The 288,358-nt window shown below is 44.7% G+C and overlaps 1 protein-coding gene across 3 annotated transcripts; it reads right to left on the bottom strand.

Annotated features, from left to right (window-relative positions):
* Positions 1–45,234: 45,234 nt before the first annotated feature.
* On the bottom strand, positions 45,235–285,551 carry Bicc1 (BicC family RNA binding protein 1). Of its 3 annotated transcripts, XM_028877262.1 has the most exons (22): positions 285,230–285,551; positions 204,636–204,682; positions 150,452–150,521; positions 84,123–84,202; positions 82,285–82,443; positions 81,106–81,159; positions 80,439–80,633; positions 79,825–80,076; positions 77,306–77,437; positions 73,781–73,967; positions 71,808–71,969; positions 70,687–70,883; positions 70,425–70,557; positions 69,587–69,743; positions 67,538–67,700; positions 64,939–64,978; positions 64,416–64,570; positions 58,900–59,056; positions 55,640–55,800; positions 52,608–52,707; positions 50,057–50,135; positions 47,618–47,704 (listed from the first exon to the last, which is right to left on the bottom strand). In XM_028877262.1, exons 1-21 carry the CDS (start codon positions 285,417–285,419, stop codon positions 50,080–50,082), a joined length of 2,847 nt encoding a protein of 948 aa, XP_028733095.1. In that variant the 5' UTR covers positions 285,420–285,551; the 3' UTR covers positions 47,618–47,704; positions 50,057–50,079. The 3 variants fall into 3 exon arrangements, with proteins under 3 accessions (XP_028733093.1, XP_028733094.1, XP_028733095.1); XM_028877260.2 differs by lacking the exon at positions 50,057–50,135 and having other exon boundaries at positions 45,235–47,704; XM_028877261.2 differs by lacking the exon at positions 50,057–50,135 and having other exon boundaries at positions 45,235–47,704; positions 67,538–67,697.
* Between the last annotated feature and the right edge of the window lie 2,807 nt (positions 285,552–288,358).

Raw genomic sequence — 288,358 nt, 5'->3', positions numbered from 1 at the left:
TCAATTCCAAACCAACCTGTGTAACTTCAGGAGTTAGTTCTCAAAAATAAAATTTACAAGTAAAATTGGGGAGCTTGAAAATCCAGTTCAGGGGTAAGGTGACCTTGGAGCATGTATGGACCCTGGGGTGAGGGAGATAAAGGAAAACCTCAAGGTTCCTCTCTGTTCTGTGTCTCTGATCTTGTCATAGTCTTTGGGACCGACTACAATGAACAAATCAGTAAGTGAGTGACTTCATGGAGACAGAGACTCAGTCCCACGAGGTCCTTCACCATCTTATTTTTCATATGAGCTGCAGCCTCACAAACTCTATGTTTTCACCCTCATTTTCAAGATGAGGAAAGTAAGATATTAACACACTGGACTCCATTTTTCCAGAGGCAGAAGAGGCCCAGTCTTGATCTGAGGCATTTGGAGTTGAAGGCCTGCAAGGAGAATTCCTTTGATGAAGGAACTGGAGACTTGTCCTTGGACTGTCTCCTAAGAGTGGTACCTTCTAGCTGGGCGGCGGCGGCGGCGGCGGCGGCGGCGGCGGCGGCGGCGGCGGCGGCGCACGCCTTTAATCCCAGCACTCGGGAGGCAGAGCCAGGCAGATCTCTGTGAGTTCAAGGCCAGCCTGGGCTACCAAGTGAGTTCCAGGAAAGGCTCAAAGCTACACAGAGAAACCCTGTCTCGAAAAACCAAAAAAAAAAAAAAAAAAAAAAAAAAAAAAAAAAAAAAAAAAAAAAAAGAGTGGTACCTTCTTTCCTGGCATTGGTCTGCACTCATTTGTTGAGTTCTTGTACACAGTGATTCTGAGAATGATACCTATCTTCACACTGATGGCCAGTCTTGGAGGGGACTACTGGCCATAGCCAAGGGTTGCATCAAGCAGGACACTGATCTCTTGAGCTTAGCGGTCCTCTGTCATGCCACAGCAGAAACCTGGGTGGGATACAAAGTAAAGAGTTGTTTTAACCTAGTAGTCACGTTTGGGGGCCGGTTAATACCTTCAAAACCTCTAGTATCAACAAAGGAACAAGCATCCTCAAAGCTTTACCTTTGAATCAGGAAAAGGCAGTGTTTGGGCTCATGTTAACCTGGCTCTACTGACTACACTAGCCTGGGTTCTGGGACCTTCCTTGGATGCTGGAGAGGGCAATCAAGAATAACACAGACAATAGCAAGCATCTTCCAGACATCTCTACCATTGGAGAGTAGAGTTATCTGGTCTAGTCTCCTTCCTTTACAAGGTCTTGTGGGCCCCATGGAGAGACTGTAACAAAGTTACCTAACACCCAACTGTCTACCACCTGACTGGTGAGTCCTTCCACTCTGCCACTGATGTTTCTACTCAGCCTCACACTACCACCTGACTGCGTCTACTGGATCTCTCCCAGACTAGAGACTGTGTGTGTTTCCCGTTGGGTTCTTTGGCAAGCAGTAGGACTCCTTCACACTTAAGGAACTGGAGTTAATTTCCTGCTAGGTTGGATTATATGAGTGTCACAGTCAAAACTGTACCATGAAGCAGGTTGCTCAGCATCTCAGGAGAAATCAAGTGTCAGAGCCCATTGAAACAGCGCTCTCCCTCCCAAGCCCCATGGCATGACTTGCACCCTGCATGGAGCTTTCTGCTAGTGAGTTGGGCAGGGTCCTGTGTGTGAGCCTGCTACAGATTGTTGTTCATTTTTACAGGCGAGTGATAAAATAAACTATTGGACTCCTCTTTGTGTAGAACTAATCTCTTTACCAACAAAACAACTGGGTGACACATTAATTTTGTCACCTAAAAATGACCTTGGAGTTTATTTCTCCTCTTGAGCAGAATAATGGACAAAGTAATGTTCTTTTCTTCATGCCCCTCATGGAATTGGTTCTGGCAAGTCCCATTCTAGATTACCAAGAGGGAAACTTTTTTGAGTCTCAGGAGGCATGCAGAGGTATGTCCACATAAGACCCTGCCCATCCACGGATTGGTATGAATATCTACATCAGGGTTCCAGACTCAAATACTCACTAGGCTTCAGCAGAAGCATACGTGAATACAATGTTCAAGACACAACACTAAGGAGGGACAAAGCCTGTGGTAACCTGGAGTGTAGGTGTCTTTGAAATGTAGTTTCAGTTCCTTCCCAGCTCTCATCACTTACTGCTACCCAGAGAGGCAGCCTCCATGTCCTCAAACTAAAATGGAAATCTAGAAATGAGAGCACTGTGGTCTATATGTTTACATCCTTAGTATATCAGTTACATTTCTCATCACTGTGACAGAATAATTGACAAAAGCGACTTGAAGGGAGATTTCTTTGGGCTCACAGTTTGAGGCTTTACTGTTCATCCTGCAGGGGAAGGATGGATGCAGGAAACTGCACAGTAGCCAGAGCGACTTCTCACATCCTCACACCTTGATGGAGCAGGAAGCCAAGCTGAGAGCAGAGAGATCACTTGGTGGGCTGTATACCTCAAGGCCTGCCCACAATGACCCATTTCTTTTAGTGAGGCTCCTCCTTCCAAGAGACAAATAGGTCTCACCTTAAACCTACTGACCCAGATCCTCCACACGTTCATCTGACCCATCCATTGGTGCTGCATGTAGAAACAGAAAATGTGAGCATTCCATCAGTTATGTTTTCTGAGACTGAGGGACCTGAGAGAAAAACAGGGTCTTCCTGTCACAGAATCATGTGGAGACCTCATCAACTGTCTTCAACTCCTTATCTGTCATCATCATCATTATCATCATCTGTAGTGGGTACTTATTCCAGCTTTGACCTGGAAGTACTGCCTCTAGTACTGCCATACCTACCTAAGACCTGCCCCTGGGGTGGGGCCAAGATGGGAGTGCTTAAGACCCGAGATCCAGATGTGCTGGGTATCTTGGTTCCTTGTGATCCTGGATGCTGGATGGTAGACTGAGCAGAGTTCTCCAGAGAACATCACTGGACTGCACTCTGCCTCTCCTGGATCCTGTAACCAACCCCTTTACTGACTGTAAGTTACCCCAAAATAAACCTTTTAACTACATGGAGTTGCCTTAATAAATTCTCCAATAGTCATCACCACCACCACCACCACCACCACCACCACCACCACTACCACTACCATCATCTTGCTCATTTCCTCAGCTTTGTTTTCTTATGTGCCTGTACCTCATCACCAGCTCTTCCTTCTGCTTGAAAATACCTCACCCACTTCATCTGGTTCACTTCTATCAGCTCAACCAGACTCAGTTCAAAGCTGACCCCCTCCAGGAAGCCTTCCATGTTTTCTGCTCTTGCTTAGATTATAGAGGCCCTTCCTCTGTGCTCTCACAGTAGTGGGGTTTATGATTCTCTACTAAAGGAACCTATGAACTATCATGTTGGGTTTGCTGGTATTCTCAATTGACTGTACACTTCGAGGTGGAGGGCAACATCTGTAGCTGCAGGTCTGTGGCACCTAGGCTATTATTTGATAAGCACACAATAATGAATGAATGAATGAATGAATGAATGAATGAACAAATGATAGCTAAGTTGAGAGGAGACAACATGGGGGCCTGAGAAGAAGCATTGAAATAGGAACGGTGACCAGTCAGGACAGTGTCACAGCATGGACAGGCAGGTCTGATGGATGGCATTCAGTGACACAGAAATGTTGATGAGAAGGGACTGGGTTGTAGAAACTGACAATGCTGGCCCACCCATCCACGACAGCTCGGACAGCATCGCGAGGCATTTGCAGTCTGGCTCGGGATTTAGTGAGTAAATAAGTGGGAGGAGGGTGGGGTGAAACAACAAAGGATCCCTTTTTTAGAACAATTAGGGAAGGGTCCAGGGCAAGGGCAAGGTGAGAACTGTATGGCCCCCAAGCAAGATACCCAGCTTCCAAACGACCTCTCCTTGCTTCTCCCTGGCTGGATGCTCTTCCTTTGTGACAGCTCTTCCCACCAGCAAACAGGGAGGGGGTGGCTCTCGGGTCTCCAATATGCAGATCACCGTGGTGTGTAATTTACTGTCAGTTCCTTTGGCGAAAAGTGCAGCGGGAACAGTAACGAGTTCGGACATATTTCACCCGACGCAAATGGCAACATCGCCAGCAGTTCATCTGTCTCACCCATGCCATTTCCCAGCCAACTCTAAACATTTCTTTTCCTCGGAGCCTCGGAACTCTGCGACGGGTGACAAATGATAAGTCCTCGTTAAGGAATAAAAATTAAATGGTGTGCTGCCAGTTCACGCTGGCTAACCGTTTCACATTCTTGAACTTCCTGTAGAAATGAATCATCACTCGATATTGTAATTGTAAAGAGATGTGCAGCCTTAAATACATGCTCAAGCTGTTAGCTAAGCCCCTGCTGCCTGCAGCCTCTCCCACACAAACTGAGCTAACTGCCTTCATAAGAAGAGAAGAGATGGGTCGCCTCTGTGCTTCCCACTGCATTATAGGGCAGAGTCCGCTCCATTGATGATGCCAAGAGGTCACTTTGGCAGCACTAATGGAAATTGCTGTTGTTTTGTTTATTTTTTTTTTAAAGACCTGCCATTTCCATAGCAACAGCACAAGATCTCAACAACACACCAGTACAGCACATCCTGGAGCAGAACTGCTTCCCTTCCCGGATGACAGCTGAGAGCTTTTGGATGTGGGGGGGGCTTTGTCTTCTCCACATCGTGGAGTCCATGATGCAAGTAATTAATGCAAGGTTTGAATTCAAGATGCAAAATCATGTCTAAACAGTCTTCTGGATATTTGAGGCTCCAAACAGAGCCTCGCCAACCTTTGCAAACAGAGCTATTCTGTTTTCAGTCCAGCCTCCGTTGGCCATGCAAGAGAAGAAAAATTGCTTTAGTTTCTTTCAGACAAGGCTGTAGCCCAGGCTGGCCTCAAACTCTATATATAACTGAACGGGCCTCCACCTGAAGGCATGTTTCAGAAGGCCTGGTTATAGAACAGAGGAGTCGTGCCTGCTTGGCCTGCATGAATTCATGACTGAAGAGGAATGTTTACCATCCACGGTTGACCTCCCCGTCACCAGAACCTCTTGTTTACCAGGGTGCCTCTCCAGCCTGTTATAAAACCCAGCTGACATCTGCTTTGTTAAACATACACAGGGATGCCTCGGGACAGAACTGTCTTGAAGCCTGATGGGAAATATTAAAGGCAGTTCATAGTTCGTGTTCAACGGGGCCATGACTAAGTATTTTAATGGTATTTCCTAATACTCCAAGGACTTAGACAAAAATGTAACTTGTAAGAAGTTCCTGTGCCCCAAAACCTTAAAAAAAGGGGCGGGGCGGGCGGGGGAGGGAATGATGCATTTGCCTCTTGTTATTCCTCACTGTGTCTGGCAGCTGAGGACTTCAAAGCCCAGAGCCTCGTGTTTTGGGAGTTCAACATCATCACACTTCATTATTCTACTCGAGATCCTACACCTGTGTCCCCAGGAGCCAAAGGGTAAAACACTGTACACGTGACCCCTGTGGGAGAGACACGTGAACAGCTCTTGCTGAAGCTTAACGTTAGTAGAGATACTCAGATAGGCTACTAAGGGTCAAAAGTAAAAACAAGCTATTAACCACAATCCTTTCTGCCAGGTAAGTTCCTAAGTTCTGGCTGAGTATAGTGTAGCCTAAGCTTTTAGAGGAAATGTGGATTTTCATTAGAGGAAAGTGTTGAACCCGTCATGCCTGGGGTGCATGTGGACATTTATTATCTGCTACTCGGTTCAACTTACTTGAGTTTCTACACTGCTAAGGCTTTGTTCTAATACAGCTGCAATCCTTCTCTCGCCAAGCTGTTGTGGGGTTGCCTGTGGTAGCATACTCAAGGCACGGCCACTGTACCACCTATGTCCCGTGCGTATGTGACAAGGCACATCTGAACCTCCCCTGCAGCCTATGTATCCATCTTTTATTAAGGAGGAAGAATGGGATGCTCCATGGCCGTAGTACATCCCTGTTGAACCGTCATCCTGGCATATGACTTGTGTCTCTGCTGCCTCTTGCTGAGTACCAACCCTGCCAGCCCCCAGGAATGACCATTTCCTGACAGAAGGGTGGGTCAGGGGTCAACATTCGATTGTGAAGAGTAACAAGGGGGAGAATCCAATCGTGTCATGGAAAATCAATTGCTGTGTAAATACAAGGATCTGAGTTCTCGTCCCCAGCACCCATGTCAAAAGCCAGATGTGGCAGCCCATGCCTGTAAAGATGGAGACAGATAGATACAAGGGCTTGCTGGTCAGTCTAGCTTCATAGGTGAGGTCTGAGTTTAGTGAGAGAGCTTGCCTCAAAATATTAGGTGACACATGATTAAGAAGACACCCAAGGTCAACCTCTGACCTACACACACACACACACACACACACACACACACACACACACACATACATATACATGCAGGCATGCAAATGCACGCACGCACATGCATGCATGGTACCATACAGATGTTACTATACTTAATAACTGTGTAAAATAGGCCTTATATTATTTCAATTTTATAGTCTCAGAAACTGAGACTCAGCCAAACTTCACAACCTCCCACAGCTTGGGTTATGGTGGCAATCTCCAAAGGTGATGTGAAAAGAAGTAAAACTTTAGCCTCCTCCTGTCCTGGTCTCACTGGCCCTGTTGAACAGGCCCGCTCTGACCATTTGCCCAACTTTCCACATGTCTGTGTTCTTTGTGGAGGTGACAGAAACACACAGGTCTCCTTTCTGCCCCCTCCTGATTAGTGTGATAACCCCCCTCACACATCACTTGCAGAGCTGTAGCTGGATTTTCTGGGGACTGAAATGCTGAGCCAGGGCATTCAAAAAGTCTCTGCCACCACACAGGAGGTAAGGACAAAGTATGATGCTCTTTCCTGTCCACTCTGGTCTCCCTGGAGCCTCGTGCAGTTCCTGGAACATCCTGGATGTTTGACAGCTAAATGATGGTTAATAAAGATCCCTAGGTTCAGAGTGGCTTTGGGGCTTCATTGTGATTCATATGATGTTTTTATTAGATTCCTGCTCATGCCGAATTTCCAAGAAAATGAAGACTAGATGAGGTATTCTGGGCTAAGGAGTTGAAGTCTGGAGTCCCCTTCCCCTCAGCTTGCCCTGGTGTGAATGGGAGTGATCTGGTATCTAATGGGCTCCCATAAAGTATGCCATCCAGATCCTACCAGGTTTTCTGTGCCGTCAGAAGATCTCCTAATGCTCACCCCTTCATTTCACTTAGTTGTCTTTGGACCTATAAAAATATTTATTGAATATTTTTTCCAGATAATGAAAGGTTTTTCCATTGTGGTCAAGATTTGGAAGACACATGCACTGTCTGGGGGCCAGGAACACACCCTCGACTCTTGGATTCATCCTTGAGTTGAATTTCCCATCGTGCCTGCTCCACACATTCTCCTTCACCCTCCGGAATTTGAGCCACGGCAGCCCACATGCACGTCCATCTGTGAGGGGCCTACTTTGTTTCTCTCCTATTTTTCCTGGCTCAGAAAAAAAACAGGAAGGCCCCAGGGGAATGACAAATCTTAGCTATGCTTTTGGTTATTTAACTTCTCCGAAGTATTTTCCTTGGAGAGGCTCTGAACCAAGTCTTCTTGGGGGCATTTCCTTTACCATTCCCATCTGTTCCAGGCATTTTCTTAAGCCAGGACCAACTCAAAGTTAGAGTCATGGAGTTCTTCCTGCATCAAGAGCCACTACTCACTCCTAGCCCCTCCCTCTGTTCTCTGATACAGTTCCCATCTTGTTTCTTGCTCAGAAAACAAAATCTGTGAGGTCATCTGCCAAGATGGGTTTGGCCATCAAGGTTATGTTTTAAGTGTCCTACCAACATTTTCCAGGGGACAATGCACAAAGCTCTTTAGCTTTAGTGATGCAGAAAGTCACAATGCAAACAGCTCTGCACCCCAGGAAGCTAGGTTCCATGAACCCTTGGGAGTTAAAGAGCAACTTTTTTCTCAGGAGCATAGCTTTCTCCTGCAACAGTATAGTACCCAATGATCGGTGTGTAAGTGGGGCATTGCTATGGCTTTTAGCTTATACTGGGACTGTGGGTCTCTCCAAGATTTAAAAGTATGTGCCACCATTTTATCTCATAAGCAGTGTGTGTGTGTGGTGTTTGGGGGCATGAAAAAAAAATGGAGGGCTGGAGAGATGGCTGAGCAGTTCAGAATACTGGCTGCTCTTCCAGAGGCTCCAGCATGAATCCCTACTATCCACATAGCGGCCCACAACCCATCTGTCTCCATCCCAGTGGATCTGACCCCATTTTCTGGTCTCCGTAGGTACTGCACACATATACACAGACTGACATTCAGGTAACGCACCTATATACATAAAATGAAAAACAAACAAAAAAAATCTTTAAAGAAAAAAATTTCTAATCTCTGTCATGGGCCACTGGAATCTAATAGCTACATAGTTGTATACATGCCAAATGCCTACCAAGTGCCACGGACACAAGATACTGATCAAGTAAGCCACTGCAGTCACAGTGGCCCCTTGAATTAGGTTTACCTGGAATCTGCTCCAATGGCTGAAATGGGCACCTCCTAGCAAGTTTTCAACTGCCAGACAATGCTAATTGAATCCTGAGTTCTGTGTTAGCCTGACCCGAAGAGACCATGCATGAAAGCTGAAGACAACTGAATTCCCCTAGTCCTCAGCTTCCTCAGCAATCCTGATATTCCTCTGGTGGCCTCTGTGGGGAAGAGGCAAAGGCTTTGTTGTTGTTGTATGAGTGTAGGTTCATGCAAGTCTGTGGAAAGAAGACACAGCACCCTTTTGGATGTCTCTGGACTTCCCAGCTATAAGGAGACTCAACCTCTTGTGGGACTGAGACACCTTCAATTAGCCAAGGGCATTTTTATTGTTCTCCAAATTTACACTTTTAACAAGTTGATTTCCATATCCTCCAAAACAACCTGACTGGGCCTCCAAAGGGACAATGCCAGACGCAAATACTCCATTAAGGAATATCCCAGTTTGCCAGATTTTTCCCATTCACGTTTTGCATACGCTTTTTACCCTTGGGAAATTCTCAGAGAAGATTCCCATGGAGGACAATGAGAGAAACAAGGTGGATTAAGGCTGGGTGCTAACACTCCGGAGGCAGGCCAGGTGTAGCCCAGTGGGAATTCTCCCATCACATTGTTTACACTGTTTAAGTCAAAGACCCCACTTTAGTCACGTGCTCATGTCTGAGGAGCAAAGATTCCACCGGGGTTGAAACAGTCATTTTCAAATTTAGTTGCAACCCAAATCACTTCAGGAAAGTTTGCACACACTGTCAGCTTCATCTTATTAACATTACTCTGCACAGCTGTGCTGTGCTGTCAGTGGTGGTGTTCCAAATGTCTAGTTTCTTAAAAAAATGTATAGGTTTATAGAAAAGTTTCAGAAACAATGGTGTTTCTATATGTACTTCAGTCAGGCAGCTCCCCTCCAGTTTTCATCTTATTAAAAATAGTTGTCAAAACTAAGAAACCGGCATGGAGGCTGGAGAGATGGCTCAGCGTTAAGAGCTGGGAGAAGTTGGTCAAGAACGAATTTGGAGACCTCTGCCTGTGTGGCTACAACTGACTCTAAGAGCAAGTAATAGGCATGTGCCACCACGACCCCACCTTTCCCTGATTTTTAAAAAAAGTATTGGGGCCTAAATTTTGGTCCATAAAATGTTTCATGTGCCAGTAAGAAGGTGAATTCTGCAGCTATCAAGTGAAATGCTTTTTAAATATGTTAGGCTATCACTGTGTTTGAGTTTGTATCTCTTTTTTGCAGCTAATGATGATTGCTTTATACAGCTGGGAGCTCCGGTGTTGGGCACAAACATATCTATAATTATTATAGCTTTGTCCCTTCAGTGTTACCTGATGACATTGCCTTTTTTGCTGTCTTTGATAAATTCTGTTTTATCTGACATTGATCTTCCTGCTTGCTTCTTGTTTCCATTTATATGGGATACTCTTTCCCATCCCTTTGCTTTTAGTGCGTGTCTTCATTGTTGAAGTAAATGCTTGATTAGCACAGAGTTCTAGAGGCAGGGTCCAGGGGCTGGCCCTGGAGTGTAGAAGGCAAATGCTTCTCAAGGGCTTCTTCCTGAGGACAGGAAACTGAAGCAGTTTAGAGAGTTGTTGCGGCTTGATTGATAAATGTCCCTCATAGGCTCACGTTCCTGAACACTTGTTCTCAGTGGGTGGTGCTGTTTGGGGAGGTAATGAAACTTTTAGGAGATGGGGCCCTCCTGGAGGAAGTGTATCCTTGGGGTGTGGACTTTGAGGGTATGCAGCCTTGCCCCACTTCCTGTTCTTCCTTTCTGCTGCTTCCTGTGTGTGGATGAAAATGTGATCATCCGGCCTCCTGTTTCCCACTGCCCTGCTTTCTCTGACTGTTGCCCATGTCCTCGCTGTCATGATGGACTTCATCCCTTTGGAACTGTGGACTAAAATAAACCCCTTTCCCTTCAAGTTACCTTCGTCAGGGTGTTTTATCACAGCAACAGAAAAATAGCTAATACACTAGGTAGGGCACCTCCTTCTGTGTGGTCGTGGTGACATAGCAATGGAGACTCGAAGATGGCGGGGCAGCATGGCTACTGCTCCCAGAGAGCAGCCTGCGGCCCATTTTTTTAAGATGGCCCCATAAAGCTGCATGTTGGTGTGTACAGAGATGGGGAAAGCACTCAGGGGCCTGCTTCTCAGGAAAAGTCCTTATCATCAAGTTCCAGGAGGCTCTGTAAATTGGGCTTGGGTTTGCTGAGGACTGCAAGACTCTCCATAGACAAGGGCTGCAGATGTCTGTGCTCAGGAGGGCTCCTGGGGTGGCTTCCAGTCTGCCTGTTCTGTGGAGAGGGTATTCCTTTTGGTGCCAAGGAAACTGTTGTAGCAGAGCAGACTCGCTCTTTCTTCTCTACAGCTTCCCTTGTCCTCCCTGTTCCTGGTCCCCTGACTCTGTTCTTTATTTAACACTCTAATCCAAACATAGGGATCTATTTTTTTTTTTTTTTTTTTTTTTTTTTTTTTTTTTTTTTTTTTTTTTTTTTTTTGTGGGACATGGGTGTTGGGTGCCTCTCCACAACCATGCTGCTGTACCTTCCTTGACAACTTGCTCTTGATTAAAGGACAGCTCCCTCAGTGACAGCATTGTCCTCTCTGACCAGGACCCAGACTTTTAGGGGCGCTTTAGTGACTGAGGAATCAGACATCAGGCCAGACAGACAGGTCACACCACACAGAGCTTAGAAATCAGTGGGACCTCAGAGATACAGACCCATAGCCGTTTCACACTCTTTCACATACTTGCCAGACCTTGGTGGCTAAGAAAGGAAGTGTAGAATGTGTATAAAGGAATTGCTGCCTGGAGAACCAGATTCCAGCAGCACAGGGCTCGAAAGGAAGTCTACAGAGGTGGAGCTCACTAGACTTTTCTATCTGAGGGAGTTAGGAAAAAAGACATTCACAGTCTCTCTTGATGGTTTCCTTCTTTATTCTCCTGTGTTCTTGTGTATTCTTTTTGTGTTCTTTCTGCTGTATACTTTTTTCTACAGCTTATATACCCCAACCAAGTTTTTCAGGCAATATAGGAATTACAATGTGATTACATTCTATTTTTCAAGTGAATGATTATAATGAATACAGGTAAAAACATGTTTTTTATCTCCCTTACATGATTAAAACATTTTATGTATTACAGGTAAAAAAAAAAAATTATCCCAAGAACCCACATACATTCATAACCAAGCAACTTGTTATAGATTAACCATGTAGGCAAGCAATACATTTTTCTCAGTCAGGTCTTTTGCTGATAGGCTGCAGTTTTGCAGTTACAAAGAAAGGGCCAATTACTTTATTACTTATCTTGAAAGGTAATCTTATAAAGAACCTGAAAGGAATCATAAACCTAAGCTTTTATATATGAAAAAGAATTAGCTCTGTGTTAAATCTTTAAGGTGCATACCCACTCATCAATAGGTTTTTATATCAGGAGATTAAATTTTAGATTATCTTCTTGGGTTTTTCACCTCAAAGCTATTTGACAAAAATATCTTAGTCTAACTTCAAGTTATTTTCAAAGCTTTGTTTCAGCTGTAATGTACTCTGAAACCTGTGAACACATCTCTCAACATTAAGGTTAAAAGAATTTAAGCTAGCTGGGCTAGCTGGGACTCATTTTTTCTTTTTTAATCATTAATCTAAGCCAAATTCTATATGGCTACTCAATAGAAACTCATGTGTTCTGGTTGTGTGACAGTTCCTTGTTTATATTTCTAATCATCAAAACTCTGTTTAAACTAACATTATTATTATCATTTAGACAGTACAGCTTAGGAAGAAATCATCTTCATAATAATCCATAGGTAAAATTGCCCAGTAGAATGGGATGTTTCCATGAGATCACACTACATTATAGGCAGTGGGGGGTCTTCCTACACCCATTCACACCATGCCAGATACCAGAGAAAGATGGCAGTAGCAAACATGTAAAGGGACAGCAGAAGCAAAAGACATTCCAGGGTCTGTGGTCTCCGGCCTTGCCTATCCAAGATTCACCCATCAGGGAGTTGCCTCCTGGCAGGCTGACACTTTGAACTTCAATTGCCACCTGCTGCTCTTCTGACATGGCCACTGGCATAAAAAAGGAGATACTATCCTGGGCCAGTTTAGTTTTCTTAGACCCATGGGAATGTCTGGGAAATGCCTGAAGCAATGAGAGAAGACAAGTTCTTGTTCTCAGTGGATGAGCAGGAATGTCTTTCATTTCTCCAGTCAGTACATCTTTGTCCTGATTGATGGGGGCTCCGTTTTATCTCTTCCTTCAGAGGCCAACTTCTCTTTGTGATGTCCAGCTGCCTCCTCACTCTCTCTCTAAATAAATAGTTGGAGAAGGGGTGGAATCTTTATGAACTCTCAAGGGCAAGATTGAAGAACAGTGCTGACGACATGATCTGTCACCATGGGCTGATGCAAACTACCAGGATCTATCATTAAAACAGCCTTTGGAAATCTTTTTTATAAATACTCTACTTCTTAACTGTTCCATTTCTGTTTTCCTGTTGTGTGATCTTACTGTCATTCATGACAGCACCTTACAGGTGTTGATCCAAGTGATTCAAGGTCACCAGTGTCACAGTACAACTTCATTTTGATTGGATTCTTCTTCAAGAGTTGCTTGTTTTTTTGTTTGTTTCAGTGTTCTGGCTCACCCATACATCACTTAGAAGAAAGCATAGCATCAGTCACAAAAGCTTGAAGAGCACATGAGGGAAGGATGACTTTGATTCAAAGAAAATAAATCTTTTGAATTTTTTCCCAAGTGTTTCTGCTCTCATAATAATAACTTTATTTCTTCTTGTACTAAAATAAATCACCTTTTAATTTACATTTGAGTAGACCATGTACCAGAACAATATGAAATAACCACAAACAGTCTGTGGTCCTGCTTGGAAGTTTCATGGGGTGTAGTCTGTGAGGCATGAGGCAACATCTTCGCTAATTGGTTGTGGTCTGAGATTCTGATGTTGGACTCAAAATTCCATCCCAGTTACAAATTACTGGTAAGGTTATGTGAGCACTCGGGTCAGGATGATGGCTGGATATAATTACAAACAGCCAGGGAAACCCTGGCCAGAAGCTGGTGTCAAAGGGCTTTGAATGAAATTGTGTCCACACCCCTACTCCAAGTTATGTCTCATAGTGTCCATGTTATACAGTCTGAAGCAGGAAATATGATTGTATATGCCTAGAAGCCTGCATCAACATATATTCCAATAACAATAGCTATTACCAGAAAACAATGTGCTTTCAAAAAAGAAGCAGGAGAGCTTTGAGAGGAAGTCCACCTACAAGCACAACAGCTCTGTGCTGCCAAGGTCTTCCTGGCATTTCCTAATGGCCAGAACAACTTTGTTAGTACAGAGCTCAGAGCCCCCACACAAATAACCCCAGCAAGGCCAGGTTGAGATTTGGGAATGTTCTGTTTGACTCAGAAGACCCCTCCTCCTCCTCTCTTCCTGTGTTCTGATAACCAGACCCTAAAATCCAGTCTCTCTGTGTGTCCAGCTACTCCCTGAGAAAGGCTAGTGCTGGGGTGGGGTGGGGGAGACGGTATCAGAATGGCATAAGGAAGTGATTCATGCTGCAAGCCTACAGTCATGGGTCTATGGTGGGTAATAAACCAAAACCCTAAAATTACAGTCTGTACCTGAAATGAGGTTAGAACAAAACTACCCCAAGAGGTAGTCATTGTTTTCTAAAGAACAGATGATTTTTAAAAATTTATTATGTACACAGAAGAGGGCGCCAGATCTCATCACAGATGGTTGTGAGCCACCACATTGGTGCCGGGAACCGAACTCAGGACCTCTGGAAGAGCAGTCGGTGCTCTTAACCATTGAGCCATCTCTCCAGCCCTGAGATGATTTTTTTTAATTGAACTATGAAAACCAAAAAATACCAGAGTCCAAAATGCATTAAGGGAGCAGGGAGGCAGTCTTTAGTGACAAAGTCAGAAGGGGCTGAGAGGGACAGGGGGCAACACTCTTCTTCCTGATTGACCCCTACATCATCTCTGTTTTCTACCCATTGATCTACAGTCAGCTTAGTATGGTTACATTCCCAGGGTCCCTTCTGTCTCCCCCGCTTCAGTACACCACAGCAGGACTCCATCCCTTGGGTGTGCCTCTGACATGAATTGTACAGTAAACTCACCTTTCTCAACACAGGACAAAGTTAGCCCAGGGTTTCCTACAGACGTGACATATTGCCCGAGACTAATGAACGTTCAGACAAGTCCTAGCTACTTGGGATGCTGAGACAGGAGGATCATGAGTTAAAGACTCAAGGATGTAGCTTTAGAGTAAAATGCTTAGAATGTTTTATCAGGTTATTTGGCATCTTGAGAAAACAGAGAGCAGTGAAAAGAATATATGTTTTTTAGAGGAACATAGTCTTCCATTGGCACTTTTCTCTAGGGACCGGATAGGTCCCTTTATGTTTCTGGGTGGTCCATGACTGTCTTGGCCTTCCCCTACAGCCATGATGTCCATTTGTAGGTCAGAAGATGTCATCACTTGACTAGTCAGTGACTAAGAAAGACATCAAGCCGAAGAGTGCTTTCCCAACTGTTAGTACAAAGGAGAGAAAGACCACTTGATGCTGTGTAGAAGCTTGCTTGTGTGTCCATGAGAGTCAAACCATGGAAGGGGTCTGATAAAAACAACAACAATGAAGATAGTTATGTGGAGCCTTGTGTAGCATCTAAGTGAGGGACAGAAAGGACAAAAGACGCAAGAACCCCTTTTACCAGGCGAGCAGTGAAAAAAGAATAACATGTGTGCTCCAGTTGGCTCTTCTTCATGTTCTGCCTGCTGCTAAGCTAGCTCCAGATAGCTCGAAGTGACATTGAGGTGGTCATCAAATTCTCTACCAAGACGCAACATTTCTGTGACTCTCGGGAAAATACACTTTCTTATGAAGCAAGGCTGTGTCTGCTCAGAAGCTGTGAAGTTCAGAAAATTTGATATGTCAATCCTTGTCACCCAACTCCCAAAGAGACCCCCAGTACCCAGGCATGGTGTCACACGTCTAGAATTCCAGCACTTGTGAGGCCATAGCAAGACCCTGTTGGGGCAGGAGGGAAGAGAAGAAGAGAAGAGAGGAGAGGAGAGGGGAGAGAAGCAGAAGGGAGGGAGGGGAGAAGATGAGAGGAGAGAAGAGATGAGAGGAGAGAAGAGACGAGAGACAGATAGACCTCAGGTATCTAGTTAAATCAAATGTAAGGACTAGCATATGCTGAACCCTAACCACTAGCAACGGCAGTCCAAGTACAGGCCTGGCCATCACTCTTATGCCTTGGGTACAGTTGTCAGGCGAGGATTGCTGATTTCAATGCCAAATCTATATTAATGTGCTGTGGATGGGAAAGTGTCAATACACATCAGACAAGCAAAGCTGGGCATTTTGTTGGGAAAACTCACCTAATTATCTCCTTTAATCCTCATAACCAACGAGGAATGGCTTTATGGATAAGGAAACTGAGCCTCCAAAAGATGAAGGAACCATGCAGCTTACAAGTGATAGAGCTATATATCTTGGTGCTATCTTTTAAACTTTCATTTACAGAAATAATAGTAAAAATAGTAGTATTTATATAGCACTCACTCTATGACCCAGGCATTTATATATTCTATGTTTTATGTAGTGTTATTTTACGTATTAACTGTTCTCATAAGGACTTTCTGGATTAACTGTTCCTGCCATCCCTGTTTATAAGTATGGAAACCAAAGGCAAGGTGTTTGGTAACCTGCTTGGGGTCACACACACCAACACAAACAGTTGGCCTTAAGTCAAGGATCTCTAACTACAGTCTATGGTTCCCACATTCTGTGGTCTCCTTTTCAATATTCAGGAAGTAACAACCTCAGACATTCTGTAGAGAAAGTATCACAAAATCTAGAATGTCATCAGCAAACTTTTAATACCAAATGACCTGACCTCTTAGGCATAGGAGAAATGATGCAATCAAATAGCTCTGAATAAGGAAAGGCATTATGACAGCGGTCACATCACCATGACCCCTGACCTCAGTCAACACCTGCTGGAGCATAAAGGACAGGTACCAGAGGACCTCAGGGCAGCCTGGCCTCAGAATGGCAGAGCCTCTGTTTCCAACACTAGCCCATGCTAGGGCTCACATCCCTCCCACTTCCATTTCACAGGCCTGAAAGATGAGCCAAGCACAAGGTCTCCCAATGCTGTGCATACACTTCCTGGGAAGGAAAGCATCTCAGAGCCACAGGCTGACTGGGCTCTCATCTTGCAAAGCTGCCTGAAGGAGTCTTCATAGGCTCCTCAGCCATCACTAAAGCGTAAGTTACCATGGAAACAGTCCAGACAACAGAGCCTCCCCAGCATGTGGACCTTTCATCCCTAAAACCAACACTGTTGGTTTATCCACTCAGAGTAGCCTCAGCCTGAAGGCTTGGGGTTCCTCTTAACACCACACCAAGCTACCACTGCTGCAAGCACACTCTGGTGTCAGCACTGACTTTGGAAACCTCTTCAGTTATCAAGGTCATAATTACAGCACCCATTTCCTTAGGACAGCCGCTTTACTGGCTGCCCTGATCCATCTACCGCAATGCTTTCTCAGCCTTCCTAATGTTGCGACCCTTTGATACAGTTCCTCATGTTGTGGTGACCCCCAACCACAAAATTGTTTTTGTTGCTACTTCATAAATGTAGTTTTGCTACTGTTAGGAATCATGATATAAATATCTGATGTGCGACCTCCAAAAGAGTCAAGACCCTCGGGTTAAGAACTGCTGATCTAAATCATCAGACGAAAATATCTTGTCTTGAGTTGTCTGACAGCCAGAGGAGAGGCGGAGATTTATGGCTTTTTTAAAAATTTAACTCTTTCTCTTGAAGTTATCCTGTCCTTGAGTCAGAGGTCAGGGAAAAGAGATTGGGTCATGGAGTGTGATGTTTCTCATTGTTTTAAAAATTCTTAGAGCTTTTACATCTGTAATTCCAGCACTGGGAGTCTGAGGCAGGGGGATCACAAGATCAAGGCTAGCCCAGGATATATAGTGGGATCCAGTCTCAAACGATTCTGTTCCAAAGCGCTACCTGCAGTTATATCCAGGGAAGAATGTTCTCTAATTGTACACTGTTTTCAGCTCTCCCTTTAAGGTTATCTCCTCAGGAGAATGTGGAGCGGGCAGGGCTGCCCGATTTTTGCGGGGCACCCCGATGATCAGACACAGTAGGGAAAACATTTAAAATGTAATTAACTCCATTTAAAAATCACCACGAGGGGCTGGAGAGATGGCTCATTGGTTAGGAGCATGCGATACTCTTCCAGAGGACTTAGGTTCAGGTTCTAACACCTGTGTTAAGTGATTCACAGTCTCCTGTAACTATTGCCCCAGGGATTCAATACCTCCTTCTGACCTCCCTGGGCACCTGTACCCATGCGTGTATGCATGCACGCACACACACACACATACATGTACACACACATACAAATAAGATAAATGTTAAAAAATAAAAATCATTGATATGCTAGGTCTAACCCTGTCTTTTTATTTTTTATTTCTAAGATTGTAATGTAATTACATTACTCTATTCCCTTTCTTCCTTTCAAACACTCCTGTATAACCCTCTCCACTTTCCTTGAAATTCATAGCCTCTTTTTTAAAATTATTTTTTTTGCATATATGTATGTCCCTATATGTTCCTAGATATAACCTGCTCAGTCTGCATAATGTTGCTTGTATGGATGGATGTTGACCGTTTGGTACTGGACAACCAATTGGTGTGCTCTTCCCCAGGGAGGACCACCTCTTCTGCTCCCAGCTTTCCTCGGTTGCCTGGAGCTCTTTGTAGAGGGTTGAGCCCTCTGGGGCTTTCCCCCATCCACTATAGCATGTCCATTGGTGTTGCCCTTGTTCAGCTCTCATTTTGGGCAGTCATGTTGGTAAGATTTTATGGGTTTATGTATAACGAGAAATTCATGGAGTCTGCTTAAAGGGCAAAGGAATTTATTAGGGGATAAAAGCTCCCTGTACAGAACAGAATTGTTGCAGGTTCTGGAGCACTGTTCTGGCCGCCTGTCTCAGTCCCACAACCAAACCACGAGGGAGCAAAGAGAGGATGCCTAGTGCATCTCAGGACTTCAGGGTTGCTGTGAGGCCATGCCCCAGGGGCATGGACTTTAAGGTCATAGGCAGGTGGAGCAGTTACCTGCTGCCTCTCTAGGGGTGGTGCTTCAAGGTCATAGACAGAACAGCTATCCACTACATTTATGGGTGTAGCTTCTGACATTACTAGGAGACACAATCTCACAGGAAACTCCCTGACCCTTTGGCTCTTACAGTCTTTCTACCCCCTCTTCCACAATGTTCCCTGAGCACTAGGTACAGGAGTGTATCCATTGGGACTGGGCTCCATGACTGTCCTAGGCCCATTTTTAAGAGATGTTGTGGCCTAACCACGAAGCCACATACATATGCACAAATCCAGAATTCTGCAAGCTCCAGCCAGGGGTTACAAATGTTGGCAGAGGTCAGCACAGAGATTTATTTCTGACCCACAAGGATGTGAGGAACCAGGTATGAGTTCAAATACCAGAGCCCCTGTTGACTGCAGCTGCCCCCCACCAAAATAAAGTCTGACCACAGAAATAATGAGGCCACCCTGAAGTCGTCCCACACAAAGGCTCACTTAGCCTTTCCAGATGTGTGTCTACCACCTTCTCCTGTTCCCTGCACACAGTCACCCGTATGGATTCGCCCCCGGGATCTTATTGTTCTTCTTCTTTGGCAGAGGTCTCATGGTCCCTGTGGTGGTTTGAAGGAAAATGGCCTCAACGGGAGTGGCACTATTAGGAGGTGTGGCCTTGTTGGAGTAGGTGATCTTACTGGAAGAAGTGTGTTACTATGGAAGCAGGCTTTGAGGTTTCATATATACTAAAGCCATGCCCAGTGAGACCCATTCCCATTGCCTTCAAGCCAAGATGTAGGACATTCAGCTACTTCTCCAGCACCACGTCAACCTGCATGCCACCATATTACATCATGATGATGATGGACTGAACCTCTGAAAATATAAGCCACTCCAAGGAAATGTTTTTCCTCTGCAAGAGTTGCCATGGTCACAGTGTCTCTTCATAGCAATAGAAATTCTAACTAATATAGAAGTTGCTACCAGAGACTGTGATAGTGTTATGATAGGTCTGACCATGCTTTTGTTTGAAGGAATATGGACCTTGGGACTGTGGATTAGAAAATTAGTTGAATGCTTTTAAGTGCTGCTTAATGGGCCGTCTAGTAGGAACATGGAAAACAGTGGTGCTGAATATGATTGGAACTGTGGGTGCCTGGTTCAAGAGGTTTCATAAGAGAAGAATTTTAGTATGTTGCCTAGAGATTGTTCTTGTGATGTCTTGGTGAAGAATGTGGCTGCCTTTTGCCCTTGTCAGAAGAGTCTGCCCGAGGCTAAAGTGAAGAGTTTTAGATTAATTTTATTGACAGACAAAATCTCAAAACAGCCTAGTATAGACTCTGCCATAGTTGTAACTTTAATGAAAATTTATAATGAAAAGGAGCAAGCCGAGCAGGGTAAATTACAAAATATAAAATTTGAAGAGAAAAGGAGCACCAGGAAGTGGAATGGAGCTAAGTCCTGTGTTGAAGGAGATAAATGTGATACCTCAGTAAAACCCCCCACTCTATCCCCTACAGACAAAGAGAAGCTTAAACCAGGATTCGTAAGTGTAGATAAGAACTTAGACCCCTTTTCCCCAGGTGGCTGTATCTGCTACAGGGACTTTGGAAAACACAGTCAGGATATTCGACCAAAAGACTAAAAAGGGAGGCGGGTTAAAATAAATTATATGGTCTGTGCCTTTAAGAACTAGCCTCACAAAGAAAGGGTAAACTCCTTCCAACCTCCCTGCTGTGAGTGAGAGATTTGGAAGAGCCTCCCTGGAGGCTTGTAAACTTAGAAAACATCTTACTTTTGCATTCTGTACCCAAAGTCTCCAGTGGCGGCTTTGGGGACGTGATCTAGGCACAACAAGACCCTCACTCTATTGTCTCAAAAAGGGGGCCTTAGACAAAGATATCTCAATATAGATAGACCCAGACCAGTTTCAAGTCCCCAGAAATGATGGCGCCAGCCCCAGGAACAAAAGAACAGAGTCAGGATGTCTGATGGTAACCAATTAACCACAAGATGCCCCTCTCCGGAGATAACATGACCAGACCCTGGAGAGGAGTTGTAAAACTCCTGACAGGGCAAACAGATAAGCTAGAATAAGATAAAGTCCAGGCCAGGGAAAAACTGGACCAATCAAGGATGGACCCGTACTAACCCCCTCCCCTCTAAGAAAATTTATAGGTTTTGCCTACAAAAACTAACTTCTCCAAGAAAGAGTAACTCTTCTTTGCCTCACTTGAGATGAGTTCCCTGTCATGACTTGTAACAGATAAACCTTGCTTTTGCATTCTGGTATGCTCGTCCTTGGTGGTCTCTCTGGGGGTTACGATCTGGGCACAACAATAAACAGCTTAAGAAATGGAATATAGGGAGTAGTTACCCCACCCAGCTAAGTTTCCAACTTCTGAAGAGAAACTAAAGTAAAGGTTAGAACCGGGTGTGATGGGGCATGGCTTTAATCCCAGCACTGGGAAGGCAGAGGCTGTAGGATCTCTGAGTTGGAGGCCAGCCTGGTCTAAAGATCCAGTTTCAGGACAGCCAAGCAGTGAAGGACAGAAAGCTGGTGAATATATAATTGAACAAGGGGGCCATGTTCCAGCCCCTGTAAACAGCAGAACTCGGCAGCTTTGGCCACATGGTTCTGAAGTTAAGGACAGAAGAAGGGGGCTGTGGAATTTGCTTCTGAGACTAAGGAAAGCAGCCGAGGCCAGGCATGTGTCAGGGGTGTCTCTGAATGGAATCCTAGAGAGGCCCTTGCATGAAGCTGTGAAGCTGAAGCCTGGATTGCCTTGGAGACCCCAAGATGTGGGAGATGCCAGAGCTGTAAGATACCTGCCAAGGAAAGCTGCTAACAGGAAGTAGAAACAGCCCAAGAGAAAGAAGTGTGTTGCAATCAACAAAGCTGAAAGGAGTTGGAGAGCTGAAGAGGGCTTTGGTATCTGACATGGAAATGCAGAGCTTGGAGTTTGCCCAGCTGGTTTTCAGTTTTGCTTTGGTCCAGTATTTCCTCACTGTGCTCCTTCCCCTACGTTTTGGAACAATAATATATATCCTGTGTCACTATATGTTGGAAGTTTGTGATCTGTTTTCTTATTTTGATTTTATAGGTGATTACAGTTAAGACTTTGCATGAATCTCAGAAGAGACTTTGAACTTTAGACTTTTAAATAAGTTTGGGACTATTATAGACTATGGGGGTTTTTGAAGTTGGACTGAATGCAATTTTGCCTTATGATATGACTACAAACCTTTGGGGGTCAGGGAGTGGAATGGGGTGGTTTGAAGGAAAATCCCCCCCCCCAAAAGGGAGTGGCACAATTAGGAAGAATGGCCTTGTTGGAGTAGGTGTGGTCTTACTGGAGGAAGTGTGTCACTATGAAGGCAGGCTTTGGGGGCCTCATATACGCTCAAGCCATGCCCGTGAGCCAGGCTACTTCATGTTGCCTGCAAGTCAAGATGTAGGACACTTGGCTACTTCTCCAGTACCATGTCTGCCTGCACGACACCATGTTACACCATGATGATAATGGACTAAACCTCTGAAAATGTAAGCCACCACAATTAAATGTTTTTCCTCTATTAGAGTTGCCGTGGTCATAGTGTCTCTTCACAGCAATAGAAACCTTAACTAAGACAGTCCCTGAACAGATGGCCAACATACTCCTAGTAAACTTCAAGTCCAGCTAAGACAGGGCATTGTGTATGTAATTAATAAGCTAGCTAAAGAGGTTGAACATGCAAGCACTGTTCTTTGTTTAAACACTCAGTTTTTTGCTCCCAGGCTGGAGGCCAGCAAGCAAACAGATTGGGCCTTAATGTAAGTGTGGGCATAGGAAGGGCCTCTCAAACCCGCTGAGACGCTAGATGGAATTAGATTATTAGTGTCTAGATGGTGGAGACCTCCCCTGAACAATGTGTGGGCTGGCCACATGCCCTGGGACCATTATACATAGTATCCAATGAACAGCAACTTCTAAGCTGCTGAGAGTACCATAGTTCATAGTTAAGACCTGCTGCTGGGGTCCTCAAGTGTCAGTGTTGGGAGCATTATCCAGAAAATTTTTAATGCACATGGTAACACCAGTTGGGACCTGAGAATGAATGTTTCTGCGGGATGCTGATGCAATGGCTCCCAAGCTCACACCTAGAAGAACACTGGTGTGAAGGACACGGTGCCACCCTGGAAGCCCCTCCTCCAATCCTCACCCACACAGAGATTCATTTTGGGTTTTTGTTGTGGAGCTTGAACCTGGGGGGTCTCAGGCATGCTAGGCAAGCATTCTCCCACTGAGCTATATCTCCAGACTCCAGAAGTGTCATGGGCCAACATGTCTAGATACTTGATAGAAAAACTCAGGATAGAAACTCATGAGGAACAATCGTTTAAAATAAGTAGCGAGTTTGTCCCCTAAGATGCTGTGGATTGAACCCAGGGTCTCACTCATGCTCTGTCATGAAGACACAACCAATACCTAAAAAGCACTTACTGAACACCTGCCATTGATAGAACTAGACTGTAAAGACATTAATGAGTTCAATTTGAGATGATTCAAAATTGGAAAAAAAAAAAAAAAAAAGTCTCTCTCGAGGCTAGTCAAAAATTTAACAAAATAAAACAAAAGCAACTGTGTGAACCATGCCACTGTTCCAAGAGACAGCTCCGTGTGTAGGAATTTACTGTAAGAACTGAATGAACGTGGGCCTTGGTGAAATGCCTCACCTGATGCTCTGCAGAGGATCCAAGTTTGATTCCAGGCACCCACATTGGGTGGCTCACAACCACCTGTGACCTTAACCCTAGGGGATCCAGCACCCTCCTGTGGCCCCCATGGGCACCCCAAATGTATGGGAACCACAGATAGACACACATAAGGACAGATAACAATAACAAACTACAAAAATATTTTTTAAACAGAAGTGAATGCACTGAAGATGTTAATGATGTCTTTAGGTGAACAGGTAGAGATCTAAATGATCCACAGATGTGGTTGCAGTACTCAGCAGCACACACGCTCCCCCATGATGCTCTAGGTCACTCATTGGTTTTCAGGAAATTGCCTGGAGGGGTTTGGGTCATAACAACTTGAGGGTTTGTTTGAAACTTGGTGGTTTGATTCTCAAATTTCCTGTGCAGAAGCCAGGAATACTGATAAACAGTCAAGGTCACTGTGACAATGTTCCTTGCTCAGCTTTTTCTGGTTCTGAGCATCAATCAGCGCAGAGCCAAGGTTGAGAAAACTGTACTTGCCTGGGAACCCACAGAGCTACTGTAACTCTGATAGCTGTCATTTTGGACAGTGAAGTCACCCCTGAAACAGGATTGTCTTCTCAAAGTCTGCTGCTGTTATTCATGTGTCCCCAGGGAGTTCCTGTACAGCTCATGAAGTCTTTCCCTCTTCTCCTACCCATGTTGTGGCAGCTTCAGAAGCCCCATGGGAGCGGGAAGCTAACCTACCCATCTGGGCATCCCCAAGGGGCTGCTGACAGGGCTGGGCTGGCTGCAGCATTCCTGAAAGGCAGAACCTCCTCCCCACCTCCTTCACATTTCGCCTGCAAACCACAGAAGTGCTGTTGGTCAGCCTCATGGACCACACAGGATAGCAGTTCCTTTGGGTTCTGCTTATAGCCAGTCTCTGTATTACCAAGACAAATTTCTGAGACCAGCCAAGAGCTGGGGGTAAGGGATCCTGTCCTCTGCTATCTCAAGCATGTGAGGCTGGGGTCAGAACTTTGGCCTGGCATACGTGAGGCCCTGGGTTTGCTGTCAACACACATGCACATGCACACTCACACGCACATGCGCCATCCAAATAAACATTCACCCACCAATCCATAGCCCCAAAGAGTAAAAACACTGAGTTCAGAAAAGGGCACAACTACTCCATTTGCCGAATGACTCTGGTTGACATTTTTCCATAGCAGCCTGGCATGCTATCACCAGCAGCCACGTGCCCAGGCTGGTTCCTTCTTTGTCACTGAATATTCACCAGCGGAGGGTCTAAGCATCTCCTTTCGCCATACCTAACCCACCTTTTTAGGTCTCCCCATCTCCTTTGGGAAGATTTCAGAATCAGCAGCATGCTTTTGGCTGTAAGCAGCTGAAGTTTTGAAACAATGTGTAGTTTTATGATTTCGTGAGAAAAGGATAAAGATGTAGAGTCCAAGAGCTGTGAAACTCAGCCCCTCAGTGACCTCCCTCCAGTTATCTTGATCTTTTTCTCACGCTCACAAGGTGGCTGCTGCAGCATCCCTTCATCTTGAAAATACCATAGGTGGAAAGCTTCCCACCTTTCTTGCTTGGGTGATGAGAAGACATTTGAAACCTCTTTATAGTCTTTTTTTTTTTTTTTTTTTTTTTTTTTTTTTTTTTTTTTTTTGAGACAGGGTTTTTCTGTGTAGTTTTGCGCCTTTCCTGGATCTCGCTTTGTAGACCAGGCTGGCCTCGAACTCAGAGATTCGCCTGCCTCTTCCTCCTGAGTGCTGGGATTAAAGGCGCATGCCACTAATGCCCAGCCCTCTTTATATTCTGAAAAAACAAAAAACAAAAACAAAACCCCCCAAAAAACCACCTTTATTCTTAAGTAGTTTTAGGTTAACAGGTTACGGAGATTGCCACTGTGCCCCCCTGGAATGTTCTACCCCTCCCCCTAAAGGGTGACACATTTGCTACATCAGAACCTGTGCACAAGGTCCACAGTCAAATTGGGGCCCCGTGTCGGCGCTGTGTGTTCTGTGGATTTAAACAAACATATAACGGCGTGCAGTGCAGCCTTGGCGTGCTCTGAGCTCTGCCCCTCCCCCAACCCACCACCACCATGTCCGACTCTTGGTCTTTTTTACATTGCTGAACTTTCACCTGCTCCAGGTCAGCGAGTTGAAGCATCCTCCTTCATGGAGTAACGTGCCCTCTGAGTCACTCCGTGTCTTTCCCGATCTTGACACAGCCTTTGTTTTCAGTGTGGAGCGATATTCCACTGTCTACATAAACCAAAGTGTTGTCCCCCACTGGCGGATGGAATCCCATCGGCTTCCACGTTTCAACAACTGAATGTAGATGCCAGCAGCGCCCGTGTGCAGGGTTTGTGTGGACACAGCTCTCAAGTCCTTAGGGTCAGTACCAAAGGGGCGGGACTGAAGGACCCTGCGGCCGAAGTGCATCTGCTTTGTAAGAGCCAGAACCCAGCTTCCAAAGGGACTGTCCTTTGTGTATTCCTGCCATCACTGAGAACGCTGGTTGGTCCTCATCACTGCCAGCATCTGGTGGTGTCAGTGGTCAGGCTGAGATGTTCTAATCGGGGTGCGGTGGTATCTCTTTTCCTACGATTGGGCTTCCCTGGGAATGTGGCAGGAGCTGTTTCATTTGCCTTTTGACCATCGGTAGAGGTTCCACAGAAGCTTTGGCACGTTTATTCCCCTGCCTTTGGCTCACTTTACGAAAAGGTTGTCTCACTGTAGAGCCTGAAGTTGTCTTTGTGTGTCTTGGCTGGCAGTCCTTTACCGCGCATGCCTTCAGCAAATATTTTCTCTTGGGCTGTGGCTTGACATTTCGTGCTTCTGACAAGGCTGTGCACAGAGCCAGGGATTTTTGTTTTATTGCTTTAACTTTTTACTTACTGTTCTTTTATGCAACTGTGTGTTGTGCCTAAAGCATCATGACTTACACAAAGTCACCTAGGCTCTCCTCTCAAGTTACCTTCTCCTCCCACAGTTTTTGCACTTTATATTTAGGTCTATGACCCATCTTGAATTGACTTTTGTTGGAGATATATAGGGTCTATGTCTAGACTCGTCTTCATTTATAGGTTGCATGTAGATGTCCTGTTGTCCAATCAGCATTTGTGCATAGGCTATCCTTACTCCAGTGTGTTACCCATGCTCTTTGATCAATGATCAGTTGACCATCATATGTGCCCTCTGGTCTCCATTCAGTTCCATTGACTCGCTTGTCCGTTCTTAATACCCACAACCACTGCCTTGATTGCTATCATTTGATAGTGGCTCTCTGTGGTGGCTTGAGTAGAAATGACCCCCACAAGCTCATAGAGTGGCACTATTAGGAGGTGTGGCCTTGTTGGAGCAGGCATGGCCTTGTTGGAGGAACACCTGGGGGTGGGCTTTGAGGTTTCAAATGCTCAAGCCAGGCCCAGTGTCTCCCTCTTTTCCTGCTACCTGTGGATCCAGATATTGAATTCTCAGCTACCACTCTAGCGCCATGTCTGCCTGCATGCCACCATGATTCCCGCCATGATGATAATGGATTAAGCCACTGAACTATAAGCCAGTCCCAATTAAATGTTTTCCTTTATAAGACCTCCATGCTCCTGGTGTCTCTTCACAGCAATAGAAACCCCAAGACACTCTCTTTCCATTGTTTTCAAAGACGAAATTTCTGCCCAGGAATCTCCAGCAGCTACTTGTCACTAGCCAGAAATAAGCTAATCCTTGAGATTATTGTGGTCGACTTTAGTGGGAACATGGAGCCATTCTTTAGGTTTACAAGAGGGACTCACCTTACCTGGGCATGTTGCCGTCAAGGAGAAAAGTTCAGTTGCTATGACAATGTAGGGAAGGTCTAGGTTCATCCTCTAGAATGCAGATCATTCTGGATATTGTCCAGGTTGACCTCAACTTATGTGAATTTGTTGATGATAAGAACACTTAGAGGGATGTCAGTTTAAGGCTTCCACACTCTGTCTGGGCATTGTAGAAAGAATTAGTAAAGTAGGGTTTGCCTCCCAGTCCTAGCAACAGGAATCACCACTCCTACATCTCCATTATTGTCACCCATGGCCATCTCTTATTCTAAAACGTACACATGTGACTTCCTCTTTGAGAAATGGCAAAGATGAAAGTGAAAGTACCTCCTTTATCTTGGGTCTCTTCCTCACTTCCCTAGTCTTTACCAAGGTGGAATGATGCCATGAACCATGGTCACATCTTCTCAGAGGTCCTAAGTCCCAGCAGCAGAAGTGTGTGTGTGTGTGTGTGTGTGTGTGTGTGTGTGTGTGTGTGTGTGTAGGGGGGGTGTTCAGGGGTACACCATTGCCAAATGAAGACCTGGAACTCAAGAGCAGTGAACACAGGAGCTTCATGGGCCAGCCAAGAGTAACCTTGTTGGGACCTTCTAGACCACCAAACTTGAGAGAAGAATTCTGTTCAGGACGTGGGATTTCTTGTCTAAGCTGTCGTGTGTTTGATTGTCACTGTCAGCTGCTCTGCTATTTCGTGGCTATGCTCAGGGGATCCCCCTGGTGAAGTTCTCCCATGTGCCAGATGTTGCTACAAGAGCTTTCTATACCTTTATGTTAATGACTCTCATAACAGTCCTTTGAGTTGAACTCAATTGTCTTCCCATTTCTAAAAGTAAATGAACAGATTTCAAGATAGCAGCTTGCTCAAGGCCATATTCCTGAGGCTAACGTGGCAGGAACCATGCCTGATGCTGCTCGGCCTCAGTTGTCAGTATTATTCATTCATCCACAGAACATACTGCAGACCCTGGCACATAATAGATGCCTAGGAAAAGATCTCAAGTAGAAAGACACAGAGTGTGTTGTTCTGGGCAAGTTACTGCTCCTAGAGAACCAAAGTCAAGAGTTTTCAGACAGCAGTTATAGAAAGGAGTGTGATTGTGTGCTTTATACTGCCCTGGAGATGGCTGTTGTTTCTCAGGACAGTTTCATAGATGGGAAAAATCAAGGCCACTAGGAGACAGCTGTTAGTGGAAATCACAGCTCTGAAAAGAGTGTAGACTTCCTGGCTTCTGGTCCTGACCTCTTCTCAGGCCAATGGGAGTCCTCAATGCTAATGAGTTATCTAACAGATCCAGATCCCATCATGCTCTGCGTCTGACTGTTCTTCAGTGAGACCCCTCGTTGCTCCCACTTATGCCTCATTTTCTTCTCAGTGCCACTTCTTCCCTTCAGTTTGAGGTTTTTCCTTACTAATTCATAACTGTTTTCATCATTCAGTCTCTGACACACACATCAGGCCAAATACCAGGACAAATGTGCATAGAGCAATTACAGCAGATGGGTCACGCTGTGAGATGACACCACACTGCAGAAGAGAGTGCCATTTTGCCAATTTCAAGAGTAACACATTCTGTATCTGGAGGGGAAAATTAATTGGATTTCATGTCTCTCATCCTTCCACCTCTTGACTCGGTTTAGTCACCTCCAGGACCCCATCACTACAACCAGATATGCTGTGACATTTATTAAAAAGCAAGTGGAGGAAATGAGAAGTGCTGGTCACTTCTAATTCTCCTCCTGCTTCATTGTCCTCATTTTCAGTCAATCACCCTCGGACTCGACTCATGTCTGGCAAATACTTACTAAAGTTTTGCTGTTACATAGCCATTACTTCACCATACGCCATCTTAGAGGCATCAACAGAAGGATAAGAAAAAAAAGTTAGTACAAGGTAACATGATAAACCATGTGCTAGAGTTATACCAGGCAACAGGAATTCAAAAAGAGAATGGGACCCTACTAACCCAAGTCAAAGCGGATATAGAGAGGAACATGTTAGCTGGTAATATCAGAGTATTCTAGGATGGAGGAACACCACAAGCAAATATATGGAGGTAGGGACATGAAGAATCTGTTGGGTAGAAGGTGATGTAGACATGGAAGGTAAAGCTACAATGTATGGGGGGGGGGGCTTTGAGGAACTTGACCTTAATTTGAAACAGTAGGGAGTACTGATGTAGGAATCTTCCCTTCAGCTACCTAACATCGCTTGCCACATTGACTTTTGTGTAGGGGAGTATTACTGGCTCTCCCTTCCCATCTATCTTGCCATACAGTTTCTCTTAACAAGGAGGAATTATAAAGTCAAGTTGCCAGAGAGCACAGCAATTATTGACCATTCAGTGATTGAACTCAGCCTTCTGGTGGCCTCCTGTTATTTTTGGTCCCTGTTCCTCAGTGGTCCCTCTTTCTGCTCCATCTTGCTACTTCCTGTTTCATCATGGCTCTGTAACATGGACATGACTCTGCTTTATTGAGTCACTCCTTAGTACCAAAGCAGAAGAGCAGGGACCGTGAGGCAGGTGCATAGCTGTCAATAGAAAGAGAAACTTTATCTTCATCACCTCTTTTTCCTGGAGTCCTTCAGGCGGCGATGCTTGACGTAGCTTTGAGAAGCAACATGGATATATGCAAACTCCATAGAAATTTCACAGCTGACTTCTAGGAAACCGGTAGAAACTGAGCTGTGAAATGTACCCACCCAGAAGCCATGGCCATCACTTATGGAATGTGTGTTCTCCCTCTTACATTCATTCACATCCAAGACAGGAATAACTTCCAGATCCTACACTAGATTTCCTGACTGTCATAACACGCCTATCAACTACTTGCTTCCTCTGCATACAGGTGTTTTTCTCATGACACTGTGGGTCAATGTGTGCATGGGCAACTTGGCTGATGTGTGCTGTGTCTTCTTTTCCTCGTGTTATGACTATGGCACTCACACATTTTGCAGACTTATTTCATTTCTCTACAGAGATTTTTGTGATTGGTTCAAAATACTCTGAGTCCATTGACTTCACCCATTCTATTTATTCTGACCTTGATTCATTCCTCTTCCCAATGAGAAGCTTACCCTAGGGTACAGGATAGCTTTGGAAGGGTCCTGGGTCAGTACACAGCTACCCAGAGCTTTATTCAAAAGGGCTTTTTATAATATGCCAAGAGAAGAAGCAAAAGACCTCCCTCTCACAAGATCAAAGCACACTATACAGCCAAGTGTAGACCCTTCCAAATACCTGGTAAACACACCTCTGGCCAAATCATCTCCTTATGCAGCCCTGCTGGGTAAAGCAAGCTCAGATTCTCTGACCCTGAGAGATTCTCACTAGGAAGCCTTGTTGGGCCACCACAGCTAACTCTCATTTCTCAAAGGACCAAACAGTCTCTTTGTAGACCCCTTTGCCATACCCAAAGTGGTCTTTGGGCTTCCATAGCTTGGATCAATTCCCTCATCCTTCTGTTTTGGATGCTGTCGTGGTCCAGAGTATGACTTGTTGGGTCTCCTCTTTTCTCCTTTGTGCTTTAAGGTTTTTTGATCCTTGGCTGACAGGGAGCTGACACACTTTGATGCTTCCCCCTCCATTTCAGTACCTTCAGTAGTACAAAGAGACAACAAGAAACACATCATCCACCATTCTAGATCCATATTCTTGTCTTGCTTCTAACTGGAGCATTCCTCAAAGAAGCCTGTACACCAGGAAGCCAGGTATGCCTGCCACCCATTTCATATACAGCCCTTTGTCTCTCTTGAGTGCACCATGACTCATATTGAGCATCGCCTCTGCCAGTTCATTGTCCTTAAAGTGTAAGGTTCTGTTGGTCCTACCCACACATGTGAAAGCTGGGATTGTGTGAGAGTTGATGTACACTGGAGTATAAATTTTCCTTAGACCTCTATTACCCAAAGATAATTAAGAGGAATGATACTCATGGAGACCCTTAGAAAATTTCCTGTAAGGCTTCTAAGTCATTTTGTCATAAAACTGTGGTCAATTTAGGCATGTATTAACAGATCTCTCTCTCTCTCTCTCTCTCTCTCTCTCTCTCTCTCTCTCTCTCTCTCTCTCACACACACACACACACACACACACACACACACACACAATTTACCTCTGAAAAAGCTATGAAATGAACCAACCATGACCATTAGAAATGTAGGCCCTTTCTTGTTAATAAGTTTGCATCATTCTTACCATAGTTGGGACTATATTGTGAAATCAGCTTTCTGTCACATTCTTGATGAGGTTTCCCATAGAACCTTGAGAATCTCCCTTTGAGTAAGAGATTCAGCAAAGACCATAGTAGCCCAAAAGAGCCAATTCTGAACATCTCACTTAGGAGCCCCCATGGCTGAGGTAAACCCATATATTGGTGACGTGATCTACCAGCTTATAGCCAAGGAACTGGCCAGGCTTGGGATTCTACAGCACCAGGTCAAGGCTATGCTGCACAAAAGTGTTTTTACTGGCATTTATGGTACTTTTTGTTGGGCAGCTCCAAGTTGAAAGCAGGGACAGAACACTGAAAAATACATAGAGTATTTCTTACCACTATTGCCAGAGATCCTCAGGAGAAGATCTCACGGCTGAGTGTGGGTTGTATTTTTTAACATCCTTGGACATACTGAACTTCTTTGCTCAGAGGGTGAGAGGAAACACCCTGCCTTTGGCATTCCTCAGGCAGGTGGAGGAATCCCTCCCAGGGAAGCAAAGACATTTCTATGGGAATGGAGTTCAGACAGCAGGAGAGTGTAGGAAAATCTATTATATGCATGCTCCATCCACCCAGTCTTGTGGCTAGTGTGACTAGAGAGCCTTGCCCAGCATCAACATGCCATCTCTCAGGTGGGCTGTGAGAGATCTTTACTTCATCCACGTCAATCCATGGCAATGTCAGGTGTTTAGTAACTGTTCAGAACTAGACCCAGTGTGGCTTGAATCCATGCATCTCTGCGTGTCTGATTCTAAACATTGTTGCTGAGTGTCCACTGTGAGTTTACATAGGACACTGTGGACTTTTGTTCTAGTGGAAGCTGACAAGAAATTTTAGCTCAGTTTGTAAAAATAAGAGCTTGTTAGTGTCACATAGTGATAAAAAGCAATTGAAGATGACAATGGATGGTTATAGAAGCATAAAAACTTCTAGACCTCTTCCCTAATTGGTCCCACAAGGACAAGAAAAGTGGATACCAAATTCAACACCAACCTTGCAGTGATCAATCCTGGACTTGAGTTGCAGATTCAAATGTCTGGAATATCCATATCAAGAAGTGACATCATATGTGAAAACCAACTTAGTAGACCCTTATGATTATGGCCACCTTCCACTAAGCACTAATCACATGACAAATTGTGGTAAGGGCTCTTTACATATACATCACTAAACTCGAGGATGGTCAATTCTCCACAGAGGATGTCACAATGGTAACTGAACAGGTATCCATTACCTGGTACCATGTAAAGGTTTTACAAACTCGGATTGGAAATCTCTATTAACACACATTAGTTGTACACAGTAAGGGAGTTCATGTGCCATTTCCTTATGCAGACAGTGTGCACCGGCCAAGTCCAATCATATTTTTCCCATATCCCCTTTCCTTAGTAATCATTATTCCTTTCAGGTTGACTTTTTTAGTTCCCACAAGTGAGAGAAAATGCATGGTATCTTTCCTTCTGCACCAAAATGAATCATAGCCCATTGGAGCTATACATACGTGCACACAGATGCACATACACACAAATACATATATAACTTTCTAATCCAGCAGTTCTCAACCTGTGGGTCATGACCCCCTTGGCAAACCCCTATCTCCAAAAATATTTATATTATGATTCATAACAGTAGCAAAATTACAGTTATGAAGTAGCAACAAAAATAATTTTATGGTTGGAGGTCACCACAACATAAGGAACTGTATTAAAGGGTTGCCGCCTTAGGAAGGTTGAGAACAACTCAAAGGTTGATGAGTTATTTAGCCATCATCAATAGTAGCATAAACTGTGACATACAGGTTTCTCTTTGCTCTGGGTTCATTTCCTTTGGATATATTAGCAGTAGCAGGGAAAGTGGATCATCTGGTGGAATTGTTTTTATTTTTCAGTTTATTGAAGAACCCCATACTCTTCTACATAATTACTCTAATTTACTCTCCTGTGTATAAGAGTTCTTTTGTCTTCATATCCATGACAACACAATTTTATTGTTGTCTACAATAGCTATTCAAAACGGAACAAAACAATATCTCATTGCAACTCTGATTTGTGTAGCTGACAGCTAACAATACTAAATTTTTTCCATATATTTGTGGATCTGCATTTCTTCTTTTGACAGGTGTCTTTCAGATAATTTGTCTGAAAGACATTTTTGGTTAGAGTACTAGTTTTCTTCTTGTTCAGTTTCTCCAGGTCCTAATATGTTCCTTTCATCAGATGAATAGTCAGAAAGCATCTCCTGTTCTGTAGTTGTCTCTTGGTCGATGGCTTCCTCTGCTTTGCCGAAGCTTTTTAATGTGTTGTGATCTCAGTCATCAATGTTTGCTTTCATTTCCCATGCCTTTGGGGCTCTAGAATTGTTTCCTCTGACATTTTCTTCCAGTAGTTCAGAGTATCAGGCCTTAGGTCCATTTTGAGTTTTCCTCTCCTGCATGTAGCTATCTAGTCTCCCAGAATCACTTACTGAAGAGGCTCTCATTTCTGCAAAGTTTCCATGATTTTGTTGAGAATCAGTTGGCCATAGACGCATGGGTTTATTGCTGAAGTACCTATCTTGGCGCATCAGTCTGTTACTATCTTTTGATCACTACATCGTGATAACACGCTATAGACTTAGATGTTGAAATGCATCCCCCTTGGTTCTTTTTGATGAAGATTACTTTGGTTATTTGGTTATCCCTTGCTTCTATGTGGATTTTAGAATTTTTTTCTAGATATGTAAAGACAATTGGTGTTTTGATGGAGGTTGCATTGAATCTTTATGTTGCTTTTGGTAATGGAAATGTAAGCAGCATTCTTCTATGACCATGGAGGGCATTTTCATTCTGTGTGCCTTCAGTTTCTTATAGTGTCTTGAATTTCTCAATGTAGAAGTCTTTGATTCCTCAGTTAAGTGTTTCTAGGTCCTTTGTAAAGGTCCTTCTATTATGAATAGAAGAACTGCCTTCAAGATTTTTTTTCTCAGCAGATTAATTATTGGTATAGAAAAGGTAAAATTTCTATGTTGATTTTTGCATCTTGCTGAATTCAGTTGTTAGTTCAAACAAACTTTGGTGAGGTCTTTGAATTATTTTTCCATATGCAGAATCATATCATCTACAAATGGGAATAATTTTAACTTCCTTCCTATTTACATACCTTTTGTTTTCTACTGTTGCCTGAGTGCTCTGGCTAATACTGCCAGTACTATATTGAACAGGATAGATGGTAGAAACCATGCTTTTGTATCTTTGAAGAACTGCTTTTCCATGTTTTGTATTCACCATGACACTGCCTGTGGCTGTGTCATACACAGCCTTTGTTATGTTAAGGTGTGATGCTTCTGTCACTATTTTGTCCAGAATTTTCTACAATTGAAGAGTTGGATTTCATCAAGTGCTTTTCTACACTTGAGATGACTATATGATTTTCGTTCTTCATTCTGTTAATTTGAGTCATTACATTTACTAATTTGTAGATGACAAGCTGTCCTTGTATCACTATCACTCAGTTGAAAAGACTTTGTTTAGAGTGCATGATCTTTTTGATGCATCATGGAATCTATTTTCCTGAAAATTTTCACATGTTTACAAAGGATATTGGTCTATATATTTGTTTTTTTCTGTGTGTCTTTGTCACGTTTTGGTAACAGACTAACTTTGGTCACCTGACATGAGCTTGAAAGGGTTTCCTCTGTTCAATTCTAAGGAATAATTTAGGGGAAATGGGCACTAATTATTCCTTAAAAGTGGTAAAATTTGGTTCTGAGCTTTTCTTTGTTGGGAGACTTTTGACTACTGATTCAATTTCATTGCTTGTTATTGGTCTATTTAGAATTATCATATCTTCAGGGTTCAGTTTTGATAGGATATGAGTCCAGAAATTCATTCATTTCTTCTAGGTTTTTCCATTTGTTAGTTTATAGGTTTTTGTAATAATCTCCAGGGGTCCTTTATATTTGTTATATTGGTTATACTTATCATCTTTATCATTGTTTAACCTTTCCTTTTTAATTTACTTATTTGTTGACCTTGCCATTGGTACTTGGTATTGATCAGTCTCTAGTCCATTTACTTGCGCTCTTTGTTACTTCTTTCCTTCTGCTTGCTTGGTATTTAGATTATTGGTGTTTCTGGAGATGCAGTTTTAGGTTGTTTATCATATACCTCTTTTTATATTGTAGATAGTCATTTTTTAAGCTTCTCTCTGAGTACTGCTTTTTTTTCTAATCCTACATGTTTTTGTATTTTATGCTTATTTTTCCCCTTAAAATTAAAAATAAAATTCCTTTGAATTCCCTGCATAACTTGAGTGAACAATCCATTTTCAAGTGTGTTGTCGGTGGCTGAAGAGAGGGTTCAGAAGTTAGGAGAACTTGCTGTTCTTTCAGATGACCAGAGTTTTCCTGGCACTGTGGGAACCCACCAAGGTTTCCTAGGGAGATCTGAGCTTGCTTTACACAGCAGAGCTGTGTAAGGGGATGGACTGACCACATGTATGGTTACCAGGTGTTTGGAAGGGTCTGCTCTTGGCTGTGCTAGGAAGAGGTCTTTTGCTCCACCCCTTGGCATTCCTTTAAAAAGCCCTTTAGAAGAAACAGAAGGGGCCAGTGGATTAGGATCCAGGTCCTCCCAAGGCTATCTTGTGTTTCTATCTGTCCCTCTCTCCCCTCTATAATTCTTAGCCCTCACTCCTCAAGAGTACTCTGGGGGAAAAGGTGGGGGTATGTCCCCCACACAGCACCCACTTCAGGTGGTGGGAATAGGCTCACAACTCTCTATAACTTCAGCTCCAGGTGATCAGATGTCCTCTTCTGGCTTCCATGTGTGCCTATACAGATGTATATACACATACTCACACACACAAATAAAAGTTTAAAGTTAGTTCAATATTTGAGCATTCATATAATTTCTATAATTTCTTTCATTTTTGATTTTTAGTTTTATTCCATAGTGATTAGAAAATGATGAGATATGATTTTTTCCCAATTCTTAAAAAATATATTTTTTTGGCCTACTCTATGATCTATTCTAGAGAAAATTCCACATGCTGTGGAATATACTGTGTATTTGGGCATGTGGATTAGCTTTCTGTTGATGAAAATAGGGTGTTAAAATCTCCCACTACTGTTGTACTGGAGTATGTCTCTCTCTTTAATCCTAATAGCATCTGTTTTATAAAATTGGGTGCTGTGACTTCAAGTGCATACAGGTTTACAATTATTATGTCGACTTATATAATGATCTTTTATCTCTTTAAATTTTTCTGTCATAAAGTGTGTGTGTGTGTGTGTGTGTGTGTGTGTGTGTGTGTGTGTGTGTGTGATCACTCCTGAGTACTTGAGGTTTCCATTTACCTATTGTCTATCCTTTCACTTTCAGTCTGTGTGTATCTTTACTAGTGAAGTGAGTTTCTTACAGGCAGCATATTGTTGGGTATTGATTTTTTTTAATCCATTCATTTGGGCTGTATTTTTTAGATAGAAAATGCAGTCCATTTACATCAAAAGTTACTGATAGGTAAGAACATATATGTGTTGTTAATTTTCTTCTAGTTATTCTGAATATTACTTGCTCTCATTCTTTTTTTTTTTTTGGTTTTTCGAGACAGGGTTTCTCTGTGTAGCTTTGCGCCTTTCCTGGAACTCACTTGGTAGCCCAGGCTGGCCTCAAACTCACAGAGATCCGCCTGGCTCTGCCTCCTGAGTGCTGGGATTAAAGGCTTGCGCCACTGCCGCCCGGCCTTGCTCTCATTCTTAACTCACGGTTTGATAGTTTACTGACAATGCTTGATTTAGTTCAATTCCTTTGATGGTATGTTTACTTTCACACATTTTTATGGTAATAATTATCTTTATTTCATTTCTGGTTGTAGGACTTTTTGTAAAGCTGTCTGTTAGTCATCAATTCCCTCAGTTTGGCTTCCTTTGTAAGGTCTTTCTGTCTGTCATTTATGAGGAATAGTTTACCTGGTAATAATAATCTTGACTAGCAATTTTCTTTTAGGACTTTAACTATTTTATTCCACTTCCTCCTGAACTACAGGGTTTCTGCTGACAATTCTGTTATTAGTCTAATGTGTTTACCTTTAAAGGTAAACTTTAAGCATATTATTTGGCACTTTTCTCTGTCAAATTAAAAAGTTATATGCCTTGTACTTTGGATAGCATGGCTATAATATGCTATGTGTGAAGATCTTTCATGGAATGTCTATTTGGGTCTTATGGCTTCTTGGACATTGATAGTCACATCTTTTCCAATATTAGAGAGGTTTTCTGATATGCTTTTTTTAATGGTCTCTCTTTCTGGTTCTGGAATTTACTATGTATCCCTGGTTGGTATCAAACTAAAAATCCTTCTGCCCCCCAGTTACAGTGCCAAGTCACAGGTGTGCACCACCATTCTGGTTGCTCGTTCATTTAGAGGCACCCTAAAAGTCATTTAAAAAGCACCCCCAATTCCCTCTCCATTGTTTACTTTTTCCAACTGGAATATTTCAGAAGACCTGTCTTCACAGTTCCAACGCTCTTTCTTCTGATTCATCTAGTCTTCAATCAGATATTGAAGTCCAACTGCATTTTCTTTTGAGTAACTAAGTTTGTCAACTTCAAGATTTGTTTCTTTTCTTCCAAAATCTACCTCTGTGATTTTTTTACTCCTGTCCTGCATATTGTCCTAATTTCATTTAATTGTGTTATCTTGGATTTCACCTAACTTTCAAATTCTTTCTTAGGCATTTTACCCAGTTTAATTTCTTGGGAATTGGTCATTGGGGAGTTTTCGTTTGGATGTGTCACGTTTGTTTATATTCCACATCCCTACACTGAGAACGTGTGTATCTGATGGATCAGCTATTTCTGTGACTTTTATAGGATGGCTGTCTTAGAAGCTCTCTCTCTCTCTCTCTCTCTCTCTCTCTCTCTCTCTCTCTCTCTCTCTCTCCCCCACAGCTTGGGTTTCTGGACCCAATGGCATTCTCTCCCCTGCATTTACCATTTCCTTTTGAGTTCTTGCCTGGCTCTTTATTATTGCTGCTGGAGGGAGGTATTAGAAACAAGATTGCTCATGCTCTAGATGAGGCATGGTAACCTGTGCATCCCACAGGCCGCATGCATCCTGCACAGAGCAGATATCTGACATCTCTCCCTTATAATCACCCAAGCAGCAGCAGAGTGACTTGCCACTTGCATTGGTGTCAACAGGGTCTACTGAAGCGATTCCAGAAACTGGTCTATTGGGCTTACTGTTACAGAACCTTCTGGAAGACACTTAGAAAAGCACAGGTTATCCCAGAAGTTTGTCTTCAGTCATTTAGGGTGGAGCTGGGAATTCCGTATCTATACAATTTATTGGTTGTAATTGTCAAAAGCATCAAGAACAGAATGAGTAAATACATTCTAAGTTAAAAGGCTCAGCAGAAGAGGGGCTGCAATAGTTCCCCTTATCTGCAGCCATACCCACGTGGTTTTCTACATTGCCAACTGTTGCCTGAAAATAGCATATTGACAAATCCAGAAATGAAACACTCGTAACTTGTACTTATTATAACATATTTGGATAATTGCTCTATTTCATTATCATTGTGGCTATTATGCTTCATAAATTACACCTTATAAGTTTAGCATAGATAAATGATAGACTATAATTTGATAGATCAATGCTATATAGATGATAATATTCATATTTTTAGGCACCCACTTCTATATTCTCTGTAATTAGTAAAAGGACCCAGGCTGAAGGTAAGGCCTGAGACTCTGTGGCTGATGCAGGCTTTCTCTGCGCACATTACAGTCAGGCAGGGATCCATACATGGGCTGTAGGCTTTGAGTCTTTTGTGCACAGGCTCTGCTCACCATATATATTACACACACACACACACACACACACACACACACACACACACACACACACAGCCTCCCCATTCCCTCCCCTTATGGAGAGGGTAGTTTTCTTGTACCACTCCATCCCCATTGCTCCCAAACCCCCTCCCATCCCAACACAAGGGAGAACTCCCAAGTGGCCTAAATGGAGTCCAGAAGCCTTTGAGGACACCTTGTCACTTCAGGAGTCCCTTCACGGTTAACAGCAGTGTCTGCTGTACAGCTGATGGGACCTGACAACAAACACTTGAGTCGCACAGATGCAGAGGGGTTTCATTCTTCTGTGCTATGCTCTAGTTTTGCTGGAGTGCACCCCCCACCCCACCCCCCTCTCGATTCCCTTCCCTTTTACAGCATTTTCCTTGGTCCACCCCCCCTCCCGTGTGTGCTGTCGGTCCTCATAATCTACAAGCAGCTTGTAGCTGGCTGGTACAGCCTCTCTCTGCAGCTGGTTCTTCTCAGTCCCAGCAGGCACGCTGGGGTGGAATCTCTTCACACAGCTGTCAGCTTGTTTCTCTGGGCAGGGCGGAGTGACAGTTTGGGGTCTGTTTTTCCTTTTTTGGTTCTGTGAATGCATCTTTATCACTGGCTGCTGTGGATGTCCGGGTGATGCTTCTGCTTCAGTGGAACGCTAAAGTCAATTTTCCAGAGTATCCCATATGGGCAAATCCATGAATACAGAGTGGCTTGAGACTAAATGGTCTGGGCTGGCCATGCAAGGGTGAAGGGAAGGGTAATGGGTCCCCTCCAAAAGGCTCTGACAGGAGCGCCTCTGCCTTGGGCCCTATAAATCACCATCTCGAGGACATCAAAGCAGACATCGTCTGCTTCTAGAGCATAGAAGATCCCAGAGGCTCTGCCATGTCAAGGAAACTCTCCTCAGAGTGGCATAAAATGCCATTTCCCCTTGGGTGTTGGGTGGGTGGGGGGGGGAGTGAAATGGGAGTCAGTGAGGTGGAGACACCAAACACTGAGAGCTGCTAGAACATAGAACAGGCACAGGCTGAACACACAGACATCAGGAGAAAAGCACGTTCACATTCGTCACATGGACCGTGTTCAGCCAACTGTTCAGGAGCCTTCTACAGCTCACTAAGTCACAGACAGTTGACAGTGTGCCTGTCCTCTCTGTGGTACATCTCATTAAATGTGGGGTGATATCCGCTAACCCCACGCAGATCGTCTGAATACAGTTAAGGCTTCTCCAGGGAAAGGTGTAGAACTCAACACTCCGCTAAGAGTGGGTGGTGCTGAGGGGCAAGTGTAAGAAGTGTACCCACCACGGTGGCAGGGAGAAAGGGAGGGAGAAAATAGAAACCGATAGTGATTGTAGACAACACAAGACTTTTACTCTGTATTACAAACCTGTTTGTCCAGAAGACAAATGAGGCGTTTGACCACACAGGGGTTGGGAAACACTGACAGGCTAGACACTGTGTTGGGATCACACACTTCATTTGTGTTAACAAGCTGGTGGGAACAGAACCCTCCACGTGGAAACACCCACCCACTCGATGCGAACCATGACAGAAAGTTCTGTGCGTAAGAGTGGACCGACTTGTCCCTCTTCATTGGTGCTCTGGGAGAAATGTAAGCTGACGATCATGGCTCCAACTTTTCACTTTGTCCACAGTCCACAGATCTTGCAAGAAGCTTGCGTTTATACTCACCGTACACATACATGGAAGATGATTCCTGTTGTCATTTCCTTCTAACTGAATTCTAAGTTCTCAGAGTTTTAATTTTTTTACTAATATTATTTTAAGAGATATCTTTTTTATTTACCTGCATAGGTTTGTGTACATTAAGTGTAGTGTCCATGGAGGCCAGAAGAGGGCATTGGCTCCCTTGAAGCTGGAGTGACAGGGAGTTGTGAGCCACCAGATTTGGGTGCTGAGAGGTGGGGGTGGGGAGGGGGACGGCACACTGAACTGAGCAGGAAGCTCTCCCAAGCACTGAGCCACCTCTCCAGTCCCGTTAATATTTTAAAGTCAAGTACAAAATGGTTTTCATGGTATCTTCAGGGCTGTGTCTCATTGTACTCTGCTCACATTCACCCCCATCAGCATCTCTTTTCCTCCTCACCACATTTCTCCTCATCCTGCCCCCGCCCGCCCCTCCCCACGCACCCGGCAGGGATCCCTGCTTGCTTCTGTTATCTTTTCCAATCTAGATTCTGCATGGAGAAAACGTGTTATTTGACCTTGTATACCAATATTCTCTTATTTACCTCTTCCCTCCCATTAAATCTTTCTATCAAATGGACCCTTCTACGTTTCCTTTTGCTGACACCCATACCTATGTGTGTATTTCAAATCTAGACTCCATATATGAGAGCATATATGACATTTCCATCTAGCTTACCCACTTACCGTGATGATTGCTGGTTCCATCCATCTTTTCTGCAAATAACATCATTTCAGTATTCTTTATGGCTGAATGAAAGTCCGTGGTGCATATATACCATGAAACTCCATGGTGTATATATGCCATATTTTATCCATTTATCTATCAATGGGCATCTAGGCTGGTTCTGTATCCTGGCTATAGTGAACTAATGCAGCAACAAACTGTATGTGCAAGTGTCCCTAAGATGGCCAGATTCCTTGGGGTTTATACCCAGGAGGGGTGGAGCTGGGTCACATGGTAATTCTGCTGTTTTGATCAGGAACCTCTATACCGATATCTAAGTGGGGAGATTACTTTACATTCCCACCAGCAGTGGATAAGGGTCACTTGTATTTACTGTCCTTTGGGGGAGGGGCTGCTGATAGTCATTCTGACTAGAGTGAGATGGAACCACTATGTAGCTAGGTTTGTATTTCCCTGACAGACAAAGATTTTGAACATTTGTTCACAGCCATTGGCCATTTGTGCTTCTTTTGAGAACTGTGTTTATGTGCCTATTTATTGAAGGCATGATTTGTCTGGTATTTAACTTTTCTGTGTTTTAGGATGTGGTTTGTTTTCTTGAAAGTCAAAGATATATATATATATATATATATATATATATATATATATATATATATATAATAAAGTACAGTGTCTGACTCCATTGTATAAAATAAGCTAAGCTTAACTTCCCTTAATCTCTACTGTCTCTTTTTTAGTTTTCTACAAGGCAGTTTTATGTGTATTTAAAAACATTTTTTAAGTATATACAAAGCAGTAGGATGGGATGTCCCTTCCCTATTTGCAGATGCGATTCAGATGGGTGAGAAGGTCCATCAGCGGTCTTTACTGTGGTTAGTGGTTCATTTTCAAGCCACAGAAGAACTTGCATGGAGAACATGACTCCATGAAGCTGTTGACAGGGACAGTCTGTGACTCAAACTTGTAAGGACATTGCCACCACACACAGACACAGATACACACAGACATACACCCCCCCACACACACACACATACACACACACAGCAGATCTTTAAATGAAAAGAAACATTCCTTGGGAACTCTGAATCAGACTGCATTGGTAGCTTGGACCAAGACACAGTTGAGCTCACATACAACTTTTGCCTGCACCTAAATTGTTTCTTAGATGTCCTGCTAAAGTCCGAGTCCCACAGCCGCTGAGAGGGATGAAGGGGCAGCACCCAGGACAGCCAGTTCAGAGCTGCTCACTTCTCGGCCTGGGAATGAAGGGCCACACACACCCCGTTACTGAGTTAGTCTTTGCACCTCTTTTAACCCTCCCAGTGGGTCTGAAACAAGCAGTTGCTGTGGGCTTTTCCTTAAGGTTTTTGTTCCCACAGGGATCCTCCCTCCAGAGTCATATTCAGACTCCCTGTTCCCCAAAATTTATTCCAAAACAAATTCACAGCTCAACCTAATCCAGGCAGGGATTGCCAGCTTCTACTTGCTCCTTTTGGAAGGAGTCATTCCAAAGCATTTCAAATGGCAGCAAGAACACGGGGCTGGAGAGATGGCTCAGTGGTTAAGAGCACTGGGTGCTCTTCCAGAGGTCCTGAGTTCAACTCCCAGCAACCACATGGTGGCTTACAACCATCTCTAGTGGGATCTGATGCTCCCTTCTGGCATAAAGTTGTGCATGCAGATGGAGCACTCATATACATAAATAAATAATTAAAATCTTTATAAAAAAAAAAGAATGCGGAGTCCCCTGATGAAGGGTTTTTAAAGTGTCCTGGCCACGTCTGTAAGAAGGGCCCAATAGGAGCATACCTTGTTTGCCCTTTAAAGTGGGAAACTAAAATTAGCACAAATCCCAAACTAATGGCTCCTTCTAACAGCAAAGCTCATATAACACACCCAGAGAAAATCAGTGACGAACTTGGTAGGGAATGACAGAAACTGACAGAAGCCAGGGAGTAGGTGACCTTGTGTGTTATCAAGGGTGGGAGTTATCAAAGTAAGAACTCTAATAATGTGATAATTAGATAACAAGATATAGTCACTGACTATAAATCCAGTTATAAATACACTGGTGACTCAGATGGATGGAACAAAATCTAGGATCCTGGTACAACAAAGACTTCATTTCAATACTGCGTCCAGCCCGAGACTCGCCTCTGGAAGTGGGTACGGTTTGTCCTATCTATAGCCAGGCTATCTAACAAGAGGCAAGTTGGAGAGGAGAGGGTTACACTCCAGCTCATGGTTTGTAGGGTTAAGATCCAGCATGGCAGCCGCAGCTTGGTGGTGATGGCATTCGGCAGCTTGCTTATCTCTCAGTGGGCTGGGAAGCTGGGAGAAGGGGCTGATAGCCCTCAGCTGGCTTTTACCCTTTCATTTTTGAATCTTAGCTTAGGCTTCCAAGCCATGGGGTGGCACCATTCCCACTCAGAGCGGGTCTTCTCATCTCAGTTCATCCTCTCTCAAAGCACTGTCACGGGTACATTAGACCCGTGCCTCTCGATAGCGACCCGTGTGTTACTTCACCGGATGAGGCAGAAAGTCAAAGTTAACCCTCACAGTACTTGACTGCTTTTCAGTTTCTCTGCCTAACACTCAGGCAGAAGCAGTAGCAGTCTTTCTCCTTCTGGTGAGGGAAGCAGATGGACACAACAAATTTCCATGAGAGGAATGAAAACACGCATGTTTTAAAAAGACAGGCTAGTTAGTCACAGTGGGGAGCTGCTGTGGACACACTGCTTGCTATTCGCCTCCTGCTATGGAGCCAGGCTGGCCCACTGTCCCTTTACTTCATCAATAACGCCTCAAAGCTGTGCCTTTCGGCTTTACAGGTGAGGTCTCTGGGGGAAGGAGTGTTCTCCCGCTGGAAAGATAACATCTGACTACATCCTTCTTTGACTTGGCACCCAATCTCTTTACCTCTCTGCTAGGTTACCAGGTGTCATCCTAAAGGCTGCTTTTGGAAAGGAAGCTAGCTCACCTGGAATAGGATGGGAGGACGATCATGGCTTCTACTGGGGGGCTAAAATCATACAGCACATTGAATAAATGCTGTCTTATGAGGCTAAATGCATTTTAACACATAAGAGTTACCATAATGAGCACTTGAATCAGGATAAATCTCTTTGGGGGCAGTTTGGTCTAGAGACTCTGATTACCCCACTGTCTAATACATCTGGAACTAAGTCCCAAGTATCACAGGATGCTTCGAGCTTCCACCGCCATAGCAAAGTCACATCAAAGGTAAACTTCACTTCCAAACACCATGATGTAACCTAGAGTAGAGTCTGAGTGCTTATTAAAGAATGAGTAAGAACAAAGCTAGTCTTTCTGGATATACCGAGGGCTGGTGACAAGAAGAATGACCAATCATTAGTCTTGAAATCATTGGCTTCCTGTTGACAGTGAGAACAGAGAGGATGTGGATTCAACTCTGCCGAAGAGACAGACTCACACTCTGCTAGAAACAGCCCCTTCCTTTCCTTGAAACCCAAAAACAAGGACAGGTGTGGAGCTTATGTGGAAAGATTTTAAATTAAAAAAAAAAGACACATTCCATGTAGACAGCAATACAAAGGGGTTATATAAATTTATTTCTCATGTAACGATTGGCTTAGAAAAAAGTCCCCACTTTCAATGTTAATCCCATCTCTCATGTTTTTAAAAAAAGTGATAAAAGGACAAAAATTCCCCACAAAATACAATCTATGTCTGCTTCCTATTTACAGATTACCAGTCGCAAGTAAGGCCAGGTTGGTTAAAAGTCCCCATTATTTCTAATAACCCAAATAATCTGACGACAGAATACCAGCAAGTCTGCATGACTTCGCTGCATCAGGAGAAAGGGAGAGAAACCTTCCAGTGTTTTTAATTATATATATATATTTTAGCCTCCCTATTTAATCAAGTTGAAGTGGACAGCTTCCCTTTGGTATCAAATCAAAGCACTATGTGTACAGCCTAAACCAGCTTAATAGTGAATATTTGTTCCCTTGTTTTCCATTAGCAAATGCAGGGCAGAGTCCACAATGAGCTCCAATGATTAGTTTGCTAGTTTGTCTTTTTTTTTAATTAAAGAAATAACAAAATTTAGAGAGCTGAGATGGTGAACTGGATATGTGATAAGCCTCAGGAGGGCATCTGAGCACATGGGCACAGGATGGCCACTCCACTACTTACACAGAGCGATTCAATTCTGTCCCCTTAAGCGGGGAAGACTGAGATCAGTGCCAGGTAGATACGACTGCTGTGCCAAGCTCATGGTCATGCTTCCAGGGAGCCAAAGTTTTCGACGTGAAAACTTCTCTATGGGTAAAGATTCCTTCAGTTCTTTAATGAGCAGACGAAGCCCTGGAAAGACACTAGGCAAGCATTTCTTACCTCGTGTTTGTATAGACACCCAGCTGTGTGCACACTCCTCCAACACCTCTACCAAGAGCAGGAGGGAGCAGTTTATGTCACACAGAAAGCCTTAACACGCTAAACATACACACACCTCTAAAGGTACCTGACAACATGCCCTATGGGAAAAGTTTTCCAAAAAAATGTATACACTTGGTAAGAATATTGCTCTGAAGAGAGAAAGGCACTCTTTGAGGGGTTATCTCCATTGGACTGAAAACCTTCATATGTCTGCAAAGACAGGAAATAATGTCGCCTGGTCTCTTGGCCTTTCACAGTATAAGATCGTAAAGAGAAATCTGGCCACTTAGGAAACCCTTTTTCTCCCCCTTCAGAATTCAGCTCTGGGATGAGCTGTCACCCTGGAGCCTTTCTCTGTTCCCAAACCATCCAAGTTGATGTCAAGCAGACTGGACTCGAAGGCACTTTGAGGAACGTCCCAGGACCCACAGCGGGTGGAGCTACCGGGTAAGGAGGGGCCTCTTCTCTTCCTAATGGCAGCCATGCTGTCTCGTCTAATGGTTACTTGTCTTTTTAAATAAAGTGACAACCTAAGGCTCCAGTTATGAATGCAGCTCATTCTCTAACATAAATCTCTAGAAAATATCCATTTCATCACTTATCTACTTGTATGCTTATAATATCTAAAAATAAAAGTTTGATATAAATAAATGTCCTTTAGTGGCGGTATACTCAAAGACCAGCCCCTTGGCCTTTAGATAGCCCTTCAGATCATTTTAGCAATGCAGACAGCAGCTCACTAGGACAGCTGCACAGAGTTAGCACTGCAAAGTCCATTTGCTCTGTCTTTTGCACCTGGCCAGTGGACTGCAGTCATGGCCAAGGGCTCCTAAGATGCTGACGCAAATGAACAGAATTTGGTCCAGAGTGAGCACAGAAAATTCTGCACAGGAACTAATTAATGTCCAGTACCATTTCAAATAAACATTTGATGGGGCCGGAAAAATGTGTACCAGAAACATGAAGGTGGGAGACAGATCCACAGGACGAGCAACTAGGCCGTGTAAAGTGCTGAAAGACCTCAGTCATTATCTTAAAGCAGAAAATTACACTTTGATTACTTTTTTTTTTTTTTCCAAATCCCTAAACACCAAGAGAGTTCAAGCAAACAAATAACTTCTAAGTTTTCTGGCATCCCAGATGTCAAAATTCTCCTTCATTTTAGGTTTTAAAAAAAATCAGTGCATATGTAATATAGGTAAATAGGAAGAAACGAAGCCCTACCCTCATTTTGCAAATTCTGTCCAATTGCCAGTTTAAAAAGCATTTCCCCTTTGGTGCTTTTATGGCAACATGAGACACATCTCTTGTCGTCGTCGTCGTCGTCTTCTTTTTTTTTTTTTTTGCCATGAAGTACAGGAGCGAATTCAATGGTTTGGTCCCGATACCAGATACCCAGAGTGCCAAGAACGAACAGACGGGTGCAGTGAAGACTGTCCACAGATTGTGTCCATCTCTGCAGGTGGTGGTGTGTCCAGAAGGTACTGCTACCAACGGCCACTTACGCTGGCAATGTCTGAGTGATACTGACGGGGCAGCCTCCCGCTGGCTCCGCCCTCCAGGAAGGAGGTGCACGCGTTGGGTGGTTCAAAAAGTTTTCTTCGGTTTTTACTTAGCTCTGGGAAGAGAACAGAAGAGAGCAAGAGCCGACGGTTAGCTGGTCAGTGGAGAAGCGCTCTGTATAAGGAGATCGCATCAGAACTCAAGAGAATAGCGACATTGGGATTTGTGGGGAAAGCCAGGTTGGTGGCAGGAGGTAGACTCTGAGTTAATAGTGGGCACTTCTAAACATTTCATAACCCACGGTGTGAGAGGCACTTACTGCTCCCCTAGATAACTACGGGTTTTCATTATGGTTTGTAAAACACCCAGCTCAGTGTCATTCCCAGAAGTCCCTAGTCATACGAGACAGGTTTGCTAGGCCAAAAGTCAGAGGCAAAGGGCACAAGAGATGCTGGCATGAGATTTTATTATTACCAGTGGCAGAGAGGATTATAACAGCTGGGAACACAGCTTAGTGGTCTAACAGGGCTGAGGCTCTGGGTTCAATTCTCAGCAAAACACACATATGCACTCTTCCTCCATGACAGACACAGAAAACATTAATATAGGCAAGGCAGACATGGACAGAGACTCCCATGTCTGAAGGCTGCACACAGAGTATGAAGCCACCTCCCCACAACTGTACCAGGATTCCAAGCCTGGACTTCCTGAACGGCAACCAGTTATCAGAAGCACAACCACACGAAAGAACTTGGTACAAAAACATCAACTTAGTAAAGGTCTTATCCACTTAGAGAATTAATACTTAAAGACAATAGTGAAATCTAAATTGTCAGGAGAAAAAAAATAAAATATCCTACTTTAATTTCAAAGAATCCTGAGTAATATCCAGTGATTTTTACATGGCAGAACAGACCCAAACAGAAAGGCAAACAGCTAGCTAATCGTTATAGATGGTGTATGACTCGGCATTCCCCTTGTTTGAGGGACCCTGGCATCACCACAAAACTCTCTAGGAAGACATGTGAGGGGAACTGTGAAACAGGAAGTTAGGATTTCTCACCAGCACCAAATGTAAAGCTCTCCAATTGGCTCAACTTTCAATGATCAGAAAGATGTAAAACTGACTTGCTTGGGTTTGTCTGTGTTCAGGAGACTTAGGCAGGAGATTCACCTTGTACAGAACTCAGTTTAATACCATCCCCCTCCCTCAAGTATATCCATCGCCTTTGGAATTCAGCAGTCACACTGTGAGCCATGAGAGCTCTGGTGAGTCGTAGGTTGAGAAAATGATTGAGGCTGTCACGAGCCAAGTGGGTAAGGACCACCAGATAGTCAGCCATACTCCTGTCTGCTGAGTCCTGGAAGATAAGTCAGCCTGCATACCCTTAACAGTTCACCTAAATGTCTTCGGAATGTAAACACCTACCCTGTAAGGGTCAGGGCAACCTTGGAGATACTTCTCTTTTGTTAACACACTGTTCTCAGAGAAGAGATAACACTGATGCCCTTAGAGGTGATGACAAGTACCTTAGAATTGCTTCATTTTGCAAGTCTTTCCTAAGGGGCAGATAATACGAAACTCTATTGGAAACTGATTGTTTAAAAGTTGATGTCACTTGCTTGCAGACGGATAAAGCACAGAGCTGAGCCTGCATCTGCCTGATGCAAAGGTTCACTGAACACTGGGTTTTTGTAACCACAGATAAACAAGGCCCTGTGGTAGTAAGGATGCCACCAGAGACATACCACTTCAGGTATGACCTGTGGACAGAGCATTCGTTTGGACCGAAGTGTACCACATCCATTTATGAATTGCAAGAATAGTTTGAGATCTGTGGAGAGGTGTAAGGTGTCTCTATGAACGAGGCACACGCTGGCACACATGGCATGGTAGCTATTTCTGTCACTATGGAATCTGACACACCTTCCAAAAAGCTGAACAACTGTGTCTTATTTTAAAAACCCAGCAACACAGAGCTCCAAATTTCAGATCAAGATGGAACTGAATGTACTCAAAGGCCCACTCAGAGAAGACCATCTTTGGTCTCCATGTTTCTCACAGGCATAAGGTCCGAGTCAGGAGTTTGTTCCCTTCTTACAGAGAAGGAAAAGTAAGGAATGGGACTGAACACTCTTCCCCAGCAGGGAGCCTGTGCAGTGAGCCAGTGAAAATAAGGAGGCCAATGAAGATTTTCAGTGATTATCTTTAAAAGGTTCCATCGGCTAAGCCATCTGAAAGAACACAGTGACCGTGAGGGGAATCAGGCCATCTACAAAGGCACAGTTTCTAAAAGAGTGAACACACACGTGAGGCTCAGAAACAAAGCTGCCTGAGAGAGGCCATCAAGGCAAGGCCTACTGAAGACATTAAGGGTCTTACTTAAGATTAAAAAGCAAACTCCTTCCTCTAGTTGTATCTTTTGTCTCAGAAAAACCTAAGGGGATAGTTTCGGAAAATACCAACCTTTTTCTTTGAAATTCCAAGGTTCACACAATCCTGGCAGCTCTCAGGATCTTGTTGCGGATCTGAACAGAGTCACAAACTAAAAGAATAGGTCGGGAGATGTTAGATCTACCTGAGGCTGTGGCAGGAGGCTTGTCAACAGGATACTAGCGTGCCTCACTGAGTCTGTCCAGCTCGCTAACTACCCAGTTACTAAACTGGTCTCAGCAATCTGACTTCAAAAGAAAAATTCCAATTTATTCTCGGACACATCTCTGCATCTCAAATTCACTCCCTACAATATTAAAACGCAGGCTCTCTGCCCCAAGATAAAAACCTCATACCAAAAGAACAATTCCAAGGATAAATTTAATAATCTGCACAATTTTGCAAAGGAGAAACCACCTAACCAGAAGACAAGCATGAGTCGGGGCTGCCTGGCCAGGCTGCATCTCTCTGGGGTAGAATGCTTGGGGGTTGTGAGTAGGAGTCTTTGTTATCAGGTAGGCTGAACGGGGAGAAGTAGCTTTTGATGAAGCATTTCTTAATGGCAATATTACTTGCAAAGAGAAATGATTTATTAGGTCCCAACAAATGCATTCGGCATAGTAAGGCAAACCTTCCTTGGTGTAATCAAAGACCCCGTGCTGTGCAGAGCAGTCCCAAGGCACCTCATTCCAATTAAAGGCATGAGAACTCATAAGCCCGTCAGGAGAGATGGCCTCCGAAACACATACTGACCTCAGAAGAACCCTGCCGAAGATGATGAGTGGAAGAATAAAGAGGATTCAAAACCCCTTCATCGTACTCCCCTTCTCCAAGCCTAGACTGAGGGGCATTGCTATTTTCCAGAGGAAAGCATCCTGCTGATCCACCTACAACCTATGGAAATGTTTGGGAGCCGTCGTCCCCTGTGGTTGAATGATTCACAGGACCTGGAACCAGTTCACAGAGGAAAAAAACCTGGTTTTCATTACATTGCTACCACTATTCCATGAAGGCTAGTAGAAGGCTACAGAGTGTCAGGGTAGATATTTCTCTGTATAGAAGTGTTAGCCTGTACTAGCAAGTGTGTGGCTTAGTCAAATACCAAGTAGCACCTCAATTTCACTTGAAAATCAATGGAGCAATGTGGAATTATCTAATGTTAGAATCTGAGACTAACCCTGTGTGGACAGGCTCTAAGGGAAACAAGGTGAATGAAACAATCTTATTACCAAAGACAGCAAAAAGAACAAACAAGGGTTTGAAACAGTCTGCTGAGAGTATCCATCAAGCCCGATGATGTATTTCACGGAAGGACAGGTCTCAGAAATGGAAGGTGACCCACACAATCACCACCATAATCTACATTCATGACAAGCCAAAACCAAGAGAGATTTGTAGTCTCACCCCAAGAATCGGTAACTTGGCCCCGCAAAACACAAACCTCCTTTCTGAATCCGTTGTTCCCCTCACATATTCTGGGATGAGCTCACGACTACTCAGGAATTACACATCCACTCCAACACTGTTAATACAGGATGGTAGAGACTCCCAGGTAGAGTCCTTAAGCATGTAAGTATGAACACTACTGTGGAGGAGTCATAACGCTACATCCCAAACCACCCATGCTGACATCTACCCTGCAGGCACATATCTGCTTTACACCAAGATTTCTCAGGAGGAGGTGCGTCAGGTAATGCAATCCACCGCTAAACGAAATGGGGAAAACACTGAGGTTTTGAACTGTATTTTCTACTATGATTTCTGCTGGCTGGAAAGGATATTCACCAGCTGGACGCAACTGTTGGCCTCACACAGGCCCAGCCTGCCAAGGGACAGTCCCCCAGCAGAGACTGCTTGGCTTCTGCTATTAGTGTCACTGTCTCTTCAAGAGGCAGGCACACATGAATTTGACTTTCAAGAACACTGCTGGAAAGACGTCCATGTCCTTTCTCTGAACACTGTCGAGGGACACTGACATACGTGTGCACCGCCCCGATTTATCACCTGCGTGGCGTCCCAGTGAGTAGGTACAGAGCACTCACTAAAGGAATATGCAACACACCACCACGAAGGCAGACTAGGGACGCAGATACTATGTTTCTTCCATCTGTGACTCAAACTCTACTAACACATTAGAAAAAATAGAAAGGCATTAAGTCTGATAAGCCCTGCCAAGAAACACCATGAATGCTTTTTTCCTCTCAGTGTGATGACCCTGGTTGCTCAAGGACATATACATTGGAACATGGCTCTCAATAAAGACTAATTACTCACGGACACAGCAACTTGTTTATCACAATTGCTCACCCATTTTCATGTTCCGCATGGGGCAATGTTGGCTACATCTTTCTGAGGCGGTCTAGCACAAGGAATGGTACTGCCAAGACAGGCTTTTGGGCAGGGCCTTGATTAGGTAGTAGGGGGTTCTCAGCATTGGTCAGGTGTTGGCAGGAAGACCCCTCCTACATCATATCCATCATGGTATCAGAGGAGTGCATAGCTGATGGGCAGAAGCAGCCTCACAGGCCGAGACCCCGGAGAGAGGGCTTTCAGATTTTACAATATGAGTTCAATATCTATTCACCTGAAATTGCCAGCAGCATTTTCCTCCTGGCTCCAAAGGTGGTGATTCCCAGCTCCTTCAGATCCTGGTCTGTGAGGGTGAGGAACGTCTGGAGATCAATCTGTGGAAGGCAGAAACGAGCTGTAGCCAATCGGTTCAGTGGGGGTGTGTCTTGACCGCTGTGGGGTGGACTTGTTCTCCTATCGCTTAGTTAGCTCTACCTACTTCCTGAAACCAGTGGTAGCGACACCAACTGGGTGGGGGTTGGAGAGATGGCTCAGCAGGGAAGAGCACTGATTGCCCTTCCAAAGGACCCTGGTTCAATTTCCAGCTCCCACATGGAGGCTCACAGTGACTATAACTCCAGTCTTAGGATATCTGATGTCTAATTCTGTCATCCATGGGCCCTGCACATACATGGTACACAGACACACATTCAAGCAAATATTCATATACTGTAAAAAAAAAAAATCTCAAGGAGAAGGAGGGAGGAAGGGAAAGAGGGAGAGGGAGAGGGAGAGGGAGAGGGAGAGGGAGAGGGAGAGGGAGAGGGAGAGGGAGAGGGAGAGAGAGAGAGAGAGAGAGAGAGAGAGAGAGAGAGAACAAAGAAATTGGTGAAATGAAAGCAACTGTTATCAGGAGACAGACTAAGCCAGCAACTTAATGCCACCGAGATAAATTTAGCTCTGAGCATCTTGGCAGCTATGATCAAAACAAAACAACAGAAATACTGTACCACATTTGTGAACTGATAAAAAAAAAAAGAAGGCTATGAATCAAGAATGTTTGTTAGCTTTTGGCTCTAAGGAGAAATCAAAGTGTACACTGGATGACAGTTTCCATTGTGTTGTCTATGGCCATGCAGAGAATCAAGTCCTCAGTTCAATGAACACAACAGACTATCTCAAAAAATGGTACAGAAACATCTATCTAACAGCATGTCCTGTGGCCTCAGCAACGCAATATGGATGGAAACAGCTCGGGGGGGCCAGGGCTCTTATTTTGAAGTTAGCCTGTGGGGACTAGAAAGGTAACAGCAGTGAAGTCAGATGTCTCCATTGCTAACACTGGGCACTTGGGACAGGCAATGATGTGCCCTGCTGGCTGCTGTACACATCGTAGATGGCTGCAGATGGGAACAACGAGGACCTGCAGGCTCAGCGCTGACCTCAGGGGAGCCATGACCCCCCAGGTTCCCCTACATCAACACCCCAGTGTGCTCTCTCAGCTAAAGTGGTGAAGGATGGTTGGGGTGCTTTCCTGCAAACCCCACCTTCTACTTCTCTGCTTTCCCATGCTCTGCGGAATAAGAAACAAGATGACGTTTTCCTCAGCAGCTAGAACAAGCTGAGATCTGACTAAACACCCAGGGAAAGTACAACCACAGGTCAACATGGCTCCCTTCTAGGGGTCATCACACCCACTCTTGTATAATATTAGAGGGACCAGCCTTAATATTATACATCCCAGGGGCTCAGGGGAGAGAACTACTGTTTTCGGGAAATAGAATCTCAGCACACCGAGCTCTATAGTCCACTTGCTTTAATTCCTCTGGCATAACATCCACATACACACAGCTTCAGTTCTGTTTTGGTGCCTAGCTCCTTTCTTGCCTGATTTCTCTCTACATTTATCTACTGCTCCCTCTAAGTTCTATCTTAATTGTTCCCTCTATGTTCTATCTTAATTCTCTCGTCTTAATTCTGCCTCATCTAGGTCTTTTTCATCTTGTTCTTCCCCATCTGACTCTTCCTCATCTTCCATCTCGTCCACACATACTCTCTGGTCAAAATCCTCCTTGTTCCTCCCTGTTCTCCGTTTCTCTGTCCTCCACATGCCCTGGGAGTCCCGGCATACATACACTTACAAGCAGTCATCCCTTGGCAGTGCAAAGCCAGGCTTCCAGGGTCAAACAGAGGGGTGATAAGAATCACATAGGGAGGCAATAGCCATTAATTATCATTTGTAACCCCAAAGGGAAGTGACCAATGGGGAAATGAATTAACTAAAGGCTAAATTCAGGTAATATCTAGAAATAGGGATCTTATGTGCTCAACTATAATCTTAAACATGTTTGGTAGAAAATGTTAAGAATCTATAAGTTGCTAGGTCAATGGGAGAAAATAAAACTGTCTTCTTTTTTCCTGTGGCTCCTATCTGTCCAAGCTATCTGCCATTTTTCTTCAGGGTGGGGGAAATGTGCTCAGTCACTAGGCAACCTGTGTACAGCTAGATGCCTCTGGTGATAGTTAAAGGGAGATATGGAACTAGAGGTAAGGTTTGGGAAAGGAGGAAGTAAAGCTTAATTGGCACATCCACCAGGCCTTCTCAAACAGGTAGCCTGGATGCTTAAGTCTGTTCTTAGAGAGTACAGAGGTATCTCTGATAAGGTACTTTCCTCCATCTGGGGATGGACCTGTCCGGATGCTGCCAATAATGATAATTACAGGGAGGCTTGAACTGGGGTTCTGGCTGAGCATAGCTGTCAGCGCAGAAGGTTATCTAAATATTCCTAAAAGTGGTTAGGTAAGGAGTTAAAGGTCTTTAAAGTTAGTAAGGCTGTAAGAAAGGAGGGTCTGAGCTAAATTGTGTAAAACTATTACTTAAGGTCCACCTGACCTAGGCAGTGTCTCCTTGTGGAATTTACCTTAAATTAGGAGACTTTCATGTGGACTGTTATTACTGCTAGTCCTTGAAAGTGGCCAAGGGAGATATCTAATTCCAGAGGAAGCCTTTCCTGAGGCAGTTCTCCAAATACCTGGAATGTGTATGTCCAGAGAGTGATCAGTCCACACTGTTAGCCCTTCTTAGGGGAAAGTCAATTGGGAAAACTATGAAGGCACACATGATTTTCATAACAGAAGACAGCTGATATATAACAAGCCAAATAACACCAAAAACTCCTTGGAATTTGGCTTCCTCTAGAGGAATTCCCTGATCCCTCCAGGTAGTGACTGTGCCATAACCAGCTGAATTCTTATGATATATTCCTGTGGCCCGCAGCAACCCACAAACCCAAACAAAGATGCCCAGGAAGACACAGGCTGGCCCACCTCCTGTTGCTGGAAGACGTCTGTGTATTTGCCCAGGCCCAGCTTGCTGAAAAGCTCAGGGAGGTCCGAGCCTTTGAAGCAGCTGTTCAGGTTACAGCCATTGCTTCCTGTCAGCGAGGAAATGCAGTCCATATAGTTGCTGCTGCTGAGATAATGCTCTCCTGGAAGGCAGAGGAGAGACAGTCAAGGCCACAGAGAACACGGTTTAATTAAAAGCCTTAATCACCAAGTATTTCAGATTTCATTGTTCGGCTCAACAGAGCACCGGCTGTAAAGCACAGTAATCCGTCACCACAGGACCAGCTTCTCACCAAGGAAACGCTGTTTATTGCTGTCGGGAAGCGCCTGCCATCCCCAGGTTAACAGTTGGGAGGCAGAAAGTCAGTACCGTGCCTCTGCAGCTAATAATCATTCATTGTATTTTCTCCCCTGAGCGTTGGCTCTTTACAGCTGATTTGATGGGAATCAAATGAAAAGCTGGAAAGGAACTCTGGGACCCGGCAAAGGTACAGGAAGTTATAACAGGCCCAGGTTCCCTTGGGATGGCAGAGTGGATCTCCACCTCCTGACCTGTGCCTCCTTAATGCAGAGGAATTGTGCAGCGCTGCAGCACACACATCCCACGGCCCTGAAGCACCCATCAGGCCATCAAGTCTGCCAAATCGGGTGCTTCTGAAATGAGTAATGTGCACAGCAGTGAGGCTGAGGTCCCCGGATTTAATTTATGACTGACCGCATGGGTTTCTTGGGAAGAAAGCTAGCAGAGCAATACAGAAGTCTTGTCTTGGCTCTGCAAAGGACTTGATAGGCAGACCTACCTGTGGTCTGGCTCTCAGATCAACTGACAACCCAGACTAGAGGAAGGGCCATAAAACCAGACCGTGTACATGACCAGACACCTAAGCATGTTGCTTTAGAGGATCTAGTGGATGGTTGTGTGGTCATGCTGCCTCTTGCCTGTGTGAGGATCCATCCTCTCACAGTGAGGATATGGCCCTAAGAGGGATTTCTAGAGAGTCGAAGAAAGCAATGAGGCTCTTCCAGGTCAGGCAGATCCCTGCAGGTCACTCCAGGGCTCTGGAACTCCAAGCCTCAGAGTCCGCTTTGCATGGGTTCTGGTACCACTCACCACTTTCTCCCATGCAAACTGAGAAGCTCTCTGCATATCTCAAAGGCAAGGAATTATGAATAACATTTCTTTTTCTTTTCAAAACAGGTATAGTCTTATAAGAAGAATCCAAAACTAACCCTTAAAATAATATCCTTGGACTATCCATTTAAAGGTAAGACAGAAGTTTCCCGAAATCATCAAAGCATACTGAGTCAAGGGTGCTACAAAACCATGGGCTGGGAGCCCCCCTCCAAGTGCCCACTGGCCTTGAGTGAGTAGAAGTCAACTACAGGCTGATCACGTACATTGCTGTCCAAATGATAAATGTACCTTCTGGTAGAGCAAAGGGGGGCTACCAAAATCTACACTGAGCAACTGGTATAAACAGGGAAGCCCAGAGAAGGAGGAACCTTTGAAACTAAGACCCAGGGAATAAAGAAAAAGTGGCTTATGCCCATGCTCTTCAATGGGGTAGCCACTGGCCACATGAAGCCACTGAGAACCTGAGATGAGGTGAGTGGAAATTAAAGTGTTGGACCAGTATAACACATATTGTAGATCCGCGCCAAGGAAAACATATTAGCAAAAATTGAAACAGATATTTGAAATTAAAACCCTCTGTGGTCAATGTTTATAATGGCCCTTAGCTTCGTGTTGACTATTGATATGTTTGTCTTAACTGTTGATCGTTTCCGTATCTTCTTCTAACCCCACCCCCACCCTTCAAACTCCTGGTGAAAGCCATATTATTGGGCTTCTTTAATCACCCCTTTTCCTTTTCACAAGCTCATCTTAACCTAAGTTTTAATTCAACAACTTAGTAGAGTTGGTGTAAGTTAGCTGAAGGAAAGGAGAAATGAAATACAAAACCAACTTGCATAGGCCAAACCCCTATACCCCAAGGCCTGTGTGGGACAGCAGCCCGCCTCTGGGCTGACTGCACTGTGCACATTTAGACAATCAGACCGTCACTGATGGGAGTTTCCAGCTACAACTCACGGTTCATAGGGAGAGGAGCTGACTTCACTTTCCGATTTGGATTTGGTCAATAGTGTGACTAGTCTTCAAGTTGGAGACACCTGACCACGCAGCCACCTTGCCTAACCATAACCATAGGCTACAATGCTTACCGCACTCACCCGTGGTGCCTTCAGACTGTCCATGCTACCTGTTTGGAATTCCAAATTTGGCAAGAACCCTGAATCAAAAGGTGTTATTAACACACCTCATGGTCACTGTGTGCTCTTTGGTCTGGCTATCCATTTTGACCACCTAGGACAGCCAACACCCCTACAGATAACGGCCCCCTGCTCAGCCTCAGCCGCACTGGCTCAGGCAGAATGCCAGGGATTTCTCTCTTTATGTTAATCCATCTTGCCTAAATGAGACCTGCAGAATGACAATACTGGTTGGCATGCCAATGTGGGTGGGGGAAATTTCCTAAAGCCCACCCTACCCCTAGATGAAGAGCTACAGGCAATCAACAGCTGCTGAGAGAGGGAAATGGGGGGTGGGGGGGGGCACAAGAGAAATTGGGGGAGGAGAGAGATGGGCAAAAATGACGTAAATACAGTACTAGGGTATGAAATTCTCAAATTAAAAAAAATTAAGCTAAAATTTCTGTTTTTTTTTTTTTTTTCACCGTTAATAGCTAGTTTTTCTTCAGCTGTCCCAATATGCTACTTTAGTCATATCTTACTCATCTGCTTTCACAGGTTCCAATCTCTTCCTTGTTATCTGGAGGTGTGTGTGTGTGTGTGTGTGTGTGTGTGTGTGTGTGTGTGTGATTCACTCCGCAAACATCTACAGAACATGTGCCTCCTAGGTGCCAGACACAGCCTGACACAGAGTACTCAATAAGCATTCACTAGGGATTACTGACTGACAGAACTCAAATTCTACAAGGTAGGTCATGATAGTAAATGATGGCACTTCGGGAGGCAAGGGCTACAGTGTACACCATGTACAAAATGCAGTGAGAGGAGACAACTTCACAGGGAGGAACCAGGAGAGCTTTGGGAAGAGGCTACACGTGACTCACACCAAGCACTTCACGTCTCAGGAGGGAGCTGCCTGCCCCTCATCCCCTCACTCCGAGCAAAGGTCTCTAAGCTGATGCCTGGAAAGTGTGAACAGAAATCAAGCTCACTTGATTTGTTCTGCTTGCGCTTGGGGCTGCCAATCGGCGCGGCAAATTCGCTGTGACCCATGGGTCCTATTCCATTCCGCTCTCGCCAGTTGTCTGATTCGCTTCCGCTTGCCAGATGCTCACGACTGCTGGACCTTGAGAGGGACAATGAGGAGCCCTGTAAAGAGTCCAAGCCAGAGAAGGAACGGTTCAACATGGTGGACTTCTCAGAGTGGGAGGAGAAATGGTACCAGGCAATGATACCACTGCTGTGTCCTCCTGTCGCCAACCAGGGCACACTCTTTCTCCGGAATGTACCAAGGATGAGCACTGACAGACAGTGAGGTCCTCACCAAGAGGAACTGACTGTGCAGGCGCCCACAGAGCTCTAGAAGTCACCTGTGTGCCTTCCTGTAATGTTTCAGAATGTCACTGTTGTGTCCATCCCTGTTCTAGGAAACAGAGCACTCCCCTATGCACGCACACAGGCACGCACACACCTAGTACAGGAATGATTCTCTGCCTCAGCTCACACGAAAAGGACACGGGAGTGGCGGAGGTGCAGGGAAAGCCAATGTTCCTAGAAAGGTGCCTGCTCCTATCCTCACACTCAGTGTGCGGAGACAGAGCTGGCCTTTCCCTGACACTAGCCTCCCCCCAAACAAGGACATAATCTCTCCAGCCAATTACAGATACCTGGGACAACGCGCTCTTTGAAGTCCTCCAAATTAAAATGAAAAATAATTCACAACAACTTAAAACCGGCCTGAATTTGCATAGATTCTTTTCGTTTAAGTATCCACGGTATGATGGCACCCTGGCTCTGTACTAGAATATCAGTCCCACTCTCCTCATTTGCAGATTTATTTTCACTGGCAACTCCAAGAAAATTCTTACCACACTTCAGTTTGGCTCATGCAGCCCATTCACAGCTAGGAGGGCCTCCCTCAAACACTTCCAACTAACAGCAGGACACCCTAGTCCTGAGGTTTTCTACTTCCTCCCCATGTCCTCTGTGACCTTCTTCTTTGCCATCCTAAATGGCAGGCTATCTGTAGGCCTGGTCTTAGACACCACCCCATCCACCACCCTTTTTCCCCCCTGTACTTGGTCACTCAATAGGTTCAATCCTCTGTGAAATCCTCAGTGTGCAGACCCTACCTCTGGATTGAGATCCCCGTGGAACTTCAAGATCATAAAGCTGCAAGTCTGTTATGGTTGGTACCTGAGCCTTTTCCTCACTGAATGGCCCTTCCCACCAGCCACTATGAACCTCCCCCTCCACTCACTGGACCACTCTGGTGCTGGTCTTACTGCCGCCCCCCTCTGTAATCCAGCACATACAACGAGGCTGGTATTTTTAAGTGCCAATCAGAGCAACCCATGCCTCCAGTCTTGAACTTCTGCTATACAGAGGCAGAGGTGCTTCCTAATTTCCCATGACTCCCTGTAGTCTATCATGGATCAACTTGAGGTCCACCAGGATGGGCCTTACTGGAACCTCATCGCCAATGCCTTCGGCTCTGAGACAGTGGATTCCAAGGTTAAGATGATCAAGCTGTTGATTCCCTTAGACACAATGCTCTTTCCCAAGGTCCTTCTGAGATTGGCCCCATTTTGTCACCTCCGTTTCCTGGCATGCCTCTCATCCGTTCCTAAGGGCAAAGCAACCTCCACTGAGCAGGGACTAGGAATTTGGTTGCCCACTGCCTTCTTGACATGTTGTTTTTCTCCCCGCAGAAGGCAGCCCTGTCCCTAAAGCAGCACACTAGCGTGTACAATCTGGTGCACGATACTCTCTCAGGAATGCTGAGTCCCACTCAAGGAGTCCCTTTCCTACAACAGTGGGATGCCTTCGCTGACTTAGGGCAATGCATATGGGGAAATTATGGCTTCAGAAAAACAAACAAACAAACAAACAAAGCTAGATTTTCCAGTGAAAATACCTTTCCTATCTTAAACCAAGATAAACCCAGAGTAGCAAGGACCAAGAACATGCTGAATTCTGGCAAGGGCCACAGCCCTGATGAGTAGCTGCTTGACTTACATGTCTTACAATGAGACAGCTGCCTCTTTCTGAATGTCTTTAAGCACTTGCCTAGCCGACTGAACTGGCAGACTTCTTAGGTTGGCGATTCCTGGTCTCCCACTAAGATCTGAAATATCCACTGAGCAGTTCTCCTCCACACTGAGGTTTGTGAGATTAAAAACTATCAGACCTCTTCCTTGCTTAGTGTTGGGGAAGTTGAAAACCACCGGGGGTTCCCAACTCATGCTTTTGTTTGCTTCGGAGAATATGTGACCCCTATGCTTTTAAGAGCTAGACATCAGAAAGAAAAACCCAAAAGCCTTTGGGGCTCAGTTCAAAGAGACCTTTGCTTATTTTTTTTTTTTTTTTTTTATGTCCCAGTATAACACCAAGCAGGCAGGAAGAAAAAAAAAGGTAAAAAGTGCCTGCCTCTTATCTAAAGAACTTTTGGGAGGACAGGATAATTACTTAGCTGTTAAAAAAAAAAAAAAAAAAAAAAAAAAAAAAAAAAAAAAAAAAAAAAAAAAAAAAAACCTTGAAAAATTGCTCAACTCCAGCCTCTCAATAATACAGAGTGCAGAGCTCAAAGTATCTAATTCTTTGGCCAAGCAAGCTTCCTAGGGCAGGAAGCTGAGGCGCCTGGCACACCGGCGGGGTAGTTGTCAGCTGCCGGATGTCGGCAGTCAGGGATGCTCCTGCCCACGCAGCTGCAGTCGCCTTCCCTTTGTTTTTCCTTGTAAAAATAAGGAAAGTGAGGGTGCTCTTGTCACCCTACAAGTTAGACATGGCAGTGCTATAAGCAGACACCTGAACACTGTCACACTGTCTGTCTGTCTGTCTATCTATCTATCTATCATCTGTCATATCTATCTATCCATCTATCCATCTATCTATAGCTGTCTATCCCCTGCTCTCTCATTCTCTCAACAGGAATTGTCCTCTATCGTTTCTTAGAGCCTTCCCCACATTCTTCATCATGGAAGCCAGCCTCAGTCCTTACACATCTTCCTGTTTTAGTCCTTCTGAGCTATGGCAGAGAAAACAGGAGCCTTGCCTGCCCAGAGAGCTCCTGCCACAGAAGACTCATGAATGCTGTGGATGGACCCTCTCCTCCACAAAGGAAGACAGTCCCAAGGTAAGCACAGAGCATCACTCCTAAGGAAAGCCAGATTCTACCCTTCCCAGCATTCAGAGGGCCGGTGGAAAGAAGCAGATGACGTGGAGCTTCCCCACGCTCTAGTCTCACTGTTACTGCCTGCCTCCACTTTTCAGCATGAGAGGGCTGACTGGCATCAGTCAGGGAAGTGGAGCAGGCTAGCCCAAGCCAGGCAAACCAACAAAGACATAGGAGAGAAACAGCTGCTAGACAGGGTCCCTGTGCTCATAGAAAGTTGTCTGTCTGACCCTGAGTAAGAGCAGGAGTGGAGGGCATTTCAAGGCCCCATGTTGGTTCCAGCCAACAACCTTAGTGTTTTGGGAGTGAACGCCCCTTACAGCAACGTTTCCTTGGGGGCACTGGCATCAGCCATGGCTCAGATCCAAAACACGTATGTCAGCTCTTTCTCGCTTTGCACCCCTGCCAAATGAAATCTCGGCTTCACAGAAAGGCGCTCCTTCTAGGTGATTAAAATTATGTGTATCTGTGTGTGGCTATGCCATGTGGCTGTACATCAATTACACATCATCTTTCCCTCTGCACTCCTTGAGTTAACTCATTGAGGAGATGTTCCAGAACATTCTGTAAAATGAACTCAAGTCCTTTCTCTCACATTTACCGGTCCATATCATGATGAAGACACATCCATTCTGGGAGCCTCTTTTCCCACTAGAAGTTTATGGAGATTGTGTAAATTTATATGGAAAATGCACCATATAAACCACAAAGAATTGAGTGAGTCCAATTTAAGATAATTATCACTAATACCTTATGTATCCACACAATACTTTGAAAGCATTACTTTGGATACAGAGAGCATAAACAGCTTGAATGTGCAGTTACTCCCTCCAACAAGGAAGACAACCTCATCCTTCAGAAGCCTTGTTTTTTCTATGGATGAAGTTCTCATGCAGAACTAATAGCAGCTTCCTGGTATTACTGGGTACCCAACAATACAACCCAAAGGAGAATGCAAGCTGATGAGAATAAAGGCTCACTAAATCTATCCATCCAACGGGTGGGGCTTCTCAGCCCCCACCAGCTCGGCACCTGACCTCTGTATTATGGCATCATTCCCAACTTGCTATAATGTCAGGCTCCAAGTGGGGAACCGAAGGGCATTTCTGAAGTTAAATGTTTCATTTCAGAAACTACAGAATGGCAGTCAACAACTGCGCACTTCACTCTGCGGAAAGCCAAGGCAAGGGAGGTGGACCACAGACTGCAGGGTGCAGAGCTAAGTCTCAGCATTAGCTTAATTCTTCTGCTAACAAAAGACAATGCTACTTCCTCTCAGAGCTCCGGCGGCCTGAGGGGAAGTGGACACCTACAGCCTGAAAATGCTGCATAATGGTCCCCACATACCGGCAGCTGAAGGTTACTTTAATCTTAAATATAGCCTGCCAGGTGGCTCCTGTAACCCCGACAATGGAATTCACGGGGGACTATTCAATAGTGTTTTCTTCTTGGCTTGCTCAAGAGAGATAAAGGCAATTTTTCAAAAGTATTTGCTTTTACCTTGCATCCATCAACAATCTTATTACAAAGAAAACGGGTAGAAAAAAGGAACTCCGTCTACAAATGCTACTATTAGACTAACAATTCCGAAGCCCTCGGCCAGCACATTTGCAGCCTGCAGGGATGATGGAGACCGATGCTGCTCGGCTTAATCCTTCTCTTCCACCCAGAGCCTGAAGTCTCCCAGAATGGGTGTGTGCAAGCTGACCAGACCCCTCCTCCCCAAGGCCAGAGTCCGACATTCTCAGATGGACAGGGTCTGCTCAGAGTCACATGAAGCCTGGCCAGGAGGACGGCGTTCTGGGCCCTTCCTCCACATGTGAAGAACACCAGATTCCACCCTCGTGGTGGAGCTGTGCAGCCAACATCTGGGAAACATAAGGAGGTTGGAACTGCTGCTTGAGATGCTTCCTGCTGTGCTGCTGGCACATCTCAACATACCGAAGTTAACTCAGATCTGGAAATCTGTTTTTGTTGAATACTTGCCTATCCCCCTACGGTGGCTTGCTAGCGATACTCTCGGACAAAAGGACTCTTTGTAAGTTTGTATGAAGCACTGCAGCTGCCCTTTGCTTGATCTTGGCCCCGCTCTATCATGTAAGGATACCCTTCATCCAACAAAAACTCACTCCCAAATATAAATTTCCATCATCTGTATAGATTAATAACTTCGAGGGGACAGAAAAAGTCTACTATGTAAGATTCATCCATTTACACACACTCACAAAGACAGAAAGGGAGCCAAGCCACGCTGTCCCTGTGACCATAAAGAGCCAGGGACAGGAGGGAGCCAGCTGTTCTTGGGGAAGGATGGACAGGAGGAGAACTATGCACCTCGTAGGCAGTCGTCATCGTGGGCTTATAGGACACGTGGTTGGCTCTTCTCAGCTCCTTGATGGTTTCCGCAGGCATGGACTTCGAGAACCCCAGGCCACTCCAGGTATTTGTAGGTGTTCTGACCTCGGTCACCACTGGCTTCTTTAACATGGCTTTGGAGTACAGAATATAAAAGAGACTCTTGGTGTGCTTAATGCAATTCTTAAATAAAATCACTGACGCTGCGCTGCGTTTCTTCAGCGTATGAAAAAGTTATGACTCAATGCTATTTCTTAACACGAAGTGCCTAAGAATAAAACATTTCATCCAATAAAAAGCAAATGAGGAAAAGCTGCGGGACTCCTTAATTATGCTCACGGATTTCACAAAATTCACAGTATTTCGAGAGAATCTGTGTATTACGAACTCAAAGATTTGGGGTTTCTTTTTTATAAGCATCCAGTTTGTCAAATCATCTGGAGTGCTTGAAAACAAAGGTGGACTGAGGGACACAGACGGGGAGCAATCCCGCGTCACTTACCTTTGGTGGCTAATAGTTTCTTCTGCTCATAGTCAAATGCCTGAAAAGGAAATACAGAAAAAAAACCCGGCTCTGTTACCAGTCCCAGAGCATCCTGCCAAGTCTGTTTGAGACATCAGCTAAGTATGGTACCACAAATATACAATGCAAGTGTGATTAATCTGAACACTCCTTCAAAACCAACTTGGAACAATCTGCCACTTTTTAATCTAACTTGAAGTCAGTGGCAAGGATTAGAATTTTCCCTCTACAAAATCCAAGCAAATTCTCATTAACGAAGAATGTCTTCCACCTCAGGACCACTACATGCTAATGTGATGTGAGGGACCTGAGAGCTGCAGAAACCTCAAAGGAAGATGTCACATGACGCCCTTAGGCATCTGTTGTCTCTCCTCGGTCTCAGAATCCTTCTTCACGTAGGGTAAACAAGATGGAAACAGGGATAATTTCAAGACAACATAAGATGTTATCAACCACACTGCTAAAGCCTTGGCTTTTTTAAAAAAATATTTGTTTGTTTATTTATGTATACAGTATTCTGCCTGCATGTATGCCTGCAGGCCAGAGAGGGTGCCATATCTCATTACAGATGGTTGTGAGCCACCATGTGGTTGCTGGGAATTGAACTCAGGACCTCTGGAAGAGCAGCCAGTGCTCCTAATCTCTGAGCCATCTCTCCAGCCTGAGCCTTGGCTTTTGAAGCTGCATAAATGCAACGATCTAGCTTTGGACACTAACAATCCAACAGGATTGAACCTAGAGACCCTGGTACCACACAGACGGAAGGACCACACCTGTGTGCTATTAACCCTGAACACTAACTATGCAGAAGCCAGGAGAGACGCCTTTCTGAAGAGAGCTATGCCTGCATGGCTACATCCCAGCTGCTGCCCTGTTTTCGCCTCCGTAGTCTAGGGAACAGGTAAGACTTGATTCAAGGACCTACCAGGAAGATCAAGAACCTACAGGCAAGAGTTCTTTGGCTCTTCTCCCAGAAAGACTGTACCAGCATATATAAGGTTCCCAGGGAATTACAGCCTGCAACAGAACACTGAAGGGGGAGCAAAGACCTGGGAATAACCTTGGGCCAGGTGATGAACAGCGGCAACCCAGCACACGCAGTAGCACAAAGAACACGGCGGTACCTCAGAGAGCCTGGGTTTTAGGCGACGCTGTTTTATGGTATTTGGGGGCAGCTTAAAATTGCACTGGGAGTTAAAAATCAACTTTAACTTCCAGGGGCAAGAGTGGGGAAAAATGAACTCTACTTAAAGCCAGGGCTGTCTCTGTGAAGAAGACAACAGCATGTCAGAGCTCATCTGGAGCCTACACAGCCGGCAGTCTCTGGAGGCCTGAGGAAGAGAGATGAGTGAAAAGAGTGCTAGAGAGACCACTCTGCCAGGGTGGCGAAGAGGCGGGCACTATCTTCAGTCACCGAATGAGACAGGTCTTCGGTGTGTCTCGCGTCAAAGCTCTCTAGCGACTCTCCTAGATTGCCTGACTTTGGAGCCAGCTGCCCACTGATGGCATTAACACATCTAGTTAGAGTCACCAGTGAGAACACTGTCATCCGACCTACAAGAAAAAAAAAACCTCGGAACTTGTTCACGAGGACCCAAAGCTGGTAGGCAAAAGGAGGGCAACCATGAGATACACAAAACCACAGGGGTCATAAAGGGAACCTGGTATTTTTTTTTTTTTAAGTACTGATGAATTATGAAAGCTATGAATTCTATCCACTTCAAGACTCATGGAATTGTTCAAATGCAAAGGATTAAAAAAATAAAATAAAAACAAGGAGGATTGAATTTTACTTCACACTGAAATAAAAGTAGTGTCATTCAGTTGCATGCGTTAACATGGTAGTTCTTTTTGTTTTGTTTAGATTTCTAGGGTTTTGTGAAGTTTGTGGAGGTGGCAGGGATGAAGAGAGAGAGAATTCATTACAAGGTGGATGCTCTTTCCCAGTCACGCTGGTGCAGAAAGTAAAACGTTCATGGGTGTGTGTGACCCTGAGGAGCGCCAATCCTTGCCTCTCATACACCTCTACATGAAGCTGAGATACTGACTCTCATGCTTAGTGAGCTGCTCTAAGTCACGCTATGAAAGTAGTGGTATGCCAGGGCTGGCTGAGGAAGCTGTCTGAAGCTATCACGAACATCCACACCACACAGTTGTCGCCATCCTGTATCGTCCTCCAAAGAATTCAAATTGCACACTGGCTCTTTTCATAGCCATTTTGAAACAGCACCGAGTCTATTATCTCTGGTTCTAAGACAGAAGAAAACGAGATCTGCTTATCCAAGAGAAAGACCATCTCTTACATGCCTATAAAGCTTGAGGTAACCCATACGACATCATCCGCTTAAGATACAGCCACACAGATCACCGCTTTTACTTCATCTAAATCTTGCACTTCATCATTAATGTTCATAGCAAACCCAACCCAAACTCCTGCGTATCTATTTGAGTTTCCCGCCGACCAGGGTGCAGGAGGACAGGCTAACATCTGCCCCCTGCTTCCTGCATGCCCAGCCCAGCGCCCTGCCCTTGGGTGACTGCAGTTGCAGCACCTGCATTACCACAGCGCCTGCATTACCTGCATGTGGACATAGGGAGCCTGGGAGGCCAGGCGGGCCCTTTCCGAGTTTTGCTGGGCCGCTGCCCTCTCAGCAGCACGCTCGCTCCCCGGAGCCTTCTTGTCGGCGAGGGGACTTTCTGCGGCACTCAGTTCAGGGTCTGAGAGCAGTCTGTCAGTGCTGCTGTGAAAGAGAGTTGGGAATTCACTGCCCCACCTCACACACGGACACGCCGCACGTTTCCCGTGTGTGTGTCCACTGTGTGTGCTTCTGCCATCACCTGCTGTCACCTCAGGGCAATGCCGTGACGCAGCCGCACGGAGACAAAGGGGACGCTGTCATCCCACCGGACACAGGAGGAAGGACCTTGTCCAAGGTCACTGCTCGAGGGTGACTCTGGGTCTCGAGCCAGAGGTGAAAACTGTTTTGCCATATATAGGCACCCGCATTATAGGGAGTACACATGGTATTCGGCTTGTGGCACACAGGGAACAGATGTACAGAGATTTGTGATGTTTGGTATCCGCCAGATACCAAGGACTCATGCAAAATTTGAGCACAGCCCGGGTAAGCCTGAAGGTAGACAGACAGATGGCAAAAATCCCACAGGTAAAATACATGTGATACTGGTTATGAAGGAAAGGAGCCAGTAAGACATATTCCCGAAGCTTGTTTAGGGAATGAGCAGAGGGCCACGTGATGCTTATAACGGACTAGATACCTGAGTGAGAGCCCATGATGCATCAGGATGTACCTGAAGCCAAAACATGTGCTGTTTTGTTCAATTGCAACCAACCACCTCTTCAGTTCCCATGTCAGAAGACGAGACGTGAGCAAGAGGCTCCGCCTGACAGATGTTGACAGAGGCTCCCTGAAGACACGTGAACCGGAAATGAAGGTGCTTTTCCGGTTCACTGGGGCCAAAGGCCAGGAGAGCAGCAACTCAGAGCAGAGCGAGCAAAAGGCAAGGGACCCAGGATCGAGTCACAGGGACAGTGGAAGCCACCGTGTGACAGGGTGAGTCCAACTTTAAAGAGAGTCAGGAAAGCTAAATAAGGGGCCACACTGGCGGGAGAAGGTGGCAGGAGGCAGTGCTGGAGGCCAGGGCGTCATCCAGGCGGCAGAGAAGGAAAAGGATCGAAAGGCACTGAAGACAAAGGGGAGGGCTTGTGTTTTTAAAGGTTCAACAGTCAGCAGGAAGCACAGCACCTGAGGAACACACCCTGGAGAGTGGCCATTTGGGGAATTAGTTCCCACGAAGGACAAATGGGTAAAGCAGAACTGAGTGGAATGAGTCCAGGGTGGAATAAAGTGGCTTTAGCAAGAAATGGAGGAAGTAAGGATATATATAGTATAATATAACTCTGTGTGTGTGTGTGTGTGTGTGTGAGTGTGTGTGTGTGTGTGTGTGTGTGTGTGTGAGTGTGTGTGTGTGAGTGTGTGTGTGTGTGTGTATGTGTGTGTTGATCTTTCTATAAAGACACTCCATAAAGACAACCAAGGAACTAAGAAGACAGAAGAGGAATTCAACTAGCTGGGCAGGTGAGAGACCCTTTCCCCTGAGAGAGGACCAAAAAATAAGGCAATCTAAGGATAGCATAATGATAACCCCTGTGCAAGGAGGAGTTCTAGCTAATAAAACTCACAGGCTGATCACAAAGTTTAAAGGTTTGCCGTGTCCTGCACTGGATAGGAGGGAACTACAGCCTAAGAATCCCCCCTCCACACCAGCTAAGGTGGCTTCACTGCTGGACACTGTCTAATGCAAAAGTCAGAGCCTAAAAATTGCCCCTACTCATGGCTGAATAGCAGAGAGACTGCTCTAAGTTTCAGAGCAAGAAGGATTGTTTTGAGGACACCGTTGGAAAGCCAATCACTAAGTGAGGGAAGATTATAAAGATGGACAATGGTGAAAACAGAGGTTACTCATTGAGTTTTTAAAATCTTATTAGGAGAGGGAATGGAAGAGCCCACCATAAGATCTAGCCTGACTTGAGTTAGTCTTAACCACTGAGCTCAAAACAAATTCTCCTTCCACCATTTCCTCCCAGGAAGATGAGCATACATACTGGAGGTGTGAGTTCTTCGTGCCTTGCAGTAGCTCAACCGTCTGTCGCTTGGCACAGGAGACCTTGGAGGGACCCAGCATCTGCTTCAGGTCACCAGCATTCCCAGAATGGGAAGGACTTCGAGGCATGCCCACTTCCACAAAGGCATCATCGCAGCCTGCAGAGGGGGTGGAGTGACGGGGAGAGGAGAAAAATCGAAAGGTCATCTTCATCTGCCATGGAGAAAACCAAAGTCCTGTCTCTATGGAGAGCCAATTCCAGAGTCCTGACAGTGCTCTCAGTGGCAAGGAGGGCACACCTCCGCAAACTCGGGCGGTCTCCAGGATGCAACCTGAAGGGAAGACCCTGGTGTTTCCTGAAGACCATTTGGAGTAAGCAGAATATGTATTTACATATGAACATTAGTGGGGCTCTTGTGTGCCATGAAGGCTGTTGGGACAGAAGGGGAGATCTATATTTGCATATAAACATTGGTGGGACCCTTGTGTTTCTCGTCTTCCTTTTTCAATGCTCTTCCAATGAACTACACCCCAAATCATGTTTCTTCAAGATTGTTGGGGTGAACTCATATGCAAACACTGATCGAGCTGATGTTTTCATATTACACAATAATGGAACAGTGGTATTTCTGTGGAAAATGCCTTTCAGTTCATCTTTTGCTACGTTCTTTGGAATTTCAGGCAAGACATTGACTCTGCATAGTTAAGGTAGGCACTGGTGAATGAAAACAATTCAGAACCTATGCAGTCTTCCTGCCCCCCCCACCCCCCCCCACCCCCAGAGGGGTGTGTGTCCCTTTATCCAAGCTACAAGCTTGTCTGAGGAGGAAAATTCTAACCTTCCACAGAGTTTGACTTGGGAGAAGCCTGTTCAGGCCCAGCCGTCTGCATGGATGGATCACCATGGTTGGTGCTCAGCACTTTTTCCCCAAGCGACGGAGTGGACAGTGCACCGTATTTCATGTTTGGAGGCTGAAATCATAAATAAAATAAAAGCACCATTTAGAAATAACACCAGTGAACACACATTTTAAAAAAAAATTCAAGTAGCTCCTTTCTTGCCCAAAGCACAGACCACCCCACCTCCCAGGAAGGCATTACCTGCACGTGTCCATTCAAAGAAGCGGAGATGTTCTTGCCTTCTCCCTGCATGCCGTTGATATGGACATCAACGGGAGTCAAGCCAGGTGGAGGAGACGGGGCTGTGTGCCCGTAGGTGGGCACTCCAGACAACAAGATATTGGTTAACGTGGCCTGGGCAGTGGATGGAATCATAAGGTGTGGTATAGCAGAGAAACCTGTGATGGTTTGGAAAGACAATGTGAGACAACCTAGTAGAGACTGTTGTATTTGATAACACGAGAAATTCCTTTCTCTGTGAATTTAAGAATAACAACATCTCTGTAAATAGATTTAACATTACTATAAAAATCATAAACGGAGGCTAGAAAGAGGGCTCAGTGGTTAAGAGCACTGGCTGCTCTTCCAGAGGTCCTGAGTTCAATTCCCAGCAACACATGGTGGCTCACAACCATCTATAATGAGATTGGATACCCTCTTCTGGCATGCAGACATGCATGCAGGTAGAACACTGTATACATAATAAACAAATAAATCTTTTAAAAAAAATCATAAATGGAGGCTGGTGAGTGGGTAAGGGCCCTTGCTTCCAAGTTTGATGACCTGAGTTTGAAACCTGGGACCCATATGCTGGAAGGAGGGAACTGACTGGCCGCCACATGTGCACCTCGGCATACACACACACACACACACACACACACACACACACACACACACGACCATTTTCTTTAAATAAAACCCTGTTAAAATGAGATACCACTTCTCACTCTATTTGTTCCAGACCCCTCACAGCACAGGTGAAGAAAGCTGAACCCGAGCCCGTGATTATGAAAGAGCTCCTCCGGGTGGAGCTCTGTTTGTAACCCTCATGTGCCTTGGCCATTGTCCCCTGAGCATCCAGCTGCTTTTCCTAACCTGTTTATCACCTGTGCGGATGAGGTGCTGCTTGCATGAAAAGCTCTTGGCTTTTCTGAGCTCCATTTTAACTAATTTACACAGCGGGAGATTTCCTTTGGGCAAGAGGATGCTTTGAAGAAATGGAATCCTTTGTAAATTCTATTTAAAAAAAAACAAACAAAAAACCACAAACCAGGCAGAATCTAAGAATGCACAGCTCTTGATTATACTTGAGTGACACTAACCTGTGGCACTTGCAGTATTAGCGATGGAGGGTGCCCACAGTGTAGGGCTCGGGGTACCAGAACTTGAACTTTGCAAAGGACTGACGGAACTGTTGAGAGCATTCAGGAGTGAGTTTGGGGTGGTTGAAGTGTTGAGCGACAAGGTGGTGGGCCCCAACAAACCTGTAAGGAGTGAGAGTCAAGTCGGCACCTAAGTTCAAGATTCTGAAACAGGGGAAGACGTTCATACTGTCTTTTGGAACGGGCACCGATAAAACCTGACACTTTCTAGTCTGTCAAATACAGGCAACAGGCTTTCCTTCAAAGATGTTATTTCAGATATTCCTGTGAAATGTCTCTTTTCACAACTCCATCATAGGAATTAGCTCATCCTCAGATAGACAATAGATGCCCATTTAATAGATGCCATGAGAATGAGGAGACAGATGTGCCCAAGCTAACACAGCAGCAGTCAGGCGCACTGAGTACTACTAGACTTGCTGACACGCCCGGATGGACGAACCTCTGTTAAGAAAAAGCTCTTTTTTTTTTGTTTCTCCAAGTGACTCACTTGTTATCAGCTTCCCAACAAATCCCTTTCCAAGCGTTCACACCTGGCAATGCCTAGGGACGCCGTTCCTGTGGCAGACTGACTGTCTGGTACTTAGGAAAGAGGATGCACTACCAGATGGTTCTCTGCATGTCTGAACACACGCTGACTTCTTCGGGCTCCCATCCAATGACTGAAGCTTGCCCAGGAAATGGGCTGGCTTTGATTTATGTTTCGAGCATCCCATGCTTGCTATAACTAATGAGATTCCTTTTTGGGAATTTTGGGATCTCTAGTCTAAAAATGTTCATTTCTCTGTGTTTCCGGAAGTTCACAGGCACCAGTGTTACAGGAGTTGGATGGACAAATCAAGAGATGCTCTCCTCCACTCGGGAACTCTGCCTCTCCTCCCAGTTCCTCAACTGGAACACAACGGAGTTGGGTCATACTAAGTTCTCTGGCATGTCCTGGTCCACAGCATCACTGTACAGCTGTGACTGTTCAGGTCCGTGTGGAGGAGATAGCTTTGGTCAGCGAAGAACCTGCATTACTGTAGTGGTGCTCAAGTATGGCAATTTGGAGCCCCAACGAGTTACACACACATTATCTCCAGTGTTGGGGACAAACCTAGGTCCGTATATGTCCACTCTACCACTGAGCGATAACACAGCCCATCATACTATATATTTTAAAGGAAAAAGGGGAAAAAAATTAAAAGATCTGCTGAAACTTTTTTTTCCCTGCCATCTACTCTGAATGAAGCAGAAAGATGGGCTGGCCTACTGTACTTGATTTTTATATGAAGGCATTCGGGGCACAAGGATGAAAATGGTGAGCCTGGTCTAACGGTAGCAGAGCTCCTGGTCAGCCTGTGAGAAAGCCCACCCCTACATGAGGACACTGTGTCATGAACAGCAAGGACTCTGCTTTCCTAACAACCTAACACTGTGAGTTAAGGTATGAGCCACGCTTGCTCTCCTTAGTGACCTTGGGCTTATCAAGCCTAACCCTGGGGGTGGGTTCAGGGGCTCTCCCCTCCCTTTCTCCAGCTGCCCTCCAGATCTGCAATTACTTTTTGGAACAAACTGGATCATCTTTATCTCCAGGGAGGGAGGGCAATACTGCAAAGCCAGAGAGAACAAACACATACATCAGCGTCAGCCCCACTCCCTTCAATCTCGGTGGCATTCTTAATTTAGAAGAACAAACAGAGCCACTGAAAATAAAAGCAGTCAGCCTGGGGTTATTTATGCCAACACAGGGAGAATCTGGGCAGCCCAAATCCACAGAGCCTCACAACAACAAAACCAGATTACGAATCAGGTCCTGTTGCTCTTCACCCCGCCCTGGGGCTCAAAGAAGAAAACAGCATTTAGACAGCACAATGGTAGAAAGGAAGGGAACCAGATAAGCATTTCCCCAGTGGTAATAATAAACTTTATACCTAGTCCAGTGAGTCCAAGGCCTGCCGAAGCTAAGATATCCAGGCTGGGACATGCCAGGCCGGCAGGGCACGATGCTGGGGAGAGACTGGTTGCTATGGAAACCCCACTGCTTTCAAGTCCGAGGAGACATTTCCTTGCTTCATACATATTTAAGGCATTTCGCTCAACACTTTTCACAATCACAGACTATGAAAACACATAATGGGGAAAAAAAAGGTGACACGGGGTAGTATACAATGAATGGAGGGGGTAATGAAGATGCAAATGAGGAGTCCACGGGAGGGGGAGGACCACCTTCAATCAGCCTCTGCCGCTCCTGGCAGAGCTGTAAAATGTTAGTTACCACCTACTCTGTGTGTGTGTGTGTGTGTGTGTGTGTGTATGTGTGTGTGTGTACATGTACGCACTGTTGCAGGCAGCATCCACCTACTGTGTGTGTGTATGTGTGTGTGTGTGTGTGTGTGTGTGTGTGTGTGTATGTATGCACTGTTGCAGGCAGCATCCACCTACTCTGTGTGTGTGTGTGTGTGTGTGTGTGTGTGTGTGTGTGTGTGTATGTATGCACTGTTGCAGGCAGCATCCACCTACTCTGTGTGTGTGTGTGTGTGTGTGTACTGTTCCAGGCAACTTGAAGGTTCCAGTTCCCATCCAACCTTTTGGGGGTGGGGATTCCTATCCAGAGATGCTTAGAGATTTAGTAAATTCTTGGTGTCAAAGCCCTGTCCTACTACACAGCCTCTGGCCTTCATACTGAAGCCTCCCCCCCCCGCCCCCCATTACCTGCAGAAGCCAAATCACAAACCCATTCCCACATACAGACTGCAGAGTAACAGTCGCTCGTTTCTGACATCATGGTCTGATGGTTAGCTAACACATCTCCAGGCACCCCGACCCTCGGTGAGAACACATCGATGGCAAACCATGTGATATGTGTCGTGTGCAGGGGTGTGTATTTTTCCTTACTGCCTGCATATGCACATATATATGTTATATATACATATATAATCTCTCTAATATAACTGACTACATTTTAAACGTCTATAATTATATATACATCCACACACTCACACAGTGGCAGTAAGGAAAACTTGACTAAGAAAGCAGTTAAAATGGTAGTTAGAATCCAGCCACTGAGCAGTCTGTCCGGCCTGACATATGCTCATTTTCTCCTGAGCTCTTGGAATCCTCACACCTGTCCTTGCACGGACAAACCCTTCTCTGGGTCTGCTACTGACGGTGGCTGTAGTTAAGTTAGTCAAGCAGGAGGCTCCATAATGTCCCAAACCAATGGCCTGTTTGCAAACTCTGAACTCACTCCATTCCACTCACTCAGAATCTGGGCTAGCTTTTCTTTTAGGGTTTTTCCTGAGAGAAGGTGTGGCTGATTTCCCCCCAGTTGCACAGAAAGTACTGCATTTACTCATGTAGAAATCACAAGCAAGACACACACAAACCATTCTACCCAAAAGATGATATCTGTGGCTTAGAAGTTTAAAATGGAAAGTTAGGCAGATTTATTTATCTTAGTAAGTTAGGGCTCTCTGACCCCAGAGTCCATCTGCACATCCCTCTCTGGCTTTCATATGTGGATGTGGACACACACACACACACACACACACACACACACACACGTACACTCATGCATGCACACACACCCATACACACACACATATCCACATGCATGTATGTGTGTACACACTCCCACATGTGAACACACACAAAAAACGAATAGAATTAGAAAGAGAAGGGGGGAGGGAAGAGGAAGAGAGCCTTTCTATGTGAGACAGCACTCTATGTGAATGGGGACCCAGGTCCTAACTTGACACCAAGCCTGCTCTGGCCTGAATCTTGTGCTCGCCAGCCTCCTCCTTGATTCCTGACTTCCCTCATCTATGGCAGCCTCATCTTTGGCATTGCTACAGCAGCCCAAACAGATTAAGATGTTTGCTGGTTTGTTTTTGCCCAGTGATACACTCCTGTGCACTAAGGCAAGGCATCTACATTTCTGTAATGCCCAACTGTACAGTGTCAAATTCCGTTCACTAGACTTCATAAAGCAATGCAAACTAGCATTTAATAAAAATGTTCAGCTGTTTGGAATTTTTCTTCAAAATATTCCACGAACTTCGAAACTTCCCATAGGAATAGTTTACACATCTTTTAAGTTTTTAAAGATTAAAAAAAAAAAAAAAACAACAACCAGGATTAATATACCATTGTGATTACCTGAAACAAAGACATTTTTGTGACTTTTGCTAACATGCCCCTAGATTATTTCCTAATCCTACTTTCCTTCCTAGTGTTCCTAGTGGTGAATTTGGGGTGTCCCCAAACTCCACATCAGCCGACGCTTTGTGATTTAGAAAATGTTAGCATGTCAACACTGCCACCTAACATGTCATTCCCGGCTGGGAGTTTTCGTCCCTGCTCAGCCCGCGCAGCAGCAGCAGCAGCAGCACAAAGGCTGACAGAGAGCAACAGCCAGCAGCACCATCACAGGGTCCCAGGCTGCTCTGCAAAGGAGCTGCCACAGCGTTCACAACACTAATGAATGGACGCTCCTCCCTCCTCGCCTTCTGCGGGCACCTGATATCCGATTTCTCTCACTGCACCTTTACCGTCCATGTCATCACCAAATCTCTACAGCACGGGACAGAGAAAGTGCTAAGTAAACTGAGCATTTTCATTACTCGTGGCCTTTATTCAAGGAAAGAACAGAACAGAAAAGGCAACTCTTCTGCTAGGGAGCACAGTGGCTGGCATACAGTAAGTTCTGGAAGTGTTCTATGAGTTGATTTGAATAGGTGTACACACACACACACACACACACACACCACATAAATCACCTTAGCCGTTCCCTAGCAACTAAATAAAGCCTGTAGCTAGCTTTGATTGTAAATAAAGAATCCTTCTGATAAATACCCGGGAGGGTATATCTCATTCATATGGTAGGTCTATTGTGGCTTTCTGATGAACTTTAGTGTTGATTTCCACAACGGCCTGACTAGTTTACATATTCCCCCCATCAGTGTGAAAGCTCTCCCTTTTGTCCACCTCCCCACCAGTATTTGCTCTTAGTCATTTTCTGGCTGACTGCCCCTCTGACTGGGTGAGATGGGATCTTCATGTAGTTTAAATTTGCATTTCTCTGATGGCTATTGAGGCTGAACATTGTATGTTTGCTAGCCATTTGTGCATCATTTTTTGAGAACGGTCTGTTCATTTTATTAGCCTGTTTATCAATTGGTTTGGTTGAGTTCTTGTAAAAATCACAAAGTAAGAAAAAAGATGCTTCTTTTTCATGTAATTATGGAAAAATAATGGTTACTGAAAATGGACTCCAAAAAAAAAAAAAATAAACAAAAGAAGAAAACGGTGGTAGATCATAGAGGCCACTGTTACGAACGTATACTGTTGTTATACACTAACATGCATATTAGAAATTAGTTCCCTGTAAATGAACAGCCAACGTGCATAGAGAACAGCGTTACAGACGCGTCACTGCGCGCAGACTCCGAACCGACCTTGCTTGGCTGTTTGGGCTTTGGTTTAATACTGATAAAGACATCGAGTTGCTCCATCAACTGTGCAATGAACTGTGGGTCCACTTCGATTTCTTCCTTCATATCGAACATCAGCACAAGAGGAAGACACCCCTAGAAAAGACAGCAGGAATCTCAGGAGCCAGTCCCATGGCACCCGGTACCTGAGCAGAGCTATAAATAATACACCATCGAGTATGAAAACTAAGTGACATTCACATCTTCACAACAAGGATGGATGGGGTGGGACCAAGGTGAGGGGCAGGAGGCTGTCTGGGGGACTGAAACTGTGGGTGTTCAGCTCATGGGTTTGGCATAAATTTATTTTTTTAGTCTAATGTTTACTTTGGAAAAATCCTTCACTGTCTGACTTCAGTTATATTCAGTTATATATAGTTATATTCAGTTATATACAAAAAAACCACTCTTCGCCACTCTGAGGTTCAAATCATGTGCCCTCCCTTGCACAGGGACTTAGGGGAGCCATGTCACTGCATCCTGAATGAGGAGAACTCAACTGCTGATTAACGACCTCCACTGTGGCCCAGCCTGGCCTATCGCACCACAGATCTGCATGGCTGGGATCCTTCTCTACCTCCAGGCCAGGGCCTACTCTCAATGTCCTTCAGATAGAGTCTGTACCTCACTCAGAGGTTTCTTAACTGCTCCTTCTAAGGAAGCAAAAGCTGTATCCACCCTTCCCAGCATGAGCAGTGAACCACTGCCCCGACCTCCAATCCTTTTGCTTCCCACTACAGAAGCTAGCTTTGGCTTTCTTTGCTCTTCTCTTCCTGGCCCTCATCGCCACAGCCAGGTGCCATACAACTCCTCTTCCTCTTGCACAGAATGCTGCTCAGCTCAAGCCCTTGGTTGCTGGATTGTGTTCACATGCATCAGAAAACAACATTGAACACACTGTGATCAAAATGGAGTAGGTTGTGCCCTTTCACTTATGAATAAAAGTGACTTTTGTATAGATAGTAAAAAAAAGGTCCTTAAAACCTTTGAATTTCTTTCTCCCTTCTTTCAATATCGGTTACTAGTGCCTTTCAAAATACTTTTCTATTTTTGGCAGGTGTGGCCAAAGTAGGAATATGAATATGTGAACTTTTTGTCAAGCATTTTGAGCTTAAAAGTGCCTTTCAAAATACTTTTCTATTTTTGGCAGGTGTGGCCAAAGTAGGAATATGAATATGTGAACTTTTTGTCAAGCATTTTGAGCTTAAAAATGACACCTAAGGACCCTGGGAAAAGAAGACACTCTGAAGATTAACTGTGGCAGTCCCGATTTGTAAGTATGCCCCACGGCTAGTGCGCTAACGACGACGATACAACCCAATAAACAAGACGGCAAAACCCAACAGTCACAAAAGGTGAATCTTTAAATCTCACATTGGCCTGGCTGACTCTCGGAAGTTTCATCTGTCGGGGGGGGGGGGGGGGGGGGGGATGGAATCAACAGTATACAAAGCTGGGTTTTCTGACTTTTTAAAAAGACCAATTCCGCAAGTTAATAGGTCACACCTGATGCTTCCTGACTCAAATGTCACTAAAGGCCAAGCATCGACTTGCACAAGAGTGCCGGCTGTTTATAAGAGTCTCCGCCAGCCCAGCAATACAGCTGTCTGCTGTTACTACACAGCAACCGACACACGCTGGGGTCTCCAATCAACTCGGGAAGGAGAGAGATGCCATACACTGGAGTGCTTTTGAATGACGTAACTGATGCTTTGCTTTTGTAGCATTCAAATTCATGAGTGAATTCGCCATTTTATTTGTACAGGAAATTTATTAAGTATGCAAATGTTTCCGATCGCCAAAGGTCAAGTTTTTACGTATGTGTGGGTGTAATGTGATGGCCAGAGGTCATGGGCAGCTGTTTTCCTTTACTGTTTACTTTCCACCTTCTTCTTATTATTCTTACTGAGACGGTGTCTCTTTAGGAGTCTAGACCTCACAGATTAGGTGACACTGACTGACCGGCAATCCACAGGACTCCACTTGTCTTTGCCTCTCTAGTCCTGGGATTACAGACATGAGACTCCAGCCTTGCCTGCTCAAGTGAGCACTAGGGATCTTCATGGCTCGTGTGGAAAGCACTTTGCCAACCGGGGCCATCCCCTCAGCCTTTGAAGATGACCTTTAAACAGTATTTTCAGTTTTCCACTGAGGGTTCAAACGGCACACCGGTACCCCATGTCAGATGTAAATAGTCGCCTCCCACCCACACCACAAAGTACACTCATTTCAAATCTCGTCTGTGTTTAGTCTAAGTTAAGAAAAATATAAGAAAATTGCTTCCCTATGCAAAGGAATTGGACCTGTGGAGGCACAATGGCCCTTTTTCTCCTGTTTATTTCCTTTTACCGGGAATGTTTCCTGTCGGGCTGGACCTCAAAACTGCTTCCTTAAATAGCAGATTTGCGGGGGTCAGTGTGGAACCCCGTGGTATGCCAGGACGTCAAAGGAAAGCATCACAAAGCTGACTGAAGCAGCCTTACCATGAGATACTGCCTTGCCAGACAGACAGACTCGATGGTGCCCTGGAGGTAGACGGTGGATTTCTTCTGTGGGTTGCTGGGGTCAGGAAAGTGGATCTGTGCCCCTGTTCTCTGCATGATATGTTTGACGTTGCTCCCGTTCCGGCCCATCATGAAGAGGTGATGCTGGGCCGCGATGTCCAGTTGTGTGCTCACGGGGATGGCAGATGCCAAGCTTCCCGCGAGGTGTTCCAATAGCATGGCTGTTCCTTCCTGGCAGAGAAGGGCAGACTGTGGGGGGCAGGCGCAGTAATCCCATCAAATACAACCACCCCCATATGGGCAAAGTGTCTATTGTACCTCCAACAACTATGGGAACATCAGTAGCATGTTCTATGAGCCCACAAGCAGCACAAAGGAAAATTCTGGAAACCAATTAGTCTACTAATCATAAGCACAAAACTTCTACTGGGTGTGGTGGCATAGGCCTATCTATAATCCCAGCAGCTGGGAGGCTGAGGCAGGAGAATTGTGAATTTAAGATCAGCATAGGAAACTCTGTCTCAAAAAACCAAAACAACAATAAAAAGAAAACTTGCATGATCTGTGTCTTTCCATCACGTTAAACCACCCACCTTCACAGCATTAGTGTTATTCTGAGACCCTCGTACTATGACAGTAGCACCATACATTCGAGACCTCTGCTTGAACGACACAGAAATGCTGTACGTCTGTGAGATGCGCTGGATGGAGGGGGTGTTAGGATCCGGGACTGGTTGGAGAATCCCAGCAATCGGTAACTCAAACATCAGCACCAAAGGAAGCAGCTCCTGAGAGGACCCAAAGCGACAGTGAAAAAAAAAAGCCTGGTGTTTTCGGGGAGGGGAACACATTTGCTCTTTTCTAAAGATGGGTCCTGAGACTTGAATGTCTTCATGGGAGGGCCAAGATCCAGTGCATCGTGCTACCATTCCTAACGGAAGGAGCCTTGGGCCTATGATACTCTTCATCAGGCCTCTATCGGATCAGAGACAGGCGAAAGCCAGAACATTTCCAGAAAGTCCCCAATCGAGAAGCACTTGTAAATAAACAGAGGATGCTGTGGTCTAAATACTGACTTGAAATGCCTCCCACAGGGACCAGCCAACAGAAGCCAGAGTGCTCGTGAAGGTACCCTGTCCCACCGTCTCCTCCTGACTGAAAATGGGACTTGGTTACTAAATGGCGATGATGCTATTTCCGCCCCTCATTGTGCAAATGTGGTGGGCATGCATGAACAATCCCAAAGGTCAGCGCGGTTACCCGAATCCTCGTGCGGGCAGATTCTACTCCTGCTGGCTGTCCTGCTATAGACACCTGCAAAATAAGAGAGCCAGGCTCACTCCACCACTCAAGCCCGCCTCGGCCTTCCTAGGCAGCCACACCCTTGCTACTCAACACGGGAGCCCTGGGGCTCATGACAAAAAACCTCAGCGGAACTGAGACGCATCAAACCAGAATCTGATTTTGATAAGACCCTCCTCCAGCGATGACTGGCCATTGGTCTATGTCACCTCTTGGACTTGACCACAGCCAGTAGCTCCCAGGAAACCATTCTGACCCCATTATCATCATTATTTTTGTCCACAGCACTCTCCCCCTTTTGTCTAAGCTCTGTGTCAGTTCCATATTAGCAGCAATGACATGGATGCATTAGGCTCTTAGCCATCACCTTCTTCCTCCAATCAGCGGGCAAATAATCACAGCCTTAAGTATCTGCCTCTCCAGCTTTCTCCATAGATCCCTGGGCCTCAATGACCCATCCATGAAAGCATTAGTCTTATGCTGGGTGGGAGAACCGAGTTCCACCGTATGTCACAGCCACTGTCAGGTATTCTGAATAATGCCTGGGCCTCTCATCAAGGCTTTTGACCTGGCCTCATAGAGATTCCAGCACAAAATCACTCCCCGACTCACCCTCCGAGCTGACAGATTCCCACTATGAGATTAACTAAGACGAGAGGACATATCTAAATAACACAGCAGTAGTTCGCAGTCTTCAAGGACCGGGAGTGCTTGCGTGTGGACCCGTGACTTCCAAAGTGAAGCAGCCCCAGGAGTACGTCCAAGCAAATGGCTGTAATCCTGCCAGTGTGAGGAGGCAGGGCACCTACGCATTGCCTCTTAGAAGGTGACCTGCAGGATCACTTCTGCCACTGTGTGGACAGAATCCATGCACTGGACAAGGCTGCTGGGACGAGATAAGCCTGAGAGATTCTCTCAGTTCCTCATCATGCTCTTTATTTTGAGACTACCCCACCCCTGACTTCTACTATTTAGAGGTTAAACAGAGAATCATGGATCTGCAACAGCAAAGTACCCCAGTCTGGGGTGGGGGGGAGCGCAGCACCCACAATGTCTGCCGTCAGTAGATTACTCTGACTCCTCATTTCACGGAAGGGATCTGCATACTGAACCTCAAGGGTGTGGAGAGACAGTCACCTGGTTGCTTTTCTCTGCCTGGTTGTTCCTGTTGGAATCGGGAAAGTGGATGTGGCAGCCGGTCTCTTCCATCACCTTTTTAATGTTGTTGCCGCCCTTGCCAATGACGTGGGAGTGCTCTGTGTGTGAGACATCCATCTTCAACGTGACGCGGTTGCTCTGTGCAGAAGCAGGGTTGTTTCCCAATGCATTAACAATGCCACACACTCTGCCCTTAACGGCACTTTAGTATTAACAGAAACGGACTCTGTGGGGAACTGCAGATTTCTCAACAGGCTAATCTCTCAGCCTAAGAGATTTCTACCAGCTTCTTCACTAAGAAGGAATCTCATCTTGCAACAAATTCGTCAGCAGAAGGCAACAAGTTTTTTAACCACAGTATATTGTCAGAAAATTAAATATAGTCAGCTGCAAGAACAAATTATTCAGGATTTTTTTTTCTTTTAAAGGCATTATTCGTGGAACAGTTCAAATGACGAAAGACAGATGAAAATGTGACCACATGACTAAAGATGCCATGTTGGATAGTGGAACTATGATGATGGGGAACCATAAATAGAAATCAAGCCCCCATCGAGATTACACAGCATGGACAATACAGGCTGCCTGATTTCCTATGCACAGTAGTGTCAACATGGCTGCCCAACCTTACACAACAGCCCCTTATTCCAGCTGACAGTGGGGGAGAAATTGAGAAGAACTCAAATGCATCGATTCTGGCAGCCAAAGCCTTGAGTAATTGAACTCCAAACAGAGGCTCAGTTACATTAAAGAAAATGCAAAAATCTCAAGATGTGGGGAATAAAAAGGTGGCGGTCTAAGTGACACCCGAGGATTTAAAGCTCAGGAATTTTATGTAATGCTATGAGGATCCATGTAAAAATCCTTCTGAGTGTTCAAGGCTGTGAACGGCATTCCTGAGCAATAAGACTCAAGATGTTAAAATATCAGTAATTTAAAAACCTTCTGAAATCATAAATTTCTGACTTGTGCCCCAAATATTTTTATTTTTAAACTTAACTTCTTTCACTTTTGAAATACAAGAGAATATCCCCTTTTCTAGGAGAGGGGGGGAAAACCTAAAATACTTAATAATTACAAGGTAACTAATTCTTAAAAATTAAAAAAAGAGACACAAATAAATACAGTAATAAAAAAAGACTGGACAAGATCAGAAATGTTTCAACAAAATACTAAGCAGTAAGTGGGGAGGGCAGAACCACAGCCAGGATTTGAATCACCTCCCCCGTTCCCAGCTTTGAGATGCTGGCCAAAGTCTTTCACATCTCTGTAATGAGTTACTTTTGAGGATAAAACTAGCTACTCTAAAGTGTACAATATAAAGTGCCTGGCACACGGCAAGGGCTCCCGATGCGTTTAAAGAAACATCACAAACAAGCGTGTGCTGCTTGCATGTGTTCAGTTTCTGTCATTACTGTTTCTTGTATGTATTGCAGCGGATCAAACATCTAGGCCGGCCTGAGCACACATATGCGCACACCCGCGCTCCAGGGCTCCCGTGACATCAGAAAAGCCAATGTGCTCATTTCTATCATCTTTGTTACTGACCCCATACTAACTAGGGCCAATGTATCTTTCTGGAGATGGCATATATGTGCACACATATATCTGTACATGTAGTCATATATAACATATATACATAGGTTAGTTAGTTACTTGGCATGATAGAAACCATTTAAACTAAGCCCTTCCTCTACCTTCCTCCCACCAGCAGAATCAAACGTGCCTGTTCAAACCTTCCCTATTTCTTTTCCCCAGTTTTCCCTGGGTACCAGCATGGAGGGTCCTGGCAGCTGACAGCACTCCCGGTCACTTACTTTTGTGTCTAAGACAGACATGATCATTTCTTTGGCTTCTTTTACATCATCTTTCTTCCCAGAAACCTTGATGTGGGGATCTGGAATGAAAAGGAAAAAAAGGCTTGCATGAGACTTTCATAGCTCCCTAAACTCCCTGCTTTAAGACTGGTGGCTCCCATGTACAATATTCCGCAATAAACCCAGTATTTACTGCATTGTATCTGTGTGATCACTGTAATCAAAATCATGAGAAAGTACCCAAATTGTGCATTTGTGAATGTGGTTTTTTTTTTCCTCTTGGGAAAACTGGATAAGCAATTTAACTTGAAAAATGATTTGCAAAATAAGCAATCATGCCATTGTGAAATAAAATAAGGTATCTATGAATGTGACTTGCAAATTAAGTTCTTGCTATATTCCTGGTCCTTTTCTAAAGATGATACAATAATTTGTTGAATCCAAGCTATAGCTTTGTGAATGCTTGCTGCTCCTGTTGTTGTTGTTTTTAACAGGGAGAACCAATGTAGAAGGCAGCATTGGTAACTTGCCCTAGAAAACCACTCAGGGTGGTTTTTACAGGGCTCAGACCTGGTCCTATAATGCACCGTCTTCCAACTCTGGACCCAAAATTTAAACTGTGATAATTTATTATAGAAAACATCCTCACAAGTTAAAGTTAATACAGCAACAAAGTCCACTAGGGAATATTTTACATTTATCCAGAGTTCATTTTGAGTAACTAATACACACCATGCTTTGTGTATTTCACTGAATATTAAATAGGGACATGTTCAGTCATTCAAGAGATATTTCTAATTATCTTCACTGGACCAGGGAGTGGGCCAAGGACTGGGGAACGTATCAGTAAAGATGACTCCCTAACACATACAGAGCTTGAGAGGTGTGCAAGGAGGCAAAAACCACATTAAATCATTTTCTACATTGTAACGGATTGTTGTGACAAAGAAAATGAACCCCAAGAAGAAAGGCTTGCAGCATCCGCTGCAGTGAGGGGAGAGGCCTGTCAGGCTCACTGAGAGGAACTGGAGAGAGGGTGAGACACAGCTGGAATGTTCCAGCAGATGGGACGAGGAGTGGCGTTCAGCACAAGTCTATTGGTCAGAGTATGGCTCCACTTCTCCTTCACTGGGTTCCCAGAATTTAGCAGTCTGGGTGTTCTGACACCTTATTGGCCAGCCTGGTGCAGATCAAGACCACTCCGGGGTAAGTGGAAAGTTCTATGCCCACTTTGTGTTAGTGATAAAGTCAAGAAACAGGTAATTTGGGTATGATCATCAATGTGTCATGATCAATGAGACTCCCGAGTCCTTCCTATCCAGTACAGGACAGAGATCAGTAAATACCCAGGCACCTTCCACACTTACCACGTCGTCTGTCCAAATCCCTTTGTTCTTCCAAAGCAGGAATTCTCCAGGTTAAGGACCCAGAACCACTGGGTAGGGACTATACCTGAACTTTACACATCTCCCCCATGTTGGGATCCCTCCATTGCCAGCCCACCCTGTAGGTCAAATTCAATGCCACACTGAACACGTCATACTTTCTGAGGCGCAACTGGCCAATACACAGGAGAGGCCAGGAAAGGAAGGAAAGGAAAGACCCAGGTTCTTAAGTCTACCCACTGCTCTGACCTGGATATGAGATCACAGCAGACAACATTCTGCAGCTTTGGAATGCAAGGTGTGGGGTGCCTTGGCCCCTGGAGAGACACTTGCAGCTGAACCTCACTGAATCAGCCGCTCCGCTGCTGCCCGGCCCCACCCAGCGCTAACTATCTCCTCGGCTACTCCTGCCTGGGTCTCTCCTTATCCTGTCTTTTAATCCCACTTGCAACAGCTTTAAGATTGCTCAAAGCTTTCTAAAACGTCTCCCCTATGTTCTAAGGCTAGGGGTCCTAAAAGTAGGGCACAGGGTACACAGGATGCCCACCCGCTAGATGCTAGGAGGGAACCCCATCTTACCTCCAGCTCTCCTCACTGCTCCTTCGGGAAGCCTCCTGCCTAGGCCTAGCTTGGTTTTCCTCTCCCTATCTGCTAGCTAACTTTCACACACTTCCCCTAAGAAGCCTCTATGAGGCACCCTCCAAATGCTTGCTACCCACAGTCAGAGTCCAGTCTCAAGCGTCCTCAGTTTTACTTCCTGTGTCTGCTGTAACACTGAGGACCCAATTAGACCTGGAGAACCCTGTGCTCCTCGGAACACGTACATGCCATGCTTATTCACGGTATAAGCATTGCACTGGTTTATGTAGAGGATTCTTAAATCCACAGTGGAAACCAGGTAAAACCATGAGAATGTTTGCTGTAATCATTAGGTACTGGTCCAAAACAAGTGACAAAATGCTTCTGAAGAATATAAATTAATTTTACACACACACACACACACACACACACACACACACACACACACACACAGAGAGAGAGAGAGAGAGAGAGAGAGAGACAGACAGACAGACAGACAGACAGACAGAGACAGAGACAGAGACAGAGGTAGTATGTTAATTTGTAAACCCATTACTTCATAGGCTGAATAAGCACATTAAAATTCTCATACACTTGCACCTGTAGAGGAACAGGGACTCTTGGCTGGAGGATAATTTGGTTGTCTACCCTCTTTTCAACAAAACTATAAGCAAAAGAAGAAAATGCCTCGATAGCAAATTTGGAAGTGAATGAGCACCACCTAGTGGCCATAAAGTGAATTATTATTCAATACAACCTTGCCTGTACAGTCTCCAAAGTCCCCCAAAGGCTACTGAGCCCTTGCTTTTGTTGGAAAGTGGGTAGACATACCCAACACCGTGGATGCTATAAAGCCAAGCAAGTCTTCCACACCTATAGTGTTACTGAACCTACCAACAGCTCTTTACCGTGGAAAATGTCTGCTCAGGGGCATAGCCTTGGACACTTCACTTCCAAGGAGACCATATGCCCTGGGCTTTCCTAAGTAATTCTGACTCGGACTATTCTGATCAGGCCTGGGAGAGCATTGGTTTTCTGATTCCAACCCCACCCATCTGCTCCTGTCTTTTGGTGTGTCACCTCCCGTGGAAGAGAGAAGACCGGCTAGCAACCATCCCTCGCCAGAGAAATGCAGCTGTGCTGTGTGAACACCACAGAAGAGAAAAAGAAAACGGGCCCTGTTCTGTGGAGCTCAACACTTCCTGCAGAAATGCTCTCCTGGCTTCCACCTGTAAGTTCACAGGCTTGGTCAGCCAACCACGGTTCTTAGGAGAACACCTCAAACACGTTTTTCAGTAAGCGTTTTTGAAGAGTTGAGATGCTCCATGCACCTAGGTGAAGCTTTGTCGTGGCTTTAGGAAGATGGCCTTGTGTTTCCACTCCCGGGCTTCCATCCTCCCAGACACCCCAGCCCCGGAAAACATGGTGGAATGCTGAACTGCCACGTTCTCTTCATTCCTTTCCGCGGAAAACTCCAAAGAAAACACTTGGTTCAGATGACTGCATTAATCATGCTGTGGACGGTTGCGTGCTATTGATATCATAGTTTAGGACATTAGTCTTCCCCCCAACAGTCTATAGCTGAGTCCTGTCCGTGTGACTGAGCACTACTGAGCAGAAGCATCATCCCACCGCCACCCCGCCCCAAAGTCTTTTATCCACAGTCTGTTCTGTCAGAGCCGGACAGGCAACTGCTTGTCTGACTGAGTACATCCCTTGCACACATAACACCCCAAAATAAAGGTCATCCTTTTAAACCCTACATCCTGGCCTGAAAGCAGGAGGTGTACAGTCTACTGAGACAGCCAGATAGCCTTAAACTCATGAAAAAGAGACAGGAGAGAGGAATTTGCTTTCTCCTGGCTCAGAGATCTTTTCACTTTTGTCTCGGGTTTCACTTCTTAAATCTCGCTGAAGTCCATCACTGTCTGGGCAACAGTGGGGGCTGGAGGTGCAGGGGAAGGGGCTGGGCTGTCAGGAGCGGCCAGTGTGAAAGCTGTTGCCATCCACAGTAGTTAATGCAGTTACTAAGCAGTATAATTAATGGCTTTTTAAAATGGAGTATATGTGAAATGTCCCCCACAGGCTCATAGAGTTCAACACCTGATTCTCCAGTAGGTGGTGCTGTTTTCCGGAGGAGGGACCCTTTAGAGTTCCAGCCTTGCAGGAGGAAGTATGTCACCAGGGGTGGGATTTGAAAATGCACAGCCTCACCCCACTTCCAGTTCACTCTCTTCCCCTCTATGTTGATGGAGGGCGATGTGATCGCTCAGCTTCGTGCTCCTGCTTGCTGCCATCTCTTCCCTGCCATTGAGGACTCCCCCACCGGAACCACAAGCCAAAAGCAACTCTTTCCTCCCTACGTTGCTTGTGCTTGTGGTGTGTTGTCACAGCAGCAGTAAAGTAACTGAGGCAGGTGTCGTTGACCTGAAGCACTTGGGACTGGGAGTGTTTGTATCTTTTCTTCGGATCTGGGTATCTGCATACCCGTGTGACGAAATGGCTGAGGCCTGGGAGCAAATTTAAGCACACATTTCATTGGTTTCGTATGCTCCCCAGATGCACAATGTGAAGGTGAGTGCTGGGGCTGCCTTTTGCATGCCTGTCTTAGAGTGTCACCGTCACACCAGGCCAGCTATAGCACTTTGGGCCTCCTGCATCAAGACAGCACTCAAGAAGACCTGGCTTTCAAAGCATTTCAGATTTAAGTTTCCAGCTTAGGCGGGTAGGAGATTGGGTGTGTTCTGGGTTGTGTGATCATAGTTAAATTTCCAAATCTGGGGGACCCATATAAACAAGGCCGTGGTCTTAAGCTTAGAATTTTTGTCCAAAAATCAATATATAATCAAGGCTCAAAAAAAAAAAAAAAAAAAAAAAAAAAAAAGCTCTAGGTCTCTAAAGGGTGCTGACTGACCTCAGAGAGAAAGCCCGGAAGAGCCTGAACACCTCACACAGAATATCCCACTTCTAACGTCTTGACTCTGCAGTCAGCTCAGAGTCTTTTCACATGGTGAGGAAAATGTGTGGGCTCCCTAAGCCAATCCCAAGGTGGCCATTCACAAGCTCTGTGACAGTGCGAAAGTCACTGAGGGTCTTTGGAGGGCTGTTGGGGGGTGTGGGGGTGAAGGAAAAGGGGAGGGGAAGAGAGGGAGGGGGAAGAGGGGAGGGGGAAGAGAGGGAGTGAGAGTGGCAGAGAGAAGTGGAGGGGAGAGGGAGGAGGGAGGGGGGAGGGAGGAAGGGGGAAGGGAGGGAGGGAGGGAGGGAGGGAGGGAGGGAGGGAGGGAGGGAGGAAGGGAGGGAGGGGGAGAGAGATAATGAACGCAGCAAATGTGGTACTATGCTTTGAATCTGAAAAGTCCCCACTGGCTCCTGTTTAATGTTGTTGTTGTTGTTTGTGTGTTTGTTTTAATGCTGCTCCCCAGCTGGTGGAGCTGACTGGGAGTTTGTCGGTAAGGGGAGCAAATAGATCATGGGGTTTGAGACCCCTGGAATATATTACCCCTGGCTACTTTCTGTAAACCCTCTGCTTCCGATCCACAGTGATATGGACAGCTGCCCCCCCCAACACACACACACACACACACACACACACACACACACTCATATTGACACACTCATACACACACTTACACTCACACTCTCACCCCCCACACACATACAAACCCATACACACACACACACACACACACACACACACACACACACACACTAATGCCACCATGCTGTTCTGCTCAAGCGCCTGGGCCTAAGTAACCAAGGGCAGGAAACAAATCACCCCCTCGTCAAGCTGCTGTCGGGAGTTTCAATGACAGTGACAGGAAAGGACTGTGTCAGATGGCTGGTCAGCTTAAGAGTCTACACTGCCTTAGTGTGGAGCCATCTATAATGTTTTTAAGACATCTGTTAAAAGTTACTTTTTAAAAGAAGATTACTTTTATTATTTTTAATCACGTGTGTGTGTGGCGTGTGAGTGAGTGGCGGAGGAGGCAGTGTGTGTCCCTAGAGCTGGAGTCACAGGTCGTTTGGGGTCTCTGACACAGGTGCTGAGTACTGACCTAGGGTCCTATGCAGGAGCCATCCAGGCTTTCACCTCTGAACCACATAATGCTATTAAACTAACCCAAGTTTTTTTTTTTTATTTTTTTTTTTTCAGTTTGAGGTTGTCTTGTTATATGCAGGTTATCTAACCTCTAAGGTATTCCCAAGAACCGGGATGCTAATGTGTTGGCACAGTGCCCTCTGCCCCAGCTGAGGGAGGGAGTGAGGGCAGCTTGGAGGTCCTCCTGTGGATCAACAGCTGGTGTGGATCAACAGCTGCTTCCCAGGCCACAGCCTGGCCTTCTCCTCGGCCTTCTGTACTAATGTGTGATTTTGTATCGAAGTAGACAGAAAGCCGAGCTTGTCTCACTGTGGTATTTCCCGAATAATGTGCTTTGATAGGCACAAAACAAATATACTACATCCCATATGCTGACGGGATTTGGTTTCAAACTTTCCTTGAGCCTCATCATAGTTAAGACACTACTGACCCGTCGGCTGATTCTGAGCACTTTTCCTTTAGGTTGGCAAGCCATTCTGGTGAGCAGCAGAAGTGAATTCAACTTGAGAGTGACCGGCAGCTGCTCATATTTACTATGGAACACGTAAACTTCTCTTTACATTCCTCAGAGATAGCCTTGTGCCTTAGTTAGGGTTCCTATGGCTGAGATAAAGCACCAGCAGCAGCAGCAGCAGCAAGCAGAGATGCTTATTTCAGCTCACAGTTTAAGTCCATTGCTGAGGGAAGTCAGGACAGGAACTCAAGGCAGGAATTGAAGCACAGGCCATGGCAGGGTGCTGATTATTGATTCTGCTCCTCATGGCCTGCTCAGCCTGCTTTCTTTCTTTTCCTTTTATTTTTAAGATTTATTTATTTATTTATTCATTTAATGTGCACTGGTGTTTTACTTGTGTGTGTGTGTGTGTGTGTGTGTGTGTGTGTATGTGTGTATATATATATATATATATCTGTTACGGTGTCGGATCCCCTGGAACTGGAGTCACAGACCATTGTGAGCTGACATGTGGGTGCTGGGAACTGAACCCAGGTCCTCTGGAGGCCATTTCTCCAGCCCCTCAGCCTGCATCCTTACAGAACCCAGAACCGAGAGGTGGCACATCCACCGTGTGCTGGGTCTGCCCGTGTCAATCATTATTGAGAAAATGTGCTACAGGCTTGCATACAGGCTGATCCTACAGGGGCATTGTCTCAGCTGAGGTCCCCTTCTCTCGGACAGCTGTAGCTTGTGGCGACAACCAACCAGGCAGGACACTTGCCTTTTATACAGCAGCTTCACACGAGCCAAGGAACTTAGCAGCAACGTCTCACTTTTATCCAAGAGAGGAAACCTGAACTGACTCATGAGCCCCAACTACAGATGATTCTGCCAGATGAGAACAAGAGCGCGCACTCCACACAGCACAGTGCACGCCACACTTACTCTGTAGCCAGTCGGATAGACTCTAGAATCAGTCCAGGGATGTTCTTTCCCAACAGGAACCCCCAATCGATTGAGTCAGGATATGGGAAGAACATATCGTCAAGGGGTTGAGAAGGGCCAGACTCTGCATTTGAGGCAAAACGTTGGTGAGCAGCACAGGTGTGTCAGGCAACACTCCTGGCATAAAGGAGGAACGGATCACCTACGGCTGGTGTCCTCCTAAGATGATGCTCGGGGTAAGGTATGGTCCCCCTTGCCTACCTTGGTTTAAAACAGAAAAAGAATTACCCCCTTAGCAGCCAACAGGAGAGCAGAAACAAACAGTATGAAACCAAATATACTTCAGATTCAAAACCCCTAGTATTCATGGGAATAATGCTCCCGACTGGTGTCCATAATCTGTATGAACACCACAAAGGCCCATGCCAAGCTCCTGTCAAGGTTACATTTGGAAGAATGATGCTCTAACGCAACAGAGAAAGCACATCTGGGACACGTTGGTGACACAGGAGCCGATAGAGAAAGCATAAGGAATGGCCTTGAGACATTTTCCCACTCAGTTCAGCTCTGCTTAGAGGTAGGCATCCCCGTCACCTAAACAAGAGGAGAAGAGGCCGCGAGGTACACCCATGTGCCAAGATGGAGCCCACGGGCTCTTCTTCAGTTGAATAAAAGGAGCTCTGAGCCTGGGGAGACGCACAGGTAGCTAGAGAGTGGGTGAGACCTTTTGTTGATGAAACATCAGTTTTCAGTATAGTCAGCGATTAAGATTTGGAAACACAAAAAAAATGTCAATCTGTTATCATTTCTCCCCTGGCCTGGCAACTTCTGGAGAAGGGGCCTGAGGAGTGGTGACCAGAGGTCACACATGCCTCTTCTCCGCCAGGAGTCCTGAGTGACTTATCAAAGCTGCTTATTCAATCCAAAGCCCAGTTACAGAGGCCCAGGAAAACCTCGGCATCAACTCAGAAGAGAACAGCAAAATGCAAACAAAATATGAAGCAGAATCAGGGTCCGCCAGAAGAAATAATCAGCAACAGCTGTCTCCACAGAGCGTGAGAACGGAATCGGTGGGGGTGGGGCGGCAGGGATGGACAACTTATCATATGAACCATTCTATCTGTGGTGTCACAGACTAACCTCGGAAGTAACCTCAGAGGTGCCGTGTAGGTGGGAGACGGGTGCTGAACAGGTCCAAAGCTGCAGAGGAGCCAGAAAGGTAGAAACACAGCGAGACTCAGCTCTTGGCATCCGCTTTCTATATTCCAGAGATAAGGAAGAGGATTCTGGGAAGGAGGTGAGAAAACCATGTGCCAGGAAGAAATCCGGATACATCAGAATGGGGAGTCTGAATAGGGGTCACAATGAGGTCACTGTGCAAGGGACATTCACAGATGTAAGTGTAAGGACAGGCTTCTCTTGTGAGGTTGGGGGCGGGAGGACAATACCCAAGTCAGCAATGACCTGGAACCCAGGTCGGGGTATGGCAAAAAGAGCCCAACGGAATACTGTCCCTCTGGAATGCAACGTAGTCCCAATCTGACCTCAGAGGTCCTTCTCCCAAAGGAGGGGGTAGTGTAGCAGGGACACTGGCTTAAGTCAGGAAAAAAGTCTCCCCAGGAAACTGCTGAGATAAGAGCAAGTCAGGCAGGCAGGTCTCAGAGCCAGAAAGACCAATCTTCACTCTCTCCAAGGAATACAGGTCATTGTGGACATGGCCGGCCCCAGGGGTCCTGCCTGTGGTCTGAACCCACAAGCACTGTAATCCACAGCCAGGGAAGAATGTGGCTGTCGGCATCAGCTGGAACCGTTCACAAAACATCTGGTACGCAACTGCTGGCTGTCACTACAGAATAAGGGGACACACACACAAGGAGGCCAGTGAGTCCCGTGAACGCACACGTGACACCTCAGACAGACAGACAGACAGACAGACAGAGACACACACACACACACACACACACACACACACACCCGAGGACACATGACCTCTTTCTGCAGTCTGGTCTACTGGAAGAAGAAACCAGAGAACAGGACCGATGTGTTCTGTAGACTTTCGCGTCACAATCAAGGACGACATCAGGAACCAAACAGCCAAAGACCTAGTCAGCCAGGCACCGGCCTTGACCTCAAAGGTCACTTCTGTGCTGTCTGGGGGAGAAAGTTCCAGATGTTACTGTGACGGGGTAGCTCGGAACGGGTTTCCCGCCTGGATGTTCAAGTCTGTGTTTCAGGCTTCCTGGGGGATCTCAAGAAACTTGAAAACGTGTAGGAAATTTTAAAATACCTAAAATTATGGAAATGGGCTATCAGGAAAACTATCATTTGGAAAATGCCTAGCTTTTGTTTTTAGTCCCACGTGCTACAAACCGAGTAGCTGTTTCATTTTGTGTCCTTCCACAAAGACACACATTCTGAAAACAATCCTCAGTTTCTTGTTCCTCTGTGCCTCGTGGTCAACCACTCTGCCAAGGGGGAGTCGGGCCTTAACCCCTTAGTCTTTGGAGACGTGTGTCCTCGAGGGAGAGCAACTCGAAACAGTCCTTCAAGCACAAACAGATTCACCAAGCACTTGTCCAAAGCAATATTCTGTTTAATAGCGTCAACAATGAGAACTGTGAAAGCTCTGTCTTTAAAAATTTGCTTTTCCTGAGAACAAGAAGAAGAAGAAAAAAAAAAAACTTGACCAAAGACCCAGAAAATGAACAAGAAGCCATTGCTCTAAAAAGAAATTTTTTTTCATTCACAGAACTTTGATAAATCAAGACAAAAAGCACTAACAATCCCATAAGGTCATGGGTGAAGAATATGAATAAATAGTTCAATGGGAAGATGGCAATTATGTAAGTATGAATAAAATTCAACTTTAATCATTGTATTGATAAAATCAAGAAAAATATGCTTTAAACAATCATGCCGACAGCAAAGTCTCTCATATTCCTCACGAGGTTTCGTTATACATACTGGTATAAAATGCCTGGAGTAATTTGGAAACATGAATAAGGATTTAGAGTGTTGCTTCTTTTTAGGAACATATGCATATGGAGAAGAAGATTACTTCTAATCGTTAGAATGTGTAGTTTATGCTTCAAATTCCTGTGTATTTTCCTTCATAAACATTTACAGTATGGCTAAAACACTCATACCTGAAAATTCAGAGGGCACAACTCACCCCAATTACAAACTCACAATTTAAAGGAAAATGCATTTAATCCAGAGCCTTTGGTTTTTTCAGATACACCGTTGCCAGCATCCCTTTAAAAATCAGGACCCCTAGCATGTTAAGGATGACGGCTTTCTCAGTGGCACAACCCTTCAAGGGGCTTTTTACCATGCACTTTCTCAACTTCGTCAGCTGGTGTTCGCTGTGCTGTTTCCTCTGAATATTTTACAAACACAGTTGTTCTCTGAACACAGAGCTCCCCCAGAAGATCTGGTGATGGAGTCAGCATCACGCAAGAGCAGGTGTGAACAGAATAGAGATAGATGGTGGAGGCCTGGTGCTTAGGGCTACCCAGAATTGCATCTGGAACTCTTTCAAACATCTATGGACATGTCCCTTTGTCTTTAGTACAGTTTCCAAAATAAATGAAAGCCAAGGTTAATAAGGGATGAGGAGAGGGTGCCTACGGTACTCTTTCTATGATGAATTTTCTCATCTTTTCCTTGTTCCTCCCAAGTCTCCAACCCCAACCAAGACCATTGGGAAAGTTGCACTTCACTCTTGTCTCAGTGTGTCTGGGAGCCACCTGTGAATGTGCATAAGTTATCGTCTGAAAGGACGGTGCCTTTCTAAAGGAGAAGTCTTGGTGATGGCATCTGAGAAGATCAATGATTCGTCTTCACAGAAGTGTCCCACGGTTGGCAGTAGCACCTGGTGATGCTCCAGGTGCCCCTGTCTTGGGGCATTCTGTCCTTCTCTCTATGCTCTGCTAACTTCTTGGCTTTCTGCCTTGCTCTGGTGGGGCTGCAGGCATACACACATGACCACAATTCCATTGAGGAGACCCTTGCCGCAGCTTCTCCTGTGATGGTCTCCCCCAGGCACACATCTTCCTCCTTGTCTCCCAACATGTGTCATTATCTGTCCATGTCCCTTTTCCCGCTCCTTCAGCCTGTTCTCTGCAAGCAGCACTCTGGTAGAACTAAGTTACAGCTCACTCTCTCCATTTCCCACTGGGCTGAGATGACGCACTGTTTGCCTGCCCCGGTCCTTCTCTTCAGGAAGTGTCTAAGGTGCTTCAGTGGCCTGGTGTGCGGGGCATTCCCTATTTGTGTTTGCCTCACAAAGAGTTTAGAGCTGAATTATAGGCTTTCCATAGATTAAGAATTATATTCCCAGGGCCATCAAGATGGCTCCAAGGGTAAAGGTGCATACCACCAAGCCTGATGACCTGAGTTCTGGGACCCACATGGTAGGAGGAGAGAATGGAATCCTGAAAGCTGTCCTCTGACCTCCAAACACACACATAGTACAAACACACAAATGGCGCAAGTGTGTGGCATTTGCCCACCCACACATGGTAAATAAATGTTAATTTTTAAAATTAAAAAGAAATGATATCCTTTAGGTCTTAGTTGATGCTTCTAGACAAAGATTCATTCCTTCCAACTTTATCATGCCACACGAGTTCATCTTACCACAGCACAGAACCACCCGTCCAGCTCATTTTCTGTCTGTACCCTACCTCCAACATACCTCAAACACATTTCCTTCACAGGCTCATGCTTATTACTAGAAACTTCTTGGCACGTTCAGATATTCCTTGATAAATGTGTTGCAATGTGTATAAGACCTCTGAAAAATATGTGTGGATTCAACAGCATTCTAAAATCTCTAATAGTTTCTTGGCTCCCTACCACTTTAACCTCTAAAGGCACTGATTGGCATGTTCCCTCCAACGTAAAGACACCCACAGTATATTAAATATATAAACATCATTTTATGTGCCAACTTCCAATCTGCTTAAGGGAGATTGGTGTAACCAGTGATTCAGCCAGTTTCATGTGGAGGAGGCTGATGGATTCCTCTGGAAAGCTTGCAAACTTACCTATAATTAAACTTAAAAGATGGTGGGTGTGGGTTCGTACATCTTCCTGCGTAGATCTACCTGTCAAACCAGCTGAGAAGGCTGTGCCTCATTCTAAGCAATAGAACTGTCTAATGACGGTGTGAAAGCACATCTGGAATCTCTCAGGGTACAGTTTTGATCTGGCCTTGCTTATCTACATATATAGAACTCACATTTGTCTTTTATTTCAAATATTTCAACAACTACATTTTAAACATAATTACAGCAATTATATCGGTTTTTTACTGTGTTTTTGTTCTTTTGTAGAACAAATAGGTTAATTTTAGATTTGGTTTAAAAATCGCACAGATTTATACAAGGAACTATAACCATAACTACTTCCCGTTTCTCCCTTGAACTTCCCTCATGCCTCCTCCCAACTTACAAGTTTTGTTTGTTTGTTTTTGATAAACCACTACATCTAGCTAGTGCTGCCCATGTATGCACAGTACATGGGCACCCCGCCAGTGGTAACAGTCAATAAAGAATGACTCTCCCTCCCCGGCAACTTTCAACAGCCACTACCTAGCTACTCAGTAAGGGCTGGGGCCTGGAAATCACGTGCTCCCTCTGTGCTGGGATTTGTGCTGGCTTTATCTGGTACAGGTCTTGTGTAGGTCACCACAACTGCTGTGAGGTCAAGACTGCAACAGCATGGCATTTCCAGAAGACACCATTTAATTGACCTCCCCACATCCTCTGGTTCTTACATTAATTCTACCTCCCCACCCTTTTCATGATGTTCCCTCAGCTGCTGTGGTCGTGGAATTGATATGGCTGTTCTGTGGAGGGCTGAGCATGGAGTCTTGTATCTTTAGTGCTATGACCAGTTACGCAACTCTCTGTTGACTGCTGTCTACTGGGGGGGGGGTGAGGGGGAGCGTCTCTGACAGTAGTTGAGAGCAGCCCAGGTCTACAGGTTATAAGCATAATTATGAAGAAGACAATTTTTGAGAGCGTGAGCATTTAGCAACAAAATAACAGCAGGTTTATGAGCTCCAGAACCCAGGGACTTTTGACTAGAACCATCAGGCATGAAACTCCCTCCCGTGGGCAACTCCAAAGCAGAAAGAAAGTCATTAGTTACTCTGTAACAGGCACACCACTATTGTGTAAGTAGGGCTACCTTGGCAACTATATTTGAAACATGAATACTAGTCAATATGATACCACAAAATTTGAGTGAACTGTTACTTCTTTTCAATAACTGTTAGAGGCACAAGAGGAAAGGGTAAACATGGAGGATTGAAGGTGTGCATGAGAAGCCACAGCTGAGTCAAGTTGTAATTTAACCCCTTTATTAAAAACCTTGTATGTTCCCTTCATATAGAAATGTTTCAGCTTTTATCCTTTCTCCTACTTGCCGGAGTCAGGTTTTAAATGAAATCAAATTTTAGGTTTGTTAAGTCCTAGAATTATACATATATGTGCAGGTCTCCAGACCTAGAAGGGAACAGAAAATCCTACTCTTTAGTGCCCTTCATAAGGGTTCACTATATGCTGACACTGGGCTGGGTACAGCCTGCAAAGCAGAGCCACAGAGCAGGGGACACCAGATCATAACAGCCAAGTTCTGGCTAGGTGGAACTTCAACTTACCTTGCCAGACGGAGGAAGAATTTGTTGCAAAAATGAACATACAGTGGACACAGAGACCCCATCTGAAGATCACCAGATCTTGTCGGAGCCAAACTGGCACACATATGAGCCACACTTATCACTACATGGCTTCTCAAGGAATATTAGACCCTCGCCAGGCCACACAAACCCATCAACTCATTTGGGTTTGTGATTCTGTATTTATTCTTTCAGTACCCCGAAGTTCAGCCCCCTATTTAACATCTTTAACAGGCGAGGAGTGGAAACGGACATCAAGCCCGCAGCCAATGCCTCTTCTACTCTAGGAAGAGACCATGGGAATGTCCACCCTGGAGCCAAATGAAATCTGACCAGACAGAGGTTACAGATGCACTCGGAAACCCCGTGCTTCCTCTTCCTGACTACAGATTGTGCCGTGAGCTTGCTCGGAACCTATTCTCCTCAGCTCTGTGTGCGCATGCCCCATTCACTATGCTCCGTCTGCTTTTATCATGGGACATGTAATTCTTTTGACTTCTTCAACCTCAAGTGAATTTTGAGTCCTTTTCATGTTAGGACTCTTCTACCAATAAGCTTTCTGGCGTAAGATAGCTCCACATCTAAGATTCTAACTACAGGATGGCCCCCATACATGAACCACCTTTTGTTTGTTTATTTGTTTGTTTGTTTTCCCTTATCTGTGGCTCAGTCCAAGATCACTGACTTATTTTTTTAAATAAAGATTTTTTATGTGTATGAAGAGACCAGAAGAGGAAGTTAGTCCCCCTAGAGCTGGAGCTAAAGGTGGTTTTGAGCTGTCCAATGTAAGTGTTAGGTCCTCTGGAAGAGCAGGCAGGCAGCACTCTTTTTCTGGTGAGCCAATTCTCTAGCCCTACGGCCTCTGAATTATTGTGGAACTCCAAGAGAATTGATTTCTGGCAATTTCCTGCCATCACTAGCTCCCGGTTCATCGCTTTTCTACACATTCTAATGTCTACGGTAGACACTAGTTAGGAAGTATCCAGGTCACAGTCCTAGATAACTGGTCTGAACTCACGTCTCTCCCATGAAATGGTTCAGACAGTGATATCTGCTTCACAGTTAAGTTGTCGACAGCAGGAGCGTGTGCTCTGCTGCACCTGCCCCTCTGCGGTCCCCTAAACCGGTCACAGCAGACTCGTGACGGGTCTCCACCAGCATCCCTCCCAGACCCTCCCCGTCTCCTCTGCCTCACGCTTGGAAGCCCCTGGTGGGCCCACTCCTCCTTTTGGATGCCTCTGACCCGGCCATCCATTCCAGGCCCTTCAGCCTTCATCCAACACCTCTCTGCTCACCGATTCTAGACTTCCAGCTTCAGCCTCCGAGAGTCTCAGATATTATGGTTCCAGTAGCCAAGCCACTGGCCCCTAACTGGATGTCAACATACCAGACCTGAGTGGAAAGCAACCTAATGATTGCCACAGCACTGGCCTGTGTTGCTGTCCAACTGTCACGAGAACAGTGGTCTGAGTTCAGAACTAGCCTCCTTCCAGATGCCACTCATTCCCTCTCTTTCTTTCCTTCTTTCTTTCCTTCTTTCTTTCCTCCTTTCTTTCTTTCTTTCTTTCTTTCTTTCTTTCTTTCTTTCTTTCTTTCTTTCTTTCTTTCTTTCTTTCTTTCTTTCTTTCTCTCTCTCTCTCTCTCTCTCTCTCTCTTTCTCTCTCTCTCTCTCTTTCTTTCTTTCTCTCTCTCTCTTTCTCCTCTCTCTCTCTCTCTTTCTCTCTCTCTCTCTCTTCCTTCCTTTCTTTTTTTTTTGAGACAGGGTTTCTCTGTTGTAGTTTTGGTGCCTGTTCTGGATCTCGCTCTGTAGACCAGGCTGACCTTGAACTCACAGAGATCCGCCTGGCTCTGCCTCCCAAGTGCTGGGATTAAAGGCATGTGCCTCCACTGCCAGGTGATGCTACTCGTTTTTAACAGCCCTAGCCAGATGACAGACACAGTGTGTGATCAGGAGTTGCCCTACTTGGTTGTCTCTGAATAATTCCAGATTTTACTAGATCCATTTATATCTCAAACAATTTTTCTCCTCTATCTCAGCCATACTTTTTGTTTGCTTGGGGAAAACCTCATCAGTATACTCTCATAGTTTTAAAATCACTGTTAAAAGTCAACCAATCCTGCTGTGGATACAGCTATGTATGCTGTGAATGTGTTGTTCTGATTTGGTTGATAAATAAAACACTGATTGGCCAGTAGCCAGGCAGGAAGTATAGTATAGGTGGGACAAGCAGAGAATTCTGGGAACAGAAAGGCTGAGTCAGGAGTCATCAGCTAGACAAAGAGGAAGCAAGATGTAAAAGTACCGGTAAGCCACAAGCCACATGGCAACTTAAAGATTAATAAAAAATGGGTTAAGATTAAGAACTAGATAGCAAGAAGCCTGCCATGGCCATACAGTTTATAAATAATATAAGTCTCTGTGTGTTTACTTGGGTTTGAGCAGCGGCAGGAGCCAGGTAGATTGGAGAAAACTCCAGCTACACAATCCATGCTATCAGAACCAACCAATGTTTTAATGGCTTTTTAAAAGATAAAATACATATTGAACAAATGATAATTTCCCCCAAAGTCTCCCATACTTTCAAGTACTATCTACTTTCAAAGTTTTTTGTTTTATTGGGTTTTTTTTTGTTTTTTGTTTTTTTCTTCTTTCCGGAGCTGAAGACCAAACTCAGGGCCTTGTGCTTGCTAGGCAAGCACTCTACCACTGAGCTAAATCCCCAATTGCATCAAAGTTTATTTATTGTTAGAAGATGACAACCCTTTTCCTGGTAGGGACAAGAAGTTTTGAAAAATTGACAGGCCTACACTTGGATATCTGAAGGAAGGTCATGGAATGACCACTTCCAAACCTGGGGTGTGTCTCAGCAGCGTGCTTGCCTAACACAGAGAAGGACCTGGATTTTATCCCCAGCAGCCATAAAATGGGACATAGGGGCACACACCTGGAATCCCAGCAGTCAGGAGACAGGAAGGAGAATCTGAAGTTCAGGGTTGCTCTCAACTACATCAGTGATTCTTTGAGGCCAGCCTGGGCTGCAGGAGACCCTGATTCAGAATAACCACCACAACAAAAGCCCTCAATGTCTTTCCCACGTCCCTGATGCAAACTGTAAGCAAGAAAAAGATTAAAATAACGAACCCAACAGAGCTGGCTCCATTTGACATGTAGAACCCACACACATTCAACAGCCATGCCTTTCCGTTCTGTGCAGTGTGACTCGCTCTGGCATCAACCGAGGAAGAAAACATCTCAATACGGTGGTACAGTTGTCAGGGACAATGATTATTCTTTGATTTGAAAAGTTCCCAAAGAACAACTACAAGTTTCCATGATGCCTATCAACCCCAACCTCACAGGAAAAACTTGCACCGATCACAGGTAAATGGGATGAGCGTGGCAGCCAGGTCCACGGCAAGCCCTGGCCACCTCACAGCCCATCCTTCTTCCCCTTACCATACAGTGAGAAACAAAAGAAAACAGAAAGCTGACTGCCTTCTTAGCTAGTTACCACCATACTCTAAATCACCTAAAACCTGACGAATCTGGATTTTTGGCACTTGCACTGTGTGCTCTCAATTATTTTCTCCTTGCTCAGCAAACCCGACCTGCTACATTCTCCACCAGTTTATAGGCATTCCATCAAACCTGGACTCAGTTCCCAGTGTCTGGATGCAAGCCTCATACTAGTGGCATTTTTTATGTTCTCCATCTCTTAAGATTGCCATGGCTTGTGGTGATATATTTTGTATCAAATAAAGCTTGCCTGAAGATCAGAGGGCAGAGCCAGCCACTAGATTAAACACAGAAGCCAGGCAGTGGTGGTATACACCTTTAATCCTAGCACTGTGGAGGCAGAGATTCATCTGGATCTCTGTGACTTCAAAGTCACCCTGGACTCCGCGAGATTGATTTAGTCTAGGAGAGAAACAGAGCCAGGCAGTGGTGGCACACACCTTAAATCCCAGCACTTGAGATCTCATGCCTTTGCTACCAGTATTTGGGAAGCACACACACCATTAATCCCAGCACTAGGACGGAAGTGATATGGCTGGGTAGAGAAAGGAATATAAGGTGTGAGGAGACAGGAACTAGAGACCTTTCAGATGACGACACAGAGGCATTCAGTCAGAGGATTCATGGAGACAGGATCGGCTGAGGAGTTGGCGAGGTGAGAAGTGGCTGTGGCTTGTTTTCTCTGATCTTTCAGCATTTACCCCAATATCTGGCTCCAGGTTTTTATTATAAGACCATTTAGGATTCGTGCAACAATGACTTTGGTGTTTCTGTTTGAGCATTCACTCCACCAAGAGCTGTGAGTCCCCTAGACAAAAGGTTTTAGTAAAGGAAGGAGGGGACGCCCTAGCAACAGGCTGGCACAGAGTACCTGTGAGCTCTTTGCACCCTGAGTCCATAGTAGAGGTGTGTGTCAGAGGGAGAGGGGTGTGACATTCAAAGCAATCACTTGCCAAGGAGCTTCAGATGGAAACATAGATGCACAGGGCTCATCATCTCCATCCACAACCTGGGGCTTGCTGTTCTCTCCTGGTGGAAACACTGCTTCTTGAAAACTCGTTATGAAAGCAGCTTCCTTTACTAGTGACTAAGAGGAATTTAAAGATGCTTTAGCTCTTGAGAAGGGTTGTGTAGTCACTTTGTTGAGATCTATGAAGACAATGGTCTAACATTAAAAAAAAAAAATCCCTCAGATTTCCAGCCCAATGCTCTCTCTGCAGGCTACAGAAGAACAGCTTGACCACCTCATTCACTCATTTGCCTTCCTCACACTGATTCCAATCATCAGCAACCTGAGCCAGCCATTTCTCTTTCAGACATCCAGTCTCAACAAGTCTTCAGGGGCATATAACTCATCTTCCGTTATGACGCTTGTGCTCATAAACACCTGCACATTTTCACCAGTGATTCCATCCAAAGAAATAAAGGGAGACAGACAGAGCTGATCTAGTCATCACAGGAAATCACAATAACCCATCCCTAAAAGCCCGTCTTCGCTCACTGCATCTCTTCCATTTCTCTTAAAGGGCAATGATAGAGGCTGCATGGACACAGACTCCATTCACATGAGACCTGCGACCACATTGCTGGCTGGTCTCATGGGCTTGCAAAGCCTGCGCTTTAAACAAGAACGAAATCAGCTTTGCTCCCAGCCCTAACCTTACTTAGACAAAAGGGGTGGGGTGGGGTGCACCTCTCTGCCTCGGCACCTCCAGTGTCCCTCTCCCCTTACTTGACAAAAATCTCAGGGCAGGCTCTTTAACGATGCAGTTTATGGGTATGTCAGGGTACACCCCAGCCCTCAGGACCCTGAGACAGGAAGATGACAAGTCCAAAGCTAGCCTGGGCTAAATACCAACACATAGAGAGACTCTGATTAAAAAACAAAAACAAACCCCCACCACTTTGTATCTATTCTAACAGTGAGGGAATATTTAAAGAGGAACACAGTGACTCACGACCTCTCAGATATTGCAGAAGGCAGGCTGGTAGATCACTGGTGCCAGCAAATGTGTCACTTACGACTCATGCAAGCACGTGAGGCCACTGGGCATCACCAATGTAGAGTGATGCATGCCTGGACCACACTCCTGGGTTCTCTGTATCCAGTTTTTCACTGCCTTTGAAACGCCTGATAATTCTAAGTTTTAGATAACAGATCTAGGCAGAATAAATTGTGTCTACAGCAAGACAAACAAACCATCCCTTGGGGGAAGTCAATGGACCCTGCCTCCCACTTGCATTAGTGAAGCCAGCTTCAGACGTAAATGTATCTCACATTCCTTTTTTCCTGTTTAAGTTTGGCCTCTTGGGAATGGTTACATTTAGCTGGTTCTCTCATGACTAATGAGATAAACAAAATCTTTAACACATGTTCATTTTATGTCTGTATGAGAGCCATGATTTGCCACGTTCTTAAAAAAGTATCATTTAATACTAAGACAAATGGCCCCCGCAGCTATTAATAAGGACAATTTAAATCCCATTAAAACAAATTCCAAAAGTCATTTGTTTGGGGGTTTTTTTGGCTAGCAGATTTCTCCGTACTATCAGTTAAATAAATGGCCTAGGAAATCTGCAGTGTTTTGTGGTGATGGATTTACTGTGGTGGGATTTCACCTGGAATGTACCGGGGCCTCTCTATGGAAGAAGACTTAGCTCATGAGTGAGTCGCTTTAACAAGAATCCAAAGGATTAAGGAGAATGAGGCCGAGGAGCTGGAAAAACAGCAGAAACTGTCACAGAGGACTCACAGATCTCAGGCCCAAGGTACCTCACAGAAACTAAGCCCCTGGATGGAAGGAGGGTCCCTGAGAACAGCAGCATCCCTATTCTCAAAGCTGGCAGCAGGCAGGCTTCTTTTAACACCACTCAATCCACGGAATGCAAGTTTACATCCGGGTTCCCACTACATCCAGAACCTGAGCTAGGATGACCTCTACATAAACAGTTACGGGAAGCACGTGACATCACATCACACAAAATGACCACAATTCTCTCCAAAAGTGGACAATCCTGTCTTCTCTCACTCCTTTGCTCTATTTACTATAACTCAATTACTATGCTTTTCAAAACAGAAGAAGGTCAAGAGGGTTAGGGAGCCAGCTCTGAGGAAAGGGCTTGCTGTGCAGCTGGAGCCCCAGCACCCTCAGAAAAAGCTGGCACGGTGGCACACGTCTGGAAATCCAGCGCTGGGCAGGGTGGAGACAGGCAGATCTCCAGGGACTCACTGAACAGATGGCATACCCTATTGCAAGCTCTAGGTTCAGTGCAAGACTCCCTCTCAAAATTCAGAGTAGCAGGCAGTCGAGGGAGATGCTCAAAATTGACCTCTGGCCTCAAAGGTCAAAAGGCAGTTCTCCACAATCTAGAAGAAATGTAAATAGGAAGTACAGTCTTAGCAACAGACAAGCGTCGTAGCTGCATTCTGCCACGGCTCTGACTTGTGACTTGGCAAATCATGTTAGCACACTGCACAAACACATGGCAGACACATAATAATGCTGTCATATTACTGTGCCAACCCTTTCCACGGGCCAGTAAAGGGTTAAAATGCCCCCACCCCAGGTATGTGACCTGGTTGTCTTTCTCTGGAAAATTTTCAAAGATTTTGGATTTTTTTTCCCCAGATTTTTTTTTTTTGTTTATACTAAAACATGCTTTGAATTCTAGAATGAAGATATTTAAACATGGCTGGAGAGATGGCTCAGGGGTTAAGAGCACAGGCTGCTCTTCCCGAGGACCTGGGTTCAGTTCCCACCTCCCACATGGTGGCTCACAACCACCTGTAACTCCAGTTCCTGGGGATCTGACACCTTCTTCTGAATTCTACAGGCAGCAGGCACACACATGTCGCACAGAAATATATGCAGGCAAAGTGTCCATACACATAAACACATCTTTTCTTAAAGGATATTTTAAGAACTAAAACCAGTATCTCTGGAATCTATATCGAGCGTTAAGCATATGGCCACATTCAAAACTCTTTCAAGGGAACAAATTCTCAATTCTTGTTAACTTTGATTGGTGTTCTTTCTGGTTTTATAGAATTTAGCCATTTTTTATTTCAAAGAGCAACACATTTTTATCATGAAATAAAGGTGGTTAGTCCATTTTATTTTTGTTGTTGTTGTTTGGTTTGGTTTGGATTTCCCCATTGGTTTTAACCTACAGATCATAAAGGGAAAGTCGTTGATAAAATACCTGTGACGTGTGGCAGTACCTGGCACAACACAGAACCATCCTGTAACCCCACCGTGTAGTTATCAGAACTGACTTGGATGGTGTGACAGGGACAAGAAGTAACAGTAGGCTGCCACGACAGTCCCAATGGGGAAATCAGGAAACTGTTTCTTTCCATTTTTTTTTTTTAATTTCCTAGAGACAAGGCATGCTATGGAGCCCTGGCTGCCCTGGAACATCCCATGTCGAGACCAAGCTGGTCCCCAATCCTCCTGCCTCTGCCTCCCGAGTGCTGGCTTTATCGTCAAGCGTTACTCCAACCGGCAGGAAATCTAGACGAAATGTGTGCTGCAGTCTGCTTTGAGAGGGCTTCTTCTAGAACCTACTCTAAGTCAGCAGATTCACTTTAGGGTGAGGGACCCTTAGGAGTCACCCTGAAGTCAGTAGGTACTCTGGAGAAAGGCTTGACCATAATGCTGTACTTCTGACTATCTGTGCTGCGTGATGACATTCACTTGGAGACCCCATGCTTAAAAAGGGTAACAGGATCTCAGTGTTTTCAGGTATTAATTATATGAAACATGTAGCATATTTTCCAAGAAACTTAAAAAAAAATTTAACGAAGTCTTGCTCTGAGCCCAGGCTGACCTCAGTAGGTAGGCCAGGCTAAGTTTGAATTCATGGTCCTCTTTTCCATATCTGCCTCTCAAGTGCTGGAATTTCAAACCTGATGGCTCTGATCCTGTGGCTGGCTCACAGACACCCAATAGTCCACAGAATAGCCAGGAAACCCGACTTAGAACTCTGTAAAATAATGGAGTTTAAAACGCACAAATGCCTAGGTTTCAGTGAGCTCTCTCCTCTGAAGGCTGGCTTCACAAACCAAACACGGGTCTAAGCTTGTTTGCTGGGGGCTCCTTTGAGGTGTAGGATGAGGCTTCCCCTGAGTTCTCTACAGCAACTCTGGCTCCTGTGAACATGAGACCTTCTATGTGGCAAAGGAAGAATCCTTCGATCAGGAGCCAGTTGCCCATGGCTGATGGGAGCTGGAGGCTTCCAACACTGGGGTAACTTTACACTGATATTGACAGAATCTCTGGCTCTAAGAAACTTCACCTAAGAGCAAATAAGCATGCGAGGAATCACAGAAGGAAGGCTTGGGCCTAGCCTGCTATGTCTTTGATAGTTCATCTGAGAACACCTGTGAACCTCTGATCTAGATGGAGTTTGGGCCTTAAGTCACAAGAGGGACAGAGTTAGACCGGGGCCCATGCATGCCCTTCTTGTGCTGTTAAGGACTTGTGCGTGGTCTCTGTCGGAACTGGACACAGCTAAGGACCTAAAATGCACCCTCCTTAGCATCCTCGCGCATGGGCCCTCTGGTGTGCGTTTTGCAACCATAATGCATAGTGCAGCGTGCGGCATTGCCAGAGGCACCGTGACGTCTGCTACACTCTGACTGCCCATATCTCATTGGGATGCAGTTTCCAGTGGGAACGGAGGTATGGGATAGCTGGGCAGATGAACCTGGCCTTGCACATAACTGTGAGGCCTGAGGTCCTGTCTACAGAAGACGTGTTACGGTGCCAAGAACTCATTGAAAGCTGTACTTCTAGCTGAGAGTGTCTGTACCAGTCATGAGCACATGTGAGCCCACAGAGGAAACATAGTGTTAACATACAAGCCTGTACCAACCTCTGGACCACAGATGTGCCTCATTATTTTATGTATACTCTTGCATGTTCTAAAGCAGTGGTTCTCAACCTTCCTAACGCTGGGACCCTTTAATACAGTTCTTCACGTTGTGGTAACCCCCAACCATAAAATTATTTTTGTTGCTACTTTATAACTGTACTTTTGCTACTGTTACAAATCATAAATTTTTCTTTCTGTTTTTAATTTATTTTTATTTTATTTTTTATTTTTTTTATTTTTTGGTTTTTCTACGTGGCCTTGGAGCCTGTTCTGGAACTCACTCTGTAGACAGAGCTGGCCTCGAAACTCAGAGATCCGCCTGCCTCTGCTAGGATTAAAGGCGTGTGCTACCACCAACCGGCTTGTAAATTTCTTATGTGCAGGATATCTGACATGCAATCCCTGTGAAAGGGTTGTTTGACCCCCAAATGGGTCCTGACTCATGAGTTGAGAACCTCTGTTCTAAAGCCATGTATATGAAAATGCATACATCACGTTTGACACCATGAGGTTTAATTACATATAGCTATCCCTATGCTTAAAGAAAAACCTAGCTCGTGGGAGCCATGATGAAATTTGGTAACTAGATTTTTTACATCATTACCTATAATAGGCTTTGAAAAAAACCCAAATACACATTGCTTATTATCAAAGCCTATGATGTCACAGGACCCTGGCTTCAAGGGACAGGGTATTACCTATACCTATCAGGTCCCTTGTCTCAGAATATAAGAGAGAGAAAGCTCTTTTGTGTGTGAGTTGCATCTGTTCTAAAGATTCACCAAATGTCACCAAAGTGGTGCCAGAAATCATGCTCAGATGTAGTTTTGTACAATATTACATTTCTTATAGGAAATACTGTAGGAAGAAGTGATAAAAAAAAAATGCTAAAAGGTAGTAGAGTCCTGAAGGTCAAGAACCTCGGTGAGAGGAATAAGCAGAGAAGCCTTCCAGAGCGAGACCACAGTGGGAAGAGCGATGCTCGGGCGCTAGGAATGGGAAGCAGACTGTGGCAGCTAGCCCTAAATATAGTTAAGGACCTTCAAGTCAACAAACTGTTCACAGAAAACCTGTGGAAAGGAAAGGCCAGGGACTCTAAATATAATTCCGTCCCCACCCCCACCCCACATGTGGTCACCAAACAGCAAGTTTCATATCACGCAGGAATGCTGTGGCTTCTCCAGTTTGCCGAACTCCGCGGTGTTTAGGTAAAGCCTCTCTATTTAATCTCTACATACGGGAGAGAATGGCTTTTAGGATATAAAAGGGAATTAAAAAAAAAAAAGGTCGACCTTCAGGCAGCAGTAAGCCATGTCAGGCAAGGAAACGGTTTTCAGAGGGAAAGAGAGGAACTGGGTAAAAAACGGAGCAGGAAGGAGCGTGGTGCTCAGAAGCTAGAGGAGAGAAGCAGGTGCAAAGCATCATGGGAGGAAAAAATCCCAAGGGTGATGGAGAAAACAGCAGCGGGTGGGCCCAGACATGCAGGGCACCTGAGCACTGAAAGGCTGCAAGGAGTTAATTCTGCAGTGGAAACCCACCCACGTCTGCAAAGGTGACTAGTCTCCAAGCCAATGGAAAGGGGGCGCAGGCAGCGTCTGCCTCTCTCTCCAGCTTCTGGAACAGGCAGGTGTGGCGGACAAGGGAAAACTCCAACTGCTGACACCATGTGCCTCTCACCCAGATGCTAGCAGAAACCCAACTTAAAGTCACTTCTGGAGTATCATTTAACAATCAGGCCAAAGTAAGTACAAAGGAAGAACTGCTTTCCAGGGATGTAGATTATACACCCTCCCTTTCCAGCTGAGACAAAGGGAAGGTGGGGTAAAGACCAGGGAGGTGAAAAGGGGGAGGCAGCCCCCACTTCAGGTTCAGGGTGAAGCCTCCGCCGGCAGAGAAGTAAGAATTCCAGCACAGTTGACATTTGCTGGAGGCCTAGATTCCCCAAGCCTAGCTCAAGCCGCAGTTTCCTGCCAGAGCCCCGTCTACGGGGAAAGGACATGAACTGACCACCTTAGGCAACCGCACTGGCTCCTGGTGTTACTTTATCAGACTATAACTCCATCCAACCAAGGCATCCTTGGAGCCACCTAACACGCCCTCCGTATCGACAGAAAAGGGGAAAGGTTTTCTTAGTAACCTTTAGAGATGTGAGTCACCAAAAGAGTCTATATGGCTAATACTTCAATGACTTCCATCCCCACATCTGGGTGAGTTACCCCCTAACTCTTGGGAGGCACATGTTCCACGGAGTCATGTCTTTTTTTTTTTTCTGAGAAACTCTCTACCTCGTCACCCTTAGGCTTCTTTTAAAATATACTTGACAACATCTCCCATTCTGCTTCATAAGTATTGGTTGGTCCTGAAATTCTCTTGCGTGTCGAAGCCCTTTTCTGGGTTCAGCCTGAGCTGAGCCCTCCCAGATGTCGAGAGGAACTCCTCGGGCGGCTGAGGGTGGCGGCGGCGGTGTGGAGCTGTCCCTCGGCCCCATCACCGCTGACAAGATCTAAGATATGCGTCTTCAACTCTGCATGTAGAACTCGGTGTTCCATTACCACACAATTTTCCCCCTGATGGCCTGAGGGAAGAGAGCCCAGATGCAGAGGATGTGGTGCCTGGAATTTTCATTCCGGAAACAATTTAGCAAAGGTACTGTAATGAGAAACTAAACTAAATGTGAAACGGGATGACACAGAGGAGGGAGGGCCGGGAACACTGGCTGTTCACCAAGGAACCATTTGTAATTCGGGATGATGGAAGCCATGGAGATTTTCTCCAAGTGTGAGCAACAGCAAAACCATACCCGGGGGAAACAGAGAGCAGGCTCGGTGCTAATAGGGGTGCCCTGGCATGTGACCCAACCAAACGAAGCTAGAACAAGGCTAAAACGAGGGTGTCTGTTAACCTCTTGCGTTCACACCACATTTAAATGAACAGTCGCCAAAGCCCAGAGCAATGCCATGAAAACAACCAGACGAAGCCAAGACCTAGGGTTGCTTTTCAAAGCTTTTGGAGTATGGCTTTCTCACCGAATGCTTTGATTCACCAAGGAACTTTAAGGGAAAGCAGATGTAAACACAATGCCTGCAACCCACACCATAACTCATTTGGTATTCGAAACAGTGAAGGTCGGGTTTTGGGGGGACCCATTTGCCTCCTCAAGACAAGAGCAAAAGCAAACAAAACTGAGCCCCTGGTGGTGATGGATATTGCCGCAATTTCACGTGGCCATGTTTGGCCGCAACGGCTGACTCTGGGCTTCATTCAAACCCAGTCCCGGGAACTCCACAGTGAGAACACAGACACATCCTATCACCGCATGCCAATTTCAACATGAGAAAGCAAAGAGAAGAGGAGGGAAATAGAGAAATAGCCTGTGTGCGTGCATGCGTGCATGCATCTTGATCTAGCATATATGATAACATTAGAGTCACAGACAAATGGAAAACAGAAATTTTATAGAAACAGAGGAGGGAATATGTAAGTGGGATATGTAGTCTGCTTATATGGGTGTGCATGTGTATATGCTTATGTGTATATATGTGCATTTGTGTATGAATGCACAACTAGGCATGTATATGCATGTTTGAATATGTGAATGTGTGTGCATGTGTACCTGTGTGTGAACTATGCATGTGCATGTGTATGCACGTGCTTGTGTGCATGTGTGCTTCTGAATGCATGTATATGCTTATGTACAGCTGTGCATTATGTGTACATGTTTGTGTGCATGTGTATCTATGTGTATGTGTGCACTTGATATATGCACATGTATGTATATGTCTATATGTGTCTGCACCTATGTGTACATATGTGCATATGTATCTATGCATCTATTCACATACATGTGTATGCATATGTATATGCACATGTGTGTATGTGTATGTTCAAGCACTCAAAACAATTTGGTTGGCAAGAGAATTTACATCGTAAACCTGGGAGCAATAACAGATTATTTCGGAACTGATGCTCTCAATAGAAAACGATCAGATTCCCAATGTCATCAGAAAACCCCATTCCAGGTGGATCAAAGATCCCATTTGTAGGTAAAATCGAGCTGAAGCATGACGTGAGGTAACCTGGAGACACTGGGCTCCATGAAGCCCGTCAGAGGCTGTGGAGCCTCAGCAGAGGGGGAGCATTGCAAACCACACAGCCCTCCAGCCTTCCCACTTCGCCTGATCCTCCGAGATGTGGCTACCATCTGTGGCCACCAGCAGCCGGCACAGAGAAGTCTCTAGAGCAAGGACCTGGGTGTGCGGCCACACACATCAGTCAGCAGAACCAGTCCCGGACTTCGGCCTCCAGGGGGGAGGAACCTCCTATCTGCTGTCTGAAGCAACTGCTGACCAGGGTGTTGGCTCTTCGTGATTAAGAGGTCACATGGTAAGACTGGACACCTAAGGTTATGACACTGAACTGTGGTGAACTTTTGTCACACTGGTGATTTGATTTTTACTGTACATCCAGATTCCACGGAGAACACAGGATGAACATGACTGAAGCCTTTGCCGGAACTTCTGTAGAAATCATAACACAGGCTTTGCAAAAAGAGAGTCAATTGTGTGACAAATGGCAGCAGTCAGCAGTGATCCTGCTTCCTAATCCCAAACAGAGTATGACAGAGACCATCAGGAACTCAGGACAAGCTGTCCCATAAGCTCACAGGCCAGCTTAAAGACCCACAGCACAAAACAAAAGAATCTCCACCATCAGCCTCCACCCTTGGAAGGGGGCACACATTCATTTCCTGAGAGAAACCACAAAGATTGAATTAAACCAATTAAAGGGATATCCATCTGGGGACGGTTCACAAATGCTACTTTGGAAAATCTCCTTCAGTAGACCAGTCACCTTAACTCACACATTACTTAGTGAGTGCCCCAAGGTCTAGCACAGTGCTATAAATTCTTTTGGGGATTTTCAGATCATGGAACCCTTACGAGTGCTTAAATCACACCCCTGTTCCTGAGTGTGACCCCAGACAGTGACAGCAGCTTCCCCTGGGAAATGGATGGAAACAGTAAACATGTTTCATGCCTGTCAGAGGGATATTCTGCACCGTGTACAAAAACCTCACAGAATTATTGGGTTGTGCCATTTTCTTTCTCTTCATCTCTTCATTCATTAATCTGAATTCCATTGGAGGTCAAGACGTTCAGGAGAAAGAACCAATTCATGGCTAAAGACAGATAACGCCAGTAGGATGATGGGAGGACTAATATTTTATTCCTGTCTGCGCGGCACAGGCAATGCCTTCTAGCTCACACTAGAGGGCAGGACCATCTACAGCCCCACTAGAACGTGTGCCCCAGAGGGCAATTTAAACATCCCATTGGGGGCTGCAGAGATGGCTTGGTGATTAAGAGCACTGGTTGCTTCCCCAGAGGACCCAGATTCATTTGCAAGCACCCACATGGCATCTCACAACTTTCTGTAACTCCAGTCCCAGAGGATCCAATGTCCTCTTCCTGCTTCTGTGGGGAACAGGCACGCAACAGGCATGCATGTGGTGTGCAGACATACATGCAGGCAAAACACCCATACACATAGAATAAAAATAGATAACACCTCCCTGTCTAAAGCTGTCACGTGGGTAGTTGGTGTGTGTGGGGGGACTAAAGTCAATCCATTTCAGAAAATAAGGGAATTTAAATTTGACATTTTTATTGCTTTAACTCTTGACATGTCTATATTCATCTATACCATAAGCTATGGGAAATCTCTCAATCTACTTCAGTTACTGAGGTATTATGCTCCTTGCCTGTCTAGTTCTTTGTTTTGTTTTCCTGAAAAAGTCCATGTTGTGGTACATATTTCAAGCCTCAGCTACTCAACCTTGCCTCTTGAACACAAAAGAATCCATAGACACCGTATGTGAACAATGGAGACGTTTATCCAAAACACAACTTTATTTATGTAAACAGTGACTAAGTCAGATTTGGCCTGTGGGATATAATCTGCTGATCAAAATCGAAAGAGCACACAACTATCAATGGTTCCCAGTTAAAACAAATTAGTTTGATGGGGACAGATGAATATATGCAGCCTACAGAGGGTTCTTGAATATTTGCTCCTTAATCTATACTCCCCAAGAAAAGGAATGCACATTGGTGGGTACCTCTGGTTCCTCAGACCAACTCTTCCTTTCTCTCTTCCCTAAGTTGGTCAATATCAAGTTCATTTTCACCTTTTTTTCCCCTTCTTCTTGGTGCTAAGATAGTCTCAAGATGGGCGCTACGAAAAGGCTGCCTTCCTTGTTTCTTTTACTCCCTAATAGCTGTGGGCAATGCAGACAGTACTGATTTTCCTTATCAAACCCAGGTTTACTTTGGCATCTCCAACGGGGCTTTAACGCACAGACAAATATATTACTGTATATTCCCATTTTTAAGAAAGAATGCTTCCTTTGAGATCATAGCCAGGGAAAGACAACCTAGCCACTAACCATGCTGTGTGGTCCCCTGGACCTCAGCAGCTGACTGGAGCAAGGGTAAATCATTTGGTCCTTTGGACATGGAGGGAGAGAAGGAAGCCAGGAGCCAAATGTCACTTCTGAAGTACTGCTCTGTTGCTGGGATCCTGGCTATTGTTATTGGCACTCACTTTTCCAAAAGAGAATGAAATATTTCTCCACTGTTGGTGTCTCAGCTGATTTAAAAAAAAATTTTTTTTCCGTTAGTGAGTTTTATGAACTCAGAACAGATTTCTGTTTCTGGCCACCACCTTTTATTATGAGATCACGGCAAAGACTGGAGATGTAGGTTTACGGCAGAACACAATTCCCCTTCTCCCCAGCCCATCCCTGCAAATGATTTACACATGGAACGAGAGGAACAGATGAGACCCCCAAGAGAAACTTCACCTCCACTCATGGTCAGCCCTTATGTTTCTTTCCTAAACCCAAAGCTAGCCTGCACACTTCCGGGCCCCTTCTTATCACTCACATCACTGCCATTTTTTGATTTCTAATTAATTCATTTCTTAATTATTTTGGAGATAGGGCCTCATGTATCCCAGGATGATCTCAAAATGGCTACGTAGCTAAGGATAACCTTGAACTTATAATCCACCTACTTCCGCCTCCAGAATGCTGGGATTATAGGCATACACCACCACTAATGGTTTACAGGATGATGGAGATGGATCCCAGAGCTTCGTGCATCCTAGGCAAGCAATCTAGCCAACCGCAACACATCTCCAGCTTGCCAAATTATAAGACGGAAGAGGAAGGTACCCCTAGCCTCCTTGGTGGAAGAGATGAGCACACACTTATTTAGATGGGCCGCTTCTGAAGGCTTGTGCTGCATTATGTCTCCCAACACTGCTCCAATGAGGTAATATTCATGTAAACATTACTGAAATATATGGCATCTTACAAATGTTTGATTTTTTTCACTGCTTTGAGGCTTTAACTATTATAAATCAGAATATTTGATAGAGCTGAGTCAAATTTTATGGGTTAAGCAAAAAAGGAAAAGTATCTCTACACACAAGCCTCTCAAGGATAATATGCATTAAATAAATATTAGCCATAGGTAATATTTAACTTTAATAGTTAATTTCAGCAAACCTTCAAAGGATCACCACAAGAGAAGAGGATTGCTACAGAGATCTGCCCAAAGGAGCTGTGGTATATAGTTCAGGGGTAGATACCTGCTTAGTAGGCACCAGGTCCCGGGCTTGATCCTCAGTATGACGGGGGAGGCGGGTGAATTCTTCTTTAGCTAGTGGTGCAAACTATGGTCCAGGAACAAAGGAAGCTGAGGCAGAGGACCTCAAGTTCTAGATCGGCTTGGGCTACACCATGAATTCTAGGCTAGCCTGAACTACACAATTCCCCATCATCCTTTCTGTCTCTGCCTCTCTCCCACACATGTGCGCACACCACCATCATCACCACCAAGGAATTTTTTTCGAGTTTACATCCCATCTTTCCCTCTCTTGGGTACCTCTCACCTGCCTATGGTTTTCTACCCTTCTGCAGTAGAACAATGTAGATATACATCAACACCAAGTAGAAAAGAGATGAAATAAAAACCTGGCGAAAAGCCATCCTGAACCTCTGAAACCTGAGAGCATGGGGCTTGTGAACCAGAGAGCATCCAGGTGCCTAACGGGGAAGCATGAGCCCTTAGCCATGAACAAGGGAAGCAGGACAGGGATATGGGAGAAGCCAGAGGATGTTGAGGTCACAAGAGCAGGATGTAATGACATCTAGGTTGGGAATGTAAGGAAGGCTGCTTCTTCCAGAAGGGGACTTTGCGGGGCCGACCCTGTGAAATGACACCTTTCCTGCAGTTCCGATTTTCAAAAACATGGTTAGATTCTATAAATATGTTTGTGTTGCTTTAAGGTACCACATTTATGGCCTGTCAGAGTAACAGAAAACGAACCTACTAGCGATCTCTGATATTACATGACCTTACATCCCATCTGTAATTCACGGGTGAAGATGCTGCCACAAGGCACTTTACCAAGGCGTGCCAGGTCATCAGACTCCAGAGCCCAACCCCTTAAACCAAAACTTCAAAGGTTTATTTTTAATTGTGTAAATATGTGCATTTGAGTAATGTGTCTGTGAATCCCAGAAGCTGGAGTTAGAGGTGGCTGAGAAGTACCCATTGAATTTGAGTTCTCTGCAAGAACAATATGCACTCTTAACTGCTGAGCCATCTCTCCAGCCTGTAAAGTAAGACTTGAAATTAGGAAAGACACAACACTGTGGAAGACACTCATGTCTCACAATTGGTTAAAATCTGAAGCGTCCTGGTACAGGACCACTAAAAGACAGGCCATCATAGTGTCAGAAGGAATAAAGCCATTTGTCAAGGCTGAATCAAGACTACATGTAAACAGGGTCACAACAGAATAGAAAATCTAAATTTAAGGCCTAAAGATCTGGAGAGGTGATAGCTCTCAAGATTGGTGAGTACATTCATTTCTTCTAGACCAGTCATGCCTTTCTGCTGCCCATCTCCTACAGTTTAGCCCATACAGTCATCACCCAACAGTGACCCCTGTCACCTCCAAATGTCCCATTCCCACCTCCAATGTCTTCCAAGTGTCCTACAACTGCTCCACCCCAAGTGTCTGGGGATGGGAGGTGCCTCATCAATCTGTCTCCTTCTTATATATTGTACTGAGCCCCAACTGGAGGTCCTGACTCGTAGAGAGTGAGTCTTACCAACAAATGGTTTCTTACCCAAGAACTGAAGACGTGAATCACAAAACAGCAATGGTAAGAATTCATGTTTCTCTTCTCAATAATCAACAAAGCAAAAGAATAAACAATAAATGAAGAATCATCACTATGTTTTTAGAAAATGGATCATATTAAGATTCAATGGACAAGGAGTTTTTTGGGTTGTTTTCCTAGGATGGCTCCATTGTGCCTGGAAACTAGTCTGGTTTTAAAAACAAATTGTAAAAAGCACATTTTACAGCAGCCATTGAACTAAGACAAGAAACAGTTTTTGTTTTTAAAATGCCTATTCTAAAAATCAGTCATTATCTTTTAACAACTGTATGGCTTCTTTGTCTTTCATCTAAAAGAAGGGGCAGGGGTGACAGGAACCTGAGGCAGTCAGTACCAAAGCATCCACCACAGAACCAGAGGGCTAGTGATACCATCTGCTGCTGCCACCAACTTGCAAAGGTTTTCTGCAGTTAAAGAAACATTCCACAGTAAGCTGTTAAAATAATACTTTAAGGGAAGAAGATGTCAATGTGAGGATGTGACACAGGCTGATCTCATTACTCAACTTAAGAGTTCACTTATAATTGTAATTTTAGTAAGCCCTTAGAATGATTTTGCAGTATCTGCCCACATAATACTTGGAATAAGCTACATTTTTGCCTTCATTTATTGGGGTAACATGAGGATGAAAGGCATTTTTGCGGCATGAATATTTCACAGTAGACCTGATACTTGGTACTTGCACTAAGTTTGGTTGCCATAGAGACCATCTAGGAGAAACCATTTAAATGCCAGCAGATTTCAAACCCATTAAAACACTGCCTTCAATTCTGGTTTCATTTATAACTTGGAAATCAGGGCTGTAATAACCACTTTTACTTTTTTTTAATAATGTATAACCCATCTGCTTAAAAAATAGTATTGACTCTTTGAAAAGCCTTGAATTGCCTTCCCATGAAAAATTCTGATACAACCTAGGGGATTCTGCTGCCTAGCAGGTAGTCATGGAAACAGGAATACACACACACACACACACACACACACACTATGAGCCCGTTCTCAAGCTAGCACGGCAAAGACCATAACCAAGAAGTCAGGAATACATTTCTACAGATGCTATTTATTTATTTATTTATTTAACATCTTAATCACAATTTCCCCTTCCGCCTCTCTGCCCAGTCCCTCTCCCCCAACTCTCCTTTTCCCCCACAAATTCTCTCCTCCTCCGATTTCTATTCAGAAAAGGGCAGGTCTCCCATGGGTATCAACAGAACATGGCCTATCAAGGTGCAGTAATGCTAAGCACCTCGGGCCTTGTAGTAAGGTTGGGCAAGGTGACCCAGTATGAGGTAGAGGTTCCCAAGCCAGCAAGAGTCAGAAGTCAGAGACAGCCCCTGCTCCACCTGTCAGGAGTCCCACAAGAGGACTAAGCTACACAGCTGTCACATAAATGCAGAGGGCCTAGGTCAGTCCCAAGCAGGGTCCCTGGTTGTTAGTTCAGTCCTGGTGAGCTTTGAGCCTAGGTTAGCTGATGATATGGGTTTTCTTGTGATGCCCTTGACCTCTCTGCCTCTTACAATCCTCCCTGTCTTCCCAGTCTGCAGCAGGATTCCGTGAGCTCGGCCTAATGTTTGGCTGTGGACTGCTGCATCCTACAATTTTTTTTTTTAAATCCACACTTGAGAAGAAATTCAGCTAATTTTGTCTTTTCTGTTAACCTTACCTGTGGATTGTCATCAAAATATTTTTTTTAAATCCCAGCAAGTAGTAGTAAGACCACAGAGTGCTATAAAAATACAAATTCAAAGCAGTGAGATGAGAAGAGGTCTAGATTCCCAGTCAGTGGGCTTGTGCACATCTCCCCAGCCGGAGACTGTTCTCCTCAAGAAAGGTGCTGACCACAGCAGAACTGACGGAGAGACCTGGAGATTGAATTCCTATCAAAAAGTCCCACATGATATGACCCCAAGCCACCTATGCCAAAACTGCTTCTGGCTGCACCTCTCCATAGACCTAGCATTCTGAAGCAAGCATGTGCCTTCTGACCCTGCCCAGCGACACTCACCTGCTCAGAGCCCATCACCCCTGTCATCCTAAAAGAAATGAATCCTCTGTAAAACTTCTGCACCAAGAAGGTACCACTGTTTCTCATGGTGCTTATCGGACATCTATGTTATGCCTCTCTGAGCAGTCAGGCGTCTGCAATGCCTCTCCATGGTTATAGTAACCATTTCAGGTGAGGTGGCTTTCATTTGGCAAGAGATCTTCTCAAACATAAATGACAAAAATAGATGACAGAATGTTTTGCTTTGTTTTTTTTTAAAGAAAGCAACATTGATCACAGTCAATCATTATTTAATAATACTGAGCTACAAACCTTTAAGCAGATCAAGCCAAGTTGTGTAAGACATACTATTACAACAACAACAACAACAACAAGTCACCCACCACAGAAGTAAACAAATCAGCAGCTGGAGAGATGAACCAATTGGTTAAGCATGAGGACCTGAGTTTGAATTTCCAGGACACCTGTCTGTAACCCTAGCACTGGAAGGCAGAGACAGGTGGATTCCCAGAGTGCCCTGGGAAGCCAGGCCAGCCCAGTCCATGAGCTGTGAGAGACCCTGCCTCAAAAGGTAAGATGTTATACAGCTAGAGGAAGATAACTGACATCGACTGCTGGCCTCCACATGCATGTGTGCATGCGTACACACACTATGCACACACATATACCGTATAATGCAAAAATAGGTAGTTGTTTTTTTAAAGAAGCAAACAGCTCTTGAGCCTCCTCCAATACCTTAATTCTCATGGATACTTAATCATGTCAAGAAATCCTCATGCACTCTACAAGAGCCAGAGAGCGTGATACTCTCTAAAGAAAATGATTAGAAAGTATTTTCCTAGATTTTGTCCAGATGGATTTCTGACATATGCATGAAAATAAGATATGACCCAGGTGGGAAGGATAATTGAATCTAGGGGGTTACAAATCCCCAAAATGTTCACCGTGACTCTGAGTGGTTGTAGAAATCAACTCAGAAACTTCTTTAAAGCCATAATAAAAGTAAGTGTTCAAACTTTAATGGTCCCTTTCATAAGGAAAGAGGTTGTCTTTTTGTCAAATCCCAAAAATTTATCGTTCATTTTATAGCATTTAACTGACTAGTGGACATTTCTGCTTGTGCCTCAAAGATATCCACCCATTCCCACATGAACAAAACAACCAAAACTAACTGCCCCCACTACAGGCCCCTCTTACAGCTTAAAGTGCAAACAGCAGACACAATCACTTAACTCACTAGCCTCATGTTCTAAACTGCACAATTTCAGTAACTAAAGGGCATTGTGGAAACAGAAGAGCATAGGTTTAAATACAAGAGCTGTCTTACAGGCAAATTCTTGGACAAGGTAGGCAATGTTTTTAAGTCTCAGTTGACCAGTTTGTATGGCAGGGATATAATAACGCTCTCAATGTGAGTCTTAAATGTTAAATTAAAAGGTAACTTCCAGAGCCAATGTGGTGGTGCATGCCTGTAATCCCAGCAATTGGGAGACAGAGGAAGAGAGACTGTGAGTTTGAGGCCTGCCTGAGCTACAAAGAGTGCTCCTATCTCAGAGGTGTGTGTGTGTGTGTGTGTGTGTGTGTGTGTGTGTGTGTGTGTGTACACACGTGCGCGCGCATGTATAGAAACTGAGCTAATAGAATTTGTAATACCCTCTGAGGCTGGACAGAGGGCTCAGCAGTTAAGAGCACTTTCTGCTCTTGGAAAGGCTCCAAGTTTGGTTGCCAACAGCCAGGATCACTCAAATCTGCCTGATTTATCTCTAGCCCCAGGCTCTAAACCGATCAATTCCAACAGCTAAAGAGCATCATGGAAACTGAAGGTACAGGCCCACACTGCCTGTAAACCCTGCTCCAGAAGGGCTGTTACCTTCTTTAGACTGCCAAGAGCCACGTGCACACGTATGGAATACCAGAAGAGAGACACATGAGTTTACACATAAATGAAGAAAATATTTTAAAGCAAGAAACACATCTCTATAACTGTCTTGGGAATTGACAAAATATTTGACCAAATTCAGAGTTACAAACAATACATAATTAGAGGAGCAATCTCTTGCCTTAACTACTCTGCCAAACTCCTTTTAAAGCAATAAGTGAAAATTCCTTCCAAAAAGCCAACACCTGTTACAAAACAGAAACTATATTTCAGGGGCTACCCCAAGGGTGCATTTCCTGTTATATCATGCACAATCCTGTGAGTGCTAATTCAGATCTCTTCTGCAGCGCATTAATCCTGCCAGCTAAGCACCTGCTCCCAGTGCACCTCTCACCTGACCTGAATCAGTCATACCACCGTGTTGCAATCCACCTGCTCCCCCACCTAGAGTCTTCCTCGTGGACTAAGGCAAGCCCTGCCCTCCAGGCAAAGCACACATTCGGTCCAGATCCACAGCTTTCTCTTTTATCCCCCAGCCCTTTCCCATCCTCTACTCTATGCCCCTCTGAAGTTGAAGCCAGGTCCTGCAGAATTCTGGGCCAGCTTTTGCGCTGTAATATCTTAGGGTCCCAGTCACTAAAATTTGGCGTTAATGAGACACGTGGGCTTTCTGAGGTCCCGCTTTTCACACGTTACTTCCTTGGTCTGTAAAAGCCACCCCACACCCGTTCCCCTTTTCCATCTGGCAAACAGTTCATCCCTTAAAGCCAACTCAAGTCTCATTCCTCTCTTCCAGAATAAGCGAGTCACTCCTAGAGGGGACACCCATGGCACTTTGTTCTCAAGCCTGGCCTGGTGAGCTAATGAAATTTAGAGATGGACTAGAGAGATAGATTAGTGGTTAAGAGCACTTGTTGCTCTTAAAGAGGATCCAGATTCAGTTCCCAGCACCCATGTGGTGGCTTACAGCCTTTAGTAATTACAGTTCTGGGCATCTGATGCCTTCTTCTGATCTCCACAGGCACCAGGCACATGTGTGGTATACATATATGCACACAGGCAAAACACTCATACACTTAAATAAATCTAAAGGAACTTAAAAAAAAAACACTTGGGAACAAAAGTGGAGAGATCTAAAATTTAGGAACTATTACTCCCCAAAATATATTTATAAGCTAAATCCTAGCCATTCCATGTGTGCTTTTGACGAAACATATCATATACAAGCACACACGCACATGTATGTGTACATGTACACGTACACACAAACTGGATCCAGGGAAATGTGGGAACAAAAAAACCCTCAATCCAAATAAACTGAGAACCATCCAGCTTCCCCAGAGGAATCAGACACGGCCTTATTTTCAAATACCTTGATGGTGCCTTGACAACTTGTAAATGTCAAACAAATTTCAGAGAGCAGCCAAAAACATTTTAAGACTCCCTTAAGTTTCCAAAATATAATTATAAATTTATAAGTCCTTTTCTTTACACATGCACAAAACTTTTTAGAATTCAATGGGGAAATGAGCCTTCATTTCAAAAAATGAACTTGGAAATTGAGAAATAAAAACATATGCTATTTCCAGGCAGTGGTCATCGTAATAATAACTACCATTCCTTGAGAATACGCTGCCAGGACTGTGCTGGGCACTCACGCCCTGGCCATCTTCACACTGCAATTCTACAGCCGTCCGAGAGGGGGAGCCTTCCTTGCTCCAGCTTTTCAGATAAGATGATCAAAGTCAGTAAGCAGGGGCAGCTAGACATCATCAGGCCAGGACTCAGGTCTCCTGCTTCTGCCAACCCATACACGCTCCACAAGTTAGAATGCATCACCCAGAAAACCAGAGAGGTGACTTCTCTACAGAGAAAAATCACAGCCCTGCTCATACTATCGAAGTCTAAGAAACCACCTGCCTTGCCCAGAGGAAATGAATTAAGATTTACACCCAGTTTCCCATGGTGCTAATGAATGTATATTAATTTCGAATTGAGATAGAAACTACAGATTTTCTTTAGAAAGAGATAAAAATGTGTGTGTTGAAACACACACACACCACACACACACACACACACACACACACACACACACACACATATGCAGGGGGGACAGGGTACCCCAAATAGAGATACATGTTTTTGAATAGACAAAACTGCAAACTCCATTTAGATCAGTTCTAGCTACAGAGTCACTTCAGCAAAAATATATCAATTACAGCTCAAAAACACAAAAGAGGAAGAAAAACGCTGCATGGGAGAATCACTGGGGAGAAACTGATTCTGAAAGAAAAGTACGGAAATGGGAGACCAGGGTTTTATAATCCTAACTCTGCTTTTTCACTTGTTTCTATAAATCAAGGCCCCTTGGGCCGGCGGGCCTCGGTGAGCCACGTGGATTCAGACCTGCCCAGCACGGCCCTGCTCACCTCTCCTCCTACAATCTGGTAACATAAGCATAACACAGTCTGGTAAGTCTTCTAGTGGTACAAGGATGACCCGGAATTAAGTACCTTACAAACAAAGGCTTATCTCCACTCACCCAATCTTCATTTACTAAGAACAGACATGCCTTTCACTATCGGTTCCCTTGTTTGCACTTTCTAAAATTACATCCATAAAATATGGGCAGCCCCGGGGAAAGACACTATGATGACGCTTCTCAAATCTCAGACTACAGTCTCGCCTCATTGCCTGGTACTTGATTTTTTGATGAAATGAGAATTTCAAAGAAGCCACAATCTATCGAATTCGATGCAGGATTAGTTAAAGCAGTATTGGAACTGAACTGTAGGAATGTCATGTTGTCTGTGTTGTTTTGGAAGGGAACACTTCCTTGAAATTCGATAAGCAAGGTAACAGACAATACTATAGTCTACCCTGCAGTAATCAGGCTATTTTCTGGGTGTCCACAATGTGTCTTCCCTCTGGGAACACAGTGGGATGATGCATCACCAAGCCTCCTAGAGCTTCCATTGCCCCCAGACAATAAGGAAAGTATGTTACTAAAAGTCTCGTGCAAAGGAGAAATGCAGCTAGCTTCAGATCTGCAGAACAAGAAATTCAGAACCCAGAGCTTTCCCAAAGGCATGAACTGAACAGGGGCAGGGGGAACAAGGAGAAAACAGCAGAGAAGTTTCTCAAAGACCTGAGGAAGCAGGGAGAAGTCAAGAATGGCTGAAGAAAATATCTGGCTAGCCAGACCCCCTTCTGGATCAAAAGCCTCATCCCAGAAGACTCAGGGAGTGCTTAGGCCACAGGCCTTGACTGTCAGCCTCCTGGGGGGACTTGGAGATTCTAAGACTCCTGCATAGACCCTGGCCCTTCACCCCCAGTGTGAGAGCCCCAAGGTCAAGGCGTTCTCAGTTTCTCTTGGGGTAGAATGCTTGGTGCAGGACCCATCCCTTCAACCAGTTCAGCTCAGCTGTCTCTCCTCTTCCAGGTGTTGACCTCTAGGCCTTCCTCAATAAATGCTGCAGATAAACAACCTGGAAGGGTCCTTTCAGCAGCCTGGGATCTGAGGTGGGCTGGAACAAGAAGCTGGAAAGGGGGTCAGAGGCCGGTTCATTCCAGGCCCTATCCAAATTCAGTCAGTGTAGGGGTTTAAACAGAAGTATGGGCCCATCTCTAATGACTTCTTTGTAGATGAGCCCACCAAAACACTGACAGGAGGACACCGGTAAAAGAAAACACAGCTACGGAACCTCTGGCCTTGAAGCCTGGTGTGCTCTGGGAGGAACTACCTCTCAATTTCTATGGGAAAGAACGTACTGTGGAATCCTAACAGGGCATGCGTTGGCAAGTCCTAGTGGTCGTTCAGCCCAAGCTGTCAGAGTTCCTGTGACGTCCAAAGACCAGAGAACTGACTGGGAAGTGCTCATTGAAATATCAAATCACCAGAAACCAAAGGAGACTATGCAAGCCAGCTGCTAATATTTCATGAAAATATACAATAATAACAAAATAAGTAGGAAATTATCTTAGTTCCTTCTCTATTTCTGTGACAAAACGCCATGACCAAAACAACTTATAAAAGACAGCATTTAATTTGGAGGCTCATGGTTCCGGGGTGAGAGTTTATGAACATCATGGTAGAAAGCATGGCGGCAGGTGGGCAGGCATGGTGATAGAGCAGTAGCTGAGAGCTCACATCTGATTCACAAGCATGAGGCATGGAAAGAGCTAACTGGGAATAACATGGGGCTTCAGAAACCCGAAAGCCCATCCCCAAGTGACACACTTCCTCCAAGGCCACACCACCTGATCCTTCCCAAACAGTTCCACCAACTAACAACCAAGCATTCAAATATACGTGCCTATGGGGGCCATTCTCGTTCAAATCACCACAGAAATCCTTTCGCAAGTTTAATATGACACATGCACTATAAAAGTCCCACAAGAGTGAGCCAGAGAGAAGCTCAGGGGTTAAGAGCAACAGCTGCTCTCTCAAAGGACTTCGGTTCAGTTCCTAGCACCCACAGGGAGGCTCAGAACCATCTGTAACTCCAATTCCAAGAGACCCATCACCCTCTTCTGGCCACTGTGGACATTGAATGCATGTAGTACACAGACATACATGTAGGCAAAATACTCATACACATAAAGTCCTTAAAAGACACAAATACACACACACACACACACACACACACACACACACACTTATGTATGTATGTATGTCTCATCTGAGAAAATGTACTGAACATTTCTCATGGCCATCACATGATACTGTGGCTCCTGCAGGGACATCATTCCTTGGTTTACCAGCTGTCTACAATAGGTTAGCAATATCTTATTTCTGCCAAGGATAATTTATGGAATGTGACTTACACAAAATCTTTTTTCTCTCCATCTCTATCACTGTGTCTGATTATATGTTGCTGCTGTGGATATTGATTGCTCTGTGTGCTGTGAATGTGTTGCTCTGATTTGGTTGATAAATAAAATGCTGATTGGCCAGTAGCCAGGCAGGAAGTATAGGACAAGAGGGACAAGTAGAGAGGAGAATTCTGGAGAGTGGAAGGCTGAGTCAGGAGACGCTGCCAGATGCTGCCGCCATGACAAGTAAGATGTAAAGTACTGGTAAACCACAAGCCATGTGGAAACTTATAGATTAATAGAAATGGGTTAGTTTAAGATGTAAGATCTAGATAGCAAGAAGCCTGCCATGGCCATACAGTTTATAAGTAATATAAGTCTCTGTGTGTTTATTTGGGTCTGAGTGGGACTAGAGAAAACTCCAGCTACATGTTGTGTTCTCTCTCTCTCTCTCTCTCTCTCTCTCTCTCTCTCTCTCTCTCTCTCTCTCCTCCCTCCCTCCTGGTGCGCATGTGTGTGCACGTGTGTGTGTACGTGTGTGTGTGTGTGTGTGTGTGCATGTGTATATGCCATGGTGCACAAGTGGAGGTCAGAGAACAACTTTTGTAAGTTGGCTCTCTTCTTCAGCCATGGGACCCAGGGACCCAACTCAGGCTGTCGTTTGTAAACACATGCTTTCATTCACTTAGCTATTTTGATAGTTTAAAACATCCATTTATTTCTATAACTATTTTTATTTGTTATTTACAGGTAAATGTTGCTCAATGTAGGTGCTGGGAACAAACCTCAGGTCTTCTGGGTGAACAATGAGTGCTCTTTGCCTCTGAGCCATTTCTCTAGTCCTGCAAAATCCATTTTATTGGAGGTCTCACTTCTAGACATATCTGATTAAGAAGAAGCAACTTTTAGGCGGAAAAAAAAACCAACATGAAAATGGTACAGGCAGAGCAAATGGGAAGAACAGAGATGCCTGAAGCATCAGCATCTGTGGTGGCTTGAATGATAATGGCCTCCATAGGTTCATGTATTTGCATGTTTAGTCCCCAGTTAGTGGAACTGTTTGGGAAAGATTAGGAGGTGTGGCCTTGTTGGAGGAGGTATGTCACTGGGAGTAGGCTTTAAGGTTTCAAAAGCCCCTGTCTTAGTTTGGGTTTTTATTGCTATGAAGAGACACTGTGACCACTAGCAACTCTTATACATGAAAATATTTCATTGAGACTGGCTTAGTGTAGAGGTTTAGTCCACTTTCATCATGGTGGGAAGCATGGTGGTGCACAGGCAGACATGATGCTAGAGAAAGAGCTGAGAGTTTTACAGCTGGATCAGTGAGGAAGTGAGGGAGGGAGGGAGGGAGGAGGGAGGGAGGGGGAGAGGGAGAGGGAGGGGAGGGGGAGGGAGAGGGAGGGGAGAGAGAGAGAGAGACAGACAGAGAGACAGAGAGACAGAGAGACAGAGAGAGACAGACTGAGCCTGGCTTGAACATCTGAAAGAGCAAAGCCCATCCCCACTTCCTCCAACAAGTCCACACCTCCTAACAGTGCCACTCCCTATGGGCCTATGGGGTTCATTTTCCTTCAAACCAGCACATTATGTGCCAGGACCAGTCTCTGTCTGCTGCCTGCTAGTCAGGATGTGAGCTCTCAGCTACTGCTCGAGTGCAATGCTTGTCTGCTTCCCACCATGATGATCATGGATCTGAAACTATAAGCGAGCAAACTATAGGCAATCAAATATTCTCTTTTATAAGAGTTCCTTGGCAACCAAACAGAAACTAAGACCGCATCCTAGCCAGAGAGCAAGATGGCTGGCAAAGATCTGGTGAAGGGGGTGGTAACCACCCGGGGGTGCTGTTGGGCTCTCTCTCGAAGACATGTTCAGTGCCAGAAGACACTGAGACTGGCTGTCTCCACAGCAGCATCAGACTGCACCCCAGCTTCCCAGCTCGGGTCACTCCCCGCCTCGTCCCCAGCCAATGATGGCACAGTGACACATATTAGGACGCCCTCATTCCTGTCAGAAATAGGTTTATTCCAACAAGATGGCTTTTGCCCAGCCCTACCACAGGGCAGCTGAGTTAGTCGCATGCCTCTCCTGACCCTTCTGCCCACAAGCACACTTGTGCTTCCATGGGGAGAATATCTGAACTGTGTGGGCTGAACCAGGCCAGCCTGCTTCTTTCCCACATATCCCTCAACAGATGATGATGAGTAACAAGAATAATGGAAGTTACTTTGTACCTGATAAAACATGTCAGGCCAAAGAGAAAGAGGAGTCGGGCTAACTCTTGGGATGACGGCTGAAGCCTCGAATTTAGGAACACAGAATGGGGTAAGGATTTAGGGAGGACACCCTGCACTCATTTGAAGACAAGCTTAAAAATGGGGCAGCACTGAAGAACCCATACTAACCTTGGGGAACTAAGAGTGAGTGGTCTGAAGCACGGGTTAGAATTCCATGAATTTCTCTGCAGCTCAAAACTCTTCACAGATGACACTGGACATATTGCTTTCATATGAAAGCCACAGAGGTGGCTGACAGGGAATGTGGGCTTTGGACTTCAGCTTTTAGTATCAGCGTCCATCCGCTGAAGCATTTCTGGAATGGCCACACATTTCAGCTTGCAGTCTGGAACAAGGGACAGTGTTCCCTTCGGGCAGTGAGGCTGCTATCTAGGACAATGATGGTGATATCGTCAGCTCAGAAGAAATGCTTGTTTTGTAGTCTTCTCCCCATCTTGGTTAATATACTTTAAGTCTAAATAATACTAGTTCCTTCTTTACATGCACACGAAGCACAGGAGAACAAGGGCCCTAAAGGCACCCTCACAAGACTTTAACTGCAACCAAAGGCGCCTGCACTCTGGAGAGCGCAAAAGGGATGATTATTTCAACAAGCTTGAGCTGGAAGAAGAAGAACCCTTCACCACAGCGTTCATACAGGAGACCCTTCCCAAGAAGTACCCTGCTTCACGGAAAATGACAGCCAGCAGCTACAGAAGGACATGGCCAGTGCATCCTCACCAGGACGGTGCATGCCTAAATCAAACTGTTTGGAGACTTGTCTCTTCCTCATAAAAAGGAAGGGGGTGCCAGCAGGATAGCTCAGCCAGTAAAGGCTCTCGCCATGGAAGCCTGGTGATATGAGTTCAAGACCTGGAACCACACAAAGGCTGAAGGAGAGAACTGACTCCACAGTGTTGTCGTCCGACCTCAGCAAGTGCACCTCAGCACATAGGCCTGCACACAGATAAATAATGAAAATGTCAAGTGGTGGAGCAATTCACCTCAAGTTAAGAGTGGATAGACTGTAGCCTAGCACGGTTTTTAAATATAGTATTTTTATTAATTCCTTGATGGTTTTATGCAATAAGATTTCATACAATAATATATAATATTATCACCTATATATTATATATAATATATCGCCAGTATATATTATATGTACAATATATAGCACTAATTTGTGCTGTTCATTATTCAAACACTCATGGGTAGGGGCCATCCACTAGAGCATGGTCCACCTGCAGGAGCCACACCCTTAAATAAAATTGGTTCACTTGATCTGGAAGCTATCAATTACCAATAGCTCCTCAGCTAGGGTGGAGACTCGTGAGGCCCTCTCCCTCCATGCTGGAACATTGACTGGATTGATCTTTGTGCAGCTCTTGCAGAGGCAACCACAGCTGTGAGGAGTTCAGGAGCACAGCAGTCCTGTCATTTCCAGAAGACAGTTTTGACTCTGGTCCTTCCTACCCTCTGGCTACTACCATCTTTCTGCCTGCTCTTCTAGGATGGTCCCTGAGCCATGGGAGGAGGCATATGACACAGATATCATCCTATTTATGGCTGAGCACTCCACAGGCACCTGTGCTCTGCGCTCGGAGCAGTCAGCCTCACACTGGGTTTTCACATCCACCTCTTCCGGAAAGGCCACTTCAATTTATTCCCTGGAGAATTAGAATTTACGCAGCATCAATGAGGGAAGGCAATCCTCCCCAGATCTACTTGACAGGCAGAGAAGCTAAACACATCGGCTGCTGTGCAAAGACACATGGCTGCCGCCGCTGCCCTCTCATTACAGACCACGGAGCATTCTTCCTTCCCCAAATGTTGATTTAATACATAGACAAAGAAAAGGATTTCTTCATGTGCCAAGAGGTCAAGTTATACTCAAGGCCGCAGCAAACTTGGCAACAAACTTCCTCAGAAAAGAAGTTTTTCCTAGGGGGAAAAAAAATGGGTCATTTGCCTCTTGACTGAGAATTTTAAAATTTGGTGGTTTTGTTTTTTCAGTTAATATAAAGTTACCACCAATTTCCGGTAAATCCAAACATGATTTTGAAACCCTGAAATTATGATGACAACGAAATATTCCCAATTTACTTCAGTGTCAAGATAAAGGGAGAAAAAAAAATGTTCAAGAATTCCAGATCAAGAGTCCTTCTTCATGCAGTTCTCACGTTGGACAGGCAGAGGCAACGTGCTTATGAGTCCATATGTATGCCTGGATATGTGAGGGGCTGTATTTAAAACAAAAATAAACTCAACTATGTCAGTATTGCAGGAATTCAGAGCCAAAGACCACAGCTAAGACACGCCAAAAATCTTATACTAACCAGAAAGTGCTTTCAAACTTTCCCAGAATGAACATTTTTATCACCATGATCATAGGCTCCAATTTAAGTAGCCACTGGCACCTGAGCAGAAACAGTGACCTAAAAAAACCCACGCCAAACTAGCCGGTCACAGAGAGCAGTCACTACCCGTTAGCGGCCGATGGTCAGAGTCAGGGTGGCAGAGGTATCATTAAACACAGCCCAAGCTTCTTCTGTGTGACCCTCTCCCTGTTTGTCCAGACTCCAGTGTGGATCAACAGCCATGGGTTTTTCCTGAGATGAAGTGCAGGCTACACTCTCTAGGGCTGGGATCGGTAACCATCTCCTAAGATGTGTTGATGGCTGGGCTCCACACTTCCAGGTAAGGAATCTGAGGTGAAGACGGTGAAAGCTAATGTCCCACAGAGGCTTCACTAGCTGCCCAGCAGGCACCTCTCATGACCCTGACCAGAGAGAAGAACCTCTTGGTAGGAAGACAAATGCCTCTGGACAACCAAGACCAGCCGTACACAGAGGTGGTAAGTGGCATGGACATCCTCAGCAGCCTGTGGTTTAGCTTGTGATCTGAGGGTGATTATCACATTAGGACACAGGCCAACGAGAGAACAGCCATTGGAACTGTAACCCTCAGCAAACCCCAGGGACAGGCTCAGCTGGATGCTATCAGTCATGAGGCCCGGGGTGGGAGCGACTTTGAGAAGAGAGTGTGGTTCCCACCACTCTCACCTCTAATAGAAATCTCCATCTGGATGTACTGTGGACCCATTTCTGGGATTATTCCTCTACATTTATGCTGGTAGCTTCCCTGATGACATAGGTATGCTCGAGGAAGTGTGGCAGACCAGCCCCCACTTTACCACCCAGGATATTCTTGAGCAGGGAGAAGTGGGAAATATTTAGATAGAAAGAGATACCTAGATGACGACGACGAGAGGAAAGACAGAAACACAGGATAGCCTCAGGAGGGCCTGGGTCAAAACCCACCGGCCCAGAACTTTATTCAGAAAGGCTTTTTATATAACAATGTCAAGGTGTAGAGGGGGCGGGGGAGGGGGAGACCTTCCCCTTGCTAGATACAGCCAAGTGTAGACCCTTCCAAACACCTGGTACCCAGGCCCGTGGTCCAATCATCTTATGCAGTCCTGGAGAGTAAAGCCTCTAGGAAATCTAAGTGGGCTCCAATAAGGAAGGAGCCAGGGAAGGTCAGAGGAGTCATGGCTTTTATGTGAGAATCACATGGCACTGCCCTGGTAGCCCAAGGATGAAGGACGGAAGCTACAACATCAATTTATTCATGCAGGCATGTGGCCATGGTTGCTACCCTTTATTCACAAGTTCACAGAACTCTCTCAGCACTCACAATGCACATGGCATTGCCCTCGGGCTGGCAACTGTTTCAAAAACTTCTTTCCTCAGAAATTCACAAAGAAAGAGAGAGAGAGAGAGAGAGAGAGAGAGAGAGAGAGAGAGAGAGAGAGAGAAGGAAGGAAGGAGAGAGGAAGAAAGAAAGAAAGAAAGAAAGAAAGAAAGAAAGAAAGGAAGGAAGGAAGGAAGGAAGGAGGAAGGAGAGAGGAAGAAAGAAAGAAAGAAAGAAAGAAAGAAAGAAAGAAAGAAAGAAAGAAAGAAAGAAAGAAAGAGCGAACGAAAGAAAGAAAGAAAGAAAGAAAGAAAGAAAGAAAGAAAGAGAGAAAGAAAGAGAGAAAGAAAGAAAGAAAAAGGAAGGAAGGAAGGAAGGAAGAAAGGAAGAAAGAAAGAGAAAAAGAACCACAAGTACTAGTCTTTTACTAATGAATGACAAATGACAGCATTTAGTCAGTCTTCCTGCATATTATTAGTAGTGTTCAATATTATTAAAAGAAAAACACTAACTGAGGCTAGAGAAATGTCTCAGTAGTTGAGAGCACTCACTGCTCTTCCAGAGGAGCTGAGTTCAGATGCCAGCAACCACACACTGATCAGCTCACAATCACCAGTAAGTAGCTCTGATCCAATGTGGCGTGCGCGCGCACACACACACACACACACACACACACACACACACACACACACACACACACAGAGTCTCTCACAGAAACACATACACATAAAATAAAAATAAATCATTTAAAGTAGCCATTAACCGGCATTACTCAGTTTGCTGCTAAATATTTAATCTAGTTTTAAAGGTATTTTTAATGCAAACTAGGGTCCCTTTTCACTGAAAATTTGCTGAGAATTTTTTTGTAATTCTAGAGTATGAAAATCATTTCTGAACTTACCTGTTTAAAAACTTTAGATATTTGGGGCTAAAGAGATTGCTCAGTAGTTAAGAGCACTGACTGCTCTTCCAAAGGACCTGGGTTCTGTTCTCAGAACCCACATAGTGAGTCCCAACTACCTATTAACTCTAGGGGATCTGATGATGCCTTCTTCTGACCTCCACAGGCATCGGGCATGTATGTGGCACACAGACGAACATGTAAAAACAAAACAGACAGACAAACAAGCCAAACATCCATATATAACAAAACAAATCTTTTAAAAATGAAAAACAAATTTTAGATATTTGTCCACTAGGCATTCTCAAAGAGAGGTAAACACACAAAATTGAGCCAAATTAAATTCCTCTCCTGCCACAGAAAATTCTCTTTTTCTCAATAAAATCCAGTTGGTCTCATACAGAGCAGACTAAAACCCACCATCTTTCAGACAGCGTCAGCGAAGTCAGCACTGCCTCTGTCTTTATCAGTTGCTTACCTTTCTCAAGATACTTCTCCCCGGGCTTCCTCTCCCACCCCCACACTCCTCCTCCCACTCTCTAGAGTCTGCCAAGTTCCAGGCGGATAAAGTTTCATCTTGCACAACAACCTTCTGAGGTCTGACTTCTTTTAGAGCAACCATGTTCCTTGAGATATTTTCCATCTTTGGAGTTATTCAACCTCAAGAAGCAACCGTGGAGTGCTCCACGGTGACAGGTGTCTCTCTAATGTCACCGAGAAGGCCAACTGCAGTCACCCAAAAGGCAAAAACAACAGCACACGTTTAGTAACATACAGTAATGGGGCCAAAGAGCTGATGCCTATTTGTGCCTGTGAAGTGTAATAAAAAACCATTATCCGAGGACATCAGAAAGCTTCCATGATTAAGATTCTCAGCATGGGGCCGGAGCAATGGTTCCTGGGTAAAGCGCTTGCTATGTGAACATGGAAGCCCTGTGTTGGAACCCCAGGACCCATGTAATGCCGGACACAGTGAGTGGTGTGCCTGGAATCTCATTGCCAGGAGCAGTGTGATATGGTGAAAGGCAGAGAGAGGAGAATCGTCGACTCCAGCCTGGAATATGCAGGCACAAATATCCAATTATTTTCTTTAAAAAAAAAAATCAGATTCATTTTCTGTGTATGAGCATTTTGCCTAGATGCATGGATGTGCACCATGTGCACGCATGGTGTCTGTGGAGATCAGAAGAGGGTGTTAGAACCCTGGGACTAGAGTTACAGGTGGTTGTAAGCCACCATGTGCATGCTGGGAGCCAAACCCAGGACCTCTAGAGGAGCGAGTGGTGAGTGGTCTGAACTACAGGGCCATCTCTTGCTCCAGTCCCTCATTATTTTTAATTTTTTTTCTCATTCAAAATTGCAAAGCCTTAAAGTTCATGGGGAGGGAAGACGTGTGCATGGCACTGAGTGTTTTCCTAATTAAAGCTGTATTACCCAAGAAAAACAGTCTAATCCCTCAGGGATATAAGAAAGATAACGGAGCAGCTTTTTAAATCACCAGGCAAAAACAGTGGCATTCACAATCACTATGAAAGTGGGTCTTGGCACCCTCTAAGAATAAAGGGCATCTCCATGCACTGAGCTCCCCTTGAAGTTAGCAGTATCAGAAAAATAATGAGGCAAATTATTATGTTAAGAGCTTTTATCCTATCTTATAAAAATAGGGGAGGGCTGTGTTATGTAAAGTATTATGTTAGGGGTGGATTATATAAAACTAAGCTAAGTGGCCACTCAAGCTAAGCCAATGTCCTGGAATAAAGGGGACAGCTGGGGGGGGGGTGGATAAAGAACACTCAGTGTGACTCCAAGTGATCTTGTGCATGGCCTTGCAGTGGCACAGCTCACAGCCTTTGATGTCCTGGGGCTGAAAAGTAACCTAGATGTCCACCGTGGCTGGCAGGGAGGAGGAGCCAGAGAGATGGGCCAGATCACATGGAACGGCTGAAGAATCTCGAGTTCACAAAAGAAATCACAGGTGTCTAAGGCACACAAAAAATCCCTTCGGTTTTCCAGTGTAAGAAACATTTTGTTTTTCCTCGTGTAAAGAGACATGAGACGGTGTGACTGCGGGTTACATAAGCAGGAAGTTATGAGGTCCCTGGATTACGCAACACTGCGGGATCATGGCTGTATCCCTTCTCTTTCCACTGATAATGATAATTCCCAGCGGGAAACATGCAGAAGTTATGAGGTGATGGCGCTTGGAACATCTGGAAACTGGAATGGTTAAGCACCGGTGGGCTGTTATATAAGACGTCCTTCCATTCACGGAACTGTTATTACAGGAACGTGAGCACTGTGAGGACTGCGAACCGACATTACGCTGTGTCACTGACGGGGGTCTGTCAGGAGAAGGACACAGCATGAGGTGCACCTCCATCTCAGCACCTGCAAAGTGCTGCTCAGGGCTAAGGATGTCTCCCACAGTTCCTATCCACTCTGTATTTGCCCAGCCTGGAAGCTCACTCAAACGAGTCTCACTTCTTCAGGGAAAGCAAAACAAAATCATAAGATAAAAACACGCTCATCTCACACCAACGCCCTGTATCAACTCCGTCCCACCTACCATTTCTGTCCCCCTTGACCATGAGCTGAACTGCATGGCTTTCGACTCCAGGAGTTCCCTTCCCCTTCTCTTGAAGCCTTTCCCCAAGACTCACAGGACTTAGTTTACTTAGTTTTACCTTCCTGCAGTGTTCCTATTAACAGCAGACATAAATGCTTTCTGACAAAAAAAAAAAAAAATTCCTAAAAAACCAGTTAAATATTTTTATCATTCATGCGATTGGTGGTGGCAACATATATAAACTCCTCAAAATGTATTTAACGCTAAACTCATTTTCAGTTGAATTGAGAACAGTCTAATGGACTGTAGTGGTGGCAGGGGGAGGTGGTGGGGGTGGGGTGCTCTTCTTATCTAAAATAAGATCCAACATGGGACGTCAAACATAAAACGAGGACTTTCCTTCCTAGGATGGCATGGTGGGCAGGACTACCTCGGCATGGGTGTCTTTCCCAGCCAGATATCAGCTCCCAAGGCCTAGGGCCTCAGGTAGGATGGCTCATTCACTGCTGCCTTTAGTTAAAAAGCAGTCTTCTTGCCGTCCTCTATAAAACTCCCATCCGCCAATGGGTTTCCAAAGATCTGGATGAGAAAGTGATCACAACTCAAAACGACAAAAGAAGGGAAATCAAATGTTTATTACCACCGAGTAACTTCTTCACATTCCCCACGGAGCACACTTAACAACTGGATCGGAAGAAACGGAAATATTTTCCCAACTTGGCTCAAGACACTCCTTGTAACATTCAGGAGAGTCGACAGGCATGACCTGACGGCTGGCCCTCCCCTGTGATTGATGATCAGTGATTTCTATCCTGGCAAGAGTGACATCGGAATTGCCAAGGGCCTGGAGACTTTGGCCACCTGGGTGGCACCCAGCGGCAAGAGCTCAGGAACTCTTGCTGCTCACACACTGATGAGATGTTTTCCTGGGATGCTGAAGTCGTGGATTTTAGACCCTTTTTTTCTTCTTGATTCTCTCTATCGTGTATATTTTTTCTTTTTGTTGACAACAGTCCAGTGTGCCTAGAAACCACTCTGCGAGCCTATGTTCCACTTGGGAACATCTTAATACTTCTGCAGATGGCTTGGAGCCTTTCATTTTTTTAAAACAAGCCATGAACTCTAAATCATCTTGCCATATTTCTGCACTGCTATACGAAATACGCTGGAGGTAACTGCAGTCATTTCTCTCAAGACAACAGAGCTATCAATGAACCTGGACAAGGATCCTGAGTTCACTGACTCAAGGCAAGTATCCAGGATGCCCACATTAGTTTGGGTTCCTCCCAAGAGACCTTGAGTCAAGAGCCTTGGTTGATCTGTGTCACGTGGGATAGCCAATTCATCCACGGGAGCACAGGTCAGTCATGGACAGGAGCACGGGTCAGTCATGAACTGTAAACTAAGGTCAAAGAAAAGTCAATGGTGCTCATGGCATGGAGCAATCACCCTTAGGACTCACTTCCCCCACAACATGCTGAGATGTGAACAATGTGTCTCCAAGTGCCCCCACAGAGGGAGGTGACAGGGCATATGTTTTCTGGCTCCAATCTTTTCCTTGTGAAGGCTGTCCTAGGATATTCGATCCCCTGAACCATCATGTACACTCCAGGCTGTTGTGCATCAGAAAACATTCTTCCAGGGCTGCCGAAGTGCCTAGACAGGTCTGCAGAGACCAGTACTAGATAGGAGCTGTCAGTATGCACAGGAAACAGCTGGAGTTGCAGGTACTCAGAGGCTGGCCCAGGGCATACCAACAGCATCCACCAGAGTAGACAAGGAGCCAACTCCTGGCTCAATCATGGCATGGCCAGCTGACTCTAAAGTTCTGTCTTGAGTCCCAGGCTCTCCGATGCCTACAGGGTAGAGTTTCTCATGGATCATTGCCCCTCAAGGTTTAACCAGTGTTTTCTCTTTCCCAGACTCCCCTCTTCCAAAAACATATGCTCTTTCCCAGGTTTAAGCTTATTCTGCCACTTCCATTATTCAAATTCACCCCACCTTTGGAGATCCAGACTAGGCAACTACAAAAGCCTGGAAATACCTTCCTTGCCTGGGGCCTCCACTTTACTCCTCTTCCAAGATACTCTAGTATCAATGGTGAATTATGACATTTTAAACTATGTTTTAAGTGAGAAGAGCAGGAATCCTCAGCCCTAACTATCCCAAGGGCAGTGACTAAGAGGCACATTTCTCTCGTAAACTCCTTCAATCTCACTCGAGTACCCACTAAGCAAAGGGAATCCCTGACGACTGGAGAAAATGAGCCCAGGTTTCTTCATATCTCTGCACCTCCAGTAAGCAGGGGACAAGGTCAGGGTGGAAGCCACCAAGGAAATAGAGGCAATTCATTACTGATGTGAACAGACCGAATCTAGGATGGAGAAGAGAGGGGACCTGAAGTCAGAACGGGCAAAGAAGCAATAGTTACTCATGCCAGTCACGAGAGGGAGGTCAGCTGCTGAGACCGGAGAATGCCATCACTGTAAACTGAGGTCTTGTTTCCGGTGGACTCAAGCACCCTGCCTGCTTGCTTATCATCTGCTGAGGTGATTATTTTCAGTAGGGAACACTGGCATCCAGGTGCTGGGACTATTTCTTACTTTATTCAAAAGTTATCCAAAAGGTACAGAATAACCCAAGTCGCCACTGCATTAGCTTTGGGTCTATCCTAAATCTAATGATTATGAGAACTTTAAGCCATTATCAATCACTTCAAGGGTCTGGCAGGCACCAGGCATGCGACATGAGTAAGGCTCCACACCCAGAAGGAAAAGTGAGAGTCCAGAAGACTCAAGTGTGAATCAGTACACACACCAAATGTAAGCCCATAGGAGAAGCTGAGTCCGTGTGGAGACGACAGAGTATCTATCGATCTCCATCTGGAGGCTTGGAAGAAGCCATCTGTGATGGAGAGGGTGACTAGAGATAAGGACTTGGGAAAAGGACAGTGGGGGTGGGGGCTGGGCTATTGCTCAGTGACCCAGTGTTTAGTGACCCATTTCAAGGCCCCGGATTCATCTTCTAGTGACACAAGAAAAAGGAAAAACAATAAAAAAAGGATGTTGGAGGAGGGCCTCCCGCTTTGAACATAGGCTAGATAAATGTGCAAGATGGCCGTGCTGGCTTAGGAAATAAGACAGGAACCAATGTCGAGGAACACACAAACAGCACTCAAAACAACCCAACAAGGCTGTTATGTTTTTAATGAAGTGGAACTTTCCATCTCTAAGTGGAAAAGACCTTACAGGGGTTGGAGAGTTGGCTTGGTGTTGAACAGAGTATACTGCTCCTGCTCCTACAAGGGACAAGTGTTCGATTCCTGGCACCCAAGTCAGGAAGCTCAGGTTTGTCAAAGGACATCAGCACTCACCTGCAGACAGACAGACAGACAGACAGACACACACACACACACACACACACACACACACACACACACACACACACACACCTTTTTCTGTGTCACTAGAAGATGAATCCGGGGCCTTGAAATGGGTCATTAAACACTGGGTAACTGAGCAGTAGCCCAGCCCCCGCCCCCACTCTCCTTTTCTCAAGCTTTAAAATAACAAAAACAAGTATTTTAAAAGGTGATTTTTTACATTTTTTTAGGTCTTTAAATTGCCTAGGATATGAGATCCATTAGATGTTTACCCAGGAGAAAGCTTTGGAGGATTGGATAAATGTTAAACAAAGGAAATCTTAAGACATGGGTGTTTGACCTCGAATAATAACATCTTTGGTGAATGAAAATTGCCTTTAATGTCTTCCCCCACTTCTGGGTTTACATGACTCTAAACTAAGTAGGGCACACCAGGGCTCCCCAGTGCCGAGTCATATTTGCGAGACAGTTTGGACCACACAGAGAAGGCATTGGGCATCTCTGAAGTGGTGAAACCCAGAAACTGGTGTCCATCCTGGTAAGCAGCTGCATGCCAAGACAAGGAAAATCATCCCCCACTAAATGCTCTTATTTACCAATCCCTCCAGAAATGGAGACAGTGCAGAAATGGAATGCAAGCCAACCCCAAATAACACCCTGGAGTTACTCGTTCTTCACTGGAATACAAGCAGTTGGAAACAATTCGGAAACCTTTGCCATGAGAATAGGGATTTAAAGCCCAACACTCAGAAATAAAGCCAAGCAATTTATTGGGTATCCTTCCTACTCCGCCAAGAAAACTTTGGAATTTGATGACTCTTGTATAATATTTGTAACAATTTTCTATGTCTTGACAAAATAAACACAGACACACATTTTCATACTATTAAAATCAAAGATCTAACCTTTGGGTAATTTACATTAGCATTCCAATACTCTACATGTTAACATGCACCATTTAAAAAAAAAGCCTTCAAAAATAAACACACTGCTATTTAAAGTTAACTGACTTCTTTGCAGTTTGAAATAGGAATACTCCAGAAATTACTTATATCAACTGACAGAAACAAGCCTTTTGAGTGAGACAGGAATGCTAAGAAACCTTCATCTCAGGAAGAAAAATAACAACTTAGAAACAACACTAGAAGAAAAATTTGCAGGTCCCTATGGTAGGGAAAGGATGTGAGCAACCAGGCAGGAAGAGGGGTGGACAGTTCTCAGCAGAATATCAACATTCCATGAAGACACGAAAAACACTTTGGCCATTCTACGCATCAAGGAGGTGAATATGTCGACAGCAGCACTTCTCACTGGGCATCAGAGGCTGGGAGAGTGTCCCGCTGGCCAAAAGCAGACAAGCCATCTCTCCCATCCAGAACTCAGTTCCCACATGGTCGGAGCCCAACAGCCATTTGGAAGACAAGATGAAAAATCTGGGAAATAATTGAAGTTGCTCACATCCTGTGGCCTAGAAATTCTCCTTAGGGAACTTCATGGAACCTGAAAACGTGTAAGCAGACGAATCATTCTGGTTGTAGAAGAAAGAAACTCAACCTGCTGGCGATGACAAGGATTTTGCTAAGTTACATTACTATCTAGTCACACCCTCTACACACATATAATGACATTTCAAACAGCTACAAAAAATAACCTTATCTGTGAGCTGACCAGGAAGACGTCCTCATGTTACTTTTCTGAGAAAATCTGATGGGGACACTATGTGTAGAATGAGCCTGTCTTCCAACGACAGAAAGACACAATGTCTGTGTGGAGCAAGTAACCAAAGCCACGCATAGCAGGCTAGGATTTTTTTTTTTTTTATGTCAGGCAAGACTTATTTTGCTTTAAGAGCAATTTCTGGCAACAAAGACAGAAAGGGAACGTACCTCCTCATTCCTGAAATCTCTTTAATATCTTTTGATAAGACTGTCTCTTCCTATGGCAGCCTGTATAAAAATACAGCAATGAGCCACCAAGTCTTGCTGTAATGGCCCCGAAGGGGACACTGGGTGGGAAGAAGACGCCACTGTGATTTATGATCTCCAGCTAATGAGGAAGGCCGCATGACAGCTCAGTCCTGTCAGCGACTGCGCGAGTCCTTCATGGGGATAATTTAATTGCTACTGACAGGCCTAATGGATATCACTGGAGTCTGTTCCACCAGTGTCATGACTGACAGAGTGGAGGGAAAGCCAGGGAAGGGCCATGCAGGATTTGGGGAGCCACTGACACTGGGTGACCATCCCCAGTCCATGACAACCAGCAGCAGCACTGCCTGATGTGCCATGGTGGTCAGAAACGGAGGGACTGTCATGGTTATCACAGAGACACATGCCGGCAGAGACTGGAAGTCACAGGCAGGAAGTACGACCCTCACTGAGAGGACACCAGTGAGCGACCTCTGCACAGTTATGCATGTAATTCAAAACCAGTTACAAGGTGGCTTCTAAAACGGACTGTTCTTGCAAAATAGAAATATAGGAATTTCAACACTGCTTCACCATGAACAAGTTGTATCCTCTCACACCATCAGTTATTATTAGTACACATACATACACATGCACACACATACACATACACACATGTACACACAACATAAACACTCACAGTCACATACACACTCACACATATATGCACACACACCCCACACATATACATACACATACATGCATACACACAGATGCATATGTGCATATACATACACACACTCAGGCACACATGCATACACAGATTCATATCATATACACTCATACACAGATACATACATGGACACACATACGTACACATAACATACACACACAATATACTCACACACATATAATACACACGTGCATGCCCACACTCACTACACATACACTCACACATATGCACACTCATGTGTGCACTTGCACAGTACACTTGCACAGTAGAAAGGGTAATGTTTTGTAAGGAACCCATGATGTCCTTCAATGAGAATATGGCTCAGTGCTAAAAAGTGAGTTCTCAAGCCCTGGGAAGACACTGAGGACAGCCTATATGCACGCTGCTGAGTGGGGACAATCAGTGAAGTCACAATGCAGTGGATGAGTGGTGGATACACCTCAGTACTGAAAGAGAAGTCACAAAAGGCCACAGACATGTAAGCGTATATTACCAGGTAAGGGACGTCACCACAGACTGGCTCTCGTTTAGTAATGTGCATTGAAAGGTCCTCACTGCTGCAGGGCGCAACAGCTCATGCTTTTTTTTTTTTTTTTTTTTTTTTTTTAAGCAGTGAGCTCCATGGTGCATGGCTTTATCCACCCAGTCACCTCCTGGAGGGTATCTTGGTGCTCTCTACATTTTGATAATCATGAAAAGGGTCCCTATGAATATCTGTGTGTAGGTTTTCCCAGGGATTTGGGGGTTTTTTTTGTTTGTTTTTGTTTTGTTTTTCTTTTGACTCATTTGAGCATGCTAAAGAATGCCATTTCTGAACCCTTTGGAAAGGCTCTGTCTAGTTTTGCATGAAGCTGTCTTCCAACATGTTTGTAGCATCCTGCAGCCCATCACCTAGGAGCGAGAGCTCCAGATGCTGCACAGTATCGCCAGCATTTGGTGTTATCAGTGCACTAAACTTAGCCGTTCTCATAGGTGTGAAGTGGCACCTCATCTAGCACACCATTCTCATAGGTGTGAAGTGGCATCTCATTTAACACACCATTCTCATAGGTGTGAAGTGGCACCTCATCTAGCACACCATTCTCATAGATGTGAAGTGCCATCTCATCTAGCACACCATTCTCACAGGTGTGAAGTGGCACCTCATCTAGCACACCATTCTCATAGGTGTGAAGTGGCATCTCATCTAACACACCATTCTCACAGGTGTGGAGTGGCATCTCATCTAACACACCATTCTCACAGGTGTGAAGTGGCATCTCATCTAACACCATTCTCATAGGTGTGAAGTGGCATCTTATCTAACACGCCATTCTAATAGGTGTGAAGTGGCGTCTCATTTAACATGCCATTCTCCAGAGACGTAGATGGTCAGCCTCTCACTAACCATCTGTTTGTCTTCTTCTTCGGTAAAGTACCTATCTGGATCCTATGGACACGTTCTAAGCTGTTGGCCCAGTTACTGTTGATTTTTAAGAGTTCGGTGTATATTTCAGATACACTCCCACCAGGCACACCTCTGTAGGTGTGTCTCCCTAATTCTGGGTTGTTCCGTCACTGCTCCCCCATTCATTATTTTCTCTATTACATATTTTCTCTATTATATATTCTCTCTCTCTCTCTCTCTCTCTCTCTATATATATATATATATATATATATATATATATATATATATAAAATGACAAATTCATTTGCTTCCTGTGTTCGTGGAAAATGCCTTTTTGTAAAGGCTACCAGGTATACAATACTGAGTTTCAGAGGAAAATTGGAAAGCTGTGGGAATGTTCACCTCCACCCCTGGTATAGAGGAGGGGAAGACTAGACCCAACAGCTAGCTTGCAGCAGCTCTACAGTGAACAGGGTCATTCAGAAGAGAAAAGAGGAAATGACCGGACATCATGCATGAGCCCAAGTTCAAGTCCTCAGTCTTGTTTGTGAACCACACAGTATTCCTGTCTCTCTCTGCCTTGCTGTGTGCTGGGTTTCCATGTATGGGACAGTACACACACTTAGAAATGTTCTCAACCATTTACACTCGGCAATATTTACAAGTAAGGTTTTCAGGTCACAGGGGAGAGAGGAACAGATGAACACTAAAAGCTCACATCAACTGTATAAGCATTTGACTAAGTATATTGGAAGTATTGAGAACTAGAAATGGCTGATTTGAAAACTCAAAAGAGAATGGATGAAGAAAATGTGGTGTGTATATACATGATGGGGTTCTACTTAGTTATGATGAAGAATGAAATTCTGTCACTTGCAAGAGAATGGATGCATCAGAAATCAATATATTTAAGAGAAATGAGTCAGACCAAGAAAAACCAATGTCACCAACTTCTCTCATATGAGGAGCCTAGATTTTAGACAGATACATGAATTCATATATGTGCACAGGACATGAGAGGGGATGCAGGACTGTCTAGGGAAACTCACAGGAGGAACAGGAGAGCAGAACAAACTTGAAGTCCACCAGAGCCTTGGATAGACACGGTATAACAAAACCCACCACTACATTCAGTGAAGATACACCAAGAAAAAAGAACAAGCCGCCAGCAAGGTGGTTCAGCAGCTGCCAGTGTCTGAGAGTCAACCCTAGGACTCACATGGTGGAAGGTAAGAAGAGACTCACGCGAGCCATCTTTGGCTGGCACGCACACGCATGCGCACACACACACACACACACACACACACACACACACACACACACACACTCTAAATAAATAATAAAATAGGCTTATTTGTAGCTCTAGATTTGCTCTCCTGGAAGTCCAGACTAGGTTGCTGTCTCTAAGGACAGGGGCTGTTCTCCACTGCCCATGACCTCACTAGCTCTTGGAGGCCAATTAGCATCACCGTGTGATGAGGCGGCATCTACATAATATACCCAAAACAGATCAAGCGCCAATTCTTGCTGTCTAGAAGAAACATAAAGGTCTCTGACCAGGTCAGATACTACTTTCAAAGATGTAAATGAAAAACAAACATAAAACCCTTGCAGGTTACTTACAACAGATTCTGAGTTTAACTTCCTCCCAAATCTACCTTTTTGAACTTATTTTAGCTTGAGGATAATTTAAAAGTCTCATCCTAAGGGAATAACGTGAGCTTACCAAATTAAAATCGAAGGGCAATCAGACCCCAGATAGGAGTAGTTCCACATTTAACTGTAAACTCTGAAAAGGCAGGTTGTGGTGATATTGTGATCCCCAAAATATTGTGCACCCTAATAAACTTATCTGGGGTCAGAGGACAGAACAGCCACTAGATACAGAGGCAGAAAATGGTGGCATACATGCCTTTAATCCTATCCCTTGGGATGCAGAGATCCATCTGGATTTCTGTGAGTTCAAGGCCACATGGGAAACAGCCAGGAATGGTGACTCACACCTTTAATCCCAGAAAGTGATGGCAGAAAGGTATATAAGGCTTGAGGACCAGGAACTAGAGGCTGGTTAAGCTTTTAGGCTTTTGAACAGCAGTTCAGCTGAGATCCATCTGGATAAGGATTCAGAGGCTTCCAGTCTGAGAAAACAGGACCAGCTGAGGAAGTGGCAAGGTGAGGTGGCTGTGGCTTGTTCTGCTTCTCTGATCTTCCAGCATTCACCCCAATAACTGGCCTCAGGTATGATTTTATCAATAAGACCCTCTAAGATTCATGCTACAGCAGGTCTTATTTATAAGGAGGGTGAGCTAACTTCTACCCAGCCTTGACCTCTGCAATTTCCAAGAATTGGGGCATGATGAAACTGGTATGATTATGACTAGTTTTTCTTGGCCACTGTCACTGGTAGGCATCCTCACAAAGCCTTCTAGACTAAGGAAAGGTACCAAACATGTATTTTCTCACAGGCATGGGCAGGAAAAGGCATTCAGTTAGAGAGATCAGACTTGTAGGTTCTAGAACAATCTGATCTGTGAGCTCAGGAAATGCCTCAGTGAGTGAAGCATCTGCGTCACAAGGGTAAAGACCTGAGTTCAAGTCCCAGCAGCCTTGGGAGAGCTGTGTGCAGTAGCATACTCCTGCCGCTCTAGCATCAGGGATGGGAAGACAGCTGAGGCTCATTGGCCATCATCAGATGGATGAGCTCTTAGAACAGTGAAAGACCTTGTCACAAACAACTAAAGTGGAGAGCCATCAAAGAAGACACCAGATGTCAAACACTAGTTTCTACACACATGCTACACAGGTCCATGCATGTGCACCAACAGGCACACTCAAGAATATTCATAAATATAGCTCTCACATGCACAAGCATACACAGAAACAGGTATTATTCCCCCAATACGGTTCAGAACAGTGGCTACCACTCATACGGGGAAGCCATCTTTCTAAACCACATTCTAAGACTCACAGGCATCAGCAGTACCAGTATTACATCATTATCAGATACACACTGAGGGCTTACCATGCGTACTACAGACAAAACAAGGAAGGTACTGATGAACACAATCTGTGTGCTCTGGAACCTCTAGAGAATGGACTACCAAGCTTCGTGCTCTACAGCTTCTCCTTGTCATACACATAATGTCATAATCTAACAATCCATATGTGCCGACACTCAGCAACAGATGTGGCTGAAAGTTTCATGGAGCATGGTCCTCACATTCTGTTGTCTGATTCATTCAGGCATGTTACTGCTCATGGAGACTCGAGGTAACTTTTGGACACACTAACAGGTTGCACATTCACGGATAGGAATACTTTGGTCCAGTATGCTGGGCCTTATGTTTCTTTTCCCTTCAAACACCATGGCACTAGCTCCTCAGCTGTGTGTATTCTCTAAGATGCTTTCCCCTGGAAACAAAAACAAGTATGTGGCTTTTTTCTCATGTTAAGATGACCCATCAGATACCCATTTGTACTAAGGGAATGTAACTGAACATAATAAAAAGCTCATGGAAATGTTGGTGATTCTCTTGTTTCTTTTGGGGAGGAAGGGAAAAGCCAGATGTGGTACCATTCACTTCCAAGCCAGAACACACACCCAACAATTCAGAGAATGCTTGACACCCCTGCTGGTCCAGCGGGGGGGGGGGGGGGGCATCCATCCTAAACTGTAACTGAAGCAGCCCTGGTGGAGATCAGTGTGTCACTCTGTCCACCTCTGGAACACAGCTTCATCCATGCTGACCCCAGGCATTTGGAATTGAATGGAAAAACTTTCATTCTCACCCCCACTTACCTTCACCAGTCTATGGAGAGATTGATGAACCCATTAAAAGCAAGGAGAAGACTGTAAGAAAAATATTTACCTCATTTAAGAGACAGACCCATCCAATTTGCGTCCACAGCGTAGCCATGCAACTGTGATAAGTTCTCATTAGAAACCACTTTTATCTCTATGTTGGGGCAGCTCTAACGGGAATTCCATTTGGAAAGGCAAACTTGTCCAAAATGCTATTCATATCTTAATGAAGTTTCCTTTAATTTAAAATAGGCTGTAACTCAGAAATTGAAAAGGCGGCCTGAAGTTCTTCCAGGTTAGTAAAACTTTACAGTCTGAAACACTTTAATCCTTAAATACTGGTTTCACTAGCACAGACCTCAGGCTTTTTCTATGTAAACTCTTTGGCTTCAAGAGCTTCAGTTTTTTATTCTCCCACACAAACTAAATTCATATTAGAGAGAAGAAACATGAAGTATTTATTTTCCTTAGTCGTGACTCCCCTGAAGAGAATCTTGGAGTCACCAATTCAAATGACTGCTGCTCCAATCTTAAGTTCTCAGTTCTTTCTGGCTGAAATGAACCTTCAGCCTTCCAATAATCCAAATTCTCTGGGGAGTAGTTATCAAAATTCTTTATTCGATGTGCGTGCATGCACACAAATGCGTGCTCACGCAGCATGGATGTCTGCCTGTCTGTGTGTACTTCCCTAAAATACCCTGCGGAAAATAACTGCTGATCTTTTCCCCGCTCCCTTCTACCAAGCATTTGGGCAGAGGGAAAAGAAGGAGGGGCTGAAAAGGCAGAAGGGGAGGAAGGAAGAGAAGACAGGAGAGGGTAAAGGGGAAGACGAGACACTAGATGCTCTTCTACTCAGAGCTGTACTTAACGTGCACGGAACACTGGGTAATCTTCCTTCCTGGTGCCTGGTGTTAACTGACCACGAAGATGACCATGAGGCAGGCTATCTGCAGTGGCGTGGCTCTTAGCACACCAGGACAGACACCAGGACAGACAGTGGGCTGCTCCGGTCTTCCGCTGTGGCTGCCCCCATCCCTGACTCTAGCTTCACATCTTTCTAGTGACAATCATCCTCTCTCTATCAGGTGGTGAGGTTATGGTTCCAAAACTCTGAGCCTCACAACAACTACAGCAACTTGTCCAAGACACGAATTCCCAGCCCACCTCCTTCTCCTGGGCCCCTACCGAAGAACTACTGAGCTCCGATCTCTAGAGACGAATCTAAATTTTCTAGCTGAAGCAGACTCAGGCTTTGGCTTTCTGCCTGTGTGCCAGGCAGTAACCACCAGTACTTCTGCCAAGGAGGCTTCCCAGGCAGCCAGGCAGCCATTCTGATAAAGCACGGAGGGCTTAAAAGATAAGATCTGAAGAGAGCTACTAGGAGCTCATTTGGAAAACACAGAACTAAATTCCGGGAAGATGAAGAAGGAGGCAGATGGGGAGAGTGGGGGCCATGAAAAAAAAATGTTTGTGTAGACACAAATATTCGAGTACAACAGACCAGAGTGGAATACAACACACACCCACAGCTGGGTTGTCCCTCGGCACAGACCCGGGTTATCGACACAGCCCAGACCTTTGCATCACCACGGGGTTAGATTTAATCATCATCTAGTACACAGCACGGGCCCAGGAACACCCATGCATGCTTTAGTCCCTTTAATAATGAGCTGGGAAGGATGAAGGCGTGAAAACGAACAACCTTCTCTCCTACAACATATGGACACAGAAGGTAACAGCCCATCAGATGAGCAAATAATTACCTTCCCAAACCCCTCCTGCTGTTTTTTTTTTATTTTACTAGCTACAGCATATAATGAAACTTCATCTCTGAATTAAACCATTTGAAATCAATAGGAATATACATATGTATATGCTATTATATATCAAGAAGGAGGGGGGGTTAGGAGGTTAGGCCAAGAACTGATTCATCAGCCTCGTGTTTAAATAATGACAGCAATCAAGTCAGCTGAAGAGTAAATTCCTCTGAGGCACACTTTTGTCTCTTTCTCTCTTCCTTTCTGGCACATTCTTCTCACTGTGTACAATCAGAGCACTTCATAAATAACAAAAAGCACAATGAAGTGTGTTAGACCTGAGCCTCCAGGGGCCACTTCTCAGGCACAATTCCAGAAGTTAACTTCAACCAGGTGAACACTGACCCCCATGCTCTCGAACCCACTGTTGAAAGAGTCGTATCTCTGGAGCCTACTACATCGTCAGGATGTGGAGTACAGCTGAGCACCTCGGAGAGACGAGTGTGTCAGATGTGGAAGCCATTCCAAAAGCAAGACATGATCCTATATCCCCACACTTCCTAACTCTAAAGTCAAAACCACATATTAAACATTTAAAAAAAAAAAAAAAGTCAATTGTCTATCATGAAAATGGTGTAGTAGGTAGCCATTCCAGCTTGGATCTGGAAGTTCCAACCCCCATTGAGACTCTGGCAACTGTCACGCCTACGAGGCGGGACCAAGGGAGACATCTGGAGACCCGAGACCTGGATGGGGAGCACTCTCTCTGTTCCTGGACCCTAGACGGTGGAGGTTGACTGAGCAGAGCTCCAGAGAACACCGCTGGACTGCGATACACCTTCCCCAGACCCCCGAAATCTACCTATCCCTTCATTTGTAAGTCACCCACTAAATAAATCTTCCTTTTTACTACGTGGAGTGGCCTTAATAATTTCAATGGCTACCCACTACAAAATGGAGGGTAAATCTCACCATGGATACATGAACAAGCCACACAAAATCATCCCAAACTGTCCTCACATTCCTGTTTCCTTGGGGTTTTCTTTGGAGACTGGTTAAATTTCATTCTTATTAAGCCAGAAATGAAGTTAATTTCATTTCTTAAGTAAAAATATTTGACAATAGGAAACGAGGCCCCAGGGTATGCTCAAATTTCACTTTACCCAAATGGAACACTGGGGATGGTTTTTTTTTTTTTTTTGTAACAGTCAAATCAACAGATAGATGATCCACCTTGTGTAGGGGGAACCAAACAGCCCCACCCATAACAAGAGAACTCAATTAATTAGGAGCATCTTCTTTAGCATCAAGGACATACAAGGCTTACACAGACTTGGAACTACACATGGAGACTCAGCCGGCATGATTATGACTCTTGAACATGAACAGTCCCAATTCCTTGTCACTATGAGATACGTAAAAAGGTAACAAGATGGAAATTTCTATAGGCATGCCATGTTTTGTTACAAGTATATACAGACACAGACAGACAGACAGACACACACACACACACACACATACACACACACACGCATACACACGCACGCGCAGGCTCTGTAATAATATTTATATTCCATAAGACGAAAAATACAAAATGAGATTGAAAGAAGGAAATCTAAACTTAAATTGAGACCCGGTACAGTGTTAAAATCCTGGTTAACGATAAAGTCACGGGAGATGGGGCAAAAAAGAAACTCAAGAGAAAGGCCGACCACACCACGGGGCTCAGCTTGGAGGAATGCTGTATGTTGGATGGCATTTGTATTAACTCCTAATAGCTACAGACATTTATATTCTTCATTAAATATACACAGCAGAATTGTTGAAACAAGAGTCTATTTGCGAAAGAAAGATATTCTTAAAAATGCATACTGGAAAGTCACATTTGAGAATACCATAGATTTCTAGAAAAGAAAAAGTTAGGTATGTGGTCTCCTCCCATCTCGGGGCGGCTCTCCTATGGCATAAGGCAGAGAAAAGTTCCATCTAAAATGCAGTGGGTCTAATACTGTCAGGTAGATGGAGAAGACTCCTTCGAGAAAGGAAGTCTAGGGTTCATTCACATGGAAAGAAAGCTCTTAAGTCTAGGCAGGGACAACAAAATAACTGTAAAGTCTAGACAATGGAAACACAGGCAACGATCCCGCGTGGGACCGCCATTCCTCGTAGTTACTGATCTGACAGACATTCTTGAGATCACAGGCTACAGGGTAAGATCTTTTATGGAAATATTTTTTATTCAAATACTGCTATTTAGACAATTTTCCGATGTTGCAAAGCTGCCTGTTTATGTTGATTACGAAAACCCTCCCCAAATATGGCTATCTGACAAGTCCTGAAGGGCAAAAGTGGACAGAGCAAAGGCTTATGTCCCCAGCAATACCGGGCAGCAACTCCAACATCTCGCTTTTCAAACGTCCTCACGCCTCCTCCCAAATTACCTTTCTTGGATTTGGCTCCGATCTTCAGTTTGGACGGCCATGCAATCTGCGTGTGTGTCTCTTCCATGATCTGAGTCAGCAATTAAGAGAAAAAATATTGACTCAATTAAGAACTTGTATTTACAGATAAGATTTTTTTCACACATTAAAAAAAATAATCGTATTTTCATGTTTCTAGCTTTGTGTTGATACCACAAAATGATCTCAGCTTCAAACAATGCAAACTTTTTTTTTTTTTAAGCTTGAGGGAGAAAAGGAGATGTGTTTTTCTAAGCCCTTAATCTATTGAAAGTATCCAAGTCTGTGTTGTTCTCTCCCCGATTCCAGAGTTTTAACAGAAACAAGACCTAAAAGTACAGGGACAAGTAATTAACCCAGCTTGTTGCCAGGACCATCAGAGACGCTTATACTGAATAAAAATCACCCAAGACCATCGTTAATACACCAGACATGATGCTTGTAATACAAAACTATGAGTTCAACCATATTAAATGAAGATTTCCCACCACCACCACCCCCAAATGAAACGTCTCACTCCGGACACATTTGTATTTCATTAATACTGATGAAACGTTTCTAAACACAGTACCCCTTCCTAAAGCTGTATTTCCCAGCTTCCTTCCCGTGGGCCAAGATGGTGTTTACACTACAGTTCTTCCCACCCATCCAAGCAGATAATGCCAGCAGGAAGAATGGAACCAAGAGGAGCCTAGAGCATCAGGAGTGAGGGGGAGACGAAGAGCAGGCATCGGAAGCGAGGCAGGCCATGACTAGGCAGGCCGCCAGAGAAATGAAGACCCAACAGCCCCAATAAAGTAGACATCAAATCCAAAAGGAATCAGAGTCTCCAAGGCAAAGCGTCCCTCCTTCCTCGGTTCCACAGAACTGCTCACTCTGTAACATGAATGCACCCAACCCAGGAACAAACAACTTCTAGTAGCAACCATCAGTCATTACTCAAGACAAGCCGGGGAGTTTTTTTGGTTTTGTTTTGTTTTTAATTTTGGTTTTTCGAGACTGGGTTTCTCTGTGTACTCCTGAAACTCTCTCTGGAGACCTGGCTAGCCTCAGAGATCTGCCTGCTTCTGCCTCCTATGTGTTGGGATTAAAGGCCTGTGCCACCATGACAGACCTTATTTTCTATTGTGAACTTAGCATTAGCATTGACTAAATAAATCAACTCAATTGGTGAAGACAACTGAATCCATGAAGAGCACAATTAACAGAAATATTTCCTCCTTGGGCCTGTGTACTAGACATGAGACCAAATGGTTAACACACATCATCCATCACCGAGTCTCCTTCATCTAGGCATCAACCAGCTGGCAGCAGATGTCTCAGGCTGGCAGCCTAATGGCGCATTCTGTCCATCCATTGTCAGGGGTGTCAGGAGTTGGGCCAACATTTGAAGGTCCAAGAATCTGGCCTAGCAATTCAAGTCTCTAATTTTCTGGAAAAGCTAGTGGATCCCGCACAAGGAATTCATGGCAGCACTCGGCTGGCACGGAGCACAGCTGCCCGCTGCGGACTGGGCCTGTGGACCCTCAGCTGCTCCAGAGCCCCACTGTGGCCCTGATGCTGAGGTCAAACGTCACTTGTATGTTGCGGCTGACTTGTTTGTAGTGCTCACTGGTGGCCTGGCCCAGTGTCTACACTGCTGTTTTTCTTGGGAAAATATTTCTATTTAAGAGCAAGAAAACAAAAAGCAAGACCCACCACGGCCTTTGCTTGGTCTACATACTGATCTGACTCAGAAGGAAGGTGAGCCTCTTGCCCTCATGCTGAGACCTGGTCTTTGCCTGCTCCTCTTTGCTAATTAAGCTGTCATCAGCATGAATTCTGTTTGTTAACTCTATGATGTCATTATTTTGTTGATACACACACACACACACACACACACACACACACACACACACACACACGAAAGAGTTCTCTGTTGTTTTGAGACAGGGTTTCACCTATGTTGACCTCAAATCTCTGGTCTTCCTGCTTCAGCCTCCCAAGGGCTGTGATTACAGAGCGGGTGTGACACCTGAGCCCAACTCTACAGGAATAGTAAAACGTGAAATTTAAAAAGGGAGGGTGGCTCAGTGGTGAAGAGCATTCGCGGCTCTTACAGAGGGCCTGAGTTCTGTTCCCAGCAACCACATGGCGGCTCACAACCATTGGTAACCTCTGTGGGCGATGCACACACATGTGCACATACATACACATAGCAGAAAAGCCAAATCTTTCTGTCTCTTTAAAAAAAAAATTCCTTTTATTTTCTATCATTCCCCCTCCCTTTCTTCCCTCCACACTCTCCCCTACATGCCTCCTTGCTCTCTTTCAAATTTACGATCTCTTTTTACATTGTTGTTACATCCCATATATGGAGACATATATATATTCCTAAATATAGTCACAACAAATCTTTTCAAAAATAAATGAACAAATATTAAATAAAAAATACTATCTTCTTCAGCTGCCCAGTAGATATCCCCACTTCAGGACCTGCCAGTGGTCTCTCTTCCAAACTGTTCATGTCCAAGCTCCCTCTCATACTCAGCCTTCAGTTCTCACCTGCTCAAGGTACCATTGCCCCCATCCTTACATCACCCAGCTGGAATCATCCCTACTCCTTGCTAGACTCGCATCCTTTCTTATCCTTGTGTCAAGCCAACATCCTCTGGCCTTCTGGATTTACTAGTTCAGTTTGAAAAATAAAACGTGTGCCCACGGCTCTGCACACAGCAAGTACCGGCTATGTCTGGGCAAATGACTGTGATAACGTCCTAATCTAGTTATCCACCTGGGGTCGGGTGTCACCTCTCTGTCTCCTTTTCTGTCTCTGGAAAATTATTTGTTAAATCTACTTCTAGAGTGGTCACAAGGACTTGAAGAGATAGATGGAATCCTGACCCGGGAAATGCTTCCTGATGCTGAGCGTTATCAGAAAGGGGGCAGAAGCAGTCCCTCACATAGGGGGAATGCACAAGGGGAGGTCAAAATGACACAGGGAAGAGCATCATCCAGCACAGGTGAGAGGCCCTGGGTCTAAGTGTGTGCCACCAGGAAGGAGACAGATCTCCTACCATCCACATATAGAGCTAAGTCCCCAAACAGACTTAAAGACGCAGACCAAGACCATGAGACTCCTGTGACTGGCTATCATTTGCTAATGATGATTGACCCCCAGGTAAGAAGCTAAGCGGGACAGAGCAACTTAGTCCACTTCTGGGGAGTTAGAAGCTTCCCCTAAGAGCTTATCGGTTAAGCTGATAACTCAAGCCAGTCTCTTCAGGGATGGCAGGGCATGCTCTAAAGGTATCTCAGGAGAGCTGGCAGCAGGAAAGCCAGGGGGAGGGGGAAAGGGATTCAGGAAGCCCAGCAGAAGATTCACAGAAGAAGTGCCACAGAGATGAGGCTGATGCCAGCACACAAAGCAGCCCCAAGGATGTGCATGCAGCAAGCTACGCAAAAAGGTGTCCTAAGTGGAGCAAAGGAGGACTGGAAAAGATGACCTCAGGAAGACGATGGGGAGGGAAGACGCTACAAGCCCCACCCCCGGCAAAGAACATGACCATCTCAGTCTCAGGAGGAAAAAGAAAACATCTGAAGTGACTTCTAGAAAAATGATTCTAGGTTGTTTTGTTTTCTGGTGTGTGTGTGTGTGTGTGTGTGTGTGTGTGTGTGTGTGTGTGTGTGTGTGTGAGAGAGAGAGAGAGAGAGAGAGAGAGAGAGAGAGAGAGAGAGAGAGACTTTCGCTGTGCCTGTTTCTATGTACCACACAACCAAAGCCCAAAGAACACACTGCTGACTCCAATTCACCTTCTATAAACATAAAAGAAGCATTTTTTTTTAATTACAGGGATAGAAAAAGTATTTTGTGGCTTTATAGTGGGTGGAGACACTGACTTCTCTTCAAGAGGGTCTCATGTGTTTCCCGAAGTCATTTAGTTATTACAAACTTGACCAGGAAGTCATTTCCCAGAAACCTGCTGGGAGCCTCAGTTCGAATGTAAGTCAATACTCCGCCAAAATGTTCAGTTTCCATCCAAGGACTAATTGGATTAAGTGGCTAATTCTGACCATCTCTCTCCCAGAAGGATGCTGGTGTCCTCGGCTGTGTGACCTCAAAGTTGGGAAACAGCCTAAAACGCCTCTTGCTTCCTTATGGAAATAAAACTATAAATACCATTGTGTCAGCTAAGCTACAGATGCAAAGGTATGCCAAGCCACAAAACCTTGGAGGAGAAAAAGACTTGAAAAAAAGAAAAGAAAAACAAATCTGAAAGTGAGTTCAAGATAGATTATGTGTGCATGTGTGTGCGTGTGTGCGTGTGTGTGTGTGTGTGTGTGTGTGTGTGTGTGTGTGTGTGTGTGTATGGAGGTCAGAGGTCAACATCTGATTCTGTCTTCTATCAATCCCCACCTTTTATTTTTCATTTACCTATTTTGTGTGCACAGGTAGTGGAGGGTAATACACCCATCACGGTGAGTGTCCGGAGGTCGGACGACAACTTTCAGGAGTCGCATCTCCCGTTCAATCAAGTGCATCTCTCCTTCCATCAAGTGCGCTCAGGTCATCATCAGACTTGGTGACAAGCACCTCTGCCTGCAGAGCCATCTTGCTGGCCCTCCGCCTTATTTTTGAGACAGTCTCTCCCTGCGCCTAGAACTCACCAATTTATGAAGAATTTCTGGCCACGAAGGTCCCAGGATTCGCTTCTACACCCCGGCCCCCAGCACTGAGGCCACAGATGCATGCCACTACGCCCAGCTTTCCACGGGAGTGCTAAGTGTCCAACTCAGGTGCTCACACCTGTGCAGCAAGCGCGTTACCAACTGAGCCGTCTCCCTAGCACCGAGATCTGGGTTCTTAAAATACTAATATCGCTTATTTCCATCTTCCTAAAACTCAAAGAATAAACACCACATTGTGAATAAATTTTGGTGACTATTAAATCATGCCTTCAATTATTTTTTGAGACCAAGTTTTGCTTTTTAGCCCAGGCTGGCTTCAAGTTCTTGATTCTCCTGCCTCAGCCCCTCAAATTTGGGGTTCCTGGGATTATAGGTATGCAACATCATGGCCAGCACACCATGAAGTTTTCAAAGACTCATTCTGACTTAATTCAGCTCCCTTATAACATGTAGAAATCCTCCATGTTATGACAACAGAGGAGATTTTGAAAAGGCCATCTAAGGCAGCTATGTTCAACTTGTTTCTGGTGGGCCACATGCATGACAGGATGGCTGTAGATGTGACCCCACGCATCCACAAGTGGTGTCCTCTGCTATGTCAAAAGACTGACACTCCGAATTCCAACATAACCATCTATGTAGCTAGAGTTTTCCTGGTCCTGCCTGGTCCACGGTCAGGACAAATCCCTCACCCGCCAGTCCCACAGCCGCTCAGACCCAACCAAGTAAACACACAGAGACTTACAAACTGTATGGCCGTGGCAGGCTCCTTGTTATCTAGTTCTTCTATCTTAAATTAACCCATTTCTATTAATCTATAAGTTGCCACATAGCTCGTGGCTTACCAGTACCTTTCATCTTGCTTTTCATGGCGGTGGCTGGCAGCATCTCTCTGACTCAGCCTTCCACTTCCCAGAATTCTCTTCTCTGCTTGTCCCGCCTATACTTCCTGCCTGGCTACTGGCCAATCAGCATTTATACAGAGCGATATCCACAGCACATCTGAATAAATAACTTATAAGTTTCTGTTAGGCTTACTATGTTCATCACTTATAGAATATAAATAATTGAGTCACAATTCAATTATTATACTACTATTAGGTTTGGTGGATAGCAAATATTTATAGCAAGAAAAATTATTCCTAAGAATATCAATTTTCACCATATGAATTAAAATATGGAGAGGGCATGCTAAGTATGTACAAAACTACTCACCTTAACTTCCTAATGCCTATGTACATTTTCACTTCTTTATTGACTGAGAATTTCCTACATACATATAACCCTCCAATTCCTCCTCTACACCCTCATCACTTCCCTCTTCCCAAATCCATGTGTTCTCTTTATGTCCTCTTAGGGTTGCCTGTGTGTACATGTAGGACCATCTATAGGAGCCTGAGCAGCCCTTCAGGGGCTGTATGCTTGAAGAAAACTGAGTCACCCTTCCCCATCTGCAGTCCCACGACTTCCGCCTCTTACAATCTTTCTGTCCCCTCTTCCGCAATGATTGCTGAGACTGGGGGAAGGGTAGGTGATATAGATATCCCATTTAGAGCTGTGCACTCCACTGCCTCTTGCTCTCTTCAAGCTTAAACAGTTTAGGTCTCTTCATCAATCACTATTCACTGCAAAAAATAAAAATAAAACATAAACTGGTCCTCTGATGAGGGCTGAGAGATGGACTTAAGAACTTAGGGGGCAGTTTGATACTATGTCCATTTAGCAGAATAAGAGCGCTAAGTTCCTCCCTAAGTCCTATGACCTAGCCAGCCATGGGTGTGAGCCCAGGTAATAGGCATGGGGTGCAGATAAAAACACATGCTCCTGTTTAAATCTTTATAAACAAGGAGTTATGTTCCATCTGCTGAGACTAGTGTCTCACTTTTCTACACTATAAGAATCCTTAATAAATAGGAAATTACATGTCTCTGTTGTGGCTGAAGTTTATGAGGAAGTGAGTGGAGATTTAGGCAGGAAGAGGTGGTAATGTTTATGTTGAAAATTTTTTAACTGTTTGGAAATTTCCATCAATTATTATTTTTTTACTTTCAGAGATTTACAACAAGCTGTTTAAGTAATTTTACCACCCTAAAATAAAGTGCTAACGTTAGAACAAAACAAGCAAGCATAATCTTATCAAGTTCTTCAAGTGTCTGATTAAAAAAAAAAAAAAAAGCCATTCCAGTTAAAGTCTGCAATGATCATTGTAGATTTCCCCCATCTCCAGCAAATTTCAATTTGTATGCCACGAGGGAGGAGGGCTCACGAAACTTCCCATTTTGCAAGTTTGCAGCAATTACAGGATAATACGTTACAGGTGAAGGCATCCCATGCCAAACCAAGAACAGTCAGTCTACCAACTTGTTTATTTCACCAGAGCCTCCCACCCAGGCGAAAAGTTGAAAGTCCACAGATGAGTAATCAGCACCTGAGATCAACTCAAGGCAAGTTAAGTTTACACCAGCTTTACTTGGGATGTGTATTCTCGGGGAGGGCAAAGAACACTGGACTCCCTAACAGGAAACCTCTACTCCAATCCATTCAACACTCACCCAGTGGCTACCAGCTGGGCGCCCCCTCTAGCCTGCTTCTTGGAAAGACCATGTGTGCCACGGCCCTCCCCTCCTATTACTAGAGAAGCAGTCTGCCCTCCTGAAGGAGACTGTCCCCCTAGTTGTTACACGTAGGAAGTGACTGAGAGGTAGTTTCACTCACGTCACTCCATGAAGGAAGCCAAGCAAAAGAAGAGGAGAACGCAGTAAACTCTCACAGGAGGGGTGTCTGGAAGCTAAAAATGTTTATTTTGCTGGGACATTAGAGGGTCCTGTGGGCTTCATCTTAAACCAAGACATCCATCTGGTTCTTCATACCATTGTTGCCTCTCACATTCCCAGTTTTCACACACCCTTCTTGATTCTGCTTCATATAATAACTGTATAGATATATATGACTTCTGAAACCTATCTGCAGTTGAAGAAATCAGAATTCAGTTTAAGGGGCAGAGTCTGAGGTCAAGTCCAGTCACAATCAAGATCGTGTGGTTCTTCCTGCCTGGCTTGGAGTCTGGAGGCCAGAAGAGGGTATTGAACCTCAGGGCCTAAAGTTACAGGCAGTTGTGAGGCACCAAGCGGGTGCTGGGAACTGAACCCAGGTTCTCTCCAAAAGCTGCTGGGGCTGGGACTGAAGAGATGGCTCAGTGGTTAAGGGCACTGGCAGTTTTTGGCCTCCTCGGGCACCATACACACATGGTGCCCAGACACAGTCACAGGCAAAGCAACCGCACACACGAAATAAATAAAACTTTTATGAAAGGAAATTTTTATATATAAAATGGGATTCTGTTTGCTGTGTTTAATGCTATGGAGACTCTCTGACATTTAAGCAGTATATAACTGACTGTAGCACGTACCATGTGCCATTTGATACATTTTTATGTATTTCCCTAGAAATGCTGTATACAGCTTTCATTTCTACTATCACGCACAGAAGTTTTTAATTAAACAACCCCCCCAGACCCTCTCCTCTACAAACACCAGCAGTGACAAATTATGAGAGGCTTCAGCAAGTTTTACTAAACATTAATCTTCAGAGAATAAAGCCAAAACATTCTGCCAATTAAAACTGACAAGCTGAAGTTCTAAAACTCACTGCAAACTGAAATGCATCTCATTCAACCAATTGTTGGAGGGCCTTTAAGTGTGGCAAGTGCTTCCGTATATACTAATTTTTAGCTCTTTTCATTTAGTAACACTAACAATTACCTACTTATTCATATGCATCATTCTGTCTGTCACACTTCCAGAAATGTGATCACGTTGTTAGTACAGAAGCAAGCTCATGACCACTCTGAAGTGTTTTCCTTATTATACAAACCATTAACCACTCCCTCAATAACATATGGCTTTTTACAGATTTTATTACTTTATTTTAAAACTTATGAAATTCTAAAATGAATCTTAGTAACTGTTCACATCAACACCCAGGCATCATCTTATCTTAGAGCCCTCCTGTTGGTGGGGTTAAGTGAACTCATGGTAAGGTTCATCTTGAGTTTCTGGATTCTTCTTCAGTCTGACCTGTAAGCATATTGAACAAGGCACATCCTTTCATAACTTCCTATGTACTAAACAGCCCAACACAAGCCATGTGTGTGAATAAGAATGGTAACTGAGCTCGGGAAACAGTAACATCAATAAAGCCAAGTTTTCCCAAATAGGAGACTTCCTATTCAGCTGCATCTGCACCAAGGTCTTCCATGAAATGCACTTTCCATAAAATAGAAATGATGTAGGGAAGCTCACTGTGACCACTGAATTTCAAGGCTCTTTTCATCCATGGAAAACCTCAAGGTCACATTCAAAACACTGAATTTGTCTGGGGGAAAAAGAAACTTGAGTGGAAAGTCACTTTTACGTCAACTTCCTAGGCTCATTCAGTGATACTCAAAGGTCCCAGGAGAGGACTCACTACACTACAGAGAGAAGGCAAGCTTGAAAATTCCCTATTATGTAAGTCTGTGCGCCTGGTCCCTCACACCAGTGTCCATCAGAGCTCCTGCAGTGAGGTGAAACCGCCTTCTCTTCCAAACTAAAAAGACTGAGGGAATCTTCCAGAAGAACTTTTTTTTTTTACATCTAATCTGAACACTTGAACACTTGTATGTTTCCTTAAGAAGTGGAAGATCATAAAATGCTTGACTCTGTATAAACTGTTTGCTGGCAATGTTTAACATATTGTCCTCTACAAAAGGTCATTTACACTAAGCTGGGATACATTACTGCGCATGTGGTATGCGCGTGCACAGACACACACACACACACACACACACACACACACACAGCACCCCATAGGCTACTAGGCACATAAACTGACCTCCACTCCAATGGTAAGACCTTCTGAGGCAGGCTGGGGCCCCACCTAACCCTTGGGAAAAGAAAGGGCATGGAACTATGGGTCAGGAATGTTCCTCAGGCTTGGCTTTGCCTATAAGTCCATCTCCCTGTCACTCCATCTCCTCAGAGGCTAAATTAGAAGGACTCAACTAACACTCAAAGGCAAATCTGACCTTCCAGGTGTAGTAACAGTAGTCAGCCTATCAACATTTCAACCTGCTGCTTTGCTTTAAAAAAGGTGGAGAAGGGAAGAAGGGAGGGAGAGAGGGAGATGAAGATGGAGAGGGGGAGAGAGAACCAACTTGAAAGTTGTTTTTATACTCAATAATGCATCTCATTTTTGAAAAATCCTAAACACTGAAGGCAAAACTACTTTGTAAGACGGGGCAGAAAGACCCGAAGGGCCAGAGGATCAGGGAGTGAAATTGCCGTGAAATTGTGTCTCCGAGTAATGCCAGGAGCTAGACCCATAGTCTCGCCAACATGACTGCCCAAATGTGAGCTGAGCAAGGGCACCCACGGACATGGATGAGAGAAAGACCAAGAGGCCTCATCCCTAGACCGAGAACTACAGGCAAGTAGGTAATGCTGAGAGAGAGAAACAGTCTTCCCCAGGGAAGAGCACCAACTGTTTGTTTATCCAATACCAAATGGTCAGCCCTGAAAACCTACACATATGAGTAACATCATACAGACTGAGCAGGCTATATTTAGGAATACATGTGTGTGTGTGTTATGTATATGTATATATATGTATGTGTTAGGAATATATATATGTATGTGTATACATATGTATACACACATACATACACACACATATAACAACAATTACTTAAAAAAAAAAAAGAGGCCATGAATCTGAAAGAGATGAAAGAGGCATTTATGGAAAGGTTTGGAAGGAGGGAAGTGAAGGGGGAAATGATGTCATTATACTTTCAAAAATAAAATAAATAATAGAAGAGATTTAAAAAAATGGAAGGAGTAAAAAAAATCCACTCTGAAGAACTAACCCTAGACCAGATGGATTTAGTCTAATAAAAACAGGCAGAGTTGGCCTGTCTGGCTGTAAAGGCCTGTTCTCCTTCTCTCCCTGGAGACAGCCATACTTGTTTATCTGACATATCTCAATTCTGCTTCCTTTAGCCCAGCCTGGTCCTACAGGTGCCCTGAGAAACAGTCACCATATACATCTAAAAAGAAGAAAGAAAGGAAGGAAGGAAGGAAGGAAGGAAGGAAGGAAGGAAGGAAGGAAGGAAGGAAGGAAGGAAGGAAGGAAAAGACAAGACTTCCTGCACGCTAGCCATCTGCCCCAGAATCACGCCTTTCCCATCCTCTCTTCTGCCATGTGATGGGGAACTCACATTTACATTTACTTTTGTCTGTAAAGCCTGCACCGAGGTTTGCTCTGCGTTAGTGCTAACGCCATGACCTGCCCAGAGCACAGCCTTCACCCAGGACTCCTTAAATCAACTGTGTCGTTTGTGAATTCTGTCACCAGCAGTGAGTGCGTGGCTGCAGACCTGGAGTCAAGAATTCAGAGGGGGAGAGGGTTTCATTTCTTCTCTGGAACTCCACCACTGCCTCCCAAGCCAAAGCTGGCCACTCGCTGCCCCAGCATCCCTAAAGCAGAAGTCTGTCCTTTCTTCCTTCCATGTTCTTGTGAGCTGAATGGTATTTTCCAAACATAGTCTCTTCAAACCCAGGCTCTCAGCACCAGGTTGTCACAGATATTTCTGAGGCAAATGCTGGTGCCAGCTCACTCCATCCCCTGTTACCACTGCCGCTCTTTCCAACAGTATTTCTATTTTTTAATCTTACTAAGTACATTAAGGTACAGCTCTGTCTGGCTATCCAACTGACCCTACTGCTGGAAACACGGGTTTCACATGGGACCCTCTCAGACCACCCCTGCCTGTGCCCTCGCCCACCTCTATGTTGCAGGGAACACAGGTCAAAAAATCATGGGCTTCCTTTTCTCTAGCCAAAATTTTAAAATGACATGTGTTGCTGAATGACTTCATAAGTTTTTACATTTCTGGCGAGGCTCACAGTCACGAAATTTGTTAACAAGAAGCATTGTGAGGAAATGAGACACTATCAAAGTTCCTCTTGCTTCAAATGATTTTCAAAATATTTATGAGAGGTAACCATTAGCCAAGCTGCTTTCTTAAATCCCAGGAGCCTAAGAGGGAAGATTTGCACACCTAACCCCACCCCAACTCTTTCCCCACCATGAAGGGCGGGGCTCCTGCTGGCTGGGGGTGATAAGAAACACCACACACACAAAAAAAAGTAACAAAAAATCAACCTTCTCGTACTCATCTTAAGGTGGCGGTAGCCGGTCAAACATGAAGCTTGTACTATAATCACAGTAACCATAGCAACACATTTCAAAGCCTCCTCCATCACTAACAATACTGACAAGTTCCTCACCTTAAGGACCTGAAGGAAAAGGGAAGCAGCTATTTGTGAGCACAGGTGGACTGTCCTCCATGAGAACTGTGTGTTTGGTATATATTTCCTAGCAGAGCATCTGCCTTACTTTTTTGGCTGCTATGACAAAATACCGTAAGAAAAGCAACTCAAGGAAGTGAGAGAGTTTACTTCTGACTCAGATTGCCAACTGAGATTAGTCATGACAGCATCCCTAAACATAAAACATAAAATCAGAAAACATAAAATCTGCAGTGCAAAATATTCAGTCATTTAAAAAAAATTGATTGGTGGGATTTATAATTTTTGATTATCAGATTAGGGATTTTCAACTAGAATTGATTTGATGAACCTAGATCTCTGTGGTGATCTGAATAAGAATGACCCCCATAAATTCATCTATTTAAATGCTTAGTCACCAGGGAGTGGTACCCCTCGAGAAGAATTAGAGGATGGGGCCTTGTTGGAAGAAGCGTGCGGGCTTTGAGGTTTCAAAAGCCCAAGCCAGGCCCTGTGGCGTGTTCTCTCTCTCTCTCTCTCTCTCTCTCTCTCTCTCTCTCTCTCTCTCTCTCTCTCTCTCTCCCTCTCTCTCTCTCTCTCTCTCTCTCTCTCTCTCTCCTGCCGCCTGCGGATGCAAATGCAGAACTCTCAGCTCCTTCTCCAGCACCATGTCTGCCTGCATGCTACCATGCTTCCCACCATGCTGGTAATGGACTAGACCTCTGAAACTTAAGCCAGCAGCCCCAATTAAATGCTTTCTATCTTTTATAAGAGTTGTTGTGGTCATGATGTCTCTTTGCAATAACAGAATACTAAAATAAGACAACCCCCACTGTTCTTCAGCAAACAATACTTGACATTTACTTTAAAAAAATAAATAAACACAAGACATAAAATGTAGGAACCACCATCAACAGACACCACAGTTGGAAACAGACCCCAAAATGCCATGAGAGGATGTTTATTAAAAAAAAAAAAAATAGAACATGTTATCAAAATGTCAACAACATGTGTATGGGAGAGAGAGAGATTTTACCAGAGAGATGAACACCACTTAAGAGAGCCAACTGAAAAATTTCTGAAATGTATGACAAAATTACAGTTTAGGGAAGAATATTTACAAAACTCACAGCTGATAAAGAATTCTTATGCATTAATAAGCAAACCAACAGAGTATACTGAACCAATACTTCACAAAATAAGCTAAGGATGGTCATTGTATACATGAAGGGGAAAAAAACATCCAATGACTTTGGTACTAGAAAAATGAAAATGAGTCACAAACTAGAAACTACAGCATGCCCACTAAACTACAGCATGGCTAACACTAAAAAGACGGACACTATCAAGTGCTGGCAAAGACATAAGAACAACTGCAACTCTCATCTACTGCTGGTCCAAATTCAAATTTATCTATCTACTCCAGGGAGCAATTTGACATTTTCTCATAAAATAAATCATGCTTACTATACAATCCAAGAACCACAAGCTCCCATCTGAAAGAAATAAAAATCCATGTCCACACAAAAGCCTGTCTGTGGGTTGCAGGTCATAACAACCATAAACTGAACGCAACTCAACTGCCCATCATCTGGAAGAAGTATTTTGAAGAATTAGGGCGGGCAAGAAGGTTCAGCAGGTAAAGGTGTTTGCCAACAATTCTGACAAACCAACTTAGATCCCTACAATTCACACAGTGGGAAAGCAGCAGCAACTCTGCAAAGCTGTGCATGCCATGGCACAAGTGCTCACATACATACATGCACAAGAACAAAATAAATGATAAATGTAAATGTAGCAATAAATACAAAAAGTGTACATTTATGTCATATACTATCACTCAGGAATGAAAACAATAAGATGACATACCTAAGAATCTAAATCAGCAGTTCTCAGCCTGTGGCCTGACCTCTTTGGGGGTCAAAGGACCCTTTCACAAGGGTCACCTAAGACCTTAGGAAAACACAGTTATTTACATTATGATTCATAACAGTAGCAAAATTATAGTTATGAAATAGCAGTAAAAATAATTTTATGGTGGTGGGGATGGGGGGTGGGGGAGCTCACCACAACATGAGGAACTGTATTAAAGAGTATCAGCATTAGAAAGGTTCCACACAGATCTAGATGAATCTCTGAAGATTTAGTAAAATGGTGACTACGGACTAAGTACTCTGTGTATCTTAGTGTGGTGATGTATTGTGTCCCCCAATATACTGTGTCTCCCAATAAAATTTACCTGAGGATCAGAGGAAAAAGCCAGCCACTATGTTAACATAGAAGTCAGGCAATGGTAGCACACGCCTTTAATCCTGTCACTTGGGAGGCAGGGATCTGTCTGGATCTCTTTGAGTTCAAGGCCACACTGGGAACAGAGCCAGGCATGGTGATATACGCCTTTAATCCCAACACTAACCATAGAGGTCTGGAGGTCTGTATAGACAGACAAGAAGTGACAGAGCAGGGCAGGAAGAGGAAGTGATGTAGCTGGAGTGAAGAGAGCAAATGAGAGAACAGAACAGAAAGGCACATAGGTGTGGGTAGACGGGAAGTAGCTCGCTTTGGAAGCTGCAGAGTTGAGATAAGGTTAGCTGTGGCAGTTCCTATTCCTCTGATCTCTCTCAGGTTTTAACCCCAATTTCTGGCTCTGAGTTTTTTATTAATAAGACCGATCGTTTAGCAATTCATCTACATCTTAGTCCGTGTTACTATTGCTGGATGAAACACTACGACCAAAAGCAACTTGGGGAGGAAACACACTTCCATGTAACAGCTCATCAACAAAAGCAGTGAGGGCAGGAACCTGCAGGCAGGAGCTGATGCAGAGGCCATGGACGAGTGCTGCTTACTGGCTTGCTCAGCCTGTTTTCTTACAAAACCTAGGCCCATCAGCCCAGAGGTGGCACCACCACAGTGGGCTGGGCCCTCCCTTATCAATCACTAATTTATAAAGTGTTCTACAGCTGGATTTTATAGAGACATTTTCTCAGCTGAGGTTCCCTTTTTTCAGATAAGTCTAGCTTGTATCAAGTTGACATAGAACTAGCCAGCACACTATGCTTTTCTATTAAAATGACAATTTGAAAAGCCAGGCATAGCTGTGTATGCCTGTAATCCTAGCACTTGGTGGTGGTGGTAAGGGAGAACCATAGATCCTGACCGTTCATTGGCATGCCAGTCTAGCCAACACAGATAGTGCCCAGTTCAGAGAGAGACCCTGCCTCAAAGGGACAATACTTGAATCCAGATCAGGCCTCTGCACAAATGAAATAAATATAAAATAATGGCATTTTTTGGAAAGGTGGGACTTAATAAAGAAATAGCAAAGACCAGTTTATACCAGGTGCTGGTGGCTAGCAGGAAAGAAACTATTCTTTCAAATAAAACTTTTTAATTTAATTTTTTCCCTTAATTTACTGAGCAAATCCTGAGGGCTGATGATGTGGAAGGCACCATTCTGAACACTGTACACCAAAACTGCATTTCACAAGTTCCCATCTCCAAAAGAGCACCTGCGGGTAACAATCTCATTTAATTTGAGTTTTCTATATGCAACTAAACATTCATAAAGTTCAATTATTTTTTCCATACTCCCATCAGATTGCTTAAAAAAATACTCTATATTTTTCCTGATGACAGTGTATCTGTTTTTACAGTGAACCATATGAAAGTACAATATGCTTAATAAAATGAGTCGTTCCTACATTTCCTTCCAAAGAGAAGGCCAAAGAGACAGGAAACCTGTGAAGCATCCTGTGCCATCATCACACCTCTGCTGTGGGATGGTCTGTATGTCAAATAAAACACTGATTGGCCAGTGGCTAGGCAGGAAGTAGGTGGGACAAGGAGAGAGGAGAATTCTGGGAAGTGGAAGGCTGAGGCAGAGAGACACTGCAGCCGCCGCCATGACCAGCAGCATGTGAAGATGCCGGTAACCCACCAGCCACGTGGCAAGGTATAGACTTATAGAAATGGATTAATTTAAGCTATAAGAACAGTTAGCAAGAAGCCTGCCACGGCCATACAGTTTATATGCAATATAAGTCTCTGTGTTTACTTGGTTGGGTCTGAGCGGCTGTGGGACTGGCGGGTAACAAAGATTTGTCCTGACTGTGGGCAAGGCAGAAAAACTCAAGCTACACACCTCTTTGATCTAACACCGAAGACCAAGAGAGGGCTCACTTGTTACTCTTCCAGAGGACCAGAGCTCAGTTCCCAGCACCCATGTCAGGTAACTTACAACCACCTGTTTCTCCAGCTCCAAGGAATCCCATGTCCTCTTCTGGCCTCTGTGGTTGGTACCTGCACAAAATGTGGCCTACACTCACACACATAAATAAAATTAAAAATAAATCTTTAAAAAATAAAAAACAAATATAAATATTTAAAAAAATAAAATAAAAAATAATCAATAACTGGGCACCTAGCCAAGGCACTTGATATTTCTGGTGCATGTTCTTCACTTTTCAAGAGGTCATTTCCATGTCCAAGCTGAAAGGTGCCCTTCAGTGTTTAAATAGAGATGTGTGTGAGGGACATTGAGCTGACAGGTGGCTTCAGGTTGCTAATGAGAGGCTGGAAGGCTGACACAGTCTGATACAGTCCCTGTCTCAGTCACTGGAAGGCATCTGAAACTCCTTTAAATGTTGATCTCATTCGAGTGTTTAAGAATGGAATCATCAGAGGCTAGGAATGTAGCTCAGTAGAAGTGTCTAGCAAATAGGAGGTGAGTTCAATCTCTAGTTTTGCATAGATAAATAATCTTTTATCTTAAACAAAAGATTATCTTTTGTCTAAGAAGCTTTGAAAGATTTTAATTCCTACAGGTAATGTTAAGGCAAAGGTACATATACTGTGACCTCCTATGATCCTAATCCTTAGTCAAATGAGCAACACGGCAAACTTTTTCATTTTTGAGATGGGTCTCATTTATCCCAGGCTAGCCTTGTATTTGCTATGTATCTATCTGAGGATGACCTTGAACTCCCAATCCTCCTGTCTCTACCTCCCAAGGGCTAAGGTTACACTTGAATATCACTACATTATTCTTAAAACTTTTTTTTAGTCTAAATTTGATCAGATTTGAAATCGGTATAAATTCAATAATACTTAATCCAATTTTAAGTGTATTTTAAAGTACTTAGTTACCTTCCAATGACTTCAGTGATTTTCCACTATGTAAGAAATTATGTAACATAAACTTGTGCCATACAATCTTTGCCGAAAGCTTGTGCCAGCAACTGAGTAAAACCTGAACACAGAATATGTAGGTAACTCTATACCTTCCTTCTAATTAATGAACCCAAACACTGTGGGGATAATAACAACTAACTTAACAGACTCTGGAAAATAGAAAGCAGATGGAAATCCTCAGGCTGGCATGAAGCTCGCGGCCCTGGACTTGCACTTCAGATCATGCCTAGGGTACTCACAGCTGTAGTCAGCTCTGGGGCTCTGACAATGACGAATTTGACCAGAGTCCTCTGTCACATCTCCCTCCCTGCTCCTGAAGGAGGGGGGAGAGGCTAGGAGATGCCTGGCCTCTTTAAATGTCATTTCTAATACCCAGGTAGAAAGCACATAGAATGGGCTTCTGAATCCAGTGAAGGGGCCGAAGCTAGGACAGGCATGAGGGGGATTGAGAGGCTCAGAACATGAGCAGCATCTCATCCCTTAAGAAGTCACACACCAAGCCAGACAGTGGTGGCGCACCCCTTTAATCCCAGCACATGGGAGGCAGAGGCAGGAGGATCTCTGTGGGTTCGAGGCCAGCCTGGTCTACAGAGCAAGCTCCATTACAGGCACCAAAACTACACAGAGAAACCCTGTCTCGAAAAACCAAAAAAAAAAAAAAAAAAAGAAGAAGAAGAAGAAGAGGAGGAGGCGGAGGCGGAGGCGGAGGAGGAGGAGGAGGAGGAGGAAGAAGAAGAAGAACAAGAAGAACAAGAAGAAGAAGAAGAAGAAGAAGAAGAAGAAGAAGAAGAAGTCGTCACACACCCTTAGCCTTAGAATACACTGCCAGCACTAGGTTGTGACCCATGAACCAACTCCTCCCCTTGCAGGAAGCTCTTCCAACCCAGATGCAGGGAATGAAACCATCAAGACCAAACACACCTGGGAACTCGGGGCCAACTCTCTAGTACAGTAACAAAGATTAAAATTAAAAAAAAAAAAAAAACTCAGCAGCATTATATTTAAAAAGACATACCGAACACCACAGGATAGAAAGGCGAGTTTGGATGTTGACAGTACCTTCCATTACCTATGGACTACATTAGTTCCCCAGCATCTCTGTGTAGACCCAACAGCAATGACTTAAGCAAGGAAAGATTGGTTTGTAGTTTTGGGGTAGAGAAGGGTGTCTCTCTCTATCATGGAGGGGAAAATACAGTGAACATCCCTGTTTTGGCATCAGGAGTAACTGACGGTACACAGCTGTTCATATTATGGGAGTCCGGGAAGCAGGGAGTCACACAGGAAGCAGGGCTGGATATAGCCTTCAAGAAGAGCCCCCTGTGACTTGCTTCAACCAAGCAAGACAAGTTCTCCATGTTCCAGAACCTTCCCAAACAGCACCACCAGCTGGAGACCATGAGCTCACAGTGTAAGCCTTTGAGGGACATGTCAGACTGAAAGCATCATGTGGAGGGACTGCACTTCCCCCCAGGTGTGAAGTGGGGCTGTGAGCAGGTGAGGGCACTATGTGGCTGAATTGGGGGGGATACCAAGGTGGCAGAGGATTTCTGTGCAACACTAAGCAAAATTACCTAATTAGAAATAAAGCTAATCCACTAAGGATGGTGGAACCCTGCTTTCTCACCCTCCTGGAAGAGGGTCGGCTAAAAACAACACTAAAGAGTGAGGTTAGAACTCTTATTACCAGTAAGTACTCTTCTTTAAATTAAATTTAGTGAGTGTTTTTTACATAGGATCCTAGGCAGAAAGGGAAAAGGGAAATGACTGGGACATTTGAGAATGCAACGCCACATGCAGCCCAAGGTTTTAGCAAATAACACCAGAGACCCACAGCACTTCCCAGGATGGCTTCCAGACCCTATCTATGATCACAGACCCGCCAAAAGGATGGCAGTCGAGAACAATGCATTACACCCAGTGTGCCGGTGAACACCAAAAAACCCAGCCTTCAGGACGCTGAAGTAAGGGGATCCCATCAGTTCAAGCTCAGCCTGAGCTAAAGAGTGAGTTCAGAGCCAGGCTGACCTGCCTCCAACTCAAAGTGAATAACTTTTAAAAATAAATATTCATTAACAGGCAAGACTGGGAACAGGTGGAAAGCATGTAAGCAGAGAGGAATGTCTATGTTACATCTGAGAAGCGGCCGAGGGCCCTTCTTGACAATAATACCTGGTTAGGATGGGGTCACTAAAATAGACCAAGCTGCAGTGAGGCTTATAATGCTATGCCAATCATACAGCCAATCCCAGGCAGGTCTTTGTCTCTCACTGCACATGTTGAATCAGTCATCACGGTGGACAACTGTGACCCCAGCACTGGGAAAGTCTATATAGCATGATTCTGAGTTCAAGGCCAACCTAAGCTACACAGTGAGTTTAAGGCTAGTTTGGACTACCTAACAAGACCCTTTGTCAAAAATAAAATAAAATAAAAATGCTCAAAATACATGTTGAGCCAATGTTGGTAAGTCACAATGGCAATACTGCTATGACTGTGTACAATTTACTAAAGTTTGGAAGGAGTCTCAGCCGAGTACAGAGGGGCGGTTTGTTTTCATTCTTTTGCTGGCTGTGAAAACATGAAGTAAGTGATAGAGCTGCATTCTCAGATCAAAGGGCAAAAAGAATGAAAGCTCCGGAAGACACAAACAAATGGAAACCTCCAATCTACTAGGTGATGTTTTCTCACCGTGTTGAAAGTCTGTACTGGCTACCCACATATGTGCGGAGACAAAGCAAACCAGGGTCTTTGTGGATGGATGTGCAGAACTCTGATTCCAGTAAGACCCACAGCCGCAGCACTGGCAGAAGAACATCAAACCAGCCATGTCCCACACTCCGTTTGCTTCTCAGGCTTCACATATCCTTAAGAATCAGAGCCACATTTTCACGGGAATCAAGGTACACTTCGGAGTAAAAGTGCACAGCCTGATGCCTGCCGAGGGGTTGGGACTGTCCTGAGTGTTCGGTCTCCATGTGGGTGTGATTTATTGAATATTTGTCCCATCAGCAGGGCACAGTTTCAGAAAGAACTGAAAACAAACCAGATCCACTGAGATGATGTAACAACCCTGGAATTTTGGAGACAACTCCATGAATCCCCAAACTATTTCTGGCTACTTGGCCAAACTCAGGGCAGTGTTTGTCTCTGCCCAGCTTGGGGGAAAATGCACCCAAACTCTTATGAAATTCGGCAGCTCCGTCAGGAGCATCAGCCATCCATCTTGATCCATGTCAACTAAATCTTCTACACATGTTGTAGAAGACTGGCTTTTAAATGCCATATTCCCACGTACTTCAAAAAATTCAATCCATGGTTATTCCAAAGCAGCTGTGGGCAAATCTGTTTTCGGAATGATTCTACTTTCAAGATTAAAACTCTAATTTTGCATGCTGAAAATACTCCAGTGTAACATGGTCCTGAGGAAACTCTGCTCAGCACCGTGTGCACACGCATGTCTGGTTTTGAATTAGAAATAACAAGAAAGAAATTCAAGAAAAGGGAGTTCCCTGTGCACTGTTCTAGGCATGATGCTTTCATCATCATCATCATCGTCATCGTCATCCTCACCGCCACCACCACCACCACCACATGAATAGGATGTGTTTAAGAGATCTGAAATAAACTAAATAAATGCAAGCAACAGTCCGCCAGACAGTAACAATTTTATGCATTCTTCTCCCTCCAAATCACGAAACAAAAATGTTTAACAAAGCAGCACTCTAAGGTCCCTTCCAATCTTTGACATTTTATACCCGTATAAAATTTCTTTTAAAATTAATTCCAAGACAGAATAACACGCCATCTTAAAATTGGCCATGTTAGGTGGATGATGTTTAAAATTCCAAACCCCCTCCCAGAAAAGAAACATTCTCTGAATACCTAGATGGGCACATTAAAATTCACCATGAAGGTGTCACCCCTCTGTCACCACTGTGGTCACACATACGTGCACTGTGTGAGAACGTGAACTTCCTGGCTCTGCTGCTGTACCCATCACTATCATGTGCAGAGAGAAACCTTGGGACCCAGGATATGGAGCCCCAGTCACCAGCCCAAGATAACACCGCGATTCTGTAAGGGCTACTGCAAAGGGCATTAAGACTCATGACTCTCCAGGATCTACTTCTGAAAGGAGTCATGACCAAGCACCACCTTGAGGTTTTATTTCCATGGCCTTTGGAAGACTGGAACTTCTTCACAACTCACAGGAGAGTGGCATGCTCTGTCTTGTCTAGCTTCTTCATTTATACATGTGAGAACACCAGTTCAGAAGAATCAATGTGGCATCTCCATGCAGCTAGTGAGCAGACTTCCTGTTGCTCGCTGACCACATCTCACACCCTCCTCTCTCTTCTAAACTACCAAATATGAATTTTAAATATGCATTCCATCATGATCACTGAACTTGGGGGTGGCCGTCTGGTGCTTCCTTTCATTTTAATGCAATGGACCTCACTGAGCAATTACCATGAGCTTTCAACATCTTAATCCAGTTATTTCAACAAGACATCTTTTTATACGTTTTTATTACATACGTGTGAGAGGGTGCCATATGTACCACAGTGCCTTTGTGGTGCTCTGAGGACAACATCTGAGAGTTAGTTCTTGCCATCCACCATGTGGGTCCAAGGGAGCAAACGCACGTTAGGGGATCTGGAGGCAGGTGTCTTCACCCACTAAGTCATCTTGCTGGCCAGGAAAAGTTGCTTTTATCTTAGCCAGGCCTACCTTTGTCAAACACAGCACAAGATTTCAAAGGATGTAGAAAGCGGTGGCCCCAAGCTCCTGTAAATCATGGTCATCAATTACTCTAAGGTACACAACCTCTTCTACATTAGTTAGGTGGGGGGAAGAGAGGGGGGTGAATGAGAGAGAGATTTTAGTCTTCAAAGTATAGGCTGTGTGGACCAGCAGCTCAACATGAACCCTGGGGGTTATAAAATGCACGGATGAAAACAAAAGCATCCAAGAGAGTCTCAGAAGGAAAATAAAGAGAGAAATAAGGAGGCCCAGAGCAGGGCTGGAATGTGGAATTTCATAGCCCAGGGCTGGGATGCTGACTATCAGAGACTGTGAATCTGACTTCCGCCTAGCTACAATACAGAGAGAATCCCATATGGACACAGCGTGCATGCTGGCAAGTTAACAGCAGGCCACATAAGCAGGATGGATGGAAGGAAGCGCAGAGCCTGGAAGCAATCTACCCATGGCTCCCCATATGAGGACAATGACCTCCATCCACAATTCCAGGGTGTGCTGAGTCTTTTCTGCACAGACTCTCAATATAGACAGATGGTCTGGTGCCAAAGAGAGGTAAGACAGAGAAGCCAGCTCACTCGCTCTTCCAACGCAGAGAAAGCCAAAGTCTCTCTTTGAGCAGAGCCTGGCTTCACTCCAAAGTCCAGACAAATGGGCAATTAAGGTCACAACGCTTATAGCCTGACCACAGTCATTCCAGCCTGGAAAATGCTCAAGCCCGGCATTCCTAGTTACCTATAAAACCAATCTGTAAGCTGGGGTACAGTGAGGTGGGGCCCATACTTTGGCTTCTAGAAACTGGCACACTTCAACAGTGTCCAAAGCCCTGTCACTGACATTTTTATGGCTTGTACATTTTTAGGAACTGGTGTGGTTTTACCTCTTCCTGCTGGAGCATCTCTTGGCTTGTTTATTTATTTTTAACAAGCAGAGGTCCGGGTTAATTTTAAAAGCAAAAGGCATGTGAGGAAGTAGAGTTTTGCTGAAAAGACATTATAACCAGGCAGAAGCATGGCTATGGTGTGTTGTAATAAGCGCGGAAATAAATAAGCACATTTAGCAAAGTGCAACTATGTCAATAAAGCTTGTTCTGGGCTAGTAATACAAACAGACTGAGGTTCAGAGTCCCACAAGTCCCAGTGCAGGCTTTAACAGCCAGACAAGCCAATGGTCCCTGGCTAACTGGTGGGATAAGACAGGGCTGCACTTGTGGGATTGAAGTCCTTCATGTAGCCCAGCTCATCAGGCAAGCACTATTCCGTGCATGTGGGAACATGGACTCCATCACTAACACTTTCAGTTACGTCCTCTGAAATCTCCTCCCCACGTCTTCTCACTAAGTTAGGAAGCCAGAACCTGGTGCCAGGGAAACTCCCAGGAATCCACAAGGATGACTCCATCTAAGACTCCTAGAAATAGTGGAGAGGGTGCCTGAACCGGCCTTCTCCTGTAATCAGATTGATGACTACCCTGATTGTCATCAGAGAGCCTTCATCCAGGAACTGATGGAAGCAGATGCAGAGACCCACAGCCAAGCACTGGGCTGAGCCCTGGGAGTCCTGGTTGGAGAGAGGGGGGAGGGATTGTATGAGTCAGTGGGGGGGGAGGTCAAGGTCATGATGGAAAACCCACGGAGACAGCTGGCGGGAGCTCCCAGGAGCTCAGGAGCTCATGAACTCTGGATCCACAGATAGCGAGCCAGCATGGGACCCACCTAGGAGATGGAGGAGTAGATGGGGGGGGGAGAGGACAGGTTGGGGAGAGGGGATGGGAGGGGAGGAAGGAAGGGAAACTGTGATCAGGATGTAAAATAAATGAAAGGATTTAGCTAATAAAAAAAAAATTTTAAGAAGCCAGAAAATTCTGGTTACTTCCAATATTGGAAATGCACTCTAATGAAGCGGGGAGCACTTGAGTCTGAAAGGCAGTTGATTTGAACTCAAAATTAACACGACTCTCCATGACTGATCTCCTGGACTCACAACTCAGGAAACTTCAGTGCCATGGGGTAGAGAAGCAGGGTGGGAGGAGGTACAGGTAATCCTCCAGACCACTGAGCGAGACTAACCAGCGCTAATAGTCAACTAGGATACATACAGAAAGGGGTCAGATTGTTACACTGTATTATTTTATGAAACGTTTTCATAGTCTAAGGAGGTATAGAGTGGGTTTGGATACAGAACAGTGTGTGTGTGTGTGTGTGTGTGTGTGTGTGTGTGTGTGTTTATGTTTACTTAAAAGTCAAAAAAGTATTGAAAGCAGGGCCCCATGCACGTGTGAGAACCAAAGTTCAGCTCCCCAGAACCCACAGTGAGTCAGATGGAAGGGATAGCCTGCTTACAATGCTAGTGTGTGGGAGGTACAGAAAGGGGACCCCTGAAGTAAGCTGGCTAGCCAGACAAGCAAAAGGCCCCAGGCTCAGAGACAGACCAGACCCTGGGTCAACATCTAAGATGATCAAGAAAGGCGCCTGATGTCAACCTCAGGCCTCAACACACACACACACACACACACACACACACACACACACACACACACACACACAGGTTTGCAATGCATGCACATACACACGCGATCCTACACACATGAGAATATGTACACATCACATATGATAACACACACACACACACACACACTGAAAGCAATTTCTTGCAGTGTTAGGTAGTTAACATTGTTAGGTTATCTCAAAAACCAGATCCAGCTGGATCCAGCTCCAAGTGCTGGAACTCTTGGGTCTGGGTTTCCATAGATACAAGGTGAGAAGAGTAATGGTCTTAGTGAACCTTAGGAGGAGGTTTGAAGGAATAAGAATGCCACCCCCTTCCCGCTGTGCATTATCTGCACCTCTGCCCATCCTTCTTCCCGAGTTGTGAGTCCAGGAGAGCAGTCATGGAGAGTCGTGTTAATTTTGGGTCAAATCAACTGCCTTTCAGACTCAAGTGCTCCCTGCTTCCTTAGAGAGCATTTCCAGTATTGGCAGAGGAGCTGATGGAGTCACACGTGAAAAGGCCACAGAGCAGTTTCCGTAGAGACCCGCTAGAGAAAGAAGGACTGGAATATAAAGCAGACTAGTAGGTTCAGCTACAGCACACACTCCCCACTGCCTCCCTGGCTCCCGCCGGCTGCGGCACCTCCTGGAAAGGGTCTGCAGATACGCCTCTCTAGTAAGGACTTCTTTATGCATTTTTAAAAGACACCCACGAAGGTTCCCATTGCCTATGTCATGAGAAAACCAACATGCCCCACGTCTCCTTTCAGGATAAAAGCAAAGCGTGTTGCAGCAGGGGTCGGGGCCGCACCTAACTCACCTAGCAGAAAGGCTTGGAGAAGAGCTCTAGCCCAGCCACCATCCTGGACACTTCCTGCTCTGTGCTAAAACACGGGTGAGTTCCTCTCTTTTCTGAGTCTCACACAAGCATGTCTGTCATGTGGAGGGCTTGCAATAATAAATAAATAAATAAATAAATAAATAAATAAATAAATAAATAAATAAATAAATAAATAAATAAATAAATGCTGGTCTCTTCTTGCACACTAGCCAGTCCCTGCCCCTGATGTCTGGTCACCTTTCTCTTCTCTCTCTTATCCTCTTGAGGAGAAGGTATTCGTGGAAGCAAGGTGCTTTGCCTTGCTGGATGTTATGATTTGAAAATTTTAAGACTCTTACTAAGCATAAAGGAAAGAGACTTGGCCTCGGGTGCTAGCAGGTCTTCCAAAGCTCTCCTCAGCATGCCAGGGCCATGCACCCTTCTACACTGAGTCCTACTTGCCAACTCTGGGGTCATAGGTCAAGCCCTACTGAAATCCTGTGATATAAATATTTATAGTGGAGCTATCCAGTGATAAAGAATAGGAGGAGGAAGAGAAGAGCGAATGAAAATCCTCGTCATCAGGAGAAAGAAAAGGACCAACGGCCAGTGCTCAACAGGTTCACACACAGCAGTGTAGACAAGTTTGCCTGAAGCATTCTTGGAGAAAGACTGTCAGAGTTAACAGTAGAGGACCAATGTGGGTACAAATATACTATGGGCTATCTCCACAATAACAAGTCCAAGAATGAATGGCCATCCCACAAAGCACTGTGCATGACACTGAGTCCAAGTCCACGTGTCTAAGGCTTGGGCTGATCCCAAGGCTTCCCTTGCAGAAGGCAGAGCATGGTAGGCAGGGATGAGAAGATGCTGAAGGACCGGTAGGCAGGGTGAGAAGATGCTGAAGGACCAGCAGGCAGCTCTGACTACACCAGAAGCTTTCAGTGAGGGAATACTGAAGAAGGATGTGGAGATGTTTTCAGACTCTGTGCACCCGCAGCTCACAGTGCCACACCCTCCCACAGCAGGCGACCTCAGCTGGGCTCTGCTGTAGGAGATCGTCTCTCATTCTAACTGTCTGCATTATCCTTGCTTCTGAGCCAAGGGTTTGCTGAGAGAGTAGAACAGTTGACTTGTTTAGATCCCCCCACTCCTGCCTTGGACACAGAATCTCACTCTGTAGACCAGGCTGACCCAGAATTCCTTATGTATCGCAGACTGGCAGTACTCCTGCCTCTTCCTCCCAAAAACTAGAATTATATGTGTGAGTCATAATGCCTAGCTTGATTCTTTTAATGCATCATGTTTTTTTTTCTGAAAATCTTTTCTCATTAAAATAGGGCATGAGAATGTTAAATCAGGTTGAGAAAATAACAGCATTCTAGAAAGCTAGGGTAAGCTTGAGGGTTCCAAAACATATGACCAAATTTGGCTTCCTACAATTTACAACACTTAAAAAAAAATTCCTAAGTGTCACAAGCTGTCACAAGCCATGATGCAAATACAGCAGAAAGCTATTGCTAATCCAGATGTCAACCCACCAGATAAATAATTCTCTGGTCGAGAAATCTCATTAAGCAAGGCTTATGGGGCCACAGACTCTGAAAACTGGTTGCTTCTATCTATAATTTTTCTCATGTACCACTACATTTCTTTCCTAAAAACAGCTATGGTATCTCCCCAATAAATGCACTGTAATGTGTAATCTCATATAATTTGCACATGTAATCTCATGATCATATCTCAATCTTAGGGGCACATATATCTGTGGATGGTCAGGAGGATGACTTCTCATGAAGCCACATAATTTTGATATATAGAAAATATACTAGGATCTGCTTCATAACTAGATCTATTGTTCCACAAGGACTCTAAGACACTGAGGCCCTATTTTTTATCACTAGCCCAGACTGACATAAAGAAAACAACAATTTCTTCTCAGTTTTAACACATATGATGGGCTGATTTGGGGCCCCAGAGCAAATTCAAACTAGACTAAATGTCTCTGTGAATGAATTACTAGTTAAACTTTCAAAGATATACACAAAGACACATTCCCAGGTGTCTGTTTGCAGAACCAAGGCCTGGCACAAAGCAACCTTGGTGCCAGTTTCCCCACTTGTAAAGTCTAGCTGATAAAGACCTAATGCCCTACACAAATTCCTCAAGCATTTAACTCCCTGCACAAACTTCTAACTTCAGATTTTTAATACATGACTCAAGGGGTCAGCTAACTAACTGTTTATTGTTTAGGTCTCAAACAACAATTAATAAATTAGCCAAGTCCAGAGAGAAATAGTTTTATGTCTAGCTACTGAGAAGAAAGTTTCACAATTAGCCAGGGCTATACAGGAAGGTCTGGCCTCACAGTCTTGAAGAAAGAGTTATAAGTTCCCTTTCCTGTGATCTGGGATTGCAAGCAGGATTTAAAAAAATACACCTTGGGGTTGGGGATTTAGCTCATTGGTAGAGCACTTGCCTAGCAAGCGCAAGGCTCCGAGTTCAGTCCTCAGCTTAAAAAAAAAAATTTTTTTAAAAAAAAGGAAAAAAAATTTAAAATACATTTTTAGGTCTGGGATGCTTTCAATGCCACTGCCCATGAAAGTGCCAAACACCATGTCCCTGCCTATGCATTGCCATGGTAAATGGCTCTGCTCCTTATCATTTGCTCAAGAAATGCATTATGACCCTGAGAAGTAGCTTTTGTAAACTTTTTTTTAAATTATTGCCTAAAGTTTGCAAGTGAATGTGTATATAAATGTGTGAAGACAGGAACTAGGTGAATGAGAGAGAAGAATCAGAGCAGGAGGGATTAGAGGCAGAGAACTAGAGCTGAAGAATTGGAGCTGAAAAAATAAAGTGCTTGACCCTCAGTTCGTGTCTGAGTCTTTGAGAAATTTTTCTAAATCCCATTACTTTACAAAGCATTCTTTTTGCAACCCTGACTGCAGTCCTGAGAACTAGTCTCACAGGATGCAGTACCTAAGTCACATAATCCACAGAAACAGTATCCGCTCTTCTATGGAATTCTAGTCAAGGACAGGCCCAACGGGAGCTACAGAGAACCACAGCTGCCCGCTCCCACGCAAATTTTACCTCTGTCCCGTGAGGACACAGGTGCCATGAGGGCCACATGGGGGGAAGCCTCCCTTTAATCCCTGTCAGCACACCGTCTAGGAGTGAAGGATAACCCTTTACAGCCTACCCTGAAACAGCAAAGCATCTAGAAGCAAGAAAGGCTGGTGAAGAAGAAAAACCGAGTAAGTGACCAACGCAATGTGTCCATGTGCGCACAATGATCTCAGGAAGGCGATGAGGGAGATGCCGCCCATGTGTGTGCAGAACTTTGTGGCAAGGATCTCTCTGCCCTTTGTTCTCACTATCAACTTTTTCTGTATTCGTATCCCCTGATGACTATAAACATTGAAAGGAGGAGGGGCTACTTGTCCAAACAAAAAATTAACACAGGAAAAAAGATGTTTTTCAGTTGCATCTGAAACCAGCATATAAGTCTTTAAAAACAGACTGTGGTATTTAATTTAAAAACAAATCCAGGAGCCAGGCTTGGTGACGGTGCACGCCTTTAATCCCTGCACTTTGGAGGCAGAGGCAGTTGGATCTCTGAGTTCACAGCCAGCCTGGTCTACCAAGTGAGTACCAGGACAGCAGGATGACACAGAAAAAAACCTGTTTTGAAAAAAAAAAAAAACAAAAAGTAAACAAGCAAACAAACCCACAAGCATGTAAGGGAAGGCTCTGAGAGTCTCCCAACCACAGCACTGTATGTCACATGTCACTTGCTGTGTGGGAATGCCGCAGCGATGTCTGTCACTCTGGCTGTGACTCCTGGGAAGGTCCATGCAGAAAACATTCCTAGATCACACTACTCTCCATCAAAATGTTCCAGACACATGAGACTAAATTTAAAAAAAAAAAAAAAGTGAAGGGGATAATAAACACTGATAATCTGTCTTTACGGTCATCGTCACAGCCTCCTTTCAATGCAAGGATTACCCAAACAGATAAGGAACATCAGCGACAAGGCCATATGTAAGGTCCTCTTACAGAGAACTGTCCGAGTCATTCCTCAGGAGGAAACATGACAGAGCAAATTCTGGGACTGTATTGTGGAAAACTGCAGCCCAGAGAGGCTTCGGGCTAGGACCTTCTTGGATCAGGGTCCTTTCTGTGCAAACATGAAGAAACAAATCGAGTCTCCAGCACCCCCCTCATCCCACCCCCCCAAAAAAATGGAAGAAAAAAGAAAAAAGCCAGGCATGGCCATGCACACCTATAACCCAGCATTGTGGGGAGCAGAAACTGGAGGATGACAGGGGCTGCTGGCTGCCAGCCTGGCTCCAGGGTCAGGTGAGGACTAAGGTGGCAAACTATAGAGCAGGCCATGCCCAACCATCCCCTCCAGCCTCCACCCCTGAGAAATGAGTAGTCCAGCGCATACACAGACAAACCAATAGGCTTCCCTGCCTCTTACAGATCAGGGTAACCGGCTCATTCACGCTCTTATTACCTCTTGGAAAGAATGGCGGGGGGGCGGTTCTGTTTATTAGGGAGCTGCCCTCGGCATGACTGACACATTTCAGGTCCTGCCTTTTAAACGGTCAGCCTTCAGAACTAGCTTGCATTTGTCGTGTGTTACTAAATGGTCCGGCACTGTTCTCAGGAGAGGTTGTCCTGGAGGCAATGAAACCAAAACAAACAGACCCACAGACAACCAAAGGTCACAACGGGCAGACTTCAAGACACGCCATTCTTACATCTAATTGCTATTCCAGAAAAAAAAAAAAAAAAAATGTGTTTCTCTGGTATCTCCAGCATTGCTCCAAATTCATCTTAGAAAACTCACTGCAGCAGACACTAACTGTACCTGGGTGTCTAAGAACTTTCTCCCTTTGCCAGGCAAAAGAGGAAGATATGATGTGGGAATGCTCAGCGGGACAGGACGGTGATCCCAGGAGGGTAGCATATGGGAATGGAGCCTGTGCTGGCTCAGAGAGCTGTTTGCTTTGGACAGTTCCTAGTCACCTTGGCGAGGGCCAAGAGAACTGGCCCGAAATCTTGGACAATGACAGCGTACCCTTGCTGAAAGTCAGTCAACTGGCTTCTTGGGGAACTAACTTCAACTCCACAACTGCCTCGGCATGCCAACAGGCTAGCTGGCGAAGGCATCCTGTGTTCCCCGTTCAAACAGAGACAGGGCCCTGGCTCACTGATTCTCAAGCCAGGGTCACAAAAGCTCTAACACTGAGAAGCCTCCAGGCTGGAGGCCGGCAATGGTCTCTGTGTTTGTTGAGCTCTGCCTAGCAACTCCTGGCAATTTCTGAAAGCATGTTTGGCCATCCTGGAAAATAAACATCTGCCAATGCGACAGTGAGGTCCTAAGTGTGTGCCTATCCCTCCTGGAGAAGACTGTGTGCTGTTAGCTCCCCTCTTGTGGACTGAGGCACGGTAGCTGCAGGAAAGAGCATGGGGTGGTGGGGGAGGCTTAGGGGTTAGCAGAGAGGGGACTGGACTTCCTGTCCAGACACCAGAGTGAAAGCTTCAGACTATTCACCTAATGATTTCTGGGAGAAGTCTCACTGTTAAGAATTGACATTGATTTCATTTAATATAATCATCTCCAGATCCATTTGTTTGCTTAGGGCACATGTTTGCTCTCGTTTAAATTTAAATACATATATGCATGACATGAAAGTAGAAAGAGCATTATGAGAGAGAAGATGAAATCTAAAGTGAGAGGGAGAGAAAATAAGAGAAAGTGAATGAACTCTGTATGTTCCGAGACCAGAAGAGGGAACTATTGGAAGAGAAGGGGGTGGGGCAGCAGAGGACAGTAGGGGCTGAGGGAGGGACAGTATAGTGAGATACATTTGTATCTACAAACACATACAGATGAAAACATCACAATGAAACCCTTGTCTTCACACGGTTACTTTAAAAGCCAATTTTAAAACAAAAAGTAAAAGGAACTGACATCTAAAAAATCACCTTGCAGGAGAGATGGCTCAGCAGTTGAAAGTGGATACTGATCTTACAGAAGGCCTGAAGTTTGGTTCCCAGCACCCAGGTCAAGTAGCTCACAACTGCCTGTAATTCCAGCTCAAGTGGATATGACGCCCTCTTCTGGCCTCTGCAGGCACCTGCATTCATGTGCACACACCCACATACAGACACACACACCAGTACAGATGATTACAAATGGAATAAATCTTTAAAAAGAATTTTGCCTCTGGCTTAAAGCATATGTACAGCCTTATTATTGCTTTGCACATAACAGACTCAGTGTGGTTCAGGGGTAGAAGTTGGTATTCTACACAATCGCTTTTAACTTACATTTCTAATCCAGGAGGACACAGGAGAAGCGTTATCAGGTTTCAAATGTCTTTATGTGGAGGATGACTTCATTTTCCTCTTAGAAGACTGGCCCTCCTAACAACTTTAACCAAGCTCAATTCAATTATATTTTCAAAGACTAAAGAACATTTAAAAGTCAAAGAAAGAAAATACTGTCCTTATCTAGTTGTTTCAATCACGCTCAGGTGGCCCTGGACAGACAACCTCCCCAGTGTCTTGAAAGGCACCAGCTGTGGAATGCCACAAACATAGTTTGCCTGGAACACATATGTCTCTAACCAAAACCAGAGGCTCCCAGGCCTGGGAGTAGGTGGGTCTGTGCATTGCACACTGTCCAGGCTAATATGAGAAAGGGCGGACTGTGGTTAGGATTTGATCCCAAGAGTTAAACTAACTCCCTTATACAACTGCTCTTGCTCTCGGGCAGCAGCCAAGGCCAGGCACACAGGTTCTAGTGGCCATGTGGTTCTGGATGGGTCGTGAGAAGTACTGTGAGCCTTTTCTTTTTTTCCTTTAAAATAAGCACAAAGCTTCAGAGCTTGGGCAAGGAAGGAAGGATTAAGGACTGTCTTCCAACAAGAGGCTTGGTATGATACCTGAGCCATGGTAGGGACCTGAGAAAGAACATAAGTATATGCTGTAAGTGTTGACACTTCTAGAACTATTAGTAATAATAAAATCAGTAACGGAGGCCAGATAAGAACCCTGCATGACTCAGCTTTGAAAAATAGCATCTGTGGAAGTTGTCTCGGGATTGTATAAGGCTTGTCCTAGATATACTCATTTCTAGCTTTTGTAGGAATACTTTTAGTTATATTGTCACATAATAAGAAACAAGTATATTATACATCCTACACTTAGATAAAACAAGAACCATGGGCTGGGGGATGTAGCTCAGCGGGCACAGTGCTTGCTTAGTATGCATGATGCCCTGGGTTTCATAAGTGGCACTGTGTAGACTGGGTATGAAGACACCATATCCGTAGTCCCAGCACTTGAAATGTAGAAGCAAGAAAGTCTGAAATTCAAGGTCATCTTTGGGTACATAGCAAGTTTGAGGCTAGTTTAAGTTCCATAAGACCCTGTCTTCAAAAACTAAGTAAATGGAAAAACAAAAGACCCACTGGGAGCCAAACTTAGATTGGTGGGGTGGCTGCCGTGGAGAGCTTCTACTGTATGAACTCCAGCATCTCTTGGAGGAAGACTACAGAAGCCTGTCCAAGCCTGTGCAGCAGGCAAGCCTCTGGTCTTCCAGAGCCCCTGGTCCATGTTCCACTTCCTGAACCTGGAAGACTTGTAGGTTTCCTCTACAGCTCTGGCCACAGGGGAAGCTTAGGTTCTTCTTGCAACTTTTTGCAAACTGTCCCTCACCTCAAGGTACTTCCAAGCTGTCCCTTTCTCTTGTGCTTATGTTTTAGCCTGTATTTCTAGATGCCGACTGCTAAACCATTTTGGATCCCTTTCTGGAAGAAGGGATATGACAATGTATTTGAAAACTCCATTCCTGCCATTCAGAATTCACTCCACCAGAATCACGCAGCTCATCTTAGCCTCGCCTAGCTCGGATGTGAATGTAATTGAAGATGCTCCCGAGGGTCTGGCGGTGATAGACAGCTGTGGAGGGAACTGCTTCAGGAAATATCTATGCAGTCTAGCAACATGAGACACAAGGGGAAAAGACGGCAAGGAGTACTGCAATCAGAGGCGAGCGCCAAACTGATTACGCAATCACCGTACATAGCCAAACTCGCTAAAAATGCATGTAGCTGCCATGTGATCAAGAGCCGCATCCCTCCCTTCAATGTCCATGTCCCATCTTGTCTGTGAAATGTCACAAAACCTTTGGAGGTCTAACCTACAACAGGGACTTCAATGGCCCCGTCTACAGTGGGAAGCTTGGCTTCCCTTTAAGTAATGGTTAGCTTAAAGGGGCAAACCCCACAAAACATGACTCACCGGCATCTGGGAAGGGACAACTGGTTGACCCGTGTATTAGTAAGTGGCACTTGTGGGCATGAAGGTGTAAGAAAGAGGAGGAGGAATGGTCCATGTTTCAGGAGCACATGGGGCTTGGGTGATCTCCACAACGAAGGCTTCTGCAGTCAGGCTCAGTGGGCTGAGTGCAATGGCTTCCCTGAATCAACGACTGTAAGTCAGAGTCTGAACACAGCGTCTGGAGATGTCCTCAACTCACCAGGAACTTGTTACGGGAAAAGTTCCACAACATTCCAGGAGGAAAGCCAGCCTCGGAATCATCTCTGTGACCTCCTCCTCTCCCTGACCAGCGTCATTGTGTTATGTCCTAGAACACAGCACACATGGACTGAAGAAACATTGCAGGGGAGATGGGCTGGGATCTACACAGAGGGGAATTCAGCTCTTGACCCTAGAAGCCTCCACACCTCAGGGCTAAGAAGCTTCCAGTGACCTGAAGGCCAGAGCCCAGCTCACCACTCAGAGAGCACAGACCTCCTTAGCTGCCCTTCTAGGCAGGTGGTACCACCAGGTAACTAACAATACTGAGCACCAGTGTTAGAGTAACTGCAATGCCAGCCTGTCAGAGCTCTGGCTACTTCAGTGTTAACACAAATTTGTGACGCCCATACAATTGCACAATTTGCCTTTTCTGCTAAATAGTTCTGTATCTAAGCTCAATTTTAAGACTGCCCCTGTAAACATATGGCTGTCTAGATATCACAGTAAATGTGGGTGAGTTTCTTATTCATGGAAAGAACCCCTTAAATGGGATGCTGGGGTGAAGGCACTTTAAGCTCCTAGAATGCCTATTTAAAACTGATTAAAATGATGACCTTTTGCTGTGAGTACTCGGCTATAATTTTATCATCAAGTCCCTTGAAGGAGCTCTCCTCTTGGAAGCACAAGGCTGAGCACACAGTCAGCTCCTTCTTCTCTGGAGAGAGTAGCTATGGTTTCCTGCCTAGCGGCACCTCCACTGGATCGCCACAACCAATTCTCTGTGCTGGTGAGTCAGCCCTTGAGTAGCCGGAGGCAGAAGGCATGCAGACTCCACCCAGCCCTCCTCTCAGCATCCTGAAACAAACTCCACAACATGAAAGAAAAGAGTCAACACAGAGGGTGGGTGCCAAGTCCTCCCCTGACCCTAGGAAGGGCAACATCTGCATCAACCCCTAAAAAAAAATCCCAACAAGAGGAAGGGCCAGTCAATCCCCAAACCCAATACTGGCCCAAGACAAACAAAGCCCATCCAACAAGCAGATGATGAATAGTAGCCATCAGCCGACAGTTTCACCAGATAATTTCCTGGGGATCGGACTGTTTGGGTTGGAATACATCCCTCCCCATCTCTGGGTACTCTATAAAAAGAAATTATCTACGGACGGCCTTGACATCACAGGTGATGGGATGGAACGCCAAATGAGACGTCCTGCTCTTCCCTCCAAGGCTCAGCTCTGAGAAATGCATTATTGTTCAGGAGAACTGGAGAATTCTGAGTACGACAATTAAGAGAAAAACGCAATTATATTTTTAATGGGCAAGACTTCTTAGATGTTTTGGTCTACGTTAGAAGGCAAAGACCAGGTTTCTGAAACTGAAATAAATACTTAAAGTTTCCATCTATTCAAAGTAAAAAAACACTAACATATCCCTCCAGTTTATTTTTAAAAAACTCACTGAAGAGCCCCTCTCTATTCAGTGTGGTCATCCATCTAATAAGCCCACACCTGCTTCTCTCTTAACTGTGCTAAAGCAGATTACAGTGTTTGTTTATTTTCATGGATTTTGTCTATAGCCTACAATCAAATTCCCATTCATCTCATGATGTCAGCATCTGTGATGGAATTGTTTACAATTGCATTCTCAAGGTCCAACCCAGTAATGACAAACACTAAGAGGCTCAAAAAAAAATTGTGTGTGTGTGTGTGTGTGTGTGTGTGTTGCAGTGTAGTGTAACGCAGTGTAGTACGTGTGTAGGTGTACAGGTATACCTGTCCACAGTGCGTGTGTGAAGATCAGTGTTCTATGCCCAGTGTCTTCCTCGGTTGCTCTCCACCTTATTTTATTTTTGAGACAGAGTCCCTCACGGAATCTGGAACTCACAAACTGACTAAGCTGGCTGCCCAATTACTTCCAGGGTTCCACCTCTCTCACACACCGCCCCCCCTGCTCAGGCACGCACCATCACACCTGGCTTTTACATGGATGGTGGTGACCCAAACTTGGGTCCCCATGCTTGGTTACAGCTATTTTACCTCTGCAGCCATCTCCTCTAACTCCAAAAGTTTATCATTTCCTCCCCTCATTCACCAAGCTCGTACTGAGTGCCTTTTCATTCCATGGCTGTATTAAGCAGCTTACTGTTCAACACACGTTCATCGGGTATGTGTGTAAAGGCCCTCAGTAGGAAAGGGAGGCATATCTTTGGACTCTGATTTGATTTGTAACACTGCCGATAAAGAAGCTAAACTACGGCCTTGTTTGAAATATATGCATGGCTGATTATCCCACGGCAGCTCGTTTGTAGGCAAACATGTTGGTCCAAGCGCTCTGTGGTAATGTCTGCTTCTTTTCACGCAACCAGTACCACTAAGTATCCAGTCAATGCATCCATAGTGTCTGTTGTTGGTGACAGATGAAGGATTAGTGTGTCACACTGTCACTCCACAGACGACACTGGACAGGAAAACGGAGCAACAAGTAGTGTAGGCTCAAATCTTCTTTCAACTCAATCCTTTGTAAGGTACGTAGTTTGCTGAGCCCCCTGGACATTGCTTCCCACAGAAAAGGGAATGCAAGATCACGCTGGTTTATTCTTAATGAAAAAATAACCACTCCTGTCCAGCGGTTACTTAACAAAAGCCCGGTATGTGGTGCGGGGCTAAGGGGGAGCCCCTTGCTAGGTCTGACCCTATATCTCAGGATTGTGTTCGAGATAAGGGGAGTTCATTTGGGTGTCAGGCTCCCACCTTCGAAGATCTCGTTGCCCCACTCACTGAGAAGTTCAAGGAAAATGAAAGCCTTGGAAAGCACAGAAGAACCACGTGCCTCTCACATGAAGCAAATACCCAGTGAGCTGAACCACAGACCCAAAATTCTTTTAGAATGGATATTTTCTTTTACTTTTGTACACAAAACAATAGAATTTATCTATCTATTTTGAGGGAGTATCTTATGTAATCCAGGCTGGCCTCAAACTTGTAATGGCCTCGAACTCCTGATTTTCTTGCCTTTGCTTCCTGGGTGCCAGAATTATCTGTGTGCACCACTACGCCCGATTTATATTGCGCTGGGGATTGAACCTGGAACTTTAGTCACGCTAGGCAAGCATTCTGCCAATTGAACCAGGCCTGAAATGTCATTTTAATTAGACAGCAGAAACATGCTAAGATCTGCTGCACATCACGCTGACAAACCCAGTTAACTGACTGTATCTCAAAGATTGCCAAGAGTACATCATAAGAGTTCTGCTCCAAAATAATCATAGGAAGTGCCAACAGGTTTCATTTAGCTATATCTCCATGTCTACAGATATCAATCAAAGCATCGTATTGAATACTGCAGACCTGTGCATGTGTCAGCTGCATGGGGAGGGAAACTGGAGAGAAGGGGAAGGAGAGAGAAAGACTCCAGAGCAATGCAGACCTTTCCTCCATGCCAACGTTGATGAATCAAGAGCCAGCATGGGAGGAAAAACCCTGTCACTGAGCTGCCTTCATTTGCTTTCTCCAACCTATGCACTCTTCAGGACAATAAGCTATGGCTCCCGTGGTATATGGAGCCACTGAGCACTGTCTCTCAACTTCTGGGTCACAGCCCTAGACCTAGCCGCTCAGACTGACACATGCACTCTCTGGAATAGGGGACTTTCTAGTCTGGGAACTCTGGGTGACCTCCACGTTGTGCCGATTCACAACGAGACATGCTCGGTATCTCAGAGGGACCCAGGCCAAAAGAGAGAAGAGAAGCTGAAAGATGGGGAAGATCATCATGAAAGATGAGACAAGATGATGGATGGAAAGGGTAACAAAAGCCAAATAAACTACACTTTCTCCTTTTAATTATGACTTCAATGATACCAATTCATATCCAGTCCTCTCTTTCTCCTTCTCCCTCTCCCCTTTGGGGACAGGACTGGGGACTGAACTTAGGACCTCATTCATATGAGGCAGGCACCCCACCACTGAACAGAGCCTAATTTTAGCCATTGTTCTTCAAATGGCCTTTTGAAAATTTTCATCATTATTTAGCTTAAAGCACATTTGTTATTTTCTGTAAGATTAAAGAGAGACTAAGGGAAAAAATCCATCTTCATGGACCACTCTATGCATCTCCCCCCACTGACCCTGGAGCATCTGTTCACTCCTGGTAAGATACTATTTCCAACCCCACGTTCTCCCTTGAATGTTTTCCCTAACATTCCTACCACAACTTCAAAGTCAACATATTAAAAAAAAAAAAAAAAAAAAAAAAAAAAAAAAAAAAAAAAAAAACCTCTGGCTTGGCCTCCAAAACACCTCTGCAGTAGCTTTTATATATCTGTCATTTTCTATAAGAAATAAAATCAACCCCCCCATTCTCTCCTGCTGTTCCTCTTCAGTCTACTACTCTACCCACTAAGACTCTTTACCCACCTCTTTTATATCTGCCTCTTTATCTTCATGCATACTTCCCCCAGATCCCCATGTCCCCCTCACCCCACCTTTGAAGCACCTCCCTTGGGCTACAACAGCACTTACTTACTTGATGCTTCTGGTCCGTCAGGCCTGTACTGTCCATGAAGTCACTAGTACCCACATTGACCCCCAACTCCACTCACACTTAGTCCTTCCCAGGCCTAACAGGACAGCCCTCATTCAATACTCAAAAAGAGCCTGCACAGTGATAAAGGTGATGACTCTAAAACCCATCCTGGTAGGCCACAGAAGTTCCTGAGATGCCCCTGGAAGACGTTATTTACCAATGCAAAAGGACTCAGAGCTACAGGATGAACATGGCATCATCAAGGAAAGTGGGCACCACACACAGGAACCAGAGTGACAGACTCTATGGCTCATATACAGCATGTTCCCTGAGCTACAGAGATACATGGCCACTTCTGAAACATGGCACACGGATGGTCTGTTTAGCCCACTCTGCCATGCAAAGCATCTCTACTCTTGCATCAACGGTGAAGCTCAGTCAGTCCCAGTTGGTGTCTTCAATCCATCCTAATCAAGCCACAACCTTTCGGTCCCCAAGGATTTCCTGCTTCCTGATACAGGAGTAACAGGGTATGGCTCCCATAGTGACCAACTACCTTAGTACATGTCAGGTTACCATATCAAGAGCATGAGAAAGGAGAGGTGAGAGAGGGGGGAGGAGAGAGAGAGAAAGAGAATTACAGAAGGAAAAAAGATATCTATAGATAATAAAACCTGTTTACCTTTAACACCCAAAATATAAAAACATCGCAATAGGCATCATCAACAAATAGGCACCCGGCTATTGCTCAGTAGCTGAGCACATGCTGGCTCCAGCCAAGATCCTGGGTCCAAACCCCAGTGTTAAGAAGAAAAATAAAATTAATTTTAAAAATCAAACCAGCAAATGAGACAGAAAAATCAAGAAAAGGGGATCTCCAGATACAAGATACAACCACTCAGCTCTGTAAGAGACAAGGTGCTGGAGGCATTCAGAGTTGGGTCTCATCCCATGATGCAGGCAGGAGGACCACACCATCCTTTGTGGGGAAGATACAGACTCTTCAATGAAGGGTCTTCTGTCAATCGAACCTCCACTCAGGATCGTCCTAATGCCTCTTCGCTTACAAAGCCCTCGTGAGCACATCATGTCAGCTCATGCTGCTCCCAGTTCTATGAGAAATGACCCCCTTTCTGCAGGAGAGCTGATACCCAGCTCCTCACTGGCCGGCCTGTCCTACACTGTGCAGCACCTGGCTGTTTGAGTACTGAAGGTCAGAACTTGCAGATCCTACTTCAACACAGCATCACCGTCTCCGGACCATCCAAGTTATGAACAACCTACTCTGCAGACCCTGACTTCCACCACAGGGTCTCTAGAACTCCATGGCGTGCGTGTGTGCGTGTGCGTGTGCGTGTGTGTGTGTGTTGGGTGGCGGCTCTGAGCTGATCACACTCTTAATACTTTAAGTATCGATCTTTAAGTACTGGCTATTCCAATTAACAAACAGAGAGACAAGAGATTTCCTTCTCCCTGAAAGAACATGTGGATTTGGGGAGGATGTGAATGAATTGTAAGAGCTCTACACAGAGGAGCTGCACATCAACCATTCATTCACAACATGGACAAATGGCTTCGGTTGTCAAGGTCCTGCTTTCTCTCATCTACCCAATAACTTATTAATACCCTGAGTTACCTCCAGTCCCACAACACCAACACCTACAAAGTCCCTTAGTCCTAATCAGACACATTGGGCAATGTGCTAGGTCCCCAAACACTCAAGAATTCAGAAACTAGATGGACTACATTAACTCACAAGAACTGAGGAATGTAAGAAAATTAACTTTCAGAAAAACTGGAACAGCCTGAAGCAGAGAGGGAAACAACACACCACACAGAGAAAAACTAAAAGAAAGGAAGAGGGATGTGAACACAGGCTAGCTCAGCTCAGACTGTCCCACGGTGGCTGACTGTGAGCTAGCCACCAGGCAGAGGATGGAGACTGGGCTGCCAAAAGGACTCTAGAAGGGGGATCTGTGGCTGGGTGTGGGAGTTTGAATATAATTGGCCCCCATAAGCTAAAAGGAGGGGTGGCTTTGTTGGAGTAGGTATGGCCTCGTGGGAGGAAGTGTGTCACTGTGGGGGCGGGCTTTGAGGTTTCCTATGCTCAAGATACTGCCCCTTGTCTGAGACCATTTCCTGTTGCCTTCTGATGAAGATGTAGCCAGCACCATGTCTGCCTGCACACTGCTATGCTCCCCGCCATGATGATAATGGTCTGAACCTCTAAAACTATAAGCTAGCCAGCCCAGTTGAATGTTCTCCTTATAAGAGTTGCTGTGGTCATGGTGTCTCTTCACAGCAATAGACACCCTCGCTAAGACACAGGGTCTGTTTATGGCTCTATTGCCAATAGAGTCGAGAAGCATGGCTGGGCCATTGGCCCAAGGAGCAACAGGAGTCAGAGTTGAGTAAATAGAGAGGAGCCAGAGTTCAATGACAGGTCAATGAGAAATTCTGCTGTACCTGGGAGACAAAAGAAACGTGAATAAAGTCTGAGTGTGTATAGAAAGGGGTAATGGTCTGTATTTTGAGGAAGAAGCTGTGTATATTCAAAAACCGCTGACTCTTACCCCATTCTGAAGTTCTGGAGGAGTTTCAGAAAATCCCACAACAACATGGACTCCAGTCAGGAAAAAAAAAGAAAGAATTTCCAAGTAACAAGTAACTCACTGACTGCTGAATTCTGTAGATTCCAGGGTGTTTTGTTGTTGTTGTTGTTATTGTTCTTTTTGTTTGTTTTTGTTTTTTGTTTTGTTTGTTTCTTTGTTTGGGTTTGGGGTTTTTTTGTTTTGTTTTTCGAGACAGGGTTTCTCTGTGTAGCTTTGGAGCCTGTCCTGGAACTCACTCTGTAGACCAGGATCACCTCGAACTCACAGAGATCCACCTGCCTCTGCCTCTGCCTCTGGAATGCTAGGATTAAAGGCATGTGCCACCACCGCCTGGCTAGACTCCAGCTCTTAATAAGAACAAAAATTATTGTATCAAATAACATTGGGACATGCTACGTATCCTGCTGTGGGATAATGCTCTTGTATACTGGTTTAATAAAAGTAGCCAGGCAGGAAGTATAGGTGGGGCGAGCAGACTACGAGACTGCTGGGAAGAGGAAGGGCAGAGTCTAGAGAGTCACCAGCCAGACACGGAGGAAGCAAGATGACAAGGCAGAACTGAGAAAAGGTGCCAAGCCATGTGTGACAGTTTCTTTTTCATACAGTAAGTTTTAACACTAGTGCTTCACGATATACCCTCCTGAAAAATCATACCACGCAACATCAGTTTTTTGTGTGTCAGTGTATATAGTATGATATGAGCACATGTGTGTATGTATGTACGTTCATGAGCGTGAGCACATATGGAGGTCCAAAGTTGATGTCTGTGTCTTCCTCAATTGCTCTCCATTTACACATCCTGCAGCAGGGTCTCTCAGTTGAACCCAGAGTTCTCTGGTCAGCTAGTCTGGCTGTGCGGCTTGCTCCGGGTATTCCTGTCTCTGCCTCCCCAGTGATAGGCTTACGAACAGCTGCCAATGCCTGCCCAGCCTTCAAGTGGATACTAGGCGTGTGAATGCTCCATCCTCCAACCTTCCTACCATGTGCTTTACCCACTAAGCTCCCCAGCCTTGGAACGTGGAATTTTAAGAGAACAAGGATGAACACAAAATTTAAGTTCTGAGTAAAGGATGCACGTGCAATAAATAAGTTATATATATATATATATATATATATATATATATATATATATATATATAATTATGCACATGAATACAATATTCCTTTACTTTTATCAGCACTAGTGGTCACCCTGAACATCAACATGAATGTTAAACCTGCCCCTGCCATTACCCACACTCCATCTCAGTGGCTCCCAACCCTGGCTTAAAGTCTCAACCCCTTTTAAAGACTCAGTGCCCATCCATGTCCTCCTACCAGGACAATGAGCCAGAGCCTTCGGCTGACATGTCAGCAGGCTAAAATCCCACCAGCAGACTTGTAGACAGTCATGGACCCTGCTCTGGCGTTTCCAGTAACCTACCACTTTTAACTTTAGGATTGAAGAAAAGAGGACAGCAGAAACGAGAATTCCGGTCCATGATTTAGCTGGAAGATCTGTCCCTGCTCAGGCTGCTGGACCGCAGATGCTCTTGGCCTCCTGCCTCCCCTCTTGGTACACATTTATCATTACAGTCGTGGTTTAATGCTAACTGTAATGTATGCTAAGATGATAGCCAACAATTCTTTAATCTTACAAACAGAACCCCATTTTCCACACCTTGCCAAATCTGGATCATTTGTATCCATTACTCAGAAAGTCTTGTTTCCTTTCCATAAAACAGGGCCAGAAATAAACTGCATCAGCCAGAACTTTCAACATTTTCCCCCCCTGAAAATACATTTTTAAGTGACATTATCACAGAAGGATCAGAACTTAGTTAAATGTGGTAACTATTTATTTTATAGCCATCATTCTGAACTTGGCGATTTTATGATTCAAAATATAATAAAGGTATCACAATAGCCGAGAACTCATGTTGCAAAAGCTCATTAAAAATAATCTTTTCTGAGACTGCCATGGTTATTCAGGAAGTAGTATTTGTGTGTTCCTAACCCCAAGCTAATACAGAGCCAGGGGCAGTGTCTTCCCGGCAGGCCTGCATTCCTGGGCCAACGACCTTCAGAATCGGCAAAGCAAGCTTTATTGCAAAGTATGTGGCGATTTTGAAGACTGTTTTGATTTGCTTTGTGTTTTTGTTTTTTGTTTTGGTTTGGTTTTTTTGAGACAAAGTCTGACATTGTAGTCCAAGTTAGCCTAAGGCTCACTCTCTCTATATATATTCCAAGTTAGCCTGGAACCCATAGCAATCCTTCTCTGCCGTAGCCAACCAAGTGTGCAGTCACAGGGTTGAGCTACCACAACAGCATCCACAACTGTTTTCAGTTCTTACCCTTTTCTGTGGAAACAGTGTGGGGGACAGATGACTGGCTGACTTTTCTGGATTCAAATCCTCCACTAATCCTTTTAACTTCCAAGTGAAGAACTAGAAACCCTTATTAGCTCACATGAAATTATTTGATGAAGTTTAACCTATTTTCTGAAAGAAAAAAAAAATAAAGCAGGAAGAGGCGTCCCTGCCCCTCGTCCTGCCTCTGCAAAGGCATCCATTGGTTCTTTGGCCAATGATACTTTTCCACGGAGCCCCCTTTAGACAATAAGTGCCTGGGGCTGTGGGTCTGGAGGACACCATAACCCTGTCTAAATCCTGCCTGGAATCTCATCCACAGGGCCCTCCTCCCCTCCTTACACTCAACATACCAACGACATCTCTAAAGAGGGCACTTGCTGAAAATCAAAATCCTACTCAACACATGGTCCTCAGAGGCCTTGGAGTCCTGAGTAGAAATAAGATCACAACCAGCATTTCCCCCATTTACGCATTCCTGACACATGCATGGTGCTCACAAGGCCCTTCTCTTGAGTGTGATGACCAAGGACAGGAACCACATGGGAGACCCTTTCCCTCCACAGTCATGGCTCCCAAGGAAGGCAGCTGTGTCTGTGAGTGCTATCCTTAGTTCAACTCGGAAGCCGCCATTTCTCTCTCACTCCAATGCCTCCTGCTAAGGGCCTTGTCCCTCGGACCCAAGCTCTTTGGAAGCCAAATTTGCCTCTTCTTTGGTGTTTTCAAGAGACCCATCGGACAGGAAGGATTTGAGATTCCCAGCTCTCAAGGGAACAGGTCATATTGTCAGATGAAAAGGATGACACACAGAGACGCTCAAACATGGGAAAAAAAACACATCTGTGCTCCCATGAAGCCCTGAGAGACATGACTGCCTCAAGGTTGCTAATCTCGCTCTCTCAAGAGCTGGCTGGAGCTAAGAGCTCAGCATCTCCAAACCTCCAGAGCTAGGGAGCAGGCCACACCACATGCCTCCCCAACAGCACCCACCACCAAAGGAAATTACTTATGAAAACAACGCCAAACTCCCAAAGCTTTGCACTCTCTTATTTAAGAGAGAGTAAGGTTCCCCAGGAATTCCAGAGTAACTAGACTCATGGGAATGTAGTTCTTCATCTTCTTCCAAAACAGCAACTGATGGAAAACTCAAGGAAGAAAGCCAAAAGGAGGACAGGGGCTCTACATTGCACCTGCCCACAGCTTCATCTCCTGCTCGGTACCCTCATTCCCTGCATGTTACCAGGGTGACAACAAACATTAGAAACCGTGGGTGACGATGGTCACCTATGGTGACAAAAGTCCTCAATCAATGCGAAGGAAAAAAAGACATGCCCATAAGTTTCTAGACCATTCTCATTTCACCAGGGAAAAAAAAACTTAAGGTTGGCAAAACAATGAAAAGGAAACATGGCCAGATCCATTTCCCCACCATTAAAATAACCAAGACCACTATTTTTCAGGAAAGAATTTACATCCAAATAATTTTTTTAACTGCAAAAGAGCCAGTATAGAAAAGCCACAATGACTATTTGACATCAGACAGTAACATCCAGGATATTCAATCATTTAATTCAAGGGTCAAGTTACTTGGAGAAGCATAAAGTTATAAAATGTTCCCTTGAACCATTATTAAGGAAAGCAGAATATTTACATACTCTACTGACTTCTCTGTGTATTGGTCAGACACTCTCTGTCTCTGTCTCTCTGTCTCTCTGTCTCTCTGTCTCTCTCTCTCTCTCTCACACACACACACACACACACACACACACACACACAAACAGTATTAATGGGAGCTGAGGAGATCACACAGCAATTAAGAACACTTGCTGCTGTTCGTCTCTAGCACCCCAGTTCAGTTCCCAGTACCCATGGCCAGCAACTCACAATGTCTTCTAACTCTAGCTCCAGGGGATCTAATGCCCTCTTCTGGATTCTGTAGGCACTGCACTCAACATGCAAATTCCCATACACAGACACACACAGATATATTTTAAAAAATACATTTAAGATTTAAACATAAAGACTCAGAGTTTGCAAAGGTACCTTTATAACCAACAGTCAGCTGAATATACTTTTAAGTCATGAGACAAAACTAGAGGGGGACAGTCACCCAGCATGTACAGGACAATGGCCAGTGGAGGACACAACAAGAATTTTATCACCTCTACCACCCTTCCAACTAAAAACTAAAGTTGTCCCATCTAAGACAATTAACTGACTGATTTATTCTGGGGCAAGGGACCAAGCTTTCTCTTAAGCAATTTTCCCCCTAGAAGTCCACGGTCTCTAACTTTCCACTTTCAAAATGCCAAAAACAATCTTTTCGCCTTAAGGGCAGGAGACTAGGGGTATCTCTTTCAAGTTAGTCACACCATTAGCTCTTGCAGCGAGGAACAGTTTATTGGTCAACTGTGTTTCCAAAGAAACATCCAACATGTGATTACAAACATACAAAAATCTTCCTTCATTTAAAATATGTGACGTGTGCTTTGGGGGTGAGTCTATGTATACCCCAGTGCAGGGGGAGTCCCGGTGTTCCCATCAGAGGGCATAAAAATGCCAGGCAGACGTCAACTTCTTCGGCCATCAGGAGACAAGTACCCAACAGCCTTCAGCTTCGGCGAATCACGTGGGGAATACATCACGGCGCCCATCCCCACCTTATACACTGTTAACACGTTGCCCTGCCAAGAACAGTCTGATTGGGGTCATTTTCACAAGAGGAACGAAAAGATGAAAAGGAAACAGGACAGACAATGAGTAATCCATGAACAACTGCCCCCCTCCCAAATAAAACCACAAGGAAAAAAAAAACAACCTGGAAGATCATTTCCATGTGTCGAGATGAAAGTTGCCATTCGGCATGGAAAAGAACTAGCAGGAGTGCTGATAAGCTGAGCCGCTCCCTCCCCTAAAGAATAGACAGAGCCAAAGAACAGAGGATAGAATTGCTAGGGAACTTTGTAAAACAAGCACGCGCCAGCGAGAGCGAGTGAACACACACACACACACACACACACACACACACACACACACACACACACACACACCACAAATGCAACCAATGCAAATGGTTTAATCTATAGCCCTGTCAAACCATAAAATACTGAAAATCACCTTCATATACATGTGTAAAAAGACAAAGATTCCATGTCCCCTATCGCTAGGAGTCTGTGCTTGGGTCACCCTCAGAGAGTCCTGAAAAGTTTCCATTGCTCTAGGCTTCTAGCTCATCCCAGAGATGCCCCCAGATTCAAGATGTCTCTCCATCCACCCCCAATCCAATCCCTACTGTTCCCATCCCCACACCCTTCCGGCCCCTCCCCACACCCAATGGCGATGTCCATTCTGTAACTGACCATCTCCTGTAACCAAGCAAGACTTCCAGCAGAGGGACTGGGACACCAACCCAGCCACAAACCCTCTGACCTACAACGTCCTGCCTACAAGATGTGTTGGGGTAAAGATGGCACAGAAACTGTAGGAGTGAGAGTCTAATGACTGGCCCAGCTGGGGACCCATACCCTGAGAAGGAGCTCACCCCTGAGGGCCAGGACCCAGAGGCAGAATACCCCAGAGACCCAGGATAGAACCAAACATCACACACACACACACACACACACACACACACACACACACACGCACACGCACACGCACGCGCACGCACACGCACGCGCACGCACACGCACGCACACGCACACATCAATGAAATGATTCCTAATCATACGCTGCTATCCTCAGAGATTGGTACCTAGCCCAACTGTCATCAGAGAGGCTTCATCCAGCAACTGATGGAAACAGATGTAGAGACCCACAGCCAAACATTAGGCAGAGCCCTAGGAATCCTGCAGAAGAGTGGGAGAAAGTACTGTAGAGGGTAACGCACCATAAGAAAACTCACAGAACCCACTAACCTGGGCTCACAGGGGCTCACAGAGACGGAATGGACAGCCAGCGAGCCTGCATGGGACCAACCTAGGCCCTCCGCCTATATCTCACCACTGTGTAACTTGGTCTTCCTGAGAGACTCCTAAGAGTGAGCGCAGGGACTGTCTCTGACTCTACTGCCTGCTCTAGGGACCTAGTCCTCCTACCAGATTGCCTCATCCAGATCTTAATAGAAGGGGAGGCGCCCAGTCTCCCTGCAACACGATATACCATGGCTGGCTGATATCCACGGAAGACCCACTCATATCTGAAGAGAAACAAAGGAGGAGGAGTGGAGGTGTGGAAGGAGGGAAAGAAGAGACGAGGGAGGGGAAACTTTGGTTGGGAGGCAAAAAAAAAAATTAAATTAAAATTTTTTTCAAAAGACAAAGATTTTTATCTACAGTTCTCTTTCAACATAATGAATGGGATCACCGGTTAATTGTTCTGCTTTTTCACATTGATTACATTTTCATTCTAGGTAATTTAGAAATGACTTACAATGACAACAGAAAAAAAGAAAGGACAAGCAGCTGAAACCTGTCGATCAAACTGAACATATAAATCTAACAAACAGCATTTATTATTTCAGTCAACTTCTCTGTGACAGTAAACATTTTCTATAAAACCATTTCCTTCCTTAAAAGGTGAAGAGGTTTTAGTTTATCCCCCAAGAATGCTATACACTGAATTCCTAACCCCCCAGGATCCTATTTAGAAACAGAGTCACTGCCGATGTAATAGTTAATATGTGACCATGGGGGGGGGGGGGTGCACTCCTAATCTCCTATGAAGAATGTGCTGCTTAGTTTTATATCAACCTGACACAAGTTAGAGTCATATGAGAGAATGCAACATCAAGTGAGAGATGACCTCCATAATACAGGTTGTAGACAAGTCTATATTCTCTTAGTGTTGACGTGGGAGGGTCCAACCCATGGAAGGTGGTGTCACGCCTGTAGGCTGGTGGATACTCTAAGAAAGTAGGCTGAGCAAACAAACAAACAAAAAACAAGCCAGTAAGCAGCATTCCTCCACAGTCTCTGCATCAGCTCCTGTCTGGATTCCTGCCTATGCGAGTTCTTGCCTTGACTGTCATCGATGATGAACTGTGATGTAGAGATGTCAGCAAAATAAATCCTTTCCTTCTTGAGTTGCCTTTGGTCATGGTGTTTGATCACAGCACAACTGTAACCCTAAGACAGAAACTGGCACCAGGATAACGGGGTATTGCTGTGACAGACCTGGCCATGTTTTGGGGAGGATTGTGGAAGGACTTTGGAACTTTGGTCTAGAAAAGCCATCGAGTGTTCAATGCTTGGTGAGCTGCTCCATAGGAGCATGGAACATAAGAGGCCTGGCTTGTGAAGCTGCCAAGGAAACAAGAGCTGTTTGATATTTTGAATTAAGAACACATGGTTCAGCCGGGCGGTGGTGGCGCACGCCTTTAATCCCAGCACTCGGGAGGCAGAGCCAGGCGGATCTCTGTGAGTTCGAGGCCAGCCTGGGCTACCAAGTGAGTTCCAGGAAAGGCGCAAAGCTACACAGAGAAACCCTGTCTCGAAAAACCAAAAAAAAAAAAAAAAAAGAAGAACACATTGTTCTGGTCAGCTGGGCCTGAAGAATCAGCTGTGATTAACAAGAAGAGACCAGCATCACTGAGGTGAGACCTTCTAGGACGTGTTTCCTCAGGGTCAGCACACAGAAGCTGTGTTCGAGGGGTGACCAAGGCTGTACCTAGTGCTGGCAGCTGAACTCTGTCATGTCCAAGAGTCCCCCAGATTGTACTGGTTTTGAAGGCATGAAGGAGTCATGGGAAGCAGCTGAGGCTTGGCATTGTGAGAGGTCGGAAGAGGCCACTGGTGAAGGTGCAGCCTCAGTGGCAGTGGAAGCCCCAGGACAGAAGGGGTCAGAGAGAGAAGCTGAAGCTTGGTACCATGTGGAAGGGTAGAGTTCCTAAAGAGAGCCCAGGAGAGAATATTAGAAAAGATCCAGCCCCCAGCACTCTGGAGATGCCAGTACCGTGGGACTGTGGCTAAGGACAGCAGCAGCAATGGAGTGGAGCCAGCCTGAGCCTATGAGACAAGCTGTATGGACTGTGGCAAAGCTTCTGGAAGAGCCCAGAAGATTCTGACTGAACCCCAGACATTGGACTCTGAGTTATTTATACTGTTTGTCTGAATTAAGGTTTCTATTGCTGTGAAGAGATACCATGACCATGGCAATTCTTACAAAGGAAAAACATTTAACTGAAGTAGCTGCTCACATTTTCAGAGGTTCAGTCTGTTATCAACAAAGCAGACAGTATGGTGGCCTGCAGCCTGACATGGTACTGACTACATCTTCATCAGAAGGCAACAGTAAGTTGGCTGTCTCACTGGGCACACCCTGAGTATATGTGAGACCTCAAGCCCACCTCTACAGTGACACACTTCCCCCAACAAGACCACACCTATTCCAAAAAGGCTACACCTCCTAACAGTGCCACTCCCTATGAGTTTATGGGGCCAATTACAGTCAAACTACCACACAGTTGGAGTTTGGTTTCGCTTTGATTTGATTGTGACTGTGCCCTGGTGCTTCTCCTCTTGGAAGAAGAAAGATAGGCCAGTAAGCAGCACCCCTCCATGGCCTCTGCATCAGCTCCTGCCTCCAGGTTCCTGCCCTGTGTTAAGTTCCTACGTTGACTGTCATCAATGATGAACTCTGATGTAGAAACGTCAGCAAGACAAACCCTCTCGCCTGCAAGTTGCTTTGGGTTATGATGTTTCATGACAGCAACAGTAACCCTAAGACAAATGACGTCTTTAGGAAAGGAGACGGTGTAGACACGGATATACAGGAAGTACAAGGCCCTGTGAAGAAGCAGCAGAAACCGGGTGGTGTTGAGATGAGTGGAAGCAGCACTCAGCCAATGAGAAGATTGACGTGGGTCGGACCCTCCCCCATGGTCCTCAAATGCACTCTGTCTGTACCTGACCTTGCACAGTGAGACATGAGAGCTGAGAGAAAGAAAACACACTCTCCATGGGGGTGGGGGCTCCGCGTGTATGCTTTAGCAACACAGGGACAGGAAGAATATGCCACGGGAAGGCTCTGCACACGACCCTCACACCTTCCCAACAGTTTGGCTTTGGATGGGTAGTCCTCACAGAATCGGTCGTCTTTTTCTCCAAAATTCCCCAGCCTTCCCCTCTCCCTTTTTTCCCTAGTTACAGTTGTGTGTTTAAAACTCCCTGCCTAGACCTGGCCTCAAGACCACAGCTGGCCTGGCCTGGATATACCCATCCACTTTCTCACAGCTCATGTATGGATATGGTGGTGGCCAGATTCACACAGGGACATGACTGTCCTGTGCCTTTAGGAGCAGCTCAGCCACACAGCAAGAAATGGGGTCTCTCTAGCTGTAAGATGGGACAAAGCAACCCAGAAGCTGGGCCAGGAAAAGAAAACTCACTGATAGCCCGTTCTTTAAGCTGCTATGCTGTTGGGTCCTCCCTGTGATAGAAAATTCGTCTTCTACCCCAGCAGCGCTTCAGGGACATCAAACATTTCAAAACCATGCATGGTATGAAAAATAAAGAGCACAGAGCCAAGAGATGGCTCACTTGGTCAAGCTGATCTCTACAATCCATGCTTAAAAAAAAAAAAAAAAAAAAAAAAAGCAGGCTTGGTGGTGTCCATTTGCCATCCTGGCACCAGAGAGGCAGAGACAAGTGAGACCATGAGGCTCACTGGCTAAAGTGTCTAACCTACTCTGTGACTTCCAGGCCAAGTAGGAAAGGCTGTCCCGGAGAATAAGGTAGTGAGCTACTGAGGAAGGCACAGTATGTTGATCTCTGGTATCCACAGGCACATCCACAAATATGCATACACATCAACACAAGTGCCACATGTGCACACGCACGCACATACACACACACACACACACGTGTGTGTGTGCATCCACACACAGAGAGAGAAAGAGAGATAACCAAATACATCTTTGGTAGAAGCAGTAACTCAAACTCTGTGGGAGAAGTTCAAGGTGCAGGAAGACAGTAACCATGAAAGGTTCAAAGAGAAGACATTTGACAGTTCTGCTGTTAAATTCTGCTTTCAACTCTGTGGGATTCTATGATGCACTCTTCTGATACATCTCTCTAATTCGAAAATGTCAAAAGAGTAATTCAGGATACTACTCTGAACAATGATCACGTTGATACGACTTTCAAAAAGGTTTCTGTGACACCTAAGACAAAGCTGCCCCAAAGTCTCTCATCCCTTCCTTAGGAGGCGTCACCAGAGAGGAGAAAAAACCCTCCAGACTTGGAAAATGTCTGAAAAATCACCAGAGGGAGGGATTGAACCTCAACCTGGGAAACAGCGGGGCTTTAACTTGTGTTTGGCTCCGCGCGCGCGCGCGCGCACACACACACACACACACACACACACACCCTCAAGAGCGAAGGACATCCCATGCGGTTAGAATAGAAAAAAAAAGTCCCTTCAAAGACACAGGTGCAATACCGGGTGTTCTTGCTTACACCTGTCACCCCAGCACTGATGCTGACACAGGAGAATGAGTTCAAGACCAGCCTGGGCTACAGAGCTAAGACCCCCTCTCAAACAAGCAGATGCTAGTGAGCATGGATGTGTCACTACCGGAGTGTGGGTGGTGAGGTAACAGGTCCGTGTCGTCGTCGTAGTCGTCGTCGTCGTCCCCCACCCCCAGCCGTCCCCCCCCATCCCCCCCCCCACCGCTTCCTTGCCTCATTCCACTGCTGAGGATCCATGGTTCCATTCCTGTCTGGTCCAAACACTGACAAGTTTTTTTCTGTAACCTCAGACGTTTGCCTGTTACTAAGTTGGTTTCTCCAGCGTAAGCTTTCGGAGAACACCCGTCCCTCCCCCGACAGACCTGCAGACCCTGTCCACCTGAAGATAAGAGCGGCTTCTGCACTTCCAAGTCAGAGCTCAAGGAGCACATGTGTTCCTGGGTTTGGACATGTGTTTCCATTTACGCTGCTGTCATACAGACGCATCCTCAAAGGGTGATAAATATTAGCAAATCTCTTAAGAATGGAAAGTCCTGTAGGACAGTGTGGGCTGTGTTCTAATTTGGCTTTTAATGTGTCTGAATCACAGGCGTCTAAAAGCTCTTCCCAGCTCCCTCTGAGATAAAGAAGAGCGATAAGGTAGGAAGCCCACCCCACCCCCACAGCCCCTCCCCCTCCCCCCACATCCTCTTGTGCCCCAGAGAGCTCCTGTCTGGACTATTGCTGCCAGATAGAGGCAGATCTGTGAGTGCAATGTGAGGCTTCTCCGGTTCTGCCTCTCCTATTCGGGTGGTCACAGCTCACTACTCAGGAACCGAACATAATCTGGACATAACCAGTGTCCCTATAGCCACAACCAGGGCTTCAGTAGCTTACAAGACCCTGCTCTGGAGGTCCAAAGCAGGGGTAGAGGACCAATGACCTGGTCCACACTGTTTGGCCAGTACATCATCATTAGATATTTACAAGTTTTTTATGCATTTGGGTGTGTGCATGTGTATGTGTGTCCAAGTGCATGGGTATACATGTGCATGCATATGGGAGCCAAAGTACAACCTTAGCTGTCATCCCTATCTGCCTCCTTTGAGACAGCATCTCTCACTGGCCTGGAGCTCATCAACGAGCCTATACTGACTGGCCAGGGAGCCCCAGGGATCTGTGTAGCTCTGTGTCCCAGGATCTGGCATGATAAGAGCCCACCATCATGATTGGCTTTTTTTTTTACTTGGGTTCTGGGGATCAAACTCTGCTCCTCATGATCCCCTTGCAAGTGCTGTGCTGATTGGGCCACCCCTTACCCCAGCCCAAAACTTCAACTCCATTTAGAAAGCTCTCCCTGGTGGAGGAATGCTCTCTATCATCTGGGATCATGAACCTCACCTAATACAAGGCACCCTAAATGTTTGAGTGCAGAGACTGTCCACAGTTGGGTTTCTTTGCCTAGAAGGCCCTGGCTAACCCACTCCTGCTGTGAATCCATGTGAGCATGTCACCAGGTGCCACACGGTCCTCAAAGGAGGCACACTTGCCTGGTTGGTTTTGGTTTCTTCAGCATGGCAGCCTATGGCAGGTAAATAAACACTTTCAACATGAAGAAACGATTTGAGTCCCAGATGTGAGGAGGTCTGCTTTTAAAACTCTTGGATGGAAACACAGATGAATGATGAATTTGACACCCCACCCCCACCCCACCACCAAAAGTAGACTACACCAAAGTCTGCCAAAGAGAAGAGAATGAAGACTTTCCAATGGCTCTCTCCAGTATTGCTTAACCTCATGAACAGCCCAGCTTCTCCTACCACGGCTGCCTCTCCAGACATGCTCTCTGAATCAGACACAAAAGGATGTATGTGCAATAAAACAAGGAGAAAGGGGAAGAAAACAGTGGACTCCAGTCCATCTTTTCAAAAGGAAAGGCATCCTCCCATATGAAAGACTTCCCGAGACAGAGAACTCAGATTTATCAGCCAACATTTCTAATTCCTCACCATCTTTTCAACTGGGCCTGACCATTATTTCCCCTTGCTATGTGCATGACTGGCCCAACTGGCCTCACTGAAGGTCAGAACATTCAGGGACAGCAGGGACAGAATGGGCAGGATGGCTGATCAAATGCAGGCAGGTCTCAAAAGATATCTTGTACTGGTTACAGACCCCCCCCCCCAAGTTCTGCTTACCAGAAAAACGGACAGCCTTTCTGGACACGTACCCACCTCTAGGCTAGACATGACTTAGGTAGGAAGAACTGCAGCAGGCCGAAGCAAATGGACAGGACAGGTCTGTACTGATCTGGGTATGAGAAATCAGCCCGCCATCTTGGGTGGCGCTACGGACACAAGGCTATTTCCCATAGAGCCCCAAGCCAGACAAGAGTAAAATGTCACTCACCTTTTGAAAAAAGTCTTCCCCGCTTCTGCCTTTTCCTTCAGCTGCAGCTGTAAATAAATAAAAAAAAAAATGTGTACATTTAAAATACAGTCTTCATTTCAGTGTATATATTCAAAATCCTCAAGTACCGGGGCCATGAACACAAACGTTAAAAACAGCACCACACTGGACTCATCTGGGAAGCAAAACTAATGAAGCATGAGATACGAAATCTCATCAATTCCACAGCTTTGGATTCAGTGACCTAGCCCACTTCTGAGCTGGGTAAGTTTTATACTCGGGCGAACTGCAGTTTCCAGGCAGGAAAAATTGTTATGCCTATACTGGATCTTTGGCTAGAACTAATTGAATGTAGAGATTTGGAAAGTTTGGGTTATCTTTAAGTCCTATTAATTCACTGATCATGTTTATGTCTTACCCAACACCCTTCCGATTATTGGGGTGATGCCTTTTGTGATGTATTAACTTAGCTTCCACCAACCCCAACCAAACAATGTCCTCAGATAACGTTTGAGACTGTAGCAGAATAACCCACCTACCGATATTTCCACCAACGGCCTTAAAAAGGTGCCTTGGTAACAGGTGTTATGTTCTGTAAACTAAAAAAACTTCCTGAAACCATTACCATGTGGGAACATGTTCCTCGGGGCAACCTGAATCCATGTTCCCAGGCTAAGTCACTCACCTTCGGCTTGAGAATAAACGTATTCTCTTTGAGGTGAGGGCTGTGTTTCATGTCAATAGCTTTACATGACTAACTGCTGTACTGAGACCTCAGCCCAACTCTCCCACTACTTTAGTCCCCTCCCCCATTCACTCCACAAGGGGAAATGAAGCAACATAAGACCAAGCAATGATGGTAGAGGTGAAGGCCAATGGCCACCTTCCTGTGAGATGAAGGGACGATTGCAGCTAGAACACAGTCCCCTATAAACTTCACGGAAGATGAAGAGGGAGTTACAGCTGGAGCCCTGCCCATCTTTGGGCAGCCAACAAAGAGGAAGCCCAAGTCCCCACCTGTCCTGAAACACCCTGTGACCTGTAGACATTTCAGTCGGTGGTGTGTGGCGGTGAGTGGAGAATTTGAGAGTGGTGAAGGGACCAAGCCCAAAGCACACAGTTGTCACCGTCCCAAGCTGAATCTTTCCAATGGAGATGCAAGGATGGAGTAGTAGTGGACTGGACAGGGGAAGTCTTGGAAGCAGGAGTACCAGCTCCTCAACATTAAAGTTTAGCAGATATGGTGACCCAAATACCTGCTCTGTATAGCCTGTTTGTATGTGTTTGTGCACATAATGTGCATATATGTATATGTGCGCACACACACACACACACACACACACACACACATGTTTACTTGACCATCCATGCATATGTGTAAAGTGCATATGGATATGTATGTGTGTATATAGGCATTAGTATTTGTGTATGAGGGTATGTATGTGTATATATGTGGATGTGAGTACAGATGTGTACATATGCATGTGTGTGTCTATGTTTATGTGCATGTGGAAGGATGTGTGTATTCACATGTACATACCCACATCACTTTGTCAAAATGACTAAAGGAGCAAGAAGTGGGATGGATCTATCCCTTAAGAATGACACCTGTCACTGGGCAGTGGTGGTACATGCCTTTAATCCCAGCACTCGGGAAGGAGAGCCAGGTGGATCTCTGTGAGTTCAAGGCCAGCCTGGTCTACAGAGCAAGATCCAGAACAGGTACCAAAACTACACAGCAAAAAACCCTGTCTCAAAAAACAAACAAACAAAAAATGGATGACACCTGTCGTTAAGTTTTGACAAGCACCTTCTGTGACTCTGACAGAAGGAAGGAACAACTGATAAAATTTAAATTCTTCTTTTATCAACTCAAATTTCACAACCACAGATGTGCAAGTGCTGATTTTTACCAACATGTTTTTATCAAAACGACAAAACAGAATACATGTTTCTGGGATTTCCAAAGACAATCAGAGGGAAAAAAAATGGAAACACAGCTAAAAAGAAATAAAAATATTCTATTTAAAGTGTGGTGGGGTTGAAATAATAGAAGAAAGATGTCCATGTCCTCATCTCTGGACCTGGGACTGTGTGGTCTTCAATAACAGGGAGCAACTGAGATAAGCAACCAGAGAGAGGAAGAGTGCCCTGGGTTATCCAAGCAGGCCAAAGCCACCACATCATTGTGATGATGAAGCCGGGGAGGGGGGGGGTGTTTCAGAAGGCAACATGATAGCCTGACAAGAAAGGAGACAGGGAGAAACAAACACAGAGATCAGAAAAGAGACAGATCTGAGAGAGGATGTGGTGGCCACAAGGGAAAGAATACACGTGGCTTCCAGAATTGGAAGTCAAAGAAAGGCCGGATTCCTACAGACTTTGGGGGTGATGAGGGACTTGCTAACACCTTACCTTCAGCCCAGAGAGGTCCACTGCAGACTTCTAGCCTCAGAACTGTAAGATGACGAATGTAAACTGTGCTGGGCCACTAAAATGGTGGCTGTTTGTCATATCGGCAGGAGACACTAATCGTGGAAGCCAATACCTTTCTACTCCCTGTCTGTACCAATCCCACACAGTCAATGCAGTCCAGCAGACACTGCCACAGAGAAAACCTCTGTGCTCTACTCTCTGGAGTAAACTGTCTCACTTGGAGAGATGTCAATACTAAAGCATTAAAAGAAGTAAAACCGAATTCCAAACAACTGGTCGACCCCAGCTGGAGGGTCTGAAGGGTTTCCTCCCGCAGGATAAAACTGACATCCAGACCTAAGGACATAAACCAAACAGCAAATGTCTTGGAGACATTGCAGCCAAGCCAGCTCTTGAACAAAGTCCTTACTTGAGGTTAAAAATAGTTGAAGAGGGATGTGCTCACTGACACCTTCATGAAAATAAGCAAATACAGCAAGATTTGAAAGAAAATTTAGTGACGTTCAAGAGTTCCCTTAGGGAAGGAATATTTAGAATCTCCAATACTTTCCAAAGTCCTTTGACTGGATGAACTCCTTCATCACAAGAATCTGCAAGTGTCAACTCCCTGATGCAAAGGCTTTCTACTATGCATGTTCCCTTTAGGATGCTGCTCCATTCAGGACAATGCTGTGGAATAATCCTTCCGTACAATGTGAAAATTTGTTGCTTTCATTGTTAATAAAAAGATGATTGGCCGATAGCTAGGCAGAATTTTCAGGGCAGAGAGAATGCTGGGAAGAGGAAAGGCAGAGTCTGAGGAGTCACAAGCCAGATGCAGAGGAAGCAGGATATGTAGAAAATGAGGTAACAAGCCATGAGCCACGTGGTAGAACTTAGATAAGAAATATGAGTTAATTTAAGTTGTAAGTGCTAGTTAGTAACAAGCCTAAGCTATCAGCAAAGCATTTATAATTGATATTAAATCTCTGTGTGGTTATTTTGGAGCCAGCAGTCCAACAAAAACTCCATCTACAGGACAATCTCACCATGCTAGAACCTCAAAGTACATTCAAAGAACAACAGGGAAATTTCTGTAATTAAAACCAAAATACAGTGAACTGCGTTCCGGAACCGGGGAAGACACTAAAATTTAACCAGAAATACATACTGTTAGCATTATTGGGGTTTGAAAAGAAACAGCAGACTGGGGAGCCACAAGTAGATATTCACTGTCATCAAAGATCACTGCCCTTTTTGAGTCTGAAAGCTTCTGAGGAACATCCCCACCCCAGTCTGCAAGGCCATAAACAGATGAGTGAGCTGAAGGCATGACCAAACCCTGGCTATCCAAGCTCTTCCCCGCATATCAATACCTAGCATAAGGTTTAGTCTGTAAATTAAACCCAGTAAGAGACTAACAATTAACAGGTAATCATAAAATGAACAACTACAAACTACGCTACAGTTAAATTTATTGGAGCAAATATGATCCGTCAATACCTTATGATTGTACTCAAGCCTCTTGGGATGGATGGGAACTGTCACAACACCTGTGTAAGATGATGAAGCCGGGTGAATGCTGTGGGCCTTGTCACACAGCTTTAAGCTACTGCTTAAGGGTCCTTAAACATAATCTCTGTCGAACCATGAGTCTACCTGATAACTGAGACAGCAGTCACAAACAGGTGGGTAGTGCATATGGTGTGGATAGACCAGGGGGAAAAAAAGATTATTCATATCCCAAGAAGCATCATGCCACTCAGACTGGCATGCAATTCAAAATATAAAACTTTTTCTATTTCTAGAATAGCCCATGTAGTATTTCCAGATCACAGTTCATCAGAAAGAGCTGAAACTACAGTAAGGGAAGACAACTGTACAAGAAAACACAGACGAGCCTGCCTGGTTTTCCTTAAATTTTGATGTGTGAGTTTCCCAAGCTCCTACAGTAAAGGCAAAGCACTCTGTTTCGATTCCTGGTTACACCACTGTCTCAGCTGCCAGCTTGGGCTCGTCTATGGCTGACACTCCTTAAGTATCTGTACTTCAGCCTGAGGATGCTGGGTCTCCTTGGGGACTTTTACTGACTTTCAGAAACAAAACTGTCAAGGCTGCAGATGTCAATCAAGAGAGGACATGTCCTTCCTGTCTTCTTGTCCCTCAAACATGAATCCTTCAGAGTTCAAACTGGAAGTCCTCCTCTAAATGTATCCTCCATCCTCAGCATGAAAAACCCAAATTCCTCCCAAGAAGTTACAGTTTGAGGAGAGAGGGGTGAGATCAATGTGGAATACTTTTCTCAACGTAAACTCAGACATTTGACATGCTGATTCCATAGACCCGGGGAAGAACAGAGACCATTACCCTCAATCCACAAATATCTGGGTCCTGTGCCAAGGACCAGAAACAGCCAAGTCCCGACCCCTTATTCAGCTTACACCCCGACCATGTAAGAGCCAAAGCCACCCAACCACAGAGGCAAAACCAGAATCATAATTCAGCTCTAGCAACAACCTTCCCAAAGACCTTTGCATACCCCCAGTGCTGTCCAGATTAAACTTTACAGGAGTTTGATTATTTCTCTTCTTGTAATAGAAGCTAAGTCCTTCTGCTTTCTCCCCACAGGGGAGCAGGGCAGCTACTGTTAGCAGTGATTAGGAAAGAGGACTTTGGGAGGACCACCAGAGAGCTGGATTCCAAGAGAAAAATAAGAAACACAATACTATCTTGACCCAAAGCATTTCATTATGTTTGGATAGGAAGACATTGCCTATGAAATAAGCCGACCTATGTTCTCTGCTGTGGGGTTGCTCAACCACTGAAGTCTTGTTGTATTCTATGGGGAAACCAGTCTCCCCTTGGTCTGCAATCTTACACACTGAGACTTCTTTGTCCCTCTCTCCCACAATAACATGGAAAGCGTATCATAATTTAATGTTGTATTTTTTAAATCACTCTTTACTATCACTCTGGCATGATGCTCCAAGTTGGACTTTTAAAACCTTGGCTTTTTCCTGGCCAAGGAAAGTAGCTGTCTCTCTTCCCAACACACAACTCCAGGAATAAATTCCTTCGATACTACTGAAATATGGCTGGCTGAATGTTCAGATAATGAGTTTCGTGTTTTGAGCTGAACAATTCATTTTTATGTTTATTATAATTTCTCCAAGGCTCTGCCATGTTTTATTTCATATTTTTGCCTCGCAAGAAATATGGGATGGCAAATCCCCTGCCAATAAAAGCGGCAGAAGTTGAAACAGGTGTAAACTATTACCAGAACTGCCCCCCAACTCCTGAGCGCTCCTGGGTAATTACTGAATTATATGGGGTGGGGTCCTGTTTTAAAGTCTTCCTAGGGCTCAAGAAAACTTCTGTTTAAATATCCTTTTTCGTTCCAACTGCTTTTCTTTCCTAGCATTTGATGCTTCGTGGACCTAAGTCTAAAAATGCAGGGATGAGGAATTTTAGATTTAAAACATACTATGAAGTAGCTTTCAACATTACCTAGACAAAATATGAGACCCAATAAAAGATTAAATTAAAAACAATAATTGTGGTTCAGCAAGACAGCTCAGTAGGCAAAAGTGCTAGCCACCAAGCTTGATGGCCTGACTTTGAGCCCTGGGACCCACAAGGTAGGAGAGAAAGGTCACAAACAAGTTGTCCTTTAACGTCTACAAGCACACTGTGGTATGCACCACAAAAACATACACACAAAAATATGAATGTGATAAAATATTTTTAAAGAATTGTAAGATTATTTTTTTCAAATATATGCATTCCCTTTCCCCAACTCTCAAATGTGTGTGCAAGCATGTGTTCAAGAATGGGCGAATGCATGCCACACGGTGCATATGGAGTCAGAGGACAGCCTCGGGGGCCAGTCACCTTTCTTGAGATAGGGTCTTTGTGATGTTTTGCCACTGAGTCCGCTGCACTAACTGGTCTGAGGGTTTCTAGAGATTCTCTGGCTTGCACATAGGTGCCCTGAGATTAGAGATGTGCACTACCATGCCCTGGTTTACACAGGTGCTGAGGATTTGAATTCAGGTCCTTACACTGCACATCAAAGCACTTTCACTACTAAGCCAATCCCCGGCCCTGTTTTTTGTTTTTTGTCTTGCTTTGATTTTTGAACACTACCTACTCTAGCATACTTACAACTAAGCTGTCTCCTGGTTGCCAGGCAGACAAACGGTTGCTATCCAAGAAGCACGATTCTTGCCTAAGTGGTTTATAAAACATTCACCTACGACGTCACTTTAACTTAGGTACTGAAAAAGTAGCGTCATACACTATGTTTTGTACGCTAACCATTTCCAGAAAACTTCCTTGGGAGCTGGCCAGTTGTACTCAAAGGAGAACAAGGAGATGATGTAGCAAGGCTTGGATGTCGACCTGCATCTGCAGAAACGTGCTATCTTGGTAAATCACACCTAGCACTGTGGACGGGTGGCAGAACTCTAGTAAAGTAGACACAAAGCCTATATTTAAAGTGTTTTCCAATGATTAATGTTATATTTGATTTCAAACCTTAGCGATAAAAAGTACCATCTGAATGCTATAGAATTTGTCATACCAAGCGCGGAGTCTTGCAGACATCTCCCACAAAGCTTCCTACCTGATTCTCAGAGCTTGCTGCAAGTAACTCAACCCCACCTTACGCTGAAGGAAACATTGTGTAAGCTTACTGAAACAACACAAAAGAACAACAACAAAACACTTTCCTATTACTAGTGGCTGGATAAAGAATAACTCTCTGTAGAGAGCTACGTGCAGCCATATCCTCAAAGGGCGCTGGCTTCCGCCTTCCACCCTCCTGATGGTGAGTGCTCTCTGTGATAAACAACTCCTTATTTGGCTAAGGCTGAGGATTTGGCTTCCTTCTGCGCACCTGGACCTATCCGCAGTACCCACGTGGCAGATTGGGGTTGGCTGCCCAGAAGCTATTTAGGTTGTGGGTTGGCTTTCCCCGGGGTCAGAAGTCAGAAGATTGTTTCAAGGTTCCTGAATAAACTGCTTGGAGAAGAGCCTGGTGTTGCGTCTTCCTTGCTGGTCGAGGCGGACATGACAGCTCTCCTTATATCTTTCTCTAAAACACTGGTTTATTTTTACAGCTAAGTATCTATGGTCCTGGGACTCGAAAGATGGCAGATAAGTGCAAGCTAATACTCTTGCAGAAGATCTGAGCTCAGCATCCCCACTGGGTGGCTCATGCCCACCCTGTGACTCTAACTCTCGGGGCTCTGACACCCTCTTCTGGACCCACATATACATATGCACATGGCCACACACATATACACACATGTACACATAATGTAAAGTAGTAAGAGTAAATCTTTTTAAAGTTTTTCTGTGGTCACAAATACAATGAATTAGCCTACCTTAACACAAAAGGGAAAGCACAGGGTACAGACTCAGTTTGAGTTCATCCCACAAATCCTCTCAGCCTTCCCTGACTTTGTGTCAGCCACCGATCTCCAGAAACAGGGACCCCCCAGTGCCTACACCAGGATGGGGCTCAGGTAGGAGATGCCCCCCTCTTCCCTGTCCTCCATTAAGAACTCTCTTACTCTTTGACCTGTAGCAGCCCGCTTGCAGGAGCCCCTCCTTCAATCCCAACTCTATGCACTGGGGACTCTATCTCTTGATGTAGACAGAGCACAGTCCTCCTAGCTCTTTCCCACTGGACATCTAAGCCTCACCTCCCAGCCCATCACCACTCCTTGGTGTTACACACTGGACCAAACAACACATTCGACCAGGAACACCTCCCTCCTCCTCAGCCACTACATTTCCCTAGCATCCAGAGTGGGCAACGTCAACCAAAGAATGAAATATCCACTCAACAAAGACAAGCCCAGATATCTACACCAAGAAATACCTCAAACATCGTAACTCCAGATGCATGGATCCCAGTACAAAAACACAAAAATGCAAGAAACATCACCACAGCTTAAATCTCAGACTGACGCGCACACAGTGATAGTTGGTGACTTTAATACCCCATCCTGTCCAGCAGACAGGTCACTGAGACAAAAGCTAAAAATAAAAATGTTGGAGTTACATGACATACATCAAATGAGATAACAGTGGATGGGAATTGACAGAGACCCATAACTCACCTAGGAGACATCTACAGAACATTCCATCCAAACACAAAAGAATATACTGTCTTTGGAATAGTTTTCATAGAACTTTCTCCAAAACTAGTCATATGCTAGGACATAAAGCAAATCTCAATTGATACAAGAAAACTGAAATAACACCCTGCATCCTATCTGACCACCATGGATTAAAGCTGGATATTAAAAAAGCATGAACCACAAATGGCTGAGAAACTCTTAAAAGAAATGTTCACCATCTTTAGTCACCAGGGAAATGCAAATTAAACCTACTTTGAGATTTCATCTCCCATCAGTCAGAATGACCAAGGTCAATAAAACAAAAGACAGCTGATGCTGGCGAGGATGTGGGATAAGAGGAAAACTCATCCATTGCTGGTGAGAGTTCCAACTTGTGCATCCACTATGGAAAGCAGTATGGCGGTTCCTCCGGAAGCTGGAATAGATCTACCTGAAGACCCAGCTGTACACAACCCTTGGGCATGTACTCAAAGTTCTCTACATCCTACTATAGAGACACTTGCTCATCTGTGTTCAGTGCTGATTTACTCATAATAGCAAGAAATTGGAAACAACTTAGATGTCCACAAACTGATGAATGGATAATGAAAAATTGGTACATTTACACAAGGGAATATTATTCAGTTGTGAAGGAAAATTAAATTATTAAGTTTTCAGGTAAAGGGATGGAGCTAGAAAAAAATCACCCTGAGTGAGGTGCCTAGACCCCCAAATGCAAATACTGTATGTTTTTTCTTATATGTGGATGTTAGCTTTGGGGCTTTCAACATGTGTGCTACAATCTAAATAACCACAGTGGTTAGGTACAGAGTGAGAGACTAAGGAGAGGAAAGGACCTCACAAGGAATGGGATATAAAAATATGATATTATAGAGAGGCAAAGGGAAACTAGACTAGAAGAATTAACTAGAGAGGGGGATGGGAGAGAAGGGTAAAGGAGGGAATAGGGAGAGGGACAACTAACAGTAAAAGGCCATTTGTAAAACCATATGGACACCGACTACAGTAGATGCTTCCTAAAATACAACCTTATATCAAATGAATCCAAATGGAGTCACCAAATAATAGGAGAGACAATGTCCCAACTAGACATCTTATGCCGCCAAGTAAAACTTCCAGTGCCGGGAATGGGTTATATCTTGTTGAGAAATTGGCTACAGGGGCACCAAGGAAACCTCCAACTATAGCATGCTATTGCCAAGGCTACTAGTTACTCTTCACAACCTGATGGTAAGGCCATATTGCTGAAGCGAACACATACTTACGACTCTGAACAGGGAGAAGTCAAGCTGGTGTCTAACGACAAGCTTCACCACTATGGACTAGTGTTCACGGTATTAGAAATGAGTCTGTGCACTACCAGAGGAGAAAGGTAAACACCAACCCAGCTACAAAACCTGTGACCCACAACGGTGACTGGCCTGCAAGATATACTGGCGCAACTGAGGCACAAATGTTAGGGGAGTCACCCACCAGTTTGTACTCATCCTTAAGGCTCACTCCATGAGAGGGAACCCAGAGCTGACATCGATAAAAATGACCAAGAACCTTAGACCAGGCAGGTCACTGGCCTAGGGGAAAACCTACTACTATACTGCTCAAGGAATAGAACAATAAAATGACCTCTGAGGTCACACTGCTCTACCTGTAGATCAGTGCCTTGCTCAGCCTACATCAGAAAAGACTGTAACAGTGGATGGAAATTAACAGAGGCCCATCACTGAACCATGTACAGAGAATAAGAGACTTCAAAGCGCTCAGCCCTAAAGGGATGTTTTCATCAAACCTCTCCTGTCAAGCCTGAGGGAGAGCTATGCAGAAAAGCGGGTAGAAAGATTGTGATACTGAGGAGCGATGGGCGACTCCAAAGAAACAGTGGCTTCCAGGCACAACAGGAGAAATGCACACATTAACTCACAGATACTGTGGCAGCATGCCCAAAGGTCTGCACAGGAAGACATGGACTCCCAACCCTAACCAAGAAGCGATCTCCAACTGACATCCATTTGCAAAGGGAAAATTCAGTTTCCTCTAATGAAGTCTCCCTGGATCTACAAACCACATTTCAGGGCAGGCCCAGTACCCAAGAATAGCTAGCTGGCTAACACAAAATGAACTCAGTAGTATTTGTGTGGACCTTTTGTTTCATTGCTTTATTTTGGCATTTTTTTTTCTTATTGGGCTTTTGCTTTTTTATTTGTGTGTGTGTGTGTGTGTGTGTGTGTGTGTGTCTAGAGAGAGACGTAGAGAAAAAGAACAAACTCAGGTGGTTAGCTATGTGGGGAGAATCTGAGAAGAACTGAAGGATGGGAAACATGATCAAAATATATACTGCATACATTTTTTTTAAATAAAAAAGGGAAATCACAGGAAGGTGGCTGTTCTTGTATAAGAATGGGCACGTGTGCATACATGAGTACAAAAATAAACACATACTTGTGTTTCTGTGTATACATATGTTAGCAAGCACAGCAAATAAACACAAAACACAGTTGTCATCTGTGTGGCAGAAACATTGGGTCACTTCTTTGTACCTTTTAGAAAACCATTTCAATAGCACACACTATTTTTTAGTTGAGACTAAATCATTTTCAAATCTACCTTCCTATTGAAAAGAGAAACAAGTTATTAGTATTTCTGGTTTCTAACTATCATTTCAGCATAGGAGGCAGCCTAGAAAACCTATGAAACAGAGACTAGTTGAGGAGGCAGGATAAAGAACACCTTATCAGAGGAGCGCAGTGGGTATGCAACAACATCGTACCAGACCTGGATCCCAAACGGGCCGGTGCTTTCTAGACTGGCAGTTGCTCACATCTCAGAGGACAAAGGTTTTGTGCATCCCTGAGAAAAGCATGCATATCCTCCCCGGGCCCCAGTTTTGTGGGAAAGATAGTAAAACAGACAGCCCTTATGCAGAAACTTCAGATATGCCTGGAACACATTTGTTTCTAATTTGAAACAAGTTGCCTTGACCTACTGTCAGAGTATTGCAAACCAGAAGAAATATCTTATACTTCATCCCATTAAACAGCCATCCACATAAACTCTTAAATGGTTTTATGGCTGTAGGTTGGGCCAGACATTAAGGAAATGATCATCAATGCTACATGCTTTATTGAAACTGCTCCGAGACTTCCTGGGATCCCCAACAAGACCAACAAGGCCTTTTCTCCCTTCTTCAAAATCTCCCCAGGAGTTTAAGACAGCTGCAGCCTGGGTTTCATACTGTTGATTCCCACCATTTGGAAATGTTTTTTTGTTTTAGCCCTGTGGAGCCTGGGGCTGTCCTTGCCACTTGAATCTTTCTTGTCCTTGTTGGATAACAGAAAAGTGACTTGTTATTCCCCAGAGCACTGCTGTACAATGAAAAGACAATGCTACCCTGCAATGCAATTCCAAGTTTTATAACCGTATTAAGAAGAATAGAAATCCAAGGGGTAAAATCAGTTTCAGTAGTGTATCTGTTTAATCTCTATAGAAAGGTCTTTACCATTTCAACACATACTCAAACATTAATGAGACTTTTGGCTTTTGTTTGCACTGTCTTTAAAGTCCACTGTTTGCTCAATTTGTGCTATGCTTATGAACTCTCAGAGTAAGTGTATCTCAAATGCTCATAGCCACATGTAGCTAGTGACAGCTCCTGGAAGGTGTTGTAAGTTCACTGTGGGATGCTAAGTGTCTAGAATTCTGTGAAACTACACAAAGGCTATCCTTTAGCTTTTAATGAAAGAATTGTTTGAACTAGGCTGAGTTGTAAAACAATGTTAGCCAGGTTCAATGATGCTTTAGGAAAATGGCTCAGATAAGAAGAGAGTTTGAAAGTTAGACTTTGACATGACCCAAGTTGTGGTTGACCAGATGGACGGAAATTTCATTGACGTGTGTTAGCATCATCAGTCCACATGGAAGTTGTCATCATCAATCCAATATGAGTAAGTGTAAACAAGCTCTCCTCCAATGACTAGGAAAATTCATATTAACCTGTTGACATGCACACATTTATTGTGTGCTCAGATTTTTGTAAATATCTACTAACTTACATTTATAGTGATAGATGTTTTCTGATTCCCAAATCCCATGGATAATAGAACTTTGGCCTCGAAGTGTGGTAGGCCATCACTGTGACTGTCAACAGAATTGGGATATCAGCAGGGCTTGCTTGGTTGCCCAAAGAGATCTGATGTGTTCTTCATATGTTGAACAGTATGTTCAGCCACCTTACAAGAGCACAGTGATACTCACTGGCTCAAGTGGATCAGGACTCCTTCAATGCCTTCCATAGTCTTTGTCATTGTTCTTAATTTTGTTCAAATATTTGGTTAGAGATGCAAATGTTATATGTATATGTGTGTGTAATGCCTATTATTGAAAATAAATTTCATACGATATATTCTGATCACAATGTCCCCTCCCCCAGGTCCTCCCAGATCATCTCCACTCTCCCCATACCCAGGCTCCACATCCTTTCTTTCTCTCTCTCTTCAACAACAAACAAGTCAACAAAAAGAACCAGGAAAAAACTTGTAAAAAATAAAAATAAAAAAAACCGCAAATTAAGCCCAAGAAACACACAGAACATAAAAACATGAAGTCAGAAAGCAAAAGGCCAGTAAGACAAAAATTGCCCAAACAAAGCCATATGAGACAGGAAGTCAACAAAAATACCACTGAGTTCATTATGTGTTGGCCATCTACTGATGGGCATGGGGCCTGCCCTTAAGTGTAGTTTATACACCCAGTGAGACTCCATTTGAGAAAATGAATTTTTCCTTTGTAAACAGATGTCAATCGGAGATAGCTTCTGGGTTAAGGGTGGGAGCTTGTGTCTACCTCCCCCTTCTCAGCACTGGGACCCTGTCCGGCTTCACTTGGAACTAGTACAGGCCCTGTGTGCTGCCACTGCCTCTGAGTTCCTATGTGTGTTGAATCCTGTTGTGTCTGGAAACCACTGTTTCAGATCTGAGGCTACTGTAGCCATTCTGTAGTTTACCTGTGCTCCTGGCCCAAATTCTCATGGATTGACAACTGATTTCCTTTCTTTTCGTGCCTTTGCTAGAGCAGCAAGAATAAAAGCCGGGCAGTGGTGGTGCACGCCTTTAATCCCAGCACTCGGGAGGCAGAGGCAGGCGGATCTTTGAGTTCGAGGCCAGTCTGGTCTACAAAGCGAGTTCCAGGACAGGATCTAGAGCTACACAGAGAAACCCTGTCTCAACGCCCACCCCCCAAAAAAAATGAAAGAAAAAAGAAAACTAAAAAAGAAAAAGAAAATACCAAAAGGGTGTGGGCGAGGAGGAGACTGAGGCAGGGAAGGCGGTGGGGTAAGGAAGAGGAGGTATAACCAGGGAGAAAGAGGAGAGAGGAAAATGAAGGAGGGACCTGTTTAAGAGGCAAGAGAGGAGAGCGGCTTTTTGCATTTATAATTAGTACTATCAGAAAAAAATGGAGAAAACAATGAACTCCTGCAAAAGCAATTTTTGGAAGCCAGACACTTAAATGGGAACATTTAAAGAACAAAAGAGAAATTCTGTACATTAAAATTCGGAAACAGCACAGGCCTGACTGTTTGGATTCCCCCACCCCAAAAAGAAAAGATGACATGCACAAAACAAAGAAAAATATTTTTTAAGTTTCAGTCCACTGAAAAGAGGTAAAATATTAACTGGTTCTAAAAGTCAGAGAGATATGCTAGAAATCCTCCAGAATGAAGTGGTATTCCCTGATGTAAGGCTAACTATATTTACAACTGAATGAAAAATATTCCAATAACGGCATCTGCTTCTGAAATTTCACAATGTCTGAAAGGGAAACGTCCTTAAAAGCTTTCAGGGAGACAAGAACGAGTCGCAGGCAATTAGAATGGAATCAGACTCCTTCAAGCCCTGGGAAGCTTCGTGACAATGGAGAAAAGCCCTAAGTGCTAAGACGAAATGATGCTCAACCCAAAACTATTTACTTGGCCGAAGTCTCGGCTGGGTGGAACGACACGATAATATCCTTGGGCTTGCGAAGTTGACCAAGAAATAAAACAAAACAGACATCCTCTTCCTGAAACTTTCATCAGTCGAGTTTGCATGCTCCTAAGTCAGGGAATGAGCTGAGGAAGCAAGGGACTTTCCTTGACACGGGAAACTTGGAAGCGAACACAGAAGGGGACGTAGGGAAGGTTTCAGAGACAGACTTGTGAAGTCTCCAAGTTTCAAAGGGGCTGCTATGACGCCAGCCCAGAAGGAAACGGTAAAGAGAGGTGGCTGGGATTTAGCTCAGCAGTGAAGCCCTTGCCTAGCAAATACAAGTCTCTGGTTTTGGTCCCCAGCGTGGGAAGAAAATAAGATCACAGACTTACAAGAAGTAAAAGATGAAAAGGAACAATAGGAGTCAAGAGGGACAGCTGTCAGGTCATATCAGGGTCATAGAAATATTTGTTTGTTTTGTTTTGTTGTTGTTGTTGTTGTTGTTTTTGAGACAGTGTTTCTCTGTGTTGTCTTGGTGACTGTCCTGGATCTCACTCTGCAAACCAGGCTGGCCTTGAACTCACAGAGATCTGCCTGCCTCTGCCTCCCAAGTGCTGGGATTAAAGGCATGCACCACCACTGCCTGGCTCTGCGGCACCACTGCACAGCAATATTTTTTAATGTAACTAAATCTCTGACATACTGGCTATGTGGAAAATCTTATTAAGAGGATTTAGGTGGTGTGGGAAGAATTTGTGGTAGAAAAAAACCATTAGATCTGCAGAAAAACAATAAGGCAATTACCAATTCCAGGAAAAACAAACTCCTGACAAAGAATATGGTATTTGTGTATTCGCTGACATTTCAGGGAACGGTAACAACATAGAGAATATGAATACTGAATACAGACTTAACTAAACTTGATACTCAATTATAATGAGAAGAAAGGGGAAGAAAAAGGGGGAGCTAGGTCCTATCTTCACATGAGAAGACAACTGAAGACATCAAACAATAATGAATGGGGGAAGCAATAAATGTATGTGATTCAGAAAGTGGAGAAAAAAGTCTAAGACCAAAAAAAAAAAAAAAAAAAAAAAAAAAACTGGAACTAAGAATCAATATACTGCAGGGAAAAAGACAACTGTCCTATAAACTTTATACAATCTCGTTGTCAAAGCATTTATGCATTGCTTAATGATAATTGTACTATACTAGCCTATGTTAGCTTAAAATTCATATTAAAGAGAATTGAAAATAAAAAAGTAAATAATCTGCCCTAACCAAGTTCAGGCTCAAATATTCCCTCCCAAAAGTTGTTCCATGAAACCCTCTCCTTAAAATAGTAGCATTAGAATCTGGCACCTTTGGGGTGAGGTCATGAAGATGAAACCGTTATCAACATAATTAGTGCCCTGATAAAATACAACCTAAAACAATCCCTCAACTCTTCCAGCACATGAAAGCCCAGTCTAAAGGTATCACCCATGAACCAGAAAGTGGGACCTCACCAGAAATCACATCTGGAGGCACCTTGAGTTTGGGCTTTCCAATCTCTAGAAGTCTGAGAATAAATTTCTGTTGTCTTCAAGCTATCTAATTAATAATATTGTGTTATATATATTCAAACTAGCCAAGACACCATCACAACTATGTAGTTGTTCTAAGTATAAGGTGAAATCTTTGAGCCTTCATTATATTATAAAGATTAAAATTATGCTTTTGCTTAATTTCTTTGTTCTTGACCTAGTATTATTTGTATTTACATTTTTTTAAAGAATATGGCTGAGGTTGAGTGGTTTAAATATCACTGTCACTCAGGTCAGCTTCCTATAACCCCAGCCAGTTGTCTCATTTCATCTTATCTACATTGTGTCTTCACCTGAGGACATAGCGAAACATGGTTACTGCAATGCAGAGGAGTTACCCTGAAACCATCAATCATTCTACACAAGACGGCCATGAGGTTGCCAGGGTACTCAGTATAACATTATAACATAAAGACTAAGGGGTGGTAGAAACAGTGACACTGTTTCCACCTAAACTCACTCTCTCCTCTATCTGTGGCTCCAAGACTGCCCCAAGCTCTGTCTCATTAGAAGGGGCCAGTTCTGAGAGGACCATGCAGATGACTAGCCAAACTGGAGGCCATCCTCCACTCAAGAAGATCAAGTCCATGACCCACACACTCCTGCGATGACTGAAAACAAAGACAAGGATGGTAGTCAATCCACATGGACCCGGCTACTGTCCCAACAGGTTCTGCTTCAACCTTCTGGAAACTGTGGCTTTGCATATAATCAAGTCACTATAAATCAAGGCAACCCCACTCAGAAGGCCTAGGAAAACATTCAAGGGATCTCATTTCCTAAGTTAAGCATTTTGTGGCTGATAAATCATGAGCCTATTTATATAAAATTATACATGAGCCTATTTAAATAAAATTATACAGGCTCCCGCCACTTGAGATGCTTAGGTTGAAAAAAAGATGAAGGTATGAAGGGCTAAGCCATCAACTTACATCTCTAAAAGAATCGTTTGCTGTGGTTCAGCCAGCTCTGGAGCTCACATCTGATTATAATTTAGACCATTTAAAGTCCTTGCTGTGTTAAGGCAAATTCATTTTTCATCAGTAGGTAGAAAAATCACCTTTAAATGTGGTTTCTATCTCAAACAAAGCCTGGAGAGTAATTTTAGGGTAATAGTCTTTGGCCTCAGATAAAAGTTGTAACAGACACCACTACCTTCATTTCCTGTCAAGAATGTGTGTATACATCTACGATGCAAACCTGGTGGTCATATGCTAAGCTGTAAGTGCATTCTTATTCCCAGAACTGTTAGAGTCCGAGTCTACCTGGATTAAAATGTATTCCCTAAAGTTGCATAGTGAGACTGTGTGTATTTGCCTGTCTAGATGGTTCTGTGGGCTGCTTCTTGCACTGTTTACTCTGAAAAGTTGAAACTTGTTTTTCTTAAGTTCAAGGAACTCGGATGTCAAAGGTACAGCATATCCATCTGCCACAGGATAGTCAAGTTTTCCTGGAAGTTTAATGACGGTGTTCTTTCCTGCCAACTGGCAATAGTCTATAAAGTTCTATGTACTCAAGTCTGAGGAACTCATTCTGAAACACATAATTAAAAAAATAAAATAAAATAAATTTAAAAAAAAAAAACTTTTCTAGGAGATCATTTTGATTTTGCTAAGTCTGCTATAGTCTGGATCCAAAGGCTCTTGAGTTGAAATCCTGGCTTACAGTGTCAGTGAGTGATGGCAGAGACTTTAAAAGGTGAAAGAAGTCATGGCATTGCAGACACATCCTTCAGAAGCACTGCCCCGTTTCCCTCTCCCTTCCTTCCTGGCCTCTGGGAGGTAAAGAGGTTTGCTCCATCATGTGCTCCCCACCACGATGCTTTGCACCAGACCCACAGCAATGGAGCCAAGCGACCATGGAATGAAACCTCTGAATCCAGGAGTCAAAACAAATCTGTCTCAGGGTGCTGGACAGCTGCATAATGCAATCTGTTCATTTTGGAAATATCTGAAAGTAATTCTTTTTCTGTAAGGTTTTTTTCTTTTCATGTTTTCTGTGTATGAGTGTTTTTGCCTGCATGTGTTTTAAGTACATGTGTGTATACAGTTCCCTCAAAGACCAGAAGAAGGTGACAGATCCCCTGGAACTGGAGTGACAGACAATTGTCAGTGGCCATGTGGGAGCTGGAACCAAACCTAGGCCCTCTGCAAGAGCAGCCTTTGTTCTTAATGGCTAAGCCAGCTCTCCAGCTCTGAAAAGTCATTCTTGAACTCATCCTTTTGAGATAATATGATTTCCCAGGGAATTTTATCTTGGGTATGTGGGGGGTGGCAGCATATTTTAAGACACATACAGCTCAGAAATGTAATAATGTCATAGTTAGCAATAAGTAGTAGCCATAATGATATATATGTGATACACAGGCATCTCGTAGAATAATCCGGTCTGTAGTAAGCATGGCTTGCTTCTCTGCACTTGACCCAGTAATTCTACTGCTGGGCACCTGGGCCTAAAAAAACTGGAAAAATTATTGGCACAAATGTGTTTCGCTGAGAAACACAGAGTAAGCAAAAGCAGAGAGGGGAAAATGATGTGAGAATTAAGAAAGTTGAGATTTAAGCACTTATTCAAACATTTCACAGGATGTAAGAAAATGATATACTAAACAACTCCAAAAACCTAGGCATAATTTTTAGAAGCTCATAAAATTGGAATATAATTGTCCTTTAAACACACTCACACAAATTAGTCGAAAGACCTTGGTTATGATTATATTATACCATGTGGTTTTAAATTTTCTTACAATATAGATATACTACTTGAGAATGATTCCTGGGTGCTGGTGAGAAGGTTCAGCAGTTAAAATGCTTGCTGGGAGAGCTGGAAGGAAAAGCCAATTCCCCAAAACTGTCCTCTGACCTCCACACTCATACTCATGCCGACATACACACAACAAACTAAATTTTTCTAAGTTCCTTTTTAAAAAGATTCTTCCAAACAGTATATACACTACACACACAAGTAATACCAGGTAAAGGTTTTCTTAAATCTAATTATATCTTACAGTGTGTGAGAAATATGAAAAGCTGTGAATCTGTCGTTGCTTACAGATCCAATGAAAGTCAGGTACATATTTTAAACTCTACTTGCCAAATGGTATCTCAAGATTGTCAACGTCAAAATGAATTCGCACTTTTCAGCTCTCTCTTTTGGCCCTAACACTTAACATTCCGGTAGACCTCCTTCCAGCCCTGTCTCTAGCAGCCTGACGCCAATCCCTGATGCTGGCCCTCACCACATTAAATGCCTTCAGCTTAATTGTACCTACTGGGTGGCTATAAACAGGAGGGTACAGCTGTGGGCTTTCCAAATGAGCACCTTTGCAAGAATAACCACCAGCCAGCAAAAAAAAAAAAAAAAGTGATTTTGAAAAATAGGGTGCTATGTTACATGCTGGGTTTTTACAGTGAGAGCTGTGAGCAGACCATGGCCACATTCTACATGAACTCTGAGACCACGACTCAGGCAGGATCATGGGAGATGATAGGGCGCTAAGTCTGGCCCATCCCCACCAAGGAAACAGTAACTTGAACTTCATACAAGCATGCTGAAACAATTGTTACAAAATCTTTGTCCAAAGTTCCAAGAATGTAACTAACAAGAAAATATACAGAAGCACAGGTAGCCCCCTCTTCAATTAGCTTTTGTGAAAGATAATCAAAACCACACAGAACACCTCTGTGGACGGATCTGGTGACTTCCATTCATAGGTAACCCCTCCCTAAGGAAAGTGTCCCCTTTCCTCAGCCCTCTCCCAATGCTGAAATGGAGGGAATCCAGGAACTGGCCTCAGAATGCTTAGAAGAAAATATTCCCACTCAGGCAATCAGCCATTTGCCTGGTGCTGCCCCCAAACCTCCCCAAGGTTGAGGTGAGGCAAGGAACAGAGAGAGAGAGAACTCGGGGAAGAGGGGTTGCTTGGGTTGGAGTGTTTAGTTATTTGGAGGTTTCATAATTAAGGCAGAAAAATCAATATTGATTCAGATAACTCTAAAGATATTAACTGAAAAGAAAAATTTGCAAATTTCTCCACCATTACTCTTTCCCCCAACATAAAAAAATTACAAAAGAGACAATAAAAATATCCTGATTTTAAAATTAATATTCCACCTTCCTTGGAGTATGGCCTGTATCTCTCAACACAATACATGAAGGTCATGTTGATGTGGATTAGTATAAGGAATGAGGTTAATGTGTTCCTACAGTAAAGTGTTCTGTGGAAATTCCATTCATCTGTAGAGAATCTGAAGAGATTACAGAAACGCGTTCAGAGGAATAACAGGAGTTGCTATAAAAGGTATCCACATTAGTTACACAGAGAATTCAACACCTGTCTGGGCTATGTGAGACTGTGTCTCAAAAGTGTGTGCGTGTGTGTGCGCGCGCATGTGCACAAATACACACAAGCACTTACACACATCTGTATTCCTAGCTACTTGAGAAGCTGAGGCAGGAGGGTCCTGAGTTCAGAGCCTGCTAGGGACACAGAGGAAACTCAAAGCCACAATGAGTAATGTAGCCAGACCCTGTCTCAAATTTTTAAGCAAGATTGTAGAGGCTTGTTGCCAAAGCTCAAAGGTAGAGCGCTTAACCAGCACCTAGAAGCCCTGGGAGCAATCTACAGAACTGTAAAATACTTACATTTATACACACACACACACACACACACACACACACACACACACACACACGCACGCACACACTCACACATGCACACTATGGAAAGAACACAGGATTCTGCCTTATTCTGGAAAACACCTTTTATACTTCTCAGCAAGCTATAAACATCTTCCTTTGAGAAACACTGCTAAGAACTCCTGTGAGCCGTACATAAGCCAAATCTGGAGGCACAGGCTGAAAACACAACTCGAGGTAAGTGCGGAGTTCAGAGGAATTTGTGTGCTCCACAGGGAAGGGCGGGTGCATGCTGGTTATCAAGCACATGGCCAAACCCGAGGAGACAAAGGGCTTCCTAGAACCACTGAAACCTAATCTTCAGACCCCTGACAGTCTCCTCCCTGTGCCTGTCAACACCGGTGAAGCTTCTATCGCCTGCTGTGCTCTGAGTGCCTGTGACCCCAAAAGTCTTATGCTGAAAAACCTAACTTGGAAGGGGGTGGCTTTTGAAGGTAGAGATTGAGTAGGGTGGCAATCGTATGGGGAGACCTCCTCTGTGCTATCATGATGTGAGGGGGACAGCCAGAGGGTGATCCTCGAGCCAAGAAAGTGACCCTGAACATGATGGGGCCTTGACCCTGTCTGTGCCTCTCAGTCTCCAGACCAGCAGTTCACAACCTTCCTAACGCTGCGACCCTTTAACACAGTTTAAGTTGTGGTGACCCCCAACCAGGAAATTAATTTTGTTGCTACTTCAAACTCTAGTTTTGACAGTGTTATGAATCATAATGTAAATGTCTATCTGATATGCAGCCTCTATGAAAAGGTTGTTTGAACCCCCACAAAGGGGGTCACAATCCACAGATTGAGAACCACTGCTCCAGGTGATGAGAATAATGTCCTATTATTTATAAGCTACTGAGTTGATTGTATTTTCTCTGAGGGCTTGATGGAGGTCCCCCATATCTTTTGACACCGTGATATGACATCATCATCCACAAACATGCTGGACCACGCTCCTAACTGTCTGAGAGGCCTGGGATCCACAAGTCGTAGGATGGGCATGCCTGTCGAACATCTCCCATAGTTTTGGTTTTCTGTTTTCCCCGCAAACAACTCGCAAGATGGATCTGCTTTCTAGGGCTGGCCAAGAGAAGCGCCCCCAGAGGGAGGAGCTCCACACAGGACTGCATGTGTCTTACCCTCACTAACCCTCTTGCCTGGGCAGCTACAGCTATATGCATGGGGAAGACATGCATGTGGTCCTTGCAGAGTACACTGCACTGGGCGGGTGTGCAGCAAGAGTATGCTGCAGTAAGCCGGCCTGAGGAAGGGAAGGCACTCCAGCTGAGGAATGCCTGCCCCGCTCTTTGAAAGAAGGGAGAGTCGAGCTAGCAGAGAAGATCTGAGGTCATAAAGGCAAGCCTGGTTCTGGCAGAGCCTCCATGGCAAACTCAGCGTCTTCAAAACAAATCCATCTTTGCGTCCTCGTGGAAGTGAAATACGCCCCCGGGGATTCCAAAGCTCGGGCATATGGTTGTCGTCTGCACTTGCGCGGGATCACAGTCCATCTGTGAGTCATAGCAGGCGCTGGCTTTTCCTGACAGTTAATCTGAAAAAAATCTTATAAAACTACAGTGAGGGGTGGGAAGCGGCGGAAAAGAACCTTCAACGCTAAGGTTAGTGAAGTCACTTTTATTAAAGAAACACGGAGCGATTTCCGTTAGGCGCTGGGTTCACAGCCATCCTCTCCAATACTGGTCTGGTTCCCAAGTCTCTCTTTCAAGTAGAGGAAACAGCACTGGCTTCTGGAAGTATCCATGTTCGTGAGAAAAGGACAAGCATTGTTCCTTCTTCTATGTGTATTAAATATCTTGCCAGTAAGGGGAACTGAAGGTCCAAAAACTCTTGAGTCGGGTAAAAAAAAAAAAAAAAAAAAAAAAAAAAAAAATCTTAAAACAAGACTCCAGTTTTTACATTTTATATATATGGGGGGAGCCATGTGCACATAAGTACAGTTGCCAGAGGAGGCCAGAGAGGGTACCAGATCCCCTCAAGCTGAAGTGATAAGTGATCATGAACCACCGTGGGTGCCAAGATCTGAACTCAGGTCCTCTAAAAAAGCAATGTTCTTAACCACTGAGCCATCACTCCAGTCCCCAAGAAACTTTCTCATGATGGTGATGCCCGCATGGGTCCCAGACAGGCCCACAGGAATCCTTGGGACAAGCAGGAAATTTACATCCAGTCTGGTCAGAGTAGTTGCTGCCCTCCACAGAAGGGACGGGCACTTAGCTTCAACCAGCAACTGCACTGGTTTCGGAGTATAGATAAAAGATTATTTCCTGCTTGCTGAAAACCAGCCACACGGGACGCCTCGAGAGTCATTAGCATCAGGCCTTCTGTGGCACACTCCATCCCCTGACCAAGTACAGCAGACGTACACTAATAACACAGCCATTCACAGTCCCACAGGGCTGCCGACGGACAGCCTATGGTCCATCCCACATGAATTAATGGAATTGCAGACTTTCTGGGAAGACCTATGAATGGGTGAGGATACGAACAAAAGCTGTGAGCAATGGCTGGGAGTTTATCAGCTCTACATTAGCAAAACTACACAAGTTTCCCTGACCTTCTTTTGTTCTTATGTGACACCCCCACCAGGTCTCACCCACTGGTTCATGCCAATTCCCTCAGAAGAAAACCCTGCGATGGCCATCAGAGTCAAAGTCACTTATTTAAATAATAATAATAATAAAAATAATACCAGGGGTCCTGGGAGGGAGGAGGCGGACTGCACCGTGGTGAGTGGGCTCTGCCAGAGCCACAGCACCACCCCTGAGGGGCACTCCTCAGAGTCAACAGCAATGCCCTCATCACAGTCCTGCAAGGGCCCTGCACATCCTTTCCTACTCTCTCCTTCCTTAAGCTTCATGGTGCAAACTTTAAGCAAAACCATAAACTAGCACGAGTAGACTGTTCAGGAAAACAGTCCTGGGCTGGACCGTGATGGCTCAGCAGCTGAGAGTCACCTGCTCTTCCAGATGACCTGAGTCTCAGCACCCATGGCTGGCTGGTGACTCACACTGCCTATGGCTCCAGTCTACGCATCCAACACCTTTGGCCTCCACAGGCGCCTGCTCTCACATGCACCTACACACACACACACACACACACACACACACACACACACACACATTTAAAATGTTCAAATAAAGCTAAAAAATAAAAATAAAAATAGGCCGGGCAGTGGTGGCATACTCCTTTAATCCCGGCACTTAGGAGGCAGAGGCAGGCAGATCTCTGTGTTCGAGGCCAGCCTGATCTACAAAGTGAGTTCTAGGACAGCCAAGGCTACACAGAGAAATCCTGTCTCAAAAAATCCAAATAAAGAAAGAAAGAAAGAAAGAAAGAAAGAAAGAAAGAAAGAAAGAAAGAAAGAAAGAAAGAAATAAAATAAAGAATAGAGTCTTGTCCAAAGAATATTTTTCATTTTTAGTTTAATAAGCTCAGAACTCGCTTACATTGGGAAATATTTATAGAGTATGTACCAACTTAAAATCTCGGATATGAAAAAAACTTTTCACTGAAGACTCCAGCACAAGGCTCATAGAACTTTAAGTAGCTATGAGGTACATTTCCTACATTGCTTGAGAAAATGCAATTCTTCTCATTAAGACAGGAAAATCAATGGGATGAAAAACCCCAGAAGATTTTAGGCACAGGTAGGTAGTAAAACATTCTAGAGAAAGCAGTGCCCCCAACTGGGGACCAAGTGTTCAAACACCTGAACTTATGGGGGACATTCCTCACTCACACCACCACAGATTTTCTTTCATTTAAACTTTATCTCTCAAATGATACCATCGTGTTATGCACACACAGCAGATACATACAGCCACTGGTATACACAAAAGCATATGCATGTGTGGGTCGGGACACACATACACACTCAGACACCTGGAAATCCACAATCATGTGTCTGTGTTTCGATCAGGGAGCTCACTGATGGGATGATATTCAGAAAACAAACCACTAAGAAGGTATAGACCTACTATGTGCCCTGCTCTGATCACCAGTGGGTCTTTAATGGTAGGTAGGACTTTTGTCCTCCCTCAGAAACTGTCCCCAAGACTAACACCGACCAACCAACACCCTAATGAGCTGCAGACAACCACATCAGGAGTGTGCAAGTCTGGGTTGGAACAGACGACACAGACTATTTAAACTTCTCCTGCAAAGGCAAAACACTTCCTGGGGAAGAAAGGAAAATCTAGCAGTGCCACAATCCATCCTAACTCCCTGGCTCTTCTCATACAGGAAACCACAGCTGAATTATTGCTCTGCTTCATGCTGCATGAAATTACCCTTTACCTCTACAATGCATCATTACCATTTTCAAAGTCCGTCTGTAAACTGAGCACCTGTGAACATCTAAGCTGCCTTAATTTCTCTTCATTGCTGTGATAAAAGAAAAAGGGGGGGGGGAACACCCTGACAAACAAAACTTAAAGAGAGAAAAGAGTTTATTTGGCTCACAATTCCAGGTCACAGTCCATCACTGTAGGGAAAATCAAGGTAGCAGGAACCTGGAGCAGCTAGTACCAATGCATCCATAGTCAAGAGTGAAAGCAATAAATGAATGCATGCCCATGTTCAGTGGGCTCTCGCCTTTACATTGGGCTCAGAATGGATCCTGAAATGGTGTCACATGCATTTAGGATGAGTCTTCCCACTTTAATCAACTCAGCTAAGAAAAATTCCTCATGGGCATGCCTACAGGCCAAGCCAATTCAGAAAATCCCTCACTGACCCCTCCCTTCCCAGGGGGCTCCACATCTTCTCGAATCAAAAGGAAGTGTCACACAAGGTGAAAGAAATCAATCACTGAACAATAGCATTGGACAATGACTGATTTTACTTGTTCTGAATTTTTATTAATAGAGGCAAGCAGTAATGCTGGGGGTCTGAAAATGAATAAGCTACCTTCTCATCTACTATCAAACTCTCCTGCACTAACTCACTAAAACTGATCCATCTCCACTTCATTGTTCTGCTAAATAAGAAAACACTGGAATAGGGAGAGGGGGATGTAGGTCAGTTTGGTAGGGTGCTTGTCTGCATACATGAAACCCTGGGTTCCAACCCAGCATTCCATAACCTGGCACACAGATATATTTATACCTCGAATCCCCCCCCCCAGCATTTGGGAGACAGAGGCAGGAGGGTCAGAAGTTCAAGGTCATCTTCTGCTAATTGTGAACTCCAGGCCAGCCTGGACCACATGAGACTGTCTCAATAAAAATATTTTTTTTAAAGCACAAAGAAAACCCTTAAATAGACCAAGTGGTCCACAACAATTTGCATAACCATTTGTTTCCTGGCTTTGCACTAAAAGCTCCATATCATTAGAAAACTCAAGTCCTGCCGGGCGGTGGTGGCGCACGCCTTTAATCCCAGCACTCGGGAGGCAGAGCCAGGCGGATCTCTGTGAGTTCGAGGCCAGTCTGGTCTACCAAGTGAGTCCCAGGAAAGGCGCAAAGCTACACAGAGAAACCCTGTCTCGAAAAAAAACAACAAAAAAAAAAAGAAAACTCAAGTCCTGAAACATCTAGAAAACACTGAAGAGGAAAAAATAATGAAGCATACTCCTTGTTCTCGTGAGCTTCCCTGCCGAATAGGAGAGATGGAAACTTACTCAATAACCACAAAGATAGATGGCATTAATGCCATCAAGCCATGGCACTCATACCCATGGATCCTGGCTCTAGAGATAATGCCTCACCATGTACAGCCACTGAAAACCAGACTAGCAACTGACTTGCAGAAGTACCTCGCCCCCAGACTCTACTGAAGATGCAAGAACTGGCCCTCCATCCACTGTCCAGCCTTCCACCCAACCCAGCAACGCAAAGGGAAGGAGAATTCAGGGCCTGGTCAGCCTTTGAGGATAGTGTGTTTCCTGGTGAGAAACTATTTCTTTCCTTCGCTGACTTGAAGACAAGAGGTAAGAGAACAAAAAAATGGGAAAGTAAAATTACAAAGTCTGTTTCAAGTATCAACAAGGAATACCCTGTATGTTACCTTGCAGGAATAAGAAGGTCAGTCAGAACAGCTGAGAAAAGTCCTCCTGAGACACTCTGTGTGTAGCACGTGTGTGGCGCTTCATGTTTACATCTCAGGCAGAGATCTGAGCTCAACGAGACAGTAACCATCACAAACACTGACAACAGTAATAAAGAAGAATTATGAAGAGCCCTGAGAGCATGCAACTGGCGTCTTCGACACACACACTGTAACACAAAAAGTCCAAGGAACCCTTCCCTAAAGAAGCGTATCGATTAAATACAACAGGGGAGCTCACTAAGCAAAGAGGGCAAGAGTAGGCGGAGGCAGAGAAAGTCCAGGTCAAGTCCAGGAAGCAGAGAGGAGACCCGAAGGGAGTTGGCAAAGAATGACTGGGACAGGGGGCGCGGCCGTTGACTAGGTTCTACACTCAGTTCCCAGTCGGTGACACTGACTGGGGAGGTGACAGAAACCCTTTTGGAGGTCCAGCCTTGCTGGCAGGGGGGGGGGGAGGGTGGTGGAGACACATCACCGAAGTGGGATTTGGGAGTCCGCAGCCTTACCACAATTCCTGCGAGGACTCTCTCTCCCTCCCCGCTACCTCCCTCCTTCCAGTGTGCTGATGAAATACGATCCACCAGCCTCCTGCGCCTGCCACCATGCCCTGCCTTCACCAACACTGGACACATATTTAAAAGAACAAGACGAACAAACCGAACAAAAATCCAGAATAAACCGTTTCTTCCTTCAGACGCTTTTGACCATGGTCTTTTATCACAGCAATAGAACAATAACTAGAGCGCAAGGTGGGCTTGGGGCAACACGTATTTTTTTACTCTAACGCCTTTCAGGAGGGAATCGGAACCTGCGTATTTGCATATTTAGATGACCGCTTCAACCAAAGTGTGCGGCAGATGAGTCAAAGGGCATACTAGGAAACAGACAGCCCCTGCAGCGGCTCAATCAGGAGCCATAAAGGTGTCTTGCTGTCAAGGGGGAAAGAGAAATCATTCTTGGGAACAGAATCCACACAAAGAGAGGATAAATGAGATCCAGAGAATAAAGGAGAAGAGGGTAGCTCAGCCTGTAAAGTGTTTTTGTTGCAATGTATAAAGCCACGGGCTCAACCCCCCCCCCCCCAGCGCCACATAAACTGGCCAGGCATCGTGGTGCTCTCCCATCATCCCAGCACTTGGGAGGCGGAAGCAAGAGGATCTGAAGTTCAACGTGGCCACACAGAGAGTCAAGGAATAGCCTGGGCATCCTTTGCTCCTACCGGGTGGCCTCGTCCAGCCTTAATAGGAGAGGAGGTGCCTAGCCTAGCCTCCCCCTCCCCCCCCCACCCTCCCCACCCCCACCCCACCCCCGTGCAACTTGATATGCCATGGCTGGTTGATATGCATGAGAGGCCCGCCCTTTTCTGAAGAGAAATGGAGGAGGAATAGACAGGTGGGGGGATGGAGGGGAGGGGCTGAGAGGAGAGAAGGGAGTGTAAACTGCAGCTGAGATGTAAAAACAAAAAAAATTAAATACAAAAAAAGAAATATGAACTTTAAAAAAATAGATATGAACTTTAAAAAAATAAAAAAAAAAAAAAAAAAAGGCTGGGCTAGAGGAGACCATGTCTAGTGGATGGGAAATTAAAAATTCTTGATTCCATCCAGTTAGGCCTGTTCTTGACTGTCTGTGGGTCAGGAAACAGTAGAGGAAGAGAAGATTAGGGAGCGAGGCTCACTTTTGTTGTGGATGCATACACTGTGTTTAGCAGCGTGGCAGGTAGACAAGCACCCATCCCAGTTCCTGGAAACGGAGTATGTCCCGCTACTTGGTAAGAGAAACTGAGGTTACAGGTGACGGAAGGTCACTGACTGGTTGACCAAATATAAGATGGTGCTGGATTCTGTGTGTGGGCTCCATACACCGTCAAGGGTCCTGAGAAAAGAAGGAGAGCCGTGGAGATGTCACCGTTGGTACAGTGTTTATCATGCACACAAGATGAGTGAGATGTCACACCCATGTAAATGGGGGCTCCCTCGTGTCTATAAGTGCCACACTGGGGAGTGGAGAGAGGTGGACTTCCAGAGGTCACTGGTCAGACAGTTCAGACCAATCAGCTCCAGGTTCTGCAAGAGAGCCTGTCTCATAGAAGACGACATCTGATAGCGACTTTCGGTCTCCACATGAATGTACACATGTGGGCCCACACCACAAACACACACACATACACCACACACAAGGAGGAGGGGAGAGGAGGAGAAGGTGGTGGCTGGCAGTGTCGGCCACGGTGATGACAGCCATATCCGAAATTCAGAAATGCTCGAGTTCTGGTTTACAGATGGAGGAAGATGCCATGGGCCTGGAGAAGTGTCCTTCGGAGGCAGGAGAAGGCAGAGGAGCAGATGCTATATACCACAGCCTCCCCGGGGATCCCAACACTGCCAACATTCCAACTTCACCCCAGTGAGATTCGCTAGACGCCTCCAAGCTCCAGAGCTGCAGGGTGATCGACGCATGCTGGTTAGTGCCACCAAGGGTATGATGATGGATCACAAGCACCAAAGGAAACTAAAACAAGTGGCCTTTAGAGACCTGAGCCAATGACAACTTCAGCCGATGTGAACATGTCACACCATCAGAGAATAACAAGGAAGGAAAAGGGTCTAGGAGCTGATGATCCGATCCAACCCCCCGACAGCCGAAACTATTATTTTATGCTTAACCTCACTCTGAGGAAATGTCTGTTAAACAATCCTGAAATACAGTTTTATTTATTCAGAGCAGAACAAAGTAAAATAGACAATGCTGGTGGGAGTTTAGAACATTGGAGATGACACACGGTACTGCCGTGACCAGAAAGTGGGGAACTCACAGAGAGAAATTCTGTAACGTCATCTGGAACTCTAAGAACCTGCTGTGAATAACTTCAGTGTCAAAATAAACTAATCATCATTTTAAATATAAACATTACCACCACCACTTAATTTCCATGGTTCTGTGAAACACTAAAACTGAGAAAGGCACTGAGAAATAATAATTCAAGACAACTTCATTAGCTTCTGAAAAGATGATTCAACATGTAGTCTTGTTACACACAATCTGAGAACGGAGCCATCCTCACGAAATCAGTTCTGAAGAGAGTCTCGCCGCCTCCCTTCACCCTCCGTAGAAAAGGCTAAGATTTTTACATATTTCAAAGCACAGGAAAATGAAACCACCATCTCTTGTTTAAAAAGAAAGTAGAGGGCTGGAGAGAGAGCTCAGCAGTTAAGAGTACTAACTGTTCTTCCAGAGGACCTGGATTCCATTCCCAGAACCCATATGGCTGCTCACAACCATCTGTAATTCCAGTTCCAGGGGATCCAACACACTCTTTTGGCCGCCATGGGTACCAGACATGCATGGGATATGAATACATTATGTACAGGCAAAACACACATACACATAAAAATAAAATAAAATAAAAAGTAAATATGAAAAGAAAACAAAATTCTTAGGCAACCTTAGCTTTCCAGACTTGAATGCCACATCCCTCACCCCTAACTAAAACCTTATCTAATATCAAGTACACCAGCTGTCTTAGGGTTTCCATTGCTGTGAAGAGACACCAGGACCAGGGCAATGCTTATACAGAAAACATTTCATTGGGATGGCTTGATTACAGTTTCAGAGGTTTAGTCCATTATCACCATGACCAGGAGCATGGCGGCATGCGGGCAGATGTGGTGCTGGAGCTAAGGATGCTACATCTTGCAGGCAACAGGAAATCACCTGGCCATCACACTGAGGGAAGCTTGAGCATAAGAGACCTGAAAGCCCGTATGCACAGCGACACACTTCCTCCAACAAGGTCACACCTCTTAAGGGTGCCAGTCCCTTTGGGGGCCATTTTCTTTCAAACCACCACACTAGACACTGTTTCTTTTCTTCCTACTCCCCTTGTTGAGATGTCATAAGCAGACTTTAAAATGTAGTAAACAGAAACACACCCCTCCCCGGGCTGTCTAGTCTTTAAAAGTCACTCCCTCTGGTATGCACTGGGTTTAATTTTTCAGTGTCCTCCATTGATAAAGAAGGTTCCAAATGTAATGGAAATGCTGGATCCTGGGAAGTGGGAGGCTGTGTTCCCTGATTTGTCTATTGAGACCTGAAACGAGGAAAGAGAGTAGATTTGTTTGTGTTCTAACCGTAAAAAGAAATCAGGTCCAGTTCAATAGGTGTTCCTCTGCCATTGGTTCACAGTTCGTGTGCTTCCACTAGTTTGGCTATTTGTCCCTGTGCTTCCTCCAACCATGGTCTCAACATCTCTCGATCATACAATCCCTCTTCTCTTGCCGATTGGACTCCTGGAGCTCCACCTGGGGCTAGGCCATGGATTTCTGTATCCGCTTCCATCAGACACTGGATGAGAGTTCTATCATGACAGCCAGGGTGAGAAAGTTGATTAGCTTGGGCTATTTGGGAGGCCCCCCAGGCAGTGGAGCCAGGACCTGTCCTTGGTGCATGAGCTGGCTTTTTGGAGCCTGGGGCCTATGCTGGGACACTTTGCTCAGCCTTGGTGTAGGGAGGAGGGGACTGGACCTGCCTTGGCTGAGTCTGCCAGGCTGGGCTGACTCCCCAGGGGAGACCTTGCCTTGAAGGAAGTGGGAGTGGGGGGTGGATTGGGGAGGAGAGCTGGGGGATGGGAAGAGGGATGACGGGGGAATCCGTGGCTGATATGTAAAATTAAGTTAATTATAAAATAAAATTACTATTTTAAAAAAAAGGAAAGAAATCAGGATGAAACACATTATAGTCAGTTCCCATACAGTCATAAACAAGTCATTGAGTGTAGGGTGTAATACACTTGGTTATCCAAACACTGGGTAATTCAAAGAGTCACTTGGAAAATGCCAGTGCTTTCTTGGCATGGTGAATTTACCTGAGTGGTCAGTCTCCCTTCGAGCCAGGTTAACCTGCATTCCCTCTCAGAAAGTCAATCTAGCCTAGAGCAGGCCAGGTGCAGACTAGCTGGGAAGAGGGGCAGGGCACTGCCCCATCACTGACTTGGTCAGAAAGAAAACAAAACCTAGGCTGGCTTAGGGATGCACAGTTCTCACTCAGTCACCTCCTGAAGGAAGGAAGGAAGCCAGAAGATGGTAAGGACAGGGTGAGAGTCAGCAGGAGCCTGTAAAATCCGAGCTTGGCAGCTAGAAAAGGCTCCTTGCCCTGAGGCCAAGCTCTGGGATCTGCCCTGGTTCGTTAATGTTAAGGACTTGTAACACGTGATGCCCATACACACACACAGCACAGCGACTTCCCAGTGGGAAGGATTCTGGGTTGATTGCGAATACAAAACCACCTCCCCCTACTCAGTCTCCTTTTTTACTTCTACAAGCAGAAGAACCATAGCATTGGGGCAAAGGCCTTTCTCGGCACAGAGTGGCCCTTCCTAGTGAACACTTCCAGTTCTAAGAGAAGCGGTAACTTAGCTGGAGTGGCGTGGCGGCAGCCAGCCGTGAGCTCAGCATGGACTGGAACTTGGGGTGGGGTGTACTGTACAACAATGGGGTGGGGCTGGGGTTGATCACCACAGCATCCTGAAGAAGACCTTTGAACTCTTCAGTGAAGTCCAAGTTTGAAACTCTATGAGTCAGACTTTGGTGAGGAATCAATTCTTAAGTCTCGAGAAGAGACTCAGCCATGAGTACGTGGCTGAGCCACTGCCTGGCCCCTCGGTGTCTTCAAAGGCACTGCCAGGGCACACCTCCCCACTTCATGGGCACGATGTGGGGCAGCAAAGGAGATGAGCCCCGGTGAGGAGCCGCTGAGTCAGGGTGGAGCGGACTGTACACAGGTGAAAGAAGCTGAGCATCAGGAGAGGCAAGGGTCAGCTTCCAGAGCCAGGTCCCCTGCCCGCCCCTCTGACAATCCTGGCAATCTACCTCCGCTCCTTTCAAATCTCTACTTACACAGAGAGAAGGTCACGAGATGTCACACAAGAGTGGCCAGGCCTCTGGTCATCCCCCAGTCAATCAGACAACTGAGGTCATGAATGACTGACTGGTTTAGGGACAATAATCAGAATCAAAGAGGGGCGGAGAGAACACTTTCCCGAGGACTCTTCACTGGCGCAAACACAGCTTAACTGGGAGACAGCCCTCTACGTTTCCTATCAGCTAAAGGGCACTGGGATTCAATGTGTAGGCATGGGTTTCGTCAGTGAAGGGAAAGGAGAGTACAGAGTGTCCTGAGGGAAACGGTGGCTCTCACCTACCATCCCAGCATTCAGGAGGAGAGGGGAGAAAGACTGCTTCAAGTTCAAGACCAGCCTGGGCTACATAGTGAGGACCAGGCCAATCTGGGCTACAGAGACCCTGTCTCAAAAAAAAAAAAAAAAAAAAAAAAAAAAAAAAAAAAAAAAAAAAAAAAAGAGAGAGAGAGAGAGGAAGGGAGGGAAGGAGGGAGGGAGAAAGGAAGGGAGGGAGGGAGGGAGGAAGGAAGGAAGGAAGGAAGGAAGGAAGGAAGGAAGGAAGGCAAACTAATAAAAGTTAAAAGTTACAACCAGAAGAGATTCTTTGACAAGAGATTCAGATAACAAAATAATAATAAAAGAAAAGAAAAGAATTAGGGGGAGGGGCGGACATTGTTGCAAATCTCTGGAGCCAATAGAACAACATGAAAATATTCCCCTGAAAAGGGGGAAAAATCGGTCTAAAGCAAAGCCACACACGCTGCAGCCTTAGTAACCACGACGACACACAGGAAAAGGATCATTAGCAAACAGAGATTACAAATAAACAGACCTTTCATAAGAGAAAAATGACCTTGTCCTCATCCACCTCTCCACACCCTTCCCCGGGTAATAGTCATCACCTTCCCTCGGTGCATTGGAAAAGTTTGTGTTCCTTTAGGTACAGAGTCAAAGACAGCCACAGTGAAATCTCCTTTTCGCCTCCCATGACGAGATAATTAAGATGTGAAGTAGGAGACATTCCGTGTAGATGTGGTAAGAGAGGGCTAAAGACAGTTGTTGGTTTTTTTTTTTTTTTAAGCAAAAGCAAGGTTCACTCTAGCTGCAAGTGTTGCCAGCGCAGAAATATCTTTTCCACTTGGAATGAAATACTTTAAATAACCATCTGGACTGATTCCTTCTGACTCCCACCGTTGTTATTACAGAGGAGCTAGAGTTTTAAGAGCATATTTTGGATTAAATGAGCAAGGTCTCAAATTCACATATGTATATTTTAAAAGCTCAGAGAGCAGCTTTGGATAGACCGTAGAGCAGGAGCGGAGATCCAGAAAGTATCGAAATATGGGCAAAACAACGTTTGGATAAATAACATCTGGCCACGGTGGTTTGCTTTCCTTGAGTTTCTCAACTTCCTCTCTGGAGAAACCCAAGTCCCTCTTGGCCTCTCTCTGACTTCCTTTCAAATGTTTCTACAAATGGATACCGCTGCATTTCTCATTTCTCTCTATCTGGAGGAATACAGCAGGGAAATCCCACGGAGCGGGAAGATGGTGTGGTAGCAGGTGTGCTGCTGCGGCGTGCTAGTGGACATCCCTCAGCCTCAGTTCCCCACCTCGGAAACCTGCAAGGGTCAGCAGCCCCTGGCCATCGAGTGATTAGGGGTGGCATCCCAGCTCTGCGACTTACCGGCCTGCCTTGCTTCAGGAGTTCACCTCACAGTGCCCTCTTTCTCCTCCTGAGCAAGGCCGTTACAAGGGCTGAGGTTCTAGGAGAAGGAACCCAGTCCTGCTGGTGACAAGTGCCAGAGACCCAGGTAGGATGGGACGCGGACGCGGCGTCCGGCTGACGGGAGCACCTTGAGGACTAGCCTCACCCCATCACACGCTCTAGTTCCTGGTGCCTGCTGTCTAGCCCAGCCAGCCCACAGGTCTCCGTTATCCTTCATTTTCTCAGCTGCAACCCCTTCGGACCAGCTCAAGCTCCATTCCCTCCTCTTCCCTAGCCTCCAAGGACGGAAGCTCATGAGGGAAAAACAAGCTATCCCTGGTCTTCCCCTGACTCCAGACACCTGGGGAAAGTTTGCTCCTTATCTCATCCCTTCCAAACAAGCTAAGCAGCAAAGATAATAAATTAAGGCGGTGGCTTCCACCCTTCCTAAGGCTGCGACCCTTGAATACAGTGCTTCATGTTATGGTGGACCCCCCCCCCGCAACCATAAAATTATTTCATTGCTACTTCAGAACGGTAATTTTGCGTCTGTTATGGATCATAATGTAAATCTCCGATAGGTGACACGTGTGGGGGGTCACAGCCCACTGGTTGAGAACCCCAGCCTGAGTGGTTCAAAAACAACTTCCAAACAGTGCCGTCTATACACGCTCACTGACAGGTTCTGAAATGATAAAGGACTTTCTGAATCATATACTTTGAATGTGAACACCTTGGTTTTCTAACAGTTTCCAGTGCTTTAACACTATTTGATAAGACTTAAAGAGTCAAAAAAAAATGTGAATGATCAACTTAATCTGAGGTTGAAGGAAGGGGACAGGAAGTGAGATAAGTAAATAAATAAAATTCCAGCTCTGAATTACACAAGAAGGCAGGATAACAACAATAAGAGACACTGGTGCTATTCAAAGTGTGGACCGGACCTCGGACAGCCACATGGTGAACTCTGTGTTCCCAGCAAGCAAGAAGGGAGAGGCAGGATACAGAAACTGAGGGCAAGCACGTGGCTCTTCTGGCAGTAGCTTCCAATGTTACTGCTTACACTCTGGGCAAATGAAGTAAAACACCCAGGATCATAGTTTGAATGTCTATTTGCTTTTCTAATGACTTTCGTTGTCTCGTAACTCATTTCTATCCAACGTGACAAGATGGGTAATACCCACGGTTAACGAGGAAAGGATAACACTCCGATCCTACACAACAACGTTGTTCCTGAAAGGGTTAGAAGAGAGCCTTGCTCTGACCCCCACAGAGGACAGACACCAGCTTGGGCAGAGAATAATAAACGTAGCCCATCAGGGGCACGTGACATCCTGCCAACCCCGAATGCTCTTCTAGGAAGTGAAAAATACTATGTGTATGGAAGATGGGAAAATAAAAATATGGCCCTAGCATAAGCTGATTAAATCATACACCAAAGTGTACCATAAGACAGGAACCCTGATCGCCACGAACGTCAATCAAACTTTCAGATTCTGCAGGTAAAAACTTGAGACAGAAATGATTTTTTAAAAAACCACCGCTAGGGGCTGGAGAGGTGGCTCAGCAGTTTAAGAGCACTGGTTGCTCTTCCAGAGGTCCGGAGTTCAATTCCCAGCAATCACATGGTGGCTCACAACCATCTATAATGGGCTCTGATGGCCTCTTCTGGCCTGCAGGCATACATGCGGACAGAGCACTCACCTAAAAAAATATAGACATAAATACAATAAAATAAAACACCCAAAGCTGTGAGCCTCTGCAAATGATTCATTTCTTTCTTTTCTTTTTTTTTCCTGGAGCTGAGGACTGAACTCAGGGCCTCATGCTTGCTAGGCAAGCGCTCTACCTCTGAGCTAAACCCCCAACCCATGATTCATTTCTTATTAGGAAGTCGCATTAATAAAAATTTTCTGTCTCCCTGCAGTCTACCTGTAAGTGAAGACAAGTAAAACTACACACTGAAAAAGAACAGCACACAGGCAAACCAAGAAAAAGTCCTCCTTTAAAAACTAACTACCCAAGTCATCAAAGAACTTCCTTAATATTCACAGGGAGCGTTCCCGAATCCTAGCTTGAATCAACTGTACGATGGAGCAGATACTTGAAAATAAGAATGGAGGGTGTCCTCAGATTGCCATCCAGGGATCTGTGATGTCCTTGACGCTCTCGAAAGGCTTGCAGGTTCAAAGCCACTTTAGTAACCATAAAACTCTTTCGCCATTTCATCTCATTTTTCTACAAGGTTTTCAGTGGAAGCATGAAGGAAGAGAGGGAGATCAAGTCCATTGACGCCATGGACATCCAGCTTCTCTCCTAATGTTCCCGATCTGCCCAGGATTGCAAAGTCATAACCCAATGCCATTTGATTTGAAAACAAAGGGGTTTTATTTTATGGGTAATCTACAGGCTGGAGAGATGGCTCCGTAGTTAAGAGCGCTTGCTGCCTTTTCAGAGGTCCTGAGTTCAGTTCCTAGTACCCACACTGAATGACTCACAACTGCCTATAATATCAGCTCTGGAGAATCTGACGCCCTCTCCTGGCCTCTACCAGCACACACACGAACACACACACACACACACACACACACACACACACACAACTAATAAAAAATAAATTTCTAAAATTATTTGATTTGCATGTAATCATTTAAAGTTATGTTGAAGTATATTAATAAATACATTAAATTTATGGGACTGAGGTATGATCAATACCAATAGCTATAATTCATAAAAGTAAAATCTCAGGGTCCTTTATAATTTTTTAAATGTAGAGAAGCTACCAAAATGTTTTAAAACTTTCAATGAAGGTGGAAAGAAGGGCTATGTACGTAAGCACCTATGCATTAAGTTGGTGTTTGTTAACAGGCAGGATTTAGTAGATATACATATCTTATGGGAGGAAACAAGGCTACGCTCTTTGTTCCTATCTCCCTGCTGAGCTTACACTCATATCTCACTGCTCAGTTCTATGTGCTCAAAAGAGAAACAAGACTCAAACTGTGCTCTGGCAGCCATTTGCTCTAGGTTTTCTGGGACAAGCTTAACATCGAATCTGTTTCTAATTTTTCCCCATCAACCACAAGAATGTTCCCTATATTTCAACATTTTTGTGTCCAAGTACATCACCCAATCTGATTCTCACATACAAGAAAAAACCTTAAACCATCTTTCTGTTGTGTTGTCTGTAGTAATTATTCTCCAAGGGTTTCAACCCGGCTCATATGACCAGCACGTGACGCTTAGGCTTGACCTTCACCTCTCCTCAGGAAAGGCATGTCCTTCAGCTGAACTTGGCCCTGGAGGGCTTCCGTCATATGGAGAGCCCCCCGCCCTGGTTGCTAAGCATAGTTAGTAAAAAGTCTGTATTTTTCTTTATCTTTCAAAAACATCGCATGTTTTCATTTCTTCCTTTTTTTGACATTGTGTGTGTGTGTGTGTATGTGTGTGTATGTGTGTGTGTGTGTGTGTGTGTGTGTGTGTGTGCGCGCGCGCGCGCGCCACCTGTGCCACAGGATGTGCATGCAGGTCAGAGCACAACTTGTAGAAGTTGGTTCTCTCGTTCCCCCACATGGGTTTGCAGGTTTCGAACTCAGATTGTCAGGCTTGGCCGCAGGCACTTTTACCTACTAAGCAGTATCACAGGCCCATAGGGCGGGTTTTCTTAATCCGTAAAATGGAGCTTAAAAATTATTCCTCGTGGGTAAAAAACTGATATCAAAATAGAGACAGGTTACCAAGACTGCCAGGCGGCCCTGCTCGTGACTAAATGAGGCTCATGAACTGAGAAAAACCAAGGTCCCCAAGCCCTTTGGATAGGACCCCCTAGCTTATGCTTTTGGATCAAATGGATGACCAAGCTGCTTGAACAATCCCCTTCCCCTTCAAATGAACATGCATGCCCAGAACAATGAGGTGGAGGGCCTCTTCTGTGCTGTGGAATAGACTGGAACACAGGAAGCATGTCTGTACAAAGGGCACCACGAAGAGCAGAGACCCTTCTGCAAACCTCAAACAGAAATAGCACTGGGAAGCATTTCACCAGCCCAGGTGACCAGGATCCTGTTTTATGTTTTACATGAAGTCAGAGCATCTGTAAGAACCTTGAAACCAAGCTCGATACACATTTGTTTCTGCTTAGGCTGTGTCCATGCTAAATTAGCATTTGGCTTTGTGATTCCAGGTTAAATGGGTTCAGGTCTTGGAAATACCCAGCTCTGGTTTAGATTTCCTATTTGCACATAACTTCCCTAACCTTTAAGTTCCCTAACCATATTTGTACAAATTAGGCACAAATTCTAAGCCCCGCTGACTCAGCCATCTCCTGGATGGAGCGTTAAAGGAAAGGCAAACACATATAAACCACGTAAGCAAAGGCTCTGGGGAAGAAAAGCCGCCTCCAAGGACGCGATGGATTGAAAGAGTCTGCGGCCATCTCTATCCCCTTGGACACCAGGTTCCAGCCACTGCGACTGCTCCTGCCCTGGTCTCCAGCTTATGACAGTCAAGAAGTCTGCTGTGGGGGTTGGCCAGGCTAGAGAACCTTGATGTCTACCAGGGCCAAACCCAAGAGAGCAGTAAGACAGTAGAAACCCATGTAGCCATCAAACAACTGCATGCATGTTAACACCGCAAAAGCAAGACAGAAGGTAATATTAACCAAAGATAATTTCCCTACCCCCGACATCAGAACTGGACGCCACATATGTTGTTGTTTTTTTTTTTTAACAAATTTTATTGGCAAAGGTGCTTTAAGTTCCCTAGAACCCAAACCTAAAAGGATGCTCAACTCACCCCTGCCCCCTGCTAGCCAGCCATGTTGGTCTGTTTACAGCCTGCTGCACTTCATTGGGAAAACATCTTAAGTTACAATTCCCAAAGCTATACTTTTGAAGGATCCTCATAAAAATAAGTATTTCCCCCGAAGCATTCCTGACATTCCACCCCAGTTCCAGCTTGGAGTGTTCGAAGTGTTTAAATATTAGGACGCAGACACGTGTTGCTGGTGGTCAGGGGGATTGCGGCAAGAAGAAAACACAGCCCGGTGCAGTTTGGTGACTGACATTCTAGGCCGGGGAGCTTCCAGGAAACCGTACAGACAATGTTGAGTCACGACATCTGCAAGTGACTATTACTGGACGTATGAACTGCATGCTGCATGTGTGACTTCATTTGAAAGGCTGCCCTCCCCACGCACACACTAATACGTATTTTTAATGAACACACGATCTGCATTTCTGCTAAAGTTCTACCAGTCCCGCTAAGTATGGTTTCCCCACCCGAACCATTTGGAGAAAGAAAAAAAAAATCAAAGAGCCCAAACTGAGCACTCTCAAGCATGACGAGAAGTGCAGCATTCTGATGGGCGCCTAGCTGATGTCTGTCCTGAGAACTCAGAAGGTGGACCTGGGGGCGGGGGGCCTGTGCTGGGGGCGGGTGGAGCTGAGTGTCCCCAGTACTCCCCACTTCCAAGCCAAAGACAAAGGCCCCAGCAGCCTGCAGATGTGGGGAGACCTCTTCCACCCTTAGAAAGCCCGACAGTCTCCTGTCATTTTTACAAATGGGATGGTTTAGTGGTGGGTCTTAGTTCCTTCTCTCTTCTGATAATTCTGCTTGGAGAGAAGGTAGGGGCGGGTGACAGAGCACTGGGAATAAGACAAAGTGTGAGACATCCAAGACAAACATCTTACACAAAACATCTAACACGAACAGCGGCTCTTCCCCGGGCAGGCCTGGCTGGGTTCTCGGCACTGGTGTAGGTGTTTGCACTGGGGTCTCTCTTCCATGACACTCTGGCTGGCCAGAAAACCCTCCCCCTCTCCTTCCACCATGGCCAGAAGAGTGCTCAACTTCATCTTGAAGGTGAAGCTGGAATGTTAAAATAAGGCTTCGTGATACAGAGTTATCTCTAGAACGCGGTGGGAAACATCCAACCCAGACTTCCAGTGCAGCACTCTGCATGCATGCTCAGCTATGGAAACAGTAACCCAAACGACGGACGACACTCCGGGGGCTGCCCCCACGCTGCCCTAGCTAGCCAGGCCTACTCCTGAGAGATCCAGGGATGGTCAAGCAGACTCCCTGAGGTCAGCGAAGGAAAGGAAGACAGGACCGTGGACTTAGTTCCAGGTTATGCTCAGTGCTTGTCTCAGGTCCTTCCAGAAGCTCTCCTGGTCTGACACTGCTAATCACATAGAGAAAGAAACCAAGAGAGTCAGGACAGTAGTGACCAAAACAAGATGGCTCCAACACTATCTGCAAACTCTCCATTCCAGGAGGGGTTAACCTTTCTCCAACTTCTGTGCTAAACACACACACATACACATGCAGACACACGTATGTTCACATGTACTCACATTCAGACACAAATGTGCACACATGCACAAACACACACACACAATTTCCAAAAGATTACAATCATCATCATCTTTTTCTCTATGTAACTCTTAAAGGAAGAAAAAAAGTAAAGTACCATTTAGGGCTAATATGGAAAGTTTATTATTGAGATAGATGTATATCAAAACCATAACTTTGAAGACTGGGCTACCATAGAGACTGTACCCTTATACCTTTGACTGAAATGACAAAATTTAAGGTCAGCAAGCATAAAAAGCTTCCTGTGAGCCAGGTGTGGTGATGCAGGGATGAAACCCCAGCTAGGTGGAAGGCAGAGGCAGAGGCTCACAAGTTCAAAGTCAGCCTGGGCAACTTAGCAAGATACTATCTTGAAAAAAAAAAAAATGTCCCTCTCGAGGTGTTGAAATAGCTTCCTCCATCTTCCATGAGACCTCAGAGGTGATACAGGCAGGCATCAGCATACACAGCTCCGAAGCTGGAGGCCTCAGGGGTAGTATGAGCATCAGCTAGCATTCTCCCAGAGATCTCCGCCATCCCCAGCGAGCACAGTTTTCTTCTTCTTACACATTTCTGTATTTCTCCCATCAGGTTTTCAACTGCGTTTTGTGTTGGCATAGTGAGTACAGCTCCATACTCGGGGTATGTTCTTTTCCTGTTACTTAGGAAACAAATCATCACAGTGCCTTAAAACTATAGAGCTGTAACCCCCAGCTCTTCTGTGGTTCAGAAGAACCTTGAATGGGGCTTATGGACTAGTCGTATCATTGACAGCTTTCTGCAAATGCTGGGGAAAATCAAGTCCCGGTGTTACCCAGTTACCAGAGGCTGCTGGCATCGCTTAGCTCACAGCCTCTGCCACCATCTTCAAGAGTCCCGAAGCAGCCTCTTCTCTGGCAGTGTGCTCCCTAGTGTGGTCATCATAGCATATGTCAGAGGCGACGGAACCTTCAATATACAGCCCAGTGGTATCACCTTTTGTGTATGGAAAAAATCAGAGTGAGCCTGTAGATAGATTGACTTGAGAATGTGTTGATAAAAATGATCTACAAAGGACACTGACTACTTAATGACAATGTAGAGTGCACACTGATAAAAGCTGAGAATATATTTGTGGTGTTAAGAATACATTATGCCCAGGGCAGTGGTGGCGCATGCCTTTAATCCCAGCGCTCAGGAGGCAGAGCCAGGCGAATCTCTGTGAGTTCGAGGCCAACCTGGTCTATAGAGCGAGATCCAGGACAGGCACCAAAACTACACAGAGAAACCCTGTCTCGAAAAAAGTCAAAAACATTATGCATATGTTGACCTGGCTTGGCCATTCCATAGCAGATCCATATTCCTAACATCACGGTCAGTGTTGACCTGAGAAAGGATCTGTTCACTCTAATGGGATATCGGTTTCTCTCAGTGTCGGCAAGTAGTTTAAAGGGGCAGGTCCAGTCTCTAATCCCTGCACTCAGGAGGCAGAGCCAGGCAGAATCTGAGTTCCAGGTCAGCCAATGCTGCATAGAGAGACCCTGTCTGACAGAACTGAAGATTAGCAAACAGGAAGTCCAGCCTCTCCATCTTCAGCTTCCTGTCTCTCTCGGGCATCTTTCCTTCTCAAACATACTTACCGTGATATTGACACAGCTAGGGGACCCTCACTAGAGTGGGCACCATGCTCTCGGCTCTCCAGAACTGAGTCAAATAAACCTCTTGATGAAGCCTTGGGTATTTTGTTTCAGCAATAGAAAACAGACTAACCACGTAAAGTAGCATGCTCCCAGGTTTGAAAATCAAGACACGGGCATCTCTGCACGGAGTGAGCACTGTCATCCCGGTTCCTACAAGGAGACCTTAGAATCAAACACTCTTTGTTAAGGCCTCTCTCTGAATGTTGTTCAATTCTGAATCTTAACAAAAATCCTAAAAAGCCCAGTGACCTGCTGAACCAGGCACCCCAAATCTAAGAGACAGATGGGCACCAAGAGAAAAACGGGAACCAACGGCCCACACTGTGTCCTGAAACACCAGAAGAGCCAGCACATTTCGAAGGCAAGAAAAGTGGAATTCTGTCAGACTGCTTTCATACCCCACCCCCACCCACACCCCAGGCTGGTGTCGCTCTCCATCCAGCCTGCTCAGAGAAAGTTTTTACCATGGGCAGCAGTTAATGCAGAGACTCGGAACCGGCCAGAGAGTAACTGGTCAGAGGGCTGAGACTGAATGACTGCTGAGTGCTAAGCCCCTCCCAAGATATAACAGACATATGAAGACATCCAATATTTAATAGTTAGATTATGCAAACCACAGAAACAACGTATGGATACACCCCAAATAGCATAGGGGTTGGGAGAACATTTGCCAGCGGGCCCTGGAACTAGCCACTATTACTGCCCCCAAAAAGCACAGACGGGGGGGGGGGGGCACAGGTAAGTCCGGCTGGGATGTGTTCAGTCCCCCTCCCCCCCCAAGACAGGAATCAAAACAGTACTTCGTACTTCATTTGTGACAATGTCACTCACAGATAATACAGTCATCTGTTCGTGGGGGAATAGTAACTCATCTTTTTAAGCAAGGCCTCCTCTCTTTCACTGATTTCTCAGAGCTAACACAGACTTCTGAGGAGCTTCCAAAGGTTAACCAGCCTCGAAGTATAAAGCAAAGAGGCAGCTGTGATGGAGCCAAAGGTCCCACTTACAGAGTTCTTTCATTTGCATGTCTGCCACCTTTCTCAGGGCAGGCACTGGGCTGCGGCCAGGGGAACACAGGATCCAGCTGTGATGGATCCAGCTGCCATGAACAACAGGAGAGGCTCACCCCTGCCTCACAGGCTTGCCTGCCTTCCCAAGTCCTCAAGTGACCAGGTGCACAGTCTGGGTGTTCAGTCAGCTTGACTGACCGACAGCCCCTGAGGACAGGAAGAAATGGGGCTCGACTCCCTATCAAGGTTCCAAAACCCTGTGCCCCTCTCGTGTAGATAATTAGAGACGAGGACCTGAGCCTGTCTCATCTGTAGTGCTACCGGGTACAGATGTGACATACATACCCAATGGCTGACACAGGCTGCCTTAAAAGCCACACATGAAGCGCACGGGCCAATAAAATCCTAAATACAGACTGTGTTTCCTCATCGATTGGGAGGCCTTCTAATTCACTGCCCTGCAGGGAACATTCCCAGCAGATCAGAAGGTGAACAGGTGGATCTCAGCAGCATTGGAAGACTTGGTTTACAATAGAAGTTTCTCGGGTGGGGAGTTGGGAGGGGCTGGAGAGATTGTTCAGTACCTAAGAGCATGGACCTGCTCTCGCAGAGCCTGAATTCCCAGAATCCTCATCCAACCACCTGTAACTCCACTTCCAGGAGATCCAATGCCCTCTTCTGGTGTCCATGGGCACTGCATGCACATGGCACTTAAATACAAAAACAAGTATATGCACACACAAAAAAGTAAAAGCTAAGTAAGTTTAATAAGGAAAGTTTCTTTCATCATGATGTGAACTGAAGCAAAAATTATAGGTGAGTGAGTCAGGTAATAATGAAAAAAAAAAAAAAAAGAAGGGGCTGTCAGAAGTCTCAGTGCCCAGATTTGCAAATGACTCCTCCCTTCCCAGTCCCTTCTGTCAGTATTACGTAAAATGGAAAGGACAAAAGTATGTCTAAGCATACATCATTTCATAGCCACGCTCACATAAACTATTGATGAGCAGGCATGGCGAAAAGTGCTGTTATCCCAGCACAGGAGAGGGTCAGGAGTTCAAGGTCATCCTCAGAGACTTAAGAGTTGAGACCAGTCTGGGCTACATGAGTATAAGCCTTCATCTCTCATCAAAGAAGTTTTTGTTTGTTTGGTTGGTTGGATGGTTGGTTGTTTGGTTGGTTGGTTGGTTGTTGTTTTGTTTTGTTTTTGTAGCAGACAGAAACTTTTACAGAAAGCCACACTGTTCAAAATGTAAGAATAGGTGACCAAGTGCACAACCCCAAATGATTCATCTACAACACAACCCTATACCTAAGGCTGCTTGGGGGCAGAAAGTCTGTAAGTGCCAGAGGACCCTTACAGCTGAAACCAAGAAATCTCAATGATTTGGCTGCCTAAACAAGGCCTGCCTAATGACATCACCAGTTGACATGCCAATGTGGATATGGGAAATCTTACAAAACCCCACCCACAGATGAAGAGTTACAGGCAATTAATGGCTTCTCCATGGAGGAGCCCCAATATATTATTCAATCTCAAGTGGTCAGCCCTAAACAGATACAGTAGAGGCAACAGCAAATAGCTCTGAGTAGGTTGTGCGTATGTATATGTATGTGTGTATGTATTATAGACAAACACACACATATATGTTTAACGATAATAATTAAAAATGGTGAGATCCTGACTTTAAAAGGGAGACGGGCAATCTAAGAGGAGATGGAAGGGAGAAAGACAGAGAGTGGAGACTGATATAAATTCAGTACAACTTTAAATAAGAAAATGCCAAACTAAGGTAACATTATTTCTAAAAATCTATCATTTCATTGTTTTTTTATTTCCCCTCAAACTGCCACTTCACTAAGATCATATAAAATGGTTTTGGTCTCCTGTTTTTACAAAGCAGTAAAACTTCACTACAGACCAATTCAGGGCTGTAACTGACAAGCTGATGCTCCCAGAGATGAGGGTACAGTAGCCTTCATGATGACAGACCCATCTCTACCCATGCCCACGGGGAAGGTGGGAAGCCCCACTACAGTGGCCTGGCCTGGGACTCACTGAATTGAGGAAAGCTCACTGTGACCCCACTTTAGAAAAGTCTATGGGGACCCTACCTTAGATTGAAGGGTGATACACAAGAACCACTGGCATCCTACACAGCCAAGCCAAGCCACACTGGTCTAGACACTGCCAGGCTCTGTGGTCTCACTGAAGAGCCCAAGACCATTTTCTCCGTTTATGGGCTTGATTTACAGCCACCGTAAATAAACAATGGCTGAGAGGGGAGCTTTTGTAAAGACATCTTTAGTACTGTCCACAAAAGAAGGGAGTGGGCTGAAATGCCTTCAAATAACCATCCTATGCTTAAGCACAAAGCCAAAATGAGGTTAAAATGATTTTTCATTGTGATGAGCTTAAAATATGCTCCAAGCTTCGCTCTCCCCAGACTTTGATCATATATATCACAAAATAATACAAGGCTTTTTTTTTTAAGCTCAAAAATCCAAAGTCACATGTAACAAAATGTGACAGCAGACTCTAAAAGCAATCAGACACCATCCACTGGGTACTAAATCTGAAATCCATTTCTCAGGACAAACATTAGGAAAATTCTCAGAACATTTTCAATAAGTTTCAATAGCCACCTCACACCCTTAAATTTTTTTTATTATTTATAAAAATGCAACCCCAAGAAAAACATTTGTCGTTGCTAAAGATACCAAAGGCAACTTCAAAATCTTTGTTTCTGAATTTTAAATTCTGAATATTCCACAAAATAGATACACACAACCTGGAGAGCAGCTGCACTTCGATGCTAAAATTCAGACACAAAGATAGGAGGTACACTATCTTAAGATAGATAGATAGATAGATAGATAGATAGATAGATAGATAGATAGATATAGAGACAGAGAGAGAGAGAAATATAGAGATAGACGGATAGATAGATAGATAGATAGATAGATAGATAGATAGATAGATAGACAGATAGATATAGAGGCAGAGAGAGAAATATAGAGATAGACAGACAGACAGATAGATAGATATAGAGACAGAGAGAGAGAGAGAAATATAGAGATAGACAGACAGACAGACAGACAGATAGATAGTTTTGTCAGGCCCAGATTGAAGCATGGTACATTTCAACCAACAAGACTGAACTCCTGTCTTGCACAGGCCTCCAGACACACAACCATGAGAGCTTTAAGTACATGAAGATATTCCTTCTCAGATATTAAATAGAAAAGTGGGACTCTGAGTTTATTGTATTAACAAGGTACATCCTAATGCTCACAATAGGGCAATCCCTCAGTCTATGGCTTAAATGGGTTTCTTATTACATCTAGTATTTTTTTTCTTTTCTTTCTTTCTTTTCTTTTTTTTTTTTTTTTTTTTTTTTTTTTGGTTTTTCAAGACAGGGTTTCTCTGTGTAGCTTTGGAGGCTTCCCTGGAACTCACTCTGTAGCCCAGGTTGGCCTCGAACTCACAGAGATCCATCTGGCTCTGCCTCCCGAGTGCTGGGATTAAAGGTGTGCACCACCAACGCCCGGAGCATATCTTGTATATTTTATACTAGGCACCAAACTCAATCATTGTACATGCTAAGTGAACACAGCTATGTACCCAGCCTTAATTTTTTTTTTAATCATTCCAAAATTCATTTGCTGATACCTAAGCTCCAAGGAGATGGTAGTAGGTGGTGCGGCTTTGAGAAAGTTAGGAGATGAGGACAGAGCCCTCTGAATGGGGTTCGTGGCCTCCCAAAAAGAGGCCCACGAGCCACCTTGCCTTGTCCATCATGTGAGGACAAAGCAAAAAGAAGCCATCATAAGGAAGAGGTTCTTTGCCAGACATCTTCACTTCAACGACTTGGTCTGCATGGGTCAGATGCTAACACAGTGGTTCTCAACCTGTGGGTCGCACGGGGGTTGTATATCAGATATTTATATTACGATTTATAACAGTAGCAAAATTACAGTTACGAAGTAGCAACGAAATAATATTTTGGTTGGGGGCCACCACAACATGAGGAGCTGTACTAAAGGGTCACACAGCACTAGAAACTTTGAGAACCGCTGCTCTAATGTGAGAAGTGGATTCCTGCTGCTGCTCTGAGGGTTTTGTTACAGCAGCCAGAACAGACTAAGACGCTAGCAGCGTCGCACAGGGAGGGGCTACGATCTCCTGAGCAACAGGTATGAAGAAGCAGGTGAGACAGTTTCACACCTGAACATCTTTAAAACAGACAAAACGTCTTAAACGATGGTTTTTACAAATCGAAGCAACAAGAGAGCATTAAGAATGATAGCGATGAAGGAGACACACGTCGCCCAGTTCCCTGCAGGTTGCAAGCTTCCAGGTAGCAGCGCAAAGAGTGTGCACGGGGCAGAAGAGCCCTGCAGCTGGAATACGAACCCTGCCCCCACACGCGCATGCGCTGGGTGTCTTATCTCCAGCAGGTGGTACTATTTTAAGAGGTTCTGGAAATGTCAGAAACTGGGGCCTATCTGACTGAGGAAATGGGTCAACGGGCACATCTCTGAAGTATTACACCTGGCCTCCGTCCTGTCTTCTCCCTCTCCGGCCTGTCCACCCTGAGATGAGCCTTCTTCACCTCGGCAAGCTCCCCACACTGGTTAAGCTTTATCTCGTTAACATCCTGGGCCCAGAACCAGGAGGATGGACTGAAGTTTCTCAAACTGTCAATCAAAACAAAATCTTTCCTTCCTTATTCCTCGGCTCTCAGGTATTGTGGGCACAAGGAAAAAAATGACTAAATTAATCCAAGGAAATAGACATCAGGAGAAAAGTGGCCCTTTGCCTAGGATAGTCTCCTCTGGCCTGTACACTCAGTAATTCAAGATCGTTGTTTTGTTGTTGTGTGTTTGTTTCTTTATAATACTGCAAGCACACTACTTGATTTGGCAGCAAATAATAGACATAGTATTTTAATGTCGTTTTTTAAAAAATCATAAGCAAGCAGAAAAGGGACTTGATACCAAATCCCCAAGGTACCTGTCTGCCTTCATCAAAAGATCTACCATATTCCTTCTTGGTTCACATTTATGGTAGGTTTTCCGGGAGAGGAGCCCATGTGTGGATGTCTGAGGACAACGTATAAGAATTGGTTCTTTCCTTCCACATGTGAGTTTGGATAAACTCGGGTCATGAGGCTTAGAGTCAAGCACCTTGACCCACTGAGTCTTCTCGCCATCCCAACTTTCTCATCCTAAAGGGAAAAATTCATCACTAGAGAGGTTAAGAGTCTATTGCTGTGTATCAGTGTTGTGTAAGTAACATTTCCTGGCCAGAGTTCTCTTCCCCACCATTCCCTTAGCCAAGCTACAAAGTCATGCTAAGTGGGTTTATGAAGCATCCAATCTTTCAATCAAATTAAATATACATTTCCCCTTTACACAAAATGCATGACAAAACTGACCAGTTGTATTTGTTTTATATTCATCAATGCAATTTCAAAAATTTCTCAAAAGCTGCAAGAAAAATGTATCACTTTCTGTTTGCATGCCTCCACCCATGCCAGGAAAACATCAGATGCTGTCAAGGCTCCCTTCAGCCAGAAGAGACCAGACTGTGGACTCCACCTAAGAGGTATAACATTTACAGTCATCTCAAGTTAATAATTGGTCACGATATTAACCATTGCCCAAATCTAAACAGAAGTTCCGAAGTCTTACAAACAGGCTTTATCATCCTGTAAGGGAGGAATGGCCTAAACAAACATTTTTAAAAGCATAAAATTGGCGACTTCCAGTGTGATCTGACCTGCAGGGGATGGTTCCATCACGTTGAGAAAGCAGCTCCCTCCACAAAACTAACTCCTTCCGGTAATAATGCAGGGGGTAAAATATTCTTGATTACCTCCAACAGAGCTGAAGGCTTTGAAGTCTCCCTGCTCACCAGTTTCACCCATTTCCAATAATGATTAAAACCCATTCAGCCACTGTCTGAGTTCCAGAGATTCCAGACCAACACTTGGTTTCACATGAGAGACTCCAATGACCCAAATCGGCACTCACTGGAACTCCCCTGACTGAAGGCTGTTAATCAACATGGTGGGAAGAGATCAGAACTCTGATCCACTCACCAAGAATTAACATACGGAGGACTGCGCTCTGTAGGCCTCCGGTGCTCTTTATTTGATCTCAGTGATGAGAAGAGACGGTCTGCCTAGCTACCCTGACGTTTGAAGACGCCCGTTGGAATCAGCAGTAACTGCATTCTTTCACTAGCTGTGTGGTCAGTGCTGTGAGGGAGCATCCATGGATGCAATCAGAGCTATGGACAACAGGTGCTGCACCTTTGAGTGGGCCACTTACATCCTTTGTCAGTGGTCAGGCACAAGCCAACAGCCTCCCCCTCTTGAGCTGCCAAACAGAATCGACATCCACGAGTGTGTCACAAGGACAGAATCAAGTCTCAGAAGGGTTCTCTATGGAAAAGTAATGAAAATGTGGAGAGAGGTGACTGATGCTGGGGGCCAAAGAGATGGCTCAGTGGCTAACCGCTCTTGCAGAAGACCTGAGTTTGGTTCCCGGTACCCATACTGGGAAGTTCCCAACTACATGTATCTCCAGTTCCAAGCAGATCTGACTCCCTCTTCTGGCCTCTGAAAGCATTGCACTCACGTGCATGTATACACACACACACACACACACACACACACACACACACACACACACTTAAAAATAAAATACATTTTAAAGCTAAAAATGCACTCTTACTTCCAAATAATTACCCTAAATATAAACAATCCTTGCTAAAGTGATTTATTTTTCTCTCCCACTATGTGAATAACTTCTTACTAGCACTTTTATTTTTGAAGGGAAGACTGAATTATATTTACCCCCAAATCAGGACAACCTTTCAAGTTGAAAACAATGAGTTCAGCATTCACATGTTTACTTATGTCCTTAATCAGGCAAAAAAAAAAAAATCAAAGGAACAAATATGGCAGATGTAAGCTACTGGGTAAGTAGTAAGATATTAATATGTATCATGGAAAAAGACACATTATGTAAAAAGATGTGCAGCAGAAGTGAGCTGTTCAAACAAGGTCCCCCGAAACAGCACGTGTTCTCGTGGGAAATACCAGAGCAACCACCCTCCTGCTCGTGAAGCCCTTTGTGCCTTACCAGCCTCACTCCTGATTTTCCTAATTCTTCTGATCGGATGTGCATTTAATGGCCTGTCTGGGTTTTCCAGGCAGCCACAATGGGAAGGTCTACACTGCTCGGTCTGCTATATTGAAAGTGGAGTTTCTAGGGTTTTCTAGTGTTGTTTTTTTTTTTTTAAGTGGCTCCCATTTTTCTACTCTTAGTCTTAAATATTTAGATAAAAAGGTGTTATCAGATATTAACTTTTAAAGAAACCTGTTGAGAACTTTACCTGTGATTTTGTTTCATGGTAGTACTTGGCTATCCAGAAATTCTTATGAGTATAAATTATATTTTTGGATTCTGTGTAGCAATATGATTTACTGATGTTTTAGAAAAAATTAGTCCTTTAAAGTTAGAACTAAACTTTCAAAAGACCCCATGGGTAATTATAGCTGAACTTAATAGTCTATATATGTAACTATATTAACAAGAACAAAAGTGTGTTCCTCTACTGTAAGGTCTAAATTTGGGTTAACACTCCCAAGAAGACCACAGTGTCATTTATGAATTTGTTGAAAAAACCTACTAACAAAATGCATATACACCAGCTCTGCAGAGTCAATTTAATTGGAGAAGACAATTTAATTTCCCAACCCAGTAGGAAAACAGACACATGCAGGATAATGTAACCAAAGGCAGCTGAATGTAGGACTTTAAAAACATTAACAAAGAGTACAGCCACCTAACTCCATATGCCTCTGTCCCAGGTCCTGTATATTAACATCATCATGAGGATGATGCCCATTACCACATGTACAGAAGTGAAAGTCATTATCAATGAGAATTTCAGAAAGAACTTCCGGTCACTGTGACAGGGCATGCCTGGAAGGGAAGAGGGAATGAAAGGACCATTTGCAGGAAGGTACATCCCAGGCATTCCAACATAAGCTTCCTCTGGTACAACTGACCAGAATCATGGTGGATAGCATCCTTTCTGACAACGACACTGAAGAGCTTCTTGAGACATATAACTACCAACAGACTGCCATCCTTTGACACAAATCACATGATTGGTGGTCAGCAGCCCCCTTTACAAATAGCCTGCTCAGATGTTGATACAGCAACAGGTGCTCTCCCTGTTGAGATGAGGCAGAGACATCTTTCCATAAAGAGATGTAAAACCCGGTTTTACAACCTCTACAACCTAAAGCCAGAAGGTAGAAGTAAACACAATGCACTGGACGGTATAGGAAAATGGGAGCAGCATCCACTCCCTTAACAAGCTTCATAATGACATGCCCCAGCCCTCCCTCAACACAGACTCGCTGGCTAAACCACCTCTCCTCCCCACCCAGCTCATATACTCAGGGCATCCTCACTGTCCGTGAGGTTAGCCACTCCAGCCCTGCCCAAGGAGTTGCTTGCAGAGTTCTACTACTCAACCTGCCCCAACTTCTGACTCAGAAAGAGCAATTTAACTGCTACAGAGAGAATCTGACTTTCAGCTCAGAAAGTCAGTCTCTGTCTCTGTCTCTCTCTTTCTCTCGCTTCCTCCCTCTCTCTCTCTCTCTCTCTCCCTCCCTCCTTACCCCATCTCCCTTCTCCCAGCAGCCCCTTAGTCAGCCTCCTACCCTGTTGATTTCTCTCATTAACTCCAATAAAATTGTCCTTTAGTTCCCTCTGAGGCAATGTTTAAATTCTTTTACCTATGAGATCAAGAACCTGCAGAAGAGTCTATATGTCCCTTGGTGATCCTGCCTGCATACTACATTCAGCTGAGTTCTAGAGAAATGCAGCTTTCCTAGGGCCACATGGGAAGGGAGTTTCAGAAATAGGAGATTAATGAATTTCTTGATTTCTGGCCAAAAATAAGAGCAACAATTATACTTTGAAAATATCAGCGATCTGTGAAATTATTAAACTCCTCGTGTCACAGAAAGGCAAAGCTTGCATTATCTCACTTAGTGATGGAATCTGAAAGTGTCACATTCATGAAAGAGAAGAAAATGGTTATTTCCTGGGCCGGGGTGGGGGAGGGAGTGAGGACTAGGAAGAAATTGGTCAAATAATACAAAATTTGAGTTAGGAAAAATAAAGGAAAGAAATTTCCTGTGCAAAGCGAGGATGACAATTAACAGATATGCAACACCAGGGCCAGCGAGCTGGCTCAGTGCATACAGACACCTGCTGCACAAGCTGGGTGGTTTCGATCCTCAGAACCCACAGAAAGGTGAGAGGAGAAAGGTAGCTCCATAAAGCTGCCCTCTGACCTCCACACGTGTGTGGAAAGGGTACACGTGCCCCTGCTACATGCACAAATGGTGTCATACACACAACAGAACGTTGCTCAGGTGAGGGTAGGATGGAGAAAGAAACGTGTAAATTCATGGAAAATGCAAAAAACTGATTCTTGGATACACAGAGCTAAATAAAAAGAACCAGTCTAAATGGGTGCATCCTAAGCAAGTATTATATCGACGTACTGTGCACTTGTCAAAATCCACAGGGCACAGGGCAGGCCTTAATGTCTGCATGCTGTAAGAGATCACTGCTGGAGTTGTAGACTCCTGGACAGGAAAAAAAAAGTAATAACTGTAATGAAAGAAACAAACCAATGTGGGAAATAAATTCAATGAAGGGGAAAGAAAGAGATGCTACCCTCAGTGTCACCAGATGGGGGTGAAATGTGTAGCTTAAGGGGAAAAAACTATGCATTGAGCGCTGTCTGCTGATATAACTGTTTTTCACAGAGTGTTAGCCAAGAATTCTAAGACCCGTATATACTGTATCTTGAGTTAAACAATAAATGAATGCAGATCATAGGAACCACTGCTGGAAGCCAGGGAGAAAGCTCAAGTGATCTACACCGTGGGAGATTAGAGTTGGCGCCTTATTATAACTCACATTTAGCTTACTATAGCGACAGATGGAGAGTATCACAAACCCTTATAGAACGGTTTATAGACATGCACTATCATACAAACCATCTCCCTGCTGTGTCCGCTGGAAGAACCTAAAGGAACATAGCCCATGAGCAATGAAAGCACCAGATCTCGGTTCTAATACCATTTTCCCATTCAGATGCTATGACTCCTTTGAGCAATGGAACCTGGAATATTGTGTAATGCCACAAAATAAGAAGCGTGTTCAAAAAAAAAAGAGCAACAAAAAAAAAAATCATCATGATGAGGGTGTACCAAGGGACAAAGAAGTCAACCCAAAGAGGTCACCTGGTCCAAACGGAAACCATCTGATTGATAAAATACGGAAACAGGGATGACTTAAAGTCTTAATAAGTCCTTAAGGCTCAAGGACAATCCAGACTCTAGGACCCCAGGTCAGCATAGGAACAGTGGACAAATGAAAAAGGCACTACTCCAACTGGGCCACCAAGAGCTGCGCCACCAGAAACAGTCACACCCTCAGTGTGCATCACTGGTACCTTGAGAATGTCATCTGATGACCTATAGAAAGGCAACAACAACTAAAATCACACAAACAGCAACCAAGGGTCTCTCACAGAGGACCTGGCCAGAACGTCTCAGAACCATCAGCTCATGGAAAGCAAGACAAATATGAGGCTCGTCGCAGCTCAGGGGCGTCTGGGACACATGTCAGCGCAACGTGCTGTCCTGTGCAGAAGTCTAGAATGAAGAAAGGAAAGGATGGGGATGGGGGAGGAAGAGAGGAAGACAGAGGGGAGGGGAAGGGGGAAGACAAGGCCAGTGAAGGAAGGAATCGGAATGAAGTATGGGCTTTAGTCCATAATGATGTGCCGTTATGGTTCATTGATTAACGTAAAATGCAAGTAGCAAGGGAGAATTAGATATGAGGTATGGTGGGACTCTGTTCATTTTAAATCCACTTCAGCGAATCACAAAATCACACCAATGAAGGAAATAAGAAGCCGCCATTACACCTCCAAATGCCAATTTAACTAAGTACATCTGAGAGCCTAACTCACTCTTTCAATATTAAAAATAAAATCAATGCTGCTACATTCACAAGGCAGAAAGCCCACATTTTTTTAACCCTCTCATTTCTTTCTTTCTTTTTTTTTATTTTTTTATTTATTTATTATTTTTTTGTTTGTTTTTGTTTTTTTGAGACAGGGTTTCTCTATGTAGTTTTGGTGCCTGTCCTGGATCTCACTCTGTAGACCAGGCTGGCCTCGAACTCACAGAGATGCATGCGCCTGGCTCTGCCTCTCAAGTGCTGGGATTAAAGGAGTGCGCCACTGCCCTCTGGCTCTATCATTTCTTTTTAATAATCCACATACCCTCTGGGTTGCAAAACTGATACTGGAATATTGGTTTGGGGTTTTGTTTGTTTGTTTTTTGTTTTGGGGGTGGTTTTTAAGCATCTGAAACTATTGGTGAGTCAGCAGATAAACCACAATAGCAAGAGAGCTCTTCCTTCATCAGGAAAAACTGTGGCCACTGTCTGGGCCTGCCTGGGCTTTTTCCATAATGAAGGGACTGTTGAATTCTCAGAGTCCCACCACTGGGTCTTAAAGACATCAGCAAAGCAGTGGTAGTGTGACAACATTCGGTAACTTTGTTGCCAATAGTAAGAGTTGGGAGACTGTAAGCATTTCAATTCTACTCCTTGATTTGAACAATCGGTAATTCCATTCACACTGGACCCACAATGCCTCAGGGCAGCAGTGAGCTACAGGAAAGCTTGGCCGTCTGTCTCAAGCCCTATCACTCCCAGACCCTTCACACACAGCTCAGGGCTGCAAAGTACACTACAGTTACTGTTACTTCTCATGACAATAAACGCAGCTCCACAGCCACCGGATCCAAAAAGTAATTACTGGTTTGCTTTCCTCCTCTGAGTTTAACTGGTAATACCAAGAAGCATACTAATGATGCCAAAAGAGCACTAAATCTAGAACAGATATGGAAAAAGCTTAGATTCGTGACCCGAGACAGGGAACAGGGCTCAGGCACAGTGGAGATGGAGTAAGGCGGAAGCCAGCTCCCTGCCCCCGGGGAGCTACCCACTCAGCAACTCTGTCAAACATGCCCAGGACACCAGTGTCACTTCGCCACTAACCCAAGAAGTCACTTGGGACACAATGCGACTCCCAATGGACATGATCCAACTAAACTAAACAAATATCCAATCTTGAGCACTCCTACCTAATAGAGGAGCCACCGTAACACACCTAATCAGCTAATGGCCAGGGCAATGAGTGTCATACCGACACAGTACAGTAGAAAATGTCTATTTTAATTTAATTTAATATACTTCTGGCATTTTCTGTTTTGTTTTATTGTTTTGGATTTTTTTTTAATTCTACTTTGTTTTGATGGTGGTGGTAGGTGGGTTTTTTTGTTTTTGTTTTGTTTTTCTGTGGTTTTGTTTGTTTTCTGGAGACAAGAGCTCACTGTATAGCTTTTTCTAGCCTAGAAGTCACTATGTAAGTCCAAGCTGGCTGAGAACTCACAGATCCACCTGCCTTTGCCTCCTAGACAAGGAGATAAAGGCCTGTGCCACCACAACCAGGAAAAAAAAACAAAAAACAAAAAACTCTCACAAGCTCTAATAATGAGCAATTTTCAAATATACCTACTTTTAAAAGGATACAATCTGACACAGTAACACATCCTTGGAGTGTCTTATAAACACTAGCCACATCTGTCTAAACAGAACAGCAGATCAGCTAAAAGGCAGGTATTTAATATTAAAGACTTCACAGTGGAAGAACTCGCTTTTATCCTTATTTCTTAATTACAGACACAGACTATTCCAGTTCATTGTTCTCTATTAAGTCTCTTGAAAGTTCAATTCTAACTTAAAAACACTGGCTCTGAATTTTCTAAAACATCAAAACAGAAGCCAAAAATATAAACACGCTCATTTTACAAGCAATTTCTGAAAAAACAAGGACTATTTTGTAACAAAACCACAGATAAAGTACTCATTTTTTTAATGTTAATATCTGATGATACCTTTGTTCTCTAAATATCTAAAATGAGTAGAAGAATGGGAATCATTTTATTTTTCAAACCTAGAAATTCCACTTTCAGTTAATAGCAGACCAAACAATATGGACCTTCCCATTGTGAATAACTGGAAAACACACAAACACACACACACACACACACACACACACACACACACACACACACACACACGCGCGCTCAGAAACATTAGGACAGTACCAAAGAAAATGAAGGACTGCTAAGCCAGCAACCAATGAGGGAACAGAGAACTGAGATGCTGAGGGTGTCCATCCAAAGTATTTTCCATGAGAACGAGTGCTAATTCTGGGGAGAGTAACATGAGAGCCCAGGTCACCCCCTTAGCAGACTCTCAGCGAGATGCCAAAGAGCCAGGCATTGGGACGATGTCAGATAATGTTATATAAATAAATGCAATGCGATTCCCTGCCGAGGTGGCGATCCAAACAGAAGCCGATTCCCATCCCTGATCAAGGACGCAGACATTCAATCAGGAGGAAGCACCCACCACTGCACACACGAAGCAGCTCCAATGAAGAAGACTGACAGCATTCATTATGACCGGCAAGTTTACTGAGCAAATGGAAAATTCTTGTCTTATGTTGGAGCGCCCTGTTTTTGAGAAAGCACCTCACTCCTTAGCTCAAAGCTGACCCAGAATTCTCCACCTAGCCCAGGCTCAGGACATCAAACTTGTAGCAATCTTCCCGCTTCAGCCCTCTTGTGCCGGAATTTTACGGGTTTCAACCACTGCACCTGGCTGACATACTGATTTTAAAGAGGGGATGCGAGGCACTACAACCCTTTGAGAAATTATTTGGCAGTGTTCACTAAAGCTAAACATATTCTTGGCACATACCTTTTTTTTTTTTTTACCCCTCTCAGACCCAGGAGAAATCAGGCCCAAGCAGCTGTGCACAAGAATGTCCACAGCTGCCTCGTTGCCGACATATGACATAAAGGAATGACCATAGTCAAACAAATGAACCCTGGCGTGTTTATATGTCGGAATACTCCAAACAGAAAAGAACAAATGTACGACAGTAAACACGCTGGTTTGAGACCGGAGAGGAGCTCTCAGGCCTATTCAAGAAGGGGCATAGGTCGTTTTATTAGGGCAAAGGTAAGTATTATGAAAATCTGTTTGTTAGTAAACTAGTTATACACACAACAACATGCATGAATCTCAAGTTCAGAACAAGCAAAGCCAGACATAACAAATTATGTATTATGGGATTTTTATGTCTGAAGAGCATTTAGGGGTTCATATCCCTTGCACACAGTTAGGATTATCTCGACAAGTACAGAGATACGACCTCAAAACTAAGGCAGCCGTCATCATAGGAGGCAAGGGAGTGGGCATGGATGGGCTGTATGCAGTATTTTCTTCTTTTGGTTAAGAGATCACTTATTGAGCTATACCCTCTTCTATATTTTATATGTGCATTATTCTTCATAATTTTAATGCTAGAAACAAAAATCTTGAACTGAATTTATAATTTAAAAAAAAAAAACCTGGGGATTTCAAGTCTCAGGATGAAATTGATATAACCCAAGCCCCAAAGCAGATACATACTCACAAAGGGAACTCACGGTGATGCATAGAACACTTCTCTCCCTCGAAAATACAGTGTCACGAAAGTCTCTAATTCATAAACACAATAAACCGTAGATGATCCCTTAACTGCCTGCTCTATAAACATGAAATTCATTTTTGGAACCGATCGCCCAAGTTTGTCAATGAATATTAAGTCAACATTTCTGAATGGTTTGGGTTCTTTGTTACACCAAACACTTTATAAAGTTTCTCACTAAACAGCACTTGAAAATCTTTTCAATTACATGCCTTGGCATGTTTGAGCTCCTGGATTATCAGACAACTCGACCTGCCTAACAGTCCTCCTGCTTTCATGTGTGTTTTTTGTGTGTGCACATGGGTCTGCACATGTACGTGGACTCATGTGAATAGGGAGTGTTGGTGCGTGGATGTGTGTGTTCATATGTGTGCATGCCCTATAAGGGATGTGCATTTGCCCATACGTGCATGTGTGGAGGCCAGAAGTCAACATCAGTGACTTCGACTTCCTCCATTGTTCTCTGTGGAATTTTCTGAAGCAGGGTCTCTCACTGAACCTGGAGCTCCTCAACGGTCTAGACTGGCTGGCCTCTGAGACCCTCGAGTCCATCCAACTTCCTCCTCCTCCCCTCCAGCAGTGGACTTACTAATGCATATCACCATGCCTAGTTTTTAGACGATGCTGGACATCTGAGCTCAGGCCACCATGCTTTCAAAACAAGTACTTTACCCTCTGAACTATCTCCACAGCCCTGCTTCCATTTTTTTTTTTTTTTTAATTGAAAACCATCTGTCAGGTCAGTTTCACGAAACTCATTCTTAATTAAGTCTAAAAACTCAAGCAGCTACAGAACCTTGTCACTCCAGATAAACGTTTCTCAGGAACAACACAAATCCATGTCTCAACAAACTGGCCCCCTTCTCTTCACAAATGTGTATCCCCCAACTCGGGATCTGGTCAGCCGGTGTTCCTCACCCACTGGGACCTACTGGCACCCCGGACACCTCAAGCAGTGCAGAGGGTGGTGGAGGGGTGGAGCTGAAGACCACCACACCCACCCTCACCAGGCACTGAACTTCATGTCTTTCCCACTGAGGGCAAAATGAACACAAGTCAGTGGAACCAAGGGCAATGGAAAAACCGGCCATCTGAACACATCTGCTTCTAATCTTCAGAAAATGTAATTTCAACATGTGGACTTTTGAGACTTTTTTTTTTTTTTCATTTCGGTGCTGGATGCGAGTGGGTGTGGGTTGTTCCTGATTCTGCCTTTCCAACCTGCCAGTGGGCTCCGCTGCCGCTGCTACAGATGGCACAGATGTGGCGAGTCCTCAGTTAGGAAGTCTGAGGTCTGCTATGCAAAAATAGGGTCCACTTTCCACATCGAACTGCTTCAGCCTCACATGTGATTTTAATTTCTCTCTTGAGAATTAAAAAAAAAAAGTGGATTATGTAGTGGAGGGGGTGAGGAGATGTTAAGCATCTTCCTGTGCATCTCTCTTCCTAAATCCATTAAGACAGGCTCTCTTACTGAATATAGAGCTTGTCTGTCAGCGAGGCTGGTGGCCAGCCAGACCGAGCTATTCTTCTGTCTCTACCTGACCCTCCATGATAATGCTGGGTTAGATGCACACACACACCTTTTATGTGAATGCTAGAGACTTCAACTGGGACCTTCATACTTGAACAGCGAGTACTCTTACCCACTGAGCCGTCTCCCCAACCCCATAAATTCACTCCTTAAGAGATTTTAAGAGAGTAAAAAAGTATTAATTTTGATTACTATAAGCAAAAATAATTCTCCTGAACTTCCCTAACTTATCTAAGAATAAATGGTTATGGCTTTAAGTAGTAAGTTCTCATATTAGTTGTATATGAAGGCAGGCACCAATTACCTAAATAAATAAAATATTTAAGCATGAATCATTACTGTTAAACACGAATGTCCTGATTTGTAGTGTAATAGCAATATACATTAATTCCAGTTTACTAGAAGCATCATTTGGTAAGGACCACAAACAGGTGCGGAAAAAAAAATCTAGAACATACAAACCCAAAACCTAAGTATCTGCCAGGGGTTCTTTCTGAGGGCCATGAGAGAGAAGGGTCAGTTCCAGGTAGCAGGTGGCTACAGATGGTTGTTCCTGTGTCTCTCACGCTGCCTTCTCTCCACACACATCTCAATAGCCAAGGTTCGCATGTTTCACAGGCCCACTCTAAACTTTAACTTGGCTATCTCTACAAAGACTCCATCTCCAGGGAGGTCGCATTTAGCGATACAAGGAGCTAGAACTGAATGTTGGAGACACCATCTAATCTATAATATATAGAGATTTGTCTATGTGCACAAAGTCATATGTGTAATGTCTAAATGCATATGGATACATTCATACATGAGCAAAACGGTCATCAATCCTCATCAGTTCTGGAGGGTATAGTTGTATCTAGTACTGTAACACACCATGTCTGGGGTCTGTCACATCCCTAATGTTTTGTGTCTGCTCTGTTCATAACCTTAGTTCTACTTTCTTTTTTAGACACATAACAAAGACCACACATATACATCTACGCTTCAAGAGTAAAGAGCTGCTTCAAGCCAAGCAGTCTAAAATAAAATGCTGAAAACAGAGCATACTTTCCAGTGGAGGTAAAGATCACAGTGTAACCAGGAGGAATGTGCAAGCCAGCAAAAACTGAGCTCAGTAGTTGGGCCAAACCATGATAGTCTACTTTAAAAATATGGAAACCCGAGAAAGTGGTTCTGTTACGACTGTTAGCTGTGGAACTCGGGGCCAGTCCTCCAAACGACGAGTCGCACAAATCCATCTCATGTATTCAGTTTGGAAAGAAATGCGTACTCTGCACATTTGGATTTGGGAGCTTGAAAATGACTGAATCCTTTTTCCTGCTGTGAGCCCCTCAGCACTGAATGCAAATGCTATTACTGAGTCCCAGCTACCACAGGGGGCTGCCTTTAGGAAGGTGGACTTGCCGCAAGTCTCCAGAGGAAATACTCAGAGCTCGGGTTTCGTGGCAACCGTTCTTTCATCCTGACAAACTGTGGAATGTTCTCCTTCTTTTAAGCTATTGATGGGTGAGCTCTTCAAACTGCCTTTGACTTTTTAAACAGCTCTTGTGGAATCAGAATTGACGTCCATCAACAGATGAGTGGATCGTGAAAATGTGGTACCTACACACAATGGGATTGTAGCTGGCTGGGAGGAAAAGTGAAATTTGCAGGAAAATGAATGAAACTAGAAAGTACTATATAGTAAGTGAAGTAATCCAGGGTCAGAAAGACAAGTACCCATGTGGTCTCACATGCAGGTCTAGCTTCTACTTTATATATATGTAAGTGTATATGTGAGTGAGTTTGGACAGAGATCAGCAAACTAGAAAGGGGTCCAGGAGAGAGGGGAAGGCAGCTTTTATGGATGGGGGGGGGAGTGATAGAACACAGAAAAGTAGAAAGGCAAATACGGGGGGGGGGGGGGCCCCGAAGAGTACGAGGGATGGACAGTGTCAGAGTGCAAGAGAGATGGGAGAGGAGGATCCACCAAACTAAACATGCGTGAAGCTGACAGAAGAAAGCTTGGCACTCTGTAAATGCTAATTTTAAAAATAATATTAAAACATCTTCAAAGACCACGGAAGCATGCAAGGAATTTGCTAAGGCAAATAAATCTGTTTTGTCTGAAAAAAAAAAAAATCAATCAGGTTGTTTTGCGTTATTGCAGGGAAAACCATCGAATATAAAGTTTACCATCGAATATAAAGTTTACTGTCTTAACTATTTTAGGTGTGTAGTGCAGTGATGATTACGGTGTACACAGTGGTGCTCAGTGTGTGCACAGATCTGTTCAACAGATCTCAGATGTTTCTTCAGACATTAAAACTCTGTAGTGATCTTGTGTCCCCCAGTATATTGTGCACCCTAATAAACTTACCTGGGGTCAGAGAACAGAACAGCCACTAGATAGACATAGAGGCCAGAAAATGGTGGCACTCACACATCTTTAATCCTAGCATTCTGGTGAGAGATCCATCCAGATCTCTGTGATTTCAAAGCCACACTGGAAACAGCCAGGCATGGTGACTCACACTTTTAATCCCAGGAAGTGATGGCAGGAAGCAGAGAGGTATATTAAGGCGTGAAGACCAGGAACTAGAAGCTGTTAAACTTTTAGGCTTTTGAGCAGCAGTTCAGCTGAGATCCATTCGGATTAAAACACAGAGGCTTCTAGTTTGAGGAAACGAGATCAGCTGAGGAATTGGCGAGGTGAGGTCAGCTGTGGCTGGTTCTGTTTCTCTGATCTTTCAGCATTCACCCCAATACCTGGCTCTGGGTTTATTTTTATTAATAAGACATTTTAAGATTCATACTACAAAACTCCACTTCCAGGGACTGCAGAGAAGGCTCAATAGGAGCAGGCTGGGCGGTGGTGGATCCCAGCACTCAGGAGGCAGAGGCAGGTGGATCTCTGTGAGTTGGAGGCCAGCCTGGTCTACAGAGCGAGATCCAGGACAGGCTCCAAAGCTACACAGAAAAATCCTGTCTCAAAAAACAAAAAAAAAATAGATAGATAGATAAATAGATAGATAGATAGACAGACAGACAGACAGATAGATAGATACGAGCATATATTGCTCTTTCAGAGAACCCCAGTTCTTTTCTCAGCATTCACAGTGAACCACTAACTGGAACTCCAGTTTCAGGAGAACCAGTACCCTCCCTGGTCTCTACAAGCCACCCACATGCATAGCATACATTCACACAGGCACATATACATAAAAAAACACAAAAATAAATCCTTAAAAAACTTTATCCATTAAACAACTCGGTTTGCCTCAATGTGTATGCATATATACACGTGTATATGTGTAAGTGTAAATGTGCATATATATGTGTGTGTGAACTTGTGTGCATGTGTATTTGTGTTCACCAGAATTCCCTAAATATAAAATCACCTCAGGTAAGAACAACTGATTGTACTCCTTTCCTATCTAGATGCTTCCCAGTTTTGAGGCCTATATTCATTAGCAAACTGGTGGTCATCATTATAGCATTTTCATACAGGTATCTATTTCTTTTTCATGCCTGACTGCTCCGGTGAAAACTTTTGATTCTATATAAAAGTACTGGGAGAGATAATCTTACACTGCTCCTGAACTTAGCGAAAAACGTAATTTTTTCACCACTGAATGTAACATTGGCTATGGTCTCTCTCACCCTGCTCTCCTTTGGGCCTTTCTCTCTCCTCGCTCACTTGCTGTGGGTTTTCACATGTGGTCTTTATTATATTTGGGTCATTCCTTCTATTTTTTTTTTTGGATGTTTTTAATGTCTTATTGTGATAGCAAACTCAGTTTTCTCAAATGCATTTTGAGAAATGCATTGTGTTGTCTTTCAATGTGTTTTAAAAAACAGTATTATAGTGATTTTTCATATGTTGAAGCATTCCTACATTTGAAGAATGAATCTTATGTGGTCACATCATGTGATCTTTTCAATGTGTTTTTTAATTCCATTTGTCCATATTTTGTAGCAATATATACCAGGGACACTGGTTCAGTTTTCCTGCAATATCATTGCTTGGTTCAGGTCTCACAATGATGTTTTCTACCAGAGTAAGTTTGGAAATGTTTCTTTCTTGTTGATTTTTTGTATGAATTTGAGTAAATATGAAGTCAACAGCAATTAAAATTTCTAGAAGCTTAACTCAGTGAAGCAATTTGTCTTGGGGTTTTCTCTGTTGGGAGGTTTGGTTTGGTTTTTGTTGTTTTTTTTTTTTTTAATCCTAATTTAATCTCTTTATTAGATATGTTCAAATAGTGTATTTTTTCATAAATCTGTCTTGGCAGATTATAGATTTCTACAATCTTCAAGGTGCATGACTGTTCAAAGTACCCTGTTATAACCTTTTTATTTCTGTGGCATCTGTTGTAATGTCTCATCTCATGCTTTTGATTTTTCTGGTGGATTTTTTTTTTTTTTTTTTTTGAAAGTAGCTAACACGTTTTTTTTTTTTTTCAATTAACGGTCTTCAAAGAACAAAGTATTGATTGCTTTGATCTTTAGTTTTCTATTCTCTATTTCATTTGTTTATGCCCCCATCTTTCTTATTTATTCTCACCAGCTTCAATTCAGGGTGGTTTGCTGTTGTTGTTTTGAGTTGGGTTGTTTTTGGTTTTGGGGTTTGTTTTTTGTTTTTGTTTTGTTTTTATGTTTTGGTTTTTTTTTTTTTGGTTTTTTGGTTTTTATTGTTGTTTGTGGTTATTTTGGCTGTTGTTTTGCTTTGCTGTTTGGTTTGGTTTTTTGGTGTGGTTGTTGCTTGCTTGGTTTTTTTTTGGGGGGGGCATTTTTTGCTTTTGTTTTTGTTGTCTTTTTCTTGCTCCCGGGCTATCAGTCAGTTCACTGATTTGGTTCATTGTTCTTTGTCAGTGTAGACAACACTAAACTTCCCTCCTGCTGCCTCCCCTGGATCACAGACAGTCCTGGTATATTGATTTTCACTTCAATTTTCCTCAAGATACCTTCTAATTTCCCTTGTGGTCTCTCATTTCAAACACTGGTCCTGCGGGAGGGTTTTGTTCTCTCCCATATCCTTGTGGCTTTTTCAGCTTTTCTCATCCTATTGATTTCCAGTTTCATTCAACTGGAGTCAGAAAAGACAACTGTTAGGACCATCCTCTCCTCGAGCCTGCTGAGAACAGTCCTGTGGCATACAACAGCATGCTCCATCCTGGAGAAAGCTCCTGCATACTTGACAAAAACCAATTGTAATGAGAGGATAATGCTTTCTGCACGCCTCTCTGGTATAATTCATTGATTATGTTCAAGACTTCCACTTCCTTGTTCAACCTAAGTTACCAAACGTGAAGTGCTGAAATCTCCTAATTCTTTATCTTGGACCACCTTGGCTGGCACATATGTGGCCCTCTGGTTCTCCTCTGTCATCATCACTGTGGAATACCTTTCCCCATCCTTCCACTTTCAGTGTCTGGATATCCATTTATATATAAAGTGCACTGTCCATCAAGGCCAGAAGAGGGTGTCAGAGCCCCCGGAACTAGAGTTACAGATGGCTGTGAGCTGCCATGTGGGTTGTAAGAACAGAACCTGGATCCTCTCCAAAAGCAGCAAGTGCTCTTCACCACTGAGCAACGGCTACCTCTCCCCCAATTGGCTTATAATGAGACAATTTTCCATTTCTATCTTGTTTTATTGCTAAATGCTAGATTTCTGATGTGATCAGATATGGTTTGCATAGATAATGCATTCCCCATGCTCCCGCACTTATAGCATCTTACTGTGGCAATCTTTCTATTTTGGCAATAATATGACTGCAAACAACATGTTCCTAAATTGTGAGTCCCTGGAAAAATAATACAAACTCTACAGATCTGTAATAATACTGGGGGGGCTCACAATTTCCCACATCAGCAAATTTAAAGTTAAAGCCCCTGGAGAGATGGGGAGATAGCTCAAGAGGACGGCCTGCAATGCCAAGAAGGCCTGAGATTAGATCCCCAAACCCACATATACACCACCACTTGCAGCGGTTGCCGAGACACGGATCTCTGAAGCTCAATAGCCAACCTGTCAAGTCAGTGAGCTCCAGGTTCACAGAGAGAGAGCCCGCTTCAAAATATAAGGTGGCAAGTGACTGAGGAAGACAGCCAACATAAATCTCTATGGACTCCATACACTGTACATTATATAGATATACACACATATGCACACACACACACACATATGCACACACACACACATATGCACACACACACACATATGCACACACACACACACATATGCATACACACACACACACATATGCACACACACACACATATGCACACACACACACATATGCACACACACACACACATATGCATACACACACACACACACACACACACATATGCACACACACACACACACACACACACACACACACACACACACACACAGCAGGAGGGGGCCAGACAGACTGCTCTGTGGTTAAGAGCACTGACTGCTCTTCCAGAGGACCTGGGTTTGATTCCCAGCCCCCACATGGCAGCTGGCAATTGTCTATAACTCCAGTTCAAGGAGACCCAATGCATTCTTCTGGCTCCCACAGGCACTGCACACATAGTGCACAGACATCTATGTGGACAAAACATTCACACACATAAAACAAAATAAAACTTTTTTTTTTTTTTTTTTTTTTTTGGTTTTTCGAGACAGGGTTTCTCTGTGTAGCTTTGCGCCTTTCCTGGAACTCACTTGGTAGCCCAGGCTGGCCTCGAACTCACAGAGATCCGCCTGGCTCTGCCTCCCGAGTGCTGGGAGTAAAGGCGTGCGCCACCACCGCCCGGCTTCAAAATAAAACTTTTAAAACTCAATAAATAAGTAAAAATAGAATTTTAGAATCCTGTGGTGATGCATTGTGTCCCCCAATATACTGTGTCTCCCAATAAAATTTGCCTGGAGATCAGAGTGAAAGCCAGCCACCGTATAGAAGTCAGGAAATTGTAGCACACACCTTTAATCCTATCACTTGGCAGGCAGGGATCTGTCTGGATCTCTGTGAGTTCAAGGCCACACTGGGAACAGAACCAGGCATGGTGGCACACACCTTAAATTCAAACACGAGTTAACCATGGAGGTCTGGAGGTCTGTACAGACAGACAGGAAGTGACAGAGCTGGGCAGGAAGAGGAAGTGATGTAGCTGGACAGAGAGAGCAAATCAGATGGCAGAACAGCAAGACATATAGTCATGGGTAGACAGGAATTATCTCACTTTTGGAAGCTGCAGAGTTGGTGAGGTAAGGTTAGCTATGGCAGTTCCTATTCCTCTGATCTCTCTCAGGCTTTAACCTCAATTTCTGGCTAAGAAGTTTTTATTAATAAGACCGTTTAGCAATTCATCTTACACCTGTACTAAAACAGACATTTCTTTATATGACTATTTCTGCCCCACTCAAGCCAAACAAATTTTCTAACTTTTTCTAATTAAATCACTATAATCAACCAGTTAATAAGAAGGATCCTGCCAGATTATTGGCCTTGCTTTAAATGGTACTCTTAACAACAGCAACAACAAAATCTCAGAACACAGTGAAAGGGACCAGTTGAGAAAAGAGCACAGCACACAGCAGTGGTCCTTCTGTGAGGGCTGAAGGACACACGACACAGGTCTCGATGATTCAATAACACCATTCTGAAAGCGGCTGAGATCGGGACCTACAGGTGTCCTTGTGCCACATAATGCCAGACCATCAGCCACCAGACACAAACCCTGTCACAGGAAACTTGATAACTTGGCTGACTGGTGGAAAAGAAGGAAAATGTGACGAGAAGATGCAACGTGGAGGAGCTCACTCTCCGCCGTCCTGGAGCACAGTGTGTCAACACCGACGACGGGTGCCAAGGACCATCGACTCCGATTACTACAGAAAGCCTGGAAGGAGCTGCCAGGCAGCCCACAGGACTCTGGGTATTGCCACTCTGACTGCCCAGAGGCCAGGAAAGAGGGTGTATGGTTTTGCTCTGTTCCAAGCACTGGATCTTCCAATGCCAAAACACTCCCGCTATCCTCCTGGGAGAGGTGCACGAAGAGGCCAATTCCTACCGACACCACCACCCAAGAAGCCCACTGATGGGGTGAGAGCCCAGAGCGCCCCCCTCAGCCTCACACCAGACAGAGATCCAAAGGACGGGCGGCGGGTCTGTAGTGTGCACTGTGCAAAAGACTTGGAATACCGGAGCTTGGAGGACCTTCGAAGGGGCTTCCCAACCATAACCCTGAGAGTCTGCCCAAAGCAAAATGTCAATGGCAAGAGTGAGCCATGAACTCGGAGCTGACTGCTGGCCAGCACTGTACTAAGAGAAGTGGGTTATTTCTTTCCACCCCAAAAAGACTCGGCTAACCAACATAAAAGACTTCTCATTTTTCAGAGTGGATGGAATATGTCATCCAACAGGTTTCAAAATTACGTGTATGGTCGCCAGGGTGGTGCCTGCCTGTAATCCTAGCTCTTGAGAAACTAAGGCAAGAAGATCAAAAGTTCAAAGCCAGTCTGAGCAACTAAAAAGAAATAAAAATTTAAATCCTCTTTAAATATGGATATGTGTTAGTCTAACTACAAGATGGTCTGATGCTTACAATCAGTTACAATTTTTTATCCGGTTTGACAACTTTTAATTTAGCGCCGGCCCAGATGAGATGCATGTATGAATTACCCAGCATTCCCCTCACATTGAGTTGACTTTGCATGTCCTCATGCAAAAGGCCACGTCACTGGCAGTGCAATGCTCTCTACACTCCCTCAGCCAAGCAGGGCAGACTACCTTGTGTGTAGACAACACCTCTGTCTTCTCTTAAAGACAGCTGTCAAGTACCTCTTAAGGCCAAGTGCAAGCCCTGCATTTAACGTTCCATTCCATGAGGTTAATGTTAGCTCCACTTGCCCAAAATGGGACAAACCCACCATGGGTCAGTCACTTTGTATATACAGTCCAGCTATTTCACAGCACTGGGCTAAATGCTGGAGTAAAATAGAAGATGAATTTGAAAAACACAGACCATTCACAGGGCACCAATTGTGAGTCAGCTTTATAAACATTATTGTGTAATCCTCACCACAGCCCTGAAGAGAAGCATTATTATCCCTGGTTCACAAAGGAGGAAGAGACAATTTAACCAAAGACAGGAGTAGGCAGAGCCTTTGGCGCTACATTTCCACTGAGATTCTCACCCATACCCGGGTCCACTACCGAGATCCTCTGCATTTTCACAGGACTCAAAAAGTGCCTTGCCCCATGGGGAAGGTGGCATGCCACCCTGAACTCAGATGTGATGTGTCTCTGCCCCACATGGGTGTCTGGACTCTCCAACAACCCTTGAGGATAGTCTTGTCCAGATTCACTCAGAATTCCAAAACGACAGCAGAGTTTCAAATTTAAATAATTTACAGGGTTCGTTTGTTTATGAAAATGTGTATCCCAGGATCACCCGTGTCTCCTGGGCTGTTTATGAGGGCTGAGTACACAGGCCTATCGGCATAGTTAATGACTACACAGGCCTAGAGCACAAGGACCATGCCTTTAAGACATACAGTAAACACTCAGGAAGAGCTGCCCCTCTTTCAAGGTTATCCCCTTCAGCGTCATGCACTTCAAAACTTTTGCCTCACAATATAGTTCCCCTAAAACTATGAAATAATCATGGTCACTCCAACTTGGTCTATAGTCAAAATATGATTATTTTGTTAACCAAATGTTCTTTCATAAAACTGTATTTCTAAAACATATTTAGAAATACAACAAACAAGTAGCTAAAAGATTAGGCTGAAAGGATGGGTGAGAAGTAGCAACCACGGCTCTAAGAAAAACTACAAAAAACTATGCAAACGTTCCATAAACATATTCATAGTCAGGAAGTGAAGACAGCCCTTAGGACAAAGACATTGCTTGTAATATATTTCTCTTCTAAAAGTTCTCTTCAAAAGGTTGGGGGTTTATCTCTGTGGTAGAAAGTGCCTGCCATATACAAGGCCCTGGATTTGATTCCTATTACCACCACCACCACCACCACCACCACAACAACAACAACAACAAAAACAAAAACAAAAACCATTTTCTTCACATTGCTTTTTAAATTTCTAGAATAAAAAGCGTTCTGCTTGTGGTACTCGGTGTATGTGTGTCTGCGTCTGTTTGTGCACATGCAGGAGAGAGCATAAGTGTGCATGTGTGTGCACCTGACAGCCATCCAACCAACCTCAGCTGCCATTCCTCTGGCGCCATCTTCTTTATTTTTTGAGATCTCTCACTGGCTAGCTGGCCAGGGAGCCCCATAGATCCACCTGCCGCCTCCTCTCCATCACCAAGACTATACGTGCATGCCCCCACCACATCCAGCTGGGTTTTGTGGGTTGTGGGGATCAAGCTCAGACCCTACAAACACTTTAATGGCCGAGCCACTTCCCCAACCCCCCCTGTACTTGGAGGCTTTTCTGCATCCTACCCAATCCCCCAGCCACTTATAAAATAATCACTCAGAGGCTTACATTAATTACATTAATTATAAATGTTTGGCTGATGGTTCAGGCTTATTACTAACTAGCTCTTACAACTGAAATTAGCCCATTTTTATTAATCTATGTATTGTCATGTGGCCATGGTGCTACCAGTCTGCTGGCATTTTGCTCCTTGGGAGGCTGGATGGCGTCTGCCCAGCTTCGCCCTTCTTTTTCCCTGTATTCAGTTTGGCTTTCCCATCTAGCTATATTCTGCCCTGCCATAGGCCAAAGAAAGTTTATTCTTCAACCAATAAGAGCAATACATATTGCTAGTGTACAGAAGGCCATCCCACATCATCCCCTACACACTCAAAAAAAATATGTTTTTAAAACTATTTTATAAAATACATAGTAACTATTATATCAACTCACTAAAATGCATTTTTAAAAAAACTCAATGCATTCTGAATCACATTACAGGAATGCAGACAAGCTCCCCCTTCACAGGATGGTAAACAGCTGTGCGTGCTCCTTCCAAGTCCCTCCAAGAAGCCACTGTACACAGCCCACACAAACTACACTCCTAGACGCAAAGCTTTCAAGATGGCCTCATAAGGAGGCAGAAATGCCAGCTCCCAGGGTAGCAGGGAACCCCAGAAGATAAGACTCAGAGGCCTCTGGAAGTATTTCACCATCTTGACCACCTACTAATGTTTCTCAAAGTTTGGCCCTGGGACCACCTACGTTAGGCTGGTACTCAACGCTCTCAAAACACGGATCACGGCCTCAAGCCCTTCGCCTCACCCCCACTTCCCAGACATGAAGAATCTGGACTCTGAGCGAGGACGAAAGTTTGCCTTTTAAAACAGACTCGGGATTTTGATGTATACATATTTTTAAGAAATACTGATTCAAAACATGCTGACCAGATAAGGCGAACATTGCTTAAATTTTTCAGTGATTAAAAACCAAACACCCCTCACTCTGCACCGACCATCCTGCCTTCTAACATCCCCCAGCCGCCGTCTCAAACAAGCCAGGCCTGTCAGGATCACCGGTCCAAGAGGTAGGTCACCTATGAACCTGCTTCTCTTTTCCTAAACTGAACATTCTTCTAGAAAAAAAAAAAATTGAAACATTGATCAAAAGCCAATGTGTGTGGCATATGCCTGTAACCCCAGCAGCACTTGGGAGGATGAGGCAGGAGGTTGGTGAGTGTGAGGCCAGCCTGGGTTCATAATGAAAGTCTATGAAAAATAAAGGAAGAATGCAAGGGGGGACAGAAAGACCCACCACACTGTGCCCCAAAATTTTACTAATAATAAATTCCGTCACTACTAGAATAACAGAGGATTCACACAAGGTTTTTTGGCAAAGCATGTCTGGAGGTGAACACTCAACACGACCTCATCTTTGTTCCTGCCTCACCTGGCGCTGTCCATATTTCCCACACAGGATTTCTAATCCTCACAATGTAGAAGAGACTCTGTCCCCACTTTAGAGATCAATGTACCAAAACTTAAAAAAGTAAATCACTTGGGCCAGGCCACAGAGCCAGGATCTGAGCCCTGGTGAGTGAACAGCAACATAATTAGGCTCTTTCCACTGTGGCACTGTTATAAGCATTGTAACATTTCAACAAAGTCCGGTGTATCAAGGGAATCATGATTTATAATTTATATATAATTAATGATAATAATAATTTCGTACATCTGAAATTATGTCCTTCTAGAATCTCAAAAAGAAAAAACGCTCATAATAAAACCGCAAAGAGGAAAGAGAGGGAGGATGGTCTTACTATAGAATTTAAGTCACACAGGGTAGGATCCATAGTTAGCTCAGATCCATCTCTTCCCAGTGGTGAACAATAAAGGTGACATACAGCAGCAGGAACTTCATAGAGTTTTAAAAATATGTGATGTATGGGCATATGTTTTGAAGATCAGGAAAAGGTTTCCAAAATAAAATCATTGGTGACTGATGAATTTTGGAGCCAGTAATGGATGGAATTGGTGTGTTCGTTTTGTATATCTATCTACACTTTTCAAGTATTCTATAATAAGCTTGTGTTTGCTTTTTAAATCAAGGGATAATACAGCGGGTAGTTTTCAAATCCTCTGATTTAGTACCTCCCTACAAGCAATGTCACTGGGCTCCAGATAAAGTCAATGTACAGAGTCATGTGTGATGTCTTTTCCACATCACAAAAACCACCATTTACTTAGAATGCAAATGTTGTCTCTCTGGGAGCCAGCCTTGTGGTGGTATTGTGTTCCCCAGAATATTGTGCACCCTAATAAACTTATCTGGGGTCAGAGACAGAACAGCCACTAGATACAAAGGCTAGAAAATGGTGGCACTCATACCATTAATCCTGGCACTCCAGAGGTAGAAATCCCTCTGGATCTCTGTGAGTTCAAGGCCACATTGGAAATGGCCAGGCATGGTGACACACGCCTTTACTCCCAGAAAGTGAGCCTTTAATCCCAGGGAGTGGTGGTAGAAAGCAGAAAGGTATATAAGGCGTGTGGACCAGAAACTAGAAGCATTTGGCTGCTTAAGCATTTGGCTGGTTAAGCTTCAGGCTTTGGAGCAACACAGTTCAGCTGAGATTCATTCCGGATGAGGACTCAGAGGCTTCCAGTCTGAGGAAACAGGACCAGCTGAGAAGTTGGCCAGGGTAGGTTAGCTGTGGCTTGTTCTGTCTCTCTGATCTTCCAAAATTTACCCCAATGTCTGGTCCGGGTTTGATCTTATTAATAAGAACTGTTAAGATTCATGCTACACAGCCTCATAGATGAGAACAGGATTTAATACTTATCACAAATGAATGTGATCAGCACCTACCATTATCAAGGGGTTCGAAGGCAGGAAATGTTGTGTAGACAGGGCCGAGGACTGGATCAGTGGGTAAAAAAAGCACTTGCTCTTCAAGCGTAAGGACTCAAAGTCTGAATCCCCACAACTTATACATGTACGTGTACACACACACACACACACACCACACAAATAAATGTAATTTTAGAAGTTTAAAACAAAAAGGTATAAAAATGTGTCCATGTGCAGTGTACTCAGAGCATTCCTACGGATGGATGGTTTCACACATCTTGGAACTTGTGCTAAATGCTAACACACCAAAGGACTAACTAAGTATTAAATGAGCTGGCGCTTAGAGCCTCACAGCTAGAGCCACTTGCCAACTATCCCCACACACTGAGAAAGCCTTTGTAAGTCGGTATGAGGTGTGTGCCTCATCTCCTACAGCACACTAAGTAGTCTACATAAAAGACTAGAGATGGTCACTCTCATCATGTACATTGTTTTGTTTGTTTGTTTGTTTTGTTTTTTTAAGACAGGGTTTCTCTGTGTAGCTTTGGCGTCTTCCCTGGAACTCCCTCTGTAGCCCAGGCTGGCCTCGAACTCACAGAGATCCTCCTGCCTCTGCCTCCTGTGTGCTGGGATTAAAGGCGTGCGCCACCACCGCCCGGCCATCATGTGCATTCTTATATGAGAACTCTATTAATAGAGTAAATGCCATAAATCAGATGTGCCAACTGGCACACTGTGTTAGCTCATTCTGGGAAACTTCAAACTGCAAAATATGGCACAAATGTGATGCTCATCCTATCTAACTACCTCAGAATGATTTCATCTTCTGAGCAAGATCTGGCTTCATTGGCCAGACTCTGCTAGACTGACTAGTTTACGAGATGGGGAAAGGGGGGAAATGGGAACTATATTCCAAAAGAAAGAAGATGGCTAGAAGGAGAGAAGATATAGTAGTACAAAAGAAAATGAATATTTGTACATATCAGGTCATCCTTTTATTTAAAAAAAAAAAATAAAGAAAACACTGAAGACAAAATGATGGCGATACAAATGAGCGTTTCAGGAACTGGGGAACACTTATCAGGGAGGTCGTGTGTTCAGTATCTGCAAAGTCGGGGCTCCATCTGCAGCACTATGAAAAGGCCACTTTTGGGACTCAGGGGCCCCGGGTCATCTGGTTGAAGAAGTGGGAAGAGGAGAGCATCTCTGGAAGACAGCGGCATCTTTCCTGTGTGATGCTTGTTTGATGCCTGCATTACTCTGAGTACATTGCCAAGAACTCCAGTCTTGGGGCTACAAATGCTGCCCAGAAACCCCCAACCCAGGGAACCTCTTGCTTTTCTCAGGATTGCATCTGTGCTTCACCCACAGCTAGGACACGTGAACCGACTGACTCAGCGTCCACTCTGACACCATGCTTGTCTGCCTACATCATCCACAGAAGGTGGAAAAGAAGACACACTCCCCAAGACTCCCAAAGAAACAGTGGCCAGCCGGGCGGTGGTGGCGCACGCCTTTAATCCCAGCACTCGGGAGGCAGAGCCAGGCGGATCTCTGTGAGTTCAAGGCCAGCCTGGGCTACCAAGTGAGTTCCAGGAAAGGCGCAAAGCTACACAGAGAAACCCTGTCTCGAAAAACCAAAAAAAAAAAAAAAAAAAGAAAGAAACAGTGGCCAAAGGAACCCGGGTGAACTTTCAGTATTCTCTGTCCCACATAAATGTGGAATTTTGCCTGCATGAATCCCAGATGCATCTGTTACAGGCAGATATATGCCACAATACTGCATAAAACAAAGCAAAGGCCACAGGCTGAACCGGTGATACCCCGGAACAGGATGGATGGACGCTGAGCTCCTTGATGTCCTTGCTCATCTACTGAGGCCTGGACCACATAACTGGTTATTTTTTTTTTTCTTTTGGCGGCAGCCAAATACATTCCTGCCTGCAAAAGTCATTGATATAAGGAAATCTCATGCTTGAACGTGTTAATGATCAACTTGACCAGAAACCCCCACATCTCCACAGAGACAAGACTTATTGAGTATATACACATTACTGGAAGGGCTTTTGTCCTATGCCCTTTGGTGAAGGGGGCATCTTCCCAGGCCTCTTCAAGTTGCTAAGACAGCGCCCTAGTCCAGGGATGGTCTGAGAGAAGCACCTGATCACTTCCCTGCAAGCTACAGGGCCGCTGAAGTCATTTTCAACTTTAGGCAACATGTTAGCTTTGCCTTTGCATTCCGCTCTCTGGCTGAATTACAATCATCCTATCTAACTTCCCAATTTTATTCAAAATCTCCTTGATAAATCAAATACCCCCATCCGAAAAAAAATTCACATGCACTTTTTTTTAATTAAGGGACCTAGCAGTGCTTGGGGTCTTGTGTTTTGCATTTTTAGGTTTTTTTTTTTTAATGTGTGTTTTGCCTGGATGTATGTATATGCACCATACGAGTGCAGTACCTGAGGAGGCCAGAAGAGGTCATCAGATACCCTGGGGATGGAGTTAATAAGCCGTTGTGAGTCATCATGTGGGTGCAGGGAACTGAACCTGAGTCCTCTTCGAGAGCAGCAAGCACTCTTAACTGCTGAACCATCTCTCCAGCCCCCATGTTTGGAACTCTCTTTCCATCACAGGGGACAGTGATACTGCTGCTGTCACTGCACTGACACTTCCAAGTGCCATGTGCCCGACCCTACAGCATTCTATACACAACTCATTGTGCTTCCATCTCCCTGTAATGAGATCTTTAAAAAAAAAAAAAAAAAAAAGATTGATTTTACATGTATCCATATGTCTGTGAGAGTACATACTTGCGGAGGGCAGAGAGGGCATCGGATCCCCTGGAACTGGAGTTACTAGGTGTTGTGAGCTGCCCAACAAGGGTGCTAGGAACCAAACCCGGGTCCTCCACAAGAGCAGCATTGAACCTCTGCCCTCTCCCTGTCACCTGCAGCCCCCCCACCTTTATCCAGCACTCTAAGGTGAGACCATCCATCCCTGCCCCTTCTGCACAGATGAGAGAATAAATCGTGCCCAGGCACAGTGTTTTCTTCTTATGAAAAACGCCTTTCCACACACTGATGAGAGGCTCAAGAACAGAGCGTTTCTAGCAGAAGAGGGGTTGATAGTCCTTAAAGAGGCACAGCGAGAGAATGGGAAGCCTTTCAGAGAATGAAAACGACTCAAAGCAAGAGCAAGTTCCACCCAAGAGGCTCAGAAGACCTCTACCTCCTCAGCCCCATCCGTCAGAGATTGACGCAGCTGTACACAGCACTTTCTAGGGCTAAGCCACTCGCCACCCTGCAAGCTACCAGGGGGCCAACAATGATCTTAAAATAGCTGTGAGGTTCATTATATTTATTCTCTAGTGCTGGACTCTCACTCTTAATATATGAATACATACTCTACTACTATATATATATATTGTGAAATATTGTGACTTAAAATGAATATTGTTTCTGTAATTCATTCAACATTCCCTCTGCAGACAGAACTGAGATATTTATATCACTTTACATGTATTTTTTAAATTTATGTGTATGCCTGTGTAAGTATACGCCACCTGTGGTGGGGTCATTCACAGAAACCAGAAGAGGGATTCTGATCCTCTGGAGCTGGCAATTGTGTTACAGGCAATTGTGAGCTGCCAGATGTAGGTGGGTACAGAACTCGGGTCCTCTGGAAGAGCAGCAAGTGTTCTTAACCCTTGAGTCATTTCTCCAGCTCCCACTGTGATATTTTATATGCACCTTTTTTCCTCTTAATCATTACAGCCGCTTCAAGGTCTCATAACTGTTACTAACGATGCTTTTTTAGAAAGATAGCCTCAGGTAACATAATGGCAACAGACAATCTTGATCTGGCCCGAAGCCCTGTGCACATACCCACTGTCCTTCATAAAGCTATTTGATCTGTTAATGTTTGTTAGCCTTGATCAAGCACTAGCTAGAAAGCTCTGTTCACTTAAGCTTTCCTCTTTAAGTTCACTTCTGGAACTTCCTCATCGTCTCGTATTTTTGCTTCGTGTTTCTTCCACCTCCACAACAATAGCTAAGAAAGAAACAATACCTAGTCACCACACCAGGTGGTAAAGTTGGCCAAGTTAGAGCAATGACACAAGGTGGCCACGGTGCCAGCCTGCCCTGGCAGCCAGGTCTGCTCAGGCAGGAAGGGATCCCAGTTTGTTCCGGTACTGTGAAAGCCCTGCGTGGTTCCTGAAGTCTTCCCCATCCTAGAGGGAAAGCTCAGTAGATGTCAATCTCCTTTATAAGTCCACGCCCATATCCCCGATTCCTTTACTTCTCTGCTGAAACGGCTCAGGACTCAACCTTGAAAATGTTTATGCCTCTCAGCTGTATGGGGGGGAATTCTCAGTCTGAGTTAAACACGCATGTTTTGTGATGGCGAAAAGGAAGTATTCGTACAGGGATCCCATCTTTGCTACTACTGTTCTCTGGCAAGCGCCACCACTGTATCCCAGATACTCCTGACTACTCCCCATCTCTTTCGGGGCAACCCTCCTTTTCGCAAAGTGTAACTCACTCAACTGACTTAAAGGAATCAACAGCGTGACTCCTGGTGAAGTCTACCAAAATGCTGAGGGCTAGCTATGGAAGAAATAGAACACGATGTTTCCTTACCACTAAAAAATGCTGGACATGGCATGCATCCCAAAGCTGAGAATGCCCGGGGGGGGGGGGGGGGACACTAAACTCAAAAGTAAATTCCCGTGTTAAAAAAAAAAATTGACCAGGAAGATCGATAACTGTCATCAAGATACCAACCAAAATGCCAGACATTCTTTATGGCTATCTCAAAGTAGCTGTTTTTTAAAAGGAAGAGGGGGGAAAAGTAGTAATTTTCCCTATATTTTGGTCTAGTGGTTTTTATGTACATCACTTAGACTCCATGATCATGCAAGAACGGTATTTTATTTCTTTGACTGCTAGCCTACTGCCCATTTTAACCTCAGTGAATTTTTGGTCCATTGCGTAGAAGACTCTCTCTACTAATAAAAATGCGACCTATTAAAGATTAACTTGCCCCCAGGACAGTCTCTCTAAAAACAAATTCCAGGCATTATAATCACCAATTTACACTCTGAAGACTTGAAGGCCCACAACCTTGCTTACCCTGTTTTAAAATGGAAAATCCCATATACTTTTTAAGGGTATTGTGAAAAGAAAAAAAAAAATGGCAAATCACAAATTCACAATCACCAGAAATACAGACAAATGCAACCTTTCCCTACATGACCCTTTCCAATGGAAAAGTTTCCACCTAAAAATGCCTTTTTTGTGTTTTGTGGGGTTTTTTTTGTTTGTTTTTGTTTTTGTTTTGCCAGACTTGGGGTTTTATCTGTTTTACTTTTACGACTCTGAATCTGCAAATGCGTCTTTTCCCAACTATATATGTAACAAACTAGTACACACTTGAAATGAGTTGGTCCCGTGAGGGAATGCCGCATTATTCAGCTCCTGGTACATACCACCACTGCATGCAGCAAGCCTTGCTCCTTAGGCATCCAAACCAGAGGTTCTAAAAATCAACCTCTGTTTTACAGCTGGGGAAACTGAGGGCAGAGAGAGGCCCAGGGGTTTGATTAAGATCTCACAGGGATCTGAATGCAAGTCTGAGCAACTCTGGGCTCATACCTGCTAACTGCATAAAGCAATTAAACACAGGATCACCTTTGGTTCACCAAAGGTGGTGGTTCCGTGCACTGTGTGGGTAGGAGTAATAAAATGCCATAGTGCACTGTGCGCTAGGTTCTCTTCTCAACCGACTTCAAGGCTTACTTTGCCAACCAGGTAATGTATCTGTACGTAACTCTGGAAAATGAATCGAAGAACTTTTCAATCACTAAGTGGATAATTCATTATGTATAGGTTGACAAGGGCTAACTGCTAAACATCTGACCACTTAAAAGGGATTTAGGCCTTCAGCTGTTAGAATGGCATGCCTAAAAGATACATAACACTTTAGGTTTCCAAAATGTCCTACCCATATTTTATTGGATTCAAAATGAAAATTCACTGAAAAAGAAATCCCCAGGGAGAATTCCGATTTTACAACTAGACTTTCCAGAAACTGGCATCCATGTCAGTATTTGTGCAGGGCACCAATTAAGGATGATACCACCCTGTTCTTCCGAGTAATCGCTCATCCTGTTTCCAACTCAAGAGCAAGTTGGAAAGTGGTTAAACGATGGGTCTGGGATCTTAAGGTTCAAAACAAACAATCTTACAATACTTCTGCAACATAATTGTAACATTTTGTTTGCTCCCCCAAAACTAGGCAAAATTGTGGAACTAATAAGCATCACAAATGAAAATTACTGAAATGTAACCCGGCTTCAATTTTCAAATCCATTACTTTCTTACAAAGTTACATAATTTAAGGGAGAACAAGCCCGAGACATGACATTCGGAATGTTTATCAATACAAATAAGCAAAAAGGAGAGAGTTCTCAGCCCTTCCAGAAATGCCTGCCAAGCACTCCTGATACTTATTTCCACTAAGTTATTGTTTGGGAAAACATGTTGTTCTCTCTTAAAATAACCCTCTTAATTGTTCTGAAAAGCCACTGCATTTCCAGAGAGGAATAACTCGCTTCCATACTGCGATACATTGACTGATAAAGTCAAAATAAGTCACACAGACGGCCATAAAATCGAGTCTGTAGACCTCCAAGTTTTCTAAGATGAAGGATGGGAGCTACCGAATCCTCACCACTCTCCCTTCCTGAGACCAGGGACCACTTCTCAAGTCTTCAAAAATAATGCTCACTCCGCTACCTCATCTCTGACTTCGGATGTAGGAGGTGAGTCCCACAGGTGACCACAGGTAGGCTGGTAATGAAAATTTTTAAAGGTCAAAATGACCTTGGACGTGTTAGCATTCCCTCTAATCCTAACGCGATAAATCAAAATTTGCTTCCAATCAATCCAGTGTGAAGAAAAAAAAATTTTTTTTTCTGGGAAAGTCCCAGAAACTCTAGAGTTAAAAAATAAAACTTAAAAAAAAATCTCCAAATTATGAAAGACAAAGTCAGACTCCCACAGCTGCAAGGGAGAAGTTTCTGAACTGAATGTAACTCAAGCTGTCTTTTAGGAGCCCGGCTCCCCTGACACATGTTACCCTCGCACTGCCAGGACACGGATCCCCACGCCTGGGTGACTTGCTCCTCCAGCCCGAGCCTCCAGCGTGGGGGCGGGGGCTCGCAGCTGAAAGCTTGACATCTGCAGCTTTTCCAGGCGACCAGACCAGGCCCTAGCTGGAGGAAGCGGATACTGACGAGGGGAGGGAAAAGACGCGGCAGGGGTAGCCGGGACTCCTGGCTACGAGAAGCCGGGCAGAGTCACTCACGCTGGGCGGTCCCGGCGCGTGGGGATGCCACGGCCCAGATGTCCCAGCTGCAGCTGGCATCTCCGAAGTACGAATGGCAACTTAGGGGGCGGCAGGACAAACTTGGGCCTCTAGCTCCTCCGATCCGGCGAACTGGCAGTGGGGGGGTTGGGGGTGAGTCCCGTGCGCGGACCGGGCGCGTCGTGGGCCCTTAAGAGGAGATCGGGAGCAGGAGCATGCCTACCTTGGAGCATGGCCTCGAGTTTCTTCCTGTCCACGCGGAAGCGCTCCTCGCTCCACTCGGGACTGTGCAGGGGCGCCGCGGCCACCAGATCGTCCTCGGAGCCGGCCACCGGCGAGTCGGTGCTGCGCTCGCTGTTGGAGCCCGGGTCCGACTGCGCCGCCAGGTAGCCCGGCTCGCCCTGCGCGGCCATGGTGCGAGCGGCGCTCGGGCTGCCCCGCCGCCCCGGCCCGGGCCGCTCTGGCTCCGCGCGCCGCGGCGCTAGCTCGTGCCCCCTCCGTCGCCGCCGCCGCCGCCGTGGCCGCGGGAAGCCCTGCGCATCCCCGCCTCGGGCGCCGCCCCCGCCCCACCGCGCCGAGCTGCGCCCCGGCCCGCGCCCCCGCCTGCAGCGCCCGCTCCAAGCGCAGAGCGCAGCCCGCGCCTCTGGCCGCCGCCGGCCCCGCCGCCTCGCGCGCTCATTGGCCGGCCCGGCCCACGGGGAGCGACGGGCGGGAGCCATCGGCCCGCGCCCTCTCACACGCACCACGTCCACACGCCGCGCGGCGCCGCCCCGAAAGCCTGCCCCTCGCGCGGACCCTCGGGCTCTCGGACACCCTAGCCAAGTTCGAGCCCGGCGCTCCCCGGGGTGCCCGGCAGGCGCCTTCGCCACTGACTGCCACTTTTCTGTGTTTTCGCATAGAGTCCATCCCTCTCCAAACTCCCAAATTCCTATGTCCTCCTACAAGGCCAAGTTCAAGCCCAAAGTTCCCGCGTGCCCGCCAGGCACACAAGCTTGCATCACTTACTGTCACTTTTCTGTCCCTACACCTGGATTTCACCCCTCTCCATACTCAAGAGTACTCCAAACTTTGACTTGGCCAAGTTCAAACCCAGGGAGGCCCTGAAGTCCTCCAAGAGTGCACGCAAAAGTCCACTCCTATCTACACACCCACGGGACACCCTGAGTCTGTCCCACAAGTGTGAATGGTAATAGTAAAAATAAGAGATCTGGGGCAGGAAGGATCAATGCCCAACTTTTGCAGTCATCAGAACAGACCTGACTCACGGGCACCCATCCCTTCCAATCCAAAGAGCCCTTCACCTTGCCAAAGCAAAGAGCAGCGCAAAGATGGGCGGCAAAAGGAGACCTCTCCTCCAGACTCTTTGCGATTTTTTAAGGAAGAGGTAGAGATGGGGAGATGTGCCTGTCTCTGAGTTTCTGTTCATTTCTACCTTTGTTGACACTCGTTTCACCACCTGAAGCATCTATCCCTACCCGAGATCAGAGATGACTACCTCGTCCTCCTAGGGCTCTTCTCTTTCCTAGGCCGCCCCTAGACGAAGACCTGCAATTGATCCTGACTTCCCACCCAGCCCACGCACACACTGCTCTCAAAGCTCAGCATGGAGCTCAGAGGCCAAGGCCCTGGTATGAACTTAGAACTCTGTCCTTCACAGTCACATAGATTCACACTGCCTTTCACTGAATAACCAAAAGCACAGGAATACCTTTTCTTCTTGGGAGGAAGGTAAAGACTGGCAGAATGTCACTGAGCTACAGAGGGAAGCAGTCGGTTTACACGTGGGGCGAGCCATATGGTTCACCTGGGTCCGCACATAGTCATAAAATGTGCTTCAGGAAAATCAGAACTCTTAGCAGAAGAATGGGTAAAGTAGCTCAGAGAGTCTCAGCACTTGCTGCCGAGTGTGACAATCTGAGTTAGAGCCACAAAACACACACACACACACACACACACACACACACACACACACACGTAGTGGAAGGAGAGGCTCAACTCAGGCAAGTTGTCCTTTGACCCACACGAAAGCACAATGGAACATTCACTCACACCCATGCACAAATAAGTAAGGAGACAGAATTTTTAAAAAATCAGGAGCTGGAGAGATGGCTCAGCAGTTAAAGAGTACTTGCTGCTCTTCGAGAGGACCAGGGTTCCATCCCCAGCACTCACCTCTCATGGCTCACAACTACCTGTCACTCAAGCTCAGTGATATCTGATGCCCTCTTCTGGCTTCTTCTGGCACATGCACTCAAGGACATGTATACACACACACACACACACACACACACACACACATGTAATTTTTAAATTCTTCCAAGATCTGCACCTGCTTGGAGCATCAGTGTGATTTATAGATGAGGAATCATGTGGAAGTGACTTGATTAAGGACACACTGAAGTAGGGAAAGGAGCAAGAATCAAACCTACTCCACTTCATCATCATCCTGCCTACACCTCCTGCCCAGGGTGACTTCCTCTGACCCAAGAACAGATAGCCCGCTCAGCTGCCCCCTGCCAGCGTGTGTCCTCTGTTCTTCTGGTTGCCATTAGTGATTCCTCGGCAAAGCATAGTTAGCACCAACAGGGTCTATTTGGCAGCATCCCACAGCCTCCCATCAGGGTGTTTACCCTCTTTCTGGGAGTAAATACTCAGGGGAACCTTGCTGTGTTCTCGGTACTCTGCTAGGCTTGAAGAATAGTGAGCAAAGAAAGACACAATCCTGGCACTCTTGAGACTGGCCTTTTGGGGAGAAGGGTAGGGTGCTACCACAAGATAAATAAATGTATAAAGTAGTCCTTCTATCAGTGATTCTCAACCTCCCTAATGCTGCGACCTTTTAATACAGTTCCTCATGTAGTGGTGACCCGAAACATAAGATTATTTTTGTAGCTACTTCATAACTGTCATAATTTTGCTGCTGTTATGAATTGTGATATAAATGTTTTTGGAGAGAGACAGAGAGGTTTGCCTAAGGGGTCACGACCCATGGGTTGAGAACCACTGCCCCATAGCAACCATTGTAAAAGGGGACTCAAGACATGAGAAAACCTACAATGGACTAATAAGGTTCAAAATGGTCACTGATGCTTATCAAAAGACTAACTCAGGAATTCACCTGTTGCAGAAAAAAAAATTACCCAGACAGGAGAGAGGAGGGAAAAGTCATCCCTGAAAAGTATGATATGATCATAACAGCATCCCTGAAATTAGCCTTTACCATTTTCTGCATTTTAGGATTGTGGAAACTGAGGCACAAGAGGTAAAGGGGCCGGCCCTGCAGGTGCTCAACACTGAGCAGAAAGCTGCTCTGAGCTTTCGGATTAACACAAAAACTCCCTGAAGAAGGAGG

Source organism: Peromyscus leucopus, chromosome 16_21 (genome assembly GCF_004664715.2).
Source record: "Peromyscus leucopus breed LL Stock chromosome 16_21, UCI_PerLeu_2.1, whole genome shotgun sequence".
In the NCBI taxonomy this organism is placed as follows: Eukaryota; Metazoa; Chordata; class Mammalia; order Rodentia; family Cricetidae; genus Peromyscus; species Peromyscus leucopus.
Note: the sequence above shows the minus strand (reverse complement) of the source record. Positions and strands in the feature narration are given on the sequence as shown.

What these genes read in the sequence shown, in the direction of transcription:
- Bicc1 (XM_028877260.2), bottom strand. Translation starts at nt 285,419, where the DNA reads ATGGCCGCGCAGGGCGAGCCGGGCTACCTGGCGGCGCAGTCGGACCCG. An exon ending in TAATACTGCAAGTGCCACAG is followed by an intron (nt 70,884 to 71,807) that starts GTTAGTGTCACT and finishes AAACCATCACAG; the next exon opens with GTTTCTCTGCTATACCACAC. An exon ending in CGATGACGACTGCCTACGAG is followed by an intron (nt 59,057 to 64,415) that starts GTGCATAGTTCT and finishes GACTCTTTACAG; the next exon opens with GGCTCCTCATTGTCCCTCTC.